Source organism: Zalophus californianus, chromosome 5 (assembly GCF_009762305.2).
Source record: "Zalophus californianus isolate mZalCal1 chromosome 5, mZalCal1.pri.v2, whole genome shotgun sequence".
NCBI lineage: Eukaryota > Metazoa > Chordata > Mammalia > Carnivora > Otariidae > Zalophus > Zalophus californianus.
The window spans coordinates 59,430,036-59,718,393 of NC_045599.1; the positions used below are offsets into that span (position 1 = coordinate 59,430,036).

A 288,358-nucleotide genomic window follows, 5' to 3' on the forward strand; every position below is an offset into this window, starting at 1 on the left:
TCCAATCTATGAAAGAACTAAAAGTGCAGCTATATTGGTAGGTTGGAGGACCTAAACTCCATTCTCTGTGTCTCCCTCTCTCTCTCTCTATATATATAGAATTTATATTCTACATATAGAATTCTATATATAGGAGATAAATTCTCTCTATATATAAAATTTGTCATTTCTCTCTATATAAATTTCTATATATATAAAATTTGTCATTTTAACCAACTTTAAGTGTATGATTTAACGGCATTAATTACAGTTACACTGGGTGCCTGGGGGGCTCAGTTGGTTAAGCGACTGCCTTCTGCTCAGGTCATGATCCTGGAGTCCCGGGATCGAGTCCTGCGTCGGGCTCCTTGCTCAGCGGGGAGTCTGCTTCTCCCTCTGACCCTCTCCCTTCTCATGCTCTCTCTCACTATCTCTCTCTCAAATAAATAAATAAAATCTTTAAAAAAAATTACAGTTACACTATTGTGCAATCATCACCGCTATTTCTAAAATGTCTTCATCACCCCAAAAGAAACTCTATCCATTGAGTAATAGCTCCCGTTCTTCCTTCCCCTCAGCCCCTGGTAACCTCTAATCTAATTTCTGTCTCTGTTAATTTGCCTATTCTTGGCATTTCACGTAAGTGGAATCACATAATATCTACCCTTTTGTGTCTGGCTTTGTAGTTTAATATTTTCAAGGTTCACCCATGTTGAAGCATGTATCAGAACTCCACTTCTTTTTATGGCTGAATAATATTCGTTTATCCATTTGTTTGTTGATTGACACGGGGTATTTCTCTGGTGAACTTTTTAAAAAAACAAAATGATTCTTTTATTTATTTATTTATTTTTTAAAGATTTTATCCATTCATCTGACAGAGAGAGACACAGCAAGAGAGGGAACACAAGCAGGGGGAGTGGGAGAGGGCGAAGCAGGCTTCCTGCTGAGCCAGGAGCCCGACACGGGGCTTGATCCGACACCCTAGGATCATGACCTGAGCCGAAGGCAGATGCTTAACAACGGAGCCACCCAGGCGCCCCTCTTCTTATCTTCTTGATTTAAGTAATTATATGTTTGGATAAAGATTGGATATTTTTAAAATGTAAGGGGGGTGAAAACCAAGTATGTCTTTTATAATTAAGATTGAACAGATTTTATAAACATTACCTCTGGTTAGTTTAAAATTATATTAAATGAGATAATTCTTTTATTTTTTTCTTAAGAAGAAAATTGCCTTTATTTTTCTTGGGCAACAAGATAATTCTTTTAAAGCACCTTGTACAATACTTGGAATATAGTAAGCATTCAAAATATTAGTTTTTTAAATATTTTCAGGAAACGAATGGTTTTCAAGATGGAGCACAGTCTCAGGCCTATTTTTAGCAGTTTTTTTTTTTTAAGATTTATTTGAGAGAGTTGGCGGGGGAGGGGCAGCGGGAGAGAGAAAGAATCTCAAGCAGACTTCTTGCTGAGTGCAGAGCCCGACATAGGGCTTGATCTGACAACTCTGAGATCATGACCTGAGCCACATTCAAGAGTTGGGTGCTTAACTGACTGAGCTACCCAGGTGCCCCAGCACAGTTTTATTTCACATTCTTACACTGGAATTCAGTCCTCTGAGAGTCAGTCAAACACCATCTATTTAACATATACTATGTGTCAGGCATTGTTCTGGGCAAAACGTATCTACTCAGTTCAGCCCACCCATCACCCTACCAGTAAAAAACCCTGAGGCGTAGAGAGGGTTAAATGATTAGTCCATGGTCCTTCTAACCACTAAATAGCAAAGTTGGATGCTTTTTCTCCCATCTGTCTTCAACTACCAGAATTTGATCAATGCATGTGGCCTTGATCAGACAATCTATTCCCCAGGGGGCTCCATTCGCCCATTCTCCTCTGTTGTCCATGGTGGTATCAAATATGTCCACATATCTGACACTTCCTTCAAAAGGCAGGACCTAAATTCTCCTCACTTGTGTAAAGGTTGGACTTTGTGACTCATTTTTAAGGAAGCACAAAAAGGTAGAAGTGACACGGTAGCACTTTGGAGGTGGAGTTATTAAGGCACACGGTAACCTCCTCTTGCTCTGTGTCTCTCCAGACGACTTGCTCCGCTGGAGGTTGCCTGCCATGTGTGAGGCTATTCAAGCAGCCTGTGGGGAAGCCCACAGGGCGAGGAACACAGGCCTCCAACCAAGAGCCTTGTGACTGAGTCATCTTAGAAGGGGATCCATTGGCCCCGGACAAGCCTTCAGATGACTGCAGCCCAGGCCAGCTGCTTGACTATAATCTCATGAGAGGCCCTGAGCCAGGACCACCCAGCTAAACCACTCCTAGAGCCCTGACCCCCCTATAGTGTGGGAAGTAATAAATGTTTATTGTTTTATGCTGCTAAATTGGGCAGTAATTTGTTATACAGCAACAGAGAACAAACACACTCTCTTATTCTCACTTTATATTCACTCCTACCCTCTCCTGACCTCCCTTCAATAACTTATTTTATAGTTTGCACTCTTGGGGCAAATGACTGGCGTGTTTTTTTCAGTTCTGATATTTTTGCTACGTTTATTTATTTAACAGTTTTATTGAGATGTAATTTACATACCATAAAATGGGCCAACACGTTAAAAAATTGTGGCAAAACCACATAAAAGTTATCATCTTAACCATTTTAAAGTATACAATTCAGAGGCATGTTGTGCCAACACCACCACTGTCCAGTTTCAGAACTTTTTCACCACTCAAATGGAAACTCCCCATTGACACATTTTAAAGGATAAAGTAACTTTCTGTTCCCCAGATCTGGAACAATCATGTAGTAACAAAGAAAGACCATTAAATCAATAAAACTATTCTTTAAAGGTGAGTGAATTTGGAGAGAAACAACATTAATATGAATCTGTTCACATCCTTATAACAGAATAAAGAAACCTAATGAGATACATTCTATTATGGATAAAATAAAATATCAAATAAAAGTTTTACGACAAGTAGTTTTTACAACTCCCTTTAAATCCACCGAGTGCAGAACATCCATGTTGTACTTGGCCACCAACAGACTAGAACTGGGGCGGCCCTGGGAGCACAGCAGGGAGGGTAAACAGGTGTCATGTAGTGATGGCCTCTAGTCTTCTGGTATTAATAGACACTGTGGTTAGAAGGATCCAGAGGAACATCTGGGCTCAGTTAGTTCATAGTATCTGCCACAGGTGTGGGGGTGGTAGGTGATGGCATTTTGACCGTTTGCCAACCCAGGAGCGGGGTAGAGGTTGATAATAGGTGTCTTTAGTTCTAGCACCATTTCCTTCCAATCATCTTATTTTAATACAATACATATTAGAGGTGACCAGAAAATATTGTTACTGAATTGAAGGATGGCTACACCAGGACCCATAGCACATTGTTGGCTGGTTTTAGTTTCTAGTGTCCTACAAAGAAGAGAGTGGAGGATTATTGCCAAAAGAGTATCTTTGGCAGGCGTGTTTCCCCTTTTCTCTCCTGGAGAGGACATTATGGCTTCACTACGGAGTGTCTGTGACCATCCAGATATGCAAATTCTGTTCCTACCCCAGGAGGGCAGCTTGAGAACAGAAACGCAACAGTTGGAGGATGTGTTTAGCTCACTGCACTTGCATGGTGTGCGACTTTCTCTTTTGTTCAATTGTCCATTCATTCATTTAAAAAAAAAAAAAAGTACTGACTACCTTCTTTGTAACAGGCACTGATCCAGGCATTGGTGACGAGCAGTGAACAAAACAGTGGAGCTCATGGGAAAAAGAGTATAGTTTCTGCAAACAGCAAAACTGAGTCTGAGTGTGACATTCTTGAGAGCTAATCTGGACAGATCCACATTAGTAGGACATCAGTGGGACTGCGAAAGGGCTGGCAGGTCAAACTGTGCATCCTCTTTCCCCCACCCCAGAACCTCAACACAAGCAGTAGAAGTGAAAGTAAGGGAAACGTGGGTGTGCTCTCCTTTGCTTTACTGAGGCCCAATATCTCAGATGCTGGCCATTTCCTTTCAAACTGCCCACTTCCATCATCCCAAGACAAAATTATTGTTTCCTGGGGTTTCTCCTAATTGCTAGGGAATAGCATGCAACTCATAATACATTATGAGACAAAGCCATGATCATGAAAATAAACTCTGCAACTTAGAAAAGTCTTCACCAAACAGATGACACAGACTTGTTAATGACACTCGGCCACTTCTTGTCCACCATGAGCATGCCTGCAGAGCCAGACTCGACCACCTTCTCTGGGCAGGGCTCTTAGCTTCAGTGTTAGCGGCAGAAGGAAGATAGGGCACAGCAGTCTTCCAAAAACCAGTGGTGCTCAGAGTGGAGAGGCGAAGCAGCCTTCCCAGGCACAGGATGCCTGAGTCAAAAGGAGGTTAGGAAAAGAACCACAGGGGAGAGGGGGTAGCAGGAAGTCTAGGCAAAATGAGCAGTGGCTGGAAAAAAAAAAAAAACTGGGGATAAAAACACATTTCTTTATTGTAATAACCAAAACCAAGAAGCAGGCATATTGCCATGCTGACCGTAACTATGAAATGGGCCTTACGCTCCACGATGAGATGAGTGACAGGGTGAGTAAGTGAGGGGTGAACCAAGGGGGGTTATTCACATGGAATGCCTGAACATGATAGCTCACAGACAGGGAGATCCCCTGGCCAACAGAACCATTAAAAGCTGTCTGCTCCCTACATTTGTTACAAGAAACATGAGGCACTCCAATAAAACCCAGCTATTGGCAGAGGGAGATCTAACATCTGACTTGCGAGGCAAAAAGAGCCAGCTGTACAGCCTCCAGGACTCAGTGAGAACCTCCTATTCCAAGTCAAGTCCCTAGCTGTCCCATGGCTCAGGAACAAGAGATTGAACTCAGCCACCCTCTCCCCTAGACACACACCCTGGCCAACAACAGGAGTGTTCCAGGTTTTATCAGCTTCTTAAATGCACTGGGGGTTGCAACGAGACACCTCAGCGTGGTTGAGGAACAAGAGAAGGGCCAGGGGAACCCAGGCTGGGAGAGCAAATGAGACAAGAGGTACAGGAGTAAAGGCCTGCAGTCCAACTTGTACCAGAAAGGTGGTCTGGCTCCCCAGGGCTGCAGAAGTCCTACATCCATGGGCCCCAGGCCCCAGTGCCCTTGGGGTCACAGCGCGGGTCCTGCGCCGGGAAGTGCACAGGCACCGAGTGTTTGTGGTAGAACTGCAGGCGGGAAAGGAGCTGCCTGACAATATGGGGATGGTCTCTTGACAGGTCATGTCTTTCTTCTGGGTCCTGGTCAATATCAAAGAGCCAGAGGGTCTTGGTCGGTGGGTCCGATGAGGGTATCACAGAAACATTGTTTTGAGACGGTGGAGGAAACCAGCAACCACAGCCTGGCAAAGAAATGCAAGAGTTTACTGGGGGAGAAGCATCATAGGCAGGTTCGCACTTCAAGGAAGGAGACTGGGGGAGAAGGCTGAGTGGGGACGTGGGCAGGAACACATGACAAACATGCGGCCCTTGATGCTGTACCAACATGTATCTCAGTCTCTGACTTCTGGTGCTTTAACCAGACATGGTTCAGGGCTTCACAACCAGGGGCTTCCAGGAAAGTGCGTGCGTGCGGGTGGGGGCGGGGGAATTTTCAGTTGTCACAGTGACTTAGGGGAGCTGCTACTGGCATACCGTGCTCATGGGCCAGGGAAGCTAAGACATCTTGCAATACACGGCGCACCACCAGACAAAGAATTATCTGGCCACAAATGCCAAGAATGTCATCATTATAAACACTGCTAATGGCATCACAGTCTTAGCCATCACAACCCACATTTTAAAAGTATGTAAAAGACGTCACTTTTAGAGAATGTGCTCAGGGGAAGCAACCACCTCCTTCGGCTCTGCAATTGGTTGAGGATGTAGCTTTCAGAGATTTTCCTTGCTGGCTAGATGAGCTGTGCGCGACAGCCACACATCTCTGAAATCCTTATTTTCCACGACACATTACAGTGACATTGCTTCCTTTCACCCCCCACCTACAGTTAATGCTCAGTCTTCTTTTGTCAGGACAGGAGATCAAACCATTCCTCATTCAGCAGCCCCAGAGGTATGTTCTGCAAAAGGCAGTCGTCACTTTGGTAAAATTTTCCTCGCTGTTCTGGGGGGAAATGCTCAGCATTCTACCTGGGTAGCCAGTGAGAAGTTTCCAATTCCTGTGTCTAATTGCAGCATGGAGAGATGTGTTGAAGGCGAAATGTTCCGGATGAGAAGAATCATCCTTTGCTGGAGCCAGGCTCTTCCCAGGACCTGGGAAGAAACAGTGTGGAAGCATTTAGGTCACTGTTATTGAAATGTGTCATTATAAATCAACACTTAATATCCTCCTTGTAGAATGGTAGCTTTTATTCAACTCTGGAGTGTAAATGTGTATCCCACCACAGAAATGAATCTTCTATTAAATATAAACAGAAAGCTATAGTTCCATTAAACATCAGTCATAAACCACCACAAATATAAAGGGAATCCCAATGAGATTAGAACACTAATTCATCCTTAAAATCACTATGTTCTGCCAATGTACAGCTGGCCCTATGTAAAACAGAGTTCCGTTATAGCAGGGTAGGTTGTTTTCTGTGTGTGCCTCTTCTCTTTCTGCTGTTAAATGATCAGATTAGATGAATATATTTTCTATATATACTTATCCCTATGTAGATAATGAAATAGATTATAACATGTACATTTTAATGGAGTCTCTCTCAAGCTATGAGAGTTCAGTCATGCCATGATTAATAGTACTATATTTATTTGTTTAACCACACTGATGAAATCTAAAACTAACTGAGCAACGCTCAGTTAACTATTCAAACAGGATAATTATGGGTGTAAGAATGAATTGGTATACAAATTCTTGGATTACCTTAATTTATCATCTTGGGGTCTTATACTAATTGACTATTAGGTTTTTGAGGGGAGCAGTTAATAGTACCTACTCCCCCACCTTCTTGAATTTGGAACCAATTGAAAGGTGGAGACCAGACAGTTGGAGTTAAAAATAATTGCCTTTGTTACTGATAAAGTTGACTGAAGAGAAGATAGCTTCAGATCTGTGGCAGAGAGGCCTTTCTACTAACTGACCCTTGACTTAGAAAGACTAAATCACTCATCGCTGATCTTGCGGGACACCCACTGGACTCCCTCGGAACTGAGAGCAGACCTGAGTGCTTACATATATCCTGGGGGCAGGCTGGCCCTAAAATTAGACAGACAAAAGGTCTGAAATGAGCATGCTCAGTTCCTTCTTTTGGATAACTCCCTCTGTGGCCTGCTTGTGAAGAGTGAATAAGGTGCAGCAAGCAAGACCTGAGTTCTACTCTAGTTAAACACCCTGGTTGGAGGGGGTGCCTGGATGGCTCATTTGGTCAAGTGTCTGCCTTCAGCTCAGGTCATGATCCCAGGGTCTTGGAATTGAGCCCCTTGTTGGGCTCCCTGCTCAGTGGGGAGTCTGCTTCTCCCTCGCCCTCTGCCCTTCACCCCGCTGTGCTCTCTCTCTAATAAATAAATAAAATCTTAAAAAAAAAAAAAAAGACCTGGTCTATCTGTGAGGACAAGATATGGAGGTCCCCAACTCAGTCATACCTGTGCATGTTTAAAAGCCTCGATTTTGGGCCTAACTCTAAAATATCTAGTCTGTTTTCAGTCCACATTTACCTGTCAACTTTTCAAACATGGTCACAGCAAATCACCTTGGGTGTATTTCCAAAGGCTCCCAGACCACCCACCCAAGGGCTAATAGCTGTGTGTGTGTGTGCTATGTCAGGAACAATCCGCTGTCCACCATGGCGGCTAGCCCATTTGTCCACCATCCTGTCATAAAGACTCTGACCCTCCTCCCTGCCAAACCGGCCTCCTGTGCTGCTGCCCAGGGCTTCCTGCGGGAAGCACTGTTTGTGGGGGCAAAGGCAGGGTCCTGTTCTTCTGGTCAGTCTTGTGGAAATGACCCTGGAGGGACATACTGGAGACGGAGCCAATAAACATCAGTGGTTTTAGACCTTCAGTCTTCACAATCATGTACCAACAAATCCTTAGCACCAAACAGCAGATCTTTTTGACTTCTTGTTTCTCTGCCTGCTTGTGGATATTTTGGCTCCAATACAAACGGATGCTTGCCGAGATCGAGGTGCAGAGGATGTCTATCGTAGGAAATGCGTTCTTAATACACAGACTGTGGTGGGACTGTGAGCCCTCATGATTTACTCCTCACAAGCTCGCACAAAGGACACATTGTGATACCAGAGAATGTTAAATCAAACAAGTATGCTTTGCATACATAAACAAAGAGAGGAAATTTAGATGTCTCGGCTAAACTTATATTTATATACATTTTTTTCTTAAAACAAACAGGAACATAAAATATCTAAACAATAAATAAGTCTAAGACTAAATGACAGAAGGTGCTATTATGTCAGCTCTATTTTTTTCTTATTGAGAAATTAAACAAAGAGAAAATTACAAGGAATAATCTGACTAACATCTTGCAAGTCAACACCTAGAATGTTAACATTTTGTCATGTTTGCTTAAAAAAAAAAAAAAAGGAAACAGAACAATGAAAACAAAGGGACAGTTTCCATGTGACAATTTGTCCCCATCCTCAATCTCGGTCTCCTCCCCAGCCCCCTCCTCCCCCGCCCCGAGGCCGCTGCTATCACGGTTTCGGTGCCCAGTGTATCCTGCAGCCATTTAAAAATTGAGTGACATATGCATGCATCAAAGAATAATATCCAGACCTGTTTTATACTTTAAAAATGTCCATATATATGTTAAACATATTCTGCAACTTGCTTTTTTCATCCATTACAGTATTTTTAGAGCTCTGTGATTATGTTTGCGTATATATATATATATTCCTTTTAACTGTTTTTTCACTATATAAAAAAAATCACATTTTATTTATCCATTTTTCTGTTAGGCATTTTGGTTACTTCAATTATTCTTTTTTTCCCTCTATTATAAACTCTCCTGAAATGAGCACTGTTGCCCATGTCTCCTTGTGCACACGAGCAAGAAATTCTCTAGGATTTGTGTCTGGAAGCAAAACTGTCTGGTTGCAAGGTGCACACCTTTCCAACTTTACAACACATGTTAATTGGCCCTCCTACCAGTAACATCTCCCTTTCTCCATACCCTATACCTGATACTTTCAGACTTAAAATTGTTGCCTATCTAAACATTTTAGACAGAATCTTCACTTTTTAAAATCATTCAGTCAGCAAGAATTACCTTTCTTTTTCCGTATCAGTCCAAGGGTTGCTTTACAAAACATTTTTAAATAACACCCATAGAGAAAAGTGCACAGAAGATGCTGATGAAGACTGGACCCTCCTGTAGACACAGCCCACTCAAGAGAGAGGACATTCCTAGGACTTCAGAAGCCCATGTGGGCAGCCTTCAGTCACCTCCCCTCTCTCAAAGGTAGCTGCTATCCAACAGTAGAGTTCTTTCTGCCTGCTTTTGAACTTCATGTAAACGGAAACCATACACCTTGTTCTTTTTTATTTCTGGCTCCAAGTGATCTCATACTGTTTGTGAGATTCACCCTTGGTGTTGAGGTTCAGCCTGTTCCCAGCACTTCATTCATTTCCATTGCTGGATGTTACTCCCTTGCATGAAGGTTCCACAGCCTCTTGCATTTAGACTCAGAACCCACAGGGAATTGACTGCTGTGTGTGAAGTGAGGTAGGACTTGAGATTCATTTTTCAAAGATGGCTATCATCTGACCAAGACTATTGAAAAGACTGTTATTTTCTACTCATCTTCAGGGACACCTTTGTCAAACATCTTATTTCCATTTATGGTGAATCTGTCTCTGAAGCAGCATGGTCCAATAGAACTTTCTTTAGTGACGGAAATGTTCTCTACCTGTGGTGTCCATTGCAGCAACCACTCGCCACACGTGGCTACTGGGCATGTGAAATGCAGCTAGTGCAACTGAGGAAATTAATTTAAACGTAAACTGCCAATGTGACTAGTGACTACTGCAATGGACAGCCTTCTATCCCACTGGTCTATTTGTCTATCCTTATGCTAATACCACACTATTTTAATTACTGTAGATTTATCATATGTTCTTCTACCTGCTAGTATAAGTCCCCAATTTGTTGTTCTTCCAGACTGATTTCATCATTATTGGCCTTTTGCATTTTCAATATAAATTTTAGGAGTAGCTTGTTAAATTTCACAAACTAGCTGCTGGGATATTGATTATGATGATATTGACTCCAGGGAGCAAGTTGGGGGTATTGCTGTCTTAAAATATTGAGACTTACAACTCATGAGTGTGGTGGATCCCTGTATCTTCTCTTGAAAATAGTTTATGATTTTCTGTGGAGAGGTCTTATATGTCTTTTCTTAGGTTTACTCCTAGTTGGTTAATGTGTTCTAATACTATTATAAACAACATTTAAAAGTTTATTTCATACTCTGGATGTTGCATATACAAATACAATTGGCTTTTTTAGATATTGACCTTGTTCCCAGTGACTTTGCAAAATTCATTTGTTAATTCTAATCCTTTGTTTATATAGAGTCCTTGGATTATCTATGCATCCTATCATGACACCTGCAAACAATGACATTGGCTTCTCCCCATCTTATATCTTTTAGTTTTCTTCTTACCTTATGACGCTGGACAAAGTCTCTAGTATAAATTTGAATAAAAGTAGTGATAGTGAGAATTTCTATCTCATTCCTGATTTCAGGGGAAAAGTTTTTAATATTTTACTGTTAAGTATGATGTCAATATAAAATTTTTGTAGCTATGCTTTATCAGATTAAAGAAGATCCTTTCTACTCCCAATTCACTAAGTTTTTTTTTTAATCATAAGTGGATGTTAAATTTTACCATGTTTTCTCTGCGTCTGAAAATATCACATAATTATTCTTTTATCTTTTAACACAATGAATTATATTTATTGATTCTTAAATGCTAAACCAACCTTGCATTTATGGAATAAACCCCTTTTCATCATGAAGCTTGTCATTTTTATATATTGCTGGATTCACATTTTGTTTGGGATTGATTATATTTCCTGGATTCACATTTATTTTAGAGTTTTTGCACTTACGCTTAAGAGAGAAATTGCTCTATTAATTTTTTTCTTGAAATATTGTCATGTTTTTGAGTCAAGGTTATATTGGTCCTATAAAAGGAACTGGAAGTGTTCCCTGAAGAGTTTGTGTAAGATGGATGTTACTTCCTAAATATTTGCAAGAGTTCATTTGTCAAACAATGGGGGCCTAGAATTTTCTTTGTGGGCAGGTTATTTATTAATTTAATTTCTTTAACAGATATAAAACTCTTCAGATCCTCTATTTCTCTTTTTCTTAGTTCAGTAAAGTGTATTGGGAATTTGTTTAGTTCATACAAATTTTTATCTCTGTATTATCTTTTTAATGTCTGTGGCATCTGTAGTAATATCTTTCCATTCCTGATACTGGCAGTGTGTCTTTTCCACTTTTTTTCCCATGATAAATTTTGTTAAAGGTTAATTGATTTTATTAGTCTTTTCAAACCAACATTTTACCTAGTAGTCCCTCTCTGTAGTATGTTTGTTTTCTATTTCATAAATTTGCCTCTTCTTTTTATTATTTCCTTCCCTCTGTTTCCTTTTGGCTTAATTTGCTCTTCTTTTTTTAAGGGGGGGTGGCGGAGAGAAGGAGCAAGGAGAGAGAATCTTGAGCAGTCTCCACACCAGCGCAGAACCCAGCTTGGGGCTCGATCTCATGACCCTGAGACCATGACCTGAGCTGAAATCAAGAGTCAGATGCTTAACTGACTGAGCCACCCAGGCACCCCTTAATTTGCTCTTCTATTTATAGCTTCCTAAGTAATTAATTTTCAGTACTTTTTCATTTCTGATATATACATTTAATACTATAAATTTTCATCCAAGCACCAATTTATTTTTATCATGTAAGCTTTAAATATGCATCTTTGTTATTCAGATCAAAATATTTTCAAATTTTCATTATAATTTCCTTTCTGACTCATGGATTGTTGAAAAGTGTATCTCTTAATGTCCAAACATTTGAGAATTTCCTGTTATCCTTTTGTTACTAATTCCAGTTTAATTCCATTACGATTAGAAAATAGCTCCATGGATTTTTAAAAAATAAACTTTTAACTTTAGGATCATGTTAGATGTACAGTATATGATTTAAATCCTTTGAAATATGTTTCCACTTGCTTTATGGCCCAGTACGTGGTCAACTGTATAATGTTCCATTCTCACTTAAAAAAGCAAAACAAAACATGTATTCTCAAGTTGTTAGGTGCAGTGATCCATATATATCATAGTTTGTTAACTATGCTGTTCAAATGTTTTACATCTGTACTGACTTTTTGGTTTGTTCGCTTGTTCTAATAGTTACTGAGAGAATTATGTAGAAAATTTCTTACTGCGACTGAGAATTTCTTTCTCCTCCAAGCTTTGTTATTTTTTGAGACTATATTATTAAGTGCTTACCCATTTGGAAGCATTATAATTTTCTGGCTGATTCCTCTTTTTATAATTTTGAGAAGCCTCTCTTTATTTCCAACAACGCTTTCCCCCTTTAGTCTACTTTGATGTACAGATTATTAGCTATCATCACCGTTGTTAGTGTTTGCATATTTTCTTTTTCCATCCATCTCATATGTAATACAAAATAGTATAAAACAGGGTGAAAGGCAAGATAGTGACTTCCAAAGATGTCCATGTCCTAACTTCCCAGGAACCTGTGCTATGTTGCCTTACAGAGGCAAAAGAAACTTTGCACATATGTCTAAGGGTAAGGACCTGAAATGTGGAGGTTATCTCCTATTATTGGAGTGGGCCCAGTCTAACCATGAGTCCATAAAAGCAGGGACTCTTTCCTGACTTGGTCAGAGGGAGATGGGTCTGAGAGGCAGTGTTGCTGACTTTGCAGTTGGAGGAGGGGCCATGAGCTAAGGAATGTGAGCGGCCCCAGAGCCTGGAAAAGGCAAAGGAAATGGATTCTGTACTAGACCCTCTGGAAGGAAATATAGCACTTCTGAAACCTTGACCTTGGCCCTGTGAGACCCATATCGCACTTTTGACCAACAAAACTGTCAGGCAATACGTCTGTGTTCTTTTAAGCCGCAAAGTTTGTGATAATTTGTTACTGTTGCAATAGAAAACCATACGCAAGGGAGCTGTGTATTTGCAATCACACAAATTAATTAGGAAGATATTACATATCAAGTGGTTGAATAAACAACATCAGGAAGAAGATCATTAAGGTCAGACAGAAAATATTACAAAAGATCACAGGAGGAAGAAGTCGATACAGGCTGAGGCACACAGGAAGATAGATGAAGAAAGCGGGACTTTAGGCAGGACCTGAAGGATGCACGTTTTTGGTATCCAGCACTCCACCCCTCTTCCAGCATAACACAATGTACGGTACGGCCTGGGTCTGATTTAGCCCTATAACCCCAAGGCCTCACCCAGTGCCCAGGCACATCAATGACGAGCACTGCTGAAACAGCAGATGACTGCAAACTGGCCCAACAGAAGGTGGAGAAGGTACTCTGAGCCCGAAGAATGAGAGAAGCAGTCTCAGTGACGGAGAGCCTCTAATGGACAGGGAGGCAAGTGCTGCTGGAGGCTTAGGCCCGGTGGCTGGTACGCGTGTGAAACAGCCTCGGGGAGCGTGACAAGCCAGCCTGAGGAACTGTCCCTTTTCTTCTCATCAACAGGGAGGCACAAGAGGAATTTAAGTATTTTTTAATATTAAACTTCTTTTTCTAAGACCTTCATTAAGATATAATTCACATATGACACAATTTACCCCTTTAGAGGGTAAACTTCAATGGTGCTTAGCATACTCCGAGAGTCATGCAAGCTGCTGGACGGAGGAGAAAAGGACACTGGATTTGCTAACCTCTGGGCAGAAATGAGGGGTTCAAAGAGAAGCACAGCATAAAAAAATCTTTCTCCTTTCCTTTGGAGCTGATAGCCACCTCTGAGATAGAGCTTTCTGGCCAGACAGACATACTCAGTTTAAGATGGACCAGTCATGTGTACTGATGTTGGATATAAAAAAGGAGATGAGCAAAACATTTTCGGGCAAATGAAGGAAATCACTATCTTACATAATATGTAGTAAACTTCTAGAGCTCCTTATCTGAGCACCCTCTGGAAACCTGAAGGAGTTCGAGCTTCTAGAATGAGGTGGGTCCATGGTTTCCAGTGGAGAATGTGTTCTCCAGAGCCAGAAGGGGTTCCAGAAGCACCTTAGGAGTTGTCTTTAGATGGGATAGTGATTTATGGGGCAGGGTCCAGTTCCCTGTCTTCATTTCACTCAGTGTTGGTTAACTCTTAAGGAAGAATTTGTAGTGTTTGCTAAATATATTATACTTCTCTACATTTTTGTTTGAAGAAAGGGTCTGCAGCTAAACAACAATTGGAAAGATACTAATTAGTGGTGGGTGATGGACTCATCAAATGGGAAAGGGACTGAGGGGTGCCAGGAGATACTTCTGATCTTCTGGTGTTCATGAAAGGCAGCCTTGTTTCTTGACTGTACAATGAATGCATCCTCATCACTCTTTGGGAACTACTGTCCAATACAGCCTAGGACTCTACTTTATAAAATACGTTATATTTCTATGTAATTTATATGTTTCTTGTACGTAAGTTGGAAACACAAAAACGTATGAACAGGAAAATTTAAACTATCTCTAAATGTATTAGCTGCTGTTAACATTTTGGTGTATACCCCTTGAGGCTTTTAACGGTACAAGGCTTAAATAAAATAAACATCTTAGCTGACTTGCAAATAAGAGGAAAGTTCGTAGAAAACCAAGTTTTCATGGCTAGAGAAAATAAGGCAGGGAAGGGAGGAGTCCCAGGCATCAGTGCACGGGTGAAGGGGATGGTCTGGGTCTCTTCTTCTCTGGGATGTTGTTCAAGTATGCGTTGGGTGTGGCTGGAGAATGTGGCTTGGGAAGAGTTAATGTTGTGAGTCTGCAGGAAAGTACAGCAAGGGATGATAATCAGGACGAGGAGAGGGCCTGCGATTGCAGGGAGGCCCCTGCCCACCCATCTCCTAGAAGGCCACAGCACACAGCAGGACACAGCAGGCCCTTCTGGAGCAGGATTGCTTGGGTTCAAATCTCAGCTCCATTATTCAATGGCTGTGTGAGCTTAGGGGTTAGGTGATCTCCCTAGACCTACATTCCCTCATCTGCAAAATGAGGATAATATCATCTATTTCACAGGACTTGTGTGGCCTAAATGTGCGGATACACTGAAAATGCTCATTAGCACTACATCCGGCAGATAGTAAGTGCACAATAAATGGTTTTGATACGAGTTATGCAATCTCGGGCAACTTTCCTAACTCCCCATGCCTCAGTTTACTATATAAAGGTAATACAGTAATAGCAGGTGAGAGAAGGCATATCCAGTGCTTAGCACAGTATCTGGTATGTTGTATTACCATTGTCAACATTAAAGGTTATAATGCTAATACTTAAAAGCACTCACTACATGCTTACAAAATGCTGTGTTAAGTGTTCTATGTATATTAACTCATTTAATCCTTGCAAGAGCTCTGTGAAATAGGTAATAATGGCTAGTAATGATGGTCACTGAATGGTAGCTATTACCAATATAAGATAGGTTTTTTTCTTTTATATCCTCTTTTACTGAAGACCTTATAAAGAGGAGAAAAGTAGGCAGAAGTCATTATTATACCAGAAAAAAAAAAAAAGACACCCTAAGCTAAAATCCTAACCAAACAAACCACGCCTCCAGTCTGGGTCTGGAGAGGACCTATATTTGCTCCCTTACACATATGTTCTGGAGTTTGAACAGGGTTAGGGTGAGAAAGCATTAATAGTGAAGCTTTAATTTGCTACTTTAGGCTTTAGTCCCTTTTCTGCCCTGCTGCATGGGCTGTCCTTCATTTCTACTGAGCCCTTTCTGTTTTTGATCATGTTTATAATTTACAAAGACCAGGCTAAAAGTTTATTCTACCTCTAGTGACCCATTTTATTCTCTTGCTGCTGGGAGGCCATCTTTGGACTTTTACGGCATATGCACTTGTACTTTGCACAAAACGTACTCACTTGGGCTAAGTGGGGAAAACCCCAGCTTTCCCAGATATTTGGTGATCAAGGTATTTTTAAATATGGAATCCTGCCAGGTTGTCTTTTTTAATGAACAGGCAAATGTGTTAGTTTATTACATGAGCCAAATGTGCCTCATAATTAAAACACCAAAGTTTTGTTTACGCTCAACATTTGACTGGCTGGCCAATTTCTTCATGGCTCAATCCAAGAAAAGTTCAAAGGAGCCCCAAATCAAAGGGCAGTTCAAGTCACCGAGGTCCTTACTGTGTCACCTGGTCTGAGCCCCACTGCCCACAGCCCGAGCATCCCCCTCAGCGCATTTGGGCTCCATCTGGATGGTCGCTCTGGGCGGACATGTGAATCAGATCTCTAGTCTGCTCATGGCTTGACACATCCTGAAAACTGTGGGCTCAGGCCATAGCTGCCTCTCATCTCGCTATCTGGTAAGGACTTACGTACCCAGATGCAAATGTGTTCATTGTTGCCTTGATTCTTGTTTTGAAAGTCATTCTAGATCTAAAAACAGAAGTTTTTCTCTAAAAATAGTTCCCAATAAAACAAGAGCTAGAACCCCACACTCTGAGCTGATGCTTTACTGAAACTTTTACTCAATTTTCAGAGATGGAAACAGACCCTACTGGCCGTAGGTATGGCTCCAGCAGCTTGCAAGCTGGGATTTACAGAACAGTTAGGAATTTACCAGCAGCATTCCTTATACTATTACTATTACTTGCTAGTTCTGAGAAAGAACTCTGAGAAACCACTGTACATTTTAATAGCCTTTAGAATGAATAATCCACTAAGTCATTTAGCCACTCTGAATTCCTGTTTTCTTGTATGTAAAATGAGGAGAAAAATAATGCCTACCTCACAGGACAATTGTGAGGATGGAATGAGATCCTGGGGGTGGTGAGTGTTCTTTGCATTCACTGTAAGTATAAAAATACAAGTCTCTTGAATTCCCACAGCAGTTGCCATACGACTGGGTACATGGATAAACTAACTGACCAATTGAAATAAATCATTTCAATTTAGGTTCAACCTGTGGCCTTTGATTGACAGCCATCAAAATCAAGGTATGGTCAGCTGCCCAAACCTGTAACAACCGTGAAACCTGGACCAGCTACCACGGGAACCGAGATATTATTAGAAAAGCGTGGGGACGAGGGAACGGGGAAATGTGGTAGTGAAAGGGCACAGAGTTTCAGTTATGTAAGATGAATAAGTCCTAGAATTCTACTGTAGAGCACAGTGACCACAGTTAATACTATATTGTGTCTTTAAAAACTTGCTAAGGGGATAGATCTTATGTTAAGCGTTCTTGTCACACCTATATACACATAAGAAAATAATAACAACAGGGTGTAAGGAAACTTCTGGAATTTGTATATGACACAGATTGTGGCAATGGTCTCAAAACTCATCAAGTTGTAAATATTAAATATGCACAGCTTTTTGTAGGTCAATCATATCTTAATAAAGTGGTTTCTCTCAGGAAAGGACATGTGGGCAGCTCAGTCAGTTCAGCATCTGATTCTTGATTTCTGCTCAGGTCATGATCTCAGGGTCATGAGATCGAGCCCCGAGTCAGGCTCTGTGCTCAGTGTGGAGTCTGCTTGTCCCTCTCCCTCTCCCTCTGTCTTGCCCCTGTGCACACATGTGCACTCTCTCTCTCAAAAAAAAAAATAAAAATCTTTAAAAAAATAATAAAGTGGTTTTAAAACGAATGAAAAAAGAAAATTGTGTAGAAAAAAACAACATGGCAATACCACCTAAATTATGTATGCTAAATGAGATGTCTGGTTAAAATTGTGAAAACAGGGTGAAATAGATCAGGGATTCCCAATTCTGGCTGTCCACTGGGATCACCCGACCCCCCCCCCCCCCACAGTCACCTCAGGACTTAACTACAGCTCCCTGAGCCCGGCAAGCTCAGCACAGGCCTCCTGGCAGGCTCAGCCTGCCCAACACCGGCTGCCTGGCTGTCTGTCACCTTCAGTGACCTGAAACCCCCATCTTCAGCAGCAGCCCCTACTACGCTTGCAACTGTCTTGACACGGCGCTTCCCTCCAAACAAAAGGTATGCAGCTGCTCATCATACAAAACAGCTAAAAGCAGAGTTGTCCAACCTCCACCTGGATTCGCCGCCAGCAGTCCCCAGAGGACCCCTCGGGCTCCATGGACCCCAGGGTGAAAGCCAGTGGCCCAGGCCACTCTGCTGGATGCCCCCACATGGGCACAGGTGTGGAGCAAGGGGCCCTAGGGAGCCACGTCAGCACTGGAGTGCGGTGGAGCTGGCTTGTGGGCCACGTGCTCTTTGCCCTTCAGGGGTACGCCCATCCCTTAGGACCTGTGCAGCTCTTGTGTACCCTGGAGAAAGGTAACATAGAGAGGCCTGAGAAGCATTAAAGGTTCGCCACCAAACTCATCCTGCCCCTTATTTCTGGGCTTAGACTTGATTGCTGCAAGTCTTCTGTTACACCCACACTACTTTAGGGTCCTGTCTCTCCCTGGCGAAATCCTTGCAACACGAAACAGGAGTGTTGGGGAAAATATGCCAGACATAAAGCTAATCAGAAAAAGGTGAGGAGGAATATTACAGATGTTATTTATTACCTACAAGGGAAAAATCAAAATGCTCATAATTTTTACATATGCCCTCCACATGACATATTTCAAATGAATCTGGCCTTACGATTTTCAGTTTACAAAGTCAGTTTCTCCAACACTTATTCATTCAGTCCATATTTGATATTTTAAAAGTCCTAATGAAAAAGGAGCTTTGATGTGGCTTGCTCAGCCTAGACAGAGTTCAAATGTTAATCATTATTGAATTGTGCATAATGAGTATTCAGAGAGTGTGTGTGCCTGGGTCAGAGGGAACTCCGACAGTGGGTTAATATCTAGCATCTGAGTGTCAATGGGGCACTGGAAACCCAAACAAAAGGAAACCAGCATTCAGTGAATCCTCAGCCCCCGACTGTCCCAAGAAGTGTAGCAATATCTATCTGAAACGTGTTGTCGAGAGAGCTTCTCATACTTTGGTTCACACTGAATCTTGAATAAATGTACTATTTTATATTGTTGATTCATTTGCGTATTAAACAGATATTTATTTTGGTGATCGATCACTCCACATGCTAGATCCTAAGTCTTTACAATGAATAAAGTAGAGTCCAGAAGATAATAATAAAATAATGTCAGGCGCCTGGGTGGCTCAGTTGGTTGAGCGACTGCCTTCGGCTCAGGTCATGATCCTGGAGTCCCAGGATCGAGTCCCGCGTCGGGCTCCCTGCTCAGCGGGGAGTCTGCTTCTCCCTCTGACCCTCTTCCCTCTCGTGCTCTCTCTCTCTCATTCTCTCTCTCTCAAATAAATAAATAAAATCTTAAAAAAAATAAAATAAAATAAGATAATGTCATTAAACACCATAAACTCTAAAACAGGGGAAAAAACATTTGTGGGCTGAGTGAATAAAACGAACGAAGTGCCAGGTGATTCCAGGGGAGATACAAACTGCCTGGAAGGAGCAGGAAAGCAGTGCTCACTGAGCTAGGCTCCAAAGGACAGGCTGAACAGGACAGATAAAGTGTGACAGAGATGATCCAGGGAGGGGGGCGTGTCTGTCTCCTTGAAATTTTCTTCTCCCTCCTTTTCAGTCTCTAAATGAGGACATGCATGCAGAGCACTTAAGCACAGCGCCTGGCACAGAGAGAGTGCTCGATCAGGGCTGGTTCTTATTTCTACCGGAGACTGCTTTTTAGCCTCCTTTGCTTTTTCTTCTTTCTCTGTTCATCTCTAAAATGTTTTAGAGTTCAATTCTCAACATTCCTCTGGGTATTCTAGGCTCCAAAATCTTATCTCCTACCCAGATGGCTCTTCATTCCGTCCAGCTGCCTGTGCCTCTAACCCAGGCTGACCTGCCCAGGCCACCATGGGACCAGAGCCCAGCCGTCTGGCCTCGCACACACATGCTGCACCTCAATCATCTTGCAATCCTGCATTTGTAGATAGGGAATTGGACATCCCTCTTCTATTTCTGGCCTTCACCATCAAAACAGCCTCAACCGCTTCAGCTTGCCCCTCCCCGCTCCACCCCTGGACAACAGTACAGGTACTCTCTCTGGCTCCACCTCCTTTCCAGGGCCCCCATGAGCCACTGTGCCTTTCTTCAGCCTGTGCCCAAGGGGAGGGGTAGAGGTGGCAGGCAGAGAAATCCTGTGTATCTGCCCATAAGAAGCTTTATAGAAAGCTCCTCTTCAGGGGCGCCTGGGTGGCTCAGTCGGTTAAGCATCTGCCTTCGGCTCAGGTCATGATCTCAGGGTCCTGGGATTGAGCCCCACATCAGGCTCCCTGCTCAGTGGGGAGAAGGCTTCTCCCTTTGCTTGCTGCTCCCCCTACTTGTACAGATTCACTCTCTCTCTCTCAAAAATAAAATAAATAAAATCTTAAAAAAAAACAAAGAAAGAAAGAAAGCTCCTCCCTCATGTAGGCTACACATGGCCAAGTCCCAGACCCCCCCCCACCAAGCTGGGTGCCTTATCTCCACATCCTCCTGTGGTAGTGACAGTGGTAGAAACATGTGGAATGAGAAGACAAAGGGGTGGCATATGGAACCCTGGAGAGAACCAACATCTGAAAGGCAAAGCAGAGGGGAGGAGCCATGGAAAGACTGAGGAAGAGGAGTGAGACTGGAAAAATGCCTCAGAAGCCACAGGAAATATTCCATGGAGGAAATGGTTACTGTCAGAGAGAAGGAAAGTCCGAGAACGCAGGGAAAGAGCAATGGATGTGGCAAAGAGGATGTCAGAGATGACTGTGGAGACAGCAATTGCACTGGGCTTGCAACACACAGTGCCCAGAATAAACATGCACAAGGGATCCAGCAAGCTTGTAATAACACAGACAAGACAGAAGAGTGTGTCTTTTCTCTAATCATCCCCCAATTAAAGTCATAACAGATGATCATGTCCAGTTCTGATGTCATCATGTGCCAACTACCGTCTCTATTCTGACCTGCCCCACAACAGGCAAAACAACAAAGCAGAACTATGGCTCTCCTCTGCATTCACGTGTTTGGTTCGTCTCTCCCTAAATACAAGTTTTTAAAGTAATTGGTAGAGTCCGTCAGCAAATAGCTATAAATAGGCACTGTGTATATATAAAAAAAGAGAAACTAACCAAAAATATTCCTCTTCAGCCTGTGATTAAGATGATGAGCATGAACCAGGCTGGGTCGTCTGTTTTCTGGCGGGGGATGAAAGGAGAAAGCCTCCCCCGGCCCCCCCCCCCCCACATGGCATCTAGTGAAATCCCAACCGCAAAGCCTCATGGTCCAAAATGCCTTGCTGAAGGCCTCTCTCTTCCTGTGTTGTACTGTTCGTATTCCAGTGCGCAGGAAAGACGTGTCTAGGCTCTGAGCACATTTTTGGATAAGGTAGAAAAAAAGTGCTAATTTAATACTTTCGGAAGGGGGGCCCTGCCCATGGAATCAGCCTGTGATGGCTGTCAGGTGGGCCTGGCCTCTCTGGGCAGGTGGGTGATGCTGCCCTTCCTGACCCCGGGAGCTCAGGCTGGGGCGGCAGTGCCAACAATTACAGCGCAGAAAGCTCAAGCCAGTTGGCACTCTTCCGAGGACAGCCCTCCACAGCCCTGCTCCTCCACAGCCCAAAGCCCTGCATGTTATACAAACCCTGTAATCACCCAAATAAGGACCACAAGGTGCTGCCTGCCAAAGGCAAAAAAGCAAACATTTGAGACAGCTCTCTCTAGCCTCCCCTCGTTCTTGGCAGCAGCCCGGTTGAAACGAAGGATGTTTTATATTTTGAGACTATCAGGGTCTCCCATGAGCCAGCACTCAGAACACAGTCTCTCTTTCCAAGGAAAACTAGAAGCGCATGTGAGAAGGTAAGCAAAGATGGGGGTCTTTGCTCTGCAACTGATTTAGTGAGAATGAAGGGTCAAAGAGCTGCCACCAACTCCTCAGACCTACTTGGGAAGATCTGGTTCCAGAGAGCAACCGCCTTCAATGCTCACGAATTTGCAGATGCTGATATGAAGCTGACAGCTTGACTCGGGAGTCCAACAGACAAACATCCCGGGATTCCCGAAGCCCCAGTGTTCTCCCTGAAAACCCAGTGCTAACAGTCACACCCATAATCCCAAACGTGCTTCCTGAAGAGTGCTGGCTGCCAGGGACCCCACACACATTCGGGAAGTAGCTCACAGAGGGGGCAGCATCTGACCCGGTGCCGGCCACCCCAGTCTGGAGAGACACTCTCTCCCTATCGGTCATCTGCTCTCTACCTGAAGCCTGAAGCAGGTGGGAGGGACTTGACGCTAAGCATTGCTGTCACTTCTCTTTCCCCGGTACCAGTGTTAGCCCGCTCACATTAAGGGAAGATGGGCAGAGCTAAGCCCCACTTCTGAGACCTGCATATAGAAAACTAATTAATATACAGAGAAAAATAAGACAGAACTGAATTTTCCATCTGACTCAAGAATGCTGAGGATCAGGTAGATTTGGAAATGGAATGGAGGGGCCTCCTATCATATTGGGGATCTCATCTACTGCAGGATGGTAGTCTAGGCGAACAAAACCCCACAGAGCCAGAGTAAATTCTGAAAATACAGCTGATTGCTTTGATGCTGTCTTCTGGCTCTAGTATAGTGTGTCACATGGAAAATTTAAAAAGATACCCAGGGCAACTCCTACCCCCCTTACACCTTCTTCTTCTTTTCCTTCTTCTTCTTCCTTTTTGGAAAAGGAGCATTGTAAATAGGGAAGTAGGAGTATTTGCAACTGAACACTCCATGACAAACCTAGAGCTGGGCAGAAGCAAAGCAGGAAGCTGTCTACAGAGGGCTAGATAGTCACTGGCAATCTCGACTTCCCACCCACTATTTTGCCCGACCGTCTCTCTATGGGGCTGGAATTCCCAGCAAAAGCATTCCCCCTGAGCCGACTGAAGCGTTGCATTTACAAGGTATCATGTATGAAAACAACAAGAAGAAACCAACAAGAATGTTTTGAATACATGCTATGTGGAAAGAACTGTGCAAGGTGTCACGGGAATTACAGAAAACCATTAATTAATTAGGTTTTCTGAGGATGTGCCACGGTACAATGTTAGATATGAGAAAGTATCTTTACTTAGGAAGTTTATAGTTAACTGGAAGATAGATGTCGATAAAAGGCAATACGTGACGAGTGCCAAAGGAATGGCACACAACTGAAATAATTTAAGCATTAATTGAGCACCAAGCATTTGCAAGCCATGTGCAAAGGACTGTGGGGAGTGGCACAGAATTCCAGAGACAGCTTCCAGAGACTGCTTTCAGAGAAAGCTTCCTGGGAGAGGTGAGACTTGGGAACCAAGGCTGGCAGTGAAGGACTGTAGGATTCAGAGAGGTGGATGGAGAGGAAGAGTGTGCCCCAGGCAGAGGGAAGGAGCACGAGGCAGGACTCCCAAAATCTGTGCTGACTCTGGAGGACAGTGAGGCATCCTGGCTGGCTGCAGGGGGGACACAGTGAGAACAGTTTGGAAAGGATGGGTCCGATCAGTTCCCCCAAACTACAGAAGGGAGAACTTTTTTCAGCAGGTAATTGGAAACCAGTCACAACTTTTTGAGCAGAAACGAAAGGCACATTTTTAGAAAACTTCATCTCCAAGCTCATATGATGTGATTATTAAGTTTCTCAGATGACTCGATACTGGGAAAACATCACAGCTGGGAAAGACTGTCCACAGGAGAGGAGAGTCCACACTGCAAATGAGCAGGCTGGGTTAGGACAGCAGAAAACCCATCAAAGAGCCTCGACGGACAGGAACTGAAACTGGGAGACAGAGGGAAAGCCTAGGTGACCAACAGAGCAGGAGAAAAGGTGACTATTAGGTCTGGAATGGCACCACTGAACAAAGAAAGTGAGGGCAAGGCTGCTTTTTGAGGGGGATGGTGAACTAGGTTTAGACACACTGTGAGACACGAGCAATCGGACATGTCAGTGTAGACGCGGTGAGGGATTTACGGCAGGTGTGTTCCCAGCTCGCCTAACTTCTGTCGCATGGCGCACGGGGCCTGCCTCACCTGCTTTGTCTCCTCCCGCGGATCACGGTCCCACCGCGTTTCGTGGTCCCCCTTGCCGTTAGGTTGTGCCGGCACACTCCCAGGCAGCCCTGGGCCCAGAAAAGTCTCCTGTGCACAACTTTCCATGCAGACAAGCAGACCGGCATTGGTGGCTCATTAAACATGGCAGGGCCATGAGATGGAAGAAGCCATGGTTCCCCAAACACCACTTGGACAAGAGCTGTCTGGTGCTCAGGAATGCCCATTTTGTTCTCTACATGAATGAGAGATGCCTGTGTGAACTGGATTAGCACCTACTTTCGGTCTGCTCCAATAGTCGGCATTATCTTCACAAATCCATCCCTCCTCCAGCCTCATCACACGCCCCTCCCTCACGACTATGTTCCAGACGTGCTGATTTCTTCCGTTCTTTGGACACACTAGGCTCTGATGGTCTATACGGCCCTTCCCTGCGGCCGACATCTTTGCATTTGCTCTTCCCTCTGCCTGGAGGACTCTCTATGGCTCGTGGCCCAGCTAACTTCTTTTTCAGGTCTCAGACCAAATACTACTTCCTCAGAGTGCCTTTTTTCACCACCCAAATGAAATTCGGTCAACCCCTGTTCATCTTTCATAACCCATATTACAATTTGCAATTCTATATTTCTTTATTTACTATGTCTCCCTATAAAAGTATAAGATCCCCAAAAAGCAGGGACCGTGGCTGTTTTGTTGGCACTGTACTGTTCACCCAGTACCTCACACTCTGTAGGTATCTGATAAACAGCACCGAATAAGCGAATGCCTGGAGCTCCAAGGTTCTGATGAGACCTGAGAGTGATCTGAATGGGGACAAACAGGAGGAAGAGAGCATCCGGCTGAGACATAACTGTGGGAAATATACATTTGGGTATGGCACTGACATCTCAATTCACACCCCAGAGAGGGTCACTGCCAAAGAACACGGGGTAGGGCAACAATATGAGAATAATTAAGGAGCTGGTTGGTACAGGGTGAAGAATGTTAGAGCTCCTGGGAGGCCTCAGACATCACGTCGCCAGAGCTCCCCTTCGTGTAGATAAGGAAACAGAAGGTAAGTCCCTGACCCAGCTAGTTGGTGTCCAAGGCATGCAGCTCTGTAGCAGGTCCTACTAAAAAAGTCTGGATTCCTGGTTGCCTTGATAGCTGAGAGGGAACATAATTTTAAATTTGTGGCCAGGGAAAACCTGTGGTCCTACTGCTGGACCAAAGGGGCGTCTCGTGATGGACTTAGGTGAACCTGTATGTCCTAAGATCTTAACTCCAGGGTCCTTTCTCCTGAATGGCCAGAGAGGGGGAGCGGCTGCGTGGGAGCCTGAGGAAGAGACACCCACGTCCCATTTGGTTGTGTCTGTTCTCCTGAGAGTGCAGCCCTTATCTGGATGAGACGAAGAGCCTTCCTCAGAGAAGTAAGGAGCGGGCCTCTTGGGACCTGAAAAGAAGCATGCTCCCTTCCCCTGTGGGACTCCTCAGCTCTCATGGAGAGCATTTTCACTCACACATTGGAGCTGGAGCTCCAGTTCCGATGATTCACTGTAACACACTTCCCCCTGCGCTGGGGACACTTCTTGTATAAATACGATTAAATGAGCCTGTCAGTCCTCTGGTATCCTTTGAACACTTGAGAGAAAGCCGGCAGCTTACTGGGGCTTTTTCCAAAAGAAATATTTGCTACTAAAAAGTGATTTCCACACACATCCATGCCTCCCTTGATCAGGAGATAATTGCTGGGCCGTTAAAGTCGTCAGAGCTGGGGGCTGGCACAGATAAGTGGGCAAGCAGGAGCCGAGAATGCCCCTGGAGTCACACTAGCCCCGGCCCCCTCTGCTCTCGCAAGCTTCCCTGAGGTCAGAGCATCCAAGTTCCCACAGGCACAGTGCCGGTCTCCTTGGCTGGAGGGCTTGGATCAAACATCTGCTCCCCTGCTTGTGGCCGCCTCCCTACTTCATCCGGCCCACATCCCCTCTGGAGGTTCAAATGACGCAAGCTCTCCGGAGACTGGAATTCTTTCCCCATGGAATATAGTCATTTATTCATTATTTCAACGAATATTTGTACCCGACTAGGAACTGATTTCATTCCACTCGGTGACTACTTATTGAGCACCTATTATGTGTGGGGAACTGCTCCAGTATCACTCCCTGCGGGCAAGGAGCTCCGGCTCGAGTGACAGTCTGTTCCCTGTCTCAGCGCCCGGGTTCTTCCACCTGAGGGCAGTGGGCAGCACTGGTCAGGGCGCCTGGCAGTCCTGGGGAGTCAGGAGTATAAGCAGGATGCCTGAGAGGCTCTAAGACTCTTTGCCCAGTAATGTTTTGGGAATAAAAGAGAAATGTCCTTTAGTTTCAAGGAGCTCACATAAGATATAAGCAGCGTTAGACTCCTGCAAAAAGAAGCAAATACCAGGGGAGAGATTATCTCTCAGGATGAGTAATTGCTCATGCAGATGTGAGCAAAATACAGAGTGAAAAGCAAATGAGTGTTTCACTCCAACTCAAGGAGAATTCTTTTCATCAAAGCTAATTCATTCCTCCTTCCTTCCCTTGCTCCCCCCCTCCATGTCCTCCTACCACTGAGGGCAGAGGACTTGGTCATGTAGTCACCCGAGCGTCTCGTGAGGAAGAAAGCAGAGGGCAAGTCAGAGAGGTTGGGGGGGGGGGGGCGGTGCCTAACTTTCACGTGACTCAGCAGAAATCACAGAGCTACCCTGACTTGTCACACTGGGTGACACGACTCCTGGGAGGACAGGACAAGAGCGCAGAGGATCAGGGAAGTCTCTTGACACTGCAGATAATTAATACACTAAAACCAACAACCAAAGCACAAATGGAAGCTGTAATTACCCAAACGCTTTCCAAGAGTGGATCCTGGAGAGGAGGCAGAGAGGGGCAGTTTCTACTTGTGCAGGGGCTGGGGAAGGACTGGCCCTTCGGACGCCCCCCTGCTTCTGTGGGGCTCACTAGAGTCATCTGCCTGTCCCCCGACACCCTGCTCCCTCACCAGTCACCATCCAGCTCCACAGGCTCGGGTCCATGTTCACACCAGACACGATGCCCGTGGTACTTGCAAGGAAGGCTACAGAAGAGCAGTTCTCCATTGCTGTGAGCAAGGCAGTGCCAGAGACGCGTGGAGACGGAAGAATCTGGAATCCCAGCTCTGCCACTGCCGAGCTGTGCAGCCTTGGGCACAGGCTTCTAAGACTTACTTTACTTCTCTGTAAAACAGGAATAATACTACCACCTCCCTTCCTGGGGCTTCTGTGAGGACTAAAGGGCCCCAATGCAAAGTGCCGAGCCAGTGCCTGGCACAAAACAGAGGGAAAATATGGGAGCCGTTACTGTTCCTGTCATTGTTATTGTTATTATAAAATCTACTCTGGCCTCACCTTCTTTGCTAGGACCCTCCTGTGTCACTGAGGGACTTAAAGGAGACGGCAGTAACAAAACGAACCAGTGCTCAGAGCAAGTGAAAAATGACAACACAGTCACAGCGCCTGCGGCCATGTACAGCAATTTCATATCTGGGAGATGTCATGAGGCTGTTGATAAGCAAGATCAGCTTCTGCATGAGACGCACTGTACCAGTCACCACCAGGGAAATAATAACACCTTTTACAGTAAGAGCTAACACTCACTGAGATGGCCCCCTTCAGAAGCTTACAGGAAACAAAACACAGTTTCCGGATTGGCCCTCCTCCTCTGGATTCATTACAGTATTGATGCTTCCAACTTCTTTTATCCATGTAACTGGACTGTTGAAAATTTGTTTGTAGGTCCATGGAACCACCTCACATTGTTGCTTCACGGTAAATTCCCAGGCTGCCATCCCTCCTCACACTGTTCTTTGCGGACAGCTGTGAGCACAGCACTCTACATTTACCCCATTTCATTCCAGCCTGTTAGGTTTGCCTCATTATTCTCAACTGTCAGCTTCTCTTGGATCCCGACTTATCATCTGCTGTACTCACTACTGTCCATGGCTCTTATGGCATCTGGAATGCGTAAGTATGGCTTTGATAGCTTCTTCCAAGTCATGCCACAAGAAAATGGGTCATGGATCAGAAGCTAGACAAGATGTTGACTCAAAGCAGTAGGCACCCCTGAGAACTCTTTTTTCTTTTAAAGATTTATTTATTTATTTGAGAGAGAGAGAGAGAGACAGCAGGTGTATGAACTGTGGGGAGGGGCAGAGGGGGAGAGAGAGAGAGACTTAAGCAGATTCTGCACTAAGCGCTGAACCAACGTGGAGCTTGATATCATGACCTGAGCTGAAGTCGAGAGTCAGACGCTTAACTGACTGAGCCACCCAGGTGCCCCTCTCTGACAACTCTTAAGTCTTAAATCGTTCCATTTAAGACGTCACCAGCTCGCCGCACTTGCCATGCTTATTCCTCTACTCCCTACCACTCCCAATTAGCTCTTCTTCCTCTCACTCTCTTACAACTATGTCTGCGGTGTACACAGAAAGTGGGGCCATGAAGATGCGCAGCGGTTGAGGACAATAAAGTGAGCACAGAGTGTTCCATGGTGGGGTGTGGTGGGGGTGGGGGGCGGGGTGGGAAACAAGAGGGTGGTGGAAATGAGGCCAGTGAAAACTGTACTCTGGAAAACATTAAGCCAATGGACTTCAGAGCATCCAGTCTGTGGAGGGAGATAAAACAGAAATATTTGAGAGATTAAATAATTCAGTGCTGAGCCTGCTGTCCACACTGCACGTTCCTAACTGGCTGGTGGTACCTAGATTCTATCAGATAACACAACTTCATCAGTCGGCTTCCAGGTAGAGTTAGCCCCATGAAAGTGTCCTTCTATTAAAAAACGAACCCAGGCCAGCTCCATGGGGAACAGGCTCAGTGAAAACAGTATGTTTTCTTCTATAACCTGTTATCAAAGAGGCAGTGACTCCTCACTGGGGAAAAGCAAGTGTTTCGAACCAGAAGAAGCCTAAGCCCAGAGTTTGGAGTGCAGACCTTTCTAGGACTTCCGGCTGGCCCCCACCCTTCTGGAACCAACGTAAGGAGGAGCATCTTATTTTCAAAGCCCTTTAAATATCTGAGGAACCTGAAGATGCCAAAGGGGTGGAGATCCCAACGATTTGGACCCGCTTCCAAAGAGATCCTCAGAAGTGGCCTTGAGCGAGGCAAAGAGACATAATAAAGCAAATCTAAGAAGTGAGGGGATGAGAACAAAATAACCTTTCCCACATACTTAAAAAAATCCTTAATTATTATTCAGCCATAAAAAAGAATGAAATCTTGCCATTTGCCATGACATGGATGGAGCTAGAGAGTATAATGCTAAGTGAAATAAGTCAGAAAAAGACAAAATACCTTATGATTTCACTCATATGTGGGAATTTAGGAAATAAAACAAACGAGCAAAGGGAAAAAAGAGAGAGGCAAACCAAGAAACAGACTTTTTAAAAATGTGTCAGAGAGAGAGAGAGCGAGCGGGCACAAGCAGGGGGAGTGGCAGGCAGAGGGAGAAGCAGGCTCCCCGCTGAGCAGGGAGCCCAATGTGGGATGAGATCCCAGGACCCTGGGATCATGACCTGAGCCAAAGGCAGACGCTTAACCGACTGAGCCACCCAGGCATCCCCCAAGAAACAGACTCTTAACTATAGAGAACAAACTGATGGTTACCAGAGGGGAGGCAGGTAGGGGGATGGGTGAAACAGGTGGTGGGGATTAAGGAGGGCACTCATCGTGATGAGCACTGGGTGTTATACGGAAGTGATGAATCACTAATATATTGTACACCTGAAACTAATATTACACTGTATGTTAACTAACTGGAGTTTAAATAAAAACTTTAAAAAAATCCTTAATTATAAAACAACCCAAGCACACACAGAAAAGTAGACCAAATAGCATAATATAATAGCATAATACCAAGGTACCCAACACCCAACTGGAACCATTATCCACTTTTGGCCAATTTTCTATCTTTCCCTGCCTTTCCCTGCTCCCCACATTGTTCTAAAGGAAATCCCAGCCATCATAACATTTGATCTATAAACATTTCAGTATATATTTATAAAAGACAAGAGTTCTTTAAAAAAACAATAATCACAATACTATTATCACATTAATAATGATTTAGCGAGCAAAGAGGAGCAATGTTTCCTAGAACATTGACAATAATTCCCCAATGGCTTCACATATGCAGTTCTATGGTCTGAATGTTTACGTCCCCTCCAAATTCATATGTTGCAATCCTAACCCCCAAAGATGATGGTAGTCGGGGGTGGGATGCTTAAGTCATGAGGGTGGAGGCCTCATGGGTGGATTAGTGCTTTGTAAAAGAAGCTCCAGAGGGATCTCTTCCCTCTCCACCATGTGAGGACATAGCAAGAAGGCATCAGCTATGCATCAGGAAGTGTGCCCTCAGCCGGCTGTAATGATGCTGGTACCTTGAACTTGGACTTCCGAGCCACCAGAACTGCAAGAAATCAATCTCTGTTGTCTATAAGCTACCTAGACTGTGGTATTTTGTTCTGGCACCCTGAACAGACAAAGACATCCATCCAGTCTGCCTTTGCATGGTTTTTAAAACGCTTTTCTAATGAGGCCTGCACTTACCTCCTGGGTGGCTGGAGGGACATTGTCCTAGTGCACGTAGCTGGCTCAGGACAGCCCCGTATGCTCACAGAGCTCATCCTGTACTGGGTGGAGTAAGATTCATTTCATGTTGCATTTACACCTCCCAGCACAGAGAAGTACTCCTATTAAAGTATTTCCCTGATTTCCAGAGCCACAGGCAGCTTCAGAAAGCCAAACAAATCATTTTGAAGGCCACAAGGGACAAATCTCACTTCAGCCTTCACGCCTGCTCAGCACTCAGCATTGGCTGATGCCCCTGCCCTCTTTGCAGTGTCACTGGAGGGAACCACGGAGGGAACCGTGGCCCTCTCTGCTTGGGCCAATGATGCCCTGGCTGACATTTCTGTTGGACATAGAGGGAGGTGGGGCACACAGGAAGGCATCAATGAATGTTAGCAATTCCACTTGGCCTGCTTTTGACTTTCTCAACTAGTCAGAGCTAAATGTGAATGAGCGCTGAAGGCTTCCATCTCAGGTAACGGATGTGCAACACAGCCACGTGTAAATTACAAACCACCCTTCCAGGCGCCGAGGGGAGAGGGATACAAAGATGAATGGACAGATGGCCAGGTGCCTGTCTTTGAAAGGTTTGGAATCTAATGAAAATGTGCATGCATAAGCCTGTCATAACGGGCTAGAGGTACAGAGAAAATGCTGAGGGGCACCAAGGGAGAAGCAATTAGTGCTTAATTCTGCCAGGGAAGGTGGTGGGGGTACTGGCTGGCCAGGCCTTACCAAGGAAGGTTGTGTTTGAACTGGATCTCAAGTGATTCGCCAGATTTCTGCAGGCAGAGGAAGGCAAGGAAGGGCAGCCGAGGCAAGAGGAGCAGCATGACGAAGAGCACGGAGGCAGGAAGGCATGTGGCACATCTGGGGACAGGAAGAACACAGGAGCGCTGAGCACGAGAGCCAGGAGAGGGCAGGGTCAGGAGATGGGGCTAGGTGGCGTGGCTGGGCCTCCAGCCCAGCTCTCTTCTGGAGCGGGCACTGGGGGCTCACCGAGGGACTCTCAGCAGGCAAATGACTCTAGCGGGGAGGATTTCTCCACCTTTCATATAGATCATGGTGACTCTCTCCTATGTCTACACTGAAGGCCAGTGCCATGGTGGAGCTGGAAGAAGTGAGGAGCAAACAAGGAGACAGATTAGCATGGAGCACGTTCGGGGAGGAGGGTAGGGGCTGTCAGGTCTGGCTGCATCAGTAGCACCTCTTGCCATACAGCTGGCACCGAGAGATCCATGCTGCAGTCAGGCTGAGGCCAGCCGGAGTCCCAGGACCAGGCTGGACACCAGGCAGGAGCAACTCTGCAGCTGTTTGGTACAAGGCATCTGGCCACTCGCTGCCCATCAGCCTTCACCCCTGCTCTAATAACCATGCCCTCTATCACCCTGCCCACGAGACCTGGGGCCTGCCTTGCTCTCCCGACAGCAGGCCTATGGGCCTGGCCCTAAACCCCATCCCATGGACACATTCCTTAAGGTACATGCCTGCTTACTTGGCCCTCCGATTTTGGCTGGCCCTAGGAGCCCCAGTCTCAGAAAACAATCAGAGGCAACTGAATGTCGGCAGAAGAGACGGACTGCATGAGCAGGGCCCATCTTTGGGCCCTTCTCATCAAACCTTGGTCCCATGGCCCAGCATGGTGAGCACCCCACTAGACCCTTGATTTAGCAGAGTGGCCCGCTTGTTATCCCAGAAGAAAAGGCACTGCTCCGCCTGCTTATCCTTAGCAAACTTAGTGCTCATCATCTCTATTCACATCTCAAGCTTCCTGCCACCCGCATGCCTCACTGCTCCCCTCCGATCTCCCTGCCAAGGCAGAATGCTCATTTGTCTTCTCTTCGAGGGCTCAGAGGAGGACCGTCATTTCTCTTCTGGGGACAAGCACAGACAGAGCTTGTTATGTAGGGAGTCAGGACAGAAGGGGAAAAAAAGAATGGACGTGATTAAATTAAAATCTCCAACCAGCATTCTGATGCCGTGTATTTCCAGTACCACTGCTCTAAGTGTTTCTGGGAGAACTCAGTTGTGCAAAGACAGGTAGAAGCAGCATAGTGAAAACTCCTCTTGGCTTTGAACACAAAAACGAAGTCAGTGCCTGTGAGTTATTTGTTTCTCATCTGCTTTGGAAAGAGGTTGTCTAGAGAGTCTGGAAGCCTACATTCCATTTCAGAAAGCAGACCAGATTTCTGCTGACAGCCAGTTTGGCAGGGGGTAGCTTTTGCCTGGTTTTGCCATGTGAGCTCATTTTCTGGGGGACACTCTACCCGGTTCTATTTCTAGATGCCAACAGAGCTGCACCTTCAATCACGGAACTGTAATTAGCACTAAAAGGCTTTTGCAAGTTTACTTAGGACCTGTTTTCAGAAAACACAAGGCCCTCCTGCAGCAGTGAGAGCTGCTGGGAACTACCTTAGCTCGACATCTTCAACTGGGACCCATACTCAGCCTTCCCGTGCTTCGGGAGTTGCAGGAACGTTCAACCACTGACTCCCATGTTCAGTTGAGTCAGAAAGTGATGGTGGTTGGATTTCTCCCCAGCTCTCAAAGGCCTTGAACCTTTGACTTAGTGCTGTTTGCATCGTTCAACTCCCTGCTCCGAAGGCTTCACACAACTTAACAACTTAGCAATACAAGAAGAGTCAGGCAAATTTCTGTGAAAGATTCAGGTCCTCAAGGGTTGGATTAAGTTAAAAATTTGAAAAAGATGTCTGGAGCTGTTGGGGTGATCAGCTGAGGGCTCCCCTTCCTTGTGGGAGCAGCAGGAGCATGATGCGGGAGCTCCACCTGACATGGATCGGCCCACTGCCACCTCTGTTATATTAGGTTCTACCTGTCCACACAGACTGCACTTTTTTTGAAGTTAGCATCCATATATTATGCTTGCCTTGCCCACATTTCCCAGCAGAGCAAAACAACGGTGCTCAGTAATATTTGCTGATTAAGTAACTGAGGACACACAGTGATAGGCTAGAACTTTTGTGGTGGTGGGGGGGGAGGGGAGCCTGTTCTCTTGGTTAGTGGGATTCTGTTCTGGGTAGTGAAACTGGTCCCCTCATTCCCTCCCTGAGAACAGAAATTCTATCAAGAGAACACAATCAAACTAGCAATACAAACTAGGAGGACCCTAAAATCCAACCTAGGAGGCCACTAAAGAGTTAATTCAGTTTGGATAAGAGAATTATGAGGCAAGGCTATACGGATTACACACAATGGATTTATAACACAAGATTTTTTTTTTTTAAAGGACAAAAGTAGTGACTGGGGACATTTCAGATGAAGAAATAACCATGTTAACCTCGCTGCTTTTTAAACATTTGCATCTGTGAATTGCAGAGGCTCAACAGAAAGCAGATTGCCTATATCCACTGAAAGCCGTTCTGGCATGAGAAATTTCTCTTGCATAAAGCAAAACAGATGTGTGAGGGGGAAAAGCAAACTCTCTATGGGTGTATCAACGTTTGGAATTATATCGTTATCTTGAGAACTATATATTGTGAGAAGCAATGAATACAGAAACTTGACCATATTATGTCCCTGAAAACTCAATACAGAAAGCAGAAACGTAGTCTCTGGAAAATACTCATTATTAATGCAGATAAAAAGCCTAACAATATATTCACATGTCATCCACAGTGTTTTTTTGTTTTTGTTTTTGTTTTTTAAACTGGAAGGATATCTGCCAACAGAACTAACCTTGTACCAGAGATGACACATCCAGAATTTTTGGCCAAGTGCTGCCTGGAAGACATGAATTCGGATCCACTTGGCTTTTGAAGTGATTAGAAAAAGTGCCACATCCTTGTGAGCAGTAAAGAGTACACCAGGGTCAGACGCATATGTGTCTGTGTATTGGGATCCCCAAGCTAATCAGTTTGGAAATAGGAAAGTGCTCAAAGGCTAGCCCCCCTCAAGGTGTGGGGTATTTACGACATTTACAGGGCAGGAGGCAAGTGCTTGGCTGTCTGCTAGGTCCTGGGAAGTGCACAAGTGAAGCAGAGACAAGAGCACAGGCAGTGGTCTGGGAAGGAAAGCACAGGGTCCAGGAGGGCAGGCCCAGGTGGTGTAGGAGAGGAGTCTTCACAGTGGGCAAGAGGAGAGCGCAGACAAACTCCTCAGGGAGCAAGTCCGAAATCAGGCTGGGGAAGTTGTTCAAGGAAACTTCAAATTTGATGTACAGGTAAAATAAATAAGTAAATAAAACATATATTATATATACGTAACAGATTGGGAATGGCAATAGACCAGTCAAGATCAAATTGGTAGAAACGAATGCTAGTATGATTAAAATAACCCCAAATATTTGATATGGTCTTAGTACAGAAACCAAGTCAAAGTAACATTCTGTTCCAACACACACCACACACACACACACACACACACACATATGCACACAATTAGATGTAGCCTAAGATGCAGCTTAGAGGGCTCAGGATCATCCTGGGCACCCCTCTTTGATGATGGTAATAGGTTTATAAATTATGAGTGTACATAAAAGAAATAAGTAAATATATTTCTACCAATAGCTTTTCTCCTCTTGAGAAATACACAAAATTTTAAGTTTTATTTAATTACACAAATTAAATTTCAGATAGTTTCTACATGAAGCCACACAGCACAGCATTTATTTATCACTTAAGAAAAGCCCACAGCAGTGATGTGTACTCTAAAATAACAGAGTCACACAGTACAATACGAATCTCTACAGTTTCTCATTTTGTATTTGTTATGAGTATCAGTAAAAGAGTTGTTTATTTTCTCCTGACTTCACTAAGTATAATATATTTTCTGCAATTGTATTCTGATGCAGGTTTCTTGAAAAGCAGAGTGTTTCTACGAAAACTTTCGCAGGCTGAAATAGCATAAATTGAAGAAGTAATTACCGCTAATTTATATGGAAAAATTTTTCAGCGTTCCATGCTCAAAATATAACCTCTCAGGCTTTTCTGATACCTTTGGGCACATCTTGCTAATGATGTATGAAATAAATCACAATAAAGCACAGATGCTCACAGACAGAGCTCAAAGCTATATGACAGCCGGATGCTTGAGATGCTGAGTGTGGCTCCTGGGGAAGGAGCTTGGCAGCACCACTCTCAACGTCTGTTGCCTGGGGTGGGGGTGGGGGGCACTGCCTGTTTGAGAGCTCGCTGCAAAACAAATGCAAAATGCTATTCTCCATTTTCACCTTTCTTCATAAAAGTGAAAATCCTCTTTGGATGTCTTTTGGTTGCCGAAAACAGGTACCAAGGTGCGTTTTGGTAAAAGTGAAAGGTGCAACAGGAACTTTTTTGAAAAGTAAGGGATATCTGTATTTAAACCTGCTGTAGTGAGGGGAAAAAAGGATCATAAAACACAAGTATCAAACACTCTCCAATAAATCACTTGGAGAGCAATCCACTGAAATAGAATGAGCTCTGAACATGGGTTAGATGAATAAACAAAGGCTCCACATTGCAAAAGGCCGATGGAGTGTTCACATTTAATTTCGTGACCACTTCCTCTATTTCACTGATTGGCAGCATAGTTGGAGATGTCTGTAGGCCCACTGCTTCTGAAGGAAAATCTACAGAGCAAAAATGTATGCTGAAAATCTACAGAGCAAAAATGTTCATTGTTAATGAAAGGCACTGGTATCTGAACTTAATAATCAGATGCCATTTCCATTTGGAGTCTATATAATTTTTCAACATGACAGATACTTAAACAAATCAGGTTGAAATTATACATAACTCAGTGTGTAGGTTTCAACTGTGATTAATCTCTTTTTACATGTACATGTGCAATCTCTTATGGAATATTCTTAAAAGCAACCTAATAAGGAAGAAGAACTTGTGGTTCCAGAGGGATCCTCGATGAAGCAGTGAGGAGATATTAAATCAGTCCCCCTGGGTTGCTTTGAGCTCGCTGCCCCTGTACCAGGCCATAGTGCCTTTACTCATGTTCTCCCCACTGGGCACGCCCTTGCCCTTCTTTTAAGGCCCAGTTAAAACCCAATCTGTTTCAAAATCTTCTGAGAACTCATTTAGGAATAGTCCTCTCCTCATGCAATATCTCACCTCTTCTTTATTTTCTCTGTTTCTCATTTGGCTCTTCAGTAGCCATGGTTGTGTATTATTAGTTATTTTGAAATACGTCTACATTTTAGTTCCCTGATTCATTTATATGCTCTTTGAGGATAAGGAACTCTAGGTTATACTCTTCCTGCCCCTATTGCAACCTTCAAAGTGTGGTCCTGGTACCATTAGAATTGCCTAGTTGTTTGACCAAAATACAGCTTCAGAGATCCTTAAGGTATATGGAAGGAGGGCCTAGCAAGCTGCATTTGTAACATGCTGCCCAGGTGAATCTTAGATTCACCAGATACAAGAACTAGGGGAGTGCTGTGAACATAATCAGTACCACGAAGTATTTGTTGAATATATAGAGGAACACAAAAGACCCCAAGCCAAACCAAAATAACAACAAAAACAAACAAACAAACCATGTGTAAAACTAAAGGTCCTAGGCACTCAGGCCAGTCTGGAAAATACAGAAAATTATTTTCCTGAAGATATTCATTTCCTGTAGATTTTTCCGGTACAAATTTTTGTCAGGACAACATTTCCAGTTCAGGAGCTATCTTGTACTCTCACTAGACTGTGAAGCGCTAAAGGGCATGTTCTTCATTATTCTAATGCTTATGGGACCTTGCAAAGAAGCATGACACAACTGATAAAGGAGCCGAATTCTTCAGCATGGTCCTCTGATTCTGCCTCTGAAAGCCCTCTGTCTGGTTCCCTGAAAACATTTCCCTTCCTTGTGTGGCTCTCCATCCCACCCACCCCACCCTCACCCACAGTTTTCTGGGCCCTGGGTCTCCAGGTGTCATTTCAAGGTCAAACAGAACCACACTTTGGGCAACTGGGGTTGGCTGAATTCTAAATCCATGCCCTTTGCCCCCCCTTGGTGTTACCCCCACTGTTTATGTGACTTACATGGCAAAAGGGACTCTGCAGATATGATGCTTATTAATCAGTGACCTCAATAGGGAGATTATCTGCGTAGCCTACCCTAATCCCAAGCCTTTTGAAAACAGAGTTTTCTCTGGCTCAGAGCACAAAAGTCAGAGAGATTACAGAAGGATTTCAGGAAAAGGAAGGTTCTTGCTGGCTATGAGAGGGAGGGGGGTCACCGGGCAAAGACCTGAGAACAGCCTCTGGAAACCAGGAGCAGTCCCTGCAGAGAGAACAGGGATCTCAGTCCTATAAGCACGAGCAGCTGAATCCTGCCAACAACCCGACCGAGCAGGGCAGCGGCCCCGGCCCCGAGCTGCCAGGTGAGAGTGCAGCCTGACTGACGGCCTGCTTGCCGCCCTGTGAGAGCCGGCCCCGAGAACCTGGCTGAGCAATAGGAGAGGAACACAGGAGCCCTCTGGCAATCTCTACAGCAGTCCTCTACTTGCCTCTCAACTCCAGCTCCGTCCGTTCTCCACTTGCAGAGACAAAGAATGGGCATTAGTAGAGGAAAACTAAACAGGAGGGGTGGCTATTATCGTTGTTGTCTTTGGTCACTGACCCATTCAGCCAATGGCTCCACCTCTCTCTCCCCCATTGGTGCTGCCCTCCCTGGGCCCACACAGCATCAAAACTTCCAGAAGGTTTGCCCCTCTGCCAGGGCCTGAAGCTTTTGGCAAAACCCTCTATATCTGAGCTAGATCACTGATGCTCCCAGGACCCCAGCTGGCTTTAACACAAACAATCAGAAATATAAATACAGACCCTGCAGAACACCCACACACAGACCTGGAGCAACCAGCAGGTGCGCCTTTAAGAATTAGATAACGTGACTGGCATAAAATGAACTTGAACTGAAATGAGTTGAATTAAGATCCCTGACACACAACTACGGCTGCAGGCCTTGAGCAACTGGGGCTGAGAGAGCCATGATCCTGGATGCTTGTCCTGGGACCTGAGATAAAGAGCAGATGAAAGCTCCCACGTCTAAGGTTCAGCCTTACCCAAGCTACACGGTGCTCAGCAGAATGGCACTCGAGTATCCGGCTCTTTGGACGCTTCATTCCTCCTTCCAGAAATCCTACTTTCCTTGTTTAAATCAAATGAACCTATCCAACAAACTGCTCTTAGAGAGAAGGGAAATGATTTTCAAGTGCCTTGCTTGATCCCTGAGCAGAGCTAATCCCCACCAACCGCCCCCCGCCCCCGCCGCCTTTTTCCTTAAGCAACTTTGCTCAATCCTCATGGAGGGGTTCACTTTATTCTTTCTGCTTTGCACTGAGTAGCTATTTATATGACCCCCTACCCCCCTACTCCCTCCAGCTCTATGGGGGAAGGGTTACATCCCATTTATCTTTGTGTCTCCCCAGGCCTGCCCAGGGAACACTTAGGACATGTTTAAGGAGTTCACTCTGAGCACTGAGTTGGACTTACACTTGAGATTTCCTTTGCTGTCAGGTTTCGGGTAGGGGCTTAAGATCCTTGATACTGGGAAATTAGGGCCGGGCAGCCATTGTAGCCCACCCCTGAGGTCCTCCAACCCAGGAAGCTGCAGAGAAGGGGAGGAGAAGGAAGCTCCAGATGGAGAGGAGGGAGTGCCAACCTTGCTTCCTGCCCTTCAGCCAGCAGCAAGCAGACTTGCTTCTCTAATTTGATCTTTTCTCTGCTTTGGCCAAGGCTGAGTGCATTCCCCATAGAGCAAGAGTGAAACAATGCAGTTGCTGTTTCAAAGCAGAGAAAAAGAGTGGTGGTGGGAAAATGTGAAGCATTTTCCTTCATTTATTTTTGTAAAAATATGTTATGGGAAGAAGTAGACAAGAAGACAAAATATGCAGTATATTCTGAACCATGAAGGAAAGACACTTTCTATAGTCCTTTAAAATCTTTCATACTATAGCTAATCATTTATTGACTCGCTCAGCAAACTCTGCATACACTGTAACTGGGGCATGCCTCTCTTTGCGCAACTCGTGGATGTGCCTGGCTCCTAAACCAGAGGGTCTCCGGGGCAGGGACTTGCTGCCGATCAACCTCACGCCCTGACGCCTAGCACAGTGCCTGGAGGACAGCAAGAGCTCAGAGCATGGTGGTTGGCCAGGCCCAGGGATTGAAGAGGGGCAGCAGATGTAGAGAGGGGCAGAGTCTTGGGGCCAGGGGGCCAAGTACTTCCAGGAGGAGAGGATAATGAACACTGACAAGTGTCAGGGAAGAAGGCCAAGTCAGCTTACCCTGAAAAGGAGCCAAAGGCTGTGGAAATTAGGAGGCCACTGGTAACCTAGGGGATGTTTGGGGAAGAAGGCAGATTGCAATTGGGTAAAAAGCAAATGGAAGAAACACTGAATGATGGACACAAATAAACATTTTATCCTATTTTATTTTTTAAGATTTTATTTATTTATTCAACAGAGAGAGCGAGAGAGCACAAGCAGGGGGAGCAACAGAGGGAGACAGAGAAGCAGGCTTCCCGCAGAGCAGAGAGCCTGACATGGGACTCGATCCTGGGACCCTGAGATCACGACCTGAGTCAAAGGCAGACGCTTAAGCATCTGAGCCATCCAGGTGCCCCACAAATAAAACATTTTAAAAAAGTCATCTAAATTTACATTGTGACGTGACTGGTAAAATAAACTACAGAATACTATGCGGCAGTTAAAAGAATAAAGTAGAGCCACCCATGGTTTCTCAACCTCAGCATTACTCACATTTTGGGTGGACAATTCTTTTTTTTTTTTTAGAAGATTTATTTATTTGAGAGAGAGAGAGAGAACGTGCATGTGTGCGCACAAGTGGTGGAGGGGGCAAGAGGGAGAGGGAGAGAGAATCTCAAGCAGACACTACACTGAGCACAAAGCCTGATGCGGGGCTTGATCCCATGACCCTGAGATCATGACCTGAGCTGAAACCAAGAGTCAGACACTTACCCAACTGAGCCACCCAGGCGCCGCTGGGTGGACAATTCTTTGTTGTGGGCTGTCTTGCGCATTGCAGGATGTTTAGCAGCATCCTTGGCTTCTACCTACGAGATGCCAGTAGCATCACCACCCAGGCCGTGACCACCAAAAATGTCTCCAGAAATTGCCAAATGTCCCTTGAGAAGCAAAACTGCCCCTAGTTGAGAACCACTGCTCTACATGTACTGACTGGGAAAGATCTCCCAGGCAGATCGTTGAGTGGAAAACATGTCACAAAAAAGTACATTTTACATGGCACCATTTACATGGAAAAAGTATTCTATACACACACACACACAATATCCATATTATATAAGTACGTACCTAGAGCGTGTAGAAGGACAAAACTATAAGCAGTGGTCATCTCTGGGGAGCAGAGTAGGGTAGGGAGTCACAGTGGATTTTGACTTTATTTGTACTGTTTGTGTTTTTAAAAAAAGAAAATGGAAATGTACCCGGTGGGAAAATTAGTTTGTCAGTGAATGGAAACTGAAGATATGGAGAAAGTACTTGTTCATTACTCCCTGACAAACTTCAGAGAGGAAGAAAAAGGTGGCCAGAAGGAGGCAGAATGGAAGGAAGGAATTCTTGGGATGTGGGAAAATTGAGCTAAATTCAGTCAAGTTACAATTGTGGACAAAGCATTATGAAGAGAGGGGTGTGTAACTTCTAGAATGCTTCCACTTACTAGCTCAAGATTTCAATACTGCTTTGCCAGCACTGACTTTCCCACTACAGTTAAATATGCATGAAATGACAGAATTCCTCTTTGTTTTTCCACTGCATGTTTCTTTAATTTGTGTTTCTTTGGTTTGTGTACCACTTTCTGTAACGAGAGTGCTGATGCCACTAAGGAAACTGTCACTCTTCCGAGTTGGAAAGACCTGAGAATAAAATCTCCCTTTGCCTTGTGTTTGGTCTGGCATATGGCTGAGTACACTGCAGGAGTGTATTTGTTTTTCATTAATTTGTTTGTCATTTTTCTCCATGATCTATGGAACATTTATTTCCCCTGAAGCAGAAGGATCTGAAATGTCAGAGGTTTCTCTTGGTTTTGCTGGGGCAATGAATTGTGGAGAAAAAGAAATTTTTCTTATATGCTGTTTGATTGTGGAAGGAGACATTTTGTGACCTTTTGCTATTTTACAGTGATAATGAATTTCCTGACAAACCTGGAAACTTTGGGCTTCTTTATTGAAATAATAAGGTTTGAGGAATAACTTTGACCTGTACCTTTGTACAATTAATCAAATACAGATTTTGGAAAAATTGATGAGTTTGGTCTTTACCGAGACACTCTAATTTGTTTCTGTCACTGTGGCAGTACACAGGTCTATACCACATAAAAACATCAAACAATTAACTACAGACCCAAGTCCCTGAACAGAGATTTACACACATGTGGTGGGAGGGGGCCTAGGTTCAGGGACTTCTAGCCTGATCACTGTTTGCTTTGTTTCCTTTTTCTTTTCTCTTCTCTTCCTTCTCTTTTTAATTGCAAGAGTAATACAAACTTGTAGAAAACCTGGCCTACACTGAACAGAATGAAAAAGATAATAGGAAATCATCCATAACCTCATTCTCCAAAGGTAATGGACCATCACACCATTTTGGTCTGCTCCTTCTAATCCTGTTTTGGTGCCTGTAATTTATAATTGAGATGATACTGCATATAAAATTTTATATTCTGTGCTTTTTTTTCCTCCTAAATATCGCATATGATGTTTTGTTTGTGATCTCTAAACACTTTAGAGGAAAACTACACTGAGTCCTTAGGATGTTCTAAATAAAGGCTGCAATTCATGGGGGAAAAGAAGGAATAGATATTTTTTTTTCTTTTTCTTTTTTTTTAAGATTTTTCTTTATTTGAGAGAGAGAGAGCGCGCGCGTGCAAGCACAAACAGGGGGAGAAGCAGGCAGAGGCAAAGGGAGAAGCAGAGTCCCTGCTGAGCAGGGAGCCGGACTTGGGGCTCGATCCCAGGACTCTGGGATCATGACCTGTGCCAAAGGCAGACGCTCAACTGACTGAGCCACCCAGGTACCCCAGGAATAGATCTTCTTGGCAATATTTTAGGAATATCAGATTCTCCCACTGTCCCCCTGCATGTGTTAAGATCTGGATCCAAAAGTACATTAAAAGGATTATTCACCACGACCAAGTGGGATTTATCCCTGGGCTGCAAGGTTGGTTCAACATCTGCAAATCAATCAATGTGATACAGTACATTAATAAAAGAAAGAACAAGAACCATATGATCCTCTCAATAGATGCAGAAAAAGCATTTGACAAAGTACAGTATCCTTTCTTGATTAAAACTCTTCAGAGTATAGGGATAGAAGGTACATACCTCAATATCATAAAAGCCATCTATGAAAAACCCACAGTGAATATCATTCTCAATGGGGAAAAACTGAGAGCTTTCCCCCTAAGGTCAGGAACGCGGTAGGGATGTCCACTATCACCACTGCTATTCAACATAGTACTAGAAGTCCTAGCCACAGCAATCAGACAACAAAAAGAAACCAAAGGCATCCAAATAGGCAAAGAGGAAGTCAAACTCTCACTCTTTGCAGATGATATGATACTTTATGTGGAAAACCCAAAAGACTCCACCCCAAAACTGCTAGAACTCATACAGGAATTCAGTAAAGTGGCAGGATATAAAATCAAGGCACAGAAATCAGTGGCATTCTTAAACACCAACAAGACAGAAGAAAGAGAAATTAAGGAGATGATCCCATTTACAATAGCACCCAAAACCATAAGATACCTAACCAAAGAGGCAAAGAATCTGTACTCAGAAAACTATAAAATACTCTTGAAAGAAATTGAGGAAGACACAAAGAAATGGAAAAACGTTCCATGCTCATGGATTGGAAGAACAAATATTGTGAAGATGTCAATGCTACCTAGAGCAATCTACACATTCAATGCAATCCCTATCAAAATACCATCCACTTTTTTCAAAGAAATGGAATAATCCTAAAATTTGTATGGAACTAGAAAAGACCCTGAATAGCCAGAGAAATGTTGAAAAAGAAAAGGAAAGCTGGTGGCATCACAATTCCAGACTTCAAGCTCTATTACAAAGCTGTCATCATCAAGACAGTATGATACTGGCACAAAAACAGACACATAGATCAGTGGAACAGAATAGAGAGCCCAGAAATGGACCCTCAACTCTATGGTCAACTAATCTTCGACAAAGCAAGAAAGAATGTCCAATGGAAAAAAGATAGTCTCTTCAACAAATGGTGTTGGGAAAATTGGACAGCCACATGCAGAAGAATGAAACTGGACCATTTCCTTACACCACACACAAAAATAGACTCAAAATGGATGAAAGACCTAAATGAGAGACAGATCCATCAAAAATCCATCAAAATCCTAGAGGAGAACACAGGCAGCAACCTCTTCCACCTCAGCCGCAGCAACTTCTTCCTAGAAACACTGCCAAAGGCAAGGGAAGCAAGGGCAAAAATGAACTATTGGGACTTCATCAAGATAAAAAGCTTTTGCACAGCAAAGGAAACAGTCAACAAAACCAAAAGACAGCCAACAGAATGGGATAAGATATTTGCAAATGACATATCAGATAAAGGGCTAGTATCCAAAATCTATAAAGAACTCGTCAAACTCAACACCCAAAGAACAAAGAATCTAATCAAGAAATGGGCAGAAGACATGAACAGACATTTTCCAAAGAAGACATCCAAATGGCCAACAGCCACATGAAAAAGTGCTCAACATCACTCGGCATGAGGGAAATCCAAATCAAAACCTCCATGAGATACCACCTCACACCTGTCAGAATGGCTAAAATTAACAAGTCAGGAAATGACAGATGTTAGCAGGGATGTGGAGAAAAGGGAACCCTCCTACACTGTTGGTGGGAATGCAAGCTGGTGCAACCACTCTGGAAAACAGTATGGAGCTTCCTCAAAAAGTTGAAAATAGAGCTACCCTACGACCCAGCAATTGCACTACTGGGTATTTACCCCAAAGATACAAATGTAGTGATCCGAAGGGGTATGTGCACTCCAATGTTTATAGCAGCAATGTCCACAAGAGCCAAACTGTGGAAAGAGCCAAGATGTCCATCAATAGATGAATGGATAAAGAAGATGTGGTGTATATATACAATGGAATATTATGCAGCCATCAAAAAAACCCCCGAAATCTTGCCATTTGCAATGATGTGGATGGAACTAGAGGGTATTATGCTAAGTGAAATAAGTCAATCAGAGAAAGACATGTATCATATGATCTCACTGATATGAGGAATTCTTAATCTCAGGAAACAAACTGAGGGTTGCTGGAGTGGTGGGGGGTGGGAGGGATGGGTGGCTGGGTGATAGACATTGGGTAGGGTATGTGCTATGGTGAGTGCTGTGAATTGTGTAAGACTGTTGAATCACAGACCTGTACCTCTGATACAAATAATACACTATATGCTAAAAAAAAAAGAGAGAGAGAGAGAGAGAAGATAGTAGGAGGGAAAAATGAAGGGGGGAAATCAGAGGGGGAGACGAACCATGAGAGACTGTGGAATCTGAGAAACAAACTGAGGGTTCTAGAGGGGAGGGGGTGGGGGGATGGGTTAGCCTGGTGATGGGTATTAAAGAGGGCACGTATTGAATGGAGCACTGGGTGTTAATATGCAAACAATGAATCATGGAACACTACATCAAAAACTAATGATGTAATGTATGGTGATTAACATAACATAATAAAATTAAATTAAAAAAAAACTTGGGGAAAAAGGAATAAACTAAAAAGAAAAAAAAAGATCTGGTTTTCAGATTCTCTGACATTGTAGACATGTGTACGCCTTTATGTTTGGAAGGCAAGGCAAGAAAACAAGCTTGTTGAGTCAGGATGCCAGCCGAGCTCACATAACGACTCCGGGCAAGGGTGCTCTGTGTCCCTCAGAGACACTGACTGTCCAACAGGTGTCACAGCAACTGTCTGACCGCCCAGACAGATGTGTGGATGTCAGCACCCATACCAGTACCCTCTCTGCCACGTACTCGGGGGGCATGAGCACAGGGAAGTCTCTTTCTCCACAGAAGTAGCACAATTAGTCCCCTGATTTCTCTACTTATTCTCTACGGGAGTTTGTTGGGGTTCTCTACACCAGTTCCTAACATTCTGCAAGACCAGAGGAAGCACCTGAAAGGTGTCAGAACTCACAACCCAAGCAGGGTCTCAGAGAATTTAGGTAGAAGTATCAGTACCTCGTTCTTGACTTCCTGAGGGGGTGGGGGGTAGATGCTCAGTTCACTGCCATTTCTTAGAAGTTCAGATTTTCTTCGTGACTGTTGATAGGACGAGAACATCCAGAACAAAAGGAAAAAGGAACTGAGCTTCTGAGTTGAGCTCTAAAATCTTTGCGTCTTGCTCAATTGAATGTACTTTGAATTTTTTTCATCAAACACCAGATTATTTTAGGATCAGAAAACAATTTGGTATTTGGATAATAAGAAAGATCATGTAAAATGCTACACAGCTAGCCTAAACAGGAACTCAGGGGAAATTACAAAATTATAATTACAATGAATATATTGATTATATAATTAATATATAATTATATTTATTATATAATTAATTATATAATATATTAGCTATATAATTAATATATTAGCAATTATAAAACAGTTCTGAAATTTAAGGTCTCGTATCTCTGTCTCCAACTGCGTATCTCACAAAATACTTAATTAGTCTCAAATCAAATATTCACACAAACATTTTAAGTTATAAATCTTGAGGGCACCTGGGTGGCTCCGTCGGTTAAACATCTGCCTTTGGCTCAGATCATGATCCTGGAGTCCCAGGATCCAGTCCCACACGTGGCTCCCTGCTTGGCGGGGAGTCTGCTTCTCTCTCTCCCACTCCCTCTGCTTGTTTGTGCTCTCTCTCTGTCTCTCAAAAATAAATAAATAAATAAATAAATAAATAAATAAATAAATAAATCTTTAAAAAACCCCTATATATCTTGGATTCCAAATTGGGTAAAAGTGCTTTCTATGCTGGGGGCTGGCTACTCAAAGTGTGGTCAGAGACCCAGCAGCACTGGCAGGCACCACCTGGGAGCTCATCAGAAATACCTCTGAAGCAAATAAAACATTATATGTTGAAGAAGAAGCAGAAGATAGCAGGAGGGGAAGAATAAAGGGGGGGAAATCGGAGGGGGAGACCAACCATGAGAGACGATGGACTCTGAAAAACAAACTGAGGGTTCTAGAGGGGAGGGGGGTGGGGGGATGGGTTAGCCTGGTGATGGGTATTAACGAGGGCACATTCTGCATGGAGCACTGGGTGTTATGAACAAACAATGAATCATGGAACACTACACCAAAACAAATGATGTAATATATGGTGATTAACATAACATAATTAAAAAAATAAAGGAAAGAAATCCCGAATCAGGAGATCCCTCTACTCAGTCGAGTTTGAGAAGCTCTGGTTTAGAGTAGGATGGAGCAGACCTTTACAAATGCAAGCGTTTTCTCCTGGTGATCAAAGGCGTGTCCCTAGGAGATTCAGAAAAGTTAGTTCTATTACAGACTGCTTTCTTCTTCCCCAATAACAAGCAAATTTCTAGTATTTTCATCACCACCTTCCCGGTGGTGAGAATCTGCCCCAGACTGCTGAGAGAGACTACAGCTTAAATAACCAGCTTTGGTTTCCTGACGTGGAAAAACAATGCCAAGGTCACCATGCTCTGGATTTGGGGCCAAGATAAGATAAAGAGGATGACTGGTCCCGAAGCATCCGAGTGGCTGGACAAGTGCACTGATAGCACAGTGCATTCTGACACATTGTTTTGACTAATTATTGACTCTAAAACGTGTGTGTTCTCTCACCTGCTTACTTCCGCTTCTAGAAGTAAAGCAGCCTATGAGCAATGTAAGTTTTGAGGAGTGCTCAAAAGCAGGCCTAAGGTCAGGAATACGTTTGGTTTATCCGTTAGGGGAATTTAAACTCAAACCCAGTTAGTTTTTAATTCAACTTAATCACTAACACTCTATGAAGTGCCATCAAGTTATCTAAAAGAAAGCAGTTACTGCACAACGGAAGAGTTGATGTCATGCTAGGAGCTGCCAAACCCTCAACAAACTGGAAAGTGATTTTTAAAAGGGAAAATCCAAAATTATGAAAAACGCGTAGTTCTTAGATTTGCTTGCATGCTCTTCCAAGTGTCTCGTGATTTATGAACATCTCTCTGCATTCTTTTCTAATTTGGTTTCCACTGTCAACATTTTCATTTTAAAAGAATGCGTAATCATTTGAGCTCAATGCAGGATAAATGCCGTTCTTTATAATTTGTGAGAAGATTAAGAAAAAATAACCTCATATACATTTGAAAATATAGTTAAAATTAGAAGAAGGTAAAAGTTTAGGGTTTTTTTTCAGTCTCTAACATTAAAATATTTAAACATGAGTTGTTAACAGTTAGAAATCAGGTACTGTATTCTAACTTGCCCAAGAAATAACCCAAACCCAACCCTCAACTTTATTTTTTAATTTTTTATTATTTTTTTAAAGATATTATTTATTCATTTGAGGGAGGGAGAGAGAGAGACAGAGAGAGCACAAGCAGAGGGAGAGGCAAAGGGAGAAGGAGAAGCAGACTCCCCGCTGAGCTGGGAGCTGGACATGGGGCTCCATCCCAGGACTTGGAGATCATGACCTGAGCCAAAGGCAGACGCTTAACCATCAACCTGAGCCAAAGGCAGACACTTAACCATCTGAGCCACCCAGGTGCCCCCTCAACTTTCTTTAAAGGAAATATGTATATTACAAATAATTCTTATATCTCAGGCAAATGATTATAAGGGAGAGTGATACCTGAGCTGAGTTTCTCTCTTTCCCCTTTTATTTTTATTTTCTCTTTGAGAAAGGAGCTAAAAGTCAGATAAACACCGAATTATTTTCTGTAAGAAATTTTTACCAAATGATATAAAAGGCTCTGAAATGAATGTTCGTAAGTTGCCAAAATAATCATGACTTCCTGATAAGTCACCATAAATTTATACTCATGTTGGACACAAGTATACTTAAGTCTCTTACACTAGCCATCAAGTAAACCAAATCTAAGTTTTCTATATCTTACTTTATGAACAAACATTAGCTATTACAAATCAAGTATCTCTGACATCTATCCAAGCTCTTTCTACAAGATCTGTTAAAGGCTTTCTCAAGTCTTTCCTTTTCTCATTGTTCTTTAAATGACTCTCATTCTCTCTGTCAAATAAATAAATAAAATCTTAAAAAAAAAAAACCTTTAAATGAAGGACGTTTAGTCAACAACTGCTTTTTGTCGTGACACTGTTCTAGATACTTGGGTACAGTAATGAATACAAAAGATAAAAATGTCTGCTCTCGTGGAGCTTATATTTTAATGGGAGAAGAAGATGATAAATATTTAGACTATAATTATGACAGATGGTGCTGTGTGCTCTAAAGTAATGCAGGCACAGGGGACAGGGCAGGCGTGGGAGTATGCCTAGATAATTCCTAGAACACAGAGCAATATTGGCATTAATTTCTTCTCTGGATTTTTCTCCATGTAATTGCTCTCAACTCCATTACTTATTCATGTATGTACCCTCTTGGAAACTGCTTATATGGAGACATTCAGGTCAGAGGGCAACTAAGCACAACACCCCTGACATTTTAAAGGGAGAAGCCAGAGCTGACTGGAACCTCCTTTCCTGAGAAAATGGTATAGTGCCCCAGGAAATAGTAAGAGACCTACTAGCAGACTTTCACAAACATTCTGAATTTGTAAATCAGGACAGGTCACAGGATAGAAAGGAAGCCTTTAAGTGAGAACCTCTTTCATGACTATGAGTCAAGAGGATTAGGAATCCTTGCCAGGAAGTCCAAGGGCATCCCCAGCATAGTAGAGGATCCTAGATGGATCTGACTGCATGCAGGAGGATCCATCCTAACACAGGGAGCAATAGCCCCAGGAAAGGAACTGGGCATAGCCACTTGCTTACCTGGAATAGAGTCCATATAATTGGCTTTTGATCAAGGGCTCCACCAAATACAGAGAAACCACCTAGAGACTATTTTCCCTTAGTAGGAGGGCCCACTGCACCAGACCACTTTTCCTCATCCATTGGCTAATAGATCACTGAACTAGTTCTATGTATCTTTTATAAACTAGTCCTCCTGCTTTTATATTTCAAAGTATTGTAACAGCATGAAATATGGAACCCAAAGATAATGAATCTATGTCATTTTTAGCAAAGCCCACCTCATTTACACTCAGTAATAACATAATATGAACATGGAACAGAATAAATATATATAAATATGATAATATTGCACAACATAAAAGGAGATGAACATATCACTGTAGAAGTCAAGGCATAGCAAACCTGACAACTATTTACTGAAGAGTCAATTGTCAGCCTCAACCCTGTGTACTTAATACAATCAAATGAAATATTAACTCTATGAAGGAGGCAAAAGATAAAACTGATTTTTTAAAACAAAAAGAGCTGGAAAGCCTACAGAAAGGCAGTGAGGAAAAAGATTTGCCATACTCTATTTTGAAATGCCACTGGAAGCATGAAAGAGACACAGAATGAGATCTGTAAACAAAAACAAAAACAAACAAACAAAAGATTGGTGAAGTAGAACTCATCCCAAAATGTGGGGGGAAATGGCAAAGAGATAAGAATGAGAAGTGACAGAATATACATATGAAGGACAAAGGATATCTAGCATACAGGTAAGTGGTGTTACTGCCCAAAAGACCAGAGTACCTTTAAAAGAGATAAAAGTCCAGGGGCGCCTGGGTGGCTCTGAAGGTTAAGCGTCTGCCTTCGGCTCAGGTCATGATCCCAGGGTCCTAGGATCGAGTCCCGCATCGGGCTCCCTGCTAGGCGGGGAGCCTGCTTCTCTCTCTGCCTCTCTCTCTCTCTCCCTCTTTCTCTCTCTCTCTCTCTCTCTCTCTCTGACTCTTATGAATAAATAAATAAAACAAAAAAAATAAAAAAAAATAAAAGAGATAAAAGTCCAAACATCTATCAGATTAAAACTTTCCTGGGATGAAAAATCTTGAATTGTGCAGTACTTACTCTCTACTATGAAAAACTGATGAAATAAATCCAAAATACACTGGTGATACACGCACACACACACACACATATATATATATATATATGTTTTTAACTATCATTACCAAAGACAGAACACTATAATTATCCAATCAGGGGGAGAAAACTAGATACCTCCAAAGCAAGAGTATCAGGCTATACTGAGAGTACTTTTCTGCAACAATAGATGCCAGAGACCATAAGCAATGTCTACAGAATTGTGAAGGAAAAAAAAATAACCATGGGATTATTTACCCAACCAAGTTGTTATTATGGGCAAAAATAACGAAAAGCTATATCCTCAAATATGCAAGCCTTCAGAAAGTATATTACCCATGAAGTTTCCATGGAAAGATGATAATTCAAGGATGTACCAAACAAACAAAAAGAATCAAAATAAAATTTCTGTCTCAAGATGGAATTATAGTAAAAGGAAGTAAGCACTTAAGTCTACAGGTATTTTATATAAAATTAAATCCTGTTTTTTTTTAAAGATTTTATTTATTTATTTGACAGGAAGAGATAGTGAGAGCAGGAACACAAGCAGGGGGAGTGAGAGAGGGAGAAGCAGGCTTCCTGCTGAGCAGGGAGCCCAAGGCGGGGCTCGATTCCAGGACCCTGGGATCATGACCTGAGCCAAAGGCAGACACTTAATCACTGAGCCACCCAGGTGCCCCTAAATCCTGTTTTTCACTCCTACACCCTGGGATTATTTCCCAAATAAACTAACTACATGCAAGTCTTTGTCGCATGCTCTACTTTTTGTGAACTAAGACAGTGAGCAAGAATGAATAATTCAATACGTGATACTTAAAATACTGATAAATAAATTTAATAAATAAATAAAATAAATTAAAAACGTTTTAGCTCTCTAACTTAGTAATAAACATTCAGTAAATATTCATTTCTGGCAGTATGGTGAACAAGAAATCTCAATAGACCATCCTCCAAAAACAGCAAAACAAGCTATATAAGTTTATTTTTAAAAGAAAAACTTTTCAGGGGCACCTGGGTGGTGCTGTCAGTTAAGTGTCTGACTCTTGGTTTTGGCTCGGGTTGTGATCTCAGGGATTAAGCCCCACGTGGGCTCTGAATAGAGCATGGAGTCTGCTTAAACTCTCTCCCTCTGCCCCTCCCCCCCAAATAAGTAAATAAATCTTAAAAAAAAAAGAACAGAAAGACTTTTCAAATGCCTTGGTGATATGTTAAGAAATTAACCCTGAAAATTACAAGGGGAGGACTGCTACTTCCAACCAAGTGGTAGGGGCTGGATTGACCCTTCTGCCACAAACAACTAGAAAACTGGACAAAATAGAAGAAGCAATTGTATTCAAGCATTTAACAAAAGCAAAATAAAACCACAGTGATTTATCATTGCATACCTGCTAGCATGGTTAAAGTTAAAAAGACTTCCAATGTTAAATGTTGGTGAGAAAGTAGAGTAACTCAAACTCTCACACACTCTTAAACAAAGCTAAAGTTTGGTAGACTAAAAAAGAGAAAACAGGGGGGCGCCTGGGTGGCTCAGTCATTGGGCGTCTGCCTTCGGCTCAGGTCATGATCCCAGGGTCCTGGGATCCAACCCCGCATCGGGCTCCCTGCTCAGCAGGAAGCCTGCTTCTCCCTCTCCCACTCCGCCTGCTTGTGTTCCCTCTCTCACTGTCTCTATCTCTGTCAAATGAATAGATAAAATCTTAAAAAAAAAAAAAAGAAGAAGAATAGTATACGCTCCTTAAAATAGACGTACTTAAAACACTGAAAATGCAGAAAGATTGAAAGTTAAAAGTTTGACAAAGAAGTATCATTAGAATAGCAACCAAAAGAGAAAAAGAGCTGGTATTCCTAGATTCAAAGCAGATAAAATGGGCTTTCAGGCAAATTAAAAAACAAACACAAAAAACCACACACTTAAAAAAAAAGATAATTTTGCTATGGTAAAATGTTCATAAAGTTTGATAAAAGATAAAAAAACTACTTGCAAGCAGATTACATTCTCAAGTAATAATGCAATAAAGATAGAAATTAAAACAAAAAAGATGATGAAAAGCCATATGCCTGAAAGTTTTAAAGATTTTATTTATTTATTCATGAGAGACACACACACACAGAGAGAGAGAGAGAGAGAGAGAGGCAGAGGGAGAAGCAGGCTCCCCAAGGAGCAGGGAGCCTGATGCGGGACTCAATCTCAGGACTCCGGTATCATGACCTGAGCCGAAGGCAAGACGCTTAACCATCTGAGCCACCCAGGTGCCCCTGCCTGAAAGTTTTAAAACACAATTTTAACCTATTATCTGTTGAAGAAGAAAATATTTCTTGTGATAATAAATATATGATAAATAAAAACAAAACCAATGATAAAAATACAACATGTCACTATGTATAGGATGTAGCTGATGCAGTATATAATAATAATTTTTGAGGTTTAAATACTTATATTTTTTAAAAATACTGAAAATAAATGAGTTGAATTTTCAACTTATGTTAGAAAAAAGAACAACAGAAAAAAAAAACCCAAAGGAAGTAAATAATTACTGGTATAAAAGCAGATATATGGGCCAAAGGAACAAATAGAGAGCCCAGAAACCCAAGAACACACATTGGGGAAAGGATAATCTCTTCCACAATGCTCCTGGAAAAACTGAATATCCACATGCAAAAGAATGAAATTGGACCCTTATCTCATACCATACACAAAAATCAACTAAAAATGGACTAAAGATTTAATGTAAGCTCTAAAACTATAAAACTCCTCAACACAAACACAGGAAAAAAACTTTATGGCATTGGTCTTGGCAATGATTTTTTTGGATATGACACCAAAAATACAAGCAACAAAGGCAAAAATAGTCAAGTGAACCAAGTCAAACTAAAAAGCTTCTGTACAACAAAAGAAAAAAAAATCAACAAAATGAAAAGGACCTATAGAATGGGAGAAAATATTTGCAAACCATATGTCTGATAAGGAGTTAATACCCAAAAGGAACACATACCACTCAATAGAAGAAAAATCCAATTAAAAAATGGGCAGAGGCTCAAAAAGCAAAAAGTGTTGGCAAGTCTGTGGAGAAAAGGGAAACCCTTTGCACTGTTGATCACATGAACTGGTTCAGCCACTATGGAAAATAGTATGAAGGTTCCTCAAAAAATTAAAAATGGAACTACCATATGCTCCAACAATCCTACTTCTGGGTATATACCTAAAGGAAATGAAAACAGGATATTGAAGAGATATCTGCACTCCCATGTTCACTGCAGCATTGTTCACAATAGCCAAGATACGGAAACAACGTAAGTGTCCATCAATGGATGAATGGATAAGGAAGATATGGCATATATATATTATATAACACATATATAATATATATATGTATAAAAAATATTTTTCAGCCATAAGAAAGGATATCTTGCCATTTGTGACAACATGGATGGACTCTGAGGACAAACACTGCATAGTATCACTTATATGTGCAATCTTTAAAAACAAAGACGTTCACATTCTTAGAAACAGAGTAGAATGGTGGTTGCCAGAATGGGGTGTGGGGGGGGTAGTAAATAGGAGGAAGGTGGTAAAAGGATATAAACTTTCAGTTATAAGATGAATAAGGTTTGAGGATCTAATGTAAAAAATGGTGACACTAGTTGGTAACACTGTATATTATGTAACTAAAATTTGCTCAGAGTAGAACTCAAATGCTCTCCTCTGACCCCCAAAAGATAAATATGTAAGGTGATAGATGTGTTAATTAACTAGATGGTGGGAATTCTTTCACAATGTATACGTATATCAAATCACCATAATATACATTTAAATATCTTACAATTTTGTCAATTATATCTCAATAAAACTGGAAAAAATACAATATATATGTACATATAAACAATAGAATATTATTCAGCCATAAAAAAGAAGCAAATCCTGCCATTTGTGACAACATGGATGAACCACGAAAGCATTATGTTAAGTAAGATAAGTCAGAGAAAGACAAATACTGTATGATCTCACTCATATACGGAATCTAAAAAAACTGAACTCATAGTGCCAGAGAGTAGACTGATGGTTGCCAGGGGTGGTGGGGGTGGGGGTAGAGGAAATGGTAGCTGGTGGTCAGAAGGTACAAACTTCCAATTATAAGATGAAAAAGTTCTGGGTGCCTAAAGTATACCATACTATGTAGTTAATGATACTATACTATATACTTGAAAGTTATTTAAAAAGTGGTCATAAATGGTTTTACTGCCAAAAATCCAAAATACAAAAAAAAGGTAACTATGGAAGTAATGGATGTGTTAACTAACTTTACTGTGGTATTCATTTCACAATATAAGCATATATCAAAGCATCACATTATACACCTTGAACTTAAATAATGTGATATGTCAAATATAATCTCCATAAAGCTGGGAGGAAAAAAGATAAATATCTCTAATGCACAGAAAAACCTTTCCCTAGGACACAAAAAGAGAGAACACCATTCAAGTTATTTTATGAAAATAGCATAACCTTGACCAAAATATTACAAAGATAATTTAAGAAATCATAATTATAGGATATTCTTATACATAAACATGAATTTAAAAATGCTGAATAAAGCATTAGAAATCTAGCAATGTATAAATTGAATGTAACTCAAAAATGCAAATTTAACATCAGAAAATTAATAAATCAAAGGAAAAAAGCATATGATCATATAGAGGCAGAAAAAATTTGAAAAAAACCAAACATCTATTCATAATTTAGAAAACTCTACAAACTAGGAATAAAAGGGTGTTTTCTTACTCTGATAGAGAGTATAAAAAAATCTATAATGAACATTATACTCAATGGTAATACTTTGAAAGCTTTCCCTCTGGGCTTGGGAATGAAACAAGGATGCCTGATAATCACCGCTTTTATTCAACACTGAATAAAAACAGCAATAAGACAAGAAAAAATGAAAGGTGTATGATTAGAAAAGAACAAATTGTCATTATTAAAGATAATTTCCTTGTTATACAAACTCAAGAAATTAGACTTGGTAATGGGATTTAACAATGTCACTAATTGGATATAAGATTAAAGGTGAAATGAATATCCAAAACTCAACTGCATTCCTATATACTATCAAATAACAGAATTCAAAAAGAAAAAAGGACCATTTATAATAGCAACAAAAACATAATATATGCAATAAATAATAAAAAATCTTAACAATTATAAAACTTTACAGGAAGTCATTAGAGAAGACGATATCAAAGGTTAGCTATACTATGTTCATGGACAAATTGATCTATAAGTTCGATGCAACTTTAGTCAAATCTCAACTGGTTTTTCAAGATGGTAAGCATAACCATATTGATTTTGCTATTTTTAAATTGTAAACCTACTTGGCATTCATACTATTACACCTAAGACACATTTTTTTAAAGAGCCAAATGTAAATGATTAAATCTTTGTAGAACTAGAAGAAAATGTAAGTGAATATCTGAACTCAGGATGAAGAATTGTTTAAATATATAAACACAAGAATTCTACAAAATGAAAATTTTTACTTTTTAAATTTAAAAGATACTATAAAATCAAAAGAAAAATATTCGCTATGTAACAACAATGAATATTTTAATATATAAAAAGTTCTTATAAATTGATAAGGAAAACAATTTTTTCTTAACATGAGAAAAAGACAGGAACTAGTAATTACAGCCAATAAACACAAAAAATAAGCCTAGCCTCAGCAGCAAAGAGAACCAAATTAAAGCAATACATTATTTCATCTACAAAATTGGCAAATGTTTTAAGAAATGCTAATATATCCTTTAGCCAAGATTCCATAAAATAAATATTCTCACGTGGTGATGGTAGAAATATCAATTCATACATTATATCGGGGAAGCAACTGACCAATATATAAAAAAGGATCTTCAAAATGTTTATGTCCTTTGACCTAGGAATTTTGCTTTTAGACATTACCCTCCCAAAATAATGGATGGTCATTGCAGCTTTATTTATATTAATGAAACTTTGAAAAGATACTAACACATGCAAAATAGGGTTAATGGTTAAGTATTCCGCATGTTAGAATTGTAGATCCAAGTCAGAAAATGACATGAAGCCACTGATAAAATTGTTACACAAAAATTTTATTTTATTTTATTTTTTTTAAGATTTTATTTATTTGACAGAGAGAGACACAGCGAGAGAGGGAACACAAGCAGGGGGAGTGGGAGAGGGAGAAGCAGGCTTCCCGTGCAGCAGGGAGCCCGACATGGGACTCGATCCCAGGACCCTGAGATCATGACCTCAGCTGAAGGCAGACACTTAAGGACTGAGCCACCCAGGTGCCCCTTTCCCTTTGTTTCAACAGGCTTACACATACACCGTTTTGCTCATGTGCTTGTGTGTCCCAGGATTGCCTTTTCCACCCCCGGAGCTCTTCATTCAGGGTTCCAGGCAAGGCTTCCTTCCTTTCATGAACCAGCCTGTGTGACTGAGCCCTCCACTCAAATAGCAGCTCTCTGTCTACCAGACTCCATGGCAATTAATCTGACAAGTAATCAAGTACAGCTTGCAAATCTCTACCACTGTGGCCTTGAACTGTTACTTGATTTTCTTTTAACTTTTTGTATGGTTTTGTTCTTCTCTCCAACTAGATTATGAACTATTTTTTGTTATTTTTCATAAAGTCTAGTGCAACAGAGTAGGTGTCTATGGTACAAAATAATGGCCCCAAAGATGTCCATGTCCTAACCCCCAGAGCCTGTGAATATGTTAGGTTATAGGGCAAAGGGGAATTAAGACTGCAGATGGAGTTAAGGTTGCCAATCAGCTGACCTTCAAAGAGGGAGATTAGCCTGGATTACCCAGGTGGGCCTAACGTAATCACAAGGGGCCTTAAAAAGTGGAAGAGCTCAGCGCACCTGGGTGGCTCAGTGGGTTAAGTGACTGCCTTCGGCTCAGGCCATGATCCCAGGGTCCTGGGATCGAGCCCCGCATCGGGCTCCCTGCTCCGTGGGAGGCCCGCATCTCCCTCTCCCACTCCCCCTGCTTGTGTTCCCTCTCTCGCTGTCTCTCTTTCTCTAATAAATAAAATCTTTAAAAAAAAAAAAAAAAAGTGGAAGAGCTCAGAAGAGGTGTGAGCACAGAAGTAAGGTTGGAGTGATGTGTTATGAGGACTCAGCTCTCCATCGCTGGCTTTGAAGATGGAGGAGGACACAGGGGCGGGGGGGGCGGCCTCCCCAGGCTGGAAAAGGCAAGGACATGGATTCTCCCCTGGAGCCTCCAGAAAGGAATAGAGCCCTGCCAACACCCTGGATTTCTGCTCAGTGAGATCCATGTCAGACTTTTAACCTACAGAACCGTAACATGAATTTGTGTGGTTGTAAGTCATTACGTTTATGGTAATTTGTTCCAGCAGCGACAGCAAATTAATACAGTGTTAAATATTATTTTCCTTCAATCACATTTAAATCAAAAAAGATAAAACCAAAGTTATGAAAATAATGGACACATTTAAGACTATACTTTTTGAGGCAATCTATCCTAATCGCCCCCAAATGCCTCTCATTATTTCTTTATTTTTCCTTAGTGCTTATGTATCCAATTTACATCACTTATCATTTGTTCCTACTTATTTTATTACTGTGTTAACATCACTTCCTGGGCACACAGTTTTCCTCTCATTCAAAGGCTCTTCAGAAGAGAGGCCATGTACTCATTCCCTAGGTTCCCTAGGTATTTGCTGCCAGAGGTAAGAGACTTCAGTCTATAAATACCTGATTACTAATGTCTTATATTATGGATTACTTACAGGAGACCATGGACTCAGCCTTCTTCTCAGAGATGTTTTTAAAAGTTTTATTTCAGCCTTATACAGATGCTCCCTCAAGCCCCTAAAAAAATCTGGCCAGGTTAGTAAATATTTAGAAAGGGGACTTACTACACTTTTATTCCATTGGATATGTCCCACAAAATTTAGCGAGGTTTTATGTTTTTCCAAACTTTTATGGCTGACTATTTCAAGAAAGGCATATGGATTTATCCTTATAGACTGTAAGACTGGGGACCTGAGGTAGAAAGATGTCTGGTCTGGGAGGGGAGAGAAAAAAGGGAGTCTGGACACCCTCGAATCTCGAACAGACCTGGGTACTGAGCAGGCTCTGTGGTGGAGGAGGGACTATGTGGAGGGTATAGTCTATTCTGTGCTGAGTGTCAGAATCCCCATAGACCTCTGAATCAACCAGAATTACCACGCTACTCTTGGAAGCCATGGCTAAAATTTCTAGGCTGTTCCAGAATTAAAGAAAGGTAAGCAAGTAAGTAAGTGGTCAGTTGGAAACGAGAGGATTTGGCCTCATCGTAACCCTGGGGGAGAAAAATAAAAGCTGATGCGTAAATAGGGTTCTGGGCAAGTGAGCACATGGTGTCATGGAGAAGGGAATGCAGGGAGGCAGCTGGCCCTGGCCACATGCCCTTCTGCCAGAGGCAGGGCCAGCCCTAGCCCTTCAAGTCCACTTCTGTTATCTGGCTCTGGGAAGCCTTAAAAAAGTTGCTTACTCTGATTTCTCCAAACATAAAATTGGGGCAGTGCGATTTGCCATTTCTGTGTAGCCAGGCCTGTGGTGAGGATTAATTAGTGTTTTTAAAGGGCTGTGGGTTTGGTGTGGTTTATTTATTTTGTCAGGATGAAAGCCAGTACACCAGCACTAAGTGTTAACAGCAAAGGTTTGATGTATGTTACTTGAGATGCGCGGTGCGAAGTGGGGTGGATGGGATATGGGGCTTGTGGGACTGCCTTCGGCATCAAAAAGGCCACATTTCCAAACACACTTTAGTGCTCCCCAAAGTGAAGGAGGCAGAAGAAAAGCCCTTGAAAATTAAAAAGGGGCAAAGTCACCTGAGTTTAGGCTCTGCGACCAAGGGCATGTACCAACCTACACCAAGGAACATTTGATGAGCAGCTAAAGACAAATATTAGCAGGTAGAGAAGACCTGCAGACAAAATTCTGCTAACTTTGTGACAAGCTGCAAAATGAGCTCCTATATTCGATAAGGAGAAAGAACGCCAGCGGAGGCCGTCAGGGTCTACGGTGGAGGAGGATGCTCACACTCCAGCTTCGCTGCCAGAGCACAGGTGGGCATGGCGGCAAAGACACCAGTGCAGCCCCGACTCCCGCTCACTGTAGACCCAGGAGCTTTCCAGATAGGGCAGTCTCACAAGAACCCTCCAGGCTGGTTTGCTGTTTGTTTGTTAAGATTTTATTTATTTATTTGTGAGAGAGAGAGCGTGCGCACAAGCGGGGGGCGGGGGGGGCAGGCAGAGGGAGAAGGAGAAGCAGACTCCCTACTGAGCAGGGAGCCCGATTCGGGACTCGATCCCAGGACCCCGAGATCATGACCTGAGCCGAAGGGAGATGCTTAACTGACTGAGCCACGCAGGCATCCCTGGGCTGGTTTTCAAAAGTAAATCTTTATGGCTTCATTTCTGATTATGGAAGCTAGATGTGCTCGTTACTAAAACTTAAAACTGGAGAAATACATAAAACAAAAAGTGCAGACAGCCCCCCTCCCATTCCCAGCAGCCAGAACATAATCACTATGAACTCTTGTTGGGACATATATACAAGACACAGGTATAATTGTCCTTAATTTACAGGCGAGGAAATGAATACCTCAGAGAACTTACCCACAAGCCTACAGGAAATAAGTCAAAACTGGAATTCAAACCCAGACTTTTGGACACCCCGGAATTCTGCATGTCCCATTAGGCTACACCCCCTGTCCCCACACCCTTCTCTCTCATCCCACCACCATCCTGCAGTGTAATTTCTACAGGGCACTGTAGGACTTGCATAACTAGCTTTACACACACAAGCTGCTGCCATCCACACAGTCACGTTGTGCATGACACTGCAAGCTAGTGTCAGGGCTAGACCCATTTTTCCAGCCACATTTAAGTGTGTAATGCTCCGGTGACATTTGAGTGGATGACTGTAACACAGATCTGGGCGTCCCTTTAGCCCAAATCCCATCCAGAACAGAAAACAAAGAGACACCTTAAATTAGGAGGACGTGACTTTTGTGTGAGGCCTGAACCTGGAAAGCCCTGAATTCTGGGTCTGGTATTTATTAGCTGTGTGTGACCAATGCCTCAGTTTCTCCTTCGTGCTTATAAAGAGGGTGGACAAACTGAATGCCTTCTAATTTCTGGTGTGCTATGCAGTGGTGAGCAAGCTCCTCATGGGAGCTTCATGCATCCCCTCTAACTTTTCTTATTCTGCTCAATATCGAATTTTAGGCTGAAGGATAGAAGGTTGCTTCTTGATTGCCACCTCACAAATATGCCCAGAAAGAAATGAAAGTGCTTTGAAAATAAAGTATGATATTATTGCTCTTGCTAGATTTATTCTAATTAAATGAGTGGTTGATAGCCAACTTCAATGATTAATTTATTAACATGCATTCTTTTTTTTTAATTTTTTTTTAATTTTATTTATTTATTTCAGAGAGAGAGAGAATGAGAGATAGAAAGCACAAGAGGGAAGAGGGTCAGAGGGAGAAGGAGACTCCCCGCCAAGCAGGGAGCCCGATGTGGGACTCAATCCCGGGACTCCAGGATCATGACCCGAGCCGAAGGCAGTCGCTTAACCAACTGAGCCACCCAGGCACCCTATTAACATGCATTCTTTCAGTGTGTACAAACTCTGCAACAAAAGGGACTGAGAGGGGCACCTGGGTGGCTCAGTCGGTTAAGCATCCAACTCTTGATTTCCGCTCAGGTCATCATCTCAGGGTTGTGAGACTGAGCTGCATCCGTATCGGGCTCCACGCAGGGCATGGAGCATGCTTGAGATTCTCTCTCTCCCTCTCTCTCTCTGCCCCTCGTCTCTTTCTCCCTCCTCCCCCTTCCCCCTCTAAACAAAGGAGGGGGGTTTGAGAGAGTTATAGATGAAATCTCGCCCTCCTTGGAACTCACAGCTCTGGATGGGGAAAACACATGAATATACACAACTGTGCATGAGGTAGCAAGAGCTCAGTGTTATAGGGTGCTCCAGAGAAGCTCAAGAGACTCCAGCTTGGAGGGGCCAGGCAGAGCTTCATGGAGGAGGCGGGATGTGAACACGTCCCTAGAGAAGTGTCAGAAAAGCACAGGAAGATGATGGTGGCTGAAGGTGGGCACTGCGACAGTGCTGAGGGGTCGCGTAAGCTGAATGGCGGAGGTTGTAGCTGACAGGCTCGGGCGTCCACACACGGCTGTGGGCAGCTGGGGACCACGGAGAGCCGGCAAGCAGGGAAGTGGCCTCTTCCAGAGCAGCTTCTAACAAAACTTAAAGTCTAACTAATCCCCAGTACCTACATCAGTACCTAGCTTGTTGTACCTGCTGAATAAATCATCTCAGAAACAGACTGAATGTTGCTCCAGAGAGGAAACAGGGAGCCGCTCCAAGCATGCAAACCTGGACAGCTCTCAGATCTCAGGTACAGAATCGGCAATTTTACCACAGAAAATGAGTGTGTGAGCGAGAGGGAGGGAAAGACTCTTCTTTCACTCTGTAATCAAGAGCAAAATAACATCTCATTATAACCTTTAAAGAAAGGAGGCCTTTTTAAAATGAAATAGTAACAAAGCTGTACAGAATCACTTTGAAGACTTGGCCTTTGGCGGTGTGGAAAATGCTAACATCTGTCAGTGCCCTTCATCTATGATCAAGCTCCTACCAGAAGAATCTGAGTGCTGTGTATGCATGCACGTGTGTCAGGTGTATATGTATACACTGCACACCGGACGTACGTGAGAATTCTAATGGTAACAGAATGTCATGTCTGACTTCCGAGTTGAGTGGTGGTCTCAGACGGCACAGGCTCATTACTTCAGAACAGTGCATGTCAAGCCTGGTGCCTGTGGGATGGGTGTATATATTTTCTCTAAGGCAAACTAACTCCTTTGAAATTATTTCTCCTCATGGTCTGAGGCATGCTGGCTGGAACCTGAGGGAATTTGGAGCTGGTGCTCCTCAGAAGCACGTCGAGCTGGGCTCACACCTGCAGATCTCAGGGCCTGACTTAGAATCTCGGCTGCTCCCTACTACTTTAGATAGTTCCAGGCGTCCCATGAATGAGCTTAAACAGCTTCATTCCTGTCCCTCGGGCTCTCACAGGCCTCCTCCTCTGTGTACCTTGTACTGCTCAAGAAGGACACTGAGTCTAGGTCAGCCTGCTAGAAAGAAATATTCTATTTATTTATTCTTAAAGATTTTATTTATTTGAGAGAGAGACACAGCAAGAGAAGGACCACAAGCAGGGGGAGTGGGAGAGGGAGAAGCAGGCTTCCCGCGGAGCAGGGAGCCCGATGCAGGGCTCAGTCCTAGGACCCTGCGATCATGACCTGAGCCGAAGGCAGACACTTAACCAACTGAGCCACCCAGGCGCCCCTAGAAAGAACTATTTGAAAGACACAAGGGAATAAATAATTCTTAGGATCTATTCTTAGAAAGGAAGGAGGGAAGAGAAAAAGGTACTATCTGAACAGAGACCAAAACATGTCTGTCCAGGGTTACCTCAGAACAAAGCCTTTAAAGATGAATAAAAAGTTTCCTCAAAGCACACAGGAAAGCAATTACAGCCCACACCTGTGACACCGGCCACGGGGGTGAGGGGTGAGGGGTGAGGTGGAGATAAAAGCAGAGCCAGATTTGGGGCACAGAGAGGACAGTGAGCAATGAAACAATACAAGGGAACTTGCCAAGAAGGGGAGCACAAAGAGCGAGAAGAGCAAGAAGGAGCAGGGCCCTGGACTCTGAGGGGAAGTCAGGCTGAGCCGAGCACACAGTCAGGGGCTTTATAAGCATATATGTTTGTCTCTCACGGAGATCTAGAGAAATCCCACATCCTCTCTTCTGGCTGATATTTTCAATGCAGGCAAGACTGAGGGTGGGCATTTATAAACTGGGTAAGTAGTTTCTAATATCTGTATATGATAATATTAATGGTCACCAGCCACTTCCTAATTTTAATTATTTTTATGTAGGAACAAAATGTAAGGTGCGAGTTCAGGGATTAAAAGGTGGGTGTGAATTGCCTTCGGGAGGTACTTTAGGTTCAGGAAAGGCTAAGAGACAGTAAGACAATGACTTTAACCCGATGATCTATTATGGGTCATTAACAAGTATTTGCTGAGAAATGGCTAGGACGGCAGGCTCTGTGCTATGCACTGGGGATACAGCAGTAAATGAAAAAGATATAGACCCCGGCCTCATGAATTTCTATGCTTTTCTTTGGTTTTACATTTTACATTTATTTATCTTGAATTGTGGTTAAAAAAAAAAAAAAAGTAAAATTTACCATTTTAGCTGTTTTTATTTATTTATTTATTTATTTTTAAGATTTTTATTTATTTATTTGACAGAGAGAGACAGTGAGAGCAGGAACACAAGCAGGGGGAGTGGGAGAGGGAGAAGCAGGCTTCCCGCTGAGCAGGGAGCCTGATGTGGGGCTCGATCCCAGGACCCTGGGATCATGACCTGAGCCGAAGGCAGACGCTTAACCAACTGAGCCACCCAGGCGTCCCATTTTAGCTGTTTTTAAATGTACAGTTCAGTGGCACTAAGTACATTCACATGGTTGTGCAACCTTCACCACATCCCCCCACAGAACTCTTTTCATCTTGTAAAACTGAAACGACACCCATTAAACATGAATTCCCCATCTCGCCCCCTCCAGCCTCTGGCAGTCCCCATTCTACTTTCTGTCTCCATAATTTTGACTATACGAGGTACCACATTTAAGTGGAATCATGCAGTATTTGTCTTTTTGTGACTGGCTTAATCCACAAAGGTTCATCCAGGGTGTAGCACGCGCCAGAACCTCCTTCCTTTCTAAGGCTGAACGGTAGCCCACTGTATGCATATACCATATTTTACTTATCCCTTTGTCCCACCAACAGCGCATTCCCATTTTACATTCCCACCAACGTGCCTACGTGTTCCCATTTCTCTATGTCCTCACCAACACTTGTTCTTTTCCTTCCTTTTTTCTTTCTTTCTTTTCTTTTCATAGCAGCCATCCTAATGGGTGTGATCTGTGGTTGAGACCGTTCATCCTTTACTGCATAATCTCCTGGTCTCTGGGAAATCCTATGACCTCTGGTGTGTGCCCGTGTCTGTCCCAGTCTTCTGGGAATATCTTTATTATTCATACCCAACCCACAATGTACCAAGAGTATGCAGCCATGAAAAAAGCCCCAACTCTACCAGTAGGAAGGGCCTCTGGGGGGCGCCCTGTACTCTAAGAATAAGAGTAAAGAATAAACCCCAAAAGCCCAGCTTCTGAGGGGATGTGGTACTACTTAGAAGGCAGGGCTCCCCTGGGAAACGTCTAACGCCTGTTCCTCTTATTCATGATCGGAGGAGACACTGGTCCACAACCCCCAACAAGACCCACTAAAGGGGAGAGGGCAGACGTTAAAGTGGATTGATGCAGTGATGTTTTAGAACAGGGATCAGAGGGCGCCTGGGTGGCTCAGTTGGTTAAGCGACTGCCTTCGGCTCAGGTCATGATCCTGGAGTCCCGGGATCGAGTCCCACATCAGGCTTCCTGCTCAGCAGGGAGTCTGCTTCTCCCTCGGACCCTCCCCCCCTCATGCTCTCTCTCTCTCTCTCATTCTCTTTCTCAAATAAGTAAACAAATAAAATCTTGAAAAAAAAAGAACAGGGATCAGAAAAGTGGGCAGGATGTAGTAATAATAAAATCCTACAATTCAAATTACTCTAGCACTTATAATGTTTCTAACATTTTCACTTGTATTTATCTACGTACAACCATGCCTTTGGCTACATCACTGCTTAGTAATGTGCGCAGGGTGGAAAAGGAGAGAAACTGAGTCAGCAGCTTTGCTCCTTTGAGATCCTATTTATACAGAGACCCACAGAATATTGAAGCTGGGAGGGACCTGAGACATCATTTAATTCAATCTTCACAGACTTGGTTGTTGTCCTATAAATACATATTTTCTTAGAGCTAGATTTAACCCCCCCCCCAATTAACTGCATAGAAAAGGAGATGAGCTGGTATCATCTTCCGGTGAAGGAGTGGGTCCCCAAATATAGCTCTCCTTTTTTTTTTTTTTTTTACCTTCTGCTGCACAGTGGATTGAAATGAACATAAAAACTAGGGAGAAAAGCCCAAGGTGTTGCATGTGTGTGAGGAGGAGGGGCACTTTGCTACTTGCAGGCAGAGACAGAAGTGAATGTCCTGTTTCTGCGAACCAACAGTGAATGTGGTTCTATGTTGATGCCAACAGTGGAAAATATCCATCATTACAAGCAGGAGTCACAGCAAGAGTCCCTGGTTGGCAGGGAAGGCCAACAGGGAGGCCTGGAGTGGGCTTCAAGGAGAGGGTGGCGGCAGCAGAAGGCCAGAAAATGTCCCTGAATTTGGGAGAGCAGTAAAGGGTCATCGTAAGTCTGTCATTCAATATGTGGGAAACTGAGGCGAAGAAAAGTGGAGGGACTTGCTTAAGGCCTTATAAACTATGGGTGGCAAAATTAAAATGATTCTCTATTCTGATTGCCATGCCCTCCTTAACTTTTATACTGGGGAAACCTCGTGCCTGTGCTGGGATTGAGCTGGGGCACTGTGGGAAAGGTAGCAAAAACCACGGCAGGCAGGCAGCCAGCAGCACTGTGGGCGGGTTACACGGAAATACAGAACTTAAGCCTCCCTCCTTCCCTCCCTCCCTCCTTTCCTTCCTTCCTTCCTTCCAGAGAAAGAGCACACACACACACAAGTGGGGGGTGGAGGGGCAGAAGGAGAGAGAGAATCTTAAGCAGACTCCATGCCCAGCGTGGGGCTCAACTCATGGGCCTGAGACCATGACCTGAGCCCAAACCAAGATTCAGACACCTAACGAACTGAGCCACTCAGGCGCCCCCTCCCCATTTCTGATGCTAAGAACAATTCAGCTTGGTGAGTGGGGGCACCTTTTCATTTGTAGATGGAACTTAGTAAGGACAGCTGACAACCATTACAATGTGTGCAGCATCTTCAGCGCATCCTTGGATGTCATACTGGGTTTTGCAGTGCATTAAACTACCTAGAAGTTTTAAAAACCCTTCCTGCCTCCCCTCTTCCCTTCTGGCCACCCCCAGAGATTCTGATATCACTGGTTAAGAATCACTGCTCTAGACTAGAATGTGTCACACCCCTTTGGTGTGCTGGGGCATAGAAAAGGTTAGAAACCATGGATGTCATGGCCACAGTAAGTAGTCACGGGTCTGTACTCTTCCTACACAGCTGATCCAATTACTTCCTAGCACCTGCTAGAACAATCCTTCTAGACTAATAGAAGTACAATGCAAATTCACATGTAATTTTAAATTCTCTATTAACCACATAGAAAAGGAAAAGGAAACAGGTGAAATTAATAATAAATTTAATTCAACATATCTAAAATATTGCCATTTCAATGAGTAAATATATGTTATGATATATTTCACGTTTTTCACACTAAGTCTTCAAAATCCGATGTGTGTTTTATACTTGCAGCACATCTCAATTCACAGTTAGCTACATTTCAAGGGTTTAAAAGCCACATATGGCTAGCGGCTACCATATAGACCTATAACCACCCTTGCCTCTCTCACTGACTTAAGTTACTCCAATAGAAATAGCAATTTCTCCATACTGTAGCCATCTCGACCTGCCTCAGGCCCTTTCCTTTCCACTTTGGTCCTAATTCTACCCCAGCACCCTTGCATTAGTCATCAAGTAATCATCACTGAGGGCCTGCCCAGTGCTGGGTATTCATGTTAACTTATGAGGATGAAAAGATAAATAAGACATAGATCCTGACTTCCAGGAGCTCTCACCTTGGTGGGATATGAAGGCACATACAAGAGAATTTGCTGAAGGCTTTATACACAGATACATACAAAAGGATGCTGAGGAAGGACTTTCTGGGGTTCCAAGAAGCATTCATATACATGAGACATTTGTGTTGAGTTTTAACGGATGAGGAAAAATTGTGGAAGGGCAGGGAAAAGTGTTTCAGCCACAGAGAAAAGCATATTCAAGACAAAACATGACGATCATGCTTGGAAAAGGCAAGTGTCGAGCAGGGCAAGGACTGGCTGGAGGCGGCTGGTGGGGCGAGTGGGGCCTTAAGTGCCTGTGGACACACAACCACTGCGGGGTTGTTGTCTGAGCAGGGAAATCCTGGGGCAGGTTGTGGCACAGACTGGAGAGGATAAGGAAGTCAGGAAAGCCTGAACAATAGAATGAATGAATGAAAGGGGTGGCAGTATGTCTAGAAAGGAGGGGGTGTCAGCACCCAAGAGAATGAATGGAATGGAAGAGCACTGTTTTGTGGAGTCTCAAGAAGAGGCTTGATGATGGAGGCTGGACAAAGGGCCTAAGAGCTAAGGCTCGAGAGCTCTCAGGTGAGAAGAGAGCAACAACATGACATTCCCAGTGAGCAGGAGCCTCTGAGATCCTATGGCAAAGCTGAGGCAGGGAGATGAAATGGCTTGAAGGTCATATAGCCAGTAAGTGGCAGGGCCACGAACAGCATTTACCCTCCACGGAACCAAAGCCACAGGGAGGTCAGTACAACAGGTGTTATGGAGAACTGTTTATCCGGACAGCAAACTCAAGTGGAAAAGGAGAAAGTGAGGCTGGAGACACACTAGGCAATAAAAATGTCTTTGCGAGCTAAAAAGATTGAGTTTAGTAGCGATAAATGAGGTACTCACATGGTGAAATATCCACAAAGTTTGGGTCGATATTATGCAGCAGCTCTGTTCTGAGGGACGGGCTTCCTTCACTAGAAGAGAATTGTTTAGGAAACGTTAATTTCCTCTCTCAAATTAATATGATGACTTTTAATACTTCCTTTCCTTGTACTTACAGGAAATAACAAGCTTGCCAATTAACAACTTTGTCATGAATTCAGAGATCTCTAAAATCTGTAGTTGGTGCATCTTTAATTCATAATTATTTGTCTACATTATAGTAATGACTGAACATCTAATAAGACTGTCAGTGTCAAGCATATGACAATTAAACAATACTCTTAAGTGTAACCCTTTGCAATAAACACTGTGGCTGCATTTGTACATGACCATTCTTTACAAAGGGGAAATGAGAACTCAAGTCATTCTGTGTAGGCTTCATACTGACCATTCACAGGGAGATGAGGAAAGAACATCTATGAAGGTAGTGGCAGCAAAACTACAATCACAACCTACATTAGTGGTGAAAAGAAACTTGGGGATCACAGTCCAACTCCTTACATTATGAGTAAGGCAGACAAAGATATTGGCCAAATTTTAGATCATGTGACTCTCAAAATGATGTTCTTAAAAAATTGGGAGCATTAGGGCATCTGGGTGTCTCAGTCAAAGCGTCTGACTCTTGGTTTTGGCTCAGATCATGATCTTGAGGTCATGGAATCAAGCCCCACATTGGGCTCTGCGCTCAGCGTGGAGTTTCCTTCAGTTTCTCACTCCCTCTCCCTCCTGCTCACTTTCTCCCTCTCTCAAATAAATAAAATCTTCAAAAAAAAAAAATGAGAACATTAACATCACCAGATATATATGGGGTGTGCATGATGTACCCAAGACATTTTGCTAGTATAGATTCAGCCTTATGTAAAAAATTATTTCAATTGTTGGGAGAGTACTAAGGACTGCTCGATAACCCAATAAAAGGTTGCAAAGTACTGTTAACACTGTAGGATTTGGGGCGCCTGGGTGGCTCAGTTGGTTAAGCGACTGCCTTTGGCTCAGGTCATGATCCTGGAGTCCCGGGATGGAGTCCCGCATCGGGTTCCCTGCTTGGCAGGGAGTCTGCTTCTCCCTCTGACCCTCCCCTCTCTCATGCGCTCTCTCTCTCTCTCTCATTCTCTCTCTCAAATAAACAAATAAAAGATTAAAAAAAAAACACTGTAGGATTTGTATACACCTGAAAAACCACTAAGGTCCCTGATGTAACCAAGAGGACATATTTTCAGGTGACCCAATATCCACACTCAAAATCACAGGTAGCTGTCTACAGCAGTGGCTTGGGATTTCAAGATCCATAAAATTTCAGAAAATCTGGGTTGTGATTGGCAATGTTGTATTTGCCAAGTAAAAAAATTTTAAAACAAAATTTAATTAATTAAAAAAAACCCAAACTTCAACTACCATCACCATTATATTATAAAATAAAGATTTTTTTTAAGGTGGGGGGCAGGGCACAAAGGGAGAAAGAGAATCTTAAGCAGGCTCCATGCCCAGCAGAGGCAGACTCAGGGCTCCATCTCACAATCCTGAGATCATAAACTGAGCCGAAATTAAGAGTCAGATGCTTAATCGACTTAGCCACCCAGGCGCCCCTAAAATGAAGATAATTTTAATAGCAAAAAGGGTAGGAAGAATATGATCTCAGAAAAACATGACAGCTCTTCAAATTGAATGTATTTAACTTTAGTATTCTATCAGATTTCCTTGTTCTACTCTACACCATAAAACACGCTAATTAGAGGGTAGGAGGAAATACACAGGGATGCCCCTAGTTCTGGGGGTGCAGGAGGTAGCATTGTGGGGGAGAGGGGGCATATTTCCCAGGACTCTTCTCATTTTCCTCTTGAGGCAACTAACTATCTGATTGTCCTGGAGACTGCCAACCAGTCCAGAATGACAGGAACTAGGGTTTGATTCCAGAAGCTCTGAATACAAGAAGGGATGATTAGCAAACAAAATGGTGAATGTGAGAAAATCTAAACAGGATGATGATGATGATGCCTAATTTGTGGGTTTAATGCAAATGGAGTTAAAATCTGAATGATAATAATAGCAAGTTAAGTCAGGAGGGGAAATCAGAATGAATGCATTTTATAAAGTCTTCATATTGTTCAGAAGTTACTACTACTGATGAAATTCAGATTTAGCTAAGTAAAATTTGCATGTTAAAGTTTTAAGGTAACTTGAAAATAAAGATAGAATTTTTCTGGACTACAGAAAAACAAAACAATTTTGTTTTGTTGAATGAATTTTCATTCAATTCAAAAGAAGACCCCAAAATTTCAGGGCCAAGATATTAGTACATAACCATTTGTCTTTAAAGGCATAGTTCACTGAGATACCCCAAAGCATTAGGCACAGTTAAATAAAGGATTTTTTTCTAATAACTTTTAGAAAGAGTTTCTCTGTTATGTTATTCATTCATTCATATTTTTTGCATTACTCAGAAGAGCTATGGATATTTCAAAATAAGGAAACTTAAGAGATGACATTTTGAATACTGGAGTCTGTGAGCAATCCTGGTGACGGATCACTTGCTAGGAAAAATCTTCAGAGGTAGAATCACCATGATGTAAGCAGGAACAACAACAAAAACAAAACAAAAAACAGCCAGTTCTCTTAAGTGTGTTGTGACACTACTTTTTAAAATGTAGTAATCAGAATATTTTGATAAGGATGTGGTTACTGATATGAGTCAAGAAGACACAGTATGTGATTAGTAATTAAAACAATGACCAAACATCCTTAGTCACTCCATTAGGGGCATTAGGACACCTGGGTGGTCACTCCAAATTATTAAATGAATCAAGGAAACCAAATGTACATTTAGGGAACTGAATAAAATACCATAAATCTTGAGTTACTTCACCTCAAAATACAAAAAGTTGTTAAAACCCCAGATAAGCCCATGTACCAATTCCCTGGGGCTAGCCTTTTGGAAAATGATGGATTTTAGAAAATCTCTGGGTGGATTTTTTAAAAGATGCATACCAACATGTGAAGTAATTATGGAAATATGGAAAAATATACACCAAACTTAACTGGAGTGGACAGATGGGTGGGGTGAGGTTATTGAGGACTTTTGATCTCTACAACTAGCATATATTGTTATTGTAATCAAGAAAAATTTAAGATTTTAAAAATGTTTATTTATTTATTTATTTTCAGGGATAGAGAGTCGGGGAGGGGCAGAGGGAGAGGGGGAAGCAGAATCTCAGCTGAGCAAGGATCCTGATGTGGGACTCAATCTCAGGACTCTGGGATCATGACCTGAGCCAAAGGCAGACGCTTAACTGACTGAGCCACCCAGGTGCCCCTGAAATCTGCATTTCCAACAGGTTCCCAGGTAGTACTGTTGCTGCCGCTCTGAGGACCACACTTTGAGTAGCAAGATTGGAGGAAGTCTCCTGGAGTCCTCTAACAAGGGACCGGAACTCTTTTGGAGTTTCCTAACTTAGAAACTCATGTAGTTTAGACCTGCTTCTGGAGCAATGAGTCTTGACCTTGGCTACACAATGCAGTCACCTGGAGAGCTTTATAAAATACTGATACTTGGATTCCACCAAAAGGGAGTGATCTCACTGACATGCGCTTCAGCCTGGGCGTGTAGATTTATAAAAGTACCCATGCTGATTTCCTTAAAATTAGCTTTATTAAAATACAATTTATAAATCATACAATTCACCCACTTAAAGTGTACAGTTAAATATCTTTCGTATATACATAGAGTTGTACAACCATCAACACAATCTAATTTTACATTATTTTTCTCCCCTGTTAAATAAAAATTGTGTACCCATTAGCAGCTACCCTTCAGTTTGTCTCTTCCCATGCTCCTTGCAGCCCAAGGCAATCACTAATCTATAGTGTTCCTACAGACTTGCCTATTCTATATATTCATATAAATGGAATCATAGAGGGGTGCTGGGTGGTTCAGTCCATTAAGCAGTTAAGCATCTGCCTTCAGCTCAGGTCATGATCTCAGACTCAGGAGGGGAGTCTGCTTCTCCCTCTCCCTCTGCCCCTGCTCCTATTCTCTCTCTCATTCACTCTCTCTCTCTCTCTCGAGTAAATAAATAAAATCTTAAAAGAAAAAAAGGGGATCATAGAATATGTGGTCTTTTTTTAAAGATTTTATTTATTTATTAGAGAGAGAATGAGAGAGAGAACACGAGATGCGGGAGGGTCAGAGGGAGAAGCAGACTCCCTGATGAGCAGGGAGCCCAATGTGGGGCTCGATCCTGGGACTCCAGGATCATGACCTGAGCCGAAGGCAGTCGCTTAACCAACTGAGCCACCCAGGCGCCCCAAATATGTGGTCTTTTTTGATGGCTTTTTTCACTTAGCATTACGTTTTCTCCACATCTTCATCATCACTTGTTAATGGCTGTCTTCTTGATTATAACCATCTTAGTTGGTATGAAGTGGTATCTCACTGTGGTTTTGACTTACATTTTCATCTTCATATGAATATCTACTATTTGTATAGCTTCTTTGGAGAAATATCTATTCAGATACTTTGCTCATTTTTTATTTGAGCTATTTGTCTTTTTTATAATTGGGTTGCATATATTCTGGATGCAACTCCCATATCAGATGCATGATTTGTTAATATTTTCTCTAATTCTCTTGGTTGACTTTTTGCTTTCTTCATAGTATCACTTGCAGAACAAAAGTTTAAAATTTTGATGTGATACAACTTAGCTATTTTTCCTTTCTTGCTTTTGGTATTTTATCTACAAAACCACTGCTTAATCCGGAGTCACAAAGATTTACTCCTACATTTTCTTTTAAGATTGTTATAGTTTTGGGTGCCTGGGTGGCTCAGTTGGTTAAGCGACTGGCTTCGGCTCAGGTCATGATCCTGGAGTCCCCGGATCGATTCCCTCATCGGGCTCCCTGCTGAGCAGTGAGTCTGCTTCTCCCTCAGACCCTCCCCCCTCTCATGCTCTCTCTATCTCATTCTCTCTCTCAAATAAATAAATAAAATCTTAAAAAAAAGATTGTTATAGTTTTAGCTCTTACACTGAAGTCTCTGATTCATTTTTTTTAAAAGATTTATTTATTTTAGAGAGAGAGAGCAAGCAGGGGGAGGAGCAGGGGGAAAGAGAGAGAATCTTGAAGTAGACTCCCCACTGAGCATGGAGCCTAACTTGGGGCTCAATTCCAGGACCTTGAGATCATGACCCAAACCGAAACCAACGGTCAATCGCCCACCCAACTGAGCTACCCAGATGCCTGAGGTCCCTGATCCATTTCAAGTAATTTTTGTGTATGCTGTGAGGTGGGGATCCAATTTCATCCTTTTGTATTGAATATCCAGTTATTCCAATACCATTTATTGAGAAGATTATGCTTTCCCAATTGAACTATCTTGGTACCCTTGTCACAAATGCAGCTGATTCTAACACACAGCTCAGGGTGAGAATCGCTAATCTTGAGCCTTGTTATATGAAGTCAATACATTTGATTATATGTTCTAAATTCTTGGTTTTCTTCTACAGAGGAAAAGATGGGTGACTAGCTTCTAGGACACTTATATAATGAGCCCATGTATAATGATAATGGCTTCCCCTTGAAAGGAAGTCCTAGTTCCTCAGAAAGTACCTTAAGAAAACCATTGATAACTTCCTACAATCAGTCCCTTCAATTTGCCCCTGTATAGGGATATAAGTATTTTGAACATATCTTTTTGCATATGACACAATTTCTTCCTCAAAGGTAAGTGTACCGAAGTGAGATGGAAAAAAAAAGTGCTTTGCATGTTCATGACAGTATTCAGCAACATCAACTGTGTGATCACAATCTTACAAATAAACAGTGGCTTCATCAAACTCATAAATGCTTATGGGACTGATTATTGCTATACTGTAACGTGTTAGCTTCTATCTTCTATACATATCTATGCATTTATAGGTAACGCTACAAATATTGCAGCATTTCATGACTACTTGTACATTGTACTCTTCCAAGGTTTAATTTCCATACAACCAAGTACTAGAAAGTGGACACTGTTAACTGTTTTAGTAATTTATGGTCCTCCTCCCGACTAGTTCTGAAGGCCTCACTCTCTCACATGCAGTCCTGCATTGTCTTTAAGGGCCCAGCCTTTCAGGGTCTGCATCTCAAGTCCACAAGGTTATATAAACTAGACCCTTTTTTCTTCACCAGCAGAATGTGGATAAAAGTATCCATTACAGAGTTGTCAGGAGAATTAAATGAAGCAACATACATAAAGCACACATACATAAAGCTTGGGATATAATACGTGCTGAATAAGCTGGTAGCTTAAAAACAAGAACACCTTCTATTACAAACTGTGGATCCTGATTCTACAGACATGGAAATAATATAAGCACAATTACAAGACTATAACCTGAAACACAGATATAAGAATAATATGTAGATACAAGGAAACATTAATATTCCCATCCATTCTTCCTGCTGGCAAGAATTCCCCTCATGAAATACACCGGTGTAGTTATAACTTTAATTTCTAAGACATGTTACAATATCCCCTCCCATGTGAGAGTCTCGTTTTAGACATGTGTCAGTGTCAAATATAGCTAAGTCACAGTCTACTCATCGTGAACTGCATATAAAAAAGATACAGTGTCATCTGTTATCTAGGGATTTTCCCTGTTTTTCAGATTAAGCATATGGTATAGTTTACTGTACAAGCAACACTATCTTCATTAGACTGTGGATTCCATTTGTGAAATTTACATCTCTGAATAATGACTGATGATGTTCATGGGAAATGATTTTTCCAATAATCACACAAGTTCATGCAATGACCTTGTTTTATTATGGCAAGGTAGTATGGGTTTTTACTATGGCAAATGTTCAGCCTCCAGAGTGATAAGAACAAAGCAGCACTCTCTAATTAGCTTCTTAAGGTAGGCACTTAGGGGACTGTTCGAGGATCCTTACTGCACGATGCTCACTACCCACTCCAGCTTACAGTAGACAAATAATTATGTAAAGAAAAAGAACTATAATACGTTGTTCACACTGACCACTTAATGACAGAGACCCATCTCTAAACCAGTGAAATGGGCATGTTTTATCCATATCCACAACAACCAAACTGGAGTTATTTGGGGGTTTCTTGGTTTTGGCCAGGCATTTATAGAGCATTTGTTAGGTGCCACATATCATTTTAAATGCTTCACATGTATTATCATATTGAATCCTTGACACTATGACATAGATACAACCTAGGCACAGAGCGGTTAAGTGACTTATAAGATCATGTGGTTGAGCAGGGCATGGAATTGGGTTTGAAACTCTGGCAGAGTTTCTGATTGACTCCTGAATTCCTCACTTCTAACCACTATGCTAAATTGCCTCCTTAGTAAGATGGAGACATGGCCTCCGTATCTCCTTGAATGTCTTATGTTTCCATTCATTCTGCTTATTTTCAAGACTCCATTACCAAATATCTCTATTAACTTCAAATGCCTCTATTCATGAGAGAGAGAATCCTTTTCTCCATCTTCTTCTCTTAAAAACTTACATAAAATGGTATATAGCTAATTATCTTTTTTAAAAGATTTACTTATTCATCAGAGAAAGAGAGAGAGAGAGACAGAGCACAAGCAGGGGGAGCGGCAGGCAGAGGGAGAAGCAGGCTCCCCGCTGAACAAGGAGCCCAATGGGAGCCCAGGACCCTGGGATCATGACCTGAGCCGAAGGCAGACACTTAACTGATTGAGCCACCCAGGCATCCCAAGTTAATTATCTTTGATGACATTTAGTATTCAATTTTAATTTACCTCAAATTTCATATTCTCTGGATTAGCTTTAAAAATAACAGGGCAAGAAGACACTGACTAGTAACTAGTTTCCAATATGCTATAAATATTTTCTAAAAGTCTACAGTTTCAGACACTGAGATCACAACACTGTCCATTTATAAATAGAGTTTCCAGTTTTTGACTTTCATTTTCCAACTAGTTGAAGGGTGGGGCAGTAAAATATTTCCCATAAATAAATGAAATGCTATTACATTCCATATTCATTTTACCAATAGCTGCTGACCATCTGTCATAAAAAGACACACCCTGAAAAGCCGTATCAAATTTTTAGAAACAGAAATAGCCATGATGATATTTTTTGAGAAGAAACTTTGAAAAAAAAAAGTTACTTATTAGAAAATTCAAAACACACCCAGAGTAATGTCCATCCTGTTACCTCTTTGAGAGCATCATCATCACTGTTACCATCTTCACCTTGAGCTACTGAGTCATGACTGTGTTCCAGGCACTGTGCTGGGTGTTTTATACATATTCTTTCACTAAATCCTCACATAAGTGCCTATGAGGTACGTACTACTAATGTTACATTTTACACATGAGGGAACTGATGCTTGCAACTCAAGTAACTTGCCCAAGGTCACACAAATAACAAATGGAGAAGATAAGATTTGAACCAGATCTAACCACAGAGTTCACATTTTGTAGCCATTATACAGTTGACCCTTGAACAATGTAAGGGTTAGGGGTGCTGACCCCCTGGGCAGTCAAGAATCCAAGTACAAGTTTTGACTTCCCCCAAACCTAACTATTGATAGCTTACTATTGACCAGAACCCTTACAGATAACATAAACAGTCGATTAACACATATTTTGTATTTTATGTGTATCATAAACTGTATTCTTATGATCAAGTAAATGAGAAAAAAGAAATGTTATTAAGAAAGTCATAAGGAAAATACATTTACTGTACTGCACTGTATTTATATTAAAAAAAAATCTATGTATAAGTGGACCCATGAAGTTCAAACCTGTGTTGTTCAAGGGTCAACGGTACCGGTGAAATTCCTGGTGGGACTTCTTTTCCTTGTTATGTGGGCCTGGTGATATAAGGTTTGTGGAAATCCCATGCTCCTTGAAAAGCCATTTTAACTTGCAAACATAACCATGAATAAAGAGTTTAGGCATGGGAATTATAAGATTTTAACTAAATTTGGTGAGGAAACATATAACTTAAATTCATTTGATATAGAGTTATATATGGAAGGATTATTTTCATGGACATTTTAGTTAAGAAATCTTATTAAATTTTTAAAGTAGGCTACTTAAGAAAGAAGTAATATTATTAAGAATAACTGAATCACTCCCCTAAATATAGTCTTTTCCTATTCATTACTGAAAAATAATTGGTGGGACTTCTGGGTTAGTATCAGGGCAAACCAGCAGGGCCTAATATGACTTTCTTACAATTTCCATGATAATACCCATAAAGAATTACAAAAAGATGAAAACTGGCAAAAGCACTGGAAACTAAAGAGAAGACCAGATGCCAAAGTCTCCAGGGGATTTTCACTAATGCCAATGCTGAAGAGATTACAACATATTCTTGGATTCTACCATAAGAATCAAAATCTGATCCCAAAGAAAACAGAAAAAAGATGGATTTGCTTTGTCTACCTCTATCTATAGGACTCAGAGATCACACTAAAGAAAAGATGGGCAATGATCTCCCATGAGCCGTCTTCAGAACTAGCCCATCACAGTTTTCCTCCCTCACTCCCTATGTCCACCCAGGCAGCAAACACTAGACTACATGAGGGGAAACAGAAGAAACGAGGCATAACATGCAGTATCCTTGCATGGGAAGTCACCTAACCAAAAAAAAAAACAAAAAAAAAACCCAAATCTGAACCAACACCTAGAGTGCTACGTACTGTGGACTTAGGGTAGAAGCTCTTTTTTTTTTTTAAGATTTTATTTATTTATTTGAGAGAGAGAGAGAGACAGAGCACAGTGTGGGGGAGGGGCAGAGGGAGAGGGAGAAGCAGACCCCCCCCACTGAGCAGGGATCCCGATGCAGGGACTCAATCCCAGGACCCCGGGATCATGATCTGAGCCAAAGGCAGACACTTCACCAGCTGAGTCACCCAGGCACCCCAGAGTAGAAGCTGTTTTATAAAAAAGGTTGCTAAAGTAGAGAATCAAAAAAAATAACACATCATTCCTTAAACATTTTGCTTTAACTTAAAAACACATATATATTCAGTTGGCAGTCTTTGGATGCAGGGCTACTGGTTAGAATTCCCTACCATCCTTATTTCATCAAGCACACTTATAATGCTTCTTTATAATTTCTAGGGCTATTTTTCTTTTCTTTTTTTTTAAATTTTTTATTTAAATTCAATTTAGTTGACATATACTGTATCATTAGTTTCAGGGGTAGAATGTAGTGATTCATCAGTTGCATATGACACCCTAGGGCTGTTTTTCTTAAACTGGAGAAAGAGCCTAAGAACATGTGAGTTTCCAGATTTCCAGAGAATAAAAATGGCCACCTAAATTTTAATCTCTCTACATATTCTCCTTAGAAACCATATGGAAAATGAAAGAAAGTTGGGGCGCCTGGGTGGCTCAGTTGGTTAAGCGTCTGCCTTTGGCTCAGGTCATGATCCCAGGGTCCTGGGATCAAGCCCCACATCAGGCTCCTTGCTCAGCAGGGAGCCTGCTTCTCTCTCTCTCTTTCTGCCTTTCTCCTACTCCTTCTCTCTCTCTCTCTCAAATTAATAAATAAAATCTTTAAAAAAAAAAAAAAGAAAAGGAAAGGAAAGGAAAGAAAAGAAAATCACCCAATGCCTAAGCCTACAATATAAGTGGGAGACTGACCGTATTTAAAACCTGGGTGGCTGTGAAGAAATGATCACCTGAGACCTGAAGAGCCAGTGTGAGTGTCAACTAGGGCAGAGTCAGGCTGGCCTCATGCTAAAGAGGGTGAGGGGGCCCTGGAGGGGAAGGACTCAGATTGCACTTGGTAAAATTACCCCAGAAAAAGAGGGCCCCACCCTGAGGGATAGAAGATTGAGATACAGGTCTGATATTAAGTGGATCAGAGGACCATCCCCTGAGGAGACCAAAGGGAGGGCTTGGACAGCGTGGTGGTCTCAGGCGGCACCAATTCTGACAGGAGCAGCTGAAGAACACGTGTCTTTTGGAAAGTGAATGGTAAAGGGGAAAAAAAGGAAGACGCAAAAGATCAGGGTCCTACTGAAACAACCTAGTATCATAGAATCACAAGAAGGCAGATCAGAAAGTTAGAGGCAACATGTATTTTAAAAAGGGCACTTCGCTATAGCAGTAGGAGAAGGTGTTCTTGAACTAAGAATTGAATCAAACTATCAAAAGTCCACCCCCATAGATTGCCTGCTATTACAGGTCCAGGAAAAGCTGACATATGAAATCGTGAACAACAAAAAGAACCCAGTATCTAAATAAAGTTACCATAGGAGTTTAAAAAATAGGAGATGAGAATTCAAAACTTTTGGCAAATGAAAACATTGCCCCTATTATGGCAAAAAAAAAAAAAAAAAAAAGCACCACAACGCAGAAGAAAACTGTTACACAATATTTCAACATAAAGTAAATATAATTAAATCAGCGACTGCCAACATAAAAAAAACAAACAAACCTGAATCAAAAAATTTAAAACTCTAACACTGAACTAAGGAAAGAAACAAAGAAAAGACAAAATCTCAGAAATAAAGGGACAGTATATATAACTGAAAGTATATGAGGCATATAGAGAATAAAAATGAAAAGAGAGAAAATAATTCAGAATAAAGAAAAAGGACCAGAGAGAAACAAAGGATATGTAAATTCAATAATATTTATAATTGTGGTCCCTGAAGAAGAAACACAAGAGTGAAATATATTTGAAACTATAATTCAAAAGTCTCTGAAATAAAAGATCTGAATATACAGATTGAAAGAATTCACTGTATATCTAAGAATATACATGGTCCCCTTTGAGACAGAGCTAGTAAAAGTCTTAGACTTTAAATCATAATAATAATACAAATCTTCTGAGCCTCCAGGCAAAAAGACCAAGTTACTTGAAAAAAATAAAGTCATGTTGACATTAAATGTATCAACAGCATCATAAAAAAACAAATAAAAGTGGAGTAATATTTTCAAGAAATTCAAGGAAAGAAAGTACGAGACAAGGATTTTGTATCAGTTGAACTGTTTTTCAATTATCAAGGTTGTAGAAAATGCTTTAATAAATACTCAAGAATTCAAAGAATCCTGAGAAATCTCTTAAAGAATTAATTCCTCCAACTAAGAGATAATTGAGAACATTTTAGAAATTCAGAAGTGGTTAGCATGGAATATATTAATGTAGATCTAAGACTAAAACAAAATTGTGAATGAGGATAGAACAGTATTCTACATATTATATGCTCTGACCAGGTAAAAATAATACAACTAAGAATAAGACTGGAAGAGACACGTGAAAGGGTTGAGTTAAATACACTACTTAATTTCCTTATAGGTAATAAGGAGGAGTCAAAGATGCCATTTGAGGCTAACAAACCAAATAGTAGAACCTAAGTAAAAAAAGAAGACTGAGAGAATTATATACAGATCCTCCTTGACTTGTAATGGGAATATGTCCTAATAAACCCATTTTAAATTGAAAATATAATAAGGTGAAAATACATTTAATACACCCAACCTATGGAACATCATAGCTTAGCTCATCTCAAGTGTGCTCAGAATATTCCTATTAGGCTACTGTTGGATAGATCATCTAACACAAACCTATTGTACAATAAAGTGTTAAATACCTCATATAATTTAATAAATACTGTACTGCAAGTGAAAAGCAGAATGGCTGTCAACATATTGGTTGTTTACCTTCACGATCGCACGGCTGACTAGGAGCTGTGGCTTGCTGCCCAGCATCACAAGAGAGCATCATACCGCATATTACTAGTCCGGGAAAAGATCAAAAGTCAAACTTGGAAGTATGGTTTCTACTGAATGTGTATCACTTTCGCACCATCACAGAGTCAAAAAATCATAAATCAGGGACAGTCTGTAAAGGTATTAGGATAAAGGTGAACACTGGAATAGCATATAAATCATTCTAAATATTAATTAAAAGAAATAAAATCAAAGGTCAAAGATAAGCATAAATATAACATAAAACAATACGACAAAGCTAGGAATAAAAATACCAGTCATGGCAATATACATAAACTCACCTACTAAAACAAAATATTTTCTGACTGGATCACCAAGAGAAACCTAACACTATACCTCAGAACTACAGAATATGCATTCTTTTCAAGTTCACGTGGTACAGACACCAAGAAAGATCATATGTAGAGCCAAGGTCAGATTTAAACAGGCTCAATAATACAAAGTATGTCCTCTGACCACAACAGAATTAAACTAAAAATCAATAACTACAGAAAACCTAACACATCTGTAAATTAAGTAACATACTTCTAAATACTTCGGTCAAAGAAGAAATCATTTGCACCATCCCCACCGTTATGTCGTCCACTAATTTTGACATAAATTCTACCTTGTCAGATACCAAGATTAGAATCTCAGTTTTCTTTTTGTTTGCAGGCAAACCCTTGCTGTAATGGTACTTACCAGAAGACAATAAAGCAATGCATATAGAATCTTGAGGAGAAGAGATTTGGCAAAAAATTGTCAGGTTATTATTTATGTTTGAAGGTAACAGATATTCTTTCATATGGAAGGATTTTAAAAAAACCCTCAAGCCTGGGTGGCTCAGTCAGTTAAGCACCCGACTCTTGGTTTCAGTTCAGGCCATGATCTCAGGGCCCTGAGACTGAGCCCCGCATCAGGCTCTGGGCTTCGCATGGGGTCTGCTTGTCCCTCACCCTCTGCTCCACCCCCCACACTCTCTCCCTCTTTCTCTCTCTCAAATAAATAAAATCTTAAAAAGAAAAAATACCCTCATCATTTATGCACCTCTACTGAAAACTGCTTTAAAATATGAAGCAACCAACTGAAAGATTAATTAAAATTAGGAACTTAAGAATGGCAAACAAAGCTTTTTAATAAAAGGAGTGTTGGTAACATTAAAGATAATTAAACATACAGATCAACATATATAATTTCTCATATGTGATTACAAAGTTGAATACAGAAGAAAAAACTTTTTGAAAAAAAGAGTTATAAGATTTATAAGATTATGTTTAGAAAGCTGGGTCTATGATCTCAGATTAAATTAACAAGCACTTGAAAGTGGAAAATAAGCAGGAAAATATTGATCAAGAAAGTAAAGGCACAATAAAATTTTCTTTGAGTATTTCTTCCTCCAGCCAAGACGGAGTAGCGGGCAGGGTGGATTTAACCTCCTACCTAAAACAACCTGAAGAAAAACAGAATATATGAAACAACAGTTGTCAAAACAGAGAATATCAGGCAAAGGACAGTGACCCCCGGGGGGTAGGAAACAAAGGAGGTGAATCTTATCATTAACCTAGCTTGAAGTCACTTTGAGAGAGTTTCCAGGCCCTGGTGCAGAGAAGGGAAACTGAGGCATAGCCCGGTGGACTCCCTGAGTTGAGGAGGCAGAGCTGAGGGTCCAGACAGACCAGGGGACCTAAGGTTCACAGGACAGAGTACCCGAGTAGAGGAAGCTGCACAGAAAGAGATTCTCAGAGGGTCCCTCAAAGTATTTAGCTGAGCACTGATCAGATATACGGAGGGAACTACCTCAAACCGGGGAGAGAACCATCTGAAAAGATGAAAAGGAACAGTGCCCAGCATTCACACAGAGTTGGAACCAGCACATGCCCCCTCCAGCCAGATTCACAGGGTACTGGGTTGATTACTGGGAGGTTCTGACTCAGTAGTGGAGAAAACTTAGCCCTAGCCTGAGCACAGGTCTGGACCTGCCTAATAAATTACAATGCAATACCCAGAAGAATCAAACTATTTCTAAGTCACTACATCTCAGAACAAAGCAAGAAGACTTACAACAATACATAAACATCTAGCACCTAACAAGGTAAAATGCACAATGTCTGGCATCAAATCAAAGATTAAAAGTCATGGAAACGTGACCCATGGTGAAGAGAACAATCATTCAGTCACCACCAACCCAGAACTGACATGGATGCTGGAATTCGCAGGAGTCATTAAAAGTTATTTCGGGGGCGCCTGGGTGGCTCAGTGGGTTCAGCGTCTGCCTTCGGCTCGGGACATGATCCTGGGGTCCTGGGATCGAGCCCCATGTCAGGTTCACTACTCAGTGGGGAGCCTGCTTCTCCCTCTCCCTCCCTCTGCCCCTCCCCCCGCTCATGCTCTCACTCTCTCAAGCACACACGCTCTCTCTCAAATAAATAAAAAAATCTTTAACAACAATAAAAAAGTTATTTTAACTGTATTCTGTATGTTCATAAAGTTACCTAGAGACATGGAGGATATAAAAAAGACCCGAATGAACCTCTAGAAGTGAAAACCTACAAAGGGTGAGATGAAAAATATACTGAAGAGAATTAATGGAAGATTAGGCATTGAGAAAAAAATAATAAGACTGCAGGCACAGCAATAGAATCTATCCAAAATGAAATACAGAGGAAAAAGTAATGTTAAAAAAAAAAATGAAAAGAGCATCAGCAAGCTGAGGGCAACTTTAAGTGTCCAGATAAAAAGACTGGATATCTCCATTCTTCCCAAATTAATTTTCAGGTTTAATCTCATTCAACCTAATTTATAAAAAGCTTTTTTCTTTTAGGGGCGCCTGAGTGGCTCAGTCTGTTAAGCGTCTGCTTTCGGCTCAGGTCATGATCCCGGGGCCCTGGGATCGAGCCCCGCGTTGGGCTCCCTGCTCAGCAGAGAGTCTGCTTCTCCCTCTCCCTCTGCTGCCTCCCCTGCTTCCCCTCCTCTCTCTCTCTTCTGGGGAAAAAAAAAAAAAAAAGAGCTTTTTTTTTTTTAATTTAACAAAATAATTCTAGAGCCCAGAAAAAAATTTAAAAAGTGGGACTAGTCAAGAAAATTTTGTAAAGAAAATAGAATGGAGACATGGATAATTATTTCTACCAGGTATTTAAACACACTCTAAAATGTATATTTACAACAGATTACACATTACAACAGTGAGGTGTTAACGTGAGAACAGCTAAGTCGTGGACTAAACCAGACGGCACCAAGACAGAAGACAGCAGTAATAAGAACTTAAAACATAATTAAAGTGGTCCTACAAGTCAGTGTAAACAGAAACATTATTCATTAATAATAACAATGTAAATATTATTCAATAATCAGCGTGGGTGGTCTTGGTAATACTTGGAATAAAGTATTATCTTAGTTCAGAGGTTCTTTTTTTTTTTTTTAAAGATTTTATTTATTTATTTTACAGGGAGAGACACAGCGAGAGAGGGAACACAAGCAGGGGCAGAGGGAGAGGGAGAAGCAGGCTTCCCGCTGAGCAGGGAGCCCGATGCGGGGCTCGATCCCAGGACTCTGGGATCATGACCTGAGCCGAAGGCAGCCGCTTAACGACTGAGCCACCCAGGCGCCCCGGGTCAGAGGTTCTTAACCTTTGGCTCATTGACCATCGCGTTTCACTGGCCTTGGTATCTGTGTAAGTGGGGTTAAAAGTGACTTATTTTCCCTTCAGTTTTCCTCCTGAAATTTAACCCATAGCAGGGGGATGTTTTAAGTTTTTGTTGCTGTTGTTGTTGGCTTTTATTTATTTATTTATTTATTTATTTGCGAGAGAGAGTGCGAGCACAAGGGGTGGGAGGAGAGGGAGAGGGAGAAGCAGGCTCCCCGTGGAGCAGGGAGCCCAACACGGGGCTCGGCTTGATCCCAGGACCCCGGGATCATGACCTGACCTGAGGGCAGATGCTTAACTATCTAAGTTACCCAGGTGCCCCAAGTTTTAAGTTATTAACTTTTTAAGATATTTTACATCACCAGATAATATTTGATTGTCACTATTGTCATGTTATAACATCAAGAAGAGTTTCCCATTAACGAGAAATAAAAATGATACCTGCCATTACGATTAGGGGTTCTGCTTTTGTTTTATTTAAGTGTAATAAAATATAAAATAGTTAAAAAAAGAAGAAGCAGGAGATATCGCGAGACACCGATCCTTTGAAATGTCTTAAAACAACCTACAAGCTGCTTACCAAGTTGAAAAGCACAAAAACCATACAGAACTGGAAAGAACTTAGAGAAGCTGTGTCCCCACAAATGATAACATGCACTGTGGTTTGGAACAGAAGAAAAACTGAAGCGTTTGAAGGAGCTCCTGTTGCAAATAATGTCACTCGCTCCAGAACTGCTAATTCTTCTAAAATTTTAGTATCTGGAAGCAGGTCTAAGACGAACTGATAACTATGCAACTAGCAGAAACCTCTGATGCTCACAGCACAGCCAACTCTATTACTGGGATTCCTATTTCATGAGACCCTTTTGAAATTTTCAAAAATTAGCATTATCTTGAGACTGGCATTCCAAGTAAATATCTGACTAGAAGAAAGTTCCAGAACCCTGGGCACAGATCAAGTGTCTCTGACATTTGGCTGTCCATTTGTTTTTGCTGTTTTGGAAAAAGAAGCTCCAGATGTCAATGTGACTGGATGCTTTCTCTATCAGCAGTCATGGGTGCCAAATGTTGCACCACTCATAACGAAAGACAGCCTGCCTAATGCTGTGAGAAGCATCAACTTCAAGGCCAGAGGGGCTGAGTCATTTTTCAGGGTCTTTCATCAAGAAATAGGGGCAGAAGGAGAGTAGTTCTCCACTTACTAAACAGAAATGTGCTGGATTTCCAGAGCAAAGTCTTGAAATGCTTAATTAAACTTTGGGCAGAAATTTTACTTTTTTTTCAAACAGAAAAGGAAAGCCCTCTCTCTTGTAGTTTAGCATACTTGGACAATATTTTTGGCTGTATCTCTTGCTAAAGCCCTGCAGTCAATATTATGTAGGCTGATCGAGAATGGAAAGCTCCTGTTCTATAAGAGATGGGTCACCAGGAGTTCAGTACCCTTCCAACACTGAAGAGAGACTTTTCCCTAATCTGGAGTTAAGGGTGCCCAAACTTTTTCCAATTTCTTTGCAGGCAGAAGCAAACATGTGCCAAACTTTTAAAGGTTACTCGTAATCAATATAATCTTAAGATTAAAATATGGATATACCATCCAAAATTTGGTGATGTGGACAAACATCAAAGACTTAGACTTTGCCAAAGATAAAAGCCTCAGGGAGTTGGGGACAGAGGAAATAATTCCAACTGAACTCAATTATTTCTCAACTTAAGCCTACCCTCGTTTGGCAAAGTGTACTACAAAGTTTTGACTCCATTTGCTATGATGTGCTTTTGCAAGCCAGGATTTTACACTTTTGCCACCAAAACAAAAACAAAACAAAAATCAAAACTGATTGGATGTCAAGCATGATTCATATGTTGTCATATAAAAACCACTCAAAACTTTCTCCTATTTCTTTTAAGTCAAACCGCAACAGCTTTCACAGTGAAATTAGTGATTAGCTGAATTAAAGTTCAAGTTTTGCTTTGCTTGGAAATTTTTGTTCTAGTTCCTTCTTATCATAAAGTAGGTACTAATTTTTGCTGTAAAAATTAATGAGAGAGGGGTGCCTGGCTGGCTCAGTCCACAGAGCATGCAACTCTTGATCCTGGAGTCATGAGTTCGAGCCTCACACTGGGTGTAGAGATTACTAAAAAAATTACATAAACTTAAAAAAAATAAAGTAACAGATTTTCTTTAAAAAAAATTTATGAGACAGGGGCGCCTGGATGGCTCAGATGGTTGAGCGTCTGCCTCCGGCTCAGGTCATGATCTCTAGGTCCTGGGACGGAGTCCCACGTCGGGCTCCCGGCTCAGAGGGGAGTCAGCTTCTCCCTCTCCCACTGCCTCTCCCCCTGCTCATGCTCTCTGTCTGTATCTCTCTGTCTCAAATGAATAAATAAAAAAAAAATCTTTAAAAAAAATTTATGAGACAGGTTTATAAAGAATGTTTTTCGTATTTTTCTATGTGTAATCACATAGAAATAATGTATAATCAGTGTTCAGTATCACAAAAATTCTTTCCAAACTTTTGTGCATATGTTTAGGTACTTTCCTTCTGTAAATTCACAGCTTTCAGAGTCTCAAAGAGGTCTATGAATCAAAAACCTGGAAAAAACTCACTCCTCTGATTTAGATATTGACCTGACATAACACACATAATCATCTCTTAACAGTTCAAGAATTATATGGAAGAAAATCAAAACACCACACTTAGAAGAAAATATTTAGCGCATTTCAGGCTGAGAAAAAGCCTTCTGACCAAAAAGGCAAAAGAGAAACTGATTTCAGCAAGAAAACACAAACTTCAGTAAATATATGTAAAAAGTCATGAACATTTTCAAAAGAGAAAATACAAATGGAATAGAAAACATTTAAAATTAATTTCTTTAATAATCATAAAAAGTCAAGTTAAAATGAGATGATTTTGCCTATGATATTAACAAAGAAGTTTTTAAAAGCTATATAAGGAAAATTTGTGGAGGAGATGAGAATTCTCATATACCAGTGGAATAAGAGTACATTGGTACTTTTTTGGAACACAATGTTATAATGTCTGTCAAATGCTTTCAAAATGGTCATCTCTAAGTACTGTATAATATCTCGTATATGTGGATTCTAAAAAACAGAGAGGAGGGGGAGCTGAACTCCTAGAAACAGAGTAGAATGGTGGTTGCCAGGGCCTGGAGGGTAGGGGAAATGGGGAGATGTTGGTCAAAGGGTACAGATTTTCATTTATAAGATGAGTAAGTTCTGGGGATCTAATGTACGGCATGATGTCTCTAGTTAACAATACTGTATTATATACTTGGAAGTTATTAAGAGAGTAGATCTTAAATGTTCTCCTCACACACATAAAAATAATAACTATGAGAGGTGATAGATGTGCTAACTAAGCTTATTGTGGGGATCACTTCCCAGTATATATGTGTATCAAATGATTATGATATACATCTTAAATTTACAAAATGTTTTATGTCATTTATATCTCAGTAAAGCTGGAAAAATGAAATTAAACTATATCATTCTTCCTCACATTATGAATTCACCAGTCATAAGGCAGTCAGAGGAGAGAAAGGTGTCAGACGATGTTTAACTGGACTACAGAACACAACCCATCCAACATGTCCCTGGAATATACATCTCTGGTTGCTACTTGTTGCCTCACCATTGAATGATGAAATATATAGATATTTTAACAAAATCAAACTCAGATTTAACTTGATACCTATTTTCTTCACTCTCCAAAATTAGGCAAACTTTTTCAAGGTCTGTGTTCCACAGCAACACAAGAAAAAAAAAACTAAAAATGTATGCAATAAAACTGAGTGACATTAAAAAAAATAATAATACGTAGAAGTCATTCTCTAGTTTAATAATTTAATTTTCAGTAATTTCTACCTAATGGGAAAAATCCAAAATATAGACAGAGATTTTATGAAGAAACTGTTTACCCCACTGTTAATGATAAAAAAGTAAAAATCAATCTATATTAAGGGAATGATTAAGTATATCAAGGCATATGATAGAATATGCAGTCATTGAAATAATGTTTGCAATGAGTTTCTTGAATGACATGATCAAAAGTGATGATGTGTTAAGTGAGGGAAAAAAGAGGTCGTAAAAAAATGCTAAGAAGAAAAATTTTAAGGAAATACGACACATTTATGGTAGCTGTTTCCAGGTAACATTTGAGTGATTATTTTTATTTTATTGCCTGTACTTCGCAAATTATCTACAATGAGTATATATTACTGACACTCAGGGAAGTTAAATAAAAACAGAGTAACCACAGAACACAGATCACAAGTAGGGGCAGAAATATTTTAAAGAAAAAAATGTCATCTTGTACGAACGAGCAAATAATTAGTATAAATTTTCAAAACAACTAATGAGAGAAAAACTGTTGTTGTTTACTTCTTGGCTTAGCTGTTCGATGACGTGGATATGGCTGAGTTCTCTTTAAATGGCAAATCATAAACTGGTCATCCAATCCAAACTGAAAAACCAACTTCTCAGGTAAGAATAGGAGACAATTTGGGGCTGGTTAGGATTTTTCCCCCAAACAGTATGATTTATAAGAAGGACTGAAATAATAGTTGGAAAATAGGAAAAGGTAAAGGAAGAGCTTCCTGATGCTTTAAATTTTGCTTTTCGAGAAAAAATCTTTTAAATTTGATAAATTCTCTAAAGAAAACTTGGGAACTCTGAGTTGCAAAATAATTGAAAGAAAAAGGTTACAAAGCTAATCAAATCAGGAGATGACGACAAGCTAGTCAAATCAGGAGATGACGACCTTCCCTGTCTCACCTCCTGGATGAGATTCATTACAAAGGAACCAATAGACTCCATGCTTGTCAGAGGCTGAACAGCCTTGCTGAATGCTTCTTTCATCCATTCCTAAGCTCATAGGAAATTTTAAACTTTAGCATTAAAACTTTAATACCTGTCAAACTTCCTTTGCATAAAACAATCTTATGTCAAACCCTACTATTTATTTTTATTTTTATTTTTAAGTATGCTCCCTGGCCAGTGTGGAGCCCAGTGAAGGGCTTGAACTCATGACCCTGAGATCAAGACCTGAGCTGAGGTGAAGAGTCAGACACTTAACCATCTGAGCCACCCAGGCACCCCAAACCCTACTATTTTTAATACAGAATATTGCTTACATAAAAATTGATAATATAAAGATTAGAGGTAACCAGTATATCTAGCACTTGGAATTGGTTAAATTATGGTAGATACAGACTATGCACTGTGGATTATAAACCTAAATGTACACAGACCAGGTAGCTAACATAAATGAATGAAGTGGGCCTGGGCTGGGATTTGGGAGCAGTGGAGACTGGTGATTTGAAAAGGGAATACTTTATCTAAGGAAGACAGCAACAACTTGATTCCTGTCAGGTGGCTTTGTGGAAAGGTGGGCCCCCGTGTTGCCAGAATCTCCTACTTTTAAAAAAATTTTATTTGGAAATAATATCAAATTTAAAGAAAGTTGCAAAAATAAGAAATAGTAAAAGAACACCTATGCCCTTTACCCAGATTATCTTACTGTTAATATTTGACTTGGTATGTATTCTTTCTCTCCGCACACACACACACATTGTGTGTATGTTTGAAATATAAATTGAAATACATAGACACAATTTTTTCTGAACTATTGGAGGATATGTTAACATTTTATCATGACCCTTTACTCCTACTCCTCTGCATATTTCCTAAGAATAGAAACCCTACTATTTTTGAGATGGGGCATCTGGAGTGATGAAGAGAGCATGAGGAGGTTGTCTCCTCCTGGCCACTAGGGACTAGACAATCAGCCACTTTTTCTCCCTCTGTAACACCAAACCAAGGTTAAATACTATTGCACTAGACAACTGCCATTCTATCAGTAAAAACAAAACCTCCAATATATGTACATTTATTTATAAATAGGATATATGTACTAATCTTCTAAAACATTATGTACCTTATAAAACATATTGTTAAACAAAGATAAAATAAAATTAAATACAAATACAAGTTTATAGTGTTCTTCCTGCACCCTTGAAGATGTGTACCTCCCCACCACCCTTGAAGATGTGTACCTCCCCACCTTGGGTGCCATTCTTCTGTACCGTGGTAGCTAAACAGGAAAAGGACTGCCACCGTACCCAAAGCTGAGTCTGGGTTCTGCTCCCCAGTGTACCTCTCTTATGTCTGCCGGCTCTCTCTATCACAATACACTGTTTTATTGCCTTCACAGTGTTTATTGCTCCTGGAAGTCATCTTGCTTATTTATGTGTTTACTTGTTTATTTCTTCTCCCTGCCCCCTGCCCCCCAACTCTTCTCTACTAGAATATATGCTCCATGAAAGCCAGGATCTTCCTGTCTTGTTCATTCCTAATCCTTCCACCCCTAAAAAGGGGGTGGTTCATAATGGGTGCTCATTAGATACTCCCTGGCTCACATTCTAGCTCCATCCCCTGCGTGGTCCTCCATTCTCCTAGCAGACGAGAGGACAGGTCCCCTAACCCCCTGCAGGAAGCAAACAATACGCTATCCTACCCCTTTGAGAAGCTTCTCTGCTTAAAAACCACCTGTAGAGGGTGAGCAGCGGAAGACAATCTTCCTCTTCACGTAAAACCCAGGGCCACAATCTCAAATCCAGAACTTAAAAAATACATATAATTACAATATTTCTAAACACATTTCTATTTTTTTAAAAAAAAATTAATTGTAAGTCGAATTATCATTTTCACACAAAAGCTATCATTTTCCCTCAATCCCTTCAGGCTGTTCTTGCAGTTTCTGCCCTGGGAAGATAAAAAGGAAGACAAGCAGGTACCTGATGGTTTTCCACACATCGAAGCCGTCCAGAGGCTTGGTGCCATTTGTGCTGCCCCTGGCCAGCTTCACAAGTGTCGGCAGCCAGTCAGAAATGTGGATGAGCTCCCGGTTCTTCACACCCTTCTGTTTCAGCAAGGGGCTTGCCACAAAGCCCACCCCTCGAATGCCTCCTTCCCACAGGCTCCATTTTCTTCCTCGAAGGGGCCAGTTATTGCCCCCTGCCAAAGTCTGTCCTCCATTATCTGAAACACAAGTAGGTTTTTGCATGAGGACAATGCTAGACACATTTAAGAACAGACAACTTCTACGTTGCTTTTAAATGGGGCTTAAGAACTAAGAAAGATGCCCCCTCCTTACTGCCTTCGGTACCAACCTCCCCTCTTCCGCCCAACATTCCATTCCCTCCATTACACAGACATAATCAGAGTGTAGCGTGGCACCAATCTGACACAAGACCTTCAAATCCCCTTGGATAGGGTCGCTGAAAAACAAGCAAGTCCCCGGAGGATAACTGCTTGCGCTAGAGCCCTGTACTAATAATAATCAATGACTAGGTGGCAAATGCATGTGTGCAATTTTGTGTGACACAGGAGAAAGAATCCAGGTACGCTAAGCCCCTTCCCGTCCACAAAAAAAAACCTCAAGTGACATTTCACTCAGTAAGTTAAAGCCCCTGATAAGTTGGAGGCCTTTTCATTTTACTCACCTGGAAAAACTTTCTAACATTTACACTGGTAACTAAATTAATCTTCTACTCCCTGGTGATGTGAACCCTTTCTTAGGTGTGAAAGTTGAAGATGTCTCCAGTGGGCTAAATGTCTCGTGTAAACACAGCAGTCGAGTAGAAAAAATAATTGCAAGAAAAATTCCTCCCTTCTTGACAGGATGGCAAGACAAAGCTTCAACTGATGCACTGTGCCAGGGAAAAGAAAGCTTCTCTTCCAAGACAACTGAAGTTGAAGCCAGAGGAGAAGTTACAAGAGTGACTGAAATTAAGTATCTTACCAGCTGGGTGGGACTCAGTTAGAAATTAAGTTGGACTGTAGGGAAAAAAAAAAAAAGTGGTATTTCTTGTATACTGAGGTTGTAGAATCATTGGCATCTCCAAAAGTACCCATACACTCAGGGGACTCCACAGACACTTTTGAAATAACCCTTATTTGCATACATATTACCCCTCAATTAAATCTTTTTTTCAAACCACTGTTATCCAAATGAACCACAGGAGGGCAGTAGGACAGACCTAATGTCTGTAGAATGTTGTACGTAAAAATCCAACACAGAAATCAAGACTAAAGCCACAGGAAACACATGGAACGAAAAAGAACTGGTATTTGTTAAGCACCTACTATGCACCAGGCACCACTTTAAGTTTACAGTATCTCTCCCAGAATGTGAAGTCTGAGAGACCTGGAATTGAAGCCTGATGCCAACCGCGCACTAGCCGTGTGACCCAGGGCAACACAATACCTCAGTTTATGTTCAATGTGGAGAGAAGAATTCCTAGCTCAGGTATTATGATGAAAATGAAATGACACTGTTTATGATCATTGCTTGGCTGGGTACCTGGCATAACCTCAGTGCTCAATAAATGGTAGCTAATATCTATAACTCAGTCTAGTATCATAACCGTTTCATTTTTCGGAAAAAAAAAAGAAGAAAAAGAAGTTTGAAAAGTCCAAATAGCTAATAAGTGGCAAAGCTAGGATTCTAACAAGGTCTGCGTGACTCCCCAGGTGCCTTCTGTCCCCACACAAGAAATACCTTCTGTGTTCCTGATGTCCCCCGTATGCAGTGGGTTTTATACCTACAGGCCACATGACGGTTCCCTGCCCTATGAAAATCATAAGCAGTCTCAGCAAAGTGTATACTCTTCCTTTTGATATAGCAGAAGGTGATGATATTTCCCTTTCGAGGAACCTTTGTTGCTGGTGGGTGAGAAATTCAAGGCTCTACCGCCAAGGAGGCTTCTGTTCAAATCCTTAGCACACGAGGTGCCTGGTTCTTCTCTGTGCTTCATGAAGGGAGGGAGAAGAGTGGAGCTAGGTTACATGAAAGTGACAGTTCCTCAACACATGGGTTGGGGATGATCTGTCTCATCATTTGCCATCACAGACTTACAAGAACCTTTCCTTAAACCCTACATCTCTTCTTGACCAAAAGTCAAGGACCAAACAGTCACCCAAGTCAGCTTATTAAATACACTTTCTACTTTACAAGAACAAACCTGTATATTCAAAACAAGAGGCCACCATCCTTTTGACAGTGGGGATTCCTCCCTCTGTATACTTCACAGAGTATCAGTCACCCACAGCCAACATTTCAAAACTTAAAAGGAGGTGCTGTTCATATTACACAAAAGGACACTGGAAAGAGAGGTTTACACTCTGCCTGTGAGGTCAAGAATGGCTAAGTCAGCACACTATTATTTTGCTCTATTATCTAGACTGCTATAAACGATACTGGCTCAGGGCTTGTAGAAGATGCCTGTTGTCTCCATTTTAAATCGATGCACTCCTTTGAGATAGTCTATAATAGTCTCTTTCAGTTCCACGTACTTGCTAGTGCTCAGTACAAAAATACTAAACGTTGGTGGTGGAGGAAATGTGTGGGGAGATGAGGAGGAGGGTGGCTGGGTCTGCTATCTGACTCTTGGAGCAGCCCTTCAGGTATGACTCAAAAAGGAAAATACGCTGTGCGGGAAGGAGAATGTGGCCACTGTGGCTACCGTCAGAGCTGGAAGGTGCTTCCGCATCTTATGAGGGGAGGGTGCCGATGCAGTGAGCAGGACTGTTTTCACCACTAGCTCACTGGGCTGTGTTTCCCATTAGCAATGAGAAGGGATTCTGTCCTCTGTTATCAGTCACATTTTCCAGAGCACTCTGGAGAGAAAGCACTGTCAACAAGCACACCGTGACTTCTTCTCTCGGACTCCCCTGTCACAGAGTCGATGCACAACCGGCGGCACGAAGAGGGCAATTTGGCTTTGCCAGGGGTCTGCTTCTCCACAGGTGGCCCCTGCCTGAGGGCTGCCACTGAGCAGCAGTGCCGCAGAACCCATAGTTGGGCTCTCCAGAAATAGGGTGCTGTGCATCAGTTCCGGCACAGTCTCCTGGGTATTTCAAGAAGTTGGACATAAAACTGATCACAGTTGCAGTAAGAATACAACAAGCTCATTTGGAATAAGGTTTCCTATATTATTCCCTTAAACCCGACAAACGAAAATTTAAAAAGACAATGGAACTATCACATTTCTTTTCACTCTCTCTCCTAGTTTTCTTTTGGGCAAAAGTTAACTTTTGTTCTTGCTAAGAATTAATTTTCAAGAGAAAATTTTCCTGTTTCATTTCCTGACTGACTTATTTATGAAAAAACTTCCAAATCAAAATAAGATGACTCCAACTAGTAAAGGAAACTCTGAATTTTTTTTTTTTTTTAGGGAAATAGTTTTGCAGCAATGTTTCTGGCAGAGGGAAAACCTAATTATAAACACTTTGCCGTCTAGAAAAGAAATGTCAAAATAAAACAAATGTTGTCATATACAGATGGTGAATCTCACTTTATCATTCCCTCCTGAACAAAAATAACTGTCAAAAAGTCATGGAAAAACATTGGTTAGCCAATGATCTAAGCAAATGCATTAAGTGTATGACAAGGAAGCCTCATCTTCATCCAACTGATAAAAGTTCAGATGGAACCATGACAAGAACTTTCATTTTTAGGACTACTCCCAACAGGGTAAGGCTGTGGCTTGGCCGTGGGAGGCTGCCCTGAACATCAGTGTGTATTTCTATCTCATTGCTCCCTCACCCGGGCTTACCCGAGACATCCTCCTCACTCTGACCCAGGGATCCTGAAAGAAAAAGCAAGAAAGGCTCCAAGGGCCTTGCACCAGTGCCCGGACTTGGCTCTGAATAGGGCCAGCAATGTAAGTGTGACAGATGAATAGACAACATGACTTCAAACACCAAGATGCCACCTTCTCTAAAAAAGATGACCCGCTTGCTGATGGTTGATTCTTTTAGACTAGTTGTTTGTTTGTTTGTTTTTTAATTTTTAACTAAAAGGCAAATTGGTTAATATGTGTCTTAGAAGTCACCTAGAGGATTTGGTAAATTCAATCTTCTCCTACTAAAAGATCTTGGAGAAAATATCTACCTGGACACTAATTTACAATCAAATGTTCTTCTCTTTCCTTCTTGTGCTACAATTTTTTTTTTTAAGATTTTGTTTATTTGAGAGAGAAAGACACAGCGAGAGAGGGAACACAAGCAGGGGGAGTGGGAGGGGGAGAAGCAGGCTCTCCGCTGAGCAGGGAGCCGAATGCGGGGCTTGATCCCAAGACCCTGGGATCATGACCTGAGCTGAAGGCAGACACTTAACGACTAAGCCACCCAGGCGCCCCAACTACATTCAATTTCTGATTGAATGTGCATTCCCTTCTGCTGAGTCTAACTTTCAAGTGGATTTCAAGCCCATCTACCCCCATCTACCCCAGTGCCTCGGGTCTGGCACTCTTCCCACTTGGACACATGGTAACCTACAGATTGCTTCACTTGGCTGTCAGAGGCATCCCTGTGAAGCCCCCAAACCAATCAAGTCTTGTTCGTGCTTAAAGATCTCTAATTGCTTTCTAATCAGGAAAAACTTTAAACTTCAGCCCACATAGAGAATCCATTACATCTGGCCCCAACCTACTTATTGGGCATCAACACCTGCCCTCCTCCATACAAAGTGCCTTGTGCTGGGCCACCTGGCTGGCTCAGTCAGTAGAGAGTGTGACTCTTGATCTCGGGGTTGTGGGTTCAAGCCCCACGTTGGGTGTAGAGGTTACTTAAAAATAAAATCTTAAAAAAAAAAAGTGCTCAGTGCTTCATTCATGTAGAACTAACTTCGCCTTGTCGTTCGGATACGTCATGCCGTTTCATGCTGACTTTGCCTTTGTACATGTTGGTTTCTCTGCCTAAAATACTCTCCCTCTTCTTCTCTGCCCGACTTAAATTTTAACTCTCAGGATAAATGTCACATCTTCTGTTAACTTTTCATTTACCACCCCCCACCACTACCCTGCCTAGATAGTCTCTCTGTATATTGCACTTAATTTCTGTATATTGTTAATTAGTTGTTCATGGGTTCGTCTTCCCAGGGAACTCTGCCTCCCAAGGACAAGAACAATATCTCATTCTTCTTTGCATTTCCAGGACCTGGCACAGGGCCCACCAAAGAGAAGGGCTCAAGAATTGGGGGAGGGAGGGTGTGGGTAAGGAACAATAAACAAATGGAAAAAAGGCCACCAAAAATTGAGAATGAAGGCACTACAAATTTACTTTGATTATTGGATGGTGTTTTCTGAGCCTTCAGCCAGCCTCTCCATGACCTTGACTTTTAAGAAACTGTTCCATACACAGGTGCTGCTTATTTAACAGGACACTGCAGGGTCGGTCGGGAGTGGTTCCTGGTCCCCATGAGGATTTAAGCAAATCAAACACACAATACCAGAATTGTTTGTCCAATCTGGCCCTTGATCAGTCACACTGAAGTCAAAGGGGATTGTTTGGTCCTGGACCGGAAGAGAGTCCTCACTCAGCCCTTTAAGAAATCTATGGGGAGTGCTCACCATGTGCCAAGGACCACCCCAGCTTTGGGGAAATGGCAGCCAAGGAAACAGACAAGGCCCTCTCTCTCATGAAGTGAGTAGAAAAAGAGATATGATCTCTCCATTCATGGTCCTCTTGGAGGAGCTGAAACCAGAATGACGGGACAGGGCAGACCACAACCAGAGAGGGGAGAGCCCAGGCACGGAGAGTAGAGGCTCAAGCGCCTTATTCACTTACACATTGGATAGTGGGGTGTTCTGCATCAAGGCTTCTTAATTCAAGATTAAGTTAACTACACCCTTAAGAACACTCTGTTGCCAGAACTTAAGGCAAACTTGAGCTGAATGATGACTCGATATAAACCAGTTGTCTAGCTGGTTAATGACTGTCATCGTTTGTCTCTATCATCCCTACTGCCACATTTCGAATTTCATTAAAATGGATTCAAAGAATTGGAGTTAAGTGCCGTGAGTTTGGGTAAATTGCTCTCTGACCCTGATTTTCTAATTTGGAAAATGAGGATAACAATGATACCTATCTTAACACAGAGCCTGGCACAAAAGTAGCGCTCAGTAAATATTAGCCATTTTCACTGATGAGAATCACCAGCAGCAGCATCAAATATGCAGAGCAGAACCATCTCGTCTCTGGGTATTAATTACACATACACTAGATTTAAGTATTACAGCTGCACTCTAAATCACCATGCATTCATTAAGAAAGGATTTTATGCACAGAGCCCTTCTCAATTACATGCTCTTCTCTGTGGGTGATTTCTTGAGATTCGTAAGAACACAGTGAATTTCAGGGCTTTTGCTGTCATTTTGGGGACAGAGACAGGTGACATCTTTCTGTTTCTAGGAGTTTAAATAAAGTATATCAATTATCAAAGAAAGAGGAACAATGATCATAACCTGTGATTAAAATGAAGTGTCAGAAACTGAAGCTTTATTCAGTTATATTGTAGGGATTTCAAATGGTTTGCAGCATTCAGGACAGATGAATGTTCCCACCCTACTCCCAGTCAGACACAGTCAGACTTTACATCTGGATAAAAGAACCAGCAAAGGGAGCGCTCCTGCTGAGCTAGCATTGGGAGGGTCCTGCTGGGATGGGATTGGCAACCAGACCCCAGATAACGGATGCAGCCACCAAAAGAGCAGAAGATAAAGAGGACGGATGCAGGGAAAAGGTAAAATCAGGAATGAATGAGGATTAAAAGGGAGATTTTACAGGGTTGTAGTAAAAGATTTCCTTGTTTTAATGGGGCTAATGTCATTGCTTATAATGATGAGATACCAGTGGGATTTTATCTCTCCTTTAAAACTTAAGGATGAGAAGATCCAAAAGTCTGTTGAAAGACTGGAGGGACATGAGTGGGGGATGGGCTAGATAGATGATGGGTATTAATTAAGGAGGGCACTTGTTGTGATGAACACCGGGTGTTACATGTAAGTGATGAATCACCAAATTCTACTCCAGAAACCAATACTGCACTGTATGTTAACTAAAATTTGAATTAAAAACAAAATTAAATAAATAAAAAGTTGAAACAAAAACAAAAACAAAAAAAAGAAAGAAAGACTGGAAACAAATGGTCTCTAAAAGTTAAAATGGGAGGTGCCTGGCTGGCTCAGTGGATAGAGTATGCAACACTTGGTCTCAGAGTTGTGAGTTTGAGCCCCATGCTGAGTGTAGAGCTTAGTTAAAAAAATAAAAAAAATTAAAAATAAATAAATATATAAATATAAATATATATATAAATGGAACTGGAAACTGAAAAAACAGTGTACTAAGTTATTACATATCAGTAGGCAAACAACTGAACTTTTTCTGTAGTTTAAAGCATAGGTGGTCACAGATTTTAGTGATCCTTAAATTTTAAGAGAAGTACAGAATGTTGTGAGTTTCTCTCACTCTGGAGGTGTGGGTTTGATCTCTATATTCCTGATCTCCTATCAAGTAGCCTAGAAGCCCCGGTACTTAGGACCAGCAAAAATACCACGTTTATTCTAGAATTTTTTAAAAATTAAAGCCCTCTTGGAGGAGTCCAAGATGGCGGAGGAGTAGGAGACCTGGATTTCGTCTGGTCCCAGGAATTCAGCTGCATAGGGATCAAAGCATTCTGAACACCTACGAATTCAACAGGAGATTGAAGAGAAGAATAGCAGCAACTCTCAGAACAGAAAAGCGACCACTTACTGGAAGCGTACAAGCAGGGGGAGCGATAAGCAGAAGAAGAAGGAGAATCTGGCTTCCCACTGAGCAGGGAGCCCAATGTGGGGCTCCATCCCAGGACCCTGGGATCATGACTTGAGCTGAAGGCGGACGCTTAGCCAACTGAGCCACCTAGGCATCCTATAAGCTATTAAACTGTCACCAAACATGGAGAGTATAAAATTTAGTATGAAAGTCTGCTGTTCACAAAACCATGGCAAAATGTGATTTCAAAATTTGGACATAAAATAAAATGATAACATTTGGATAATTCTGTGAATTCCTGAACATTTATTGTTCATGTTTATCCAAATATCATCCAGAATGCTAACAGCACTGCTGGAAGCTTTTGATAGGATCAGCAGTCACTGAGAAAACTTTTAGTTTGTTCACCAATTAGCAAAGTTTCTGTTTTTCAATTACATTTTGGAATAAAGTCTATGACCATTAATTGCAAAAAAAAAAAATTAAAGCCCTCTTTGTTTTCCCTTCAGGTCGATACTGAAAGAATGCTTGATATTTTTAACTAATTAACTTATGAATTTCATATTTTTAACTAATTAACTTATGAATTTCAGGGCAAACGAAAGTTATTTGGCACTTTGAGGGAGTGCCATAGTTTACTCACAAATTATTTGGCTCCCTTTTCAGACCAGATGATTTTTTTTTCTTACTAGACAGCTGTTTATCCATCAGTAATGCTAATCAAGAAGTAATAGATGAAAATGTATCACAGAAGTACTTCAGAGTCTGGCAAGTTTCAGAACAGCAAGAGTGAAAATACCATCAACGGAGAGAAAAAAGTAGAACTGAAGTTACAAAATTACAAGAGTATTAAGTCCTTGTATGGCAATAAAGATGGCAATTGAGGTCAATGATTTTTTTGGAGAGAATAAAGGCAGAGAAAGTTAACATATTCTATTTGGGCAAGCACCAACTACTTTAATTTGTCTTTATGTTTCCAAATATATAATACAAGTTAAATGTTCTGAATTTACCTTTGATGCAGAAGCAACATTTTATTGGATCTCTACTTCCAAGGTAGTCAGATACGCTTTTAGGGTCACCCAGAAAAACCAATAAACCAAGCTGAGTGAACAGGCAATTCTGTTTGCCCAAAGCTCTTTTCTTTTTCCTTCTTCTTTTTTTTCTTATGTAGAAACCATAAAGATATTTGATTATTTTCTGTACACAAAGCTCTTTTCTGAAGTTTACTAAATGCTAAAGGACCTCACTGAGGTATGAGTGTGTACTTATGGAAGAGAGACAACTCAGCAGCACAATCCTCTTTGAAGAACAACGTAAGAGTGAAACATTTAAGGGTAGAAACAAAAATACCTCAGTGTACCTAGACATTAAAAAGTCTGTTAAGAGAATTTAACAAATAATTCAAATACTGAATACACACTTAATAAAAATACAAGAACACAATTCCTTTGGATTTGCAGATGACACTTACTCCAAAGCCAAAGCCAAACCAACTCTGCACTGCCCTCAGACTCCGGGTCCTCCTGACCACGCCAGGCGGCAGAACCCCTTCTGACAGGGGTGTACACAGTGAGAGTGAGGAGAAATCAGGTGACCCTGGACATCCTAAGCAGGTGTTAGGGAGGGAAGGCAGCGGAAGAAGAGAAAGTGTGGGAAGCAGTGAGGTCTGTGTGCCTAATGAGAAGCAAGAGGTTAAATGGAGGCATTTTAGCAGGACACAAAGGGATGTGAGAAGAGAGAGGTCCGAGAAAGACAAATACGATGTGATTTCACTCACCTGTGCAAGCTAAAAAAATAAACAAAAAGTGGAATCAGACCCATAAATATAGAGAACACACTGATGGTTGTCAGAGGGCAGGGAAGGGGGGATGGGCAGAATGGGTGAAGGGGAGCGGGAGATACAAGCTTCCAGTCAGGGGATGAAGAAGGCATGGGCATAAAAGGCACAGCGCAGGGAACAGTCAAGTGGCACCTAAGAGTGATGTTTGGGACACATGGCAGCTGCAGTAGTGGAGAGCACAGCCTTACATGGAGGTGGGGGATGACTGTGTTGTGCACTGGAAATATGGTGCGACAGCTTAACTCGAATATAAAAATTGGAAGGAAAGAAGGAAGGAAGGAAGGGGTACAATATCTGGGAAACTCAATGTCTCCTGAATAGCCACAAACCAGGATAAAAACAAACAAACAAACATCAAACAAATCAAAACAAATACCCCTGAATAACCACAATAGGCATCACCACGTCCCTGCAATCAGACCCTAATGTAGGGCCCATTTAGTCTCAGACACGATTCTAATGACATGCATGGTGTGTGGCTCCCTCGTTTCATAGCAGACTAGAATCTGCAAATTAGAAAGGTGCAGAGTGCGGGAGATGGTCTCTGCAGAGAGTAAGGGAATAAGAAGAAGGAGACAGTGAGGCTCTGTGCATTTCCCTGTGCCCAGTGTGGTGTGGCCATAACAGACAACAATGACTGCAGGCTCAGAGGCCCTCACAGCACAATGCAGAAGAGGTTACAGCTGCATTGATGAATGGTTTTCATTTGCTGTCGAGAAGAGCACAGATGTGGCAAGAGATGGCCTGAGTCTCCGCAGGCAAGGGGGATGCAGAGAAACTGGAACCCTCAAACACTGCTGGTGGGAGTGTAACATGGCTTTACTGATTTGGAAACCGTTTGGCAGTTGCTCAAAAAGGTAAGCATAGAATTACCATGATTAAACATCTATCCCGTACTTTATGTCCTTTGGATGAGAGGTGGGTTGAAGAAAAAATCCTACGTTCAGGACAACTCCCCAGCGTCACAGGAACGTATACAATCTGCTTCACGGAAAAAGTCCCAGCCTGCTTACCCCATGTACGTTTCAGAGCACAAGCAAGGATAGAGCTCAGGACCAGACAGGGGCCTCTAAATACCATCCCAATTATCAAAACCCACAGCTTCCAAGATATGTCAGATTCTTTGTTCTTGTTTTCACCAGTCCATCAGATTGACTTGGCTTCTTTTAAAAAACAGTAGACCTTTGCTGGCAATAAGGTGTCTCTTATAGACCCTTCTTTTATACCTCAATTTTTCATCGGGGCCTTTCGTGATCAGCTGACCCTACAAAACATCTGCCTGGCATGTGAGACACAAAATTCTTTTTTGGAAAGCTCTTCATATGTACCCAAAGAGACTGCTTCATTGTTTATTCCATTTTTAGTTTCCTGCAAGTTTAATGTGGAATCAAGTGGAAAATGACTTCAAAATACATAAGAGATTACATGAATCTTTTCCATACTTGGTGCAGTCATGAAGATACATTAACCCTATCAGATATGAAATGGTATGCTAGTGATTTCTTTTTTATTTTATGATTTACATACAATAAAAGTCACTTGTTTTGGTATGGAGTTCTATGAATTTTGACAAATAGAGTCATATAACCAGCGCCACAATTACAGAACAACTCCATCAAACCAGAATCACTCCCTTGTACTGTTCCTTTGTAATCAAACCCTCCACCCCACCCTTAAGCCCTGGCAACCACTGATGCCTGCTCCATCTTTAAAGTTCTGCCTTTTCCAGAATGCCATATAAAAAGAATTATACTTGGGGTGCCTGGGTGGCTCAGTCAGTTAAGCGTCAGACTCTTGGTTTTGGCTCAGGTCATGATCTCAGGATCATGGGATCGAGCCCCGTGTCAGGCTCTGTGCTAAGCACGCAGTCCAATGGGGAGTCTGCTTGAGATTCTCTCCCTCCCCCTCTGCCCCTCCTCCCACTTGCACGTGTGTGCGTGCGTGTGTGTGTGTGTGTGTACACACGCACTCTCTCTCAAAATAAATAAAATCTTAAAAAAAAAAATCATACACTGTGAAACTTCTTTGAGTCTGGCTTCTCTCATTCAGCATGCCGCATCTGAGATTCATGCACACCGAGGCGTGTAGCAGTGGTTCATGCCGCTGCTGGGTGGTAGAGTGGTCCACTGCAGAGGTGTGCTGCAGGTTCGCTGAGTTGTTCACTGGCAGAAGGACGTCTGAGTTTGCTCCAGCCTTCGGCAGTTACCAAACAGGCTGCTGTAAACACGTGGGTGCAGGTTTTTGTATAACCATGTTTTTATTTCTCTAGGTTATATCCCCACCACTGGGATTGCTGCTTTCAAGATATTTTTTCCTTCATCTTTGATTACAATGTGAGTGTGGTTTTCTTTGGGTTTATCCTGATTGGATTTTATTGAGCTTCTTGAATGTATACATGTACAGCTCACCAAATCTGTGACATTTTCAGGCATTATTCCTTCATATTTTTTTTTCTGCCCAACATTTCTCCTCTCCTTAGGACTCTAGTGACATAAATGTTAGATCTTTTAATATTGTTCCATAGGTCCCTACAGCTTGGTTCAATTTTTTCTCTCTCTCTCTTTCAGATTGCATAATGTCTACTGATCTGTCTTAAAGTTCACTGACCCTTTCCTCTACTATTCTGCTACTGGACCCATAGAGGGAATTTTAATTTCAGAGATGGTATTTTTCAGTTCTAAAAATTCAGTTTGGTTTCCTTCCTTCCTTCCTTCCTTCCTTCCTTCCTTCCTTCCTTCCTTCCTCTCTGTTTCTCTGCTGAGAATTTACTTTTCCATGTATTTTAAGAGTATTCAACTGTATCTCATAGAGAATGGTTATAAAGGAAAATTTTCAGCTGACAATTCCAAAATTTGGGTCATCCCAGCATTGGCATCTGTTGACAGTCTTTTCCCTTGAGTACTGGTCACGTTTTTCTGGTTCTTTGTATAGTGAGTAATTCTGGATTATACCCTGGACATTTTGAATATTAAGTTGTGAGACTCCGGGTCTTATCTTAGAGTCTCTCAAGGATGTTGATATTTGTTTGTTTTAGCAGATAATCAGCCCAGTTAGATTCAGACAGCAAGTTTTGCCTCACTTTCTGTGAACAGTGGTTATAATGTCAGTTTATTTTTATTTTTATTTATTTTTTTAAAAGATTTTATTTATTCATGAGAGACAGAGAGAGGGGGAGAGAGAGAGAGAGAGAGAGAGAGGCAGAGGGAGAAGCAGGCTCCCAAGGAGCAGGGAGCCCGATGCGGGACTCGATCCCAGGATCCTGGGATCATGACCTGAGCCAAAGGCAGACGCTTAACCATCTGAGCCACCCAGGCGCCCTCAGTTTAGTTTTTAAAGGCTTTGCTATAATGTTTGGGTTTACCCACTCAGTATGCGCCCCACTCGGGAGTTGGTCTGGGACTTGGGGAGTGGTTTATATCGCTGTTGAGTTTTTGAGGCCTTTGCTTTGCTTCTTTGGGACTGTGTGGCACATGCACAGCTTAGAGGTGAGACTGGGACTTACGTCAGTTCGTACAGAGAACTGGGGGATCCTCTTCCCCACCCCTGTCCTCTCCGAGATTCCCCACACACTTTCTAGCCGCCTGGGGTTCCCCTTTCCTTGTTTCTCTGGGCAGAAAGGTTTCTCTCAGGTTTTAGCCCGTTATTCTGTCACTTCCATACAACTGAGGCTGCCTTTGAGAGCAAACAGCAAAATAAAAGAGAGATAAAATAATGAGATTCTCCCACACCCTTTGGAAAAAAGGGGCTCCTTTTCACTGGTCCTCTGGTCAGAGAGAATTTTCTTTTGGGATTTCAGGTGCCCGAACCCCCACCACCAACACAAATGCAGATCCTCAACTGGGGTTGGCTGTGGGGCAGGGGCAGGGGAGGAAAAAAAAGAAACAAAATAATAATTCCCCTATACTGTCCAGCAAAGGACTCCTTTCCCAAACTGCTGTTTAGAAATAGAGGGTTTCACCTAAAGATTTTGCTGCCAATGCCTGCTGCATTGTTCTAGAATTCCATCAGGCCTTGGGTTAAAGCTGAAAGACAGAGGAGAGAAAACAAATGCCATGAGACTCACCCTTGGTATAAGGGATTGATAAAGCTTTGACTTCATTCCCATCCACCATTCCCCTACTATTGTGTACTTTTCAGTTGCCCTGGATAGTTGCTTTCTGTATTTTCCAGAGTTTCCAGGTGTAGGCCATGAGGATTACAGGCTTCAGTTGGCTTACTCCAACCGGCCCCTCACTGGAAGGGTAGGCTTAGGATTTTAACGAGAATTGGCCAAGAAGACTTGCGATTTCAAAGACCTTAATTAAGCACCTGTGAAGTACCCATGACTGTTGTCAGCACAGTGGGAAAAGACAATAGAGGTTCAAACACAGTCCCCACACTCAAGGGACAGATCATCCACGGAAAGCCTGGTCCAGGTGAAAAATACAAGACTGTCCACAATGAGGACAAAAAAAAAGGACACGGGATGAAAACTGGGCAATTAAAGCAGGTGACACTGGAGGCCATTCAATCCCATGCTCAAATTGGGTGGAGAAGAAAAGGCACATTCCACCAGAGGGAAAGGGGGCTTGACAGGGTAATTATTCTTCCAAGTTGGTTTTGTGCCTTTTTAATGACACATTGAGTTTATGTGCCCCAAAGGAAACTAAGGGGCGGCTTCTAAGGACATTTTATGACTCTTGACTGTGTTCTTCCCTCCCCTTCCCTCAGTTGGTAGAAAGGGTTTCCAGGACTTCCCGCATGAGGACTGGAAGCCCAGTCATGCTGGAGTGAGTCATGGGATCTTTCCTGGGGAGTCTTGAATTACCAACAGACAAAACGTTCAATAATTGTTGTAACTCAGTTGGTTGCTGGCATTGTTCATGTGCTTCAGCTGAGCTGAAACATCCGGAAGTTTACTTTTCATATTTTATTTGGGGTTATTCCTACAATCACAAAGGCAGTATCTTCATTCTAGGACAGTATCTATCATACTGGAAAAGGTTGTTTGTGAAGCATTCAGAGAGGCTTTGCCCGGGAGCCCCTGTGAGCAGACCCCCACAGAGGCGGGGGGTGGGGGCTGTGGCCAACAGCAGCTGACAGATGGCCCACATGAGCACGGGGGGCCAAGTCCATTGTGAATTTTCACTTGCAGCTGTGTGGAAAATACCTATGCCGGTGACTCCACAGTCTGGATTTCTAGCTTTAAATTACAGCAGAGAAGTGAACGCTTTCAAGAGCTGAGCATAGAGGGAGGCTGGTAAACCTTAGCTGGTTTTGAGCCCATCAGCTACCACGCACTGCTGTACAGAAGGATATTTAAAAGAGAAAAGGGATTCCTGTCACAATCCGGGCATCAAGCGGAGAGCCTGGACAGCTCTTGGGGCAACCAGACCTACGGTTAATAGAGATACCATGTCTACTTCCAATCACGGAAATTCAGCTTCCTTCTCGTGTGACTCCATGCCAAGGCCTTGATTTTCTTTTCTGGAAGGAGGTATGCGTGGATCCAGAGTTACTGCTTGGCCAACCCCCCGAGGTCACATGTCAGTGGCAGGACCAGTGACTGTATCGCATTTGTGCCTTTTCACAGTCTAGTCTGGGAACTCGACCTTCTGTGAAAGATCTTGCTTGGGTCCCCCACTCCTCAGCGCCCCCGCTTCCCCCCTCCTCCTAGCAGGCTGCAGGACCATCTTCTGTCGCTTATCTAACGCAAAATAAACAGAGCAATCTGGAGCTAATTTAGGTGGTTTTCCATATCAGGATACAGCTGGGAAAGATTTTAAGAAAAAGGCCCAACAGGAACAATAGTGCTGTGAAGTCGGGCAGCCGGCGGGGGAGCACGGGAAGGCCGCTGCAGACAGCCTGGCAGACAGCTGTCAGCCACTCCAATAACAATCCCCGGAGCCAATGAAAACGGGCAGGGGCCGTGCGGGCAGCCCGGCAGAACACCAACAATGCAAACAGGGGATCTGAGGGCGTTCCGAGTGAATGGCTCGAGTGTCCGGGCCACCAGTCTCCCGGGAGCCCTTCTGCACTGCTCCCATGCGGCAACGCCTGGACAGGAATCGCAGATGAGGGGACAACACTTCATTTCTCCACGACATGGGCCAAGATTTTTTTTTTTTTTTTGATGTGCATGCATACATGCTGGCTTTATCCTGACATGAATCCAGCAAAGCCTGGGTAGGAACATCTGGTTTTGACATCAATTTCTCCTATTCTGCAGGCGGGTTGTCTTTTTAACTCTTTGGGGGCCCCTGGCTAGACCTTGAATTTCCTGGTCCAACTCGACAGAGGTGAGAGGGCTTGAGGGAGTTAAATAAAGCTATGGGGAACTTGCAAATGCTTTATATATTAAAACAAAAAAACCACACTTGGATCAAGCTCTTGACAAAAATCCAACCAATGAGGTAAACTGTATAGTCCTAGAGGGAGGGCTGTTCTGTGCAGAGAATACTGAGCTGGAAGCACAGAAACCTGCGTTCTCAGTCTGCTTCTGCCACAGCAGACGCCCTTATCCTCCTCTTCATCATTCGATCCAGGATGTTAGTTCATGCTCACTCCTTCCTTCCCGAAAGGGCTCTACTGCATGAAAAATGTCCCTCTGATAAGAGCAGCCTTTGGGCCTATTATAGAACAATTCCATTTGTTTAAAGATAACTTTAAATAATCCTTGTCTATGTTCTAAAGGAAAATGAATTACAGGACAACTGGGTGGCTCAGCCAATTAAATGTCCACCTCTTGGTTTCGGCTCAGGTCACGATCTCAGGGTTGTGAGACTAAACCCCACCTCAGGCTCTGTGCTCAGCGCAGGGCCTGCTTGAGATTCTCTCTCCCCCTCTGCCCCTCCCCCCGCTCACACTAGTGCATGCATACACACACTCCCTCTCTCGCAAATAAATAAATAAATGAATAAATAAATAAATAAAATCTTAGAAGAATTCCACCTAGACGTTTCAAATAAAAAATATACAAATGAAAAAGTAGAAGTTAAAGATTTCATTAGTCACTATTCCATCTACTATTCCATCATATTCCACAATAAATTATTTAAACAGCATTGATTATCAAAGTTTCCATTATAATAGAACTGATTTTAAGACTAATATTTCAGACTACAAAAAGGCAGAGATATGGATAGGTTTTCTAAGAGTAGAAAAGAATATGAAAACTTGTAAAGTATAAAAAGGTAAGAAGACAGGGCACTATACCCTTTAGAAATATAATATCCTTTCTATTTCTATGTAATATCCTTTCTATTTTCTAAGTTTGGACAATGATTGCTTCAAAAGCATCCAAGCACACTTAAAAATCCAACTATCTGAAAATACAAAATCTCTGTAGGACAGCTCTCATACAATAGCATGGATCAGAATCCCCTAGAAGACTTGTTAATACACAGATTGCTGGGTCCCACCTCCAAAATTTCTGGTCCAAGGAGGAGCTTGAGAATTTGCATTTCTAACAAGTTCCCAGGTGATGAGGATGCTTCTGGGTCTATGCTCTGAGAACCATTGCTCCAGAGAGAGATGTAATGGCTGATACATTAAAGTCAACCAGTTCTATTCAGTATCCTTTATTGTTCTTTTGAATCACTGGTCAAGTGTGGTTGAAGAGTGAGAGTGGAAAAACAGGCAAGAACACAAATTAGTACTGAATCAATGCAAAATATTCATAAAAAGCCACACAAAGAGAAAATGGCTGACCCTTAACTTTTGTGAGGATTAAATTATAAAGGTAGTTATTTTCTGAATGGCAAAATTGTTCTTAAGGATGGAAAAAATGTGGCAAAGGAGAAGGTTTTATAATAATGAGTCTCTAGGTCTATACTATACCAGTGGGTTTCATCCTTCCACCTGACTACACTGCAGAATCACTTTGTGAATCTGAATCTTTGGGTAGGCTTTCTAGGCAGCCCGGCTTGAAAACACAGAGAAGACTGTGAACCTGCCTAAAAGAAAACAGTATTCGAATTTCCATGGTTGGAGTACAGAATCTCAAACGGTATCTGAGAGACCATTACGAAGACAAGGAGGTCAAGAAAGATGAATAGCATGTGAGAAGCTGCCCAGCTACTTGGAAACAAAGCCACAATCATACTTCTTTTCCTGAAGCCTGTCCAATTCTCTATCACATTATTTGACTGCAATGAAAATAATAATTAAAAAAACAGAAAAAGGAAGTACTTGGAGAGAATCTAAAATAGAGACCTCAGTACACAACACTAGTTGTATTGGTAAGGTCAATTGCCATCTTGGAGATTAGCAGGCTGCCCACCAAGAAGGAGCCTGACCGAGGACTCGATCCCAGGACGCTGGGATCATGACCTGAGCCAAAGGCAGACACTTAAACGACTGAGCCACCCAGGCATACCTATGATGTGCCTTAATAGAAGCGTGAACTGATTAGTTAAAGATCACAGAGAAAGAAATAACTATGTCTGGAAAGGTCAGGGAAGCCTCTGCAGAAGAGGTAATGCTTGACATGAGTCTTAAAGAAGGAAGAAAAATTATACATGGGAATAGAATGTATTAAAAAACAGCAGCATGAAAGAACAGAATGTTTTCAGTGAGCAGGTAAATGAATACTGGAGCCTCATCATACTGAGTGCCCAGTATATACAAATGCATATAAAGTACTCAACAGACACTCCTAGTCTGATCGCCATGTCTGAGGTTTCTCTGGCTGTGCCTGGAAACATTTTGGATGTAAAGAGAAGGAAAAGGTGGACTAGGGGGTCCTTTCAGTTGAGTTATGTGGTTAACTGTTGAAGTATGTTTAACCCTTCCAGCGTATTTCTATTATTTTGACTCCAACACGGAAAAATTCTATGGGATATGTAACTTTCTGAATAGCAAAAGGAGAAGAAGAACGGTGATTTTAGACACGGGTCTCAGACATCTATAGTCTGTTTTTAATTTCCATCCTGATAAAGGTGGACAGGGATAAAGAGGTAGAAGCTGGGCCACCTGGGAAAAGTGACAAAGATAGTGAACGAGGCATAGGGAGAACTAATTCTGATGATTCACGGTGGTGCCCCTTACAGCAATTCATCAAGCCCTTCCCTTACTCAAGAGATAACCAACTTCTCCATGCTGTAGTACCAAATTTTCTTTTTTTTTTTTTAAAGATTTTATTTATTTATTTGTCAGAGAGAGCGAGAAAGAGCACAAGCAGAGGGGGAGCGGCAGGCAGAGGGAGAAGCAGGCTCACCACTGAGCAGGGAGCCCGCTGTGGGACTCGATTCCAGGACCCTGGGATCATGACCTGAGCCGAAGGCAGATGCTTAACCAATTGAGCACCCAGGCACCTCTGGAACTACACTTCTAACGAATGGTTATGTAACCAGGCCTTTGCCATCTGTAACCCAAATGGCTGTGGTGAGGTTGGTTAATACCCTTCTTATAGTACACAAGACCATATGAATTTGAAGACGAAGGAAAAAAAGAGAGAAAATGGATGACAGTGACGCTATCTGGCAGCCCTAACAGCTCACAGGCAAATTTCTCGCAAGCAAGATATTTCTGACAATCTAACAGTGATATCAGCACAGTGCACTGAGAGAGGTTTGCCAGAGGGAACGGGAAGTCATGGAGTGATTTGGTGAGGCCCACAGCTTGTCTGTGACTCAGCCTACTTTATGGGACTCAAAATGAATTAAAACTACACTTTAAAACCCATATCTTCCACCTGGTTCCCATCAGTGTTTTTTGGCTAGCAGGAAAAGGACCTGCCAGTTTCTATCTGCAGGAGGTAAAAAAGGGACAGCACATTTCAGGGAAAAGCAAATAAACATATCTGCCATGACGGTTTCAGGTTTACCAATACAGCAGGTGGTTCAGGAAGTGCTGCATGGATCCAAATTATGGCAACAGCAACCTTTCCCTCAGCCAGGCAACGCAACATCACGCGGCCAAGGAGAAGGTCTATTTTGAACTCATGAGAGGGAAAAGTGGTCAGACAGGAGCTTCTCCAACTACCTGACTAAGGCACTTATATTTTATGGGAACTTTTCTCTCTTGGGATCAATTCACAATACCACTATCCATTCCCATTACTTGATAAAAACCAAACATACGGTCAGAAATTATTTTTAAAGAAGCTTTACTGAACGAATATTCAAGGCTTTAGAAAGAAGAATCCATTATCAGTTTGATCACTTAAAAGCTCTGTTCGTGCTTACTGAAAACATGCTGAGCCTGGCTGACAGGCCTCAGTGAGTCAGTGGGATCCTGCAGGAATGTTTCCTGGTCGGCCAGGGCAGTGCCTCCTTCCCCAGACCTTTCCCTGCCAGCCAATAATACGATGAGAGCTGAGCTTTAAAACGTAGTTTTAATTCACGTTCAGTATCAGAAAGTAGGCTGAGTCACAGCAAAAGCAGCTGTTTGGGATAGATTTGGTATCTTTCCTATCCTGCTGTATGATGGAATCTATTTTATTTGATTCTCAAGTTTCTCATGGTATGACCAGACACAAAGGTCATGGTTCTTATCAGTTTATTTTACAAAAGTGAGTTAAAACAATTAAAAAAAAAAGAGGGGCGCCTGGGTGGCTCAGTCGGTTAAGCGACTGCCTTCGGCTCAGGTCATGATCCTGGAGTCCAGGGATTGAGTCCCACATCGGGCTCCTTGCTCGGCGGGGAGTCTGCTTCTCCCTCTGACCTTCTTCCCTCTCATGCTCTCTCTCTACCATTCTCTCTCTCTCTCTCAATAAATAAATAAAAATCTTTAAAAAAAAAAATTTAAAAAAAAGAAATGAAAAAAACAAAACAAAACCTCTAAGCATTTCAACATTGACTCAGTGTTGCACATTTGTGTTTACAGACTTGCCATGTTAGATACATCACAATTATTCTCTGCCACTATGTGCGTTTATGCCAAAATATCAAAGGTACCCAAATTTTTAGCCAAAGGGAAAAAAATCTTTCTTGTCTAACTGTAGTCACCCAGATCATGATTTCTTAAAATGATTGCTATTTTTAAAAATTATGTTTTTAAAGAATTTTTAATGTCAGAGAAATTTTTACTCTAGAAAGTATTTACATTGAGTGCTAAGATAATAATTTACATTTTTCTCTTTATATCTTTCAATAGTTCTCTAGTTTTCTACCATGATCATATATTAATTTTATCAGAGCATGATTAAAGTAATTTTTAAAAATTAAGGAAGATACTAAGGATTTCTTTCAAAAATTGATAATCTAAAATAAGTGTGGCTTATTGTATAATAAAATCTATTCTGGTAATCTAAAGGTTAGAACATATTATTTTAAATGTTAATTTATAAAAAAAAAGAAAAATTAACTAGGGAGTACCTTTCTTAGAGAGAAAAAGAATATTTTAGAGCCAAATTATTAAAAAAATATAAAATGAAACAAACCCTCCATGTCTCCACCAGTTCTCAATGCCATACTTGCTGGAAGAGGGTGGTCCACATATCACAATGGAGGGGCCCACAAATACTTAGAGCCATATGATGGTGCCAAGATACTTTACAGTCATTATATTTCATGAATGTCTTCTTATGGATATTAAACATTCATGTTAATTTTCCAGGTAATGTGACAACCAACAGACTACTTTCTTCAGCTCTTAAGCTTTCCTTACTTGTATATTTTTGACTACAAGAGGCATAGCTCAACTCTGGCAGAAACACTCCCTTATGTCAAATAAATCTGGTCTTCACTATCAATGGGAAATCAGTTTGGTTTCTGTTTCCCATTCATTTCCTGGGTACCTTATTGAGTTATCTGATAATTACTAGACCAACTAACTACTGCTACCACCTCAATTGAAACAATTTATCTAGGCAACATATGTAGGCCCTTGGCTTCTTTTTGTTGATCTCCATCAGTCATGGCATAAAGGACTTTTCTGAGCTGTCTTGATACTGTAACTAAAAGGAAACCAGTGATTTCAGGAACTTCCTTTCTACATTGAGGATTATGATTAGTAAAACACTCGAGTCAGTCTGAAGTGAGCTAACTCTATACTCTGAGAGAAAAGATACCCTAGGGGCAGAAACGGGGAAGGTCAAATAGCTTTCTACTAAACACAAAGACTTCATTAATTTTGGGGAAAAAATAAAAGGAGGGAGAGGATGTGAAACGGAAGGTAACACGAAACCTGACATCTGTCAGATCTAAATGGTGTTTACTTGCTTACTGCAGCCCTTATGTAATCTTAGTCTGTGACTTCATTTACACTTTGAGAGTAGCATTTACTGCAAATTTCCTCTAAGATGAATGATTCACTGTAAAATTACTAAAGTTTTCAAGGAGGTGAACATGCAGCAAGTGGGGCATGACTTCCATAAAATTCAAAATGTCCCAGACATGGATGAACATCTCATGTGTAAACAGCTAATGATAAACACACACTCTATCTTACATTTCTTTTAAGGTTCTCAGCAGGTCTGCAAAAGCTTCCCCTGCAGGTTCTAAGGCAGACAGAGGCCAAGGTACATCAAGGTATCCTGACTATTGGGAGAATGAGACGGGTCCTCCCTGGCCTGTTCTATTCCAGAGCAAAGAACACTAGACCTGGGCACATGGACAAGCTTTCTTATCTAAACCGAAGAGCAAACTTGATCAAACTTCTGGGTTAATGTGGTAAAATACCAAATTCGCCTGTCTTCTGGAAATATTCAGGTAGAACAAGAGGTCACTGAGATAATGACCCCATGGACTCCTACCCCAAGACCACCTATGTCTCCTTCCCATCCCCAAAGTCATCCTTCTCTTACCGACGAAAATCAAAAGAAAGGAGCTAAAACATCGATTTGTTCTGGAGATAAAATGTTACCTTAATGCCGAGTTTTCTCCTTGAGATTTACAATTTTCCTATTAAATTATATCATTTATCATGCAATAAGAGCAATGTCAATGTCTAAGAAAATCAAAAACAGAGTAAGGAATTAGGAAAGAATTTAGTAACTAGAGGTAGTTATTCATTCATGGGAGGAGGGGAATCTTTCTGACCTGTCTTCTAGCAGGAACTATAAATGCATATATGCCTATATATACGTTTTGCAACTGCAAACATTAAAATATCAACCTACTCTGTGCCAGTGTTCCAAACACAGAGGATATTGTGATAAGCAAGACAGATAAGGTCTTCGCCCTCTTGGAGCTTAATTGTGGTGAGGAAGACAGATGACAAACAAGTAAGCAAAAACAGCAAAAACAACCACTGTGATAAGTGCTATGCAGAAAACGAACACTGTGATATGACAGACAATGAGGGGTGCAGGGAGGGACAACATCAGATGAGGGGTTGACTTGTGAGCTGATACTGAAAATGACAACGTATCAGTGGCCTTGGGAAGGTCAAGGGAACTCAAGTTCAAAGGCCTTTCTAATACAGTATTAGGGTTGTGTGATACATTGTGCCAAAACTTTCTTTTAAATTAAAGAATGTACCAACTATATTCCTGATAATTTTCTGTTGTCAAGAAAAATGGAAGCTAAATGATATTGAGCAGTAAACCACCAAGGAACTTTTGTATCATCACTCTTCTTCCATTACCTGTACCCCACCCACCTACTTAATTTCACTGACATTTATTTACATGATAGGATACACGTTCACATGAAATCCTTTTGTGTTTGAGGGAAAAAAAAAACATAAAAAAAAAAGAAATCCTTTTGTGTTTGAATGCAATTGTGTTTAAAGGTGGCAAATTAAACCACAGGTTCAAGGAGAACTGAGGAATACTAACACTCTTCAATCAAATTTGGCCCAAATCAGTTAATTTCTTAGAAACCAACAATAGAACAAGAGAGACAAAACTCAAACTGTCACCACACTTCCTCATGTTGGCCCATCTCATCTGCATCATGAGATAACTGGAAAGACAAGTAATTCATAGTTTTTTACTGTAACTTTGATTCAGGTAGAGAGTAGATTTATTAGTAAACAGTAATTTATTGTTTCTCATAGAAAAAGTATCTCCTATGTAGCAACTAAGTATTCTAAATGCAATTTCATAGTTAATATACTTGCACATCTGGAGATTTTGATGGCACTTTTATGTACTAAAACTACCATTCCTAATACCTCCATTAGTTGTAGTTGGAAGACTTAGGAAGACAATATATTGTCAATTTTTAAATAAAGCTTTTTTAAGTGGAATTACACTTATGGAAACTTTTCAGGGATGTTCTCATTCAGTTTATAGTAGAATACATCTAATTCGATTTGTAAGAGTCTTCCATATATATACAAAACATTTTATTTTAGAATAGTTTTAGATGTACAGAAAAATTGCAAATGTAATACAGAGAGTTCCCATAAAATCCATACTCAGTTTCTCTTATGGTTAACATCCTACATTAATTAGTCTTATACATTTTGGGGACAAAAATCGCAATTTCATGTGCACACATACACACACACTTGAAGAACTTTCAGCCTAATACGGTATTTCTTATATGGTTTAGCATAAAAATTGTAATCCTTCAAGACCTTTTCTTAATGTCTGATTTTTTGATGTTAGAATAATGATTTATTAAATAAAGTAATTCCTCTCCAGACATTTTTAGAGTCAAAGCAAGTTTTTATCAGAAGGTCACGACCAAATAATTATCTAATTAGCAAAAACATTTTTTTCTCAGCTCAGAAAGGAATTAGAAATTACAACCATGAAAGGGTACTAATTGGGTTTTCACAGAAGCATGAAGTGCTAGAGCTCTTTTTGTTTGTTTCGCTCTTCTGCCATGAAGGTTACCCAAATTAACCCTTTATCTTCCGCATGACAACGCCGATATAATGCTGCAGTTCAGTAGCGGAAGAGAAACAAAACCAAGTCAAGTAAACTTGGAGATTTTTTTTTTAATTTTTTTATTGTTATGTTAATCACCATACATTACATCATTAGTTTTGGATGTAGTGTTCCATGATTCATTGTTTATGCATAACACCCAGTGCTCCACGCAGAATGTGCCCTCTTTAATACCCATCACCAGGCTAACCCCTCCCCCCACCCCCCTCCCCTCTAGAACCCTCAGTTTGTTTTTCAGAGTCCATCATCTCTCATGGTTGGTCTCCCCCTCCGATTTCCCCCCCTTCATTCTTCCCCTCCTGCTATCTTCTTCTTCTTCTTTTTTCTTAACATATATTGCATTATTTGTTTCAGAGGTACGAGATTTTTCTTAAGTATGCAATTTCTATATGGACACAATTTCAAGACAGGAAACTAGGAGCCCCATTCTCCAATCTGGGATAAGACAATGGAGGCGGGGTGTGGGAATGATACTCTAGAGCTCTCATGGGAATCCAGATGTGCCAGTGAGCCCATCACAGCCCAGACTGCAGAGTAGTCAGGATAGGGCATGCTGGGGGGACCACACAATCCTTATTGCATATAAACAATATCTACTTACCACAAATGTCAGCACTTTTGCATTCCTGAACAAGGAGAGACTGCCATTGCCAGTAGCTAGCTTGGACTGGGCTTCAGGCAGGATTAGTGGACAGTCCAAATGCTTGGGGGAGTTTAGTCAAGTTTGACTCACCCTCTATGCACTTAGCATGGAGCCTTGCATAAAGCAATCATTGAAAGAATATGTGCTGAATAGATGAAGGAATAAAGGGTTTACACCCCTAAAAGAATTGCAGAGATTTGGGGTTCTATGTAGCTGTTGGAGCCCAGAAATCAAGGGCTTTCCAATAAGGCAACCATAAGACTACATTCAAATTTGGAGACTTGGCTGATCTGGAGGAGCTTCTTAGCACCCAGACTCCTGTTTAGCAAGCCATTATCCTAGAGAACGTTGAATGCATTTTCAGAGGAAGTCTCCTTCACATAACAAAGCAGCAGGAGGAGGGAATAGGAGCACAGGCACTTCCTACTACAAGTGAATTCTAGAACTGGTAACAGTGGTGTTCTCTGGGAAAAGAAACGGAGAGGCTGGACAACAGTGGTAGGTAGATGGACTTATTTTTCACTCAAAAACTTTTGAGCATTTGAAAATTCGTACTTCGTGCACTATGAGTTAAAAAATAGATTGTTATTTAAAAATGAAGTCTGGAGGAAGCCATTCATCTGGAACAAGATCATTGTACAGTAATCACAGGAATATCCCAAACAGAAGGCAGGATGGAAGGGAGGGGTCCAAAGATACACTGAGGACTTAGGTCTCAGAGGGTCCTCTACCCTGCTGGCCAGTGGGTACCTGAGCAGGTACATCAGTGGGTGATAAGGCTGGGTGAGCAGCAGCGACTCACACCTCCAAAAGCAGGTTGGGGAGGATCATCCTTCAGCCCCTAGACTCTCATTTGCAAGGAGTTCTGCACATCCGGTGATTTGACTGCAAATCCTAACTCTTTCCAGCTCCTCAACCCTCCCCCTCTGCTTCCACTTCTCACAGAGCACCATCAACAGAAGTCCTTCTTGTCCTGAGCCTCTGGCTCTCCCCTAAGGACCCTGCTTCCTCTGTGGCCTTACTGTTCATCACTGCACTTCCTAACTTCTCTTATCCTTCTCTCTAATCACCATCCCTCTCCCCCCAGATTGAAGCTCATGCACTCAGACTATACCGCTGACTAATTATTTTATTGCCGGTGTTTTTAGACTCCTGGATCACTGCTACCATGTTCCTTGAGGATTTTGACACCTAGCATCCCATCACTCTCTCCAGTACCATTCCCATTACTCTCTGCAAACCACTGATGATTTCCATATCAATACAGATATCTTTCTAAAATCCTGGACTCTTAGTGACCTGACCTCCTCTCCTTCAATGATCTTATCCCCTACCCTGCTGTAGCACCTCACATCCAGACTCATACTCTGGACCTTGCAGTTACAAAGTATTCGTAAACCCTCCACAATCTTAATTTCAAGCATCACATTCTCCAGTGACCACCAATCATCTCATCAGCTCACCTGCTATAGAACTGAGCTGTTAAAAATGGTAACCACTAGAACACTGGATATTCACATGCAAAAGAATAAAACTGGACTGGACCCCTATCTTACAGCACTCACAAAAATTTTTTTTTAATTTTTTTTAAAGATTTTATTTATTTATTTCAGAGAGAGAGAGAATGAGAGATAGAAAGCACGAGAGGGAAGAGGGTCAGAGGGAGAAGCAGACTCCCCGCTGAGCAGGAAGCCCGGTGCGGGACTCGATCCCGGGACTCCAGGATCATGACCTGAGCCGAGGGCAGTCACCCAACCGACTGAGCCACCCAGGCACCCACAGCACTCACAAAAATTAACTCAACATGGATTCAAGTCTTAAATGTAAGACCCAAAACCATGAAACTCCTAGAAGAAAACATGGGGGAAGAACTCCTTGACGCTGGTCTTGGCAATAAATTTTTGGACATGACACTCAAAGCATAAGCAACAAAAACAAAAACAAGTGGGATTACAACAAACTAAAAAGCTTCTCCACAGCAAAAGAAACAATCAATAAAATTAAAAGGCAACCTACAGAATGGGAGAAAATACTTGCAAACCATATATCTGATAAAAGGATATCTACCTGATAGCATAAAAATAAATAATTTGATTTTAAAAATGGGCAAAGGACCTGAATGAATAGACATTGTTCCAAGGAAGACATACAAATGACCAACAGGTACACAAAAAGGTGCTCAACATCACTTATCATCAGGAAAATGCAAATTAAAAGCACAATGAGATATCACCTCACACCTGTCAGAATGGCATTCACTGAAAAGACAAGAATAAGTCCTGGCAAAGATGTGGAGAAAAGGGAACCCTAATATACTCTTGGTGGGAACGTAAATTGATATAGCCACTATGGAAAACGGTATGAAGAGTCCTCCAAAAATTAAAAATAGAACTACCATATGATTCAGTAATCCCAACTTTGGGTATATAGCCAAAAGGAAATGAAATTACTATCTTGAAGAGTTATCTTCACCCCCATGTTCACTGTGGTGTTATTTACAAAAGCCAAGACATGAAACAACCTAAGTGTCCACTGATGGATAAATGGATAAAGAAAATGTGGTGCTGATAAAGAATATATAAATATAATGAAATATTATTCGGCCATAAAAAGGAAGAAAATCCTGCCATCTGTGACAATACGTTTGAACCTTGAGGGCATTATGCTAAGTGAAACAAATCAGAGAAAGACAAATACTGTACGATCTCACTTACATGTGAAAGCTACAAACAACTGAACTCATAATAGGAGACTGGAGGCCACCAGGGGCTGCGGGGTGAAGGTGATCAAAGGTACAAACTTCCAGATACAAGATGAGTAAGTTCTGGGGACCTAATGTATAGCATGGTGATTGTACCTAACAACACAGTACTGAATACATGAAAATTGCTAAGAGAGTAAAATTTCTATGTTCTTACCACACACCCACCCACCCCCACACACATACACAGGTAACTATATAGGGTAACAGATGTGTTGACTAACATTCTTGTGGTAATCATTTGGCAACATATACTTGTATCAAATCATCATGTTGTGCACCTTAAACTTACACAATGTTATCTGTCAATTATATCTCAACCAAGCTGGGGGAGAAAAAACAAATGGTAGCCACTAGGCACATTTGGCTATTGAGCACCCGAGATGTGGCTATGGCTAGTCTGAATTGAGATGTGCTTCAAGCATAAAATACACACCAAACTTACTGTTTTTTTTTTTTAAAGATTGTAAAATATCTGACTGATAACTTTTTATACTGATTACTAATTGAAATCATAATATTTTAGCTGCATTACACTGAATAAAATATATTACTAAAACTAACTTTACCTATATCTTTTTAGTTTTTTTGAACATAGCTACTTAAAATACAGATGTGACTCACATTTGTGGTTTGCATTAGATTTCTATTGGACAACACTGATCGAGAACCTCCCTTCAATAATTCTTCAACCACTGTCAGGATGTACAATCCTTCAATCACACTACCTTTTTACCACATCTTAACAACCCTCCACCAAGTCCTAAAGTTCCCTCCTTACCCAGCTCACATTGCATGGCCCCATCGTTATAATCTCTTCTTTTTTGGTTGTTTTGTCTTAAATTTTTTAATTGAAGTATAATTTACATATAGTGTTATATTAGTTTCAGGTGTACTATATAATTATTCAACAATTCTATACATTTCTTAGTGCTCACGGTAAGTGTACTCCTAATCCCCTTTACCTATACCACCCATTCCCCCGCATACATATTCTCTTTCTTTTTTTTCTTTTTAAGAGAGAGAGAGAGAGAGACAGAGAGAGGGAAGAGCGGGCAGAGGGAGAGTGAGAGAGAATCTCAAGCCGACTCCCCACCGAGCACAGAGTCCGATGTGGGGCTCGATCTCATGACCCTGAGATCATGACCTGAGCCGAAATCTAGAGTCAGACGCTTAAATGACTGAGCCACCCAGGCACCCCCATATTCTCTTCTTCATACAACTTTGCCCTTCTCTTTTCATTAAACTCAACCTCATTAAATTCAACTTTCCATGGCTCCTCAGGTATCCCCAAAACCAAGTATCATCAATGTTTCCTTGGCCAAATTTTGTCATCACTAATTCTCTTCCTATTGGAAGCCCAATGGCTCTAGAGCCAGCACATAACCATTTAAGAAACAGAATGAGTGACAGTTTTAAAGGAAAGACCATTAACCAAAAAAACTTGAACAGAGTCCTACTCCCACATCTGCCTCAATCCAGCTGTGCGACCATAGGAAGGACCGTAACCTCTTTGAGGCTCAATTTCCTCATGTATAGTATAAGGCTCTTAGCCTTTCTAGCTTCACCATGCTAGGATTTGGTGAAGACTGTGGGAGTCAGTTTGAACATGGGGGTACGAAGAAATGCTTTCTGACACTGTCTTTGAACCAAAACCAGCAGTTGGCATGCAAGTAGTTTATTTTGGAAGCGATCCCAGGGAGCAGAAATGAGAGGGCAGAGTTGTTGAACAAGTAATGAGAAAAAGCCACACACGGATGTGTTATCAAGCTGACCGTTGCCACAGGTGACTCATGCTCAATCTCACTGGTCCCCTTTGAGAATCCCAATGAAATGCATCTCAGAACTGGGGGAAAACATTCATGCACTGGCTCCCAGTGAGTAAGCGTGGCCCCACAGGCACCACCTTCAGCACATCCGGGGTGTGTACATGTAAGGCTCTCAGTGTTGGAGAACATGTGGACTTAGGGCAAGGCACAATGGTTGTCCTGTGAGAAGCTGACCAAAGCCTACTATGAACTGGCCACCAGAGCAGCAGTTGGAGCGAAACATGGGGCTACAAGGATCCGCCATGACACACAGAGTTGTGGATGACACACCGTCTTACTAAGTGTGGTTTCTAAATGAAAGCCTAGAACCAAAGGACACAATTGCTTTGCTTTTAACTATGGATCACTGTCCCTTAGGCCCATCTCTTCACCTAAAAGTGGAGAAAAACACAGACCTACCTCACATTCTGGGAAAAGGCTTAAAACCAGAGTGTTGCCATTCAGTGGTTTAAGAACTTCACTAATATTTAAAGACAGAAATTGACTATGGGGCTTCTGCCTGCCCCAGTCCTGCCCAGTTGCAGATTCTGGGGCCTTCATATAGGGTCAGCTCTGCTCAGCCCTGGTTACTGAGAGCTTCACGTTGGAGCCTACAGCTCTTCTAACCCTTACATCCACCCACCCACCTCCAACTGCTTCTCCTCCAACTGCTTATGTGTGGGCTTCTGAATTCTAGTTTCCCAAAAACAAGGTCTCGATGGTCTGCCCAGCCCTGGGGGCCTCCTTTTCTAGGAGGTGCTGGGTTCTGCTCACGTAGTACAGCTGAGTGAAGTCCTGCTTCAATCTGGATCCTTTGAATCCTGAATACGATACAATATTTATACAACAACACATTGCCCAGAGATTACTGCTTTGATGTCCTCACCAATACAAAATGGCAAAAGCCCAGATTGTGATGATAGTAATAATAGCTGTAATTGTCAAATTCCTACCTCCCACCAGGCCTGGTACCAGGTGCTTTACAGGAATCTTATTTTACTTCTCACAATAGTCCTGTGAGTAAGCTTTATCTCCATTTGCAGATAAGCAAACTGATGCTCAGAAATTTACCAAAAGTCACCCAGTTAGTAAGTAGTAGAATGAGAATCTGAGCTCGGGTTTGTCTGATTACAGGACCCTTGCCTTGTCTTTTTTTTTTATTATTATTATGTTATGTTACTCATCATACATTACAGGACCCCTGCCTTGTCTTAACCACTCTCTCTTCGAGATGGATCTCAAACTTGCCATGTTTCCTGGGTCATTACAGATCAGACTTGCCATCAACCTTCTGGAACCAGTCCTAAATCCAGCTCAGCCCCCTACCCCCAGCCTTGTCCAGAAATGGTTTTCTATCCTCGCCCAGTCCCCAACATGTCAAGTAGGTCATTTTCCAGGGAATTTTGCATTGACCTGAAGCTAGAATCTTTTTTTGGCACATTATATTGCTTTATCCGGCCATTTGAGTTGGGCAGCCTTTTGAAGTTAAAATGTGTTATCAATTTCTAATGTGCTCTCTGAGTTAGAACAAAATCAAGATGCATTACTAAGTTCCAATGATGAGAGATGGATGCCCAATGCCAAGGATAATAAAAGAGAGCAAGGGGAAGGAGACTGTTCTTCAGGGAATAGACTGAATTGGAGTTGAGATAATAGCATGTAATTTTAAAAGCAAAGCATTGTCCCCAAATACCAACATTTAAAATGATTTTTCTTTTCCAATTATGTTTCTTACTTTTTACTCTTCACATATGGTATACATACAAGAGAGGGAGAAAGATCCGCTGATCATTACCACTGTACTTGCACACATACTCTCAAGGTTCTACATACACATTCACGTGTTCAAGTTCTAACTTCTCAAGGAAGCCAACAGTGGCTGACTGGCTGGGAGTCTTCAAGGAAAAGGCTGTTTATGTCTGCTCCTTCCTGAACCCTCAGACTTGGAACATCTCATTATCATGACCCATCATTTCCCTCTCATTTACAATTCCCAACAGGATCCCTGGTTGACGGTTACAGAGGCTGTGCACTAATCCACAGGAACATGGTTTCTGCATTCAGCATAACAAGTTATCTTGGCAAAGCTCCACAATCAATTAGTGCTTCAAGACATGAGAAAACATTACTGACAAAAGGACAGACATCCAAGAAAAAAAGTAAGTAAGTTCCCACGGAAGAAATCTATGCCTTTGCTTTTCAGTCATACACAGCAACAAGACTGAGTGAATTGCTCAAGATTATGAGCTGAGATATAAAGCAATGAGAAGTGAGAATGAAGGCTTCCCAGCAACTCTGCCTCCAAGAAGCCAGTAACAATGCCTAAATCCTTTCTATCACTACGGGGAGAATGGGAAGAGTACCAAGTTCGAGAATTCAATTCTCCTTTACTTCTCTTAACTCTCTAAACATTTTATAAGTAACTGTATTATTAAACAAAGCACAGTGTAGAATTTAATAAAAAAGAGAGAATGAGACACACTTCCTCATTTTTCAGAATGGCGTGATCCACTGTGAACAAAAGACATTTTCGAACTCACAGAGCTGTGTGAAACTATGAATCCAGCAGCTGGAATGGAAAGGACAAAAATCTACATTTTCAAACCATTTCAGTTACCTCTCTGTGATTATGTCTCTCTTTAGAAAAAGGTGATGATTATTTCTAATCTACCCCAGAGAATTAGAAGACAGTGCAGCTCTACAACAAAGGATATTTTAAAAGACCTTAAAAAGCAACAGTACTCTGGTGGGGGTGTCGGTAATGGGGGAGGTTATGCAAGATTAGGGGTGGGAGCATCTGGGAAATCTCTGTACCCCCTGGAAGAACAGACTTCAAGTAATGAGACCCCTTCCTTCCTTCCTCCCTCCCTCCCTAACATCCCAACTCCAGATTATGCAAACAAATTACATCTTTCTATGGAGTCACTGGGAGGCAATACCCTTCTTCCAATGATGCTGTCAATGCTCAAAACTCTTTTTGGACTTTCCTTCAAAACCAGTTTACGAGCCTCCTTAGCAGAATGACCCCAGCTCCTGCTTTGTAGTGCCTTACAGTCTATTTCGTGTTATTCCATCTAAGCCTGGTCATTAGAGAGAAGATCTACCATAAACGATCCCTGGGGTACTCCCAAGAGGTAGGAAGTATTGTGATTACAAAGCTACAATCTAGAGCAGCACTGTCCAACAGAAGTATAATCTGAGCTATATATGTAATGTAAAAATTTTCTAGTGGCCACATTTTAAAAAGAAACAGTTAAATTTATTTTTGATAAATATTTTATTCCACTCAATATATCAAAAATATTATCATTCCAACATGTCATCAATACAATTGTATTATTTTATTTATGCTTATAGCACATCTCAATTCAAATTAGCCCACATTTCAAATGTGTGATAGCCACCGGTGGCTAGTGGGCACCTACTGGACAGCACGGATCTAGATCCTTTTCCCTCCTGAATAATGAAAGCTGGGGCACTAATGAGTACTGGATGAACTGAGTTCTTCTTGGCTTTTCTTAATTCCTTTAACTTGTGAGTAGATGACCATGATACAAGAAAGCAGTCTATAACCCTGGGCAGAGTTTGATATTAAAATAAAGAAAATCTTATTAACAAAATCAATGTGACACACGCCAGAATACACGGAAATTAAAATAGAAATGGTAAATGCAGGGCTAGTGGCTCTTTCACCCACCAACAATTCTGCTTCCGTTGCCCTCTGAGGCTACTCTAGCTTGGAGAGACTGCATAGGGTCTTTTCTCAAAGCTGGGAACAGCCGGAGACAGCTCTGAAAGGGAGCGGATGGCCTTTGCCTAGGAAAAACCGGAATCTGTGATCTAATCTATGTAATGATTCACAACCCAAACATACCGAAGACAAAGGACTAGCATGGGGTCTGGGCCTGGGGAGCGCAGGGAGCCAGAAGGGCTGGAGAAGCAGACACAGGAATGTAGTAGGGCTGAGGACCAGCAGGTGAGAAAGGAAAGAACTGAAGACTCAGGAAGTGCCTCTGAAGACCCTTCATTTCATCTATTATGCTAGGAGGCAGCCAGGCCTCTCTGCATTCTTAGCAAGAATGTAGACTCCACACCCCGACCGGAGCACAGAGATACTTCATGTCTGTTGTGTGGGACAGAGGCACATTCTGGAGGGGGCCCACGCTAACCACCATCAGGATCTGCCATCTAGGATACGCAGCAGTGTCTGAGAGCCTGGGTCTCTGGCTGGCGTTCTCAACAGCTAAGCAGAATCCCCAGCCAGGCAGCCAAGTGCAGGACCTCCTGCCCCCACTCTCACAGGCACTTATGAGGAACCGTAGCTCCTGCCTCAAGCTCTAAGGATTAGTGAGCATTTTTTTGTGGATGAATAGAGTTGATTTTTTTTTTAAGATTTTATTTATTTAACAGAGAGACAGAGCCAGAGAGCACAAGGGAGGAGGGGGGGCAGAGGGAGAAGGAGAGGCGGGCTCCCCGCTCAGCGGGGAGCCCGATGCAGGGCTCCATCCCAGGACCCTGGGATCATGACCTGAGCTGAAGGCAGATGCTTAACCAAGTGAGCCACCCAGGTGCCCCTAGAGTTGATTCTTCAAAAAAAAAATTTTTTTAAAGATTTAAAGATTTAAAAATAAATAAATAAATAAATAAATAAATAAATAAATATCCGCACAAGTAAGAAAGTAGTCTGGGATGGAAATGATAAAAGAAAAAAATCACCGTACTTGGAACAGTTATCTTAGGGGAGGCTGATAGCTGTGGCCCATACTGTGAGAGAAAAATAGAAAAGAGATCACAGAGATTACAGTTGGTTCAAAGTGAAAACTGCAGGGAAGAAATAAACGCGTGGTGCCAATAATCTCTGAAATATTTTCTGATTAAGAAAACATGAAAAAAGAGCCCCACAAGGTTAAAGGTTGCTCTGTATGAAGGAACAAACCTGGAAGGCAGAATTTCTGTATGCCACGCTTTGTTGGTGCTTTGTACCTACTGCCAAAGTCAGCGAGAGAGGCAACTGGGGTTTTTCCAAATATATTTTTATTATTGTTTTTAGGCCTGGACGGGGGGGGGGGGAGGGGGGTCTCATGTTTTTGAAAGCAGAGTCTATGCAGCCTGTCTGAGGCCAGGCACAGCGGGGCCATCTCCCACAAGAGCTCAGGCCCTGGTTCCCAGACCCTGGTGGACCAGCAAGTCTCCAGAACCGGGGAGGGAAGGGTCAGGAATCTGTCCTCGGCTAGCAGAGGGCTTCAGACTAAGGTAGAGAACCACAGCGTCGCTGTATAAAGCCTGAGTGGAGAGGAACTTGGGACAGGACACAAGCAAAAGCTAGCCCGGGAACTCTCGACATTTCAAGTAAATGCCCCTTTTCAAATACATTCCACATGCAGGCGCAGCAGTCACCACTGCCTCCAGGAGAACCCCATGTGTGCGGAGGAAAATGGGGAAGAATCAGACCATTTGGGTTCTTCCGTAGGGAAAAGTTAGCCGTGTGAACACATTTTGGCTATTGTTGTTTCCTTAAACTCCTCCGGAATAAATCCCCACATTCACATTCTGGAAGATGCGAATATAAACAATACACAGCTTTTGTTGTTCAACTGAACATACTGGTCCCTCCTCTGAAACCTAAATTTGTATCTTCCATCTTATTACTGACACAGATTAAAAAAAAATTCCAGACCAAAAATACTTGCAATCCAGGCTACTTTCTGGTGATTCATAAACTACTAATTCCTAAACCACCTCATCCCCTCTTTTATCCTCCAACTACCGACTGCGTCTTTGCCCCCACAGCTTGCGGTGACCCATCTCAGCCCCTCCTCCTGCCGACCATGGTCTCCACGCGACTGCTTCCATACAGATTCTGCTATCGCCTTGCTTTCTCCTCCACAGCAGGCTGTCCTCCTAACACTCCGCTCCCCTTCCCAGGGAGCTTTGCCTCCAAAGAGTTTGGAGAAGTAAACAACAGAAGAAATGGACCCATCTTAAATGTGGCCTCTAAAATGGAATGAAAAACAAGATGAGAAGGTAAACCCAAACCAATTGGAAAGCTTCTTGCGATATTGTCAATAATTATGCTCAGTTCATTATGTGTCTTCCATTACTCATAAACCCCCAGAAGTATGAAAAATAAAGATCATTTCATGTTTCTCATGATAAAAAATTCAAAATGTCAATAACGCAATATTGCATAATGGCAAATAATAAGCAATATAATAAAACTTTGGAGATCTATCTGATAAACTTGGGGAATGAGACGCATCTTTGCCATAGAGCTTATAGATTCAATGGCTTGTCACAGAGAATACCAACACAAGATTGTTCTGGAGGACTTTAAAGTGTATTGGTCATCATTTTCTCTCAATATACTAATGCACAAATCTGTATGATTACTACTATTAATAATAATATTTTAAGGTGATTCAACATACTTTCAGTGTGGACATTAACATATAAAGTCTGAAGAGGTAAAATGGATTAATGACTTCAGGCTGGGGGAAGGATCAATCTAGTCTTCCTAGTTTTTTTGGTTTTGTTTTTAAGATTTCATTTATTTACTTGAGAGAGAGAGAAAGAGCGCACGAGCAGGGGGGGAGGGGCAGAGGGAGAAACAGACTCCCCACTGGGCAGGGAGCCTGATGCGGGGCTCGACCCCAGCACCCAGGGATCATGACCTGAGCTGACGGAAGCAGCTCAACCCACTGAGCCACCCAGGTACCCCATTTCTGCACATTTCTAAATACTATCAAAGAGCTGCAGCCCAGTCTCAAGGGGACTATGGATCTACTGCTACATGGACCACATGGGCTCCCTGGCCACGCTTCCAGCTCTCCACAAATGGATCCCGCCGGCAGCAGAAAGGATGCCTCCATCAAAGGCCATCACCAGCACTGACAAAAGGTATTTAAACACAGAGTGACAGAACGATGAACTCTCCTGTAACAAGAACTCTTTAGAGATAACCAGTCCAAGCTCTCCTGCGTATTTCTTCAATTTGCCCTTTCATCACCATCAATTTCCCCCACTGCCTTCACTTAGCCCCTCCTTAGCTTCCTACCCCCTTCACTGCTGCAGCCTCCTAAAAGGTCTGCCTGCCTCCAACTACGCTCCACACCCACCCTAAAATGAAAATCTGATCCTGCTTAAAACCTGTCAATGCCTCCCTACAGCTTTCACTGTCCCTTGGAGATTCCTTCCGGCGCGCACACACGCTTTCCCGTCATGCTCTCCAGCCTCCCATCTGACCATCCCCCCTCCTGCACTCTGGGCTCCAGCCCGAGCCTCCTACAGAACTGCTCTCTCCCCTCTGCCCCTGTTCATGTTCCCCTCCGCCCCTGTTTATGTTCCCCTCCCACAGTGGAGAATGCTGTCCAATCCCTTTCCCAGCTGCACACTGTTTATCTAGCCAACTCATTCCCAACCTGTAAATCTCAGAAAGCCTCCCCAGACCCCTGGGCTCTGGTAGGCACGCCTACTTCGTGCACACAATACCCTGGGCTACACCCAAACACGCTTTCCTGGCATCATAATCATTCATTTGCTTGTCTGCCTCACTAGGCTGTGAGTTTGCCAAGGGCTGGAACTGTCTTGTTTATCTTTCAATCTACAAATGAGAGACTGAGTGAATAAATGAATGATCAGCCAACCTGCATCAGCATTAAATGAGGCTGAGGCTGAGGTCTACATAAACTGAGGCTACCGTCTACGTAACCGACTGGCGGGAAAGCTGGGACTTAAACTCTGATCATATCCTATCAAAGAAGGACTCAAAGGGTTATCTTTGTATACACATAGCAGAATATTATGTTTACAATGGGACAGGCAATATTTGTTAACAACACAAATAATCTAAAAAGAGTGGCATTAAACTACCAAGGTTGTAATTATATGTAATAAGGGCATGGAGAGCAGAATAATTTAAATTTTTCTTATTAGCTTTTTTCAAGAGTCTGTTCCTAGAAATGGGCACATTTTCCTGAAATGGAAACATCCAGATGAGGTTAAACTTCAAACCCAGTTGGTTTCTGGTATATATATATATATATATATATATATACACCAGATATATATATATATATGTGTATATATATATATATATACACATACACACACAGTTGATCCTTGAACAACACAGTTTTGAACTTATGGGTCCACTTACATGCAGGTTTTTTCCAATAAATATAGTACAGTACTGTAAATGCACTTTGTCTTCCTTATGATTTTCTTAATAATATTTGCTTTTCTCTACCTTACTTTATTTCAAGAATATAGTATACAGTACAAATAACATACAAAATATGGGTTAATCAACTGTGAATGTTATTGGTAAGGCCTCTGGTCAACAATAGGTTAGTAGCAGTTAAGTTTTTGGGGAGTCAAAAGTTCTGTGTGGATTTTCAGCTGCCCGAGGGCTTAGTGCCCTTAATCCCCACATTATTCAAGCACCACTTGTATATGTATAAATATATATGTATTGTACTCCTGCATATATGTATATTATATATACAGCTAATTAAACAATTATTATGTATACATTAAGTATATATACATTCTTTGTTAGGTGAATTCCTGAGGTTTGAATAAGTTACCTTAGACCTGAGGTTCTCAAATTTTTGTATACAAAAGAATCACCTAAGATATTTTTAAAAATAAGGATTCCTAGACCCAAACCTCAGGATTTCTGATTCGGTAAGTCTATATAGAGTCTGAGAAGTTGTATTTTTAAAAATTGAGGTGAAAATCACATAACATAAAATTAACCATTTTAGGGTGTCCAATTCATAAAAAAGAAAAACAAAGCTGGAGGCTTCCCAATTCCAGATTTCAAGTTATATTACAAAGCTATAGTGAACAAAACAGTATGGTACTGGCACAAAAACAGACACATATATCAATAGAACAGAATAGAAAACCCATAAATGAAACTACCATTATATGGTTAATTAATCTTCAACAAAGCAGTAAAGAATATCCAGCTGGAAAAAGATGATCTCTTCAACAAATGGTGTTGGGAAAACTGGACAGCAACATGCAAAATAAAGAAACTGGATGACTTTCCTACACCATACACAAAAATAAATTCAAAATGGGTTAAAGACCTAAATGTGAGACCTGAAACATAAAAATCCTACAAGAGAACACAGGCAGTAACTTCTTCGACATTGACCATAGCAATTTCTTTCTAGATACAGCTCCTAAGGCAAGGGAAACAAAAGCAAAAGTAAACTATTGGGACTTCATCAAAATAAAAATCTTCTGCAAAGCAAAGGAAACAATTGAAAAATTAAGAGACAACCTACTGAATGGGAGAAGATATTTGCAAATGGCATATCTGGTAAAGGGTTAGTATTCAAAATATATGAAGATCTTATAAAACTCATAAAAATGAATAATCTAATTTAAAAAAATAGGCAGAAGACAGGGGCGCCTGGGTGGCTCCATTGGTTAAGGGTCTGCCTTCGTCTCAAGTCATGATCCCAGGGCCCTGGGATCTAGCCCCGTGTTGGGCTTCCCCCTTATCAGGGAGTCTGTTTCTCCCTCTCCCTCTGCTGCTCCCCCCCATTCATGCTCTCTCCCTCTCAAACACACAAAAATAAAATAAAATGAAATAAAATATGCTAAGCCATATGAAACATTAAAGATGTTTAGCTAAGAAAAATAATAAAGTGTCCATTTCAGCAACATTTTAGTACATTCACAATGTCATGCAGCCATGTCCTTACAGGGACTGCATATATAGAGTTTTTAACAAACTCCCCACTGCTGCAGGTGGTCCCCAGGTGGCAAACTCAGAATAACCACCTCAAATTTTCAGATAATGATGACAGAGAATAAGAAGCCTCATGGATCGCCCTCAGATTATAAAAGATTTTTTTAAAAAGTCAGCTTTCCCAAACATCTAATCCTAAAAAACATATGCCTTTGCCTCTCCCTTTCATGAAATGAAGCTAGTTTATTTGAGGGCTTCTTATTCTAATGGATCCAACATGTTTAGATGTACCCAGTACTTTTATGCCTACAAAGTAGGGCAGCGCTAAGTGAAGTCAAGTGAGAAAAGTGGAAGAAATGAATCACTGCTCTAAAATCAGCCAGATCCAGGCCCTGGTTTCCTTGGGTTTAGTCACATTATTATAGCACATTATTAAATTCTACTTCAGGCAATGAAACTGTCAATGAACACAGAAGAAGTCTCAGAGGAAGAACTGTAATCAGGTTTCTCCTTATAGCCAAACTCTCATCTATATGTAAGTGAAACCGGCTATTCTGATAAGAGTTGATATAAATATGTAAGAGCTGCATAAAGCTGTTGAGATCAATTACAGTTTTCTCTTCAAGGTTTTAGAATCAGCTTTCCTAGTTTTAATTCATGATCTAGTTGCTCCAGAGTTGAGTCTGATTTTAGCTCATTTTACTCAAGGTCAAACTTCAGTGCAGATTCCTGGAGTTTGGCAACTATAAAGATCAGCACGGTGACAGGTGCCCCGGTGAAAATGGTATCTACCTATTAGCCACCAATGCTGCTTCTCTTGGGCGATATCCTACTAAAATAACACAGGCATAGAAGACGATGAATAAGATGCTGTGATGAGTTAGAATAAGATGAAAACTCATCACAATGTGAAAAACCAGGACTGAATGACAACGTATAATACCCAAGAGAATTTTGGAGAAATTTCTATAAGCAGTAAGGCCAAAGAAGCTGGGTTGAAGAAACAAGGGCTGGCAACTCCCATTTGCCTCATGACACAGAGCAACCCCACGCACCTGAAAAGAAGCAGGACAGCAGCCTGGGACGGGACAGTGCTAATTTTTGAAGTGACTACAGAATTATATTACCTCCCCCCCTTTCTATATGCAGTTAGAGATCACATCTCCCAGAAAACAATGAGTAGGAGAAGAAAAGGCCACTGACAGTGGAGCACACTGTATCCTGGGAAATGCCCCTGAAGTAAAGCCCTGAAGGTATGGAGGTAGGAAGAGTCCGGTAGCTGTGCATGCTGGGGTTCTTCTAGCATTTCCAAGAACCAGGTAGTCAAAAAGGAGGAAAATGTCAAGTATGTCAATCAGATTCACTGGAGTGTAGAACACTCAATGCCTAAGGCCACTGGGAACTGAAGAAGCCGTGCACATCAACCTGACCTCAAACGACAGGTTTGAGAAGAAATTAAGCAGGGAACCGTGATCAGAGGTCAAGAGATGGCCATGTACTCTGTGTGGACAGATCCATCATTGCTTATACTCAGAGGAAGAATATATAGCTGCTAATGATTTATAATGAAAATGAAGATTTTAGCAGAGGTCTCTTCAGAAAGATTCAAGAGAAGCACAGGTTCTATGAACAGAAATGTAGAAAGCCAAAAGTAGAGATAAGGGAGAATGGTATGAGCTAAAAAGGAAAAGATGAGATGCAAAAGCCCAGTCGATTATGGCTAATAGGTATCGACCTCAAGTAGATCTGCACTTAAATTCTGGCTCTTCCCTTTGTCAGTCCATTCGGGCTGCTCTAACAAAATACCACTGACTGGGTGGCTTATAAACAACAGAAATTTATTTCTCAGTTCTGGAAGCTGGGAAGACCAAGATTGAGCACCCACGTGGTCACCTTCTGCTGAGGGCCCACTTGGTGGTGCACAGCCGGTGTCCTCTTGCTGTGTCCTCAAATGGAGGAAGACGCTAGGGATCTCTGGAGTGACTTACAAAAGCACGAATCCCATTAACGAGGACTCTACCTCGTAACCTAATCACCTCCCAAAGACCCACCTTCTAACCACCATGTGCGTATTGTGGATGAACACATTCAGACCATAAGAGTAGCCTTGGGCAAATCACTTAACCTCTTCAAAGTTCTGGTTTCTTCACTTATAAAATGGGGATAAAGAAACCTATTTCACAAGGTCGCTTTGTGCTTTAATGCTAACAACATGACCAATAATGAGAAAGTATAGGGAAGGCTCTAGAACAGGGCCTGGGTATGCAGTAAATACTTAACAAGCAGTAGTCATTATTATTATTATTATTATTACTAACAAGCATAGAAGAAAAGGGAACTGATTGAGGCAAAGGAAGGATTGCAAGAAAGTAAAAATACAATCAATAATAATCAACACCGGAGATCCTAAAGAACATAAGCCAAGTTGCAAAAATATCTAACTGATAATGCAGAGGAGATCCAGAAGACTGGGAAAAAGGACAGAGAACTGAAAATAATGAGAGAGAAGCTGAATCAGCGATTCAACCTATTAATTAAAGCTATTTTTGAGAAATAAATCGAGCAGAACTAAAGCAATAAGTTAAAATATGTACAAGGAAAACTTCCAGAGTAAAAAATAATCTCAGCAGGCAGATCAAAGGGCTCATACAGAGGAGTCAGAATTAATTGTCAAATATTTTAAAGACCTACACTTAGATATAACTCAGCAAAAAATTTAAACTATGGAGATAATTAAAAAAGAAAAATCCTCCAAAAAAGGTCCCAGGGACCAGCTCAACCAGAAAGATCTTTCAAACAATCTGTAAACTGTTCCAGAGCATAGAAAAAGGAAGGAGAAGCCATCCCAACCATTTTATGAAGTGAGGATAACCAAAATGACAGAGCTGACAGGGAGAAAAGGAGCCACCAACCCCACTTTCACTTCTGGGGCGAGGCAAAAGTCCTAAATAAAACCCTAGCAAACGGAATCCAGTAGTATAAAATATATATACACACATGATCAAATGGGATTTAGCCCAACAAAGGAAAGATGGTCCCAGATTAATGTACCTATTAATATATCATAGTGTTAGACTGTAAGGCAGCCTTATTGTAAGGTAATCCCCATTACCTCAATGCGAAGCTTCAAAAATTATTTTTGACAGCGTGAATAAATAATACATTATGGATGTTTATGAAACAGTCAACTATTTAAAATACGGTTATATAAACACATTTGAACTCATATAATAAAAGATCTTAAAATATTGCTTCCTTCCAACTCTCGCATATCATGAAAACCTATTATTGCACCTCTTCCCATGCATCCTTGACAGCAATAACCATTGTCACAGGAGGCACTCTGAGATATTTAACAGTTTTCCAGAGGTACCATGTTCATTCCTGCCTGAGCACTTTGCAGTCTACATAGGATACATTTTCCTTTCAGGAAATCATTTATCCTTAAATTGCAAAATTGTGATCTCTACAACAAAGGCCTGCTTTATAAACTTACAACTTTCAATTCTTGCAACTGTGAGGTCATTTCCCAGGAATAATTACTAAATCAGTATTAAATGTCTTGGCCTCCTTTTTTATTGATTCTTTCTAGTGACCTCTATAAGCATTCAATTCCAGACCTGATTAAAGTGCTTTACCAGGCTGTTCAAAATAAAGTAAATTGAGAAGACTCTCAGAATCAGAGAGATCTTGTAAGGACTCAAGCGTAAGATGTCTCCGTTTCTTCGGAAGAGGGGAACTTTGCGGGGTTGGAGGGGGACACGTTATCTTACATTCAACCCATTTCACAGCAGGGCATGCTTAGAAAATTGGAGTGTTTGTATCACAGTGAAGCAACTAAACAATGCTGCTCGGGGTGAATGCCTCTCCTGGCTATGCCCAGGCTCCTCAACAGAGCAATATGGCGGCAAACTCTGCTAAATCATAAGGTCCAATAAGAACATCCAGGTCATCCTTGGCATCATCTCAGAAGATGGCATTGGAACCAGAAAGGCTGCTGCCTGACTCTGCCTGGCTGTGTGGACTTGGGCAAGTTACTTAGCCTCTTTGCGCCACAGTTCTCATATCTGCACGATGGGATAATAGTAGTCCACAGATATTATTGTGAGAATTAACTGAGCTAAGTCATGTAAAGCACTTTGAACTCTATCCTACACACAGTAAGTATTCAATGAATGCTAAATTCAATAACAATGCCTAATTAAAAGCAAAACAAAACTACTCCTTTTTTTAAGATGTTATTTATTTATTTGAGAGACAGAGCGCAAGCCACAGAGAGCACAAGCAGGGGGAGCAGCAGAGGGAGAAGCAGACTTCCCCCCTGAACAGGGAGCCCAACGCCAGACTCGATCCCAGGACGCTAGGATCATGACCTGAGCTGAAAGCAGACGCTTAACCAGCCACCAGGCACCCCAAAACAAAACTACTCTTAAAAAACACAAACTATGAGTAGAATACCCAGATTAATTCCTCAAAACGTCACCACACAAGCCTCACGTTGTCACTTTACAGTAAAATTCACTGAAGACAAGTTCTGTCCTCACCCTTGGAGTTTCCAATCCAATTTTTAAGTTTTAGCCAATGATCACCAGGGATTTGAGAAAGCTTTTTCATGAAAGGCCAAAAAAGATACAAATGACCTTAGAAGGAAGAGAGGCAATGTTGGGAGTATAAGTGAGCTTAAAAGTATATGTATGGGCTCACATATATACACACATACAAGTACACATATGTGTACACACATATTTACATACACACTCACACCCACATACACTTAAGAGCTAAGAGCGCAGGCTTTGGAGAATGAATAATTAAAAAATACGGTAGTTAAAATGAATTTAATAGAAAAGATTACAAAACAATGATAAAGAAATTTACCAAATAGTAGAAGAAAAATAAACAGGAGAGGAAAAAAACTAAGGAAATTAGAGGATAATCCACTATCCAAATAACAGAAGTTCTGTAAAGAGAGAATAGGAGAAAGGTAGGATGGAGGGCCAAACAATTCTGAAATGAATAATGTAAGAAAGCTTCCCATTAAAAAAAGCATCCTCATTTTTAGATACAAAGTGCTCTCAGAGGGCGCCTGGGTGGCTCAGTTGGTTAAGCGACTGCCTTCGGCTCAGGTCATGATCCTGGAGTCCCGGGATCAAGTCCCACATCGGGCTCCCTGCTCAGTGGGGAGTCTGCTTCTCCCTCTGACCCTCTTCCCTCTCGTGCTTTCTATCTCGCATTCTCTCTCTCTCAAATAAATAAATAAAATCTTTAAAAAAAAAAGTGCTCTCAGAGTACGCAGCATAATGAGTAAACCAAGATCTACACCCATAGCCCATCGCAGGGACGTTTTAGCCAACTATGTCTAATCAGACGGAAGAAAAATTATGTGTATAACAGATGAGGAATCAGAAGGACACTGCCATAATGAAAACTATTTTCAAAAACTTTCTTTCCTCCTTCTTTTCTGTTTTTTCTCTAATCGATGTGAACGAATTTTATTGTCAGAAAACAATCTTAATACAAAAAAATCTATGCTTAGCCACTCTAGCCTAGATTTAAATGTCACCACTTCTCCTTTGTCTTCTTAATGTCAGATTTCTGTCTCTACACTGATAGGGAACTGCTCTCATCAGCACAAGTCCTATTCACAGAGGACACCTGGGCCGCACAGACAGCGGAGAAAAAGCCACTCTAGGAATTCACTGCCTGCCTGCCCTGCGTATGAGTGATGTCCGCTCATACTCATTTGGGTAGTGTGAGAGCTGGTTTTCAAGCATTCTGCCAGAATATTTTGATATCTGAAGGAAGAGGGGGAAAACCCATAATTCTTTTCCTTAGACACATTTTTCTATCCATTATTATCATGTCTCCACTCGCAGAGTTAACATTTATTTTAATAAGGAACTGCTAAATGCTCCAATTTGTCTTTATTCCATGTATCGAATACCACGTCCTAGGCTTTGCCAAGAGATCATTTTCCTATTGACAGACTTACCTGTGGAGAAGATGAACACCGTGTTGTTCCAGAGCCCGTGGCTTTTTAAGGCTGCCGTGACATTTCCCACTGCTTCATCCATAAGAGACACCATTCCTGCATAATAATGCCTATTCTTATCTTGGATGAAGTTGTATGGTTTCAGGTATTCCTCAGGGACCTGAAGGGGCTCGTGGACAGACTGAAGAGCAAGGTAGAGAAACAGAGGCTGGAAAGAGAGTTTGTACAAATCAGTTAAGAGGGTATGGAAGCATTAAATACAAAAAGAGAGGTCCAGATTTATCAGTTAATAAAAGTAATATCAAGACAAGCCACAGAATGGCTTGAAAATATTTGTAAATCATTTGTCTGACAAGGGACTTATATCCAGAATATACAAAGAACTCTTCCAACTCAATAACAAAAGACAATTAACCCAATTACAAGGTGGGAAAATAATTTGAATAGACATTTCTTCAAAGAAGATATACAAATGGCCAAAAAGCTCATGAAAAGATACTCAAAAGATGCCTAGGGCTATAGGGACCGGGGGGGGGGGAGAGGAACGGTGAGTGATTGCTAATAGGCACACGGTTTCTTTAAAACATTAAAAATGTTTTAAATTTAGACTGTGATGATGGTTGCACACCTCTTGGAATTTACTATTGAATTGTATACTTTAATTGAGTGAATTTTATGGCATTTGAACTAGGAGCATCAATAAAGATAGTAAAAATGTAACAAAAGACACAAGACGAAAAATTAAAAAGAAAAGCTTGAGTTCTAAAATGGCCTAGAAGGCTCTGATCCAAACAAATAATAATAATACCAATAATAACAACTATATATATTTTTTTAAGTTTTATTTATTTTTGACAGAGAGAGAGAGAGAGAGCACAAGCAGGGGGAGCGGCAGGCAGAGGGAGAGGGAGAAGCAGACTCCCCGCCGAGCAGAGAGCCCGATGTGGGGCTCGATCCCAGGACCCTGGGATCATGACCTGGGCCGAAGGCAGACGCTTAACGACTGAGCCACCCAGGTTCCCCAATAACAACTATATATTATATGTTGTTCATGTGCTAGATACTATGATACTGATTTGCATATTCTGTCTCATATAATACTCAAATTCAGCCTGTTACACCCATTTCACAGATAAGTTAACTGGGGCTTAGAAAGGTTATAGGATTTGTCCATGTTCATATTGCAGAGCAATCTCCTATTGGAAACTCTACCATTATGGTGCAGATATGTACCAATAGATGCTTTAGCTTTTTGCTTTTGCTGAAAAGAAAGTTCCCACACTTTCGGAGAGAGTTCAGGATTTTTCATAGGAGAAAACAAGTGAACACCATGCCTTGCTAGTCTTTGATCGAGGACCAAACATAACCCCAATTTAATTCCTGGAAACTAAGGAGTGTGATACGCTGATTCTATTTTACCTTTTACACCAATTTATAGCATTTAACATTAGGGGTATTCCCTCTCGTGCTTTCTATCTCTTTCTAGCCTCTCCTTTTTTAATGAGCCTTTCTGAAAGCACTCTCTTCATTGCGCTCCTACAGAATTCCTTAATGAGTTGAAAACTCTCAAAGAGATAACAACGGTTCAATCCAAGAATAATAATACAATTCTGTTAAAGTATTTGAGGCATTTAAATCTCATAAAGGAACAGGGAAAAGTTAGAAAGAGGACTGCAGGGGGTGGCTCATATTTCATTCTTCATTATTGTTGATAATTTTTTAAAAATTCTGTATCATACACCTTGCTAGACAGAGTCAGGAATATACACAGAGAGAGCTTAAAAAGATACCCAAAAGATTATTTTTAGTTCAGATCTTTAGAACTTGGAAAATCAAAATGATAAAAATAGCTGTTAAATATCAAAGTCATCACTTTAAAACCTATTTTACAAAGGAGGTTAGGTGATGGAATGATAACTAGAACCTAGGCTTCATTTGTACATCCTGTCCACAGGAAAGCATTCCAAATTGCAACTCCAAAGGTCAGTGCTACAATCTTGGACACTGCTTTAGCTCTACCTCCACTCCCCTTCAACACACACCGTCTCTACTCCAGCCACACATAGAGCAAAACTTCTGAGTTCCCCCAGACCACAGTGCAGGGAACCCCACCCAGCACATGCCCTGCACGGTGCTGAGAAAGGAGCCTGGGCTGAGACGCCTTGGTGGGGGCGGGGGGGGGGGGGGGGGGGGGGCGGGGATGGATGTGCACAGGCATCGGTGGCCCAGCGGTGAGTGTGAGGGTCTGCTGTGGGAGCAGCCATTCCGGTCTTCAGCACTAGATCAAACCAACACCGCCCCCCCGCCACCCCACCCCCCCAGACCACCACAGTCTGGCTGGGGACAGGATTAAGTATCAGAAGGCTACCACAATTTGCAGCGCACATAAAGTTTTTTTTTTTATTTAGAGAACATTTTAATATATATTTTCATATATATATTTAAAGTTAAGAAAAACAAAACTAATTCAAGCCATACCCTGTGCAAAAAAAGAAAAAAAAGAGGAAAAAAAAAGACAAATTTAAAGTGAGACCTGTCTGCTGTTCTAGTCTCAAGTATCACAGTCAGCTTGTTACTTTTATTTTGGAAGAGAAGATGTAAAAGTTTCTTTCGATCACTCAGAAGGCAAGGGTAGCCACTTATAAAAACAGAATGGCAGGGACAGACTAAGAAAGTCAGAGGTGAAAGGGCAGAGCAGGAAAGGAATTTTCAAAAATAAAATTAACAAGGTGACTGTTCCAGAAGGGGGCTGTGAAAAGGACATGGTGGACGAAAGTCTGTTAGTCAAGTAATGATTCAACTTGCACATAAAGTTTTTTAAATCGGGAAATATCACATAAAACTCTGTGGCTTTTAAAAAAAATTTTCTTGAAGAATCAGAACTCCAACAACTCCATGCCCATACTCCATCGGGTAATAAATGACTGGAGCATGAAATAGAGGCCTCACTCTCAAGTGCTCTCCAATTTCTAGAGCCTCCCTACTGTTCTACCTGAGGGGCTTCACTTATTTAGGTCAGCAGCCTGGCCCCTGTAAACACCAGAGTTTATGACCCTGGGCTGGCTTCTCTGGGCAGGCGCGGAGGAAGCAGAGAAGGAGCTCACTGCTTCAGGAGAAGATGCGTTCATCCAGGTCATCAGCGGCAACATGGCAAAGCCCGCGGTGAAGGAGAGAAAGGAGAAAGACGGCAGGTTATTCCCAACCCACACGTGATCTCCAGAGGTGATGGCCAGGGAGGGTGGCGTGGGAGAGTTCTCAGACCATCGTTAGAGAGTCTTACAGATATTCAGTATGGGGGCTCCTGGGTGCCTCAGTCGTTAAGCGTCTACCTTGGTTCAGGTCATGATCTCAGGGTCCTGGGATCAAGTCCCACATTGGGCTCCTGCTAGCAGAAAGCCTGCTTCTCTCTCTCCCTCTGCTGCTCCCCCTGCTTGTGTGCTCACATACTCTCTCTCTCTCATTCTGTGTATCAAATAAATAAATAAAATCTTTAAAAAAAAAACCCACAAATATTCAGTTTGGAAATCATTCTACTCACTTTCTTAAATACAGAAAAACATTACCTGAAAACCTTTCCCATAATTATTCTGTAGGGGGCTAAAGACATGACCATTACTCTTGAGGGGTCAAAGTTATAAAACTGTAGCAATACCCCCATTTTTCCAGGGGTCAGACTCCTTTAGGTTCAAACAGAAGGAGCACAGCTGAGAAGAGGCAGTGAAAAGCACCTCTGACGGATGAGGACTGTGACTGTCTCAGGCCAGGCAAGGGCCTCGCACTGCCGCCAACCACATCCTAGAAACCTACAAGTAAAGATAAAGGTGTTCCTCGAACAAAACAAGCTATCTTTTTTTTTCCCCCATGTCACCAGCAGTAATCGAGGGCCATGCAGTGTATGGGTGGACAGACACACACATCAATACATCTCTGGCTCACCAGAAAGAGGCAGAATGATGTATAGTGCAGCCCTTTTAATAAGGTGAGGCCCAAAGCAACACAACTGAGAGTATTTCCATCCGATATTGTAAAAGGAAAGTTTCAACACTCACAAGGTAAACTTTATCGATGAAACAACTCATTTCCCACAGCGCTAGGTATAAAACATTTCAATACTATTTTTAAATGAAAAAAAAATTAACAGGGTATTGTTATTTGTACTACCTGGTGGCCTAGGGGAAAGATTAACTAGGGCTCCAAGGTTTTCTAACTATAATCGGGACCCTGCCTGCAACCACCTGCTGTAAGACACCCTCCCCCCCAGCCCCAGGGAACAGACATAGTCAATCTCCCCACACCTACCTACGTGGGGTCAGCTCACTGTTAGCCTAAAGCAAGCAGCCGCCATCCTAGGGACAGACTCAGTATTACCATGCTGTCTACTGACTTGAGTTCCAGCCCAGTCATGCGTTGGCCTTTGGAGACCTGTGGGCGCATTCTGACCTTACAGATATCATTCAAAACACGGTTGTCCTGAGCTGATTTTGATCTCCATGGACCTCCAGGTTTGTGCGGGACCCTGATCTTTCCCTTGCTCCTTCTTGGGTCCAGGTCCCTGCTGCGACCAAACCAGTTATAGCGGCCGACTTGACAACAACACTAACTATAACCCTTTCAGGTTCCTTAGGAATATAAAACGGAATCCTAGATGTGATTCGTGACCAAATGTTTAAGTATTACACAAAACTATGACATTGTCACCTAAACTTATTAGCATACTGATAAGACACTAAGAATTCTTTTCCCTTTCTTTTATGCCATACGACTCCTAAGATAGCTACTCTAAATATCCTCACCATGCTAAGAAACCTGATTCCAGTGAGGAAGAAAGCCTTACTTTCATTTCATTAGCATATTTTCCTAATTTAAAGTATAAATTAAAAAAAATATAGGATGCATTTTTAAATTATTGCTCTATTGTTGACTTTCAAATTAAGACATTTCTTTCCAACTTGTGTCAGGAAAAAGTGTCTACTGCTAGAAATTCACATTTGCTTTAAGAAGCTTCTAGTAGATTAGGTTTATGAGAAAACCTTTGTTTTTATTTTGCCAAGTGTTGGGGGTGGACTATTTTTAACTGAACGATATGTTATGGACATGTTGCTTTTAAACTGTAGTGTTAGTACTAAGGGAATTATCCTGGAGAAAAAAAGACATCCCTTCCCAACACATGGGCAGTGGCTATTGGCAGTATCTCCCTGAATCCAGCACCAACTGTGTTTCTGTTACAAAACAGCTCCATATGCTCTTTTCCCCCTCAAGTGCTTTCAAATAGGCACATTTTTAAGATGGCTTGTGGATACTTCGTGCGTATTTCTTTAATGATTTCCATCTTAGACAAGTTGCCTATGTTATAGTCTATATATAGCATCTAAGAAATTAGCACAGAATTAGATTCAACATTGGGATAAAATGATGAAAAGTGCAGCTCCTGGAACTATGTGATGCATCATCTTACTGAGAACTAAAAATGTAAACGTCTGCATTTGCTGTCTTAAACAAACATTCTGGGGCTGTTCCTCGGTACTGATTATTTCATTCATTTATGTCTACGCTTGAAACTTGACCTTGAGGAAGTTAGGAATGCTGGACACTGCTTCACAATATTTCAGACACTGTCAGAAAATGCCCATCCTCTCATCTGGCAATTCCCATAATGCTACCAATGAGCAGCACTATATTACTAACACAAGTTTGGATGGCTTGCGAGCTCTTGGGGACTCATTTCCCTCAGTTCCGTGCTTTCCGCACCACACCAGATAAGGCAGCCCACCCACAAAGAAATATTTCACCCAGCTGCTTCCTCTTATCTGCTTAATGTTACGGGCACTGTGAGAGACTACTCCATTGCTGCCTAATGGGAACTCATTTTTACCGTAGGCATATTATAGTTGTTGCATGATTAAGGTAGTGTTAGACTGTAAGCCTGTAAAAGGCAGTTGGCTTGAGCTTGTCCCCTGTGTTTGAGGGGACTCAACAGTGGCTGCACAATCAGAATCACCGGTGGGAGGGAGGGAGGGGCAGAGGGGTAATTAAATACCAATGACACCCTCCCACCAAGCACCAATAAGTCACAATATTTGTTATTGGTCTTTATTACAAGCTTTCCAGATGAGCCCAATATACTGTCAAGATTGGAACCATCAAGCTGAATCATACACCAGGGCTAATAACCTCTAGTCTTAGATATGAGCTGTGAACTCGGGATGCCTGTTGAGTGCACTGAGCTCTGGAGTCGAACAGTGTGGGTTTAAATTCTGGTTTGGACTCTCAGTAGCTCTGTGACCTTGAACAAGTTTCTTGTTTGCTTATCTATAAAAGGCTGCCTAACTCAAAGGACAGGACAAGAACCACAATTCCCTTAAGACCTTACCTTGTTCTTTGGGCTTTTAGCACTATCTATAAAACACCAAGCATACAGAAGAAAACTGAGAACCTAAGCCAATTACCTAGCAGTTATCCCAGCTCTCTGAAAATTGGTTCAGATTGACATTTTTTTTTAGGATTTTATTTAATTATTTGAGAGAGAGAGAGAGAGAGAGCACATGCACACAAGCAGGGGGAGAGGCAGAGGGAGAGGGAGAAGCAGACTCCCCGCTGAGCAGGGAGCCCGACACGGGGCTCGACCCCAGAACCCTGTTAAGGCAGACACTTAACCGACTGAGCCACCCAGATGCCCCAGTTTAGATCTAGATTTAAAACCTGTGTATGTCCACATATGTAAGAGAACTTTCTGATCTTCCAAGCTCCACAGGAAGCATGGCTACTCCAAGATGTCAGCTTTGAGAGTGATAAAAAGCCCAAGGTGGGGCAAAACTGAGGACAGATACCAGGGAAGACCCCCAATACTGAATTAGAATAGGCAGAGCCAGGAAGAAACTATGTCAAAAGGGAGTCAGCTGCCAGGTACCACCTCTGAGCAGGTATATAAACCTAAATCCAAGTTGTGATCTGCCCTGAGGCTATTCAGTAATTGTCAAAGAAGCAAAGTGCAGAAAATTGGGAGCACCAGATAATACTGCACATTCTGTAATTTGCTATATCAGGGTCTTACTGAAGGACTAATTTCATCGGTGTGCTAATGTAAGTCACTGAAGCCACATTTTGGGCCCTGTATCTGACAACACGAACCTGTGACCCAATTTCAAAGGTATATTCAAAGAAATTAGCTTATGAAGCTAACTCTAGGTTAACAACAACAACAAAAACGTTTAAGGCAATTCACACTTTTCTATTTTTACCTTTAGATAAGTCTTAAGATTTTAGTACATGACATACACAATGGCTTCAATGTAGTAAATGTGAAAAACAGGCTCATCGGTATACCATGTATATGGAGTGAAAGACTTAATACTGTTAAGACATTCATTCTCCCCATGTTGGTCTACAGATGCAATGAAATCCAAATCCAAGCAGGAACTTTTTGCTAGAAATTGACCAGGTGATTCTAAAATTGAGAATGCAAAATATCTAGAATAGCCAAAATAACCTTGGGAGGCCAAATACAAAGAGGACTTGCCCTGAACCCAAGGTTTGTCGATCTCTTAACAGAAAGTTTGCCATACTACAGCCTCATCTTGTACACAGGCCTATCATTTTAAAAAAGTCAATGTACTAATTGCTTACAGCACATGCACATAATACGCCAAAATAATAAAACTACGTATCTACTAAAACACTTCCGACACAGTATTCCTCAAAGTGTCATCTAGGGACCCTTGGTGTCAGAATCACCCTTGAGGAGTTTCTTTAAAATGCTGATGTATGGGAGCGCCCGGGTGGCTCAGTCGGTTAAGCATCTGACTCTTGATCTCAGCTCGTGTCTTGATCTCAGGGTCGTGAATTCAAGCCCCACGTTAAAAATAAATGAAAATGAAAATTAATTAATAAATAAAATAAAATGCTGATATATGGATTTCTCCCCGACCTAAGGAATCAGACTTTTAAAGAGGGGCTCCAGGAATTTCTATTTTTATCAACTTCCCCAGGCAGATACCGATACACTCCAAAATTTAAAAACAACTCCCCTAGAATTTATTAGATTTTTTTTCCCAAACAAGCAGCTTTTTCCTATACTCACCTGAAGAGATGCTATCTTAACACAACTTTGATATCAATAAAAAAGCAAGACTTACCTTCTCTGGTGGATGGTTAGTTATGAGGGCTGTAGCTCTTTCGGTAAATATGTTTGTTGAATATATATTTTTATATCCTGTTGCAACTTCTTCACCATCTCGAAAATCAAGAGCACATCGTGTGACATTTAGAGCATCAATTAATGTACAGCGCTCATGGGAATAGTAATCTTCACTACCTAGGAGATATCCTACAACAAGAATCAGAGATGGAAAGGAGTCAGCATAGCATAAAACTTGCTAAACAAACTAATGTTTCAGCATTTAATTGCCTAGTGCAATTGATTACCCATGACAAGGCTAATCAAATGACAAGGCTAATCAGAGCACCACTTCTTAACATCTCTATATTTGCTAGCAGGAGGCATTAAAATGTTATCGTAAAAAAATTCAAAACCATTCCTCCTCAGTCAAGTCTTCAGAACACAAGGCTCTGTCATGGAACTCTCAAAGTGGATGATTCCAAGTAAATCCATTTTTAAAAATCAGAGTTTAAATTCAGGAAAGATGATAAAATCTTAATCTTTGAAAGCTATCTAATGGCAAAAACAGCATAGGGTTAATGTGATTTCTTACGAGTTTTTACTCTGAGGTAATCACATAAATGAACACAGGATTCAAATAATGTTGATATTGACCTTTGGAGACTGGCTTCAAGGTTATTTATAGAAGCAGCTCTAGGAGGAATCATCTTTAGTCAGATGCTGACACCCACTGGCGGAAGACACAACCCTTTCCAAACAGGAGCTCTAGAAAATTTAACAGAACCAAAAGATCAAACTAACATGGGCAATCAAAGTAGATTTTTCTACCAACCACAATCTCAGTTTTGCCCCCAATGTAAACGGCATCAACTGCCTATCCCCCAATTTGAATGTAAACATGAAAGGAAATGGGTTTTCTCAACTAAAGCTGTTTCTGCAAATGTTCCCTATTTTCCTAAAATATTAAAATAAGCTGTGCTGCATATTTTATGATTCCATTTATATGAAATGACCAGAACAGGCAAATCTATAGAGACAAAAAGTTATATTAGTGGTTGCCTAGAGCTGGTGGGGTTGGAAGAAAATGGGGAGTGACCGATGATAAAGAAGGGGTTTCTTTCTGGGGTGATGAAAATATTCTATAATTAGATTGTAATGACAGTAGCACAACCCTGTGAATTTATTAAAAATCAATAAATTGTACACTTTAGTGGATGGATTATATGGCGTGTGAATTATACCTCAATAGAGCTATTAAAAAGAAAGAAGCTGTGCTGGACTCTGAGTCATCTGCTAACAAATAATGCTTATTAACCTTAAAATGAGGTGGATAAAATTAGCCATGCCCTTTCTTCAGTCCTAAGCGTTCTCTATTATCACAATCAAAAGGTTTACACAGTTTACATGAAAAATGAATTCATTTCTAATTAATTTCCTCATTTTTCATGATTCAATAAATTCAAAGTCCATACAATGAATACCTTGGTCTTACGACCACTTTTTTTAAATTTAATTAATTTATTTGAGACAGAGAGAGAGAAAGAGCATGAGCAAGGGGAGGGGCAAAGGGAGAGGGAAAGAGAGAATCTCAAGCAGACTCTGCACTGAGTGTGGAGCTGGATGCGGGGCTTGATCTCAGGACCCCAAGATCATGACATGAGCTGAAATTAAGAGTCAGAGGCTTAACCAACTGAGCCACCCAGGTGCCCCAGACCACTTTTTACATGGCAATCTTTTCCCCTAATGTATATAACAGAAAGGGAAATCAAATGTGTTTGTTTTTTGTTTTGGTTTTTTTTAAGATTTTTATTTATTGAGAGAGAGAGAGAGAATGATAGAGAGAGAGCATGAGAGGGGGAAGGGTCAGAGGGAGACGCAGACTCCCCACTGAGCAGGGAGCCCGATGTGGGACTCGATCCCGGGACTCCAGGATCATGACCTGAGCCGAAGGCAGTCGCTTAACCAACTGAGCCACCCAGGCGCCCCTCAAATGTGTTTGTTAATTAATATATAAGAGAGAAAGAAATGTATCCATAAAAGCGACCTTAGCCCTTATATGGATGATTAGAGAGGTCAGGACATTGGGGTTATATTTGGAATTTTTAATAACTCCTAGGTGTTAAGAGCTTGAGGAAATCACTTCAGGTTATTTCTCTGTAAATGTAAACTATTGTCTATTACTTGAGAGAATATAAGCATAGGATATACTTGATTAAAAGATGTATGGGGGCACCTGGGTGGCTCAGTCAATTAAGCGTCCGCCTTCGGCTCAGGTCGTGATCTCACGGTCCTGGGATTGAGCTCCACATCGGGCTCCCTGCTCAGGGGGCAGCCTGCTTCTCCCTCGCCCTCTGTCCCTCCCCTTGCTTGTGTATTCTCTCTCTTTCTCTCTCAAATAAATAGAAGCTTTAAAAAAAAAGATATGAGAACGGTAGGGGTGCCTAGGTGGCTCACTTAAAAAAAAAAGTATGAACTATAAATACTAAAAGGATATTACAAATAGGAGAACTCCAGGAATAGAACTATTTATTTACATACTTGGCCAGACTGATACCAAACAACCATGTGGCAATCACATGCAGCTTTTCTCACAACAGTGATTCACAAATTCGCACTTACATGCTGAGCCTAAAGAAGATGGCATCCTATGCTTTCTTGGGGAAAAATCATAAAATACTTTTTGAACAACTAAATCTCTGACTTTTTAAGTTTTATTGAGCTATAAGTCACATCCCATACAAGTCACCTACTTAAAGTGTAGAATTCAATGGTCTTTAAGGTATTCAGAGTTGTACAACCAGCCCCACAATCATCTGGCTGCTTTTGAACAGAACATCTAAGTCATAACAGTGATAACAGCTGCAAGGTCATTATCCCCTCCTATCTACAAGTTCAGACGAATGTGTGGTGTTTGTTCCTCTGAATCTTCAGGCATCTCAATTCTCATAAAAGGATATGATTTTCTTCCATCCGAGTGAATTTTTAAATATGTGACTTGGGTTTTAGTAAAAAAATTAAGATACCTATAGTCCTTCCTCTTGCTGGAGCATAGGTATGGATCCATCTTTCAGCAAAGGTCTGACTGAAAATTGTCAAAGGATATACAGGCTGTTTTTTCCTCTAGAATTTCCAAAATGACAAAGAGCTCTTACACCCAAGTCTGACTTTCACAGTTATTTGAGGATACAGAGGATATATCCAGGTTCATCAAGAAAGAATGCCGTGATTGCTTAGCAATGTCTGCTAGAGAAGCAGACTGGGAGCGGGGCACATACGGTCTCCTGCCGGAGGTCCTTGCATCTCAACTTTAACCCGGGATCCAACACAGCATGACAGAGCTGTGTGTTTCGACTACATTGTTTGGGCCCCATATAATCACCGAAATGCCCTTTGGCATTCTGGCCCTACCTTGAATGAAAAGGAATGTCTCAAGAAACACGTATAAGAAAACCACCACTATATTACAAAATGCTGTTTTTGAGGATGTTGTCCACCTTACCTTCTCCCAAAGGAGAAATTTCTCAGGTCTAAGAGCCAGAAAATGCTTTACTCTTCCTGAACATCTGGTTTCCATTTATCTTATAAATAATGTGACTCTTATAGCTGTCTCCTTTTTAAAAAATTTTTTTTAATTTGGACATAAGAAATCTCAAGTTGCAGAGTTGGATGTGAAGCCCACCTACAGCCAGGCAGTTTTTTTTTGTAATTTGGTGCCACGCCGCAATTTCATCTTTTTCTACTCACCCTAATTTTTTATTCAATTTTTTTTTTAAGATTTTGTTTATTTGAAAGAGAGAGAGATAGCCCAAGCATGGGGGAGGGGCAGAGAGAGAGAGAGAGAGAGAGAGAGAGAGAGAGAGAGAGAGAGAGAGAGGCGGACTTCCCACCAAGCAGGGAGCCTGAGGCGGGTCTCGATCCCAGGATCCTGAGATCATGACCTGAGCCAAAGGCAGACATTTTTTTTTTATATAAAGATTTTTATGTATTCTTTTGACAGAGAGAGACACAGCTAGAGAAAGAGTACAGGCAGGGGGAGTGGGAGAGGGAGAAGCAGGCTTCCCGTGGAACAGGGAGCCCGATGCGGGGCTCAGTCCCAGGACCCTGGGACCATGACCTGAGCCGAAGGCAGACGCTTAACGACTGAGCCACCCAGGCACCCTCTATTTTTAAACTTTTCATGTTCAGCCTGTGTTCCTTTTTGGATGTGGCAGGTTGTAAATAAATGAAGAGACAAATGAGAGGTAAACAGGTAGCTAAACAGCCAGATAGAAAGCGCAGTATGAAAAGAGCTCATCAGAAAGACACACAGCCACTAGTAAGATAAATAGGCTGTTAGTTAGGACAGTTTGTTGTTAACAGGTTAAAAGAGGGTAAGTTAAAAAACTAACCTAAGGTTTCACATTTTTATAGGGCTATCAAATCCACAAAATACTTCTTATTTCTTATTATCCTTCCTATTACCATTTGTTATTTACCCTTCCATTTTATTCTTTTGATTGGTCTTCCCCAATCTAGTGATTTCAAAAACAGATCTCACAGAAGGGGGGAAGGACGCCAATGGAAAAGAGTCTCCTCTACCATCTCCAGAAAAAAAAAAAAAAAAAAAACCTTTGGGACAGTCCACGGAGAGAAAAAAATATTCTGAACCTTTGTGAAGGAAATACTCTTGTATTGGGTTTTGTCTGGAATTATTTTAAGAAGCAAGCTGTATCCCCTTGTGGTCGTAAGCTTCTCTAAGAGTACAAAGGCCCCAACACGGCATTTAATACCCTGGCAACGGTACGCGCCTCCCTGTGGGCAACTGCCCACCATGAACTGAGCACCGAGCCACGTGGCCGAGGTGGTAGTAGAAAGTTGCCCCGCGGCAGTGCTGACGGATTCATTCTGTGTTCAAGTTTCCAGTCATTTCACTTGATTACACTTGGGTGTATTTTTATGCGATGGTTGCAGCTAGTCTAAGCTGTAAAAGAAACATGTGCATTTCCATTACCAAAGTAAGTATCAAATCCTCGGCGGGTTGGAAGGCATTCTTTCCGGTACATTCCCAGGTGCCATTTTCCGACCATATGGGTAGTGTAGCCTGCTTCTTTTAGAAGCTGGGGCAGCAGTTTTTCATCCAGAGGGACACAGCTGGGCTGACAGGGCCAGATTATTTGGTGTTGTAAGCCTGTGTGGATCTTAAAGAGACAAACATGAAATTTTAGGTTGATGGTGTTGAAACATCCTGAACAAGCAGATAAAGTGGTTGCTTAATTTATTGGATACATCTGCAGATTTGACTGTTGAACTCTATTCCTGTACCAGCTTAAGGATATTTCTGAATGGCACTTTACTCAGTTATTCAAATAAGGTAATGGCCATAAACAGATTGGAAAAAATGAATAAAAGCACTCTAATAAACATTAGATATTTTAACAAATATTTATCAAGGAATTATGTTAGAAACCATTAACTTAGGATTTCACCTCCTACCTCAAAAAAGTAACCGTAACATGAAGTGTGGATCTGTCAAGGAAAAAGTGTTCCAATTTTTGTACACATGAGAAATTAGTGTTTGGTTTGGAAGGGGCTTCTGTAATCTTTCAAGATTTGGTGATTTTTTTTAAGGGTTATTCAAAAATACAATGAAAGTGATGACTTATTTTTCTTATTCCACTTTATGGAGACCATAATTTAAAAGTCAGTGACCAACTTTTTCTTAAGGAAAAAAAAAGAAAGCAGCCATCTGACCCACATGTTGGGAGTGGTTCACACAAGTATGCCCAGGGCGCAAGGACCACACAACAATTAGCCTTTAAGAAATGATCCCTTGTTGAGTTTTCGTGTGATATTAAAATAGAATATCTACAATTACATGAAAAGGCTGTTAAAATAACCCTTCCTCTTCCAACCACCTATCTGTGTGAGGCTAGATGTTCTACATCAACTTTTGCCAAAACAATATATTACAACAGATTATAACAACCTAGCTATCTTCTATTAATAGAAAACACATACATGCTATGGTGAGCGCTGTGCATTGTGTAAGACTGATGAATCACAGACCCGTACCCCTGAAACAAATAATACATTATATGTTCATTAAAAAAAATTGAGGACACATACAAAAATACAAAACAGTATTACTCTTCTCATGTAATTCTCTTATGTTGGATAATATAGTTATTTTTCATAAGTTATTTATGTTAACATGTAATGGGATTATTACTGCTATTTTTCAATGAACAAAAGTATTTTTAGATTTCTATTTTAATTTCTGACACGGTGAGTTTTGAAAGGTGTAACCCACAGAAACATAAGCTCTTTGGGGTACCTAAGACCAAAAAGTCTGAGAACTGATGTTATAATATCCAGTAGTGGGCCCTGCAATGAGGGAAATAAAGTAGGACAGGGAGATGGTGACAGAGGTGATTCTTTGATAGGGTGGCAAAAGAAATCTGAGGGGGAGCTATTTCAACAGTAATATGAATCAAGTGAGAGAGTAAGAGAGCCTTGCAAAAATACAAGGCAAGAATAATTGAGGCATAAGAAATAAAAAGTACAAAGGCCCTGGGCCCTGAACTTGCTGGATGAGTCTGAAGGCCAGGAGGGAGGCCAGTACGGTCCTGTCGCAGCTCCTGTGCTGGTGGGTGGCATGCCAGCCCTGCTGGGGTCCAACCAGAGCAGAGTTCCCGGGGGCTTCCATCCTAGGCTGCCCACCACTCCCTTCCCGCAAACCTCATACCTCTTCTCCTTGTCCTGGCTTAGCCAGGGAGGTACTTTCCTTTGCATGAAGTGGGACTAGGGTCTCATATTCAACTCTGCACTGGACACAAGCCTTCTCTAGAAAGGGCTAGGTACTCCCGATGTCCCTGGAATAAATGGGGCTCTGGGGACACAGAAGGTTGAGAGTACCAGTTCTCCACACAAACTCTAACTCCCTGGCCTCCGTCAGCTGTCAGGTGGGTTGTAAGCAGTTATTAATAAATGGCAAAAGTGTGTTTGCAGATGTTTTGCTGGCTTCTACAATTAGAGGCAGAATGCATTAAGCTCGGGGAATTAGATCCCAACTCAGCTCTATCACCAAAGACATACTCAACATTCAACAGTGCCACAGTAATAATCGTAAGCTCTGTTATTAACACCATTGCTATGTTGTTATGCCTTCCCCCACTACGCTGCACTTTGCTTTCTTGAGAGACGGCATGGCATCATAGAGAACATGCCCCGAAGCCTGGAGCTGCCCCAGGAGTATGCTGTGGTGCCTAAGAACACCAGATAACATGTACGCTCAACCACTCGTCCATGGATCCCCTGGCATGATGGAATACTGATTAATCTCTGGGTTTCTCAATTCAAATACTAACTTACACAGACCAGATTCACAGATTTTAACTGTGTTTTAAATACATGGCAACAGGGCGCCTGGGTGGCTCAGTTGGTTAAGCAGCTGCCTTCGGCTCAGGTCATGATCCCAGGGTCCTGGGATGGAGTCCCACATTGGGCTCCCTGCTCAGCAGGAAGCCTGCTTCTCCCTCTCCCACTCCCGCTGCTTGTGCTCCTGCTCTCGCTATCTCTGTCAAATAAATAAATAAAATCTTATTAAAAAAAATACATGGCAATAAACAGATACAAAGGAGAAGCCCCCCAAAAAATTCACACTTACAATCTTTTTTTTCTAATTTATTATAAGCTACTATTGAATAGCTTTCTCATCAGCTTTGACATTGCCTTGAGTTTCATTTTTTGTGGATCTTTCCAGAACCACCACTTTGGAGTTGTACTTGACATTGCTTCATTTCCTTCTATCTTTCCATATCCTTTTAAAAGAACCATATAAAATAACTTAAATGTGAAATTAAAATGGGTTTATTTTGAAGGTGATGGATAACTCACTATCTTGATTGTGGTGATGGTTTCACAGGTATATACATATCAAAACTTATCAAACTGTATACTTTAAATACGTGCAGTTTATTACATGTCAACCATACACCAATATACTTTTTAAAAATAAAAATGAGTTTAAGATTTCTACTAAGGGGGCGCCTGGGTGGCTCAGTTGGTTAAGCGACTGCCTTCGGCTCAGGTCATGATCCTGGAGTCCCTGGATCGAGTCCCACATCGGGCTCCCTGCTCGGCGGGGAGTCTGCTTCTCCCTCTGACCCTCCCCCCCCCTCATGTGCTCTCTCTCCTCTCTCTCATTCTCGCTCTCTCAAATGAATAAATAAATAAAATCTTTTTTAAAAAAAAGATTTCTACTAAGATTTCTATGCCTTTAGGGTACCTGGGTGGCTCAGCAAGAGAAGTGTCTGCCTGAGGCTCAGGTCATGATCTCAGGGTCCTGGGATCAAGCCCCATTTCACGTTGGGGGGGGTCCCTGCTCAGTGGGGAGTCTGTTTCTCCCTCTCCCTCTGCTCACCACCCCCCACCCCGCTCATGTTCTCTCTCTCTCAAATAAATAAAAATATTTAAAAAAAAAAAGATTTCTATGCCTTTCCTAGAAATCACTGGACACCTCCACTGAGGTAAGTGCCGGATGCCTTCCACTTGCCTTCCAAATCCACATTCTGCCTTCTGTCCTGCTCTCTGCCCTGGGAAGCTGACCTTTGGGAACCAAATCACAGGACTCTGCACCTTCTGGCTTCTGACTGGGTTCACCCAAGGCGGACCCCTGACAGGAGCTTAGAGGGAGGGAAGAGATGAGTGGCTCTGGACTGCCAGACCATGTCTCTCTGTGCAGGCCATCCCGAAGGCAGCCGTCTCTATATGACACTCTTTGTCTCTAGGTTCTTTCCTTCCCTCCCTTCTGGTCCAGGGCTAGCAGAGCTCCACTAGGTTACACACCATTACTTGTGTTCCCTTCCCCCAACTCACACTTTTGTGAATAGTCCCTAATTATAAATAAACCCTAAATTACCTTAATTTGAATGTGCCATCTCTTTCCAGCTGGGATCCTGAATAATAAGGATGCTACAATATCCAGGAAACATTGGGGCAGGAAACACACACACACACACACACACACCCAAATCATAGAAGGATTCTGTTCATGGTTAACAACGTGAAATTTACTCAAAAGAAAATTAATCCTAGGTTCAAAAACTTTGTAATAGATACTAATTGGCAACAGTGCAGGAGAAGCAAAGGTAATATTTTAGGGAACCCAAAAGACCCAGATAAATGCTATGTGCAGATTTCTTTAAATGTAAAGCTCATCCATCACACGCACAGAATTAACTCTGATAGCTATAAAGCATTGCCAAGGGATGCTGTGTGATTCGGTTTTCCTAGTCCATGGGCATCAAGCCAGGTGGTCAGCTGAAGCCTGTTTCTATTATCTACAATCATATGGAGCACAGAATTTGTTCTTTTCAATTCCCAAGAATTTATTTGACAGAGCATTTTTACGGCATTACTGGGGAAGCGGAAGCCAAACTCTGGATGGCAGCCAAAAACATGTTTTTAGTCTGTTCAAACACTATTTGAAGTAAGGAAGCCGTAATGTGTAGAGAAGCAGTAAACAGGCAAATGCTGAGCTGGTTCCAACTGAGCACTTTAGTTTAGCACAGAACTATAGATCCACACCATGCTTCATGGGGCAGGATGATAACAGGGCACCCACAGGAACCAACAAAAAAAGAATTGTCCTTTTGCAAACATAGCAGCATCTACGACAATTCCATTCTAACACTCCTCTTCAATGTTCAGAGAGCATGTATGAAAGGAGAGGATATATAGACAATATAGGAGAGTCCAAAGGAGTTACTCTATACCAACCATGTGTGGCTATCTCTTCTTCATTAAAACAAAGCCTCTTGCCAAAAACAGCTTCTCCTAAGATTTTACTTAACCATCAAGGCTTTCCTGCACAAAGGCAAAGGGTCTCCGTGAAGGACCTGGCTCATCTCTAGGTTCTTTCCATGAGATAAATGATGAGAATCCTTGTGTGTGTGTTTTGTTGCATATAAAATTTATCTGATCCTGTGAGTTATTCCAGCCTGTGTAGACATGGAAGAGACTATCAGTGTAGTCTCGTGAACTTAAAAAACAGAAAGGCCTATCTCTTGGAAGGAGAAGGAAGGAGGGTGGCTCCCACCCTCAGAATTTCTTCCTATCCCCCTTTAAGAGGTCCAGGTAGTCTACTGATTGATTATCTACAGGATTTGGAAGCTTAGAGCGCAATAGTTCAGCCACACTGATAACAAACTCTCCCAGGGGTTCCATGAACCACTGTTACGTATATGGCAATGAATGCCATCTCTCTCCTAACTTAGCAATGCTGAGATAATACCCAGCTGAACAGAAGAAAGATTCTGTCCTGTCAGTTGGACCTGTGCATGATGAACTCATACCCTCAGTGCACCCATGTATTTGTACACCTCCTACTCCAGTACTTTAAAATTCGGAAAAGCAGGCAGGCCCACCCTCCACTTTATACACCAGGGGGCCGAGAGGGAAGCTCCATGACCGAACACAATCACAGAACGTGCTGGTGGCCGACCAGGACTTCAGAATTTCCAGCCTGCCCCTGAGCCAGTACACTACAGGTTTTAACCATGGTCAGGTACCACTCATGCCACCTTAGGGTTTATTCCTGGAGCTGTCCCACAGAACAAATGGGTAGTGGAGAATCTGCTCCCTCCCCCCGTTAAGCCTTCGAAAAAGCAGTCAGCTGCCCACGCTGTCGAAGCCAAGAGCTCCAGAACACACATTTTATGTGTTAGGGCCTGACTCCGCCATCTGGCCTGGTCCTCCAGAACCCAGGCTGCAGAGCTGGCTGGTGTCACTGACAGTTTTAAGGGTCTATTTATTTTGGTGTTGATTAGCAAAGAGTGTAAATCTCTGACTAACCCCACAAAGGGATGTTGTTGGTAAAAAGAATAAACAAGGCAAAAACTGAATCAGTGCCTTCCTCTGTTTAAATTATAAATCCAACCAAAAGCCCCAAATGAAAAGGTAGGAAAATACAGAAGAAAGGAAATTTTTAGTAAAGTGATATGATTAAAGAAACAAAAAACAAAGAGAGTTACCAGACAGTGACAGCTTATGTTCAGAGTGATTCTTGAAATAACAAGCCTCAAAAACCAATAGCAAAAAAACCCCATAAGTCAGTGGGTCATACTCCACTTAGCCCCAAACTTATTTATTTCCTCATTTCCAATTAGTGGGAAGTAAAATATGTAAAACATGGAATTGTTTCTGTAAAATATTTTCAGTGCTTGCAGAATATGGCTTCCAGATGCCCCTTGCCTTCTGGGAAAATGCTTCCTGACTCTGGCTAGGCTTAGGAAAGATAGCTGGCTTCAGCAAAACAAAAGACCTAGCAAATCAAGTCATCCTCAGGGCTCCCCACATTAAAGCCCTGATGTGTTTTAGTAGGGGGCCATCTTATTTGTCACTATGGAGCTGATGCATCCTCTGTTCCTCCCTCTAAGGAAGCACAGGAATAGAAGCTAACAAGTGCTTTCTCTTCAGAGGCGCCTATGACCCACAGACTATATGCTCCTATCTCTGATTCCTTGGATGCCACTGCTAGAGGGTCCCACGAACACTCCCAATCTGTGACCTACTTCTTTCCCCACTCACCCTACCTACTTCTTCTAGGTCTTCACTCCTCTTTGCCCCACCTTTAGTCTTAGAGTCCAGGGAGAGGCGACCAGGGATAGGAGAGTCCACTGTCCAGAGGAGAGGCAAGCAAGCAGGAGGTTGATAAAGGAAGGGCAGGCAGGACGCTGAGGGCACTAAAGAAAAGAAGCAGGGAAATGAGAGCATCCTCAGGCAGAACTCATCCTCTCTCCATGCCAGTACGCAATGCCCTATTCTGCCTGGAGCCATGGGTCTCAGCCGCTCACATTCTTAAAGCAACTTGAAGCAAAAGTCAACAATTGCCCACAATGGTGCTGCGCAGTCTCCTTCCTATATTTCCTGTCCAAGGTTTTGCATCAGGGGTGAGTGAAAAGCCCTGAAATGTCTTCTCCATTTATCAATGTGATTAAGAAAAATGTGACTTGGGTCCCTTAAGAATGAAACCTTGGAGTCATCTTTCATTGCTTCTGTTCTCTGCGAAGGTTACAGAGTTCTGGTGGAGTGGCCCCCTCCGTTCCCAAGGTAAGAATGTTCCCAGTAGAGGACCAAAGTTACTTTCCTTACTTTTTTCCTAAAAGGAAATGTTCCCACTAAGGCCCACTGCTATTGTTACCCTTTAATCTTTTTTGTTTCTTAAAAAGAACGCAGGGGCCCTAGAAATGGCATGTCAACCATACATAGTGAAGAGAGTGAGCTTGAGCTCTCTCAGGAAATGCTCAGCTGTTAAAGTACTTAGCACATTCATTCATTTCGTTGCTCAACACTGAGACTGCTTCTCTAGGCCAGGGACAAGCAAGGCCGTCTAAAGGACAAGTCAGACTTGAGAACAAACAAGCACACTTACAATGTGTACTAAGAATACAGAGCTATAACGAATATTTGGTATTGAGTAAAATCAGTTTGTAAGAATATAGAAATTTAGCATTTTCAAGTCTTCTTTTGACCTAAAAGCACTATACAAATTCTATTAGAAATGCTGATGGATTTTATTTATTTATTTGACCACTTTTACAAACATCTTTGTTATATATTTTTATTGGAATATATCTGACATATAACATTGTGTAAATTTAAGGTGCACCACATTTATTCATCGTGGTATCTTTGTCACTGTAGCAACACCTAACATCTCTATCATGTTGCACACTTGTCCCTTCTTTTCCATGGCTGGAATCACTAAGTTCCAGTCTCTTACCAAGCGGGAGGCTGACAGTACGGTACTGTCGACTCTACTGCACCTTAGATCTCTAGGTCGTATTTACGGCTTGTTGCACGTCTGTCCCCTTAAACAACATCTGTCCTATCCTCACACCCTACGAAGGATTTTTAAATTAACATTTCATCCTTGAGATTTCAAACACGGGGAAAGTGAATGTAAAATCTATTTCATTATAGGCACAACATGCCTCCAAAGGATACCAAGAAAGTAATAAATAGGGGCTCTGTACAGGAAGGAGGGCTGAAGGCCAAGATGAAAAGATCTTTTTTTTAATGCATACCTCTATTTAAATCTCTTCTATGTGAAACTTTGAAAGTACTTCCTAAAGACAATTTTAAAAATCAGCTTACTTTAAAAAAAGGTGGGGGGGGTGAAATTGAATTCTAACCAGAATAACATGTATACAAGGAATGCCACATGGCTCATTATTGTGGTTCCTTAACATATACTTACTCAGAACACTGTTAGATTAGAAACGTTCTTACAGTAGCCTTCAATGTAACATCACTATGAAAACCCGAACAACTAAGTTAAGTTTAGTATTTTATCATGAGCAGGCAGTATGAGGACAGGGAGACCCTGCCTCCACCTCTGAGCTCCCGGCATGCTTTTCATACCCTCCTCCGCTCAGTTCCAGCCACAGAGACCTTGTCCCCATTCTTAGAAAGAGCTCACTGGCAGGCTCTGGGCCTGCACTTGGCTGTCCCTCCCACTGTTTTAAATTCTCTTTCCCAGGATCTCCGAATGGCTGACTCCTCTTCGTCCAGGCCTCTGCCCCTATCTTCTTCTTGGAGATAATTTCCTGAGTCACTTAGCCTTTTGCCTACTTTATTTTCTTTTCTACATTTATTGCCAGGCCATTTAAATTCACCACACTTTACTCATTTGTTTATGTGTTTATTTCATCCCCCGCTTAGTCCCTCCTTCTCCTCACCTCACCTGCAACAGACTACAAGCACCAGGAGGTCCCCAGAGTATAGCACAATACCCAGCATAACTAGCTGCTCAATCAATATTTGTTGAATGAAAGAATGAATGAATGCATTATACTAAATGGTGATAGACTGAAAGCTTTCCTCTAAGATCAGGAATAAGAAAAGGGTGTCCACTCTTGCCACTTCTAATCAAAGTGTACTATAGGTTCTAGTCAGGGCAATTAGGTAAGCATCTAGAATGGAAAGCAACCAGTTTGGAAAAGAAAAAGCAAAACTATTTCTATCTGCAGATGACAGGATCTTGTATATAGGAAATCCTAAAGGTATCATACACACACACACACACACACACACACACTCACTCACTCTTTTAAAACTAGTAAGTTCAGTGAGGTTGCAGGATACAGATCAAATGTCAGTTGCATTTCCATACCCTACCAATGAACAACTGAAAATGAAATTAAGAAAACAATTCCATTTATAACAATATCCAAAAAAATAAAAAATTAGAACTAAACATAACCAAAGAATTGTTAAGACTTGCATGCTGAAAACAACAAAACATTATTGGAAAGAAATTAAAGAAGACCTAAATAAGTAGAAACATATCTCATGTTCATAAATTAGAAGACATATATATCTTTTTCTTTTTTATTAACACATAATGTATTATTTGTTTCAGGGGTACAGGTCTGTGATTCATCAGTCTTACACAATTCACAGCGCTCACCATAGTACATACCCTCCCCAGTGTCCATCACCCAGCCACCCCATCCCTCCCACCACCCTCTACTCCAGCAACACTCAGTTTGTTTCCTGAGATTAAGAGTCTCTTATGGTTTGTCTCCCTCTCTGGTTTCGTCTTGTTTCATTTTTCCTCCCTTCCCCTATGATCCTCTGTCTTGTTTCTCAAATTCCTCATATCAGTGAGATCATGGGATACTTGTCTTTCTCTGACTTATTCCACTTAGCATAATAGCCTCTAGTTCCATCCACATCGTTGCAAATGGCAAGATTTCATTTTTTGATGGTTGTATAATATTCCATTGTAAATATACACACGACCTCTTCTTTCTCCATTCATCTGTGGATGGACATCTAGGCTCTTTCCACAGTTTGGCTATTGTGGACATTGCTGCTACAAACATTGGGGTGCACGTGCCCCTTCAGATCACTACATTTGTATCTTTGGGGTAAATACCCAATAGTGCAATTGCTGGGTCATAGGGTAGCTCTATTTTCAACTGTTTGAGGAACCTCCATACTGTTTTCCAGAGTGGCTGCACCAGCTTGCATTCCCACCAACAGTGTAGGAGGGTTCCCCTTTCTCTGCATCCCTGCCAACATCTGTCGTTTCCTGACTTGTTAATTGTAGCCATTCTGACGGGTGTGAGGTGGTATCTCATTGAAGTTTTGATTTGTATTTCCTGATGCCGAGCGATGTTGAGCACTTTTTCATGTGTCTATTGGCCATTTGGATGTCTTCTTTGGAGAAATGTCTGTTCATGTGGAAGACTTATATTGTTAAGGTGGTAATACTTCCCAAATGGATTTATAGATCAATATAGTCCCTATCAAAATTCCATGGCATTTTTTACAGAAATGGACAAGGTGATCCTAAAATTCATATGGAAATGCAAGGGGCCCAGAAGAGCCAAATCATTCTTGAAAAAGATCAAAATCGGAGGAGTCATATTTTCTGATTCTGAGACCTACTACAAAGTTAGAGTAATCAGGACAGTGTGGTGCTGCCATAAGGATAAACATATAGATCAATGTAATAAAATTGTAATTCCAGAAATAAACCCATATATCTACGGTCAACTGATTTGTGACAAGAGTGGAGAGAGCATTCAGGAGGGAAAGAACAATCTTTTTAACATATAGTCCTGGAACAACTGGGCATCCACATGCATCCACATTCCTCAGAAAAATATAAAAGTTAACTAAAAATGGTTCAAAGACCTAAATGTAAGAGCTGAAACTATACAATTCTTAGAAGAAAACACAGAGGTAAATCTTCATAACCTTAGTGGTTTCTTAGATATGACACCAAAAGCACAAACAGCCAAAGAAATTAAGTTGAACTACATCAAAATTTAAAACTATTATACATAAAAGGACACTATCAAGAAAGTAAAAAGAAAACCCATAAGAGAAAGTATTTGCAAATCATGTATATGAAAAGGGTTTAACATCCAGGATATATAAAGAACTCATACAACTCAACAATGAAAAGACAACTCAATTTGAAAATGACAAAGGATTTGAGTAGAGATTTTCTCCAAAGAAATATAAAAACGACAAATAAGACATGAAAAGATGCTCAAGGCCATTAGAGAAATGCAAACCAAAGGCACAATGAGATACCACTCCATACCCACTAGGATGACTAGAAGGCTATAATCAAAAAGATAGTAACAAGGGTTGGCAAAGATATGGAGAAACTGGAACCCACAAACATTGTTGGTGGGAATGGTGTATCTGCTGTGGAAACAGTTTGGCAGCTCCTCAAAAAATGAGACATAGAGCTGCCATATGATCTAGTATTCACTCTTAGGTATATACCAAGAGAGGTGACAAAAAAAAAATGTGTTCACACAAAAACTTATATGTGGATGTTCACAGCAGCATTATTCACAATAGCCAAAAGACAATGCCCATCAACTAATGGATGGAAAAATAAAATGTTGGTATATCCATACAATAGAATATTATGTGGCCATAAAAAGGAATGGTACATGCCATAATGTGGATGAAAGGATATCTACCATATGATTCCATTTATATGAAATGTCCAAAATAAGTAGATCTATAAAGACAGAAAGTAGATCAGTGGCTGCCAGGGGCAGGGGGAAGGGGGGAATGGGGATTGACTGCTAACAGTTACAGGGTTTCTTTTTGGGGTAATGGCAATGTTCTAGAATTAGACAATGGTGATGGCTGTACAACCTTGCAGATATATGAAAAACTGATAAATTAGATACTTAAAATGGTATATTTGATGGTATGTGAAATAAAACGTTAAAAAAAAAATAGAGTATAGGAGGAGTACCTGGCTGACTTTTCAGTCAGTGGAGCATATGACTCTTGATCTTGGGGTTATGAGTTTGAACCCCATGCTGGGTATAGAGATTACTTAAAAATACAATCTTTGGGCGCCTGGGTGGCTCAGTTGGTTAAGCGACTGCCTCCGGCTCAGGTCATGATCCTGGAGTCCCGGGATCGAGTCCCGCATCGGGCTTCCTGCTCAGCAGGGAGTCTGCTTCTCCCTCTGACCCTCTTCCGTCTCGTGCTTTCTATCTCTCATTCTCTCTCTCAAATAAATAAATAAAATCTTTAAAAAAAATACAATCTTTTTTAAAAATAGAGTATAGGAAAATAGGCAATATCTTATGTTGCTGGTGGGAATGTAGATTGATACAACCTACTGAAGTACAATTTTGTAGGATTTCTCAAAATTACAAACACATCTACCTTTAAACCCAGAAAAAGTCCTTTTCTAAGAATTTATCCTACAGATATATTTAACCATGTGTAAAATGATATATAGCAAAGGTACTGACTTCAGCTTTGACATATCAAAAGACTAGAAACAATCTATATGGCCACCATGATGTGACTAGTTAAATAAATTATCATATATCCATTCAACAAAATATTATAGTCATAAATATTGAGAACGCTCTTTTACTAACAATGTGGAATTATTTCAAGTATAAAAACAAACATGTGAAGAGTATGCTACCATCCATATAAAAAGAAAGGTAATATCCACATATGTATTTGCTTGTGTATGCATAAAATACTTTACGAAAGAACTACATATACAATTCAGATAGCACTGTTTGCCTTCACAATGGGGAGCCGATGCCTAAGGAACAAAACAGTGTGTGTGTGTACATGCGGGCATGTACATAAGGAGAGATTTTCAGTAACTTTTCAGTTTTCAAACCATTGTGTTGTCTATTCAAATATACATCAAAATATACATCAAAAATATTTTTTAAATAAGGAACGAAGGAGTCATAAGATTGTGTACAGTCACCTGAATTCTAGTCCTGAATTTACCAATAACCATTTGCCTCCTCTTCCGATCAGTCTCCCTCTTCCCCGCTTTATCAAACTCCATGCATTTTTCACCAAAGTATGCAGGTTTAAAAAGGTTCATATGTGAGGGTTCTGAACAATTACATGTCCATATATAAAAGGCTGGGTTCACGTGCCTGTTGAAACAAGTTCTGGACAAACAAGCAGCAACGTTGTAAGGCGCATAGCATAGCGCGCTGAGCAGGAGTAATCTCTCTTCCCGCCAGTAGATGGGGTGAGTAGCTATGATCAGGTACATTTGCCAAGTCAGAAACCCGCTCTAAGGGACTCAGGGCCTTAGAGTCAAAGAAATGTAGAGCTAGAAAGAGCCAGGGAGTTCAGCCCAGCTCCCATATTTTACAGATGTGGAAAATGATGTCCAGCTAGTCAGAGTGTGAAGACTGACATGGTGAACACTGGAACCCACATCTCATTATTCCCAACCAGTCCTCTTCACTAAATACTTTAATAAGCCAAAAACCTAAAACTCAGAATTTGGGGAAACTAAGTTCAATCAGGCTAGGCTTAGTTATCACTTTACACTCTTCTAAAGTGACATGACTATGGGAAGGATGGGTCTCTAAATATTCTATTAAAAGACGACTGTTAAGTTCACAGATAGAACTATTATGTAGTTCTTTCAAGTACCTAACTTTGAAATAGTCAACAAATTTCCTCATTTTAGTGTCTAAAATATTGCACAACACATGACTCGTTCAGAAATAAAACCTCTCCCCCTATTTTCATTTTCCATTTAACATAGGCAATTCCTAACTTGAAACAATATGGGTTAACTTTTTGTTGTTGAGATGTTTGGAAACGACCTAAATGTCCAAAGTAATGGATCGTTTAGCAAATCTGAAGCAGCTCTTGTGATGATATTTTTAATAATTCTGAGTAGGCAACATAATGTAGTGGTTTGAGAGCCATGCTGCCTGGCCACGTCCTGGTCTACCACTTACTAGCCCTGTGACCTTGGGCAAGGTTCTTACCCTCTTCCAGCCTTGGTTTCCTTGTTATCAAATAGGGATAAAAGTAGTACCTACCTCACCGGGTTGCTGAGAGAAGTCAATGAATTAAAGTGTAAAGTGCTCAGAATGGTATCAGTATATAGTATCTGAGGGCAATGAGGCTCCTTAGTTCTCCCTGAAGTGTTGGCTCCTTTAGAAAAGGACGCTTGCTAGCCTGAGGTAATTTGTAATTGGGTCTCCTGAAATCAGAGTAAAACGGGAGAAAAGTCAAGCAAAATGTTTAGGGAGGCTAGCCTGCGACAGTGAGTGGTCTCTGAACTGTTTTGGAGTACGCAACTTCTACCCTTCCTTCACATCTTAACTACAGGGCACTCTACACACGTTTTTTCTCCAAGATGGAATGGTGGTGACTGGCAGAGAAGGATGTTAGGGGACAAAAGCAGCCAATTATAAGAACAAGTTTTTTAAAGTATGGTATTTGCTTTCTTGTTCAAGTCTGTTGGAAGGGAGGAAGTCAGAGAAATGAATGGCCCTCCCATTCTTCTGCAATTTGAGTTCAGTTCTCTTATTTCAGAGCAAATGCAGAACTATTGGGGGCAGACCTTGCATTCTCTCCTTCCTTCTTTACTCAAATGCGCCCTTACTCCTACTAAGTGTCCAGGGTGAGATCTGTCTTAAAGCACGGATTCCTGATTACACCTTGCAGCCAAGGCTAGACCTGTGGAAAGTACCTAGGGCTGGGGGTGAAGGGAGCCATCCCTGACCTTCATGGAAACCTGGACGACAGCTACTTCTCAGTCCTGTAGTAAAATTCTATCTTTTCTGTTTCTACAAGTCTTTGGATCACCATGGAAATCTTTATTGCAAATAAACCCTCCCTTCTCTTGATCTTTGGACAACGAGCTAGGGTTGATCAGAGAGGCTACATGAACACAGACTTAGGAGGGCAAGGTTCAAGCATATCCTGTGACTTGCACAGTAAGGGCTCAAAATGTGCTTGTTGAATAAACAATACATGTATAAGGAGGTATACATGATCCCAGGGTCCTGGGATCGAGCCCCGCATCGGGCTCCCTGCTCCGCGGGAAGCCTGCTTCTCCCTCTCCCACTCTCCCTGCTTGTGTTCCCTGCTCTCGCTCTCTGTCAAATAAATAAATAAAATCTTTAAAAAAAAATAAATGAACATGTATAAGGAGGTATGCTTGTGTTCTGGAACAGTAACCATTTATTGTAGTTAATATAGATAGCCATAATCACATCAGGATCTTATAAAATCATCAGTCTTAGTCAGATTAAGCAAAAAGGATACAATTTTATGGGCCTGAGATGACCAGTGGATACAGGAGAGGCACAAGACCCAATATTACCACTTTCTAGCTGTGTGATTCTTAACATGTAATCGAACTTCTACAAGTTTATTTCCTTATCTGTAAAAGGGGATTAAAAGTTACAGCTACCTCATGAGCTATTTCAAGAATAACTTTAAAAACAGTGAAGCACCATGCAAATGTTCTTGATATTCTTAGTTATGTAACATATGTGCACACTCTCTACAAGTATACATATCTCTGTTAACTACATAGAAGTTGTTAAAGAAAAGCTTTTAGAGATAATGTGAGCTATCACTTGACATCTGTCAGATTGGCTAGTATCAAAAGAACAAGAAATAACAAGTGTTGGTGAGGATGTGGAGCCTTCCGCCCTGTTGACAGGAATGTAAATTGGTACAGCCACTAGGGAAAACAGTATGGATGTTCCCCAGAAAATTAAAACTAGAGCTATCACATGACCCAGCAATTCCACTTCTGGATACTTATCAGAAGAAAAGGACAAACCAATCTGAGGAGATCTATGCCCCCCCCCCATGTTCTCTGCAGCACTCTTTACAATAGCCAAGACATGGAAGCAACCTAAGCGTCCATCCACAGATGAATAGATAAAATTAGATGTCATATATATATGTAAATATAGATATAAAACATGGAATATTACTCAGCCATAAAAAAGAATGAAATCCTACCATTGTCGCAACATGGATGGAACCTAGAGGGTATAATGCGAAGCAAAGTCAGAGAAAGACAAATACCATATGATTTCAGTTATGTGTGGAATCTAAAAACCAAAACAATGAACAAACAACATAAAACAAACAGATTCATAGATACAGGAAACAGTTGGTTTCCAGAGGGGGGAGGGGTTGCGGGGCCGGTGAAAAGGGCGAAGAGGATTCAGAGGTACAAACTTCTAGATAAAAAATAAGTCATGGAGGTATAAGGTACAGCATTGGGGATATAGCCAATAATATGCTGTAATTTTGTATGGTGATAAATGATAGCTAGACTTATTATGGGGATCATTTCATAATGTACAAAGATATAGAATCACTATGATGCACCCCTGAAGCTGATAGGATATTATATGCCTATTATACTTCATTGATAAATAGATAATAAAGGTGCTCAGAAGCACTGAACACAAGGTTAAATCAGAAAGGAATATCAGCAGCCCAAGAAAAATCAACCTGGGTAGGTTCACTGTGCTGAGAACTGGAAAAATCAATCTCTGATCCGACAGTCCTAACCTAGGGCCGCTGGGTTCGCAGGGGAGCAGAGTCGCACCTACAGCGCACACTCTTTTCCCTTTACCTGGCGCCCCGCCCCTGCTTTCCCGGCTCCCCTCCTCTCTCCGCTTCACTCCGGGGTGCCCAGCCCGCTCCCTCTCCTTCGTCAGTCTTCAGGACCTCTCTGCAGAGTCCACTCCGACCCTTCGGCCTACGGCTCGCAGGCCTAGCATTACCACTCTCCTAGAAACCCTTTCACCCCGACCTTTAGAAAACGAAAGACCGAAAAAGCCCAGGAGGAAGTGGGGCCCCGGGGGCTGCGGGTCGCCCTGGAGCGGGCATGCGCGGAGGCCGCGGCGGCCTGCGGGCCGGGGAGAAGCGGGGACGGCACGGCCAGAGGGAGCAGCCGCCTCGCCTGGACCCAGCTCGGGAAACTGACGCCGGATCGCCAGCGCCCGCCCCGGCCTCCCGGCCCCACTTGCCAGAGGCTCGCGGGCCGGGCGGCGGGGCGCGGCAGGAGGGCAGAGCGGCGGCCACGGGAGGGGCGGAGCGGGGCGCCGGCGACGGGTTGGCGGGCTGCCGGGGGCGCTGCGTACCTGGTAGCGGCCGGTGAGCAGCTGGCTCCGCGAAGGCGTGCACAGCGGCTGCGTGTAGTAGTTGTCCAGGAGCACCCCGCCGGCCACCAGCGCGTCCAGGTGCGGCGTGCGGATGTTCGAGCCGTGGAAGCCCACGTCGTTCCAGCCCAGGTCGTCCGCCAGCACGAAAACGAGGTGCGGCGGCCGGCCGGCCCCTGCGCCCGCGCCCGGCGGGGCCGCCAGCAGTAGCAGGCGCAGCAGCAAGGGGAGGACGCCGGGGAGGAGCGGCCGCCGCAGGCTGGGGCCTCGGGACAGGCTCGCCGCGCCGCGCCGGCCCATCCTTCGCCGCCCACGGTGCCAGCGCCTGTGGCGCCGGCAGCCCCCGGCACCGCTTGTAGAATCAGGAACTGGGCGGCCGGGCCTGCCCCGCCCCCGCACGGTATTTCACCCCAGCGGGCGGTGGGCGGTGGAGGCCTGGCGCGGGAGCCCCCGCCGCCTCTGACCCGGGCCCGGGCCGGTGTGACGGGGGAGGAGCCAGCGGAGAAGCACCAGATTCTCCCGCTGGCCCAGCTCCGGGGAAACTCCGTTGATGCTTTATGGGAGCCAAGATTTCTTCTCTTTCCATAGATGAATTTTGCGACCTAGCATCCTCAAAGAGGAGCAGATTTGATCTTTTTAGTAACTCTTCGCAGTTTGCAAAGCATTTTCTTTAAATTTCGCAACAAACTTGGCAGTTAGGAATTATAATGTACCCTCCTTTTTTTCAATAAAGAAGCCTGTAGTTGGTTGAGCCTAACCCAAACTCACATCCTGAGCCGTGATGTTTTAGAGGTCGTGGGGGAGTCATTTCTAGCAAAAGAACTCAGACTTGTGCAAGTGGGCGGTCGATGGAGAGGCAAAACTCTAGGTGATGTTTCACATTCATTTATGAATAGCATACGCCCGTGAAGCCACTTCCTCCTCACTACCCAAAAGGGGGCCAAATACCCACTCCGACTGCACGGTGTCCTTTTGAAGGTGCAGTTTTACTTAGGCAGCCCTGAGGAGTTGGGGGGCTGTTGTGTGACCATTAAGTAGCTCACTAGCTTGTCCAGGTATGGGCCTCTTCACGGCTGTCTCTGCGACACTCAAGTAGTGAGCCAAAGAAGTATTGTATCTAATCTGCTTGCAATCATCTGAGGATGGAAGGAAAAAATTCCCTTAACCATATGCTCACTGAATTGGGAAGTTAGCCTTATGACCACTGCCATCCAAAACTCTCTGCCTCTTCTGGTTTGGAGATAGACGGTAACTATTTACGGTTATGGGGGCCAGACGGTTATGCACTGTAGGATACATCCTTTCAGGCTATCTGAATCTGATGCCATGGGAATTATTTCACAGCTTTATAAGTTGTGGATAACTGATAGCAATGGAAACTAATCCTTTTTAAAAAAACATTTTAAAATTTAAATTCAATTAATTAACATATGATGTATTATTGGTTTCGGAGGTACGGGCCTGTGATTCATCAGTCTTATATAATACTCATTATGTCACGTGCCCTCCTTAATGTCCATCCTCCAGTTACCCCATCTCCCTACCCCCTTCCCCTCCAGCAACCCTCAGTTTGTTCCTTATGATTAAGAGTCTCTTATGATTTGTCTCCCTCTATGGTTTCCTCTTGTTTTATTTTTTCCTCTCTTCCCCTATGATCCTCTGTTTTGTTTCTTAAATTCCATGTATCAGTGAGATCATATGATAATTGTCTTTCTCTGACTTACTCCGCTTAGCATAATGCCCTCTAGTTCCATCCACATGGTTGCAAATGGCAATATTTCATTTTTGATGGTTGTGTAATATTCCATTGTGTATATATACCACCTCTTCTTTCTCCGTTCATCTGTCGATGGACATCTGAGTTCTTTCCATAGTTTGGCTATTGTGGACATTGCTGCTATAAACATTGGGGTGCAGGTGCCCCTCTGGATCACTACATTTGTATCTTTGGGGTAAATACCCAGTAGGGCAATTGCTGGGTCGTAGGGTAGCTCTATTTTCAACTTTCTGAGGAACTTCTATACTGTTTTCCAGAGTGGCTGTACCAGCTTGCATCCCCACCAGCAGTGTAAGAGGATTCTCCTTTCTCCGCATCCCCGCCAACATCTGTCGTTTCCTGACTTGTTAATTTGAGCCATTCTGACTGGTGTGAGGTGGTATCTCACTGTGGTTTTGATTTGTATTTCCCTGATGCCGAGTGATGTTGAACACTTTTTCATGTGTCTGTTGGCCATTTGGATGTCTTCTTTGGAGAAATGTCTGTTCATGTCTTCTGCCCATTTATTGACTGGATTATTTATTCTTTGGGTGTTGAGTTTGATAAGTTCCTTATAGATTATGGATACTAGCCCTTTATCTGATATGTCATTTGCAAATATCTTCTCCCATTCTGTCAGTTGTCTTTTGGTTTTGTCAGCTATAGAAACCAATTCTAGTTTATACATACGCCAATGACTTCTATACAGTGTAGTGACAATCCCCACCACCCCCGTGGAAAACAGGTTTTGCCTCTACTTGCACATTTGTTTTAATATTCATGATCTGATCCTTGGGTTGTCCTTTGAACTAGTTTTAACACCTTACCAGTTTCCTCACTAGTGAATTAAATAAAATCTTTAACATGTATTCATTTTTATATTCGTACAAGGGTCATGATTTTATCTCTTTTTGAAAATTATCCTTTAGGGTGCCTTGGTGGCTCAGTTGGTTGGGCGACTGCCTTCGGCTCAGGTCATGATCCTGGAGTCCCGGGATGGAGTCCCATATCGGGCTCCCTGCTCGGCGGGGAGTCTGCTTCTCCCTCTGACCCTCCCCCCTCTCATGCTCTCTGTCTCTCATTCTCTCGAATAAATAAATAAAATCTTTAAAACAAAAAAGAAAGAAAATTATCCTTTAACACATGGAGTGTTTTCCTTTTACATACAATTCTTTTTCTTTGCATGAAGCGGATTAGTTTATGACACATCCAAATTTAATCGCTAGTGGAATCAGTGGGATTTAGCAGGAAAAAATTTAAATTTAGCATTAAATTCAAAAGGATAATTTTGAAGAGCTGTTTGATTCTTATTAAGGCTTGAAAATTTCATTTAAAGACCCTGTAAGAGACAATAAAGGCTTGAGAACTCTCCGCTATGGCTCTTGCATGTCCTTCCTCTCCATAACTGTTTCTCCCTACCCTGATAGAAATCAACTTGCCCAAACATGGTTGCTAATCTGCCAAAACAGTTCCTCCTTTGACCACCTGCTTCAGAAACTAGCTACACTTACACTGAGACTTCTCATATCCTGCATTTTTTGAACAAAAACCTATGCTAATTGTGCTCTAAATGTGCACATGAGTTAGTTAAAAAGAGTTAATTTTATTTTTATGTGTTGAACACATGATATGCAGTACAGACTAGTTATTATGAAGTCTCTCAATTGGACTTTGATATTTCCCGATGATTAGGCTCAGGTGATGGGTTGTGCAGAAGTATCATAAAAGTGATACATCTTCTTGAGGCTTCATATTAGGAAGGACGTGATGTTGATTTATTATTTGATCACTTTGTTAAGGCAGTCATTTCTCCACTGTGAAGCTACTATTTTCCCCTTGGAACTAATCATTATTTTATGGGGAGATAATTTGAGAATACGTTTATATTCTATTCTTTCTAAAACTTTGGCTTGTTAGTTTTAGCACTCACTGCTGCTTCTTGCTTTGATCTATTATTATTAGGATGGTTGCTGAATGGTGATTTTCTAATTCCATCATTCCTTCTATATTAATTAGTTGTCAAGTAGGGAAAAAGCTTGCCTTCTCTCCCATTAATTTATTTAAATCACTCTGAACTCATGGATTCTTGTTTTAATCAATGTGCTTTACTATAATTATTTTGATCCTCAAATTTCCTTTGATTTGACCAGTGGGAGCCCCTTCAGTCTGGCTCTTGTATCCTTTTGGCATATCCTTTTTAACCTTTGAACACTCCCTTACTTTTTGGTACAATAAGGTATTCTAGGTCCATCTTATACTTTTCCTTCCCCCACCCTGGAATTAACCATTACTACAGGGAACCCCCCCCCCCGATTGCTTTCAGTGGAGGATGGCATCTAGAAACCTGTACCTGTGCTACAGTTGTGCTCATTGCTACTGGGCTGTCATTATTCCCAGGATCTCTCATCAGACAAAGATAGGAATGAGATGTGTATATTCACTCAGGCATACATAAGTATGTATATGTACTATATCGATACATATGAATAGGTATAAAGCCATGAGTTCATAGTGAGTACCTCCAATTCTACTTTCCCCCTTTCCATACTATATGGGTAGTACCAATTTTCATTGTTACCAGCCATTAAAGTTCATACTTTTTAATTTTTGCCAATCTGATATGAGAAATGATATCACAGGATAGTTTTTGGTTTTGCATTTCTCTTAGGAGTAAGGTTAAAAATCTTTTGAGATGTGGAAGGGCTGTTTTTACATCATTTTTGTGAATTGTGTCATTTTCAACTGGTTTTGCTCTTTTCCCTCTCAATTTTAAGACTAGAGATGTTACCTCTTTAACTGTGATATGTACCAGAAATATTTTCTACCAGTTTCTCAACTGTCAAATATTTTGTTGTGGTATTTTTTGATATGCCAAAGTGATTTTTTTAATGTGGTCAAATATAGCAGTTTTTTTTATTGCCTCTGGATTTTGAGTCATGATTATACTTTCCTTATACCAAAGTTAAAATAAAATTCACCCATGTTTTCTTCTAGCATGGTTTCAGTTTTCACATTTAGATCCCTGACCCATTGGCATTTATTTTTGTGGATGATGTGAGATTTGAATCTAATTTTACCTTTTTCCAAATGGTTACCCAGTTCCTAGCACCATTTGTAAAGAAAATAGTCTATCTCTGCCCCACTGCTATGAGATGTCACATTTACCATATGCTTAATTTTCTCATATATTTGAGTCTATTTCTGAGCTTTCTGTTCTATTCCACTGGCATGTCTGTTGACTCATACACCAGCACCACACTGTTTCAGTTACAGAGGTTTTATAGTATGTTTCAATGTATGATAGGAATAGTGACTCCTCATAACTTATTTTTTGATGCTTTCCTGGTTATTCCTGCATGTTTATTTTGTCATATGAAGTTTAACATCAACATGTCCAGTTCCATAAAAAAATAGGTTGGTGGGGCGCCTGGGTGGCTGAGTCGGTTAAGCGTCTGCCTCCGGCTCAGGTCATGATCCCGGAATCCTGGGACTGAGCCCCATGTTGGGCTTCCTGCTCAGCAGGGAATTTGCTTCTCTTTCTCCCTCTGCCTGCCGCACCCCCTGCTTGTGTGCTTGCTCTCTCGCTCTCTGTCAGATAAATAAAAATTCCAATAAAAATGTTTTTTAAAAATGTGTTGTTTTTATTGGAATTGCATTCAATTTATAAACTAATTTAGGGACAACTGAAATCTTTGTAATATTAAGTTGTCCTATCTAAAAACAAAGGTTATCTTCCATTTATTGTCTACTTTTGTGTCTTTTAGAAGTTTTAAAAATTTTCTTCATATTAGTTTTGTGCTTGTCTTGTTAAATTTATTCCTAAGTATTTTATCTTCTCTGTTGCTACTGAAAGAGGGCTTTCTTTATATTCTTTAACTGGTTATTATTTGTGGACATGAAAGTTACTGATTTCTGCATGGTAATTTATATTCTGCCAAATGCTGAATTATTTCACTGTTTGAGTTAGTTTAATTATTGATTTTCAAGGGTTTTTCCAGTACATAATCATATCGATAAAAACCATTCCAATCAGTTGCAAAAATCAGATGCAAAAATTAGGACTGAAATAAAGTCAGCTCCCAGCTCACCAGTGGGTATAAAAGTTAATTTGGGGGTAGGTAGAGTACTTGGAACTTGGGATATATTTTTTACAAAGAAAAGATATTATACAGGGGCACCTGTGTGGTTCAGTCAGTTAAGTGTCTGCCTTCAGCTCAGGTCATGATCCTGGGATCCTGGGATCAAGCCCCAGTTGGGCTCACTGCTCAGCAGGGAGTCTGCTTCTCCCTCTCCCTCCCCCCCTCCCCCACTGCTCATGCTCTCGCTCTCTCTCAAATAAATAAATAAAAAATCTTAAAAAATATATATACATAACACCTGGTTTGCATCTAACCCCCACAAAACCTATTTAACCCATAGTTAAAATCTCTTAACTCCTGAAGTCAATAAGAAAAAGACCAACAATCCATTTTTAAATGGGCAAAATATAGGAACATAATAGTTTATAGGAAAGGAAATATAAGTGGTTATTAAATAAATGAATAGATGTTCAACATACTAATCGAACCTTCAATAATATACCACTGATATTAGTGATAACTCACTGCTTTGGGTATGGTATAAAGAAACAAACCGTCTCATACATTAATTGCAGGAGTGAAATTTGTTATAATCTCTAAAGGAAACTATTTTGCGTATCTATCAAAATACACATACACTTTAATCCAGCAATTCCAGTTGTAGGAATTTATCCTTCAGGTATACTCAGTGCAAGAAACAGCATATGTATCAAGATAACCACTTTAGTTTTATTTTTATTAGAAAAAGGCAAATAATAGGGCCTGGAATTACGGAATTATTATGGAATACTAAGTAGTCATTCAAAACGATGATATGGAATAATCTCCAAAACATATCATTAATTTTTAAAAGTTAGGCAAAAGACATTATGCTTGGTATACCTTAATTTGCTTAAAAATATATGTATATATGTGTATATATACCTATATTCACATATTTTCATATTTTGAGAGAGGTGTTTACATATTTATAGAGTATCTCCAGAAGGATAAGAAGAAATAATAATATTGTCTCTGGGTAGACAGGTCGCAGACAAGAATAGGAGAGAGATTAATTTTTCCCCATATATCCTTTATGCATTGTAAATTTTTAACTCTATACATATATTATCTATTTCTCATAATAATGGTAATAACATAATTTGCATTTAAAGAAAAAGTAAAATGCATTATCAGAACATAGTGCTAAGACAAATATTCCCCAATGAACATGTTTGGAAAGCCCCAAGGCCATGCACTAAGACAATCACATCAATGCTCTTGCCAGGCCTCCTGATTTCTCCAGTTTGCAGACCCCCTAGTTCTTGGCATGCTGCTAACTGGCTAGAAGCTATGCTTAGAAGTCAGGATACCCATGTTTCAATGCTTCTGCAAACCCGTTTTGTTTCAGTGTCTTTGAATATGATAAATATTGCATACAAAGTCTAAGCAATTTTAAACACTATCTCTAAATGTTTAACCATTGGGGTAGAGATAAGAATGACAGGAAGTCTTTCTTCAGATAGAAAACCTAAAATTCACTAAATGTGGTAAATTATGGTTGGTGTTACTCATTGCCCCACTACCGCCCTAGGTAGTCCAGAAGGAGATAGACTTGAACATCAGAAATATCCAAACTTTGTTACTTTAGATGTCAGCTATTATATTATTTTCACAATACATTTAATCTTGGAAACTGATCTAGGATGGATGTTTCTACCATATCTATTTCAGGGGGAGAGGGTCTTCTTGAAGGCCTGTAAAGTCATATACCAGACTTACAGATGACTGTTCTTAATGTTCTTTTACCTTCTTCTAGTCACCAATACTTACATGCATAAGTTATATTAACTACTATCAGTTCTAACTATTATCACTGCATTAATAATCATTAAGCATGTAGGAATGTAATTCTCTATAAGAAGCATCTTCAGGGGCATCTGGGTGGCTCAGTTGTTAAGTGTCTGCCTTTGGCTCAGATCATGATCCCAGGGTCCTGGGATCGAGCCCCGCATCTGGTTCCCTGCTCAGCAGGAAGCCTGCTTCTCCCTCTCCCACTCCCCCTGCTTGTGTTCCTGCTCTGGCTCTCTCTAGCAAATAAATAAGTAAAATCTTTAAAAAAAAAAAAAAAAGCATCTTCAGTTTATTGTTGGTTTTGTTTGGTGTGTTAATATATGTGCATGTATTGAAAAAAAAAGGGGTCAGATTTTAAAAAGAAAGATTTCTTTTAGCTCTAATATACTCCCGATTTCTGAAATTGATAGTCTAGATAAGAACAGCTATGGCGAACTCACACTGAAACTCCCTTGACCCTCTCTTCTTGCCCATTGCTTATCACCTCCTTCCTCCTCAAAACAGACTAGAGAGAATAGAGAGTGGAAAACAGCACCATTGGTTAAAAAAAAAAAAAAAAAAAAGATTTTGGTATAGCATTTTTTTGTGCATAAGACAATGCACTAGGGGTGCTTGGCTGGTTCAGTCTATAGAGCCTAAAACTCTTAATCTTGGGGTTGTAAGTTCAAGCCCCATATTGGGTGTAGAAATTACTTAAAAAAAATTTTTTTTAAAGATTTTATTTTTTTATTTATTTGAGAGAGAGAGAGAGTGAGTTAGAGAGAGCCCAAGAGGGGGTAGGGTCAGAGGGAGAAGCAGACTCCCCGCTGAGCAGGGAGCCCGATGCGGGACTCGATCCCGGAACTCCGGGATCATGACCTGAGCCGAAGGCAGTCGCCTAACCAACTGAGCCACCCAGGCGCCCTAAAAAAATTTTTTTTAATCTTTAAAAAAATAAGATAGTCTACTAAAGTATATATAGGTCAATTAATTCTCACAAAGTGAACACATCCATGTAACCACCACCCAGATCAAGAAACAGGATGTTGGTATTGCATTTTATCTCATTTCTTCTTTCCTTTCCTTTACCTTTCACACAGCCCAAGCCTTAGTCTTTGCACAATATTTACAACAACTGAATTGCATTCACTTTTTCCCTACTGAATGTTTTACATTGTACACCAATTTCTTAAGCAGTTCTAGGCCAATACTTTCCAACTATGCTTAAATATCTCAAACCAATGTGAACGCTTCAAAAAAATAAAAATAGTCATACTGTGTGACAAAAAAATAAGAACCTACTCTTACTAGATAAGAAAGTTCAATTAATATATACCTATATTAAATTTTTATTTTTTATTTTTTTAATATTTTATTTATTTATTTAAAGAGTGAGAGACAGAGCACAACCGGGGGAGAGGCAGAGGGAGAGGGAGAAGCAGGCTTCCCACTGAGTAGAGAGCCCGACATGGGGCTCGATCCCAGAACCCTGGAATCATGGCCTGAGCCCAAGGCAGACACTTAACCATCTGAGCCACCCAGGCGCCCCTATATTAAATTTTTAAAAAGTGAAACACATACATAGTTTTTAAAAAGTTAAGTTAAGGGGCGCCTGGGTGGCTTGTCGTTAAGCGTCTGCCTTGGGTTCAGGTCATGATCCCAGGGTCCTGGGTTCGAGCCCCACATCGGGCTCCCTGCTCAGCAGGAAGCCTGCTTTTCCCTCTCCCATTCCCCCTGCTTGTGTTCCCTCTCTCGCTGTGTCTCTCTCTGTCAAATAAATAAGTAAAATCTTTAAAAAAAAAAAAAAGTTAACTTAAAAGGGTTTACCGTGAAAAGTGAGTTTCAACCCCTCTCCAGGAATACTAGTGTTACCCTTCCCGAGATAGTTTAAACATAAGTACAATTTAAATATTAAAGTTTTTCCTATTAGAACCTAAATGATAGCATATTGCATATTATAATATGCCATGCTTTTTAAAACTAATAACGTAGGGGCGCCTGGGTGGCTCAGTCGGTTGAGCGGCTGCCTTCGGCTCAGGTCATGATCCCAGGGTCCTGGGATTAAGCCCCACGTCGGGCTCCTGGCTCAGCAGAGAGCCTGCTTCTCCCTCTCCCTCTGCCTGCTGCTCTGCCTACTTGTGCTATCTGTCAAATAAATAATATCTTTAAAAATAATAATAATGTAAATAGCGCTTTTATTTAACATTTTTAAAAATAGCCCTTTTAAATGTGTTAGTCCACCCCACAACCTCCCCCCATCCTGGTAGCCATGTTTGTACCTGTTGACCTGACCCCTTTGGCCAGGCCTGCACGGACTACATTGGTGTTGTATGCAAGTCATTGTCTATTGCTATGCGATCCATTTCATGATCTTCCTCTGCTCTATTCTGTATACAAGCTACGTGTCCCAGGCTCCTTCACCTACTTGCTCCCACGTAGGTTCAGCCAATGGGAGGCACTGGTGGGAGATTGGAATGTGGGAGGAAGAGAGAAGCCAGGGTGTTTTTTCCCTTCTTTTGGTTTTGGGTAGCATCTTCAACAGCATGGTTGAGTCTCCTCTGTGTTTCCTGCTCCTGCTGGCCACCCCTTCCCAAATGGTCCTAGTGTTGGCTTGGCAGCCCTCATCAGGACATTCCTTACTAGTTCTCCAGGTTAGGAGAGCACTCATATACTGCTCTGTTGATTTCTTCCAGCACTGTAAGACCAGCACCTTTCGTTGTTTCTCCTGGCATTCTTTGAGGTTGGATTGTTTATTCTGAATAAGTGACCATTTGCTGAGATTTGGTTATTGAATGATCAATAACCTTCTCCACAAGTTCTGTGTATTGCTCCTTTGATTAGAATCTGATATAATATTTTATATAAATAATTTGTCCGGTACCTAATAAGATACTGAAAATCAGAACTTAGGTAACTCTAAAATTATGCCACTGATGATATTTTCTTAATTATTTTTTTAGTTTTAACAACCATTTAAAAAGAGGAAATATGAATTTTAGAGATATTGTTCAAAACCAGTAAGATATTTCATGTATGAACTAAAATCTGCTCTTACTGAACACAATGTTATATCTCACAATTTGCCCTCTGTTTCATAACCAACATCAATAGAAACTCTTAAGTGATCACATAGAATGACAGAATTGAACTCAGCTTCTGCTTCTTTGTATTTACAATTGCTCTACTGTTTCAATGTGGGATAACTAGCTCCACAATGATTGAAGACTCAAATTATGCTTGAAGTAAGCTTGAATGATTCCAGCAGTAAAGAACTTACCCTTGAATGCATATTGCTGAGCCTGTTAGTGGTAAGGGCATGTGGTATAACCAGAGCTTCTCTAAATTTTTCTTAAAGGTTTTTATTTATCTATTTGAGAGAGAGAGAGAGAGAGAACCAGTTGAGGGAGGGGCAGAGGGAGAAGCAGACTCCCTGCAGAGCAGGGAGCCCGACATGGGACTTGATCCCAGGACCCTGGGATCATGACCTGAGCTGAAGGCAGACACTCAACCGACTGAGCCACCCAGGTGCCCATCTCTAAATTAATTTCCATGTGGAACCCAATATTTAATAAGGTAAGCAATAAATATGTGCTAATTTGAAGTACTTGGTGACCAAAACATCAACAATTGCAACAACAAATGATTTAGACTAAAAAAGTGTTTTACAGGGAGGAGAATTTGACATAATGAAATAAAGAGAACTGAGATAGTTAATGGTGTCATTGAACCTACCTCTAGACTTCTTTGTGATTTAATAAAATAAACTGCTTCAGCTGCTGTTAATGGGATATTTTCTTACTTGCAGCTGAAAGCTTCCTAACTGGTACCCTCTGTACCTTAGTAGGAAGCTGCTCCTGGATAGTGAGAGTCTATATTCCCCACCTCCAACTCCTTACCTCCTAGTCCTTTATCAATATGGTCTACCTCCTGCCCTCACCAGTCCCCTAGAAAGAGCTCATGCCAATGGCGCCAATGAGACCGTGGTCTAACCTCAGAGGCACTTCTCAGCCCTTAATCTTACCTGACATCTCTTATCTTTGGACACAGTTTGCCATCCTCTCATCAAAATGTTCTCTTCCCTTGGCTTTCATGACACCTCAGTTTGTACCGAAATATACACCTGGGTTTTGTTAAATGCTTGACCTCCCTGGTCTATAAATGCCACAAAGGCAGGGACCATGTCTGTTCAATGCTTTTCCAGTGCCTGGCCTGTCGGAAGTACTCAACGAACACTTGTAGACTAACAAATACTTCAGTGAGGAAAGCAATTACTCAGAGAACTTTAAATACAGGAAAGGCTTGAGTAGATGATCACATAGTCTGTTCTTGGCTGGCAGCAGAGCTGGGAAAAGCAGGTCTTCTGGCTTTCTGTCCAGTAACTGTTGTACCACCCTGTCACTCCTATGCTTCATGGCATGCTGACACTTCCAAAGTGTACACCTGGAGAAAATATAAGTAATGTGTTAGCCTTTTATAATTCATAAAGTAGCTTCTATAAACTACTGAACTATTCTGGAGACTCATTAATGGCAGACAGATAAGCAAAGGCAGGACCAGTTGGACTTATATATGATGGTTCATCAGGAGAAGAGTTTGATTTGATTTGGGGCTCTTGGCTTTTACGAGACTTTGGTAAAGGATGCTATTTGTGCGGCTGAAACTTTCTTCCTCTCACGGATGCTTTGTTTCCTTATAATGTCAATCTTGTTGTGCAGTTCAAACATGCACAAAGTCCTCTCAGTAATATTCCAGAATTTGTTTGCTATTTAATGTACCATACAGCATACTTAAAAATGGGTTTATCTGTCACCTTTCCCATCAGAAAAGGAGTAAAACATAGATTAGAGGTGAACACCAGCAACCTAACAACATCCATCAATGTTTTGATAATGTGTTGACTAGAAAGTGTTTTTGCAGTTCTAAGAAACTTTCCTAGCTCAAGGGAAGAAAGTGCCCATCATTCATTATCACATTCTTGAGAACACTCTTTCCTAAACCATAGACATGGGCTTCTGCACATCAGTAAAGAGTACTTTCAAGCATGCTGGTTGTTTGCTCTTCACGGCTGACGACCCTAATCCTGGCCCCGTTCCTGTGAGGCCTCTCTCAATGCCTGGCCCACTCTCCAGCAGCTAGCGGTTTTAGGGAGGCTCTTTTGAGTCAAGGTGTTCACCTAACAACTGGGTGATAGGCCATTGGTAACTGAAAGCTTCAGAAACTGGTCTCTCAGGGCCTCTCCCCTTGTCAGGGGTTCTTGCTACCCCAAGACTTCTCTTACATCTTTTCAGCTTCAGCTTTCAGGGATCATCGGTTTATGCTCCGATGTTTCACTGTTCAAATTCCCATGGCATGAAGTCTGGTTAAGTGGTCTCGTAGGTCACTGCTCAGCCTATGCATTGGCTGATGCCAAACCTCGCACCTAGGCCAGGTCCACCGGCTGGGTGGGTACGGGATGCCAGGGTAACTTAATAGCAACCAACAAACCACAAAAGATGGAATGAGCACAACTTAAGAAAATTAGGAAGCACATGTCTTTTACGCTATGGGTAGGACTTCTTTAATATTCATCTAAATGCTCTAGGATTTTTATTGATCTGTTCTAGTGTTATATTAATTAGAGGACATGAATTCAATGTTGTACTTTCATTATTGATTACTGTATCAAAAAACCTGGAATTGTCTGTGTTGCAGAAAAGGAATCCAGAGATGGTAAATAAGTATCTTAATGGTTATAGGACTACAGAGAGGCAGAGAATAAGAAATGGGATCTCCCAGGCAAAGGCTTTAACCAGCACCTAATAAGAGATAGTGGATATGGAGGGTTTTTTAATTGAGGTATAATTGATTTATAACACTGTATTAGTAAATATTCAATATTTATACACTGTGAAATGATCCCACCAGTCTAGTTACCAGCCATCACCATATAGTTATATTTTTTTCTTGTGATGAGAACTCTTAAGATTTACTCTCTTAACTTTGAAATATTCTGTACTATATTAGCTATATTCACCATGATACATATATCCCCAAGACATATTTATACCTGGAAGTTTGTACCTTTTTGACCCCCTTCATCCATTCTGCCCACCCACCAACAACCCTCCACTCTGGCAACCACCAATTTGTTCTCTGTATCTGAGTTTTGTAATGTTTGTTCATTTTCTTAGATTCTGCATATAAGTGAAATCATATGGTATTTTTCTTTTTCTAATTTCACCTAGTAGAATGCCCTCTAGTTCCACCCACATTGTCACAAACGGCAAGATTTTTGAATTCATGTTAAATACCCAGAGATGGAATTGCTGGATCAGACAACAGTTCTATTTTTACTTCTTTGAGGAACCTCCATACTGTTTTCCATAGTGGCTGCACCAAGATAATATTCTTGATAATTAGGAAATTATCAAGATTATCAAATTTTGTTACCAAGATTTCCCTCTGTTCTCATACAAAAAAGCTATACTAAAGAGAAATGAATGGCCTATTGGAGTTCTAATATATGAATGCTTTAATCAAACATTTTAAATGTATACTTGGCACCTTTGTAAAACAAGTTAGGAAATTATTTTACACTTCTGTAATTAGAATACATTTTATGTTTCACATTCAACTTTAATACCTAGGAAAGACTCAATAAATGTTTAACAAATGTGTATATAACAAATTATAAGTGATAAGCCACCTTTTACAAAAAGATTTGATTTGTTCAGTCAACTAAATTCAATTTTGAAAAATTTAGCAGGAATTATTTCTAAATACATCTTTTTTCTTGCTGTACACAGTGCTAAGGGCAATCCTGTCAGCTCTTAAGCTCGTTTGACCTGCTTTGTCAAATGCTTTGCAAAAGGATATTCAGAACAGCACATGTGATGTCAACTTTCATTAATTCTTTCCCAAAGAGAGGTGTTCAGTATTCAAACTGTGTTTTTACTGGCACAATCTATGTTTCAGCTTCATTTCAGAAAGGTCTATAAGCACTGCTTCCTTTGGAAGACTATTCTTTTTTGCAATTACTCTAAAACAACCTTTGAAAGGACAATTATGATGTCCCATAATACCGCTTGCAGGGAATTCATTAAGAAAATAAGTACTTCAAAAAAAGAAAAGTATTTCAGAGAATTGAATAAAAATTTATGTATCAATATTAAATTTTACTATTTTCATTGTAGATATATTATAAAAAATTAAAACTATCCCTTATTCAACTACTGTTTCCCAATGAAACAAATCCATCAATAGTACTACTTTAGTTTTTATGTAAAACAATTCATTTTCAGGTACAAAAACCATAAGCATATATTCCTAAAATTATACAATGTCCTCTAATTCAGTTATAATAGTGATTGTATATTAGTGAACACCTAAATGTTTTGCTGAGTTTTACAAACCATATAGGTTAATAAAAACATTCATTTCAAATGTCTTCGTTTGAAAGAACGTAAATCACTAATCCATTATTCTCTCTTGCTGAGGAAAGAATTGAGAAAGGTTTTATTAAGATCATAAATCTAGATTTTGAGGATTTTGAACTGAATTCTTGGTTTCTTGTATTCTCCCAAAGATCAGTTATGATGTTTGGCAGAGTCACAGAGCTAACATAATTCAGTTGCCTGCTGAAGGTGTTTTTCAAATTTCATGCTTTCCACTTTTCTTCTGAAGCCGGTTTCTGGTTGGTTCCGTCAACACCAAGGGTTCCTGTATGACGCTTGCCAGGTAATTTTTGCCCAATAGCTCAACTTCCACCTGTTGTCCTACTTTACTTAGCTCTACAGGGACATAGGCAAATGCCAGACTCTTCTGGATGCTGTAACTGTAGCTTCCAGATGTCGTGTTGCCAACCACCTGAAAAACAAGAGCCATCAATCCTCAGCACCTTGGCCACAATTTTGTGCTCCTTCTCTCCAGATTTAGGTAGGTTCAACTTACAACCTGAAAGTCTTAGGGATTACTGTCTGTGGGGCTAACACTAGGAAGAAAACTTTACTTTTGAGAAGAGTAGGCTTGCAAATTATGAAAAATAATTCTCAAAATACCTATCAACAGCCTCGAACTTCTCAGTTTTAAATCACACCTAGTTTTTTTTAATAGCTGGCACTATTTGGCTCACTTTCATGCCAAGAGATCTGATAGGAGGAAGACTCAAATGTTTTCATTTTAAACTTTAGAAAAGACTTCTCTTCCATCATCCAACTAGCATGGCAATAATAAGTACAAGGGGGAAAAAATTCTAAAAATCCAACTGCAAATGTAGTCAACTGTTCCTGTTTGGATTGAGGACATGGCTTGCCTAAAGAGTGCTGAATTAAACTACTGATCTATCAATAGTCAATGTGAAGCAAACATTTGCTTCACCCTCCCTAGATCTACCATGTACAAAACATTTTGCTGGGCATTCTAGAGCATGAATGAGGTTTGGTTCCTACCCTCAGGAGCTTCCAGCCTCGTTGAGGAATTAACATAGAGGTACAAGAAAACAGAACCGAGAAGCCAAGGAAGTAACCATCATCAAACAGGATTTGTTCTCCATTTGGAAGGGGGGTGGAATCAAGTAGGTGGAAAAGGAGGAGGAAACTTTCCACGATGAGCAGGGACATGGAGTCAGGCATGAGCAATCAACATTAGGGAGGATAAAATGGAGTCACACGGGATGGCAAACCAGAGAAAAGTACTGAGCAAAGAAACAAAACGCAGGAGATGAAAACAAAGGCTTCACTCTGCAAAAAATAAATAAATAAATAAATAAATAATAACAATAATAATCTAATCAGGCTTGTTATAAAGATAAGAGGAAGGGTCCTGGGATCGAGTCCCGCGTCGGGCTCCCTTCTCCTTGGGAGGCTACTTCTCCCTCTGCTTCTCTCTCTCTTTCTGTCTTTCATGAATAAATAAATAAAATCTTAAAAAAAAAAAAAAGAGGATGAGTCAAAACCAGATCTATAGGAAAAGATGAAAGAGAAACAGTAAAATGGAAAAAAAAAAGGTGATAGAAAATGTCAGGTTAGGGCGCCTGGGTGGCTCAGTCATTAAGCACCTGCCTTCGGCTCAGGTCATGATCCTGGGGTCCTGGGATTGAGCCCCGCATTGGGCTCCCTGCTTCTCCCTCTTCCACTCCCCCTGCTTGTGTTCCCTCTCTCACTATGTCTCTGTCAAATAAATAAAATCTTTAAAAAAAAAAAAAAGAAAGAAAGAAAATGTCAGGTTAAAACACCATATTTAAAAATTGTAAAAGGAAGACAACAAAAGCAAAATATGATATATAGCCCTACTCAGAATGGCTTCTCCTGGCTCCACAACATTGCACTAATCCTTAGCAAAGCACTTGTAGCTGGTGCTCAAAAATATTCATGGCCAGGAACCAGCCTGCTGATCCTTCAGCTGCCTCAGCAAAGAGTCCACTACAGTCAACAGTCTTATTACAACATTTTTCATCTTTAAGATGCCGACACATTTATGACATTAAATACAGACTCTTGGCTCTATAGCCCCAGTTTGTAATTATCTCGTTGAAACCCCAAATCAGAAGCTCTCCGTATCATTTCTGAACTGATTATGGGGAGAACTGGCTGATTAAAAGAATAAAAAACATGAATGTATTCATTAGTAAAAGCTTCTTTGGCAGATTAACTGCCAAGGTGTTGCTGAGAGAATGCATATGCTTTAAAATGGTTTTTCCTTCTTTTTTCTTTTTTTTTAAAGATTTTATTTATTTGAGAGAGAGAGAAGGAGAGAGTGCGCAAGCGGGGGCAGCAGAGGGAGAGGGAGAGAAGGAGGTTCCCCGCTGAGCAGGGAGTCCGACACTGGGATGAATCCGGGGATTCTGGGATCACGACCTGAACTGAATGAAGGCAGACGCTTAACCACCTGAGCCACTCTGGTGCCCCTAAAATGGTTTTTTTTTCCTTTAGATCATTGTTAAGTAATATAAGGCAGGGATTTGGGTCGGGAAGGTTGGAGTTTTAATCACAGCTTTTGGAAGACTTTCTTGGTAACCTTGGTTTCACTCCCTAGTCTGTGAACCTGAGGTCACAGGAGAGGTAACCTGATTTGCTTGGGCAAGAGGCCACAGCAAGGCTCTTGGCTAAATCCCCTAACTCACTGGGTCAAAAACCTACCATCCCTCTTGAGAGATTGTGTGAACCACTTCCCCAGGCCTTCCCATCTCTTAAAATCCCAGCAGTTATTCATCTTGCAGTTACTGCTGCATGAGTAATGTAAAGAAATAGCATATTTATTGTCCGAGTGCTATTTTTAATGTACTTGTTGAATGTGTTGCTTTCTGCTAGATTACTTTCGTTTCTCCTCTAATTTTTTTTAAAAGATTTTATTTATTTATTTGAGAGAGAGAGAATGAGAGAGAGCACAAGAGGGAAGAGGGTCAGAGGGAGAAGCAGACTCCCCGCTGAGCAGGGAGCCCGACGCGGGACTCGATCCTGGGACTCCAGGATCATGACCTGAGCCGAAGGCAGTCGCTTAACCAACTGAGCCGCCCAGGCGCCCTGTGCCTTTGTTTTTAAATAATAAAAAAAGACTGCTTTCTCAACTCTCCAAACTTCATTTCTACAAAACATCTTTTTTTGGTAACTATAAAATATTTTTAATCAAGCTTGATGAATAAAATACACATGGCCATAATCAAGATTCTGGTCAAAATTAACCTATGACTGGGGCACCTGACTGGCTCAGTGGGTAGAGCATGCAACTCTTGATCTCGGGGTTCTAAGTTCAAGCCCCATGCTGGGTATAGAGATTACTTAAAAATAAAATCTTTAAAAAAATTTTTTTTTAATTAAAAAAAATAACATGACTAAGATAAGTGATGAGACTAATTCTTTTGGATGCCTTACAAATGGACTCTTCCAGCTATTTTCAGAAAAATATTTAGCAATGGCAACATAATTGGGAAGAAAAAAACAGGATTACTTAACTTGGAAGGACAACATTCATCCTAATGCATAAAGAATCTCATTACTATACAAGTCTGCAGTTGCTGAAGAGACAATCGCTTTAACCAGTTGCTAAGATTAGTGAAACTACTTACATTAGTTGCCTACATCCTTTATACAAAACACCTTCTTGAAAACTTCCCAACAGGGGTGCCTGGATGGTACAGTCGGTTAAGCATCCGACTTTTGGTTTCGGCTCAGGTCATGATCTCAGGGTCATAGGGTCAAGCTCCCTGTCGAGCTCCACGCTCAGCATGGAGTCTGCTTGAGATCTCTCTCTCTCCCTCTCCCTCTGCCCCTCCTGTTCATGCTGTCTAATAAATAAAATCTTTTTTAAAAAGAAAATAAAAAAATAAAACTTCCCAACAAAGCTGCTTTTATAACAGAGCCCTTTTCATACCCACCCTTATGCCTTGATTTTTAAAAATTAAGCCATATTTAAAATCATAATCCCTCCTAGCTTCACTGCCCATCTCTCAATCGGACTTTCCTTTTCCTCAGGGCACTCAGCGCCCTCAGAAGTGCCATTTAGTGAGTATGTTCACTGGCTAGCTCTCTCTCCCCTGGAATATCAGATCCATGGAGGCACAGAAGCTCATCTGTTTTGTTCACTGCCACGTCCCCAGTGCCTAGCGTATCTCTACCACGTAGACAGATCTGTTGCATAACAAATTTGTACCTTATAAATTCATACCTTATCCCTGGCAGTGAGAATATTTGCAAGAATAGAATACCAAATACCAGGGGCAGTACAAGTCCCACCGAAGTCAGGAAATAGGAGCAAAAACTATTTCCTATCATTCCAGAGTATAAAGAGGATCCAGAAGATTCATTTGCATGGTGAGAAGGTGACCCTACTGAGCATCAAAGAGCAGACAAGCAGGTATCAGGAAATTCAAGGGTTATTTTTAAAGCCAACTACAACTGGATTAACAGCTCTGTAAGCAGATGGTATCTGGGAGGAAAGATGAAAAATATAGCAGGTAAAGTCAGTGCACTGATACAGAAAAGGAAATAAAATTCAAAAATGGAACTCGGGTTTTCAGCTCAACCCTCCCAGCTTTGAGATATAGTTGACATGTAATGTTGTGTAAGTTTAAGATACAAGTTTCCAGGATTTTAAACTTGAATTTGGGTGTCAGGTTTATACTATGTTCATCAGGGTTGGTGTGGGTTTGCATACAGAACATGATAGCATAGGGGCGCCTGCGTGGCTCAGTTGGTTAAGCGTTGGACTCTTGATTTCGGCTCAGGCTGTGACTCGGGGTCTTGAGATTGAGCCCTGTGTCAGGCTCCACACTCAGAGGGAAGTCTGTTTGGGGATTCTCTCTCTCCCTCTGACCCTGCCTGCTCCTTTCCCCCTGCCTTGCACACTCTCATTCTCTCTCTCTCAAAAAAAAAAAAAAAGAAAGAAAGAAAGAAAGAAAAGAAAGAAAAAAGAAAGAAAGAACACAACAGCATCATCAGTCATTCCATGGCCAAAACAGAAAGCCAGTGCAGGGGCTGGTGTGGACCGTATTAGAAAGCTAGCTGAGAACAAGTGAAAAAATGAGAAACAGAAGAAAGAGGAGGTGGGGGAAATTTGATGACTAGGGAAAAAGTTAGAGGTGCAAAGAACCTAAGACATGATCTCATCATTTTGTAGATGAGAAAATGGAGGCCCAGAGAGGCTAAGATCAGGTCAAGCGAAGCAGCTAGCTAATGGCAGAGGTGATTATCATTGGCAATCCTGGGCAAATGTGAAGTGTGAGGAAAAGCCTATTAAGAAAAGAGGTCTGAACCAGACATTTAGAACCGAGAGGATGAGACAGTGAGGTAAGAGGCTCAGAGAGAATGAACTCAGCACAATTAAGGGTAAAGTGTTTAAGAAAGAGCTCGAAATCTGAGAAGAGTCTCTTAGCTTCATAGGGTCTAATAATATCCACCTGCTTCTGGGACGTAGGACAACTGTGGGTCTTTAAGTGCTGAAGAGAATACAGTGAGACATGAGCAGAGACAGAGAGGACAGCAAACTGGAGTATTCAGCGTGGCTTAGAAGGCAGGGTAAGCAATGCAAAGTCCACCTATACCCGGGTCAGAAATTGGTTCTGTCCATCACTAGCTGTGCAACCTCAAGCAAGTTACTTCACTTCTCTGAACCCCCAAGCCTCATCTCTAAAATGGGATGACCATACCTATCTGGGAGGGGTGTTGTAAAATTAAATGAGTGCATAAGAATTATCCAGCACGTAGTAGAAACTGTGTACATGTTAGTTGTACATCAAATGGATCCATGCCTCAGCCCACATGGCCATTTCTTTAGTAATCCAGAGACTGAGATTTGATGCCACTGGCTTTCTCCCCCTCCAGTGCTCTTTTTCTTACTGAAGAGAACAGGGAAATGAAAACAAGGATCAAGGAGGCATGAGAAAAAACCCATGGACCCAAATCTCTGAGTCTTTGGGTATTGGCCAAGCAGACCTTGTTCAACAGGGAACAACTGTTGCAATGAGCCTTGATAGCCATGTGTTCACCCCCTAGTCTAAGGGGAGAGTACCCCATCTGCCTGCTAACCCCAGCCAAACCCCAGCAAAATCATAAACCAAACTTGGTCTTACAAAGAGTTGTAAAAAGTCAAAGACATGAAGTTCTACTGGTAAATTATCTGGTTTTACTGAATGCCAACAGAATAAACATTCCCAAATGGGAAGAAGGCACATTTACCTTTTCTGAAGAACTAAATGGTTTCTACCTTTCACTTTACTTTCTAAGGCTCTACCCTCTGTTGTCATGGAGATTTTCACTTGGAATTTTTTTTCTGCAGGTGTGCTAAGGTTAGAATTACTTCCTTCTCTAAGATCCCTTAGAAGCTAAACTAGAATGCCAGAATTTTTTTTTTTTTTTATAAAATCCATCTCTTACATTCAAAGATAGGGACTTGGTGAGCAAGTAGATCATTTGAGCCTCTAAATTTTACCTTCCTCATTGTCCATTGTAAGTCCTTTGTTTTACTTTCTTTAATCAAAGCATAGAGAAGTTGATGTTTTAGAAAATTTTCCTTTCAGTTAACTGATTTCTGTTTCTTGAATGTCAGCTCAGAAATCAAAGTGTATCACCCAACCAATAGATAAATAAATAGCAAAAAACAAAACAAAACCAAACCTAAAAAACACTCTATAAGGAAACAGAGACAAGGAAAAAAGCTGCAGTGGCCCCTGGCCATGAGGTCCTCAGCACTCACCTTGCCATCATACCAGATGCTTTCATTTCCCTCCGGATCAACATCGTCCGTTGCCAAGGTGAGGCAGACCAGTCTCCGTTTCAGCCCCTTGGCTTTAATCTGTTTCAGTGCTTGCTTTCCTATGAAGTCTGCTGGCTGCAGGAATCCAAGATAATGATGATGAATGAATGCTCAGACACCGTGACAAGGTTAGAGATGCAAGCATTTAAATTTGTCTTTGCGATTTTCTCGCCAATTACACATCAAAAAAAAAAAAAAATACAGACTGGATCAAACATCTAGACAAATATTTCTTAGTCCTCAAATGACAGTATCAGCCACCTTTTCCTTCAGAATAGGTTAGACTTAAGGGTAATAACTTGTGATAACAATTTTACCAGAACCACCTAGGCAGAAAAACAGAAGGCATGCTATTGCGATGGTGGATTATGAAAGCGACCCTTGGATCTAATGGCTCTGGACAGCATTCCTGGATGGTAGTGACCAAAGTACTACTCAATTTCTACCTAGAGTAAGCCTCTTTCAAGAAGGAAATTCATGGTTTTGAAATGTGATGTCAAAACACCCCCGAAATATTCCACTTTTTTTTCCTTCTTTAGAATAGTGATCCAAGAAATGTGTCAACTGTTGGATTGCACTCAGTTCATTCAGGAATGTATTAACTGTTCTATGTCTGAGACATCATGCTAGGCCCTGTGTGGGTTACAAAGTTAGCTGTACATTTTGATCAAAGAACTTATCCTCTAACACTACGCTTTTCAACCTTGTTTTTCCTCCTTCTATCCAACACATGATGGATGACGTTCCTCTTCCTAATGTGTTCCCCTGGGCACACTCAGGGTTATTCCCAATGTAACACAAGGGAGAGTGACATTGCTCTAGGGATAACCTTGAGTCCATGCTTGTTTTTTTTTTTTTAAAAAAAAAGTAGGAATCATGCAAACTTCAGGACTGCTATATTTATTAGTCTTCACCTACAACAAACAGGTGAGTGAGGACTCCTCAGGGGAGACACTTAGCTAATAAAGGAGAAAGAGTTCTACCTAACCAGCATGCCAAGGACATGGGGTAAGTGTGAGAAACTAGTCAGAGGCCAAGCGCAGTCAGAGTGGAAGGAGAGAAGGCTGACCCCGGAGGGGTGTGGCCTAAGGCTTCTACATAAGGGAGCCAAACAAGCATCTCTGATCTTACCGGGGAAATGGGGGATCTTTGATATACAAATTACATCTCTACAAAGGAGATTTAATTAGAGGTTACAGTGTGAGGGGGGAAATTCTCAAAAGAGTTCTCCTGAAAGAAGAAAGGCAACTTTAATTTCCTCATTGGCCAAAGAAGAAAGGAAACAGTATCTCATGCCAAAAATGTCCTCTGCCACCAACATTTAGGATTTACACAGCTCCTTCTGCACACAAAACATTTAGGGTTGGGTGCAGTAAGTCCCCTTAACCTCTCAGTGAAACGGTGGGAAGGGTCCTCACATACCCTCTACCTGACACCTCCCAGTTCACTCTTCTATGGTTCGGACCTTCTATGTGAAGTATGATTTCTATAGATATTGCAACTTGAAATTGCTGACCCTCACAGGAAACTGAAAGTTTTCCATTGGCCAAGATTAAAATAATTGTAAAATGAAAGTCCGATTACCTTCCCCAGTGTAATCCAGATGGTGAGAACCAACTATAAAACTTTATTATGAAGCCAAATAAAAATTCAAAGACAGCTGGACCCGATGTTATTTAAGACAGGACTGCTGGGGAAAAAAACAAAACCACCAACCCACAGAAAAACCTGATTCATTTGAATTCGTATGTAGAATAAATTCATGATAACAGAAGTCTTAAGAAACTGTCACAGCATTCCAACAGGTCTCAAGGGTTAACTGGCTTCAAGCTTATGCACTCCTCGCTTGCCAACTTAAGTCCCTTAGTCTGTAGCCTTACTAACTACTTTTCTTGAGATCTGCAGACCACTGGCCTTGAGGAGGGAAGGACCAGACTTTCCCAGAAGACCTGACCACATTCGTAAACAGCTACCGCTGATGCCAGCAAGTCTGTTCAGGGTCATGTCAATGTACAACTAACCACCTGGGCACCCGCTTCCCTTGTCCCCACCCAAGTCCCTCACTTTCCCCTTTAAACCCTCTGCCTTTGCCAACACAGGAAGATGGGCTTTGGGACGTTAGTCCTAAAGAAAGCAGGCACCTTCATTTCCCACCACCTCTTCTCTCTCTAGTATTGACTTTCCAGTGGCAAGCAGCCATACCTGAGTTCGGAACCAGTTCTAATAACAAAACCAAAGTTCATTATAGTTAAAACATTTCTAAATACAGAAAGAACTTTAAGAACAAATTTTTCTATCTTTTTAAAAGACAACTTGATATCGTGGATAAATGGTGACAAGGGATGCTCTTTGGAGTTCTTGTCTATGTAGAAATCAATGTAAAAATGAAAAAAAAAAGTCTTACACTTCGTGTGGAAAAGCATCTTACAACAATACTGAGCAGCCAGTGGGCTAGTTTGTGTGATTTGGGGAGTGCCAGGAGATCCTAAGTAGTTTCCTTATCTCCTGTAATGGAATCTGATCTTCCCTGTTAGGGAGTCATTTAGATCTTGAAGGTTTTGGGTCTTCCTGAGTCCGTATTAGAGAGTTTTCTTTCAATTATTTACTCAACTGTTGTTATGCCCCTGCTGTGTTCAGGAACTGTGTTTGGCAAGAGGCATTCAGAGACAGAGTATGTTCTTGTGGCTTCTAGGAGGCCCCTGAGGAGATGTGACTCCTTCCCTCCACATCACAACATGCCCAGTCCTGAACCACTTAGGCCAATGTCTGCTACACCTGTGGCAAAAGCTGGCCACAGCCAAAGCTTTCAGAAATGGGTCCCTTCATGGGGCGCCTGGGTGGCACAGTTGGCTGAGCATCCAACTCTTGATTTCGGCTGGGGTCATGATCTCAGGGTCCTGAGTTCGAGCCCCATGTCAGGCTCCATCCATGCTCTTCTCAGAGTTGGCTTGGGATTCCCTTTCTCTCTCCCTCGCTCTCTGCCCCTCCCCCCCACCGCTCACTCACACTCGCTTGCTTGTTCTAATAAATACATCTTAAAATTAAAAAGAAAGAAAGAAATGGATCCCTCCAGAAGAAACCAGCTTGACCATGATGCCATCAAGTTCCCCCTGCCCACGAGTCAGCCATGAAGAAAACAGAAGACAGCACACTTGTGTTCACTGTAGATGTCTAGAACAATAAGCACCAGATCAAACAGGCTGTGAAGAAGCTCTAGGACACTGATGTGACCAAGGTCAATGCCCTGGTCAGGCCTGATAGAAGGCATATGTTCAATTGGCTCCTGACTATGATGCTTTGGATGTTGCCAACAAAATTGGGATCATCTAAAATGAGTCCATCTGGCTAAATGTAAGTTTTTTCACCCATTAAAAAAAAAAGAACGAACGAACGAACTGGGTCCCTTTGGGATGCTAGACAAGAGCTACCCAAGCATGTGTGGTGGAGTAAGAGGGACTAGATGTGCTAGAAGGGGGGCGGGGGCGGCTAACTCCACCTTTGCCAAAACCACAATTTAACCCAAGTCTAAGCAGGAGCATAAGATGTCAGCAAATCACAAGGAATAGGAAAAGTGGGGGAGGACCTCAGAAAACTTCCTTTAGAAGAGAAAAATTAATAAATTCAGGGAAAATAAATATGAAGTACTATTTACAATCTATGAGGCACTTGCTATGTGCCCAACACTCTGCTGAGGGATAAACATTCATGACCTCCTTTAATGCTCATGACATTGCTAGGAGAGAAGTAATTCTATGCCCACTTTATGGAAGAGAAAGCCCCAACCAAGTTAAGGGTCTTTCCCGAGGCTTAGTTACATGGAGACCAAGTCACCACCTTTAGATTTTATCTGTACATTTTTTAAAGTGACTATACCTAGAGTCTATCATTGCAGGGCATAGCTTATGTAAATACTCTACGGAACGGTTCTTTTAAATTATTTCTGGGTCCTGAGACTGTTTTGAATGATGTTCACTGCACAGTATTTTTGTACTACAAAAGAGGATTTGAAAACACTCTGAAAGTTACTATTAATAAAATCTGACATCTGTATCTGCATATCCCTGAATTAGGAAGTGATCTGGTTAGCAATATTGCCCTCAGACATGAATGAAAATAGACTAACAACAACAAAAACCTAATTAAAAGTTAGGAACACATACTTAAAACACCATTAAAAGGTAATAACAGTCGCCCCTGGAGACCATTCTCCCTTCCCAAGCTAACCTTGCGCCTGACATGGAAAGACTTAAAGTGGGGCAATGCCATTGCATTCTCCTTTACTTGGTTTTTCTTCCAAGATTGTAGATTTTACTCTATTACATAGATTTTAATTATGAATGAGAGAAGAAAAATATGTCTGAAGTGCTGTGATTAAAATTGGTGCTATCAGGATGACCTGTGAACGGAAATATATTTAATGAGTCACTGTCAAATTAACTGTATAATAGCTGTTAATATATTTGAGAAACATACATTTCTGGGGCACTGAGACTATAGCTCAAAAATAGTCTTGGCTTATGTTCTTTTTTTTTAAGATAAGCTTTTATTTATTTTAAAGATTTTTATTTATTTATTTGAGAGAGAGAGAATGAGAGACAGAGAGCATGAGAGGGAAGAGGGTCAGAGGGAGAAGCAGACTCCCTGCTGAGCAGGGAGCCCGATGCGGGACTCGATCCCGGGACTCCAGGATCATGACCTGAGCCGAAGGCAGTCGCTTAACCAACTGAGCCACCCAGGTGCCCCTGGCTTATGTTTTTTATTAATTTTAAAAAGCAGTAAGAGTCATTAAAATAGCTATCTGTAATATATTCTAAATATAACATCCACAAAGATGATAAATTAAGATTTTACGTGAAATATAATTACTCATCTTATTAGTTCTATTAAAAGCACCTGGGTGGCTCAGTTGGTTGAGTCTCCGACTCTTGGCTTTAGCTCAGATAGTGATCTTGGGGTCGTGGGATCAAGCCCCATGTTGGGCTCCCCACTTGGTGGGGGGGTGTGCTTGGGATTCTCCCTCTCCCCTTATTCTTTCTCCCCCTCTCTCTAAACAAACAAATCTTGGCAGGGGAAGCTACTCTATTACCCCAAAGCACATGGGAATGAAATAAATTAAACCGGTATATTTTTGGTTGTGGTTCTTAGGTCCATGGAGAGTTTGCAGATGTGTAGCTAAAGTTGAATTTAACAGAAGTAGTGGTAAAGTACAGTATCAGTATCAGTATCCACTGATACGGAGAGTCAGGGCAGTGGGTTCTCACAGACCAGGAGGGACATTATAAAAACCTAGTTCGGGACCTTTCTATACCATTTATTTGGAATCAAAACCTATCAGAAAATTCAAGGAAATCATCAGTTTCATTTAATTGTCCAAAAGCCTTTTAACCTAATTATCAAAAGTTTCCAAAGACATAAATAAGACAATCAGTGTAACATCCTGGATCCCAGGAAAGTCCCCTTAGAAACCAGGTACAGCACCAGTGGGAGAATCGTGTTCCTGTGCTGACAGGTGTGGGGAGAGCTGGAGAGACCAGCTAGACGCCTATCACTGTAAGTGGCAGAGTGGAGATGGAAATCCAGGTGACACACTTCTGCCACTTGTCCCCCCGGTACTTTACTGAAACGTTTATCTTTAATTTTTTTAAAGATTTGAGAGAGAGAGAGAGAGTGTGCAGTGGGAGGCAGAGGAAGATTGGAGATAGAGTCTCAAGCCGACTCCCCACTGAGTGCAGAGCCCAGTGCAGGGCTCAATCTCACAACCCTGAGGATGATGACCTGAGCCGAAATCAAGAGTCGGATGCTTAACCAATGGAGCCACCCAGGTGCCCCAAATCATTTCTTATTTTAAATGGGACTCAGAGATAATTTAAAAACAGGCCTGATAGGAATGCCTCTGTCAAGCATGTGGCCATTACTAAGCTGCAGTGTGTGTAAATCTTAACTTTCTTCAGTTGATGAATATCAGGCACGTCCATGCTTGTCTCACACTCAAACTGATAAAGCCATACAGGGGTTCATTCATCTATGGGTGAATCAAGTGACCCACCACCCCATCCAGGCAGAGTAGACGACCATTCATTTCAACTTCACATCATTAGGATCACAGCTTTTAAGCAGGCAGGAAGCTTAAGGGTCTCGCCTGGGGTGATGAAGTGAGTTTAGCACCAAACTTTGAACTCAGGCTTCTCAACTCTCCCTTCCTTTTCCACTAACATTCCACATATGTTTATAATGACTACAATTTCAATATCTCTTTATTAGCAAAATGTTAAATTATTAGTGTAGCAACTTAAGTCTGTTATTATTGGCTAGAAACCAATACTCCCACCTACACGGTTTTCATTCTCTGCTCTCAGCAATGTAAAAGAAAATTCACCTAACATTTTCTAACCAAAATCACTCATCAGTTAAGTATTCTTTCTCAAAAAAGTCTTTAATAAAACTAGAAAAGCGACCCTCTTAACTAAAAGAAAGCAGGGGATGAACAGAAACCTGGAGAAAATATTTAAAATATTCTTTCTAAGCCAGGCCAAGAATTGGGTTAGTTAGCATTCAAACCAAACTAGATTTTTCAAAACTAAAATAGCCTCCATTACATGTACGTTATGACTTTTACTAGATTCAATTTTAATGAGAATATTTACTTTTCATCTTTTGAGTCTAATAATCCAAAGGAAAACCATGGACTGGAATGGACCTGTGGCTTTGGTAGATGTACTTTATGTTTAAATGCATTACCAATAATTATGATATAGACTTTTCATAATAGTTTTCACTTCTAGACTAGAGTGAAGAACAATTGCCCATTTGGTGTTTTAAGTATAGCACTCAAGCCTAAATGCAAAGTAAATAATTATTAAAGGAAGCAGGAAAACCGTAAATAAATGAGGCTTCAGGGGGTGCCTGGATGGCTCAGTCGGTTGAGCATCCAACTCTTGGTTTCGGCTCAGATCGTGATCTCATGGGTCATGGAATCTAGTCCTGCATCAGGCTCTGCACTTGGCATGGAGTCTGCTTGGGATTCTCTCTTCCTCTCCCTCTGCCCCTCCCACTTGTGCTCATTTTCTCTCTAATAAATAAATCTTTAAAAAAAAAAGAAGAACGAAAGAAAAGAAAGAAAAGAAAAAAGAAAGAAAAGAAAGAAAGAAAAAAGAAAGGAAAGAAAGAAAGGAGGCTTCAGCAGGGGATCCAAGATCTTTCTTGCTGGGGTCTTCAAAAAATTCACAGGATTTTTTTCTATTGTTTTCCCTGGATACTTTTAGATTCAATTCAGTGAGATGGACGAAACTCAGTCATTAAGCATCTGCCTTCGGCTCAGGTCATGATCCCAGGGTCCTGGGATCAAGCCCCGCATCGGGCTCCCTGCTCTGCAGGAAGCCTGCTTCTCCCTCTCCCACTCCCCTGCTTGTGTTCCCTCTCTCGCTGTCTCTGTCAAAAGATAAAATCTTTTTTAAAAATTTTTAAAAAATGAAAAGTTGGGTTAATGTTTGAGTATTCATAAATGTAATTCATCACTTGACAAAGTAAAAAATAAAAACCATATGATTATGTCCATAGATGCAGAAAAACATTTGCCAAAATTTCATGTCCTGATTAAAAACAAAACTTTTAGCACTAGGAATAGAAAGGAATGCCCTCCACCTGGGTGGCTCACTTGGTGGAGCATGGTGACTCTTGATCTTGGGGTCATGGGTTCCAGACCCACACTGGGTATAGGGCTTACTTACAAAAAAATTAAAAAAAAAAAAAAAGGAACTTGGAATAGGGAAGGGAAGCAGTGAGAATAAAGTGAAATAAAAATTTAGTATTATCTGTAATATGTTAACATTTAAATCAAAAAAATAATCAAAACAAACACAAAAATATTAATAAGTGATAAAACTAAATACTGGTTATTACTGATCATTTTTATACTCAAACTTTCTAGATTAGTATTTCTTTTAATATTATGATATATATAAATATGTTATGTAAAGAAATAATTGGAATACTTTTCTGTACTGTGAATTGGATTCTACATTTTAAACTGATTATAAAATTCAGTGAGAAAAGATAAAACTGTTTTCTTTGGCATTATGGACCTAATAAGATACCCCACTTATTAAAACCCCAAATCCCAGAAATATTATAAAGATTTAATAAGTTATTGGGGACTCGGATGTTTGTTATATTATTTTCTACTACTTTATGCATATTTTGATATATGTTATAATGACGTTTTAGCAAAACAGTAATTCAGAATAAAAAAAAGAAAGGAATGCCCTCAACCTGATAAAGAGCATCTATGAAAAACCTACAACTAACATCATATTCAATAATGAAAGACTCAAGGCTTTCCACCTAAGATCAGGAACAAGTAACAATTCTATTTAACCGTTCAAAGTTCAACCAGTGGAAGTATTAGTCAGTAAGGTAATGCAAGAAAAAAAAAAGGCATCTAAATTAGCAAAGACAAAAACTATTTGTACACAGCATGACTGTCCATGTAGAAAATACAATGGGGTCTACAAAAAATACAAAAAAGTACTAGAACTTCTACTGAGTTTAGTGAAGTTGCAGAGTACAAGATCAATATATAAAAACCAACTGTTTTCTTTATATTAGCAGTATACTGAAAATTAAAATTACCATGTAAAGAGTTATCAATATGAAATATTTAAGGATAAACCTTTAAAAAGATATGCAAAGTCTGCAAACTACAAAATATTTTTGAAATTAAAAATTACCAAAGTAAAGGGAGAGATATAGCTTGTTCATGAGTTGGAAGACTTGAACTGACCTACGGATGCAATGCAATTCCAGTCAAAATTCCAGCAGGATTTTTTTGTTTTTGATAAATTGACAAGCTGATGCTAAAATTTGTGGAAATTCAAAGGACCTCAGAAAACTAAAACAACCTAAAAAGAACACAATTGCAAGGCTACCACAACCTGATTCAAGCTACAGTAATCAATACAATATGCTATTGGAAACAAGAAAAACCTATAAGTCAACAGAGTCCAATAAGAGAGTCCAGAAATTGTCCTCAACACATATGGACTTTAAATTTGACAAAGGTAGGGCGCCTGGGTGGCTCAGATGGTTAAGCATCTGCCTTCGGCTCAGGTCATGATCCCGAGGTCCTGGGATCGAGTCCCGCATCGGGCTCCCTGCTCCTTGGGAGCCTGCTTCTCCCTCTGCTTCTCTCTCTCTCTCCCCCCCTTCTGTCTCTCATGAATAAATAAATAAAATCTTTAAAAAAAATAAAAAATAAAAAATAAATTTGACAAAGGTACATAGGTGATGCAGTTCAGAATGTGCATTCTTTTCAACAAATGGTACTAGAAACTCCATGTCTATATGCTAAAAAATAACTTCAATGCCCGTCTAGAACTAGATACAAAAATTAACTAAAAATATATAATAGGCCTAATCATAAAAAGTTGGTAAGACCTCTAGGAGAAAAACAGCAAAAAATTTTATGACTGGGTTAGGCAAAGATTTCTTAATACAACATCAAAAACATAATCCATAAGAACAAGTTTATTATAACTTTAAAAATTGAAAAATTAAAAACTTCCGTTCTTTGAAAGCCACTATTAGATGATAAGACAGACTAGGAAAAAATATTTGCAAAGTATGTGTCTAATAAAGGACTTGTACCTAGGATACATTAGGAATTTTCAAAAAAAACAACCCTATGAAAAATAAGAGACCTGACCAGACACTTCAAAAAGGAAGAAACAGGAATGGTGGACAGGCACATAAAAAGATTTTCAAAATCAAGTCATTGAGGAAATCAAATCCATGGGACCCATCTACTTATCTCATCGAGTATGGGAAGTTAAGAAGACTAACCATGACAAGTGTTTGGTGAGGATATGGTGGAGGAACTGAAACTCGAATGGACTGCTGGTGGGAATATTAAATATAAAATGGTACACCACTTTGTGCAACAGTTCCTTAAAATGTTGACATAACATCTGCCACTTTATTCAGCCATTACACTCCTAATTACCCAAGAGAAAAGTGCTAAGCTGGAAATAACCCCAAAGTTCATCGAGTGTGTAAACAAACTGTACTAATACACACAATGGAAACCTACTTAGTAGTAAAAGGAAGGAATTATTGATACATATAATACAGATGAGGCTCAAACTAATTGTGCCAGAAAAAAAATTAAAAAAAAAAAAAAAACTAATTGTGCCAGAGTGAAAGAATGAAGACCAAAACCAAAGTAAATATTGTAGGATTCCATTCACGTAAGACTCCAGAGAACGCAAAGTGGTGTATCGTGACAAAAAGTTCCTTGGGGAGTAGGTGGGGGTGTAGGGAGGGTTGGGAGGTAGGGACTGCAAAGAGACCTGAAACAACTTCCGGGGGTGTGGGACGGGTTCACCGCCCTCAGTGGTCAGGGTTTCACACGTGTATACTTGCATTAAAACTTAGCAAATGGCACACTTTCACTATGTCCATTTATTGCATGTTTAATTAAGCTGTTAAAAAGTAATTAATAAAAGCAATCTAAAGAATTACTTCAATTTATTCCTAGATGAGGGTTTCCATAGACTTGCAGATTTTAAAGCAGGCAGCTGAACAGCACATTTAAGCTTTTAGGGTAGAAACAGAGTATTGTTTCCTATCAGAAATTGGATGTATAGGAGGATACTGATTCAATGGCTGTTAGTTTAATACACTCTTGGCAAATGTTTCATGAATGATAAACTCTCTCAGCCTAGGTTTTACTTCTTTTTTTCTTTCCTTTGGTTTTTCCTTTATCATTTAGCGATGGAAATGAGTAGGGGAATAAGGATGGCTTAATTAAATGTCACAGTTCATATGGACACCATACCAGAGTCTTCAACTACTCTGCTAGGTGGTACTTCATAGGTTTTTAGACTTATAAGGGAGCCCTCATTTTATAGACTAGCAGTCTCAGGAGCAAAATGAAATTAAATGGCTCTCCCAAGGCCATGCAGCTAGAATTTGGTGACCTTTTAAAAAAATCATTTACTGCTCAACTAAAAAAAAACAAAAATAAAAAACAAAAAAATGCACATGCACAAGAGAGCTACATAGATTTGGGGCAGGATATATTAACTGCACCCTAGCCAGAGGATGGCACAGATTTACTTACTTCCAGTTCACTACAGATTCTATAGCGCCTTCCTCTGACCAATCCAGCTGTCTTGCCATTCTCCTGTTTACTGACCAGAGCACAGCAGGAGTAAGGCTAAAGAACTGAGAGAGTGGTTGTCAATCTTCACTGTATAATAAAACCAAGAAACACAGACCCTACCCCCAGAGTTAATCCAAATGGTTTGGGGGTAGGTCAGTGTTCTCAAACTTGAGCGAGCATCAGAACCACCTGGAGGGCTTCTTAAAACGGGTTATTGGGCCCCATCGCCAGAGTTTCTGATTTGGGGATGGTACTCAATGACGTGCATTTCTAACCAATCCCTAGGTAACACGGGTGCTGGTAGTCTGTGAACCACACTTGAGAACCACTGGAGGAAGGGCAATTTTTAAGTTCTCCATGATGGTAATAATATACAGCCCACTGAAAAGCATTGGTCTAGCACAGTCACCCTCAAGCTTCTTTAGAATTACCTAGGGAATTAAAAACACAACAAAACACTGATGCCTGAATCGCTACCTCGAGAGATTTTTAAATTGATCTGGGTTGCAGCATGAACCTCAGATTTAAGCATTACATGATTTAAAAGACATACTCCAGATGATTCTAACGTACAGCCAAGACTGAGAGTCACTGAAAATTTTCTGCCTCAATCCCTATTACCATAATACCTAAAATTTCCCCAGAGTTGGGTACTTACACCATGCATTAGAAATTCCTTTCTAACTTGTTTGTGAACAGTGATTTATTTCCACTTTGATGTTTTAATAATGTTAACACTTACTGAATTGTAAGAATGTAGTAAGCCTGGTGATGCTTTGCCTCTTTTTGTTTTGCTTACTAGTTATGCTTCAAATAATTTTTCCTCAAAGAGAAATGCTGTATTTTCTATGAACACTGACTTCTACCTTGCTGTTACTGATGTAGGAAAAGATGTTAGGGTTCAAAGCTGACAGCCAGGAAAGAATTCTTGAGACGTGTTTGGTGCAAAAAGGTGGTTTTATTAAAGCACAGGGACAGAACCCGTAGGCAGAAAGAGCTGTGCTGGGGTCATGAGGAGCGGCCCATTATATACTTTCAAGTTGGGAGGGCACTTGGGTGGCTCAGTTGGTTAAGCAACTGCCTTCGGCTCAGGTCATGACCCTGGAGTCCTGGGATCGAGTCCCGAGTCAGGCTCCCAGCTCTGTGGGGAGTCTACTTCTCCCTCTGACCCTCCTTCCTCTCATGCTCTTTCTCAAATAAATAAAATCTTTAAAAAAAAATGTTTTATATACTTTCAAGTTGGGAGGGGGTTAGGGATAGCATAAGTCTCTAAGGAATTTTGGAAGCAAGGTTTCCAGGCCCTTGAGGGGGTTAGCTATTGTTGGGAAAAGGTCATTTATTACTGTTTAGTAAAAACTCAGTCATGAGGGGTGCCCAGGTGGCTGAGTAGGTTAGGCATCTGCCTTTGGCTCGGGTCATGATCCCGGGGTCCTGGGATTGAGCCCCGCATGGAGCTCCTTGCTCCGTGGGGAGCCTGCTTCTCCCTCTGCCTGCCACTACCCCTGCTTGTGCTGTCAAATGGATAAACAAAATCTTAAAAAAAAAAAAAAAAACCTCAGTCATGAGATATATCAGTGGGTCATTTGCTTGGGGGATGATTGCCAACATGTATCTTGGGGGGTAGAGATAAAGGAAGTTTCCAAAGGGATTTTTATATGTTAAAGTAGACTTACAGGGTCCTGGAGGTTGGGCTAAGATTGGCTTTTGCCCTTAGCAAAGAATTAACATCGAGGCAGCTGAGTCCCTAGAGGAAGGTCACTCTGCCTGTTCCACGGACTTGTCAATGGGTTGTAGATAGTACGGAAATTTAATCATTTTTCTTTTGCCTTTGTTTCCCACATCAGTTATCATGACTTTATTCTGTTTCTACTGGTTAGAAGCCTATGATACAGTAAGTGAGGGAAAAAACGAAACTGGGGATGGAGGATATCTTTTAAAAATTCTCCTAATCTGCTCAAACATGTTATATTTGTACTTCAGTCTCTGAATCTTGGCTGAGGTTCTCTCTAAATGAACAAAGATTCAGTATTTCCAAGAGGAAAATTCCAATACTACGTATGATTCCATCCTAAGGCAGCTGACTTTTGCTCGTGGTTAATGCCCTTTATTTCTAACTAAAAAAAACAAAAACAAAAACAAAAACGAGAACCACTAATTTTTCTGAAGAAATAGCTTCTTTTGGAATTACAATACCATTAATAATGATGATATAAGTTGTTTCAGGTAAAGGGATTTTAGTTGAGGAGATTTCAAAATATCTATTCAATTCTTTTTGCCAGTATCACAGCTCTAGTTAATGGTTCCTTCCCAGGCTCTGTGCTCACTCTCCACAAGATGGCACTGTTGTGTATGGCTACACGACCCTGCTGGAGCCCACTGATGGTTTCAGAATATTAACAATGTGTCCTACAGTTTTAGTTCCTGAAATACCATTCATTTCAAGCCTCCTGAGATTGGAGAGCCATCAGGATTTAGGTCTTCAGAAACTGTTAGACCTGCGGTCTCGCCAGGTGTTTAATAAATAGTACTTCCTCAATGTTGACCAGGAAGAAGAATGCTCCTAGCCCACGCCACCGGAAGGCTGTAGCTTAAACGACTCTCAGAAGTAAGGCTGGCAAGTACCACGCACTGTCTTCCTTGGCCATCTAAGATTTCTCAATACTCCATTTTTTTTTTTCCCTTACTCTCCTACCGGTTTTGACAAGAACACAGTTCTCTCTAAAGACGCCTGATGGCCCATCTCCTCAGCCACCCATTTTCCTTCTGAGTGTGGCTAAAGGGGCTACACAGATCCTACAATAAAATACGAAATCAGTTACAACAAAAACATGACCGTGGGAGGCATTAATCAATAAAATGTAATGCATGCATATTTTAGGATTATGTTGCCAGAAAAACATGGCTGGGCAATTATTCAAGGCTGATTAGCCTAGGATGGGAAAGGACCTTGTTGGGGAAAGTGGTAGGTGAGAAAGCTCTACGGTGAGGTCAGAGGTCACTTCACCTCTCTGTGCTTCTGTTTCCTCTCCCTCAAACGAGGTGGTACTGAGCCATCTCCGGGGGCCCTCCTTGCTCCCACACAGCCTGTATCCTACAGTAATTTTCTTCCTATTATGGCTTATAAACACTTAAGGGCCAAGCAGGGAATTCTATACATTTGCTTCAAAGGGAATGAAAGAAAAGGATTTTAAACACTTGTAAAACACTAGGATTTTCTTAAATTTTGTTTTTATTGGTATCTTTCTGGAATATCAACATTCCTCTGTCTTAGCTACTGCTTCAGTTTTCATAGATCATGAACTTTCCAAAGCAATTTGAACTCGCATTATATATTCTTTATAATGTAGTTTGAAGCCAGATTGGTAACATTTTTGTTTTTAGGCACAGAATGGAATTATTAAGTTACACAGTGTAGCTTACAATGTTAGCTTTTCAGAAGCCTGTTTCATATTATAGACTGCTACAAAACAAAGGTGAAGTTGTTGTGAAACCACTGTATTGGATCTGGACGTCGTGGATTCAACCTAGTCGCCAGTCCTGGAAATTGGCTAGTGTCAATAGGGTAACCACGAACCACCCGAGTCCACATAATTGAAAGAGACTAGCTCAGGTCCAGGTCCTTGGGCTGCATGGACCCTCACCCCATGACAGCATTAGAAATGAACTCTGTGACACCAAAATGAGAACCAACAATCCAGAAATCATAAAAAGCATACCATAAACCAAAATCATTATCTGTTAAACAGCTTAGTTCTGAGCTGGGCTTTGGTTAAATAATTTAAAGGAACTAATAAATACACAATCCACACCTGCTTATAATCATAAAGGGAGTTTCAAAAACCCAATTTCAACACAAAGAGCTCATTTATCTATGCCTTCTCCCCAAACAATAATACCCAAACACTGTGAAGCAAGAGAGTCAGTTATCTATTTACCTATTGGTGACCAACAACAGAACTTTAGTGCTTTCAAGAGTCAGGCCATTTTTATCCTTGTTTTAAACAGCTAAACCAAGACTTCTGTTATCAGAAGGAGCAATCTGCTGCAAAGGTCTGCCCAAATTCCAAGCACCTGCTTTCTCTGGTCTGGAGGCAGATGGTACATCATAAAAATAAAAGTCATAGGGAAAACGTACAGAAAGATATTCCCTTTAAAACCCTTAAGGAGGTTCTCTTTCCTAAAACCCAATACTATAAATATACATGATTATGTTAATAGCTTAGCTCAGAATTTGGGAACTTGAGGCAGGAGCATTAAAAAAAAGTTTCCTTAGCCTGACTCATATGCATGTGGTCACATAGTTCCACAGAATGGGAAAACGGCCTTTACTTTCGCTTACTGGCACCTCAACAGGACAGTTTATTTCTGGAATTCTAACAAGTATCCCACACAGCAACAGCTGTTGTCCTCTCCAATATTTCCACTAACTGCATCGCTGTTAAGTTCTTTTCCAGTAACTAAGACACTACTCGGTGGGTGTTTGAGTCAGCTCAGGCTGCTGTAACGAAATATCACAAACTAGGTGGCTTTAACTACGGGAAATTATTTCTCACCATTCTGGGGGCTGGAAAGTCAAAGACCGAGGCGCTGGCCAATTCAGCTCCCCCGTGAGCGTTCTCTTTCTGGTTCGCAGCTACTTTATCACCGTGGCCTCACAATGCGGACAGAAAGCGAGCCCCGCGTCTTCCCGTTCTTGTGAGAACACTAATTCCATCGTGGAGACCCCACCTTCATGATTTCACCTAAACCTGATTACCTACCAAAGGCCCCACCTCCAACTAGCATCACATGGGGATTAGGACTTCAACATAGGAATTTTCGAGGGACACAGTGATTCAGTCCATAACAATAGGATCACTTCATTTATAACTTTAGGACTTGTACAGATGACCTAGGTGGTGATAAATGTGCTTTCCCACAATAATTATGTAGGATGGTGCTTCTCAAACTAGGTGCATCAGAATCCCCTGCAGCTAATTAAAACACAGGTTTCTTGGCCTGACTCCCAGAGATTCTGACTTAGCAGGTCTGGGGTGAGATCTGAGAATTTGCATTTCTCACAAGCTCCCAGGTGATGCTGATGCTCTGTCTGAGGCCCACACTTTGAGAACTACTAATGTAGGGATTCCCTTTGGACTGTTAATATCAGTTATCATATTTGTATTGGCTTCTCAGTAAATACCCATTTTCTGCTGAACACATTTGAAATGTTGCATTTACATATAAAAGTGCCTAATAAGCAGATGGATAGATCTGCTGAGGGGAAGCTGCTTTATGCTGTGAGCACCCAGGGAGGGAAAATTAATGCTGTATTTTTGATGAGTTAACGTGTGACTTCACAAATCACCAGGATTGATAAGAATGCCTACTGACATCTTCTCCTTAGTAATTTTTATCCCAGAATTTAGATTTAGTCTCTAAAGTTGCTGGATTCTGCTATCCTACATCTACAAGCACACTGCAATAGTTTGAACTGATACCTAATTTTGACAAAAGCTCAATACAAAGCACCTGAGCAATGCTTAGTATTTATGTTCAACTCATTTGTCCTATAATCACACTTGGTTAAATTTTAAAGCATGGCTCTGTCACAAAACAGCCTCATAATTTTAAGAATTACTTCAAGAACACTTTGGAATATAAACATACCTTGTTTAGCTTTATAAAATATTCCAGTCCAGCTTCCAAGGGATTTGTATCACAGTTCATCTAAGAGGGAAGCACATATTTTTTTTAAAAAGATTTTATTTTCAAGTAATCTCTACCCCCAACGTGGGGCACGAACTCACAACCCCGAGATCCAGAGTCAGGTATTCTACTAACTGAGCCAGCCAGATGCCCCTGGACACATTTTAAATCTTAGATGAGTGAAAATCATTTCAGTAACATCACCTTCATATGTTCTTTTTTTAGGGAAGAGAAACACTTTTGGATTTTGAACATAGATTCTGAAAGGAAAGTTATAGACTGGTCTTTAAAGTAATTTTAATTTAATTTAATTAATTAATTAATTTATTTATTTATTTATTTATTTATTTGATTCATTCGAGACACACACAGAGAATATGAGCAGGGGGAGAAGCAGAGGAAGGGGGAGAAGTAGGCCCCCTATTGAGCAGGGAGCCCAACGCGGGGCTCGATGCCAGGACCCTGGGATCATGACCTGAGCCGAAGGCAGATGCTCAACCATCTGAGCCACCCAGGTGCCCCTAAAGTAATTTTTAAATCTAAAATTGAAATGTAGCCCATCAGGAAATATTATCATTGGAATAACATATTAGACCCTAAAATTCAGTTTGTTCCCATGGCTCTTTTACTAATAAATATCTGAGGGATACCATGACATACTGATCCTCCCCAAAATAAGACTCTAATATGTTCTTATATAATAGTGTTAAATAGCTAGGTCTTGAAAAGTTATTAGGTAATTTACTTATCTTACAATTAGCCAGGAATCAGGACAAGCGGAGGAGAAAGCCGATGGTAGGAAAATGGGCTTCGACAGAGTTCAAGAAAGAGAAAAGGAAACAGAGATTGAATCTCAGCCTTTTCATATATGGTTGAGTAATTACAATATACTTGAAGTTGAAGCTAAAGCCACTCTTTGGGACTAGATCTGAAGTTACTGGGTTTTGTTTGTTTTGTTCCCTTTTGCACCAAGAGAACTGGTTGAAACTCCATAAAAAGCAGCCAAACTTTTTTAAAAAAACAACATAGCATTCATATAAACCAGATAAGTAATATAAACTTGTTTTATATGATATAAAATTTGGTCTCTCATACTTCCTAATCAATTTGAGCAACTCTAAACTTATTTTTTTATCTGCTCAAAGTTTCAGAATTTCTTTAGGAAAAAAAATGAAAACAAAGCACAGAAGATTGCTGTGATACCACTAGAGGGCGTGCTGGCACTGCTGGGAAATCAGAGGGACGTGGGAGGAAGAAGCGCTTTTCGGAGTTGGGCTTGGGGAGAGGAAGGAGGAGAAAATGAAAGGCGGGAGGGTGGAGAAATGGCTAACTCCCAAAGGCTGCATCTGCTGCTTCATTCCTTGAGGAGTGTGGGGATAGAGCTGTCCTCTACTTCTCTCCCCGCGGCAGCCTCATCGAAGGCCCTCGCTGTAGGCTGAGAATCCCCTAGCAGAGCACTTCTCCTACAAAAAAAAATGGCAACTTGCCCCAAAGCCCTGATTCTTTCAGTGGCTCCTGGAAGCTGCCTCTGCACCTAGAAGCCCATTTGCTCCTGCCCACAGTCTGGATGTCCCAAGGGCTTTGTCTATGCTTTCAAACCCACCTTGCCCTCCAATTAAATTCATTACATGCTAGGAATTTTATCTAATGTCCCTGATAACTTTGTAGGAGAAAGAGAATCTTCATTTTAGGGGCGTCTGGGTAGCGAAGTTGGTTAAGCGTCTGCCTTCGGCTCGGGTCATGATCTCAGGGCCCTGGGATGGAGCCCCATATCGGGCTCCCTGCTCAGGGAGGAATCTGCTTCTCCCTCTCCCTCTGCCCTTCCTCACCCCCCAACTTGTGTTCTCTTTTCCTCTCTCAAATAAATAAAATATTTAAAAAAAAATAAGATAATCTTCATTTTATAGAAAAGTAAACAGAGGCTCTGGAGGGTTAAGTCCATGTAGCTAACATGTGATGGAGGATAAATTCAAACCCAAGAGACCCCATTCTGAAGTATATCCTTACGTCACTTGTCAGGCCTGAAACTCAAAGAAACAACTTCTAAGGAAATATGAAAAAATGAAGGGGTCCAGAGATAGCCTGCCATTGGAGATAGAACAGAGTTTGAACCAGAGTTTGGCCACTTCTGTGTAATCTGGACCAAGTTTACTGTTTCTCAATGCAATTGTGTATAGAATAGGGATAATTTAGATAACCCCATACCCCTTGCCTAAGAATCACCAATAATAACTTATTTAGGGAGAGCTGAAAGTAAAATAAATCATGCCTATGAAAATGGTGTGAAATTCTCCACACAGAAACCCTTAGTTCCAGTTTTCAATGGTGGAAGCAAGCTGGACCAACGTATCCTAGATCACCAACTCTCTTCCTCAGAAAGACACCTTTTGGTGTGATTTCCCTGAAAGGTACATAAGAAGAAAGTGAGGGTGGGCAACGCGACAGAGGAAGAAGAAGAATTTGAAAAGCGTCCCTCCTATACTGTGGGGTAAGCAGGCCCCCAGAGCTGCAGCTCCACACACAGTCAGAGATGGATGTCCAGGGCTCTCTGCCAAGCGGGAGGAATTAAAGCAGAATAAACAGTGTGTCATAATTCCACCGAACTTTCAACTGGGGGGAAATGAAGGAGAAAAACATCTTCCCTTAATTAAATAAAGTTATCTAATAACACATCATTTCTGACATAACAGTCAGAGCCGATGTTAATGCAATTAAAACTAGCTGTTACACAAAAGTCAGACACAAGAAACAAAATTGTGATGAAGATGCTAGCGTTTCAAACCTCTGACCCCCAGGCTCTGAAAGCTTTCTCCAATCTTAAGGCATTCATGGCGTATGTTCCGAAATTATCGATTCCCTCCTCCTGGCCTGCATTCATGATAATGTCATAAAGAGCTGCAGAATCTTCTCGTCTGTGGTATAGCTCCCAACCCAGCTCACCTGAAACAAATCCACAAGTACCACACTAGAGTAAGAGCAATGATCACTTGGTCTAACGTGCATTAATTAGCTAAAACACATAAATAAATGGAGAGAGTCCACTTATGTAATATAGACATGGTTGAGTTTTAAAAGACCAGTTCACAAAAAGTTGCAAAGGAGCCTGCCATATCACAGATGCATTCATGCCCCATCCCGTCTCCCACACACAGAGTGATATCTAGGACACATCTTCTCATGACACAGAAAGATGTTAATATAGGAATTAATCTGGACTCTTGACCTCAGCTTCATGATATTAAGTGAGTAATTAGCATGGCATAGTTTATCATGATAAGGGATTCGCGGTTTAGAAACCTCAACCCCTGGGGCGGCTGAGTGGCTCAGTCGGTTAAGCGGCCAACTCTTAGTTTCAGCTCAGGTCATGATCTCCGGGTCCTGGGATTGAGCCCCAGGTCAGCGGGGAGTGGGGCGTCTGCTTGTGGATTCTCTCTCCCTCTGACCCTCCCCCTGCTCCTGCTCTCTTGCTCTCTCTCAAATGAACAGATAAATCTTTATTTAAATTAAGAAAGAAAGAAAGAAACCTCAACTCCCAACTCCTTGCCCCAAAATCACAAGGCTTAAAAATATAGGCAACTGACAATTATTCAAATGGTCTTCACTGTGGGACAGCCATTAACTCTAATGCCCCCCACACCCCTTTTCTTCCCCATTCGGTCCTTTTAGTCACCATGAGAGCTGTGGGCAAAAACCAAAAGAAATGAAATCTAACCCAAACAGTCTTGTTTATTTTTTATTCTGTTTATGTTTTACGCTAGTCACCATTTTGCGAAGGTCAGGTGAAAGAAGGATGGGAAAAGTGGACGGTGGAAGCCCAGAGAAGAACTATAGCCTTCATACTTTAGGTATGTTGTCCTTGTTCCCCAATGTTGAGGGCTGATGGTGATGTGTTTTTCCAGGACACCACCAGAACATGAGTAACATGTAATTGAACAAATGCCTGAGCACCAAGTACTCTTTCTATGAAAGAACAAGGAGGGCTAGAGGAAGTTGGACGTGAGCCCACAGCACCAATGGGGAACTGAAGAGCATTCATTCATTTCTATTTCAAATACATACTATGCACAAAGTTAGGTGCTATAAGAAGACTTTCCTAAAAGAGCCTTAATGGTAATACTTGAAGAGAGGTGCCTGATACATTTAAGATGGTCTCTATGAGAGATTCTATCTATGGAAGACCATTTTTTTTTTAAGATTTTTAAAATGTATTTATTTGACAGAGAGACACAGAGAGAGAGAGAGCACAATTAGACGCTTAACCTACTGAGCCCCCCAGGAACCCCTATGGGATACCATCTTGAATGTTCCTAGAAAGAGTCGGCTGACCTGAATATTGTCAGCCCTTCCAACTACTCTAACAGCTATCCTCTTCCAACTTTTTTATCTACCCTTCCAAATAATAAGAAGCCATGGGATTGGAACAATGCGAAATATGGGAAATGACTCCCCCAGACTAGGAGTGAATAGACAGAATTATTGTAAGAGCTGGACAGGAGAGATCTTCCTCCATAGTTATACTGACAAAAGTCAGTGTATTCGTGTGTGAGTGTGTGTGTGTGTGTGTGTGTGTGTGTGCGCGCGCGCGGACAGGTGTACATGCATGTGCTCATGTTCATTTGGGCTAGCTTCTTTTAAATTTTAGAGACCTTCTCTTAAATTTTAGAAAATTGTTTTCCAATTCTTACCAGTATAAGATATCCTAATAGCAGTGACAGGAATGTTTGAAACCTTTAAAGACTTGGTTTGAAGAAACTTGAAAACTTCATCACTAAGATCTTCAGCGGTCAGTTTCTGAAGAACCTTTCTTGCATGGGGCCCTGCAATACCAAGGACTCCAAGTTCATCAGTTATGTTTCTAATTTCAACATCATATCCACCGTTGACTGCCTCTTCTTCAATCCATCTGCATTTGAGTCATAAACATCGTGTTAAATCTTGCTTGAATAATGCATCTTGGTGACATATTAATTCTCTGAAGACATGCTCTGTGTCTAGAATTACCAGGAAGTCCCCAGAGTGTCATTTCGTGTAATAACCTAATTTTTTAAGTTGAGGAAACTGAGTCCCAGAGATGTTAAGTGATTCTCTTTAAACCACCCACTTATAAATTTGGAGATAAGTTTTCATAGTACAGAAGGATCCTTCAATTTAAATAAGCTCTGCCACATAATTCTTTTAAATAGTGACAGCCCTATTGCATTTAAACTAATGATTCAATCTTCGAAAATTAATTTAAACCCAAATTTTCTCTAATACCTATACATGGGACGCACATTTGTGCTGCTAAAGGTTAATAATGTGCCTGCCACCCGACACATAATTACTTTGATGATCAAAAGGAAACAATAAAAACTCTAAAGACTAGTTTCGATTTCTAAGTCTTGATGAGTTATTGGAACCCAGTTTTAGGGTTTGTTTATAATTTATTGAGAGTCCCTGGAACTACATAAAATGATCTGAATTTACACAAAGCTAAGCTACTAAGATACATCTTGGATTGGAGGGTATAATTTGCATCATTTTACAACCATAGTGAGAATCTCAGAGTAAGACATTTATTAAACAACAGGATTCAAAATATTTTTGGAATATTAAAGACTACAGATTTGACAGTAGACTAAATCATGGACCAAAGACTCATGTGAAGGATTGACTCGGCAAGTCAACGATTAAATCTAGCTTTGGGCCAGAGAGCACAAAGCATTAAGAAGGAGGAAGCTAACCCAGGGAGGCAGCTTACCGAAGTGGGTATCAGAATCAAAAGGAGTGGCTTACACAAGTTACACTAACTCAAACTTCAGTTTTCTCACATGAAAATGGGAATAATATAGACCTTGCAGATATATCTACTAAGAGAATTAATTGAGATAATGTCTAAAAAGAGTACTGACACACTGATGATGTCTAATAATTGGGAGTTAATATTTTTAGAACCAGCAAACCCTCTGGATGGATTACCTTTGAGGGGTGTGGGGACAGGGTCCCTCACTTCAAATAATTTCCTATAAAAGACATGAAATTTATTTGAAACAATAAGGTTTAAGAATTAAAGTTGTACTTTAATTGGTAAAAGAAAAGCTATTGGTAAAAGCACACTGCAAGATTGAGTCAGTATATAATCTATATAAAATTTTCTTATTAGGTGCATACTTACCTAAGATCATGAAGTTCGGATCCAGAACCAGTTATTAGTAAAAACTCCCCAGGAGTTTGGTGAGAAACAGTCAACTCAGCATACACTCGACCTTTTGGTGTCAACATGTGACTTATATTTGTAAAACCCACCTACACAAAAGAATTAAAAATTACCTCAGGATGCAATTAAAATCTTACGTATCCTTTTAACACAACATAGAAATAAAAATGCAAGTGTCAACAATGAAAAACATCTGAATCTTACCATTTATATCAATTGTGTGAACTATCTTTAAACCTAGACCCAAGATTAATTTTGAAGTTCTTAGTTTCGATGATAATTATAACTATTTGTCATAAAAATTACACTCAAGTCAATTTTGCAGTTCCCTGTTGACACAATTTAGCAAAGTCATAAGGTCCTTGGATGACAATTTGTTCAACAAAATTTAAATTAGAAAATTAGCTAGAATATTCATGGTCGGTTGAAGAGCTCCAGCATTCATAAAGAAATCATTAAGTGGACTAAAGTAACATACTAATTAAAAAAAAAATATGAGAGGACAGAGAATTAAGCAGGCCAGAATCCTGAACCTTGTACTCATATAAGGTTATTTACCTTTGGAATGACATTTGCAAAGAGATGGTCCAACAGTCGAACAGAGTCTTGGCCTTTGATGTTAAACTTGCCAAATGGTGACAGGTCAATAACCCCTACTTTTTGCATAACCTGTTTATACTCAGATCCTACAGGCTCAAACCAGTTTGTGCGGCGAAAACTGGGCCTGAAACACAATGTTTGTCATAAAACAACTGTCATTCATTTTCAAAAAAATTACAGAATATTTATTAAACACTGTTAATCTAGAAAATCCCATTTGGGAAGAAAAGTACAACCCAAAGTTCTGTTCTGTAAATCATACACGTATGGTAGAAACTGATTTTTTAAAGGTACTCTTCTATTCCTTTGACCCATTTTGTAGTGAAAGACATAGTATTAATTAACTAGAAATTAAGATAGGACATGTGGGCTCTCAGATCTAGAAGAAAGCATAGAAGTCTACCTACCAGTCCTGAGTTTTTCGATCTTGGTTGCGTATTAGAATCACCTGGGGAGCATGTAAAAAACATCACATTTTTTTGGACCTAATTAAATCAGAATATAATGGGGTAGAGCGATCTTGTCCAGTGCTTCTCAAACACTGATGCAATTACAAATCACTTGCACTTGTTAAAATGCAGATTCTAACGCAGCAGGTCTGAGGTGAGGCCCTACACTCTGCATTCTAACAGGTGATGCTCAAGCTGTTGGTGCATACCCAGAATAAGCAAGGACTTGGTCCAACATCTTCATTTTTCAGAGAAAAGGCATAAGGTGTTTTCCAAGGCTTTTGTCTTAGTAAATGACAGAGCTTGGCCTGGAACAAAAAGTCTACTGACTCATTCAGGGTCCTTTCTACTTGATAAAGTTGACTTCTAATGAGGTATTTTAACCACAGAACAGACAACTGTCTGCTAAATGAGTTTTCAGTTGTTTAATTATTAAAATAATAGAAGAAACAGATCAGATCCAAAGAGCAAAGGTGAAGGACAGATTGGGCATTTACCTGAGTCACTTAGGAAAAACCAAACCAGTATTTTGCCCCCAGATATTCTACACTGATGGTCTACTGAGCCCAAATTCATTAATCAACAACTGGGCCTCTAGTATCCTTTATACCATTTAGATCTGGTCTTAAAGTAGACATCAAAACCTGCTTAAATAAGCAAAATGACAAGTCCAAAAAAGAGAGAGAGAGAGATAACAATTTCTAGATTTGCTATTTGTTTTCTCTTGGTTTATGGATTCTTATGAGAAAAAATATATAATCACTATTAATCCCAAATGACAACAATGGTGTGTAATCCAAGTACAACAATGGCAACAACTTTAGAGGAATTCAGAGGATTGTTTTAGTGGCATGCTTTATGCTTTAGCTTAATGTCAAATGCTAAGTAAATGATCTTTCCTCTTAATTTATCAATGTTACATATAATTTACATGACTCACTGCATACACACTAGAAAGCTGTTGTATGAGCTCTTCCTTGATCAATAGAAAATCCATATTGCCATACTATTTCCATTCGATGGGATTTGACCAGGCATCCTAAACCAGGACACATCTTTAGAAGCCAACGGAAGCCAGGTGGGGATATAGAGGGGATGGGGAAGGTTCCTCTGAGCTCCTGGAAAATGCCAAGTGGAGGCATCACCTGAACTGGCTGTAGAACTCTGGAGGCCACCAGGGTCCTAGATGCGAGCCAATGTCACATGGGATAGACTAAAATGCCTCCACCGCCAGAAAATAAGTTTTGTAGGAAAAGGCTCAATGCTCTTTGGAATGGGGTGAAGTGACCTGGGGCAAGGGGACAGCATTTCTCTTAAGTCCCTCCATTCCATCTCCAAAATTTCATTCTACATTCGGAGCCACAGGCAGGTTACGTCATTCACTTACCTGTACTGAGTGTCCTGGCCCGGTTTGTAGAACCAGTGTGGCTGCTCCCAGCCTGCATGGAACCCCATGGAACACTTAGACTCCAGGGTTTTATAAAGCCCACTGACTCGCTGAGTCGGCCTCCCGGCAAATCGTTCTTCTTTAGGATAACCAACTGAAAAAGGAAAACTAGTACCTAAATAGCACAGAACCAAAACTATAAACAATTTTGCAAGCACTCAAAAAATAGAAAACACAGCTCTTAACATCCAGAAGCATATATATGTGTATGAAACTTATGTAGAGGATGGTAAGTACACTTTTTGTGGTGATCATTTCACAATGTATACAAATGTCAAATGCTATGTTGTATGCCTGAAACTAACATAATATCATGGGTCAACTATACTGCAACTTAAAAAATAATGTAAAAGGGCACCTGGGTAGCCCAGTCAGCCAAGCAACTAACTCTTGGTTTTGGCTCAGGTCATGATCTCAGGGTCCTGAGATGGAGCCCCAAGTCAAACTCTGGGCTTTGCACAGAGTCTGCTTGGGACTCTCTCTCCCTCTCCCTTTCCCCCTTCCCCTGGCTTGCTCACTCTCTCTCTCAAATAAATAAATAAATCTTTTTAAAATTTTATGTAAAAAAACACAAATTATCATTTATATAACAATCCAAGGATAAAGTAAAAGTAGATTTAGAACTTAAAATCGCTGATGCACTCTACACATTAAAAATACACGTTCATATAGATTCCTTGTTCTGTCTTAAAGGCATAGTGCTTATTAGAATCCCTAAGTACTCCTACGACAATGCACAGAATAGCAAGCAGCTAGAATCAGAGGCACTGCAAGTCAATTCTGTACACACTTTGTAGACAATAGTAAATTTGCACCTTACCAATATTGTTGAATCCATATGACTCTCTTGCTTTGGCCTCAGTGTACTGAGTTGTTGTCCATTTGCCATAGCGATTGGGATCCAATTCTATTAGATCAAATGGAGGTTCTCCGTGCAGGATCCAGTCACTGAGATATTTCCCTACCCCGCCAGCGTGGATTATGCCGTATCTTTCAAAACACAGAGATAAATACACTGTTATTAACATATGTAGTTTTCAAATAATGAAACATGTCCAACTATTTTACAGGTCCTCCACGTTGGAGTGTTCTGTGCTATTTAGAACATTTGACAACATAATGTAGTTTTTTTCCTCAAAAAAAAAAAAATACATGTTTAGGGATCCAGATTAAAGGGACCTGACTCAATAGCTAGTTTGTTTCCATAGTTTCAAGAAATGCACACCTGCAAAATAGCCTAGAGCTCTTAGCTAGGAAAGTGGCTCACTTTAAGAAAATGGAGGAAAGGAAACAAAGAGGAAGGCTTAGTTGTTATCTTCTCAGCCCCTTGGAGCTAGGATTATCTTGACTGATAGGAAACTTGCAGGAGAAACTGTACACTGCCCACGGGCACATGCATCTCTTCTCAGACTCAATTTAGTTCAGGTCCCCTTAGGCGATGACCTCTGTGCAGGGACCTGGAACCTTGATCTCAGAAGCATTCAGAGCAAGAGGCACTCACCCAGGGACTTGGGGGGAGGGGAGGGAAAGGACCACTCTCCCCTGTATTTTGCAACGAATGGGTCACTTGGTGGCAAGGGTAGGCTTGTTTTCTATTTCTATATGACGATGCTTTAAAACCAAGAACATGACTGTGGCAGATAATTGGATCTGAGATGAAGGAATCACAGTTTTACACTGGCTGCATGAAGTTCTACCCACTCACTCCAGTAATGAAGGACTTCTCTGTAGGTTTATCTATGGTTTAGGTCAAGAGAAGCATCTGAGTAATTGGATGGGCAGAAAGTCACGGGGGGATGACCAAGAAAAGGAGCTACATGAGCAGACCTCAAAATACCAGAAATTCCCGTATCCCAAATGGATTCTAACAGCCAGAATCACTCTGAGAGCGTGGGAGAACCTCAGCAAAGACTATAAATATTAACTAACTTTCCCCACAAGATACCAGTTTGGCTATTTTATAAAAATGAATGACTGGAGCGCCTGGGTGGCTCAGACTGTTAGGTGTCTGCCTTCGGCTCAGGTCCTGATCCCAGGGTCCTGGGATCCAGCCCCGCATCGGGCTCCCTGCTTGATGCGCAGCCTGCTTCTCCCTCTCCACCACTTGTGCTCTCTCATGCTTTCTCTCTCTCAAATAAATAAAATCTTAAAAAAAAAAAAGAATGACTAAGTTGTTATGAGGATATTTCTCAAGTAGAGTAAGACGGCAATAATTTATACTTCTCTGAATCATTTAAAAAAGTGACATGGGTCATCCAAATCACCCATAAACAATTTCACTAAGTTTCAAGAAGGCAATAAAAATGATTAAATATATGCTTAAAATTCACTCATCCAGTGGTGTTACTTGGGGGGCATCCATACTTGCATTTTGTATTCTTCATAGGTAATAATATTGTTAAAGACAAACTATTTCATTGCGTATCGTAAATACTTTTTCACAGACCCCCCCCCCAAAATTCACTCATCCAGGTCCATGTATGATATACAAAAGCTGTCATTTTTGAAAGCTAGAGATGCTGTTATAAGGCCTGAAATTGTGTAAAGTTTTATTGACATTTATTGAACACTTGCTCTTTGCCAGGTATCGTTTCTATCTAACATATACTGTGAGATGCTGATTTATTCTTTAATAATTTTATTTCACCGATGGGAAAACCAGCCCCCACACAGGGGTTAAATAAGGTCACACATTAATAAAGAGCAGATTCAGGACCCAGACTCAGTCATCTGACCCCAGGGTACACTCCTTATTACTGGACTTTACTTCTTCACTGGTTCTCATTTTTTTTTTTCAGCCAAGACACACATGACAGCCAGTATTCACATTCTTGACAGACTCTTTGGGCAAAGCCAGGGCTGTACTTTGTTTCCTTTGGTCTCACTGCCACACCATTATGTTCTTTCCCTTTGAACAATGTATATGAGCTAATAAACAGGGCAGAGCGCCGTTCATTGGGGATAATCCTGAATCAAGTCTAATTTATTTTCTAAAGGTAAATCCTTTGCAAACTTCAGCTCTCTAGCCATTAACATGTTATATGTAAACACACAACTGAGTATTCTGAAACATCTATTGGGAGCCCCTGGCTTAGGAGCTAAACGTAAGCATGGAGTAAGAGAGAATTCATTGACATGGCATTGAAAAGCACAGAGCAGGCAAGCAATACACGGTGGCTGTTGGGTCCTTGTATAACCAACAACAGAGTATGCCTGTGCCCAGTTGATAAGATTTTCATAAGGAACTAACGTGTGAAGGGGAAGTGGAAGGGAACTGGATGAGGGAAGGAGAGTTGGGTTCTTCTGTTGCTGGCATTAATCTGCAGAGCCCATTTCTTCTAAATGGCCCAGCTCCTGTGCTTTTTGAGTGTTTGTGTCTGCTTTGTATGACAGCTCTGTTACACTGTCAGATGTTACATCTTATAGCACTCTCCCCTCCTCTAATTTGCTGTTTTTATAATCTGTTCTAAGCCAAGAAAACTAGATTCATTTCAATACAATCCATTCAACATTTTGGGGGCATGGTGTCAGTCACCTAGAAGCAGAAAACCTTGTTAGAATTGTGACAAAACAAAAGTAAAATAGCCTTGACTGAGGATAATCTGTGAGTAGGGTAAAAGAACACTGGCATTTATGTAGACAGTTTGCAAATTCCCCAAATTCTCTGGAATGGTTGTACCAGAATAACAGACAACATTGAAACGCAGATCCCTGGATCTGCATAAAATCTTTTGGGATCCCTGGTTTTCTGATTCAACACAACTTCATGGGTTCTCCTGACAAATAGGAATTTCACAGATAGGATGTAAAGGAGGATGAAACACATTCAAGTGACTAATCACAAGGTTGAGATTCTTTTTTAACATGCCCATAGGATAATTCTGCTGCTCAACCAGGTATGAAAACCACTGGCCTCCAGAACCAGGGAATGATCACAGATGTAAGCCAGGAGGGGCAGCCAATGTGAGCATTCCATATTACATAAAAAATATCTTAGCAATCTCAACTTTTAGATAACAAGAAGTCCTTTTTGGTTCAGACCAAATCTGTCAAAGAGAGGAAGGCACTTTGCCTGTCCCCCGCTTGTCATCTTCCCTATCCAACTCCCAATGTCTACAATGTGGGAAAATTACCCAGAACAATCAGAATAAGAATGCAACATCAGCCCCATGCAATTAGATACAATTTCAAGATAATCAGTAACTGGTGTCCTAAAGAAAGCAACTTCCTAATTTCCTTGGCAAGTAGTAATAGATACTCCATTAAAGTACAAATATAATAAGGCTAGGGATACTGCCTGCTTGTTCAGAGCATGGCTCATGGCCAATGATCCACAAATAGTTGTTGACTAAATCAAAAATTCTATGACTGAGTCAATTGCAGAATCAAAAATAATAAAGATTTAGGAATAAATTTAGCAAAAGAAGTATAAAACTTACACTCTGAAAACTATAAATCATTGTTGAAAGAAATTTTAAAAGACCTAAATAAATGGAAAGGCAACCCATGTCCATGAATTGGACTTAATATTGTATGACAATACTCTCCAAGTTGATCTACAGATTCAATGCAACACCTATCAAAATCCTAGGTGGCTTCTTTGCAAAAATTGACAAACTGATCCTAAAAATTATATGAAAATTTAAGGGACCCAAACTAGCCAAAACAATCTTGAAAAAAACAAAAATTCACACTTCCTAATTTCAGAACTTACTACAAAGCTACAGTCATCAAAACAGTGTGGTACTGGTATGACGATAGACCTATAGATCAATGGATAGAATTGGGAGTCCAGAAATAAACCCATACATAAATGTGAATTGACTTTTGACAAGGATGTCATGGTATAATAAAAGATAAATATTTGGTCTTTGTCCCCATTTCCTGGCACAGAACTCCTAATAACCTCTGGAATTCATAGTCTTTTGTATGCTAATGAGATGGCTCAAGGTGCGGTGAGAGGTACTTGGGGGGTTAAATAGCTTCAAGATAGGGGCTGGTCACAAGAAGTTCAATCATCAAAAAAAAAAAGGTCAATCATCAATGGTCAATGATTTAATCAATTATTCCTATGTAATGAAACCTCCATAAAAAACCCTAAAGGACAGACTTCAAAGAGCTTTCAGATTGGTGAGCTTATTGATGTGCTACAAATATGGTGTACCAGAGAAGGCATGAAAACTGCCCCTCCCCCTCATACCTCACCCCGTGTATCTCTTCCTTTTGGCTGTTACTGAGTTGTATCCTTTATAACAAATGGGTAAAAGAAAGTATTTTCCTGATTTCTGTGAGTCATTCTAGTGAGTTATCAAACCTGAAAAGGGGGTTGTAGGAACTCCCACATTTATAGTCAGTCAGTCAGAAGTATAGGCGATCCCGGGCGCCTGGATGGCTCAGTCGTTAAGCGTCTGCCTTCGGCTCAGGTCATGATACCAGGGTCCTGGGATGGAGCCCCGCATCAGGCTCTCTGCTCGGCGGGAAGCCTGCTTCTCCCTCTCCCACTCCCCATGCTTGTGTTCCCTCCCTCACTGTGTCTCTCTCTGTCAAATAAATAAATAAAATCTTAAAAAAAAAAAAAAAGTACAAGTGATCCCGAACTTGCAATTGGTGTCTGAAGTGGAGACAGTTTTGTCCTTAACCAGTGGGATCTGCACTAACTCTGGAAGTTAGCATCAGAATTGAATTGAATTGTTGGATACTCAGTTGGTGTAGGAGAATTAGAAAATTGGATGTGGGTGTCAGAAGTAGCAGCCGAAAAAAGATTTCACAGAAGCCAATGCGATTCAATGAGGAAAGAACAGTCTTTTCAATAAGTGGTGCTGGGATAACTGGCTATGCACACAAGAATGAAGTTGGACCCCTACCTCACACCACATACAAAAATTACCTCAAAATTGATTAAAGATTTAAATGGAGGAGTTAAAACTAGAAAACTCTTAGAAGAAAACATAGGTATGAATCTTTACGAACTTGGATTATAAAATGGTTTCTTATATATGACACCAGAACTACATGCTAAAAAAGAAAAAAATACACATTCTATACTTCATCAATATTAAAACTTTTCGTGCCTCAGTGGACACTATCAGGAAAGTGAAAAGACAACCCAAAGAATGAGAAAAAATTTGCAAAACAGGTATCTGATAAAGGTCTTGTATCTAGAATACATAAAGAACTCCTACAACTTAATAATAAAAAGACAAATAATTTTTTTAAAGATTTATTTATTTATTTGAGAAAGAGAGCATGTGTGTGGGGGGGAGGGGGGCAAGCAGAGGGAGAGGGAGAGAGAGTCTTAAGCAGACTCCACGCTGACCACAGAGCCCCATGCAGGCTCGATCTCACGACCCTGAGATCACAACCCTCCAAAACCAAGAGACAGATGCTTAACAGACTGCGCCATCCAGGCGCCCGGACAAATAATCATTTTTTTTTTAATGGGCAAAGGATGTGAATAGGCATTCCTCCGAAGACATTCAAGTAATGTACACGAGAAACACTCCTACGTGCACATGCCTGCATATGCACACTGCAGGTAATTACCTAAACCCTCAGTTACTTTATGCCCTCCAGCCTTATATCTCCATCTGGTTTTCTCCCTCTAGACGTCACACAGATGTAAACTTAACACTTCAAACCCAAACTCTCAAAAATGAAACTCACTATTTTTCTGGTTTTCTCTCCCCATGGCCCCAGCATCCAACCAGGGGTCAAGTTAGATAGTTTGCCATCATTTGTTATTTTTTTCTCGTCCTCAAGACCTAATGCAATCAATCATCAAGTCTAAATATGTTTATCTCCCACATTTCAAAACCCCCTGCTGCTCCCTCGGTTCAGACCACAGCTTCTCTACTGTATTGGCAGGACAGCACCCTGACCAGCCCTGTGCCTCTGGACAGACCTCACTGCCTTGTCTTCAGCTCTAGCCCAGTGCCTACCAAGAGACCTGGCACAGAGTTGGCAATCATTAAATATTAGTTGAATAAATGGCCAAATAAAATGGGGAAGAAAAATAGAATATTAGAAGCTCTGATATGATGGTAAAGTGGGCTTGACATTAATATTCATTAAATTAATGGGACAAATATTAAAGATGAAACATCAAACGGGTAATGGAATCATAAATAGTAAGCAACCTGAAGAATCATAAAGAAACAAATTATGTTGGACAAACATGAATTATGGTAAAAAATGCATCAGATATGTTATTCATTTGATATTTTGAATTATGTTTGTCACATTGTGTTAGGAAAACATCCTCGTAAAATTGGGGTAAACTGACCAATCTGAACATATACAGCATGAAAAGACACATGAATAATGGAAATGGCAGGAAATATATAAAGAGAAGTTTTCAGGAAATCATTACCCTTCTGTGTGATAAGCTTTAAAACCTATACAAGTGATTAAACCATTAATAATCCATAGTAAGGATTTTAAAATTGAAATATTTTATTCCTTGGGATGCCTGGGTGGCTCAATCGGTTAAGCATCTGCCTTTGGCTCAGGTCATGATCTCAGGGTCCTGGGATCAAGTCCCACATTAGGCTCCCTGCTCAGAGGGGAGTCTGCTTCTCCTTCTCCCTCTGCCTTTCCCCTGTTTGTGCTCCCTCTCTCAAATAAATAAATAAAATCTTTAAAAAAAAGAAATATTTTATTCTTCGTATCTCAGTGGTCATGAAAGGAAGAAAACACTCTGCCCTCCCCTATTTTCCATCTTGGCCTGAGACTGTGAGACAAGACTTATCTAAAATACTTGACTCCATTAAAAAAAGAAAAAAAAAAACTTGGCTCTGTAATAAATGTTGAATTAAATGGAGATACTAAAAATAAAACAATAAAAATAAATAAATAAATAAATGGAGATACTCACCCAAAGCCTATAGCCACCCAGTAGTTCCTGACTCCCTGATGGGGCCCCACCATAGGCAGAATGTCAGGAGAATAGGTGATGGGGCCATTGACGATATTGATGATGTCAGCCTTTTTCAAGACTGGAACCATTTCCATGGCAGCTTCAACATGTTCCATGATTCGGTCAAGATCAGACTCAAAGAGCTCCTTTCCAAACCCTGCATAGACATACGATTGTGGTCAGGATGCCTCAGCTGCCCTGACATGTACTCTGAAGTGACTTAAATCTGAAATTTAAAGGTGGTCTGTAGGAAGGTATTTCCTTTTTTTCCTTTCTTTTTTTAAGTCTAAACTTAATATTCACTATCGACAGATAGGTACCCATCACATTACTGAGAACAACAATGTTGTTTTTGTTGAAACAATAAAATCATGAAAGTTAACCTTTTTCATTAGTAATAAATTTAAATCTAGGTGTATTAACAGTTTTCAACATTTAATCCAATAATTAAAAACAACAACAACAACAATTATTGGTTTGTCAAGACAGAGCTTTTATCCTTCACCATGAAAGTCTACTCTACCCTCCCAGGTAAAGGGCAAATGGGAGCTTACAAAATCATGTCAGGACACAGGGGAGAAAGAGAAAAGTACTCCAGGATCTAGGATAATGGATTCCAGATGCCTTTCAGCTCTCAGCAGAGAAGGAAGGGCATGGAGGCCTCCTTCCTCAAGCCTGCTCCCCTAGGTATCTGAGGGCTAGAATTTCGAGAAAAGAGTCAGGGTCTTGGAACACAATCTTTTTCTCAGTCCTCAAAGGTACTGTGACTGAAGGCAGGGCCACAGATGAGCTTCTGAAAGAACTTCTCCACCAGTAGTGGGAGCTTTCCCACACAGCAGGCAGCCAGCTTCTGTTCTCCTGTGAACTGCACGCTGGATTGGTTGCATGGAGGCCTGTAGACCACTGGGCTTGGACCAGGACATGCATACACCCAGGGCCAGCTCTCCCTCCAACCGCAACTATTTAAATATTTGTTCAACATTTATTTGGACGAGAGGCTGCCAGCATGAGGGAAGAGCAGAAAGGAAGGCTCTCAGGTAGCATCAGCCCTCCCTCTGAGATCAGGAGTTATTCCACCCAGGCCCAAATGTGCAGAGCCCACACAACAAGACAAAAGCCCTCAGCTAGCTGGAGCTGGCCAAACTTCTGTGGAAGGCAACGGAGTGATCATCTGTTGTCACATGGGCATAGGTGTATTGAGGAGTAGGAGAGAGCTTCATTCCCTATCCCAAGTATAACTATAAAATTATAGAAATTGTACTTTCTATAATTCTAGAAAGTACAATTTCCTCCATTTCTTTATATCCCTTATTTCAGTGTCCCATGGACATTTTAGCACTTTCTATAGATTGTTTTAATTGTTTACCTCCTTATGTGACCTCCTATCTCTAATCTATCTTGTAGAAATGTTTCATGAAAAACAAAAACAGGTCCATCTCCCTTACAGAACTGGAAAGACAAACTATGGTTCCTCCTGCTTTAGCCTAGGGCTCTTCTAATCCATTTACGTAGTAGGGGAAGGCCCCAGTTTGCAGGCCAACCTGTCCTGCTCTGTGATGCACTCTGAGGCTTTCATACTTAGCAGCCTGGATATCCTGTCTCTGACACCTGCCATGTTTCCAACTGTCAAAACACAGTAGCAGCCATATCCAAATCTGAAAACTAGACCAAACAGGTAGGGGATTAAGGAAAAAGTGGGAGGCAGGAGGTTGGTGTGGGCAGGCAAAAATGACCTGAAGCCTTCCAAACCAGCAGAAGATATGTTTCTTCAGCTTCTCCGTCATCAACTGCCTCATTTCTCTTCCCTTACCTCTGCTGTGATTGTTTGAAGGGACACGGGAACAGGGCTTACCTCAAACTGCTCACCTCCACAGTCCTAGGTATCTGGTAGTCCCATATTATGGTGTCATCTGAATCTACAGCCAGCCCCAAGCCACAGAAAAGACAAAACACATGTGCCTGACCTGCACCTGCTTGCGTTTATGGAACCCACCTGGAGGGACTCCACTGGTGACCCATGCGTCCTGCACTTTCATTTTCTCCTGACTTTCATATGGACCAAACAAAAGCCCATCCCTTTCCTGTCGGAGATAATAGGATCCTTCCAGGTCACGGAGCACCGGGAGTTCTCGTTTTAAAGCTTTCACTTCAGGTATAGTCGATGTGACAACATATTGATGCTGGACTGGAATGAGAGGATGTTCTAGTCCCACCATCTTACCTACTTCACGGGCCCAAAGTCCTTAAAGAAAAAAAATTTTTTTAAATGTTACCACATATGAAAACATACCACATCTGACATGGCAATTTATTTTAAAATAAAATATTCAGAAGACTTTAGTACTCATGGCAAAGTCAAAAGAATGTCATAACGACTTTAAATTTTTTGTCATTGCAAAACTGAGTGGGGGAAGAAAATAACTGTATTCTACCCTGCCCCAGCATTTGAAAGATATCTATAACCTAAGCGAACTCCATTCCTGAAAAAGCATTTTGCCCATAAGCAGAGAAAGGCAGGAAAACAACAACAAAAACAAATTTACTTGAAGGGAAAAATAAACAACCCAATTACATAAAATGTACAAATGATGATAAGAAAGACAGTAATGGACTGACGCTATTCCTGAAAGACAGTTGATCAAGCAATAAGGGGCCCTGTGTGATCCACATAATAATTATGCATAAGAAAGCCCCGAAAGTCAGTCCCTCCAACCCCCAGGCCCTCCTCTACCCAAGTTACTGATACCTAAGATTCTACAAATACAAAATTGTGCGTTAACTTAAAATTTGAAAATGTATAGGGGCACCTGGGTGGCTCAGTCCCTAAGCGTCTGCCTTCGGCTCAGGTCACGATCCCAGGGTGCTGGGATCGAGCCCCGCATCGGGCTCCCTGCTCAGCGGGAAGCCTGCTTCTCCCTCTCCCACTCCCCCTGCTTGTGTTCCCTCTCTCGCTGTCTCTCTCTCTCTGTCAAATAAATAAATACAATCTTTAAAAAAAAAAAATTGAAAACGTATATACTTTGGGAGAGAGAGTACAGAAGTTTTATCTGTTATTGTAAAAGTTTAGTTAGAATACATTTGTAAGATCCTTTCCTGCAAAGGGCATGAAGGAACCAGGAGTCCAGAGCAGGAGGGAAAAAGAGTCACAGCAAAGAGGAAAGGGCACCTAAGTAGGTGGGACTTCCTGTGTGAGAATGTATCTCACTTCAGTGTGTGCTGGGCACGTCTTACTGGTGGCAATGAATGTTATTTTTACCTTTGCAAAAGAAGGAGTCAAACTGTGGCTGAAGGTACCCTTGATTCTCCCCCCAGGTGACTCTTCAGTAAACAGATGTGGAGCTAAAGTCCAGAGACCTTGGAATCAAGGTCTGGAACCAAGACTGGGAGACCCTGGAATCATCACACTTAATTGGTATTCTTGCTACGGAAAGACTTTATTTTAAAAATCTAAGACACCTTTACTTGCATAAAGGTATTTCAGAATCTAGAATGATTATATGGCAGGGAAGTGGTGTCACCTGACCCATCAGTGGATTATTTGGGGGGAAGAGGTTCTATTTGGTTGTTTGCTTCATAATAATTTTGAGTAATCATTCAAATGATTAGAGAATCTTATTCAAGTTATTTCTTTAGAGGTTGCATTCTTAATTTTTAACAATTTCCGCTTCTGCTTTTTTAGGAATCTAATAAGGGGTTCTGGAGCCTCTGTCATTATGAGGTTCAGAGCTAGATCCAGAATTATCAATTATGAATCAGTCTGGGAACCCAGACTATGTACTCTTATGTGTCCAAATTTATTTCTATTTAAGTATCTAAACATCATCCTGTGTTCTGTTGTTTTGTTCTGGCCTAATGGCTAAACTGGCCGTACTTGTTTAATAGTCCCAGAAATGGATGTCTATTTGCAAACCAAAGATCATACCTGTGGGCATTAGAGTCTCTTATTAGTCTTTTAATAACTTACAGATTTAATTTATTTTTGTTAGTAGGAAGATGTGAATTTCCAATGTCAGGACTTTGTAGGAAAATATAGGAAAGCCATATATTCTAGTTCTATGCAATTATAGCAGATTTAAAATATGAAAAAACAAAATATTTAGCCTGGCAATTCAAACCACTATAGTATCCTCAATATACTTGTTTCAATTAAAAACATAAATTGAAGAAAATAAATTCTGTCCTATTCAAACATATTTATGAATTTCTGAGTCTAATTGCTTGCTTATTAATGCACTTGATCATTAAAATACAGTGGAAACATATACATAAATATTCTAGAGCTATATGATTTCAAACTCCATAACAAGCTCTATGCTGTTTTACCCTATGGTGGTGGTGTTTGTTGGCATTTTCTTCCTCCATATGTCAAGGATATTAACCTAAATCTGGCAGAATTATACCTCAACTCTTGCTACGTCACCCACCCACCAAGTTCCAAAGGTAAGAGAGACAAATATGGAAGAATCACTAAAATCTACCATTATGACCTGAAAAACAAGTGAAGGGTCAGTAACAATGTTATTGGAAATGCCTTCCATTTTTTTTAAAAAACACAATGATTAATTAAATGGACTTAAAATGAAGAGGGAAGGTTCTTGGATAAGTTTACTTGTATAACATGGTTTATACGGTGACAAGGATGGTTTATACAGTGACATTCTTCCATGCAGAGTATCAGTCAAAATGAAGCAATTCTTTTTTGGCTGAACCCTGGGCTTCATGTTGGCATGATCCAATCATATTTCTGATTTACCATGTTAGGAAATTTCTTAAGTAAAGTTTACAAAGCTTAATGAGTCAATTACGAATGAAGTCAAGAGAAACATTCTTCACCATGCAGAGAAAAAGCTTACATCATAATAAATAGCTTCTGTTCATGCCACTGAGCTACACATTAGGTGGGTAGAATGAAGCAAATTTTTAAAAATTTATTTTTATTTTTTTTTAAAGATTTTATTTATTTATTTGAAAGAGAGAGACAGAGAGAGAGAGGGAACACAAGCAGGGGCAGAGGGAGAAGCAGGCTTCCTGCTGAGCAGGGAGCCTGACGTGGGGCTCAATCCCAGGACCCTGAGATCATGACCTGAGCCGAAGGCAGAAGCTTAATCGACTGAGTCACCAAGGTGCCCATGAAGCAACTTTTTAAAAGTTTCAGGTAGCAAAGGCAAGGTAGTCTATTTCATCCCAAGATGCTAGGAATGTCTGAAACTGGTTTTCAGCTCTGCTTGCTCAAGAATAAGGTTACTACATTCCCGCTCCTGTAGGAACATCTACGTAGTAGTGTTTCTCGAAAAATGTTTTGCAGACCATCTGGAGCAGACAACACAGCACCTGGAGTATTTATTTAAAATACAGCTCAGGGGTGCCAGGGTGGCTCAGCCGTTAAGCGTCTGCCTTCGGCTTGGGTCATGATCCCAGGGTCCTGGGATCGAGCCCCGCATAGGGCTCCCTGCTCCGCAGGAAGCCTGCTTCTCCCTCTTCCACTCCCCCTGCTTGTGTTCCTGCTCTCGCTGTGTCTCTCTCTGTCAAATAAATAAAATCTTTTAAATAAATAAATAAATAAATAAACAAACAAACAAATAAATAAATAAATAAAAATACAGCTCAGAGTCCCCAATCAGACCACTTCAGTTAGAATCTTTCTGAAGTCTGGGAAGTGGCCTATGGCGATTCTTATGCCCATTAGCTTGAGAACCAAATGTACCAGCAGAATGGGTGCTGTATGACTATAGAGCAAGTGAAAGGAGGTGGGTAATCTTAAAGCCTGTACCAAGAGGTTATAGTAAACTGATGCTAGTCTCCCTGGGATGCGGGGTGGGAGGAGAGGGTGCAGATAAAGCTTTCAAAGAAATAATTCTAATCATAATTATTACGCTTAATTTTTTTAGTAATTTTTTATTATGTGGTACTGGTTCTGTTCTGTCTTCATTTACTGATCATAACAACCTTTTGAGATAGGCACTATTATCTCCATTTTACAAAGGAGTAATTTTCCCAGGTCACAGGGTTGGCAATACGTGTGTTTCCAGGCCACAGAGCCCCACTGCCCTGGACTGTGCTGGAGACATATCGGCAAACGCACATTTTTTTACTTTTAGACTTTCATTTTCATGAATATCCTGAAGACTCAGCTGCCTTCTGTTACGACTTCATAAGAAGAAACTCCTAGCAGGTTATGGTACAACTCAGTAGATAATAGTGGTATTTATATCTTTTTACTGGGGTCACATTTCCAAGTCTACATCCTGGTTACTTTAATTAGATTTCAGAGCTGGCCTGAAGGCCTTGCCTGAATTTGTGCGACATCCTGGTCTCACTGAGTAACTCTGGGATACATTCCAGCAGACGCTCATTCTCGAATCATGTTAGCACAGTGCCTTCCGCTGATGGTTGCTTTATTCATAAATTTGATCTCTGTTAGCTTCAATTCTAGAAGCAGGCATGTCCATACCTTTGCCCTCAGTTACTGAGGCTTACCTTTTAGGGAGCTTTTATACTTTAAATAAACTTATTTTGAAAACAGACCTACAAATAATTAAATACACACCTCTCTACACCTTCCACGGACTACAAATATGCAGTCAGTTAGATTTCCTCCAGTAACTTCTACCCAGTGGAAGAGAAGAGATGGAGGAAGAAAAGAAAAAAAAACAAGATTATGGGCCAGAGATCTGACCTGAATGAGATAAAGAATTGAACATTGAGACAGCATAGTTCTTCACACAGTTTTCAAGAAGGAGGGGCCTGGATTACCAAGAACCGAGGATGGGAAAGGGAGTAGATGCGGCTAGGTAAAAAGCTCCAGGAGCCTGCCCTAAAGGAAAAACTAATTTATAAAGTCTCCCTCAGTTTACAAATATTTTAGCAATCTACAAGAACAAAGCATTCGATACTATCATCAATAACCTAGTTTCGAGAAGGAAATGTAGATACAGTTAAAGACTTTATAACCTGCAGCCCATCGACAGATACTTGAAGTGGGCAGAGTGTAATGTTCCTCCGGGAAGTTCCCAACTATCTTTATGTTAATGCCTTACTAGAGGGGTAAACAACCTTAACTTGACAATGGCAAGGCCTCCAGTATCCTGTGAGTCTTCTTTAGCATATGAAAGTTTTTTCGGAAACCTCCCTTTTTCCTTACCTCCCCCAACCCCATAGTATATAATCAGCCACCACTCACAACTCCGGGGCAGCAGCTCTTTCTGCCCACGGGTTCTGTCCCCGTGCTTTAATAAACCACTATTTTGCACCAAAAAAAAAAAAAAAAAAAAAAAAAAGCTCCAGGAGCAAAGGACAAAGAAGGACATCTTGGAGAACAATCCCAGGAATTCGGTTCCATGTAGTGGTAAATGCAGGGCCACACCATCAACCTAATTCCCAGGATTTGTTTTCCCAGGCCAGCGCCATTTTCCAGGACCTCCTGCTATTGCCCTCCCCTACTCCAATCACACCACAAGATTTCATAGCTGCATAGACAACTTCATCTGGTAACTTACTGTTTGGGTGAGATCTCCTTAAGAATTATTCAGTGATTCCTTATTCCTCACAGTAAAGAAAAAATTTATTACAGCAGTAATGAATTATGTAAATCAAAGCTTACCATTTTCGGAAAATGATAAATAAATGTGTTAAATAAGTTCTTCTACATGATTTCTCTAAGTATCAGTTGGGAGTGGTTGCCTGATGCACTTGTTGAGAGAAATGGCGGAGCATGCCCGAGCCTGTCTGAGATGAGTGCAGTGATCAATTAGCGACGTCTGCCCGGGTGCTGGTATGGAGGTCAGAGTGTGTTCGTTTAGTTTGTTTAGTTTGCTATCACTCTAAAAATGGTCCAACGTATTTAGGTAATACATTTGTGAGACCATAAAGTTACAAGATTAGAAACAGTCCTGACTACATAGGAAAAAAAAAGATGAATGATTTCATTATCTTAGACCTTCTAACAGAATTTAGATCAGTGGTCACTAAGGATGGTAATGGGTGGGTGGTCTCAGATAGATATTAGGGGGGTGAAGGGTGAGGCTCAAAAACAGAGCAACGTTTTATGCCTTGCTTTTATTTTTTAGGCAAGTCCTTTTACATTATTTTGAATTTCAAATGATATTGAAGAAAGCATGAGATTTTTATGCTTTTTCCAATGGGGGGCATGGATTAGATTAATTCAGAAGTACTCTTTTAAACTCTTAAATATTGAAGACATGACTTTTCTAGAACCACTAAGTGTTTTGTTAAAAAAAAAAAGATAACATCAATCAAAAGTTACAATTTAGAGGAAAGAACTTAAGGGTCCATGTTTCTGACCTGTCCTCACGGCATATCATTTGACTTGATAAATAATGATTGTTTTCATTTTATAATTTGAGCAATGACTCAAAGAGCAGACCACAAGAAAATCAGTTACTCTCTCCTGCTTACTTTGGGTTTTAAATTAACCACTATGAACCACAGGTAAATACAAATTATTAGCCCAGTTTAGACTGCATAAGCATTTTCATTTGCGCAAGAACTCACTTTTGTATGTGTGATAGTTGAAAATGACTTCACAGGTAAAAGACCTGTTAGAAAGTGTATTAACCCAGGAGTCAAAAGACCCAGGTCCAAGTCCTGGCTCCAACATAATTGTCACTTTGCCAAGTAACATGACCTTTCCGGACCTTGGTCTCCACAGTGGAAAATGAGTGGCTTGTTAGATTATCTCAAATAGCCCTTTTGACTTCACTACTCTGAGTCTAAGTTGTAACAGAGCAACATTAAAAAAAAAATTATGAAATATATTTAATGATGTTCTGAAAGGAAAAAGGTTAAACTTTTCTTTTTTTTAAGATCTTATTTGAGAGAAAGAGCACGCGCATGCAAGAGAGCCTGAGCAGGGGGAGGGGCAGAGGGAGAAGCAGACTTCCCATTGAGCAGGGAGCCCGATGCGGGGCTTGATCCCAGGACCCCGGAATCATGACCTGATCATAAGCCGAAGGCAGATGCTTAACCAACTGAGCCACCCAGGCACCCCAGGGTTAAATATTTTTTGACTGGAGTCAAGCAATCAGAAATGGATGAGAGAGAACACAAATGATTAGATCTTCCCCCAAAAGCAAACTGAGAACAAAAAGGATGCTCACAAATTTGCACACTAGACTTTATTAGTATAAAGAAAGAGTGAACGTAGAAGGGAAAAAGCAGCATCATGAACAAAACATGATCTGGAGTAGAAGAAAACAGGATGGAGAAGAACACCAACTTTCTTTTTTTTAAAGATTTTATTTATTCATTCATGAGAGACAGAGGGATAGAGAGAGAGAGAAGCAGAGGGAGAAGCAGGCTCCCAAGGAGCAGGGAGCCCGATGCGGGACTCGATCCCAGGACCCTGGGATCATGACCTGAGCCGAAGGCAGACGCTTAACCATCTGAGCCACCCAGGCGCCCAGAACACCAACTTTCTATGTGTGTAACCAAGGGCAGAGTGGCATCACACACCAAAAGCAAAGTGACAGAGGGAGGGCTTTGTAGCTTAGAAACAGACAAAATGTTCATCTTGGGAACATTACAGTGTTTCCCAACAATGTGCCTAGTATAAAACATTACGCTATGGCCACATGTCTTATATCTTTGCCACTTGAAAAAACCCACTAATTTAAATATATATATATATACATATATATATATATATACATCATATTTGTATATATGATGCTTACCTGCAGTATTCACAATTCTATTCGCTCTCATAGATCCCTCTGGCGTTTCAACATCCCATGTTCCATCTGACCTGGGTTTCAGAGAAGTCACCGGGGCGGGATATTTTAAAAGGGCACCATATTTCCTAGCCCCAGCAGCGAGGGCCATAGTTAGAGAATAAGGATCAATGTGACCATCTCCAGGATTATATAGTCCAGCTAAAATCTAAATTAATCATAAAAGAGTCAATATTTAAACAAAACATACCCATTATCCAGTGTAACTATATCCTGCCAGGAAATGTTTAGTAAAACTGGACTTTAAAAGTGCATCATGGCATCGGATTGATCAGTCTGTACTTCTTTTTCCTTGATCAAAGCTCCTGCGGAGGCAGGACTCACACTGAGTGTTAAGTAGATAGCCTATTTGACAGAGGCTTGCAGTTGTCTCCAACATCCATTCTCTCCCCTGCCCCCCATAGCAATGGAAACTGAATGTGTATTTAGACACATAGCCACTAGGAACAATTTCCAATAGTTGGCAGTTATTAGTTCCAACTGGTAGCTAGAAGCATTACTAAGTTTTGGTCAGTGAAATACAAATGAAAGTGTCATGTGGCAGCTTTCATGAATAGTTTTTTTTTTTTTTTAAGATTTTATTTATTTATTTGAGAGAGAGAATGAGATAGAGAGAGGGAGCATGAGGGGGGGAGGGTCAGAGGCAGAAGCAGACTCCCCGCTGACAGCAGGGAGCCCGATGCGGGACTCGATCCCGAGACTCCAGGATCATGACCTGAGCCGAAGGCAGTCGCTCAGCCAACTGAGCCACCCAGGCGCCCCATGAATAGTTTTTTAAAAACAATTGGCATGGGGCGCCTGGGTGGCTCAGTCAGTTAAGTGTCTGACTCTTGATCTCAGCTGAGGCCTTGATCTCAGGGTCTTGAGTTCAAGCCCCAAGTTGGACTCCACACTGGGCATGAAGCCTACCTAAAAAACAAAAGAAAACAAAACCACTGGCATGTGCCCATTGTCCCTTCTTTGTCTTTCCTCCCTCCTATTGTCTGGAATGCAGACATGATGGCCAGCCGGAGCTCTAGCTGCTGCCGTCTTGGAATCAGGACAGAGGAGTCACACCCTAGGAATGACAGGGCAATCATCTAGAAGGCAACTGGGTTCCTGAAATCTTCACGGAAAACAGCCACCATTCAAATCCTGGACTGCCTAAAGGAAAGAGAAACTTCTATCGTGTTTAAGCATTATCATTTTGGTTTCTGACATTTGCAGTCAGTCTAATACTAATTGATCAATTATTTATATTTCATTGTTCAGTACTATTAACAACTTCACATGTTAAGTGTATACAGGTGTCAGGAAAATGTATACTCGGCTTAGTCATTCAACAACTAATGCTTGAATACCTATGTTGCACTAGGACTTCAGGCTAGGTACCATGGGGAAACAAAGAAGAATGACAGTCTGATCAAACAAGTTGATAGAGGGAACACTGTGCAGTATTATAGTTAGGTCTCATTCATTCAATAGAAATCTACTGAGCACCCAATACGAACAAGGAGCTTTTGTCAAATGTCTTTTCTGCATCTATTGAAATGATCATGTGTTTTTGTCCTTTATTCATTCTATTAATGTGGCACATTACACTGATTGATTTTCAGATGTTATTTTTTTAAGATTTTATTTATTTGTCAGAGAGAGAGAGACACAGAAAGAGCACAAGCAGAGGGAGAAGTAGACTCTGCTGAGCAGGGAGCCAGACTCAGGGCTCGATCCCAGGACCCCGGGATCATGACCTGAGCGGAAAGCAGATGCTTAACTGAGTGAGCGACCCAGGCACCCCAGATTTTCAGATGTTAAATCAACCCTGCATCCCTGGCATAAATTCCACTTGGTCATACTGCATTATCCTTTTTATATGTTGCTAAATTCAGTTTGCTAGTTAAGGATTTTTGCACCAATATTCACAAGGGATACCTGTCTCTCTTGTGTTGTCTTTGTCTGGTTTTGGTATCAGGGCAATACTGGCCTCATAGAATGAGTTGGGAAGTGTTCTCTTCTATTTTTGGAAAAGTTTATGAAGGATTAGTATTAATTCTTCTTTAAATGTCTGGTAGAATTTACCAGTGAAGCCATCTGGGCCCAGTCTTTTCTTTGTGGGCAGCTTTTGATTACTAATCCAATCTCTTGTTATAGTTTTAGTGCAAGAGACTTGTTTTGATTTTTTTTTTAAGATTTTTAAAATTTATTTATTTGACAGAGAGAGATAGCGAGAGCAGGAACACAAGCAGGGGGAGTGGGAGAGGGAGAAGCAGGCCTCCCGCTGAGCAGGGAGCCCGATGCAGGGCTTGACCCCAGGACCCTGGGATCATGACCTGAGCTGAAGGCAGACGCTTAACGACTGAGCCACCCAGGTGCCCCGAGACTTGTTTTGATTTTAATGGAATTCATATTACTGTAGACTTCCAAATGTCAAGTTGGTATTTTATAATGGATATGTCCTTATTGCCGTAATCCGGTATCTATTTGATTTGTCACCCCCCTGCCCCCAGATCCATACACTACTCTTCCCACATATTTCCATTGCCTAATACCTCTGAGAAAACTCTGATCGTGAGGACTTCCAGCAAAGCATTCCAAGAGTGACATATAAACAGATAATAAGCATAACCTTACAGTGATGGAATTTCAGTGCAGACAATGCAACTCAAGTCTGCAACCACACTGTCATCACACAAAACTCCAGAGAAGAGAAGGCCAGCAGCCTATAGACTCACGAGGGCAAACAACCCCAGCACCCAGATCAATGATACAAGGTGCCGCTCCAGTTCAGTTCAGGTAGGGAGGAACATAAGCCCCTGCTTCTCTCACCAGCCCCATCTGGTGGTATACTTAAGTAGTGCGCACAATGGAGTCAGAGAGCCTGGCTTCAAGTCTCTGCTCCATCTCTTTCTAGCCGGATGAGCCTGAGTCCATTATGTAAACTACCTAACCTGCAATTTCCTATGTAGCAATAATATATATTGTATAATATTATTGTGAAAATTAAATAAAGTTATGTATATAAAGGGCCTAGCATAGTACCTGGTACGTAAATCTACGCTGTAGCAATGTATAGTGTTAGTCAGGCTTATTATCTGAATGGGATTATTGCCTAGCCAAAAAAAAAAAAAAAAAAAGACACTAAATTCCCAAGTGGATTTTCTCAGCCAAATTTGGTTAAAACTAGATCAATACCTGATATAGAGCCTGTTGGAAGTACAGTTAAGAGCTAGATGGTATTTGTGGAGCAACATAACGTGGCCCTTCTAAATTTGATTCTGTAAAAAGTCTGAATAAGACAGCCTTTCTATATGCATATTTATCATACCAGGTAATTATTTTCTCTGCAGTTCTCAAACAGAAGTTTATGTATGGAAACCCCTAGATCTGGGGACACAGTAATAGAAAGGTATTGAAAATGCCCCCTCAGTTGTCAAAGGTGAAAAACTAATAAACTTTTTTCATTATGCTTTTATATTTCATTTAGCATACATAATAGTCCACCTTGTTACATGCCCAGATTCCAGCATTAATCATCTGATTTCACCATTCCAAATGTGTGCGCAGTTTTTCTACCTTTAATAAACTTCTTAAAGTAACTTTTTCTAATCCTAATTCAAGTCCACAAATGGTGAAAATACCCTGAAGATAAATACCTTATTCATGTTGAGTAAAGGGAACATCTCTTGAATTTTTTCAGGCCCAATAATGTACTGTTCTGTTGCATGCCAGCCAGTTCGAGTCATCTGATATTTAAATTCATCGACCCTCACAGGAGTTGTGGCAATTCTGATACTACCAGGCTGATGGAATCCCAATACCTGTGACAATCATGCCAATAAAAACACATAAAGAAATCATTATTTGGCATTCAAACATGGTGTTTCTTCAGCACAATGAAAATGCGAGTGTACAGAAAAGAGACTTACTTAGCAGTGCAAGAGATAACTATATAAAATCTTTGCATCTTACACAGAGACATCACTCAGCAACTACTTACTCACCAGCTCCTCTGTGTCCAACACTCTGTAAGCCCCAGAGATACTATTATAAACAAGAAGCAAAGAGTCCGCCTACATGGCGCTTACAGTGGACGGGTGAAGGTAGACAGCTGAGAGCATAATTACAATAACATGAGACTGTTCATGTGAGAGGAAAAGAAAACCATGTGAAAACGAGAAAGACCAAGGATTTGAGGAAGGAATATAATCAGAATGTTGCAGTGATGAGCTGAAGCATGAATGGAAATACACATTTATTTGACATTTATTGAATTCCTTCAGTTGGCCAAGCACTCAGGCGCTGGGTCACAGAGATGAAAGATGGATTCCTTGCCCTCAAGTTTCTCATAGTCCCTAGGAAGACCAACCAGTAAAGCAACTACCACAACAGAGAGAGAGAGAGAGAGAGAGAGATTTGTGTTCTAAGAATGTTATATGTTGTGGTGCCTGGGTGGCTCAGCCGGTTAAGCGTCTGCCTTCGGCTCAGGTCATGATCCCAGGGTCCTGGGATTGAGTCCCGCATCGGGCTCCCTGCTCAGCGGGGAGTCTGCTTCTCCCTCTCCCTCTGCCTGCCGCTCCCCCTGCTTGTGTGCTCACACTTTCTCTCTCTCTCTCTCTGTGCCAAATAAATAAATAAAATCTTTAAAAAAGAAAGTTATATGTTGTTAGAACCAAGAGACGTGCCCTCAGCTGGCCTGACTGGTGGATGGGGAAAGTCAAGGACAGCTTCTCAAAGGGAGTGACCTCGGGGAAGGGTGGAGGGTGAATACTGAGATGGGGTCTGAGAAGATGTTGTTTCAGGCAGAGAGCCCAGTACATTCCAGAAATATATGTAATTAAGACTAGTTGAAGCATACGGCAAAGAGTGGCAAGAGAAAATGTTGGAAAGCAGGCAGCAGGGCTCAGCTAAGGAAGACTCTCCTTCTTTGGCCTTTGGCCTACAAACTGTGGGGAGCCATTTGATAGTTTTAGTCAAGGAAAATAGCATGAAAATTTTAAGTAAACTCCCATCATAGCCTATGGATAGTTTTTACTGGCCACTTTATTTTGAGAGCACTTATAAGTATGAAAAGAGATAAAAATAAAAATGAGGGGCTTTTGGTGAAGTACTTTTCAAAACTGTGTGACAATCTGGCAGCCATTGCCCTCAGATCCTTTGTAATCCAGTTGCTGAAAGTCTCTGATTTCTTAGTTTCTAGATATAGTAACTGACTAAAGATATTTTTGAAAGCTGCTTTTGTATCCTTTCCTTATTTAAAAAAAAAAATCAAGAGTGGTTAATTACATGGGAAATGTGCTTCAAGAAACTAAATGGATCGTAAAGCAAACTTGGGATTCTTACCTTAAATACCCATCAGATTTCTCTACCACGAGAAACATTTCACATGCCATTAATGTCACTACACACAGCTTTAATGATGATATATCAAAATTCTTCAGAAATCCTACATATTTCTGAGGAATTGACCGAAAAGACAGTTTCAAGTTAAGTGCATTTACCTGTCCAGTTTCTTCTTCCAATTTCTCATAAAGTTTGATGCTAGCATAATGTATCTTCTTCAAGTTTATTCCAGGATGAAAGTAAGTTGTTAAACCTGCCTTAAAAGCGGGAAGGAAAGAAAATACTAGATAAAAAAAATAATAACATTCTCTAAAATTTTTTCTTATTTGAGTAGAGCTGACACACAATGTTACATTAGTTTCAGGTGTACAACATAGGGATTCAACAACTCTACATTATGCTGTGCTCATCACGAGTGTTTCTACCATCGGTCACCATATAACACATTACAATACCATTGCCTATAATCCCTGTGCTGTATCTTTTACCCCTTTTGCCTATCCCCCCACCCACTCCCCTCCTCTCTGGCAACCACCAGTTTGTTCTGTGTATTTATGGACATGTTTCCACTTTGTTTATTCATTTGTTTTCTAGATTCCACATATAAATGAAACCATATGTTATCTGTCTTTCTCCATCTGACTTACTTGGCTTAGTATAATACCCTCCAGGTCTATCATGTTGTCACAAATGTCAAGATCTCATCCTTTTTTGTGGCTGCTTAAAATTCCATTGTATAAATGTACCACTCTTCTTTATCCATGTATCTGGGTTGCTTCTACATCTTGGCTATTGCAAATAATGCTGTGATAAACACAGGGGTACATATATCTTTCCAAATTAGTGGGGTTTTTTCCTTTGGATAAATACCCAGGAGTGGAATTATTGGATCATATAATATATCCATTTTTAATATTTTGAGGACCCTCCATACTGTTTTCTATAGTGGCTGCACCAACTTACATTCCCTCCAACAGTGCACAAGGGTTCCTTTTCATCCACATTCTCGCCAACAACATTCTCTAAGTTCTAGTAGTTTATCTGTTAAGCGGTAATTTATTACTGGCAAGAAACTGAGAAGCACCAGCCATTCTTTTGGGATGAGAACACATCAGCTGCTGTTTGAGCACAGCTGGGCATAAGACTCATGGAAGAGTTATGAGAAGCAATTTGAACCATGTAGGTGATGTGAAGTCAGCCAATGAACGTATACTTTAAGTCCCTAAAAGTCACTAGGGAAACAGTGTTTGTAGGTTCATAAATGGGATGACTAAGATCAGAAGTTTAGGAATGCATGTTGTTAGGAAGAATACGGGGGTGGGGTGGCATACGACATGGACCTAAACCAGCAAATCATGTGTTCCCGTAAGGACAAAGAGCATGGACTCGCAAAATTTTCCTTGACCCTATCCCCACCATTCTCTTAAATGGAACAGCCCTCCTGTTCTTTTTCCTGAAATTCCCAAAATTCAAGAATTGGAAAATTCCTGAGAACTGGAGCCTGGCTAATTGGTGAACAGACTTCTGTTGAAACTTAACCTGTCTGATGAATACATAGATTGTAACCCACAAATATTTGCTGAATAAACACTTATTAATTACTCTCACAAAAAAGAAACTAAATAGTAGCATGCCAAAACCCCTTTTATTAACTCTGGCAGATGCAACGTAGTATCCAAAAAAAGAATTCTAAGCAATTATATGAAGCAGCTTCTCTAAATTAAGTATCTGGAGCCCCATTTTGCAGCTACTTTATTCTGGAAAGCCCATCAGAACACAATCTGTTCAAAATAAAATCTGTTTGGGAGGATTTATAAGGTTCTTCTATGATAGTGGTAGGTATTTGGTTCTCCCGAACTCAAAAGCACCCCATTTAAAGTTCATCAGTCATCCTTTATGGACCAGAACCCTAGGGCTTCTATCAAGTACTTGTTCAAGCATTTGGACACATGCACAGCCTTTTTTTTTTTTTTGAAAAATCCTGGCAGGTCTTAGAGATGCTCTCAGAGCGAAGCCCCATTCTAATGGAAGTGCCAGTCAGGCTCTTTCACTTTCAAATATCCCACTTTCCTCTACAAGCTTAGTATCTAGTGTGCAGATGAGCTTTTCTAGATCAATAATGGAGAATCCCTAGCCTTCAGGTGTCTGCGTGATGTGCCTTCCATATATCTCCTGTCAGTTGAAAAAAAAAATAATATTCACAAGCCCTGGTAGGGTTCCATTCACCATTTACTCAAGATCCTCAGAGCTTAACCTGGGGTAAATCAGACCACCAGAAAATTGTATATCTACACTATATCAGTTCTCTTCCCCTCCCCAGAGAGCTATTTTCATAGAATTATGAATTAATCATCTTTCACCTGAAAAAGTCCCATGGGCTCATTTTTGTAAAATTGTTATTCAAGACATTTAGCCCAATGAACTTGTTTAGGGAACACTGTGTTTCTATTCTGGGCTTTAGCAAGGATATATTAAATGGGAATTTTTGAAGGAGAAAACATTGTTCTTTTTTTTTAAGATTTTATTTATTTATTTGAGAGAGAGAGAGCACAAGTGGGGGAGTGGCAGAGGGAGAGGGACAAGCAGACACACTGCTGAGCCAGGAGCCGATGCAGGACTCGATCCCAAGACCCTGAGATCATGACCTGAGCTGAAGTCTGCTTAAACTGACTAAGCCACTCAGGTGCCCTGAAAACATTGTTCTTATCCTTCAAGATTTTGTAGCCTGACTGAAGTCATGAAACTATCATATATGAAACAGTGAAATCAAGAGCAGATGATTAAGTGCCAAAGCATTTAGAAAAAAACATAAGAACTAAGAGAAAAAGCACCTGGATGGCTGAGTTAAGCCTCCGACTCTTAATTTCAGCTCAGGTCATGATCTCAGGATCATGGGAATCAAGCCCCGAGTCAGGCTCCACCCTCAGTGCGGAATCTTTCTCTCTTGCTCTCTCGCTCTCTCTCCCCCTCTGCGCCTTCCCCTAAAATAAGTAAATAAGGGGCACCTGGGTGGCTCAGTCGTTAAGCGTCTGCCTTCGGCTCAGGTCATGGTCCCAGGGTCCTGAGATCGAGCCCCACATCGGGCTCCCTGCACCGTGGGAAGCCTGCTTCTCCCTCTCCCACTCCCCCTGCTTGTGTTCCCTCTCTGTCTGTGTCTCTCTCTGTCAAATAAATAAAATCTTTAAAAAAAAATTAAAAATTAAAAAAATAAGTAAATAAATCTTTTTAAAAAAAATAAGAACTAAGGGGTGCCTGGGTGGCTCAGTCGTTAAGTGTCTGCCTGGGGCTCAGGTCATGATCCCAGGGTCCTGGGATCGAGGCCCGCGGCGGGCTCCCTGCTCCGCGGGAAGCCTGCTTCCTCTCCCACTCCCCCTGCTTGTGCTCCCTCTCTCACTGTCTCTCTGTCAAAAAATAAATAAAAATCTTAAAAAAAAAGAGCTAAGAGAAGATGCTAGAATGATCACAAGTCTATAAGGAGGACAGGAAGGGGCCTAATTTTGATTTGAAGAAAGAAAACTGCTGTAGTCAGAAGAAAAGAGAAAAGAGAAAAGATGAAACGGAGACAAGATAATCATTGAGAACTATAACTCCGAATAAAATTAGAATTAAGAATCCTTGTTGATTAAATAAATAAATAAATAAATACACAAACATGGAGAAGAAAAAGCTCTTCCTTACAGCAAGCTAACAATGACTGAGCAGGAATGACGGCATTGGAGAAATCATCAATTGTCACTAAAGCTAGTGATGCTCTATCTCTTTAATAATCCTGCCCTCTCTTTCATGAGCCTCTACAACCTCAAAAAGCCCGGTGATTGACCTCAAGCCATCATATAACATAGGTGCTCCATGCACTCACATCCAATAAAAAAATTTAAGCATACCCACTAAAATATGTGGATTTCTTTGTTATCACATGACATATGAATATGTATTACTATAGTAACAGGGATCATAAAACATACAAAAACAACTTGAAATGAATTAAATATTTTAAAGATTTATTTTTTTTTTAAAGATTTTATTTATTTATTCATGAGAGACAGAGAGAGAGAGGGAGAGAGAGAGAGAGAAGCAGAGGGAGAAGCAGGCTCCCAAGGAGCAGGGAGCCCGATGCGGGACTCGATCCCAGGACCCTGGGATCATGACCTGAGCCGAAGGCAGACGCTTAACCATCTGAGCCACCCAGGCGCCCGAATTAAATATTTTAAATAATTTTTATTTTGTTTATTGTGTAGAGAAGCTTTTGAATTTTTAAAACTTACTTATGTAAAAAAGCTTTTGAGCTTTTAAAGTTTATTATAGGAAAAGCTTTTGAATAGTCAACTGATTTATTAATATTTTAGCAAAGCTATGTAAGTAACATGCTTTATTACTGAAATATGTATAGGATTAGCCTTGGTAAAACAGCAACTTGAAGGCCTAATCCCAGGTGTGTTTTATTTTGAGACTGGTTTGAATGGCTATGCTGGCTGGGGAAGCTAGCTGTCAATGATACAAAGGTCTGAGTGGGAGAAGGGCACTTTCTTGGCTGTAGTCTGTGCATCGTGACCCCACTTCCTCCCACCCGATCATCGCCTCCACAAACATTTCTGTTGAAACTTGACTATTCATGTTTCATGTTCCCTTGTCCAGCAGTTGTTGTTATAAGCTAACTGGAAGTTACTGCATTTTTATATTTTAAATAAATGGGTACAAATCGCACTGACACTCATCATTTAGAAAAATTGCAGATGGGTTAAAAAATTTATCTCATTTTTTAACCCATCTGAATATATATATATATATATATATGAGAGTTTTTCTAGATGATACATATCATTTTGGCCAGAAATTCTAATAATGATGCCAACATTTCCAAACATCCCTTTTCAAAATGCTCTCTCCCCAACAGGACTATTTTGCAAAAAGCAGTTATTTCTCACTTGTAATATCATCTTTACTTTGAAAGGATAGATTGCATTCATTTTTTTATGTGTATCTGCTATGTGGAAATGACTGGCAGCCATTTGCATCACTACAAAGACCACTAAATTTAGGACACTTGTCTTTTTGTAAAAGAAAAATTTTGTTTCACAACCCTTTAAATTATTGTATGAGATATGGTACATTTTCAAATTCATTCCCTCTCCGTTTCATCACAAATTATATTACTTAAAGCCCTGTTTCTATAAAATTTATCACAACAATGACACTCTATAGCATGTGATCTGCATTATGTCATGGTAGACTAAAGAAAAAGAAAGTATGGGGCTGCTTCCTTTGTGGTGTGCCAACCTTTCTTTTAGTCAACCTTGGAATCATACCCAGTATGTCACCCACATCACGAGTGAAGGCTATTTATAAAGACCAGTAAAGTTTAATTTCTTTGTTACATTTTTAGATGAAAATGAACAGAAAGTTCTAATATTGTTTTCCTACACCCCAAATGGATCATTGTGCATCTTCAGCTCTTTAGTCCTCAGTTCTCCAGAACATTCACTTTGGCACCATCCCCAGGGGCCGCGCCTCCTGGGAGCCCCATGCTCCAAAGCTGCTTCTCACTCCATCCTCTCCCCTTTCCCTCCAACCTATATGAAATGGTCTAAATCGGTAGTAGAGGCACCTGCTGACAAAGCAGTCATGTTAAATTATAGCAAAGCCTCAGGATTTGGGGATTTGTGACTCCATTTTTAATATTCATTTTGCAAGCTGTGCCTTCCTCCTTAAGTACTTGATTCCTGCACTTTACAGATATGTTTAACCTTGAGCACATGTTCTAGTTCAGTGAGACTGCCTGGATTTTTGTAGTCTGCCCCTTTAGCTGGCTCCCCAGCCTTACACATTTTCAAATCTGCTCCAAATACTTCTCTGCGTTAAAAATTCCGAATGTACAGAACTTCTTCATGTTGTTTTTTCCTTTATTCCCAGGGCGTCAAATAATCTGACTCCTGATGCCCGAGTCCGTCTTGAGCTCACACTGCCTGGGTCTCTTTTTGTAAAGTGTATAGCATAATACCTTGTGCACAAAGCAGGAGCATGTCTTTCCCACTCACTCTGGAATCTCTCTGGTTAAGGGGAAATTATTTTGCACAGTTAACATTTAACAAGAAGCTATCATCTTAAGAATTTTGCCCACTTTTCTTGAAAAAACAGGTTCAGAGTATGTTGCTTTTTTGTTTTTTCATTCATGGGATGTCTAAGAAGTAATAATGCAGGGAATCCAGTAATCTATTCTAAAACGTAGGCCACATCAAATCAATCAAATATAAATGAGCAAATCTGTAATTAAAGTACTAAAACGCATGCCCTCCTTAACAATCGGGAAGTATTAAAAGGGTGTAACCCTCCCTCTCAGGATACCTCCACTTGCCTAAACTTCCCCCTGCCTACATGCCCTTACCGGGACAGCCTCACCACACCCTCGCTCACTTCTTCCTGGTCCCTGCTGAGGCGTCACCTCCTCAAAGTAGCTTCCTGACTCCTCCGTCCCATCATTCTCCATCCCTTTACGCCACCTTACTCTTCTTCACGGCACTGATTACTCTCCAGCGTTGCTTGTGCGTTCTCTGTCTGCCATACCCGAATGTGGTTCTGTGAGGGCAGGCACTTAGTTTTTCCCTGTTGTGTCCCCACCTCTTAGAACAGGGCTGGCCTGACCCAATATAGGCTCTCAGTGAATACTGTTGAAAGGGTGAGCAAATGTTCACTAAGGAGAAGTTACAGGAGGGTTACAGGAGAAATACAGGCTCCCTTCCATGTGATAACATGAAGCCTACCTAGAAAGTCTAGTTCAGGGAGAGGAGAAGAGCCAGGAGCGTTGGCGGCTTCCCAGACCCCTCTCTCCAGGTAGGAGGACGCGAGCTGAAGGACAACTGTGGAAATGAGAGTCAGTTGCCTGTAAGGGCTCTGAAAAGACACTGAGGGAGGACCAGGTGCCCGTACCTCCCACTCAGACTGAGGGACGAGGGGACTGGAGGGGAAGGAGACAGGGGAAAGGAGCTGGGCTTGGTGTGACTTTTTGAGAAGCCTCCATCCAGTCAGTGGGTGGGGTCTGACTATGAGACTACCAGAACACTGGGCCCAACTGGGCTTAAATGTGGGCTGCGCTCTTCCCCAGTCTCAACAGGAGATAGGCAGCCCTTTCAGTGCTTGGCACCCCTCAAACCTAGAGCGGGTTCGAGATTCAGATGTCCCTAAAAAGCAGGGTTCCCTCTTGTGTCAGCAGAGGAAAACTAGAGACAGAAAGAATGACGAGCAGCGGCTAACACTGCCCAACTCTTTCTCCAAAAGAAATTTGTGCCAACAGTCACAAAAACTGCCTCTCCCATCCTTAGCTGACTTCAGAGATCACTGGGATGGCATACTGGTATGAGAGCAGTGCCAACCCCTTCATTTACCTGAGCAACTTTCCATTTCAGCCCAATTACTGTGTAGTACGGCAACAATTATGTGTATCATTAAATATGTCCAATTGACTCGGCTGCGTGTCTGTTTAGCACAACACGAAAGCAGGGTCCCATGTTCCCAGCCCTCATAGTCCTCAGCCTCACGAAGCCAACCTGTCGACTCACAGTGTGGAATTAAAATCATACATTAAAAAAAAGGACCACAAAACCCAGGTGAGGGGAGTTTAGGGAAAGGTCTCCAGCTATGTTTGAGATCAGCCAGCCAGGATCCTTCCACAAAAAAAGCTAACATTTGCTAAACATTTACCATGTGTTTAATAACTTTACACATATTAACTCAACCTTCGTCACAACCCTATTGGGTAGGTGTTGTTGATATTCCCGTTTGCACAGCAGGAATGGAAACTTAAGTAATTGGCCACAGGTTGGCTGGGTAGAAAATGGCAGAGCCAGGGTTGAATCCAGAAGCCACATGTCCAAGATAAAGACATTATAAATGTTGATCCCGCCCTGGAAGTACACCAACTAAATTGTAATTGCACCTTCCAACACCATGGAAAGGAAACTCACTCTAAAAAGCTCTAAGTGGGGAGTTGTAAGGGGAAGAAAAGTGATTGCACTGGTGCACAGTTCATTGCGTGGGATGGTTTCGAAGTGCTTTTCTTACTGCGTGCCAGGTAGATCCAGCAGTGAGCTCGGATTTTTCCAGGAGGACCACATCTTTCATCCCCGCTTTGGCGAGGTGATAAGCCAGGCTCACACCAATGCAGCCGCCTCCAATGATCACAGTTTCTGCTCTGTCTTTCCATCTTGTTTCTGCAGATAAGGGTGGGTTTTCCTCTCTGGAAGACAATTTTTGTTAAGGGTAGTTTTACTAGGCTGTGGTAGCTATAGTTTTTCTGACCACTGTGTTTCTCCTGGTTTCTCTAATATCTTAACAGTGCCTGGGAGGTTGGCATAGTGCTGCTTTAATCATTTGGGGTATCTAAACCCTGACTGACGCAACCTGGTTAGGGGAGGGAGGAGGAGGCATGTGAGCCCCGTTCCATATAATTCTGGTCCGTTGTAGATAAACTAATAGAACTAAGGAATTGAACATGACTTCTTTTTTTTTTTAATTTCCAAAGGATCTAGAGAATAACTGTTCTCAGTCTACTTAAAGAACACACTTATAATCATTTTATATATGGAAAACCATAATCATCGTGAAGTTTAGCTTCTATAAACCTTGGATCTTCCCCTCCATCCAATGCGTCCCAGGCTGAGGAGAGCCAGATGGAGTAAAATGCACTTCCTCACTTAATTTCCTCACCGCATACAGTCTTCTCTCATTTTATAATTATTGCTCAGTGGTTTAATATATTTATTTGCATGACTTTCTTCCTAGCTGGATCGTGAGCTTCTCCAGGATGCATTGTAAAAAGCAAGGTGTAAGTAAGGCAAAGAGGAACATACATACACCCCTGTTTGCTTACACACAATCTCGGGGAAAAATACAGAAGACACTGTTAACACTTGACAGGGGAAAAATATGCGGATAGGAATGGCTTCGCACTGGGAACCCTTTGATACTATTTCACTTTGTACGTGCGTGCATGTAAAAAAACACACAGAAATCTAGAAGAAATCCAAATGCCCATTTCTCGGAGGCCAAAGCGCCCCTGACCCACCACACTGCCTCAGGCCCTGGCTCCCGCTCCGGTAGCCGCCCAGCCGCAGGCCTCTGCGCGGGCCGGACCCCACTTACCCTTGGCGGCCGCAGGCTGAGCGCGGGCGGCCCGGGGAGCTCCGCGGCGGGAGGCTCGGCAGAGGGAGGCCCCGCAGCCGCTGTACGCCGGAGCGGAGCATGGCGAGGCCCGGGAGGCCGAGGGCGCGGGCGTGGGCACCTGCTCCGAGGCCAGCCGACACCCTGGGGCGGCGGGGCCGGCGGCTCCGCGGAGGGGCGGGGGGGGGGGGAGGGACCTTCCCCCGGGCGAGGGGCGGGCTCGAGGGCTGGCGCGCTCTCCCGCACCCGGTGCCCACACAGTCGCGGCGCGATGGCACAGGCCGGAGGCCCCGGGGCCAAAAAGGTGAGTTTCCGGGCGTCCGCGAAGTATTCAGCCCCGCTGGCCGCGGGGCTCCCAAGGCCTGGAATGCAAACCCCACTTCAGTCCTTGGCCGAGCTCTGCGGCCTCGGCCGGGCACCCGGACGGCTCTGCGCCTCGGTTTCCGCGGCCGCCAGGTGCCCGGGATGACAATACCACCTTGGCGACAGGATTAGATAACAATCTCGGTAACACTTATGGAGCCCTGACCCAGTGCCCCGCGCTGCGCAGACTGCTTTACACAATTATCTCATTTTCACGATTATTCCCATTTTTCAGGTGAGGAAACTGAGGCCCAGAGAGTCAACTAGCTCAAGGTCACCCATTCTAGTCCACGGTGAAGCGGGGATTTGAAGTCTAGCTTCGAATGCAGGGGCCATGCTCACATTTCTACCCTTAGCCCACAGACACCGTCAGGTCTTCGGCTCAACTGGCCCCAGAGCTCGGTTCCCTCAGGTTTTGGGAAGCGGGGCAGCGTGGCCCTGCAAGCGGTGGGCTGGCGTGAAACCAGTCCTGGGTGCAGACCGTCCCCGACCCGAGGCTGCGGAGAAGGGGTGGGTAAGGGAGTGCGCAGGTCTGGCGGGTGCGCAGGGTGGGCTGGAGGGGCTCGGCCTCCTCTCATCAGTCAGACAGGTCTCCCTGGCTCCTTCTCTAAGCTTCGGTCCCCATCTGCTCACCAACTGTGAGCCTTGTCACCCCCCTCCTCCGCCCCGTTTCTCTGCTGGGTGTGTGCTTGTGAGGAGAAGGGGCGACAAAACAAAATTAGGAAAGGCATGAACTTGGACGCAGGACATCTCCAGGATCCCTCAAAGCAACCCACCTGTGCCCCAAATTCAGAGAGGGTGGGGAAGGGAGATGCTATATAGACAAAGAAATGTGCACCACTGATCTATTTATACTAAAAAGTTAGGAACAACCAAGATGACGAACGATGGTGGGCTCCCTAAATAAAGGTGCACCCAGTTAATAAGTTATTAGGCACCGATTAAGAAACTAAGTATGGGAACAAGCAAACTGCTTTGGCAATGTTACCTTATAAAAGGAGTTATACTATGTCATGGACTGATCTCAACTATGTAAAAATATTATATACGCAGTGTAAGGAAGGAAATAATAATGGTAATAATTACATAAGATGTGCAATATGGATTTAACAATTAAAAAAATCTTTGGATATGTCTTTCTGATTATAAAAGTAAAATATGGGCATTGAAGAAAATGAGCTTAATAAAAACATAAAGCTATTGTGCTGATTTCTTCCTCTAAACTTTCTGTAATATTGTGTTCACCGTTAGCTCATTTTTTAAAAGGTTTTTTAAAATATGCTGTCCCTGTCCGGTTTCTTCCCAGCAGCCTCTGCTCTTGCAACACCAAGATTATCATATGATAACCCATGCTAATGTGTACCTGAGAGTTAAAATGTTAGTGGGAAGCAGCTAATCTCACCTCTTCTGTCAGCTAACAGGTACATCTTAAGAATTCATTTAATTGCCACAGGGGACACCTCCAGTAGCCTCATTAATCCACAAGAGCAGTCCTGGTGGCAGGTTCAGGCGGAATGGATGTCTGGCCGACTCTGGCCAGCTCCTCTGTGTATGAATAGAGGCGCCCGGAAGCCAGACCTTAAATCCAGAAGTCTAGATACTGAGATCTGCAAAAAGGAAGCATAAATGCCTCTCGGAGCTCACTACCAGCTCCAAGGCAGATTCACTGCCAAACTGAAAGGGAGAATGGAATGAAAATATAAATGTACTGCAAATTAATTTACAGTGATCTGTATTTTCCAGTCCTCTGTCATACTAGAGCTGTCTTTAGATCATCCTGGTGTAGTAATTAATTGAGGTGGTAAATAGAGCAGTGAAGGAGGGGCGGGTAGATGCTCTGAATTCAAATCTTGATGATGGAGTTATTTTGCTAAGGGCTGTTTAGAAAACTGGCAAAATTTAAAATTTGGGACAAACATCTAGGTAACAGATCAAAATGTCTTTACTTGTTATCATGAAGATACAACCAAAATAAGCCCTATAATTTTCTTAAAACCCTAGCTAAAGAGTGTCATTTGTCACCTGAGTCTCAAGCATTGTAAAGCCAAACAGAGGAAACAAGTAGGTAACCAGATACTGCAGTACAAGTGATAGATGCAGGAATGGACGGTGTTTGGCCTTAGGCAGAACACAAAGGAGGATGTAATCCCAAACGAGAGTAGGTCAGGCAAGGCTTCACTCTGCAGCAGTGGAAGATTATGCCAGGGTGGGCTGGAGCAAACTGGAGGCCATTTCAACAATCCAGGGGCAGTGAGGAAGGGAGGGGGGACATTCCTGAGAAGTGTTAAATAGATACACTTGTCATAACCCTGGGATAGATTGGATGTAGGAGGTGAGATACTATCCTATAACACCCAGACTGTATGCCAGTGTTTTTCCCCCTCTAGAACTAAATTTGATTCTTAACATGGTTAACTTAATTGAAGTGTTAGATTTTCAAGACGACATTTTATGCAAATGACTATACCTCTGATTCTCTCTTCTATAGTCCTCTGCAGCATTTATTTATCACATGTGTTGTGATGACTTGTTGACCCACTGGCCTTCTCCAAGGTGGCCAGACCTTGGGTTTCTTGAGGTCAGGGACCTCATCTTATACCGATGTTTTATCCCTCTTGCCTGGAACTGTACCTGGCAGGTGGAAAGGTCCGTGAGAGTTTAAAGTTGAAGTCCTTTTTATGTTTCAAAAGTACAAAATTAAAAGGGCAAATTGCATTGTATGGAGGGAATAGAGGAAAGGGTGAGAATCATAATAAATATTAACATTCCTTCCACATTCAGCTAAAATTCATTTTTAGATATGAAGTATGGAAAAATAACCAGAGTCGGGAGCCCTCTCTGTCAAAACAGTGTCTACGGCTAACACAGCTAACGCGGCTGGTCTCCATTCCACTTCCAAATACCAGAGATGTTGTAGATACGGTGGCCTCCAGTACAAGCCCTTCTAATGTACCTTCCTGGACTGCAGACTGATTAGAAGGAGCAACTACGTGCTTTTCTCCCCCACTCATGCATTGCTTTGTGTCCAGCTGTGGACAGGGCTGAGATGAACTGGCCTTGATTTTCAATAAAAGGTTATATCTTTAACTAAGGCCGTCTGTACAAGAGGAATGGGGATTACCATGGGAGTGTTTGCAGTTTTTTTTATAGGATGGTCAGCAAAGCCCTCTCTGAAAAGATGACCCTTGACCAAAGTCCTGAAGGAAGTGAGAGGGTGACCCAAGCAGGCATCCGGGGGGAGGCATGTTTTAGACAATGGAAACCGTAAGGTCTTGGAGAGCTGCTCTGGATACAACCTTTTATTCAAGTATGGCTGGGCTGAATAGAGAAGTGGAACTAGAAAGAGACTAGATTAGAAATTTAGAAGATCTGAAGTCTACTTGTTTACTTACTTAGCTCTGTATCTTGGACAAGTCACTTAGCCTCTCTGAACATCCGTTTCCTCATTTATAAGATGGGAATAAAAACCGTCCACCCTGCCTAGCTTACAGAGTTGTCCGGAGTACCAAATGAAAACATGCATGTGAATATGTGAACATGAACATGCTGGAAAATGTAGGGCATCATTATGAAACTGGTCGTTCCTTAGGATTGTGTATAGTGGTTTACACAAAAAAGAGGCTTTTTTTTTTTTCACTTAACATGAGATCTTGCAATCCATGGCTGCTGCAGCTACTCAAAGTTGTCATTAAAACACACACACACACACACACCCTGCTGCTAGTTACACCAGCTATTAGCTTTCAGTGGCATGGCTGAGAGATGACTGCTATACCTCCGGGACTTATGGTAACATTCCAGAGAGGAAGGAGAAAAAAAATGCCCAGATGGAAGGAAGTGCCCATCTATAGCAGGAAAGCAGAACTTTTCCCGAAATCTTTAACTGACTTCCACCTATGTCTCATTGGCCAGTACCGTGTCATATGGCCACCCCCAGGAGGAAGGGAGCCCAAGGATTTGTTTTAACTTGGGGACATTGTCTCCCCAAATGAAATACATTAACAACTATCACGGAATCAGCACTTTCACTATAATTTGACTCAGATTAAATGTTATTTGAGAAAAAATATTCACAGCACTTTGCACAAAACGAATACCTGGAGTGTCCAAGAAACAGAATATACTCAATCTTTCTGAAATATTATTAGGCTTTGAGGATTTTAACAGAAACTGGGACTATAAGAACATAATACCACCTTTCCTAAAATTGGAAACTGCTTTTAGAAAAAAAAAAAGAAAAAGAGGTATGTATCCTAGGTGATTTTTCTTTCTTTCCTTCAGGGTATTTTGGAACATCTGGATAGTGGTGAGGTTGTGGTTGGAGATGGCAGCTTTCTCATAACTCTGGAGAAGAGGGCTACGTGAAGGCTGGGCTCTGGACTCCGGAAGCGGTAGTAGACCATCCCGATGCAGGTCAGTGGCAGCACCCCCCGAGACTGTTTAGTTTAGAGGGTGACAGTTTGCTTAAATCTGACTGAGAGAAGATAAATAAATAATTCTGAGTGTTGTCTAAGGGCTGTTTCACTTGCCAGAGTCGCCAAGATGTAGAGACAGTGACAGTACATGGGCTGAAGCATGTAGAAGAAAATGGCCTCTCCCTCCCCAACTTCCCCCTCCACACACACACTTGCATCTTCAGGTACAGGGAGTGTTAAAATACACATCTTGATATTTGTTCCATGAATATTCACGCTGTGGATATTCAAGAGTTTCCTTAACATAGTAAAACTATTATTGCTTCACATTAATGCTTCTGGCTAATTTGCATATTATATATAACAACGTGTTTGGTAAAGAGGATTAATGATAGCCACCAGATTAACACAGCATAGATGGTAGACATTTGGGTTTTGTTGGGTGAAAGGAGTGTGAGGAAATCAACACAGTTTCACCTCATCCCCTGAGCTAGAAAAAAACAATAAAAGTTGGAGGTAAAAACTGTGGTCAGATTGGCGAGTAACATCAAACTGGAGCTTTAATTCTATTTTTATTCTTTTTTGAGAGTAGTCTCCTCAATTAAAGTGGAAAAGAGGGGCGCCTGGGTGGCTTAGTCGTTAAGTGTCTGCCTTCGGCTCAGGTCGTGATCCCAGGGTCCTGGGATCGAGCCCCGCCTCGGGCTCCCTGCTCCGCGAGAAGCCTGCTTCTCCCTCTCCCACTGCCCCTGCTTGTGTTCCCTCTCTCGCTGTGTCTCTCTCTGTCAAATAAATAAATAAAATCTTAAAAAAAAAAAAAGGAAGAAAAGAAAGCGAAAGAATGAAAGGATACAAGCTGGGAATGGAACTTTGGATTTTCTCTGATTGTATTCATATATGCACAGGGTATCTGAGAAACCTGGGACCCTGTCTTGATTCTTCCACCCACCGGCTGTGTGACTTTGCACAAGTCATTTGACTTTCCCAAGGATCGGTTTCTTTTTTTTTTTTAAGATACATTTATTTATTTTTGAGCGTGAGTGTGAGTGGGGGGAGGAACAAAGAGAGAAGGACAAGCAGACTCCGTGCTGAGCGTGGAGCCCAACTCAGGGCTTGATCTCACAACCTTGAGATCATGACCTGAGCCAAAACCAGGAGTTGGTTGCTCAACCGATGGAGCCATCCAGGTGCATCAGGCTCAGGTTCTTGACCCATGTCACAAGAGGGTATGACATAGGCTAGTTGTGAGGACTCGTGAGTTAAGCCGCATGAAAATCCCAACACATCATACCCACTGGCCAGTTTTATTGCTTCATCAGACACTCAGAGTTATATGGAAGGACCAAGTTTTGTTTCTCTGGCACCTAGCACCAAGTTTTCATCTGGCCCACAGAGAACTTGTCCTTGTCCTTAATTTTTAGAAGATCCTGTTTGCTAAACCAGAAAGAAAGTGTTGAAATAGCAAGGATGAGGTTTGGGGTTGGGGAGAGATGAAGAGAGAGGAGGGAAGGCTGTCCTGATAGGGCCCACAGAAGCTCCCTGACCGCGTCCACCCAGCTGCCTGCTGTTGAATCGGTTTGGTGAGGGCATCACCCACACATGCCTTGTCCACTGTGCCAACTTCCTCATGTAAGGATTTCCTGACTGTAAGTAGACCAGCTACATCCTCCATGACACAGGCAAATGAATAAACCCTCTCTAGACCAAAAGACCAAGGGGCAAGTGGTCAGCGAGACCGAGTGTCTGCCTGCGACTGCACCAGACCATTGCGGCCCATGGACAGGACAATATGGGGTTCCAAAGAGTCCCAGTTTAGGATTGACTCTGCCATGTCCTGTCCTTGAAATCTACTGACCTTAATCTGCAATTTTTTTGTAAGAACGAGGTTTGAAATTGTGTCTGATTGAAAGAGATCGTGAGTGGGTAAGCTGCTGTTGCTGCAAATGATAGCTCCTATGGTGTTTATCTTTTTAATTTTAATTTAAAAAACGACTTCGTAGTTCGTCAACTTCACATAGAATTCTTGAGAGCAGGATCAAGTGTCATGCAGACTTTCCCCTTTGCTGCCAGTGAGGACAATACGGAAAGCAAGGTAAACTGCCATTTTGGTGGGGGTGGGGGTGGAGGGAGGGCAGGGGGAGTGTCAGGGATCATCTATAATAAAAATAACCTCTTGAAGGGAAGGTATGGAATTGACCCAATATGTTACTATACTCTGTTACAAACTCCACATAAAATGTGTGTTAATGAACTAATTATTATGTAAACAAATATATACTACATAAATGAGCTTATTTCTGCCTCCTGAGCTGGGGTAGAGGGGAAGAGAGGACTGGGAAGGAATAGGCCATTGGAAGGACATGGTCATCCTGTGCTATTTTTTTATAGAGAAAGAACACTTTTTAGATGCCCTTTTCATCTGATCTCACCATCTTCTCTTCTAACTTGCCCATCTGGAGATAGGGTGGTCCTTGGGAACACATCACTGGCCTGGGAATGAGAAGAATTGGGTTCGATGCCAACTTTGCCTCCTGTTGGGTGTGTGACTTTGTGCAAGACACTTGGCTGCACGGAGCACTGGTTTTCCTTGTGCAAAATGGAGACCATTTATGCTTAAATGCGTAGGGTTGTTGAGAAAAGTAGAGGAGGGGAAGAATGTGGAAGTACTGTGCAATATTGTATACATGTAAAGTGTTCATACTTGTCAGTGTTCATGCCCATTTGTTCAGTCAACCAACCAACATTTATTGAGTACCTGTTAGAGTCCAATCTCTATGCTCAAAACAAAGGTGAAAGAGAGCGACAGAGCCCGTTCTGAAGTGGTTCACAGTCCAGTGAGGGAGGCCAACACAAACACTTCCTAAAATGCATTGTGGGGAGTACAGTAATGGAAATAAGCTCACTGGCAGTAAAGGAGAAGTCCCCAACGCTGCTGGTCTTCTCAAATTGCAGGGTTTTTTTTAAAAATTCTATTTTATTTCAATTCAATGAATTAACATAGAGTGTATTATTAGTTTCAGAGGTAGAGGTCAGTGATTCATCAGTTGCATATGACACCCAGTGCCCATCCCATCACGGGCCCTTCTTCCTGCCCATCACCCAGTTATCCCTCAGCCCCCCTCAAACTGCAGTCTAAACCATGACTGGGACTCATCTGACTTGCTCATTGCCCCCTCTGTTATCTGTTATATTTTACCGCGAAAATGCCGGGCTCACCATCTGAACTCTTGCTCTCTGACCTCAGTGGGAAGCTGTGAACGCTGCTGCCTGTGACCTTGCCAGGGAAGTGGCTGGCAAGGCTGATGCTCTGGTAGCTGGGGGGGTCTGCCGGACATCAGTGTACAGACACCACAAGGATGAAGCCACAGTTAAAAAACTCTTTCAACTCCAGCTAGAGGTTTTTACAAAGAAAAATGTGGACATCTTGATTGCAGAGGTAAGCCTAGCATCTTAGGGGAGGGAGTCACTCTCTTCGGACAAATCCCGCTACATAATCTTCAGCTTTCACGAGGGTATTTGGGATTGCTTTGTGCCCTGATTTCCTCAGGGTACAGGGTCAGAGGTTTATATACATGCAGTGCCGTCAAGGCAAACAATCCTCTCACTTGCATGCTGGGTTTTAGTGAAGCCAAAGGGCAGGCCCAGGAGAGGCCTGACCGTAGCCTTGATTGTCTTTGGGTGGTTGCAGCAGCCAACTCACAGGGGACCCTACGATGCTGGGTGAGAAGGGGACGGTGCTTCAGGGAGCAACCTCTCCTGTGGGAGGGGCAGGGCTGGAAGGAGCTCTGCCGGGTCTGGAGGCTGTGAGCGAGCAAAGCTTAGGAGGTAGGCGGCTGGCTGCTCAGGCTCATGCAGGCCCCGCTAATAATACTCAGTACCAGGAAGTTTCCTTGCCCTCCACTGTCCATCCTCTGTTCTCTCCCAAACCCCTGCTTTCACTCAAGTTATAACAGGCGAGTGATATTTTGAAGAAAGAGTAAGAATTGGTCGTTGCTTGGACACGAAGGCCCAGAACATTCTCTTCCTTCCACTTCCAAAAATTAAAAAGCCCTCATTCCCCATTTCCCACCTTTGCTACCACCTGGAGTAAACCTCTCAGCTCAAGTCTCTACCCCCAACGAGGACAGTAGCCTCCCAGCTGCTGTTTCCCTTATCACTCTCTGAATCTATTGAAAAGCTTGCTTCATCAACCTTCCCAAGGCTCAGGGCCACCCAAGCCTGGCAGATGCACTGGGCAACAATCATCTGCAGAGATGGGCACAAACTCCACCTGATAGCCTCTCCAGACAGATGGAACACAAGTTTGTTTTGTAAGAACCTCTCTGTGGACTCTCTCTGCCATTCCTCACACACGGCTTTTGCAGAATCTAAGTCAAGAAGGAAGAACACAGGGAGATTTTTGCTGGCTTTTCTTCATTTACTTAAGGTCAGCTTTTCAATTGTGGCCCTTAAGGGGGTTCCTGGGAAGACCCCTGCAAATGAAAGAAACTGAGTAGCTATTCCCCCCCACCCCAGCTCTGTGCTGCAGCAGTCTCACTGGGGGAAACCATCATATTTCTCCTACTTCATGGAGCACTTATGAACATCTAACGAGAAGTGAATATAGAATCACTTTGAAGTAGAAAGTATAATAAACTATTCATTATTTTTCAGAGATTACTCCAGCTCCATAAAAGATGAGCCTAAAATTTTTTAGTAAGGGGCACCTGGGTGGCTCAGTCGGTTAAGTGTCCAACTCAGTTTCCACTCGGGTTGTGATTTCAGAGTTGTGAGATCCAGCCCCACATCGGGTTACACTCTCAGTGGGGAGTGTGCTTGGGATTCTCTCTCTCTCTCGCCCTTTATTCCTCCCCCTACTCACGTTGTGCTCTTTCTCTCTCTCTCTCTCTTAAATAAATAGATCTTTAAAAAAAATAAAATAAAATTTATTAGTAAAACTTTCATTCCTGGGGCACCTAGGTGGCTCAGTAGGTTAAGCGTCTGCCTTCAGCTCAGATCATGATTCCAGGGTCCTGGGATCGAACCCTGCATCGGGCTCCCTACTCAGCAAGGAGTCTGCCTCTCTCTCTCCCTCAACTCCTCTGTCCCCACTCGAGTTCTCGCACACACTGCTCTCTCTCAAATAAATAAAAAAATAATCTTTGAAAAAAAAGTTCATTCCTTCAAATTTATGATTTTAGATACTCAATTTTGTTAAAAACGTTTGTGTTTTTTTGTTTTTGTTTCTGTTTTTATCCATAACAGTCATCATCTTGCTGAATCAATGATCTCTGAATGAAAATCTATATACTATTGTTAAAGGAATTAAAATGTTTACTCAGAAAAGTATTCTTTAGTTTGCTAAAGACCTGTTCCTCAGCAACTTTTACCACATATACTTGGTCATTTTTATAATTGTTCTGCAACATTTGCATTCCACCTTTCAAAATCTGCTTTACATTTGGACCAATAGAAAAATGAAATCTCTCTTAGTATTTTGAGCATGCCGAAGAAGCCATATCGGCTGTGGAAGTCTTAAAACAATCGGGTAAACCTGTGGCAGCTACCATGTGCATAGGCCCGGACGGAGACATGCGTGGGGTGACACCTGGAGAATGTGCTGTTAAGCTGGTGAAGGCAGGTAATTGGGACCCACAATGTGATCAGCAGTTCGGCTGTTTGTGAAATTTAACAAAGGTTGCTTAATCTTGTGAGAGCAGTTCAGAAATAGAAGAATTAACTGGCATTGGTTTTCCTCTTGGTAAAACTTGGGAGGTGGAGAAGTATAACTAATCTCTAAGGCAATTTCCAACTATTAAAAAAATAAGTAAAATGTAAAAGTTCTTTATTTCTTTGCCTAGGGGCTGCAATCATGGGCGTGAACTGCCACTTTGGGCCCAGCACCAGCTTGAAGACAATGAGGCTCATGAAGGAGGGCCTACGGACCGCAGGGTGGAAGGCACACCTGATGGTGCAATCCCTGGGCTTCCACACCCCTGACTGTGGCAAAGGCGGGTTTGTGGATCTCCCAGAATATCCCTTTGGTAAGCTCAGGGCGTAGGAGCGGTCCTTGCGTTTTCTTGTGCTGACAACGTGGAAACGGCTATAATGAACAGCTATGGTACGGTCTTACGAAAAGAGACTGCTGCGTAAGACAAAACCAGTCAATGTTTTTTTTTTTCCCCCCTCGGTTCAAGTTTAATAGAAACAAAAGACAAAACGTGATGCCCTGCTACTGTACATACAGTTGGCCTGCCCCATAACAGCTCAGGCCCTTCTCTCCAGAAAACAAAGGCTGGCCTCCCCAACCCCTGCAGAAAAGGCCTGTCCTGTCCCCATACCACATCTGCACAGTCTAAAGTCTTATGTTCTAAGCATGACAATAATACAAGAGAGATTTTGTTTTCATGGCCACCCACTGCAGCCCAGCCCTAAAACGACCCGGCGCTCACTTCTGCTTAGAGAAATATTCTTTGCTCTTCTGAACATCAGGCTTGATGGTATCACTGCCAGGCTTCCAGCCAGCTGGGCACACTTCCCCATGCTTGTCAGTAAACTGGAAGGCCTGAACCAGTCGCAGAGTCTCATCCACAGAGCGGCCTACAGGAAGGTCATTTACCGTGATCTGCCTAAGGATACCTTTATCGTCAATGATAAAGAGGCCCCTGAAGGAGATGCCTTCATCAGCCTTTAAGACTCCATAGTCCTAAGCAATGGTACGCTTGGGGTCTGATACCAAGGGAATGTTCATGGGTCCCAGTCCTCCTTGTTTCTTGGGTGTGTTGATCCATGCCAGGTGACAGAAATGAGAATCCACAGAAGCACCAATCACTTGACAGTTGAGTTTCTTAAATTCTTCTGCCCTGTCACTGAAAGCAATGATCTCCGTGGGGCACACAAAGGTGAAGTCAAGAGGGTAAAAGAAGAAGACAATGTATTTTCCTTTGTAGTCAGATAGGCTGAGATCTTTGAACTGGCCATCTGGCATAACAGCCGTGGCTATGAAGTTGGGGGCAGGATGCCCGATTTTGGCATTTCCCGAAGACATCTTGCTATCAGCGGCTCTGAGAGCAAAAAGGCCGAAAACAAGGCAGGAAGAAGACCCAAAACCAGTCAATGTTAATGAAAAAAGAGCATAATCTAAAGTTCATCATGTTTTAATTTTAAAAAGTGCTCCATCGGAGCACCTATGATTTGAATGTAGGGATGGTAACAGAAATGCTGTGATTATTGTGTTGCAGGACTAGAGCCCAGAGTTGCAACCAGATGGGATATTCAAAAAATATGCCAGAGAGGCCTACAATCTGGGGGTCAGGTACATTGGCGGGTGCTGTGGATTTGAGCCGTACCACATCAGGGCGATTGCAGAGGAGCTGGCCCCTGAAAGGGGCTTTTTGCCCCCAGTTTCAGACAAACATGGTAGTTGGGGAAGTAGCCTTAATATGCACACCAAACCCTGGATTCGAGCCAGGTAGGAATTGTTTAATTAACATTACTATTTTTCTCTAATCTCATTTTATTTATTGTTAGAAACACTATGCATGCAATAAAAATTCAAAAAGTATAGAGTATATAAGATTAAAAACAAAAGCTGCCCCTCTCCTGAGGGGCATTACCCAGAGGTAATGACCTGTTTGCTGCTTGTGTTTTGAAGTCTTATACCTAATGTCTGGTTTTATCAATTTTAAGCTGTAATTACTGCTAACCCTTTACAAAGGCTGAAGCATTTAAATCACGTAACATTCCCCTTTTCTCCCTGTTCTACTTTTCCCAATTTTGATTTATTACATTTTTATTTCTTCTGTTGGTTATCTTTATAAGTTGGAATTTTCTATTTAACCACCTATTTCTTTATCCATTGATGTAAAGCAGTACCTCTTACTTCCACTCTGTAAAATAAGAATTAACTCTTTCTGCTCCCCTCTACTCGTCCTCCCTCATCTACCTCTTGGCTTCTTTAAGTTATACCATTACTTTTACATCATCAAGGTTTAGAGCCATTGCGTTCTGCTCTGTAATTATAATTAAGTCTTTCAAGCTTTGTAGATTTATTATAAAAATGTAAAGCTAGTAAATAACATTCGCAATGTTATAATTGTCATTTTAAACAAACAGCATTCATGAAATAATCCAAATGCAACTTTATTTTTGTCTCCATCTCTTTAAACCTGCTCATTGGGTGAAGTCTATCCTCTCTCCCTATTTGAAAATACTGACATGCCCCAGGACTTTGCTGGGTCATCTTAGGGAATAGAAAGCTCCATGACCACTTTATTTAGCAAACACAATCTTAATTCAGGAATTAAAAGTGTTCAGTTCCAGAGACACCTGTGTGGCTCGGTCAGTTAAGTGTCTGATTCTTGATCTCAGCTCAGGTCTTGATCTCAGGGTTGGGAGTTCAAGCCCTGCATCGGGCTCCACACTAGGTGTAGAGCCTGATTTAAATTTAAAAAAAAAAAAAAGTGTTCAGTTCCATGTAAAATCAAAATTTGGAACACATGAAACTTATATTTTCTCTGGTTTTCCAGCAGTTGCCTTCAGTAGGCAGGCAACGAGGGAAGGCCCACCGATCCTTCTCTTTCTCCATCTTATGCTTCCAGCCCTCTCTTCCTATCTTGCTAACCAGGACTGCTGACCTCTTCAGATTCAAAGGGAGAGAAGACAGGATGGCAAGGGGAGCCAACTGTTTGTACTTGGCTGGCAGCCTAATAGGAAGACCGCAATTCTGGGCCTGGCAGATCTTCACGAGTGCTGCCATGGTTCCTTACAGGCTTCGGCTGGGAACTTTTGGTCTGTACTTCTCATGCCACAGGCATCGCATTCTTCTCTGTCTGCTACTTCCCTTTCAGATCCTGGCTTTTTCAGCAGGTCACTCCAGATATCCCCTATTTGGGGGTGTCTTGTTGTCCTTCCTGGTGATTCTAAATACCTCCAGATTTCAAACATGTCTTTTTCTGAAACGTGGTATGATTGCTTTTATTTTTTTAAGATTTTATTTATTTATTTGACACACACACACAGAGAGAGAGAGAGGGAGAGAGAGAACACAAGCAGGGGGAGTGGCAGGCAGAGGGAGAGAGAGAAGCAGATTCCCGCAGAGCAAGGAGCCCCGTGTGGGGCTGGATCCCAGGACCCTGGGATCATGACCTGAGCCAAAGGCAGACGCTTAACCAACTGAGCCACCCAGGAGCCCCCAATGATTGCTTTTTTTTTTTAAGATTTTATTTATTTATTTGACAGAGAGAGACACAGCGAGAGAGGGAACACAAGCAGGGGGAGTGGGAGAGGGAGAGGCAGGCTTCCCGACGAGAAGGGAGCCCGATGCGGGGCTCGATCCCACGACCTGGGATCATGAACTGAGCTGAAGGCTGACGCTTAACGACTGAGCCACCCAGGTGCCCCCCAATGATTGCTTTTGATGGAAATGTGAGAAAGGCATTAATGGACATAGTTTTTCAGTCTGTATGTTGAAACTGAAGTTCTACTTTAGCCTGTTCATGCACCACACCTATGTGTATTTGGCAAATACACACACACACACACACACACACACACACACACACACAAATATGTATAAAGCATATTGGGCTTATAGAATAGGTATACATTTTTTAATTAATAATTTTTTCAAACACAGGGCCAGAAGGGAGTATTGGGAAAATCTGCTGCCAGCTTCGGGCAGACCTTTCTGTCCTTCACTGTCACAGCCAGACGCCTAAGGAGTGGTGAAAGAAAACACTGAAATGACAGAACAGAAAGAAATCTGGAACTCCTCCTTGCCTTTACCCTCCGCCCACCCTGCTATCTCCAGCTGAACAGCTAATGTGCTCCTGGCCCTTCAGTTCAGGGCAACATATGCATCTTGCACTCCCGCTGTGGATGAGCACCCAGCTGGGTGCTGCCGGAGATGCAAAGACGATGAGAAAGGCCCCTGGTCTCCCAGTTACTTACTGTCCAGTAATGCTGTGGTACATTCTTTGGAAGGTCATCAAGAATAGCAAAACTTGTCTTTTAGGGTGAATTTGAGATTTTAAAATAACCAGAAGTCACTGAACACCAAATCTATTGATTAATTCAGGCAACTAAGCTAGGCGCTTGAGGAAGATGGAGGAGCAATGAGTCTGCTTTTCTTACATGACTTGTATAATGACTCCAAGGGCAATCCCAAAGGAATAGATGCAAAAAATGCTTTGAGCAATGGCAGGGTTATTGAAATAAGTGTATAACCTTCCAAAGTGATTACTTTCAAAGATGATTTTACTTAAAGGTGTTAGGTCCTAGGATTTTTAAAATGTGTCTTTATGAGGGGCACCTGGGTGGCTCAGTCAGTTAAACATCTGACTCTTGATTTCCATTCAGGTCATGACTCTCGGGGTTGTGAGATCGAGGCCTGAGTCCAGCCCAGCATTGAGCCCTGCATCTGCACTTGGCATGGAGCCTGTTTGGCATTCTCTCTCTCCCTCTCCCTCTGCCCAGCCACCCCCAATAAAAAACATAAATTAAAAAACTGTGTCTTTATAATCACAAATAACTAGATTATAAACTACTTAAGGACAAGCACAATGTGATGTTCTTATATTTTTCCTTAAAGTATTTAGCACTGTGCTGGGCCTAATAATAGATGCTCTAGGTGCTCAATGAAATACTTATTTTTGATTGTTATGATAAGTAAAAATAGATCAACAGTTTTAGAAGACTTTTTTAAAAGTCAAAGTTCTAATCTACCTTGATCTAATATTTTCTTTACTTAGGTTTGTGCTATTTGCCATGTGCCAATATCTCTCTGTTTTTTCCAAAACAATGCATCAACTTGTGACAATTTGTAAAATTAAAGATGATTTACCTGTTATAGTGTTTGAATATTTACAATATCTTGGACATTCTTTGGAAAATAACAGCAAACATTTATTACTTATTATATTCCAGACTATTGCTTCTCTCTTGTTCTCACACTCTATCCTTCCATCCATCCGTCCATTCATCCATCCATCTATCTATTCACACTCATTCGTCCCTTACAGGGATTAAAATATGAGAGTGGTTTTTTTTAAAGATTTTATTTATTTATTTGAGAGAGAGAGAATGAGAGACAGAGAGCACGAGAGGGAAGAGGGTCAGAGGGAGAAGCAGACTCCCTGCTGAGCAGGGAGCCCGATGTGGGACTCGATCCCGGGACTCCAGGATCATGACCTGAGCCAAAGGCAGTCGCTTAACCAACTGAGCCACCCAGGCGCCCTCTGAGAGTGTTTTTAACACAGTAGTTTAAATGTGAGGAAACTAAGGCTAAGTTAACTTGCCTGAGGTCCACAGTTAGTAAATGGTAGAACTGGGATTTGAACCCACATGGTCTGGCTCTAGAAGCCATGTGCACAACCACTACACTGCACAACCTCTCTCATATACACAGCTGCTGCTTTTATCAGACTCAGTCCAAAATTTTCTGTTGTGTGGTTTCATGGATTTTTATTAGCTTTGCTTAATATGAATCAGCCCTTCAATCCTGTTTCTGTGAAGTAGATAACCTGGAACTCATTAAATGTTACCACTTCACTCATAATACATAACCCCACCATGCTGGAAATTAAAGGGTAAATCATTTACCATCATCCCAAGGCCTTGGGGATCCTTGAGGATGACTAATACAAATCACTAAGCCCGAGTATCTTTGCCAGCATCCTCAACCAGGGCCATCCAGCCTCTGTTTGGACTTTTCCAGTAGCAACTCACTACCTTGCAAGATCACATATTCTTTTCTAAGATATGTTTCATTCTTTGAAAGTTATTGCATACATTAACCAGGAATCTACTTATCAACAACTTTTGCCTATTTGTCCACATATTAGTCTCTGGGCAGCCACAGAAAAAAATGTATAGTTTCCTCCATATGCTAGCTCTTCAAAAATTTAAAAGTAGATGTCATGCTTCCCTATACTTACTCTTCCTCGTTTCCCCCAACCAAAGACATAGACTTTTAAGATGTGCCTTGCCATACTAGCACCGTGAATTGGACAATTAACTTTTCCATCTTAATTTTCTCATCTCTTAAATGAGGATAACAACAGAACCATCTTCATTGGATTAATAGGAGGATTAAGTGTAATAACAAGATACTTAGGAAGAGTGTCTGGCATATAGTAGGCATTCAGTGTACATAATATAGTGTAATATAATTAAGTGACTTGGTTCCCAATCGCCTCATCCCCATGTTGACTCTCCTCTGGGGGCCACACTCCAGCATCAAAGTCTCTGCTTAAGTTTAGTACCTGGTCTTGAACCTCGTACTCCAGGAGTGGATGCTTGCACAACAGCTTGATAGATGAAATAAATAAATGAATAAATCTTTTTAAAAATCTTTATATATTAAAGTCATTGTTTTCTACATATACTTTACAAGTATTTTGAAAGTGTAGTGGAAGTAAAGATCTCTTTTACATTTTCAGCAAAATGATTAAGTATCTATGGAAAAAATTAAGAAAGGTACAAGAGCTGTTGAAGGGAATTTGAGGATGCTACCATAGGATACAGAATAAGACGAATAAATCTATGCATGCTTATAAAGAGAAAGACACAATCTTGTAAGATGCTAAGTTATTCTAAATTGACTAATAAATGTAATATAATCCCAATGAAAAATATCATGAGGATGGAGGGGAAATAGACATGCAAACTCTTTGGTTCATATCAGAAAAACCATAATGGTTATGGGAAAATTAGAAAAAGAGAGGTAGTCAGGAAGATGTAGCCTTGCCCAAAAATCACTATATGTAACATAGCTGGGGTGATTAAAGCCACCGAATATGTGCATTAAAAAAAAAAAAAAGAAGGATCAATAGAAGTTAATGTATGATAAAGGGAGCATTTCAGGTCAGTGAGGAAAAACTGGATTGTTTAATAATGACGGACATTTGGTCAATCATATGGAAAGAAAAAGTTAGATCTCTTAGAACAAGTTCAAGGTTGATCAAAGTTTTAAACATAAATGCATAAAAGAAAAGCTGTAAGAGAAAAAACATAAATTTTACCATACAGAAAATTTAAATGTCTGCACAAAACTCAAAAGACTCTAAATAAAGGTAAAGTCAAATGGGAATAATGTGTAACAGGGTTAGTAACTGCTGTTCCAGGAAGGGAATCTTGAGCCGTCTTAGTTCAACTCTCTTCCCATCTACGCAGATGTTATGAGGGTGAGGCTCACCTATGAGACTGGCGATCAGAACTCCATTCCACCGCATTCTCTTGGGCTTCCAAGTGTTCTGAGAGGGAGCTGAATGCAGCTGGGGACCAAGCAAAGCCTTGGAGTCAGCACTGGCAGCATCACCCCTCTTCGACAATCACTATTCCACTGTAAGCTGTGATGCTGGGAGTCAGAGGCACCGGGAAGCGCAGTGCCCCTGGCAGAGATGATGTGAGCTTCCAGGTACTGACAGAGATTTCAGGCAGCTTCTGGGCATTGACACATTATCCCTTAATGTGGTACCTGCCAGGCCCAACTTGACCCTTCCTTTCCCAGGCAACAGATCCTTTCCCTTGTTGGGCAACTTCTGGGGATCAGCTCCTGCACCCCACGCACATACACATCATACTGCCTTCTCCCCATTTCCCTCGATGCCCACAACCTTTTAAGGTTTTCAGAGAAACCCTCTTTTCCTGTTACTCTATGGGTTATAATAGGACTTTAGACCAAAATCAATAGAAAAATGAGGTCCACTTTCCATCTTTATTGGAGGTGGGGGAAATATTTGCCTTAGAGCTTTGCAGTGTAGGGAAAAGGGAGGGATAAAAGATTTACATATTAAAGCAATCTGAATGCTCATATCCTGTCACAAATACTGCATACATTTGAGAAACTAAGAGAGGCTTTCCAGGGTGTGCCTGGGTGGCTCAGTTGTTAAGCATCTGCCTTCAGCTCAGGTCCTGATCCCAGGGTCCTGGGATCAAGCCCCGCATCAAGCCCCGCATCAAGCCCCGCATCAAGCCCCGCATCAAGCCCCGCATCAAGCCCCACATCAGGCTCCCTGCTCGGCAGGAAGCCTGCCACTCCCTCTTCCACTCCCCCTGCTTGTGTTCCTGCTCTCACTATCTCTCACTCTCTCTCTCTGTCAAATAAATAAATAAAATCTTTAAAAAAAAAAAGAGAGGCTTTCCTTACCCTATAGATTAGGAAATCTATTTCCTTAACCTATGAAGGATAGGAAAAGGTATGCAACAAATTCAAAATTAGGTAAGTACATGTCAAAACAATGAAATCTCTTTTTTCACCTATCACTGATAAAAACCAAAAATTGGTAATACGTTATGGTAATAAGGATCTAGGGGAAAGGACGCTATCATACATAGGCTTTATGTGGAAGTATAAACTGGTACTAACTATTTGAAAAGAAATTAGGCCATGGCTATCAAAATTTAGAATTCACATGCTCTTAAACTAGCAGTGTCATTTCTAGGAATGTAACCTATATTTATCTTCATATTTGTGCAAAAGTACATATCTGGAAATTACAAAAATATCCATAATGAAACATTAGTTAAGAGAATTAAGGAACATCTACAGGATGATAAACCATGGAGCAATTAAGAAGAATACATTAGGTCAACATGTACCAAAATGGAAGGACCTCCTAGATATGCTGTTAAATGAAAGTGTGCTCCTACTGTGTTCGCGTAGAGTATTTCCAGGAGGAATGCCTCCTTCCTATGAAAAGGAAACTAGTGACTAAAACTGATGCCGGGTGAACTGGGGAGACCCCAGGCCCTGAGGCCTTGACTCAACCCATCCCAAAGAAGTCACCGAAGTTTCTTGGTGTCATCACAATAAAGAATTCAAGGACAGACACACAACACAAGCGGGAAAGTTTATAAAAGAAAAAGTACATTCTCTGAGCGAATATGAAAGCCAGTGACCTCAAGAGAGACAGAGCTGCTGACCTGGGGTTTGGGTTTCTATCTTTTATTGACAATCTTTAACTAGGGGTTGCAATATTCATCACTTGGAGCAGGGATTTCTTGGAAGCAGGTTTTTCATGCCTTTTCTTCCTTACTGGGTCAGGGCTTTCCTGTCATGGCACCCGCCAACTTGGACCTGTCTGGTTTGATCTGGCTTCTTGTGGAGTGCTACCATGACAGGCCTCTGACTTTCCCAATAGCTGGCCATGACTTCCTCCATGCTGGCCTGCCGAGTATCCTGTTAGAACCTAACTAACTGCCTACCTTAACAAAACTATGGTACAGTAGGAAGACTTCTTTTTCTCTGATACCTTTTTTCGTGTCTTAATGTGGGTAGCTATTATTTTTTCAATAAAATTAGTTTTAAAACTTATACCAAGATTGCTCATTGCAAGAGGAGAAATCATCAGACCATGGGTTCCTTGTTGTGACACAGTATTAGAAACACTGCATCATCAATGATATATACCAGCCAAAAGTACCTGAGTGGAATATAATCCAATTTAGAGGAAACACAAGTGATATAGGAATAAGGTCAACAATACCACAAGGAAGCAATCAGGAGAATCATATATTCTATAGGAAAGCTGGTCTGGTCTATTCCACAGGTCAGTACGTTGGGACTGCTCATCTATATATAAGAAACCAATGCGGGGCGCCTGGGTGGCTCAGTCGGTTGAGCCTCCGACCCTTGGTTTTGGCTCAGGTTGTGATCTTGTGATCTTGGGTCCTGAGATCGAGCCCTGTCTCCAGCCCCATCAGATGTGGCGGGCTCCGCGCTCAGTGGGGAGTCTTCTTGTCCTTCTCCCTCCCCCTACTTTCTCTCTCTCTCTCAAATAAATAAATAAAATCATAGAAAAAAAAAGAAAGAAACCAATGCAATACATAGTCCTGAATTGGATCCTAGTTTTGACAAACCTACGATAAAAGACCTTTTGGGTACAAACTGGGAACATCTGGATACAGACTGGGTATTAAGGAATCAGAATTAATTTTGACTACATAGAAAAATGTCCTTGCTTTTTAGAGATGCATATGAATTTTTTAATGCACACTAAAATGTTAAATTACTGTTTAAAATTTACTTTAAATATTTCAACATATAAAAATGAGGGTTTTCTTAAAAAGCAAAATTTCTACAGGTTCTGATTTGGCAGGGGGAATTAAAAAGAACAAGGTAATCCTCAAAAATGAAGACTGCTCAGTGAAACTAAGAACAACTGGCTCGAACCAGCTCTTTCCAGTTTCACAGCAGATGTTTACTGTACTAGGGAGTTACCTAGAAGAGTAGATGGCCCCTGATAAACCCTGTAGTGCTGCGTGTAGAATCAACAGTGCACACCAGCAAATAGCTGTAAGAGATGGAAGAGATGTGCGGAATCTAAGGGGTGAAGTTCAGCTGGAGAAACAATTCCCTTCACAATGAGCACAGACAGGATCTGATTCCCTTCTGCAAAACCGTAAGCAGAGTTAAGCAACTCATTTTGGCTGTACAGTCAACTGCCTTGAAGATCAGCACACACTTTGTTTAATCAATAATGGAAATGGTGAGAAGAATTTCAGAAGGCTACAATTTTGCCTGCCATCAGTGTTATTTTACTCAAGAGTCCTGAGCAAAGGAGATGGAGCATGCTAAATGGCATTGCTGGTGCTCTGCAGCCACCTGTCCTTTCATCCTGTTATTTAGTCAGAGCAGAAAAGAGAGAAGGGGAAAGAGAAGTTGTACTCTTCATGATATAGATCCAGATAAGCTGGCCTCTTCAAAGCAGAAAAATGGAAGAAGCATCTTTCCAGTTGATGGTATGACCTACCCTGAGGGTTCTGTGCTCTCGTAACAATTATATCCACTCTCGAGGGCACATGATATGATGAGCACTGGGTGTTATACTCAACTAATGAATCATTGAACATTATATCAAAAACTAATGATGTACTGTACCCTGGCTAATTGAATTTAAATAAAAAAAAAACAATTATATCCACTCTCAATCACTGGCTCATCCATTCATTATTCAAGTAACGTGTACTTAGTGCTTGACCTATGATAGTCATGGCACCCTTCCTATATGCTTGATAGTACACAATACTTATCATAAAAAAGTACAATACAGTGTCAGTCCTCCCTGGATCATTCCTATTTACTTGCCTGTCCCTACTTGAGGGGACAGAGGGAATATCTTGTTAATTGTTATTTTCCCAGGGCCTGGCACATTGTAGGACTCAAAAAGATTTGAATGGATGAATGAATGTACAAACCAAGGGATACAAAGATGACTACACCACTGTCTTATGCTGCCTTGTTGAATTCTCTTGCCAAAAATATTTGGAGGAACAAGTACATGATATATGACAGACCAGCATTAGATTGCACTGATTCAAAGGAGCTGAAGTTGGGGAGACTGGTGGGAGGCAGGAGGGGGCATCAGTAAGTGGAATGGCAGGTTCTGCGAGCAGAAAGACTAAGGGAGCCAGCTCAGGCAGGTCCAGGCTGCAAGAGCTTAGGGAAGCATTAGGACAGAGGAGAGGGCTGGGACTCAGGGTCATCAGTAATGGGGAAAAGTACCCATTTAAAAGCGTGCCAATGCCATTTAAAATATGGAAACCATTTTAAAGTCCCAAAACAGTAAAGTCAACACAGCCATTTTAATTTTCTCTAAAAGATGAGTCTGGGACACTGTGTTCCAAACCACTTTCAGCAACAGCAAAATTGGTAAATCATCCTCTTCTGATTAGGAGATTGAGAAATACTGGTCCCCCCGTTCATGAAAGTTGGGCTTCTTTCCATGCTGAAGAAGCCTTATACGTTGCTATGATGAACATATATATATATATATATGCATATATTCTGATTTTACAGGCAATACGTACCTCCCCTACACTCCCACTAAAAATACTTCTTTCCTTTACCTACATGCTCATTCATTTTTTCATTCATTCCTGTATTCAACAAATATCTATTAAGACTCTTATGAGCCGGGCTCTGTTCTAGGTGCTGGGACTATACGGGGTGAACTACTGGCCTGGTTTGTCCAAGATAAACCCAGTTTTAGCACCGAAAGTCCTGTGTGCTGGGAAAGCCCTCTCTCCTGGACCAATGTTGGTCATCCCAGAGCCCAGAGAGTTGAGATTTTAGTTAGAGAGGGCCCTAGGAGGCCCTTGCTAAAGGTTATTTTCAAGAAAAGCCCTGGAGTAGATAACAACAATGGTCACATAGATTTCTTAGAGAAAAGCAGTCCAGAAAGGTCAGAGCCCAAGGTGCCTCACTGGCCCCACATGCACAAGGAGCAGCCAAGAAGCCAGGGGTGCTGAGGACACGTGAGAGGAGAGACACCGGAGATGAGATCTGAGGAAAAGGGGAGTCGGATTATGTGAGGCCATGTCAGTACCAGCAAGGATTTCGGGTTTCCCTGAGTGATGGGAGAGGGCACGGGAGGGTTTTGACCCAGGAAGGGACAGGATCATTTTGGCAGCTGTGTTAAGAATAAGCCACAAAAAGGAAACAACAGGACGGGGAGGTGTAGTGTTTAAATTGTCTTTTTATTATTATTATTTTTAGTAATCTCCACACCCAACATGGGGCTTGAACTCACAACCCTGAGATCAAGAGTCGGCTCTTCTGACTGAGCCAGCCAGGTGCCCCTGAAATTATCTTTTTGAAAGTTCTAGTCCTGGGCGCCTGGGTGGCTCAGTTGGTTGGGTGACTGCCTTCGGCTCAGGTCATGATTCTGGAGTCCCGGGATTGAGTCCCGCGTCGGGCTCCCTGCTCGGCGGGGAGTCTGCTTCTCCCTCTGATCCTCTTCCTTCTCGTGCTCTCTATCTCTCCTTCTCTCTCTCTCAAATAAATAAATAAAATCTTTTAAAAAAATTAAAAAAAAAGAAAGTTCTAGTCCCTCTCAGCTGCGCCCAAGGAAACTGATGGAAAGATTATGCTCCTTTTTGGGGCTCAAAGATGGGTAGGCAGTCAGACAACATGACCACATTAACAAACAGAAATCAAGTATTTGTATTGACTAGGAATACCTCTATGATGCTATCACATTGAAATATAATCATATGCACGAGATAGATATAATATTTAATGCATAATTGAAGTTATAAGCTGAGATATATAAGTTGAAGATAATGGTTGAAATAAAAACTTAAAAGCAGGCAAAAATATCTGTTTAAGTTTTCCAGAAACTTTAATGACAGTTAGGATCTGATTTGAAATATGTACATTTAACTCTCAGTTCTGCTCAAGTTATTTTTCCAGACTTTTCCTGCACATTGAATACTAAACTAGAAATACTACATCTTAGAGCCCAAGGAAAGTAACTCTCCTAGTTCAACTCCATTATTCCTGCTGAGAGGACACAGAGGCCCAGGAAAGTTTAGTGATTTACTCAAGGAGTCTCTGTTGAAAAGAAATCATGTTGGAAGTCCAAACAGTTTCCTCATTTTTTTCAAGAATCTTTTTTCAGAGCCTCCCACGATACAGTGGGGAAGCAGGATGCTTTGCTCAGAAGGGCCCACTATTAGGCTCCCTGCAACATCCAGCCAGAGAGGCTACTCCAGCTTGCCGTGTTCTTCTGCAGATTTATTCCTGCCCCCTCCCGAGTATGCTGTGTCCCAAAGCCTCAAGACATGAGGAATGAGACAAATAAAACCAATTTCCACAGAGGCCGTAATGTAGAAAATATTGCTTCTTTTCCCCCGCTAAATCAAACAATTGAGCCCGCTTCCCCTATAAATCCTCCCCCCTCATTGTGGCATCGTGGCATTCATTTGACAAATGTTTATTGGAGACCTACTTTGTGTCAGGCACTCTACTCAGCAGTGGCCTGCATTTATTAGCATCTATGCTTTAGGATTAATTTGGAATGGATGGAAACTTGCTCCATCTAATAAAAATCTCTTCTTTAAAATGTGGTAGAAAAACCCATCAGCTATCTTCTTTGTAAAACACCATGCAGTTGTTAAAGCAAAAAAAAAAAATAGCCTTTGGAAAACATGTCCTGATTCCTAAAAACATTTTAAGGAGCAGAATAGAACATTTTAAGGTGGATATGATGAAGAAAATAAATCTAATTAATTAATGAGCTAATCAACATAACTAAAGTCACCCGGGTGCATTCTGTATCTCTGTAAGTCTCAGCACTGGATGATGGGAGAGGAGGACTGACTGCGGAGGGCAGCAAGAGCCGAGGTCACCCAAAGGACCAGTTAAAATTTTATTACTTGGCACTTCGCCTATACATGACAAACTACTTTTTATGTTGATGTGACCAAATGTTAGGGACTGGGGTGAGACAGTGAAGAAAGGAGACTAGGTAAAGAGTAGGAGACCCGGGTTCAAGTCCCAGTGGCTCCAATATGATATCTGTGATCTTTACAAGTCACTAAATCACTCTAAGCCCCAACATCTTAAAAACAAACAAACAAAAGAGTCAGGGGAAAAGGTAAACAATGGAATGGGAGAAAATATTTGTAAACTGTGTATCTGATTAAGGGTTAATATCCAGAATATGTAAAGAATTTCTACAGAGTTTAAAGAACTCAGAAACAACAACAAAAAACAACTGGATTTAAAAATGGACAAAGGACTTGATTAGACATTTCTCCACAGAAGATATACAAATGGCCAACAAGCATATGGAAAGATGCCCAACATCACTAATTATTAGGGAAATGCAAATCAAAACCACAATGACATATCAACTCACACCCATTAGAAATAACAAGTATTGACAAGGATGTGGTGAAATTGAAACACTTGAGCACTCTTGGTGGGAATGTAAAATGGTATAGCCATTGTGGAAAACAGTATAGTTGTTCCTCGGGATGCTGGGGTGGCTCATTCGGTTAAGCGTCTGCCTTAGGCTCAGGTCATGACCCCAGAGTCCTGGGATTGAGTCCTGCATCGGGCTCCTTGTTCAGCAGGGAGCCTGCTTCTCCCTCTGCCTGCCATTCCCCCTGCTGTGCTCTCTCTCTCTGACAAATAAATAAATAAAATCTTTTTTTAAAAAAGGAAAAGAGTATAGTGGTTCCTCACAAAATTAAAAATAGAATTATCAAATGATTCCACTTCAGGGTATATACCTAAGAAAAGCAAAAACAGGGACTCAAACAGGTATTGGTATACCCATGTTCATAGCAGCATTATTCACAATATCCCAAAAGCAGAAGTAATCCAAATAAAAATCAGCAGGTGGGTAGATAAACAAAATGTGGTATATACTTACAATGGAATACTATTCAGCCTTAAAAAGGAAGGGAATTCTGACATATGCTACAACATGAATGAACCTTGAAGACATTATGCTACATGAAATAAGCCAGTTGGAAAAGGACAAATACTGGATGATTCCACTTATATGGGGTACGCATATGTAGTAGTCAAATACAGAGAGACAGAAAGAATGGTCGTTGACAGGAAATGGGGGAAGGACAGAATGGGGAGTTATTGTTTAATGGGTGTTGAATTTCAGTTTGGGAAGATTAAAAAAGTTCTAGAAATGGATGGTGGTGATGGTTACATAATAATGTGAGTGTACTTAATGCCACTGAACTGTACACATGGAAATGGGTAAAATGGCACATTTTATGCCAAGTATATCTTACCACAATTAAAAAAAAAAGACTCAGGAGAATATCTGCCTGGAGTATCTCAAGAGTTGTTATGCAATCAAATTTGGGGACTTGTACAATAAATTAATACTAATAAGCACCCAGAATTAGTTCCCCTATTTGACACTTTAAGGAGCTTCAGGCCAGAATTTCAAGCCACAGCTGCACACCAATAGGACCCTTCTCTGGTGCCACCCGACTCATCCTGCTTGTGGCCCAAGGACTCACCTGGGCAGATGTGACCTCTGTTCCCATTGGCAAATGACCAAAAATGTAAGAGAGGTTACATCCTCAAAGCAACCCTCAATTGCTTGGGGAACAGATCCAGTGGATTGCTGCTCCAGCATCCTCTTCTTCCAAGTAGACAATTCCAACAGATATTCTGGATGATTCTCAGGAGGTCCTACAGAAGAGGCAATGCAACCCCATTGCTTAGAGTTAGCAACCTTTATAGGACACCACATATGGACCTTACCCCTTGACTGTCTTACTCTACCCACTTCTTCATTCAGGCTGCCTCAAGTCATGTCCCAGATAATCTTCCTGAAACCAAAACCATATCTCAAAAGCCTAATTAAAAACATTATGATCTTAATTTTACATTAATTTTTAAAATATTTTATAGCTTATCAGTTTTTTAAAGACATAAGCAATCCCTAGTTGTGTTCTAAAGTGTGTTTACAAATTTATAAATATTTTGAGACTTTGAACATATTTTCCTACTTCGGAATGTGACTGGGCTCCCAAACCAGCACGAAGTTCCTACTCTGGGAGAAGTGGGAAGGAGTGGTTGGGGAAGGATTTACTAGGGAAAACTTTGACCTAAATCTTAAAGAATAACCAACAATTCAAGGACAGGAAGCCCATTGCGGGTGGAAGAACAACAGAACAGAGCACAGTTTCAGCTTTCACCCCAACTCTATAGGGCCTAATATAGGGACCAGCTATTTAGAGAGGGAGAGCTGGGGGCGGGGTAGGGGGGTGCAGAGGAAGAGAGAGAAAGAGAATCTTAAGCAGATTCGAGGACCAGCACACAGCCCAATACAGGGCTCTCACAACCCTGAGATCATGACCTGAGCCAAAATCAAAAGTCAGTGGTTTAACTAACTGAGCCAGCCAGGCACCCAAGCACCCAGCTCTTTAAAACCTCACTATGGGGATTTCTGAAAGCAGACTTGGTAAGATGGAAAAGAATAACTTCCCTCTGTCATCCCCAGAGGAAGACTGTTGGACACGCAAAGAAAAGAAGCAAGATCAGATTCATTTTATTTCAGAAGGAAATAAGACTAGATGGGTGGGCTGTTCCTAGATTTAACTTCTTTAGGGCTTTCTGCTTTCTGTGGCATAACAAACCAACCCCAGAACCATCTGACCCAACATGGGATGAAGGTGAAGGGATTATCCCTAGAAAGCAGCAATTTGAAGGAAAAAGGGAAGGAAGAGGGAAAATTCCAAGGGATGGCCATGAAAGGAGTAGAGGAGGAGCTCTGGAGGCCAAGGTCACCAGGTGAGAGGGGGCATTCCTCTGTCAATCACTTGCTGCTTAATTTCTTCTGGCTGGTTCAACAAGTATTTATTGAAGAGCCAGGCACTATGCTTTCATCTAACAATTATTACTTACACCTAGAAATAAATAATAGACTTTCCATTAATAATTGTTGAAAAATAAGCGAAAAGAATAGCAAGTGCAAAAACATCATGTGTTTAGAACTTGTATATTCCTGCACTATATATAAATTATCTAATTCAGTGAGTAAACTGAACTTCCCCTTCTCCCATCTACAGCCCAAATCTTCTCCAGGTAACATGCAGTGGGAACGACATAAAGCCCAAGCCCAGCCCGGAGGGGCAAGAATGAAACGAAGGCCAGAGTAGGCCTTCTAAAATGTATGTCAGTTGAGTGTGGGCTATACTTAGTGACTGGCTTCCAAAGAATAAAGAATAGAAAGGGGAAAACAGTAAGTACTGTTTTCTTCTATTCTTTATTCCAAAGAATAAAGAATAGAAAGGGGAAAACAGGAAAAACCGGGCAGACCCACCTGAACCAAATGACCAGGTTAGCATCACATGCTCAGGTGGATATCAGGCGGCCCTGATACAATGCAAGGAGAAAGGCCCTTCACTTCTTTAGTATTTTTTCCCCAGATCCACTGCCCCACTCTAATCATAAGGAAAATAGCAGACAAATCTAGACCGAGGGATAGTTTACAAAATACCTGATCAGTACTCCCCAAAATTGTCAAGGTCATGAAAAGCCAGGAAATATTGAGAAACAGTCACGGCCGAAAAGACCTGAAGGGGACATTAAGAACTAAATGCCATGTGGTATCCTGGATCGGATTCTGGGACAGAGAAAGGACATTAATGGAAAAACTGGTGAAAACTTTTTAAAGCCTGGAGTTGAGTTAATGGGACTATACCAATGTTGGTTTCTCAGTTTTGAGAAAAGCACCACAGTAAGGTAAGGTAGTGTCTTCAGGGGAAACTGAAACTGGGTGAGGCAGCCTGCTTTTAGAAATCTTCATAGCGGGGCGCCTGGGTGGCTCAGCCGTTAAGCGTCTGCCTTCGGCTCAGGTCATGATCTCAGGGTCCTGGGATCGAGCCCCGCATCGGGCTCCCCGCTCCGCGGGAAGCCTGCTTCTCCCTCTCCCACTCCCCCTGCTTGTGTTCCCTCTCTCACTGTGTCTCTCTCTGTCAAATAAATAAGAATTCTAAAAAAAAAAAAAAAAAAAAAATCCTCGTAGCTAAGTTCTCAAGAGCTGTGTGCTCGGGACGCCTGGGCTGCTCAGTTGGTTGAGCCTCTGCCTTCAGCTCAGGTCGTGATCCCAGGGTCCTGGGATTAAGTCCCGCGTCGGGCTCCCTGCTCAGCGGGTAGTCTGCTTCTCCCTCTCCCTCTGCCTGATGCTCCCCCCTGCTTGCTCCCCCTGCTTGTGCTCTCTCTCTGACAAATAAATAAATAAAATCTTAAAAAAAGAGCTGTGTGCTCCTATTAGGACCTATGTTGAGGAGGAGAAGATGAACTATCTGTGCAACTTTTCTATAAACCTAAAGCTATTTCAAAATAAAAACCATTATTTTTCAAAAAGAAAGAAAAAACATAATGGTAGGAAAAATCCTCCCACGGCCCCCAGCTCATGCAGGGTAACTGCCAAGTCCTTACAGTGGCCTGTTGGCCCTGTCAAAAGGTGCGACACCCTTCCTGGAATGACCTACTCCCCATCCCTGCTTTGTTTTTCTCCAGGGCATTATTTAACCTTTCCTGACATATACATAACTTAAGCCATTTTTTGTGTTGTCTTTCTCCTCTCCCTACCTGCACTCAGCAACACACACACACACACACACACACACACACACACACACACACACACCCAGAATGTAAACAACAGGGCAGCGAGAAATGTCTCTTTTGTTCACCGGGGAGAATAAAGAAGGACTCGATAATTATTTGTTGAAGAAATTAATGAATGCATGGGTCAATCAATGTCTTCTCCCTGAAAACCCTTGACTCTAGAACTCTAGAACTCAGTTTTGATTGTTTTAAATTCAAAACTAAAATGATTACATGGAGAAAGCAAATGAATATTGATGGTCCAAAGTTAACTAGTCTTCTAGATTTACTAGAGAGATATTTATTCAAATGTATGAAATAATGTAGGTAGAAAGCTGTTCATTTCCATTTTATCTGAAGTGGCAAAGTCTGGAAATAATGTTGCTACCCATCAACAGGGACAGGCTAAATAAATCCTGCTACATTATACAATAAAATATTAAGCCATTTAAAAAAAAGAGGAAGCTCCTTGCCTATTAATGTGAAATGATTGAGAAGATGTGTTAAGGGGAAAAAAAAAAGCAAGCAAAATAAAGACCAGGGTCTATGGTGCACTACTGGTTGGTTAAGTGGGGGGCAAAAATGTTTATACATATTTGTTGTATGTGCATATAATATTTCTGAATGGTCACAAAGGAACTGGAACGTCGGTGGACTGCAGCTTGGTGCCACGAGGAACAGGATGCCCTTTTTAAATTTTTGAATTTTGGACCAAGTAAACATCTGACCTATTTTAATTAACTCATTAATTAAAATGAAATTACCTTTTAAAAAAATGGATCTACACATTATGCAATGCTGATCTAACAGTCATTTAAAAATAAAATGAAACTGACACCCTGAAATAGCGTTTTAATTTTTTTATTGTTTATTCTAGATCATGCTGGTATAGCTAATCTCATTAACAATTCATGACCTTTTGAATTTGGGGTTCCGTTTGTATATAATAAGTACTGAATTTATTTTTCAAAATGGATTACTTTTATAATAAGAAAACAATTAGAGTTAATTCTGTCTGCCTGAATCATTCCCCACCACCAGTAAAAAGACTGTATTCAAAATCTGGACTGGCCTCTTTTAGATTTTTTTAGTTTATTTAGTTCATTGGAATTTTTGTGGGATACACAAAAGTCCAAGCAGCTGTTTTATGTCATTTTTATTTTTGTTGTTAATTTTTTATTCGAGTATAAGATACATACACAAAACAGTACATATGTTGTAAGTGTACAGCTTAGTGAATATTCATAAGCTGAACACACTTACGTGCATAGCGCTAAGATAAAAAAATAGACTATTATCAGCATCCCAAAAGTACACCATTCCCTCCTCATCACTCTCCCCTCCCCCTAGGGTCATCAATAATGTGACTTCTAAGAGGATAGCTTAGTGTTGCCTGTTTTTGTACGTCATATAACTATAATCTTACAGGATTGCCCTTTTGTGTCTGGCTTCTCTAACTCAACACTGTTTGTGAGCTTCATCCATATCGTCACATGTGGTTATAAGTGAACTATTTCGCATTGGGTACAGCACTCCCTTGTGTAACTATGTCACAATTCATTGATCTATTCTATCGCTGATGGGCGTTTGAGTACTTTTCGGTTTGGGTCATTTATGAACGTCCTATAAATGTCTTCTGAGGAATGCTCACACATGTTTCCACCAGGAGTAGAACTGCTTGACAGAGATATGTGCAGCTCTAAAAGACACTGGCCAAACATTGTTTTCTAAACAGTTGTGCCAATTTATGCTCCCACCAGCAGCAATGAGAGTTCCAGTCACTGCTCATCCTCCCCAACATCTCATATTTTCCATTTCAGCTATTCTGGTGCATGTGTACTGGTACCATTGGAAGCAGGTTTCTGAAAGTACCAGATTTTTTCCAAAATTCTTTAAGCTGGGTAAGTTATAAAAAAGTTGAAGTGGAATTTAGAGAACCTTATTTTTTTATGGATGCCCTTTTTTACTCTTTGGGGTTCTTATTATATGCATATGTTAAGTTGAAAAATATATATGTTCCTATATTCTTGAGGTTCAGAAGCTGGTGGGTGATGCCAATTTTGCTATTTAGAAATATGTTATTATTTTTCTATATCAACTGAGGGCTGTGTACTGGTAAGAATCTTAAAATAGACTAAAGTCAAGGACCAGTTGACTCCAAAGAAGGTGTTTGAAACACTGTATGAATGAAACATTTTAAGGTTTATCGAATAAATAAATGGGGTTTTAAGCAGAGCAAAGCACCAGTAGAAAACAGAATGACAACCTCCATTTGAAGGTTATAAAACTGAAGACTCAGGCTTGGATCTCCAGCTCTAACCCTCCTTCTTCTCTTCAGGATTTACTTAACCCCAAACAGCTGTGTAAGAGGCCAAAGACTTCAGTGTTATGAACTCGGTCATCTCATTGCTCTAGCAGAGAACAGAGAACATGGGCAGCCTCCCAAGAACAGCTATTACAAAATTCACTCCCCAGGTGGTATGCAAGTGAACTTAGTCCTTTGGGAATGGGGCAAAGGAAGTTTAGAAGTCACACTGATAACTGCTCTAGCTTTCTGACTTCATATTCTTGAGTGCAAAGTGGGGGAGCCTACTTCACAGAGTAGTGAGGGGTAAACAATGCTGTGTATGTAAAAGGCCTAATATAGTGCCTCGCACATAGTAAACAGTGAACTGTGGATATTATTATCTATTGTGGAACTACTAGGTGACTGAATTCTGTTTAATGGCCCTAACTGGGATGGGGGTGGGGAGGTATGATAGCAAACTGAGAAGCTGTGGAAAAAACAAAAATATTTCAACTACCCATAAATTATTTTGGAAAAGTTAGAGGTGGACAAGTGTCTAAATAACTAAAACTTCCTATATTTAAATACAAATCCTGGGTGGCTCAGTTGGTAGAGCGACTGCCTTTGGCTCAGGTCATGATCCCGGAGTCCTGGGATCAAGTCCCACATCAGGCTCCCGGCTCAGCGGGGAGCCTGCTTCTCCCTCTGACCTTCTCCCCTCTCATGCTGTTTCTCTCTCTCTCTCTCTCTCTCTCTCAAATAAATAAAATCTTTAAAATAAATTAAATAAATAAATAAATACAAATCCTCATCTATACATGTATACACTTAGATATGCGTAGAGTTCCTCTGGAAGAATAGGGAATAATGGTTACCTCCTGGGAGGAGCAGCTGGGGAAAGACTTTTTAAAATTTTGCCATGTGTCTGTATTATCTACTAAAAATTCACAATTCATTTTTAAATTAAATGCTAATGCTTTAAAATCTCTCCTAAGTTTTGCTAAATTTAGAACGGTGAAATTGAGAATGTCTGCGTTCCGCTTTTACTGTCAGAGCCCTGATACCGCCCTCTAGCGCCTGGTACCCACCACTACATCTACTCCCTGCCGCCACCGCGGGGCTCACTCTGAACCTGCTCTTTTCTCCAATACTCATCAGGGTACAACTATTAAGTACTCAGTGCATTAACTAAACTATTAGCTACTTAGACAGTCCATTGCTTTAATGGTCGAAAAAGCATTGGGAAGGATGACATTACCTCATTCCTCATTCTTGCCGGGCAACTGAAACATTACATTATTTAAATTACAACATATGCATCCATCATTCTTACATTTTTTTTTCCCATTTTCAACTTGACAGTTATCACAACCAAAAGGACTTTTCTATTTTCTCAGTTGTATCTCGAGTGCACATCTTAAAAACTAAATTTCTATTAATTCATCATTTGCTACAGTAATCTCCTTCTTTGCATATGTTGAAATGGAAGCTACTGTTGCACGTACAAAATTTCCTTGTGTGCTTTTATTTGGGTAAAAGGTTCTGAACTCTGTTTCAAGATTTCTAGTTTTCCTCTAGGATACTTACTGTCATGTTGTAGATTTTTTAAAGTAATGTTTTTTATTATTTTAAAATCTATGTGTTCTCATTGTAAACATACTTTGGAAAATACAGTAAAATATAATGAAGTAAGAGCAAGCCCTAATTCCACCATCGTCAGATAACTACTATCAACATTTCTAACTATTTCCTTCCAGTTTTTCTGATGCCTCTAGGTTTTTACACAGTTTTTGAACTGAATTTTGAAGTGTCTAAGGTCTATTTCCACTATGATATATAGATGTTAGAAGTCTGTCCTGGTTAAATATTGCAAAGCTATTCTTACAAGAAACTACTGTGTTATTAGAAACTGCACCGCATTTTTGGATATAAGGGCAGATGGTCATTTTGAACATACCCACTAATTCAGAGTTCCTATCAGACCCTTCTGTAAATGCTACATTTGTATGTCGTTGCACAATTACTGGATGTATTTCACCGAGATCACACTTCAGATTGAAGTTCTTTCAGGGCATCGCCTCCTCATTCAATAACCTTGTATCCTGGCCTTTGACAAATATTTGTGCATGAATGGAATTCTTAGGGGCCTCCTCTGGTGTCTTAAGTGGGTAATGGTGCATGATTCCAGACAAGAGAGAGGTAAATCAGGGTCGGGACCCCTTTATGCGGTGGGGGGTGGGGGGGAGATTCCGTGCGTAGGTAAGGTAGAAACCTGAGCGAGTGGCAACCTCATTATTATTTTTTTCTTATTTTACTTGTCTTGTGTGTTCACCGATTGGAGAGAACAGTCCCAATCATCTCCGCAGGGCAAAGTTCCCAACTAGCCGCCAGGCCTCAATAAAAAACGCTGGGGAGGCGTGTTCCCGCGCAAAGCGCGCATTGGACGCGCCAAGGCTGGGGAAACCCACCCCGCGCTCAGCACACGGTATAAAGAGCCTGGCCGCGGCGGTGAGGCAGCTCCAGGCTTCGCTCGGGGTAACGCTCACCTCGTCGGTCCGCATCCGTACCTAGTATCCGTCTGGACACCTCGAAGATGGCACCCGTTGGGGGCAAAAAGGCCAAGAGGGTGAGTCTGCGGGGGGACCCGAGGGCATTCTCCATCTCAGCGGGGGCTCTGAGTCTCGGCCCACCGGTCCCACACCCCAGCCTCAGGAAGTGCAGAGGGGTCCTCGGAGCCTGGTTGTGACCAGAAGGTGCTCTCATAACTTCTCGGCAGGACTCCAAGGTGCCTCTGAGCTCCCGCCAACACCCCTGCCCATAGCCCGAGCGCGCCCTAGATCTACGTGACCCCGGACTCGAGGACACCCCCAGAACTCCAAGACGCCCAACATCTGAGTCCCGCACCCCAACACGAGAGCACTCCCCGAGAAGTGCGGCTCCTAGACCCAAACGCACGACTTTTCTCCCCCACAGCGGTGGGACGAGGGGCGCCTTTGGGCGCGCCCCAACCACCCCGCGTCTGTGCCTGCGCTGCCATGCGCGCCCCTTTGCGCCCTCCGTGGGCCGGCCAGGGAGGCGCGCGGCCCGGGCTCCGACCGTTTCCCGCCCCCGCCCCGACGGGTGCAGCGGAATCCGGAATCCCGGGGCCGCCTCCCTGCCCGGTTCTGGCGTGCAAGCTTCCCAGTCCCGCCGCGGCAACAAGGCTAACGCGTTGGTTGGGCCTTGGTACGTTTTCGCCCACAGTTTGGTTTCTGCGATCACAACAAAATGTACCATTCAATCCGGGGGGGCGGGGGGCAGTGAACGGGCCCAGGGGCTGTAAGATATTGAAGTAAGGGCTGTTAATAAGATTTAAAAACCAAAAACCAGCAGCTCCAGCACCTGATTAATGACACTCGTATCTCTTCCCTAGTTGGAATGAGTCTTTCAGTCCAGACTAGATTGGGGGGTGGATGGATGGATGGAAGGATGGATGGATAGACGGATGGAGCAGACAGACAGACTGACCGCCAGACTATGGTTGGGCTGGTGGGAAAAGAGGCATGGACGGAGGAGGGAATATACTTGACCCCGGGGTGTCAAAGTGCCGTGCCCCTGCCTGGCTGACAGAGGCCCCCAGGGAGACAACCGGAGTCAAGGCCAACTGTAAGGACTGCTTATCCATAGAATAAGAAGACTAGCTTTCACCATTTTAGAATGTGTGCTTAAGTATGCATTTGAAGCTAAACAATAAAACCTTTTCTTTTTTTTAAATTTTTTATTGTTATGTTAATCACCATATATTACATCATTAGTTTTTGATAAAACCTTTTCTTTTACTCCTTCTGTAGATATTTCTTCAAAGATAACATTCTCCCACCATATTCTTTATTTTTTTTAAAGATTTTATTTATTTATTTGAGAGAGAGAGAATGAGAGATAGAGAGCACGAGACGGAAGAGGGTCAGAGGGAGAAGCAGACTCCCTGCTGAGCAGGGAGCCCAATGTGGGACTCGATGCTGGGACTCCAGGATCATGACCTGAGCCACCCAGGTGCCCGCCCACCATATTCTTTAAAATACTTTAATGTGTTCTGGGGCACCTGGGTGGCTCAGTTGGTTAAGCTTCCCACTCTTGATTTCCACTCAGGTCATGACCTCAGAGTTGTGAGATCAGGCCCTATATTGGGCTCTGCGCTGGGTGTGGAGCCTGCTTGGGATTCTCTCTTTCCTTTTCCTTCTGCCCCTCCCTGCTCATGCTTTCTCTAAATAGATAAATTAAAAAACCTTTTTTAAAAAATTTAAATAAAAAATAAAGTAAATTTTTAAATTCTTTAATATGTTCGGAAAGACCCCCACCCCCAGCACATGTATACACACATGTTCATTATGTGAAATGAAAATTGAAATTCTGATTGTTTGCCTTATAGTCATGAATTTATAAATACATGTACTTTCTGAGAATTCTGAAGAAATCCTACTTCTCAAGAATATGATAGCAAAAGTACTAAAAATAGAAAATTGTCTTAAAAACTCAAGTAACTCCTTTCCTTCCCCCTCATCTATAATTTTAGGGCATTCTAGAACGGTTAAACTCTGGAGAAGTTGTGATTGGAGATGGAGGGTTTGTCTTTGCACTCGAGAAGAGGGGCTACGTGAAGGCAGGCCCCTGGACTCCAGAAGCTGCTGTGGAACATCCAGAAGCAGGTTGGTGCATAGCTCTATTCTAAGTTCTCATAAAAGAGCACTGCAATGATGGTCTAGGAGCATACCATCAAACAGATACATTTACGGTACACTTCCCAACATCTATTATTGCCTGCTGGGCACTGTGCTAGGTATGTAAGGACAGATTCACATGTTGGATGATCACAGTGGCCCTCCCTGTTGCTGTCACCCATATTTACCTCTTGGTTCCTGCCCTTCACTGTAGGTGAGTCTAGAAGCTGGCTCGCTGCCTTCCTCTCTGCCCTTCCCTCCCTCACCTCTCTAGAGGACCTTGATGTCCGTGCAGATGGTCTATCCAGGACTCTTCTGGTCAGTGCCTTGATCTCCTCCTCATCTCCAACTGAACTTTTCCTCCATCCTCCACCTCAGCAACCCACTCCTAGACCTTGCCATCACCACTGTCTACTTCTGAAATCTTGATTACAAGGACCCCACTCTCTGACCACCACCTTCTATCTTTTCTGCTCACTCTAATTCTCCCACTCCTCAACCTCATCAAGATTTTCAGTCCTTCATCCCTTCCGTGTTAGCATTTCTTATCCATTCTCTCCCCATATGGTCATCGTACATCCTTACCTACAGTATGAATCACTGTCTTGTAGATAGGACCTCCTCTGTTGTCCATTTGCCAACTAGTTAAATCCACTCTATACTCATCCATCCTATTTAAATTCAACTGTCTACCTACCTTGCACCTGTATCCACACACCATATTCTCACTTTACTTTTTTGACCACAAATCTTTTATACTGAAGTGCCAAGAGGGGTTGTTGGGATGGCACATGAGGGAGATAATGCCGTCTTACAAGGCTTCTGTATCAGCCTAAACCAAGTAGGAAGCATTAATCTTTAAAAGGGAGAAATGGGCCACTTCTGCAGGCCCAGAGAGTTCAAGGGGGATCCAGGTTTTTGAGGTTCATGAGTGACTCCACCCATATGCCTTCATCCCAATCTCAGGGACCCAATTCTTCCTAATCAGGCCCTGGCTTTGGCAATAAAAGGCTTGCCTGGTTGAGAATTCAACCTCTCTGACTCTCTGCTCCCTGTATAATTTAGTCCGGGGCCAGATCCTCAGCTTTTTCTGCTCACTAGCTACAAGAGGTGAGTTTCTTTATATGCCACCCGGGAGACCATCAGACTTCCATACTTTGCCTTAAATTGGTGATGAATCACCCTTAACCTTTCATTGTCTTTCTCTAGTACGTTGGTTGTACCCAATAATAGCCATCTGATTCTAAAGTCCTTATAATTACTGTTGCCTCTGAACCTCTGAAACAGCTGAGATACTGCACCAGCTAGTACGTTCCTGCCTAAGGGCATCTCATTCCAGGTCACCACGGATGAAAGTTTTCAAACAGTTGTACTCCTAGAGCATGCGGGGAGCTCTATCACCCATCATGAGGTAGTTGCTCATGACCAGCCAGCCAGAAGTGGAGACTTGTGCTCAGGAGTTTTAACGGGGAGTGCACTTATGAAATAGCACCTCGAAGGGAGTAGGGGAAGCAGGATTGGGCAGGGGGAGGCGTTACACTGTGATGCAGTTGTTAGAGACGACTTGGCCAGTCCCTCAGGAAGCTCTGGAGGGGGACAGGCCCTTCAGAGTAGTCCCACATCGAGGCAAGGGAGCTGGATCTTTGCTCTCTTCCTACCAAGAGACCAAGCATTGCATGCAAACTATCAACTCTCCCCTTTCCCAGGAGAGGGCTTAGCCCTTTGCAAGGAAGCTCCCTTTGGCCCAGGGCACTTCCTAGAGAAGGTCTCAGCCCACAGCCATCGGTGGCCAACACTGTGAAAGCAGCTGACTCTTTCAGAGGAAACTGGAGGAAGTTCTTGGGAATATTATACAAGTTGAACAGTTGTCTTTAATGTTTATTAAAGAGCATATTTCAGTGAACTCAGTGATAAAGGCCAGAAACTAACAAAGCACATAAATTGACAGTACAGGTTTAAGATTAAGCAAACAGATTCTGAATCCAGACTAATTGAATCAAATTTTGACAGCCACTAGGCTGTGTGGCTCTGGGGAAATTACTCAGCTTCTCTGGGACTCAGTTTCCTCTTCTATAAAACTGAGATAATATTGACATCTACCTCGTAGGATTGTTATGAGATTTAAATAAGTTATATGTAGAATCGTTAAAATACTGCCTGATGCATGTACACTACAATTATTAACTATTATTAAATTCATTGTTTCTTCTCTTGGTGGTATCTTGGTTGTACTCATCCATTTCTGCTAGAGAAGTACAGAAATTTTGTGTTCAAATCATACTACCCCTAAATCATATTCAAAGTAAAAGAACTATAGTCATATATAGCCATGTATATAGCCTGGCAAATATACACAACTTTTATATTTCCAAATAAAAGTAGAAATAACGGGAGGGGGGTGGGGGGATGGGTTAGCCCGGTGATGGGTATTAAAGAGGGCACGTTCTGCGTGGAGCACTGGGTGTTATACGCAAACAATGAATCATGGAACACTACATCAAAAACTAATGATGTAATGTATGGTGATTAACATAACATAATAAAAAAAAAAGTAGAAATAATACTGTGTTCTGCCCAAAAGAAGGAAAGAAAGAGAGAAAGAGAGAAAGGAAGGGAGGGAGGGAGGAAGGAAGGAAGGGGAAAAGAGAGAATTCAGTAGGCTTGGAAGCTAAAAGAGCACTAGTCTTCAAATTTTCATTGCACGAGCAGTTTGTTAAAAATTATAGATTCCCAGCCTTCTCTTCGAGATTTGGATTCATTAGGTCTGTGAGTGGGTCGAGGAACCCACATATTTATAACTGTCCCCGGGTGATAGCAAGGTGAACCACACTCTGAGAAGCATTGCATTAAAGGGCTTTAAGGAATGCAATAGAATAATTAAGATCCAAGAATGAGGATTTAAAATGTATCTGCAATTTGTTTCTTAAGGTCTGCTTGCTGGGTTAAACTCAGTGAAATATTTCTTGGGTGAAACTGGTATTAACAATAAGCTACCTTGGTGGAAACTCTGCCATGTAAATAAAATAAGACTGTTATTTAAACACAAGCTTCAATCTTACAAGTCACATTTTTTTAAAGTTACACATTGGAGGAGCTCAAGAGAAACTGCTCTGATATTGATTTTGACTTTCTTAATACAGAAACAGCACATTTATCTCCTGGCCATCTGTTTCTTGAGTATTTGGGGCTTATTTGAGTGCACTAATTCTCCTACTAAAGTCTATGTCAGAAGTTGTGGTTCTTGCACCCAGTGGAATCAGCATAGAATTCAGCAAAGAATTAAGGTTGCTGGATCTGGGAGGGGAGGTTTGGGGGAATCTGAATTCATATTCATTGCGCCCAGGTGAGTCTAAGTTGGGTCACACTTGAGAAGCACTGCAGCTTTAAGAAGCATGGTAGAATAATCAAATTGATTAAGATCAAGGAGTTGGGCCACTACCCTCTGGGAAAATCTGATAAAAGGGTGTAAAATGCCATGTAAAACGTACATATGCACAATTTGCACACCATTCCACGGTTTTTTAACAGTCTCTGGAAATCCACCCAAGGACCAGCTGGGTGGACTTCCTGTTCAGAAACCATTTCCTCCTAGTGTATGGGGACCTCATCAATAGGCCCTTCACACTGCTCCAACCACCGAAGCTCTGTGTTTGATCGATGAACAGAGGCTCCAAATAAAATGTCTTTAATAGGTTCTGTTGCTAATTAAAACAAGTTTGAAGCTTCCTCATTAGGCATGCTTTTAAGTTCCCTCTCAGAACTAGAGATTCCATGCTTAGAAACCCATTTTCTGGGGCGCCTGGGTGGCTCAGTCGTTAAGCGTCTGCTTTTGGCTCAGGTCATGATCCCAGGGTCCTAGGATCGAGCCCCGCATCGGGCTCCCTGCTCAGCAGGAGGTCTGCTTCTCCCTCTCCCACTCCCCCTTGCTTGTGTTCCCTCTCTCGCTGTCAAATAAATAAATAAAATCTTAAAAAAAAAAAACATTTTCTGAAATTCAGACGATTCTTGGCCTCACTGATTTGTTCATTTAAAAACCACACTGAGCTTCCTATGTTCTCTGCACTGTACTAGGCCCCCAGGATGCAAAGGTACCAGGCTAAAGGGCTAGGAATTCCAGTGTCCCAAAAATTTCCGAGCCTCTAATGTAGTTACTCCCAAATCTTTGGCTTTGAAAGGCCACTAAAATTTCAAAATAGATTTCAGGGGCTGATACAGGATTGCTGATTTCTTACTTTGTGCAGTTAATTCTCCTGAAAAAAACGAACACCTGCTAAGTCTCCCTAGAATTTCATAAAAAGAGCATTTTCCCAGTCCCTCGGAATCGTGGTTCTCAGCAAAATGGAAGATAAAAATCAGCTTCCAACTAAATTAGAATATCTGTGGATTTGACCCCAACATCCATTATTTTTAAAAAGCTTACAGGTTGCCTAATGCGCAACCAGAGTTTAGGACCACTATTTTAGAGCAAAGGATAATCCCTTAAATTGAATATAATTGGTTATGTGGGGGGGAAATGCCCCATCGTATTTTCTTTAGCCTGTGAAAACTTTGCCATTTGACACTTATCCATGGACCTCTGCTTAGGAGCCTTGTTCTAGTTCTTATTCCACTCTACTACCAGAATTATCTTTCAAATACACAGAGCTAATCACATCATTCAATTGTTTACGAAGTGCTGGTGTTTCCCCATACCTGTGGTCTGAAGCCTAGACTCCTTGAGATGATGTGCTAGGGCCACTTGTACTCTGCAGCCCAGCCTCCTCTCCAACTGCATCTCCTACTACTTCTCTGATACATCCTCAACCCCACCTGCGGCACCCCCAAATGCCAAGCCTATTCCTGCCTCCTTCTTTTTGTTCAAACCCTTCCCTCAGTAGGGAATGCTTTTCCCCACCTTTGCCCAGCAAAAACATTAAATGATTCCTCCCCTGTGGACCTCCCTCCCTCTTCCCTTCACCCCACATCCATGGTAGAAATAATCTCTTCTTCGTAGCAAGAGCCCCC

The 288,358-nt window shown here is 41.4% G+C and overlaps 4 protein-coding genes and 1 pseudogene across 5 annotated transcripts in view; 2 read left to right on the forward strand and 3 right to left on the reverse strand.

Annotated features, from left to right (window-relative positions):
• Positions 1-925: 925 nt before the first annotated feature.
• On the reverse strand, positions 926-167,978 carry ARSB (arylsulfatase B). 2 transcript variants are annotated; one of them, XM_027606027.2, is made up of 9 exons: positions 167,172-167,978; positions 150,224-150,410; positions 145,250-145,440; positions 137,118-137,325; positions 91,800-92,043; positions 68,595-68,665; positions 31,547-31,681; positions 6,156-6,278; positions 926-5,368 (listed from the first exon to the last, which is right to left on the reverse strand). In XM_027606027.2, exons 1-9 carry the CDS (start codon positions 167,487-167,489, stop codon positions 5,103-5,105), a joined length of 1,743 nt encoding a protein of 580 aa, XP_027461828.1. In that variant the 5' UTR covers positions 167,490-167,978; the 3' UTR covers positions 926-5,102. The 2 variants fall into 2 exon arrangements, with proteins under 2 accessions (XP_027461828.1, XP_027461829.1); XM_027606028.2 differs by lacking the exon at positions 31,547-31,681 and having other exon boundaries at positions 927-5,368; positions 167,172-167,967.
• Positions 167,979-181,081: 13,103 nt separating this feature from the next.
• DMGDH (dimethylglycine dehydrogenase) lies at positions 181,082-246,902 on the reverse strand. The gene is made up of 16 exons (XM_027606860.2): positions 246,719-246,902; positions 245,639-245,813; positions 237,742-237,840; positions 235,897-236,061; positions 232,208-232,412; positions 224,509-224,757; positions 222,474-222,672; positions 215,421-215,590; positions 214,541-214,694; positions 212,663-212,828; positions 212,063-212,193; positions 210,594-210,811; positions 208,691-208,848; positions 205,870-205,929; positions 189,003-189,137; positions 181,082-182,681 (listed from the first exon to the last, which is right to left on the reverse strand). The coding sequence occupies exons 1-16, from the start codon at positions 246,817-246,819 to the stop codon at positions 182,466-182,468; spliced, it is 2,601 nt and encodes an 866-aa protein (XP_027462661.1). The 5' UTR covers positions 246,820-246,902; the 3' UTR covers positions 181,082-182,465.
• Positions 246,903-247,007: 105 nt separating this feature from the next.
• Positions 247,008-259,278, forward strand: LOC113929935 (S-methylmethionine--homocysteine S-methyltransferase BHMT2-like). Its single transcript, XM_027607177.1, is given in 9 exon segments — positions 247,008-247,040; positions 251,381-251,450; positions 251,453-251,512; positions 253,512-253,603; positions 254,756-254,947; positions 256,984-257,131; positions 257,352-257,534; positions 258,732-258,769; positions 258,771-259,278. Coding segments are annotated over 9 exon segments (1,011 nt in total). The 3' UTR covers positions 258,966-259,278.
• LOC113929936 lies at positions 257,677-258,569 on the reverse strand (annotated as a pseudogene).
• A 21,851-nt stretch (positions 259,279-281,129) lies between the features above and the next one.
• Positions 281,130-288,358, forward strand: part of BHMT (betaine--homocysteine S-methyltransferase) — a 19,336-nt gene continuing 12,107 nt past the window's right edge. Inside the window, exons 1-2 of the mRNA XM_027606533.2 lie at positions 281,130-281,283; positions 283,210-283,342. Of these exons, the coding sequence (XP_027462334.1) occupies positions 281,251-281,283; positions 283,210-283,342 (166 nt within the window). The 5' untranslated portion in view covers positions 281,130-281,250. The remainder of the gene's footprint in view (positions 281,284-283,209; positions 283,343-288,358) is intronic.

Coding starts and splice junctions, on each gene's coding strand:
- ARSB (XM_027606027.2), bottom strand. CDS start 167,489: ATGGGCCGGCGCGGCGCGGCGAGCCTGTCCCGAGGCCCCAGCCTGCGG. Junction 150,411..167,171: donor TGCTCACCGGCCGCTACCAG/GTACGCAGCGCC, acceptor TGTCTCTTTAAG/ATCCACACAGGCTTACAACA. Junction 6,279..31,546: donor TTCAAACACAACCTTCCTTG/GTAAGGCCTGGC, acceptor GTTTCTTCCCAG/GTCCTGGGAAGAGCCTGGCT.
- DMGDH (XM_027606860.2), bottom strand. CDS start 246,819: ATGCTCCGCTCCGGCGTACAGCGGCTGCGGGGCCTCCCTCTGCCGAGC. Junction 224,758..232,207: donor TAGAATTGTGAATACTGCAG/GTAAGCATCATA, acceptor TTTTTCTTTAAG/GACTTTGGGCCCGTGAAGTA. Junction 215,591..222,473: donor TGGGTGGCTATAGGCTTTGG/GTGAGTATCTCC, acceptor GTGTTTTGAAAG/ATACGGCATAATCCACGCTG.